Source organism: Schistocerca americana, chromosome 8, assembly GCF_021461395.2.
Source record: "Schistocerca americana isolate TAMUIC-IGC-003095 chromosome 8, iqSchAmer2.1, whole genome shotgun sequence".
In the NCBI taxonomy this organism is placed as follows: domain Eukaryota; kingdom Metazoa; phylum Arthropoda; class Insecta; order Orthoptera; family Acrididae; genus Schistocerca; species Schistocerca americana.
The window spans coordinates 159,123,549-159,411,906 of record NC_060126.1 but is presented as its reverse complement, the minus strand read 5'-3'; the positions used below and the strand labels follow the sequence as shown (position 1 = coordinate 159,411,906).

At 40.4% G+C, this 288,358-nt stretch overlaps 2 protein-coding genes and 1 long non-coding RNA gene across 5 annotated transcripts; 2 read left to right on the top strand and 1 right to left on the bottom strand.

Annotated features, from left to right (window-relative positions):
* Window positions 1-68,373: 68,373 nt before the first annotated feature.
* On the bottom strand, window positions 68,374-180,524 carry LOC124544629 (E3 ubiquitin-protein ligase FANCL). 3 transcript variants are annotated; one of them, XM_047123235.1, is made up of 10 exons: window positions 173,865-173,984; window positions 168,638-168,757; window positions 154,696-154,752; window positions 150,414-150,665; window positions 140,860-141,013; window positions 125,900-126,024; window positions 125,545-125,769; window positions 120,091-120,162; window positions 101,185-101,242; window positions 68,374-68,719 (listed from the first exon to the last, which is right to left on the bottom strand). In XM_047123235.1, exons 1-9 carry the CDS (start codon window positions 173,967-173,969, stop codon window positions 101,216-101,218), a joined length of 1,137 nt encoding a protein of 378 aa, XP_046979191.1. In that variant the 5' UTR covers window positions 173,970-173,984; the 3' UTR covers window positions 68,374-68,719; window positions 101,185-101,215. The 3 variants fall into 3 exon arrangements, with proteins under 3 accessions (XP_046979191.1, XP_046979193.1, XP_046979192.1); XM_047123237.1 differs by lacking the exon at window positions 173,865-173,984 and adding an exon at window positions 180,255-180,524 and having other exon boundaries at window positions 68,376-68,719; XM_047123236.1 differs by lacking the exon at window positions 68,374-68,719 and adding an exon at window positions 90,874-91,064.
* A 78-nt stretch (window positions 180,525-180,602) lies between these two features.
* Window positions 180,603-265,874, top strand: LOC124544631 (transcriptional repressor protein YY1-like). Its single transcript, XM_047123238.1, has 5 exons — window positions 180,603-181,085; window positions 221,381-221,504; window positions 231,365-231,596; window positions 246,019-246,188; window positions 264,499-265,874. The coding sequence occupies exons 1-5, from the start codon at window positions 180,626-180,628 to the stop codon at window positions 264,620-264,622; spliced, it is 1,110 nt and encodes a 369-aa protein (XP_046979194.1). The 5' UTR covers window positions 180,603-180,625; the 3' UTR covers window positions 264,623-265,874.
* Window positions 181,932-200,024, top strand: LOC124544632. The gene is made up of 3 exons (XR_006967552.1): window positions 181,932-182,170; window positions 182,258-182,329; window positions 199,918-200,024. It is a non-coding gene; the product is annotated as an uncharacterized LOC124544632 (long non-coding RNA).
* Window positions 265,875-288,358: the final 22,484 nt, after the last annotated feature.

Below are 288,358 nucleotides of genomic sequence, written 5' to 3'. Positions count from 1 at the left end.
TAACATTTATATAGGATGAGAATTACAATGAAATAAAACTGCAAACAAAGAAGATTCATTTCAATGACACGAGAGCTCAATTTTTAAAATATTAAGTTAAAAACATAATATAGTTTTTTTTACAGACATCTGTGTTTCGAGACATCAATCACATTTGATCAGTACAACAGTTCGAACAAAAGAATCAAAGATAAAAAAGACTGAGATTTTCATTATCTTTTTCCATGGGTTTTATCTGAGATATAATATCCTACAGACTATTAAATTGTCATTACAATAATTATTTATTATTTTACTAACGGAAAGTTGGTATTTGGTTTCTCGATCTGAAATAAAGAAATACGTGTTTCAGCATTTCTGTAAATTTAACCCCTATGGAGGTGAAATAGTGGATGAAAGTTTAAAAGAAATCATTATTAAAGGGTCCCTAAAGTATTTTCAAACCTACATCTATGAAACTTCTCAGCTAGAAATAAAAATATATATATTTCAGTGTTTTTGGAAATTCAACTCCTACTGAGGTGAATAGAGGATTAAAATATTTCACTATGAAAGTATTTTTAAAGATACATCTATGAAAATTTGAATTTGGCTCCTCAGTTAGAAATAAATAATACGTGTCAGTGTTTTGGAGAATTCGATCGCAATGGACATGAAATCGGAGATGAAAGATTTTATGTAAATATTTCTTTATGATTTTAGTTTCTCTGTCAGAAGTAAAAAATACGTATTTCAATGTTTGGAAATTCATCCCTTACAGGAGTGACACAAGGGATAAAATATTTTACGAAAATATTACATTGTGAAAGCATTTTTGAACCTAAATCTTTGAAAATTGGTGTTTGGCTTCTCGGTTAGAAATGAAGAAAATATGTGTCCATGCTTTTGGAAATTAAATCCCGAAGGGAATAAAATGCAGGATGAAAATTTTTAATAATATATATCGTTACCGGTACACTAAAACCTTTTTAAATCTAAAGCTATGAAAATTGGTATTTCACTGCTCGGTTAGATATTAAGTAGTATGTGTTATGGAATAAATTTTCTATGGAAATATTTTCACAACGACGCTAACGTCACGATTAACAAGACCTCGAACTCCAGCTACCAGAATCGCTTTTTTGTCTGAAGTACATTCGGAAAAGACCATGCTTCTATGGCCCTAATTAGCCTGAACAGTTTATAAAGCGTTGCAGTTTATGAACGACATAAACTTTGGGCAGGCCATACAGTCTACGTGACAGAAGCAGTGGGCGCTAATTTAGTATGTATGTGTGTGTGTGTGTGTGTGTGTGTGTGTGAGAGAGAGAGAGAGAGAGAGAGAGAGAGAGAGAGAGAGAGAGAGAAAGAGAGAGACAGAGAGAGAGATGGTGTGTGTGTGTGTCTGTTTGTTTTGCAGTGATCGATTGTTCAGTTTTTATGCTGAATTCGATACCTTCGCCGGTGCTACGTCTAGGACAGGACCTGACATCAAACCACATCCGCTAGGACCTTGCCTAGTCGGCGGTGCGGATCTCCCGTATCGTACCGTACGCTCCTCGGAGTATGGGACCTCATCATCATCATCATCATTTCATACTGGTTGGGCACTTTGGCCATCCATTGTTTTCTTAAGAATATCAACCACAAAGATAATATTTCACAATGCATTCGTAGATCTTTCAGTAAATAATGCTCAAATTTTGAAGCGCTTAAGAATCCACAGGACATGCGGCCTGTAATTGAAAAAGTGTCATGATGATCTCTCCATTGTCAAAACATTCCAGAATAGTCCCCCAGTCAGGATCTCCGGAAGGGGCTGCCCAAGAGGAAGGTGACCAACGGAAGGATAACGTTCTACGAGTCGTGTGTGGAATGACAGAAGCTTGAACGTGCTTGGGGAGCTAGAAAATCTGAAAAGGGAAATACAAAGACTCACTCTAGATGTAGTAGGGGTCAGTGAAGTGAAATGGAAAGAAGACGAGGGTTTCTGGTCAGATGAGCGTAGAGTAATATCAGCAGCAGCAGAAAATGGTATAACGGGAATAGGAAAGTAGAGCAAGATAGTGTGTTACTGGAAACGCTTCGGTGATAGGGTTGGTCTTATCAGAATCGACAGCAAACCAAAAGCGACAGCGATAATTCAGGTATACAAGCCGACGTCGCCAGCTGAAGATGAAGAGATAGAGAAAGTATATGAAGATATTGAAAGGGTAAAGCAGTACGTAAAGGGAGATGAAAATTTAATAGTTATGGAAGACTGGAATGTAGTTGTAGGGTAAGGAGCAGGAGAAAAGGTTACAGGGAAAAATGGGCTTGGGACAATGAATGAGAGAGAAGAAAGACTAAGTGAGTTCTGTAATAAATTTCAGCTCGTAATAGCGAATACTCTGCTTAAGAATCACAAGAGGAGGAGGTATACCTGGAAAAGGCCGGATGATACGGGAAGATTTCAGTTAGATTACATCATGGTCACACAGAGATTCCGAAATCAGATAGTGGGAGTTTAAGGCATACCCGTGAGCAGATACAGAGTCAGATCACAATGCAGTAGTGACGAAGAGTAGGCTGAAGTTGGAGGGATTAGTAAGGAAGAATCCTTTGTGTTAGCAGAAGAGCCAACACCGTGTTACGAGTGGAGGCCGAAATGCACGCGTTTTAGCTCACGCAGGCTGGCGTGAGGAGGGAAGAACTATACTGACGTAAGGTCTGGAACATGACAAGGAATGAGAATTCAGAAAGCGGGCGTAATTAGTTTGATAACTTTAATCCATTAATGATGAACGGGACATGATTCACAATATTATCTGTTCAGAATACATTCTTGAAACTGAATATGGCGCCTTGATAGGTCGCAGCAAATGACGTAGCTGAAGGCTATGCTAAACTGTCGTCTCTGCAAATGAGAGCGTATGTAGACAGTGAACCATCGCTAGCAAAGTCGGCTGTACAACTGGGGCGAGTGTTAGGGAGTCTCTCTAGACTAGACCTGCCGTGTGGCGGCGCTCGGACTGCAACCACTGCTAGTGGCGACACGCGGGTCCGACGTATACTAACGGACCGCGGCCGATTTAAAGGCTACCAACCAGCAAGCGTGGTGTCTGGCGGTGACACCACAGAATCAATACACAAAAAAGTGGGATACGGAAGTACTAAGGAATGACGAAATACGCTTGAAGTTCTCTAAGGCTATAGAAACAGTGACAGGCAATACAGCCGAAGAGGAATGGACATCTTTGAAAAGGACAATCACAGAAGTTGGGAGTAAAAACAGAGGTACGAAGAAGGTAACTGCGTAGAAACCATGAATAAATGGAAATACTTCAGTTGATAGATGAAACAAGAAAGTACAAAAATGTTCAGGGAAATTCAAGAATACAGAAATACAATGAGGAATGAAATAAATAGGGAGTGCAGCGAAGACGAAATGACTGGATGAAAAAGTGAAGAAATCGAAAAATAAATGACTGTCGGAAGAACTGACTCACAATATACGAAAGTCAAAACAATCTTCGGTGAAATTAAAAGCAGGGGTGGTAACATAAGGAGTGCAGCGGAAATTCCATTGTTAAATGCAGAGAAGAGAGGGGATAGGCGGAAAGAGTGCACTGAAGGGCCTAATGAGGGGGAAGCTATTTGTCTGACGTGATAGAAGAAGAAACAGGAGTCGATTTAGAAGAGGTAGGGGATCCAATATTAGAAACAGAATTTAAGAGAGCTTTGGAGGAATAAGATCAAATAATCCAGAAGGGATAGATAACATTCCTCAGAATTTCTAAAATCATTGGGGGAAGTTGCAACGAAACGATTACCCACGTTGATGTGTAAAATGTAGGATTCTGGTGACATACCATCCGACTTTCGGGAAACTATCGTCCACACAGCTTCGAACACTGCAGGAGCTGATAAGTGCGAGAATTATCGCACAATCAGCTTAACAGCTCATGCATCCAAGTTGCCAACAAGAAAAATTTACAGAAGAATGGAAAAGAAAATTGAGGATGTGCTAGATGACGATCAATTTGGCTTTAGAAAAGGTAAATACATCAGAGAGGCAATTCTGACGTTGCGGTTGATAATGGAAGGAAGACTAAAAAAAAGCAAGACACTTTCATAGGATTTGTCAACTTGGAAAAAGCGTTCGACAATCTAAAATGGTGCAAGATGTTCGAAATTCTGAGAAAAATAGAGGTAAGCTGTAGGAACAGACGGGTAATATATACTACTGGCCATTAGAATTGCTACACCAAGAAGAAATGCAGATGATAAACGGATATTCATTGGACAGATATGTTATACTAGAACTGACATGTGATTACATTTTCACGCAATTTGGGTGCATAGATCTTGAGAAATCACTAACCAGAACAACCACCTCTGGCCGTAATAACGGCCTTGATACGTCTGGGCATTGAGTCAAACAGAGCTTGGATGGCGTGTACAGGTACAGCTGCCCATGCAGCTTCAACACAATACCACATTTCATCAAGAGTGGTGACTGACGTATTGTGGCGAGCCAGTTGCTCGGTCACCACTGACCAGACGTTTTCAAATGGTGAGACATCTGGAGAATGTGCTGGCCAGGACTGCAGTGGAACATTTTCTGTATCCAGAAAGGCCCGTACAGGACCTGCAACATGCGGTCGTGCATTATCCTGCTGACATGTAGGGTACCCAAATAAGCCCGTACAGGACCTGAAACATGCGGCCGTGCGTTAGCCTGCTGAAACGTAGGGTTTCGCATGGATCGAATGAAGGGTAGAGCCACGGGTCGTAACACATCTGAAACGTAACGTCCACGGTTCAAAGTGCCGTCAATGCGAACAAGAGGTGACCGAGACGTGTAAGCAATGGCACCCCATACCATCACGCCGGGTGATACGCCAGTATGGCGATGACGAATTCACACTTCCAATGTGCGTTCACCGCGATGTCGCCAAACACGGATGCGACCATCATGATGCTGTAAACAGAACCTGGATTCATCCGAAAAAATGACGTTTTGCCATTCGTGCACCCAGGTTCGTCGTTGAGTACATCATTGCAGGCACTCCTGTCTGTGATGCAACGTCAAGGGTATACACAGCCATGGTCTCCGAGCTGATAGTCCACGCTGCTGCAAGCGTCGTCGAACTGTTCGTGCAGATGATTGTTGTCTTGCAAACGTCCCCATCTGTTGACTCAGGGATCGAGACGTGGCTGCACTATCCGTTACAGCCATGCGGATAAGATGCCTGTCATCTCGACTGCTAGTGATACGAGGCCATTGGGATCCAGCATGGCGTTCCGTATTACCCTCCTGAACCCACCGATTCCATATTCTGCTCAGTCTTTGGATCTCTTGACCAATGCGGGCAACAATGACGCGATACGCCGGTCAATTGCTGTTTGTGTATGAGACATCGGTTGGAAACTTTCCTCGTGTCAGCACGTTGTAGGTGTCGCCACCGGCGCCAACCTTGTGTGAATGCTCTGAAAAGCTAATCATTTCCGTATCACAGCATCTTCTTCCTGTCGGTTAAATTTCGCGTCTGTAGCACGTCATCTTCGTGTTGTAGTAATTTCAATGGTCAGTAGTGTACAATGTGTACAAGAGCCAAGAGGGAATAATAAAAGTGGACGACCAAGAACGAAGTCCTCGAGTTAAAAACGGTGTAGACAGGGATGTAGTCTTTCGCCACTCCTGTTCAATCCGTACATCGAAGAAGCAATGATGGAAATAAAAGAAAGGTTCAGGAGTTGAATTAAAGTTCAAGGTGAAACGATATCGATGATACGATTTGCAGATTACACTGCTATCCTCAGTGAAAGTGAAGAAGAAGTATATCAGCTACCGAATGGTATGAGCAGTCTGTTGAGTTGAAGGGGTACAGTACCGCCCGACATTGAAAATAGGTACAACATTCTTCGTTATTCTTGTCAGAACAACATATTTTTTCTAATAATAACTCAATTTCAATTAATACAGCGAAGCCAGATACCAGTGTGTGAAAGAATGACAATTTATTTATTTAATTGATCACATGTGCACTCCCACAAAATAAATCCCTACATCCAGTTTGGTGAGATCTGTGAAATGAATGAATGTATGGTCGTCTGCTAACCACAGATGGTGAATGTGAATATATGATCATCTTTGAGACGATCCTTTGGTGGAACCAAAGAGATGAAACTTAGCGGAGCTTTGAGCGCCTGAAATGTGGCTGACCAATACGGTAGCATGGTCTTCCCCCACCTCGACAGAGGTTCGAGAGGACCTGAAAACGGCCATGTTTCAGCACTCTGCCGCTGGATGTTGTGCTGTTAAGACCTGTCTTAGGTGTGCTCAGTAAAGACAAAGAGTGGAGACATGGTATGCATGTGGAATATTTAAGAGTAGTTTGAAATAATAATTTCTCTATTTCAGGAACTTTTGTGGGGAGAATTAAATGTCAGGCGGGTAATATTAATGGGATCGTAGTAATCTTCGGAAGCACCAACGGTCACAATGAAACCACGTGTAGCAATAAGTTGAAATACTTCCGTGTGCTTAAGTTAAGCTGAATTACTAGCGTGTGTACTATAAGTTGAAATATTTAAGAAATGGCGTGTGCAGGACTTGAAATTAGAGGCGAGTACTTCCACTTGGTGAGTACTGTGTGAGTCTCAATCTGTGTATGAGACAAAGGATAAAGAGAAGTACTCGTCCATGGTATCAGTTGAGGACTCGTGTGTGTGATGAATATGTTCTTAATATTACTTTGCGTGATATGTTCCCGTGTGACGCTTGATTCAAACTATAATACTCTGAGAGAGAAACAAGGTGAGTCAGCCGTCTATCCAGCAACGCCACTTGGCTTGCATTGCACAGGAAGACGTGCATATATCTCCAGAGTTCATAGTAGGAAAGTAGAATTACGAAGTGGGGCAGTGTCGTGTGAAACTGGGATAAATATTAATTGAAGTGGGAAAGCTGAAAGTGATAATGTTGTGACTATTCCCTGTGTTGTATTTCATGTTGTAGTGTGGTGTATGTCATGTAATTTAAGTATGTGTGGTTTGCATGGGAGAGTAGCAAGGTGGTTTCAGAGGTAGTGGGTTATGCGTGTTCCTTTTGTACCGCTCGGTCTGGAGGAAAGTTTCGTGATGATGGTTGTGAGAGTCGAAGTGTGAGATATAGCAAAAGATCCACCATCCTATCCAGAAAGTGCACTGTAGCGTTAAATAATTACGAGACCATAATATAGAGATTCACCATTGTAAAGCCATGCCCACTGGGCGGAATTTCTTATGTGTTATTGTTGTAGGTTGTAGAATTTGTGTGTTTAGGTTAGAGAATTTATCGGAATAAATAAGATAGTGAAAAGAAAAAGATTGGTGGCCTTTTCCTTCGAATTGTATGTTGTCGTGATATCCAGAATTTATAATGTGTGCACCACTCATATTCAGTGCGTTGGCCACGTGTTGATAAAAGCGGTTAAATAAAAAAAAGAAAATGTGGTATTGCCAGTGCGTAGTGAACAGTCAGAGTTCTGTAAATTACTGATAGTCAGATGTGCGTTTCCGTTGTGTATTATTCATACAGGAGGATAATTTGTAACTTAATTGTGAGTACGAGAGTTCATGTTACTCGATAAATAAAAATGAATCCACTCACTCGGCAGATCACTCATCTTGCAGGCCTGACTGCTTGATGCCACAGTATGAGCAAGGCATGTGGGTGCCTCTCATAATTTCGACTCTGCCAGGATATTTTGCTGTGAGGGTTTGCTGTTAAGATTTTTTTATTTGATGGAATATATTGTGATAGTGCTAAGAAGTAAAAAAATTTTTTTGTTTGTAATTTCTTTCTGGATGGTAGGGGATCTTTTATTTTTTTGGTAATTAATTGCTATATCGTCCAAGGCTGGAAGATCGTTGCATAATTTTTTTGCGTAATGTCCATAGTAACTAGGATGCAGTCGAAAAGTGTAGTCACCATGGAGGATAGTGATTCTGGGGTGAACGTAGCTGTGCAGCAGGAAGTAGGTGTCGACCTTGGGTTAATGAGCGAGAACTGCAAACACTCGGAAGGGGCTGAATTGTCCAGCGGACCGCGGCTAGGTGATCCTTTAAGCGGCGGGCTTTGTCCACAACCGGGGACTTTTCCCGACAACGCGGGCGAGCTGGGACTAGGTCAGGTATGCAGTGAAAGTGAAGCTACCCTTGGCGAAGCTACGGTTTCTCAGGCGAACGAGGTGAGCGCACCGAAAGTAGCAAATGACAATGTGCTACTGCAGTTTTTACAGATGATGGATAGAGATAATAAGGAAAGATTGGAGGCAAATTAGGAAAGATTGGAAGCGATGGATAAAGATAATAAGGAGAGAGATAGGGAGACTAAGGAAAGATTGGAGGCAATGGATAGGGGGAATAAAGAGGCAATGAGGAAGCTACACACAGTTATCGATGAGCGTCTGTCCGCAGTTAATAATCGGTCAGATGAGGGGGAGAAGAATCTGGGTGCGTTGAAGCAAGTATGTGACGCCGTGAAAGAAAAAGCCAATAATTCAGAGGTACGAATAATTGCAATAGAGAGTGATATTACAGAACGTAGGGACGTGTTGCCAGATGAGCGAATCAAAGAGGTAGTGGTCAGAATGAATACGATTAGTGCAGATGTAGAAAAGATCAGTATAAGAGGCGAGACAGGCTCTGACAGTACGCAGCGAGAGGTTTATGCCAACCAGGGGGAGATACAATCACTATTACAGCTTAAAGAGGCGCAATCAGAAATAAGTTGTAAACATAGGGAAGAACTAGCACAGTTGCAATTAGCGTGCAGTAGCGAAGGTGACACACCACCAGGAAGACTGCAGAGGAAGAGTGAGATAAATTCAAAAAACGAAAATAGGCAGAAAGAGGAAGACGAATTCAGAGAGTCAGAAGAACGGTTGTGTTGGATAAAACAGGTGGCAAACCCAACTGGGTATAGTCCAAGGCTGTCTCAATTTCAAGATTCATTACCTTCATCGTGGGGACCACTCCTCAAAATGAAGTTTGTGTGTAACCATTTGAGGGACGAGGCTAGAGCGAAAATGCAGGAAGTTATTAAAGACTGTAGTAGCTACAAGATATTTTGTGACAAGTTTTTAAATGAATTCTGGTCGAAAAGTAAGCAGGACCAGGTTAAGTAATGCATATTGATGATGCCAAATTGTAACGAAGGTGGTATAAGAGATCCAGTGTCGTGCTATCAGGAAATGCTGAGACGAAATAGGTATTTGGATGTGCCATACGAAACTGGGGAGCTCATTGGGATCTGTATAACGAAGTTGCCAGTGAGATTGCGCAGAGATATAGTGATGGCAGGCAGAGGCTTAGACGATTCCGCGTCATTTCAGCACTTGTTACAGGAACTGGGTAGTGAGAGCAATATTGTGAACGGCGATACGACTCATAGGCCAGACAGAGTCGAGGATAGGAACAGCAGAAACTATCAGAATGACAGGAGAGCATGGAATCAGAGGAATGACGGAAATGGAAGATGGCGAGGAAATAGGGGGCAGAATTCATGGGGATATCGACCGGCAAACCGGGAAAATAGAAGATGGGACAGAGATGGAAGAAGAAGGGAAAATGAAAATGATGGACGAAGAGAGGATAGGCAGTCACTGGGTTCACGACAGGACAATCACTGTCACAGTGACGGAGGGACAAGAAGGTGACTACATGATAGGCGGGTACAAACCAGGACTATTAATGACGTAAATATTAGGTATATCGATTACGGAAAACTAAGGGAGAATCTGTTAGAGGAGGTAGGAGATGTGGGGAGTGAAGTCCACTCAATAATTAGCGTAGAAATAAATAATATAATCGTACCTTGTGTCATCGACACAGGCAGTGTAATGAGTGTTTTGAGGGAAGATGTGTTTAAGTGTTGTAGTCTTACAAAACCATGACCAATGTTGCCATTGCAAAGGACAACAGTGAGAGAGGCAGTTACAGGAAAGGGAATTGAGGTGAAGTCACAAGCGCAGGTCAGACTTTGTGTGCCAGGCGAAGAGGTTTAGTACAGTGTTCATGATTGTGTCATCTCTAACTGTTGAAGGGATATTAGGCGTTAATTTTTTGAACCAATATAAAGCAGTCGTTAACATGAGAAATGGTTCGATGGAGTTGAAACGAGATTCGGAGGAAATTACATTAAGATTCGACGATTGCTTATGTGCTAAAGATAACGCACACTTGGCATTATGTCTGGCGGTAAAGTCCGGTAGACAGGCACACAATACGGGGTTCGAACAGGAGAAGAAGGAAATTCATAAATGTTTGGAGGAGGAGATCAGGGAGAAAATCTGGCATTTACGAGGGACCACGGTCTACGGGGAATTGCAGAAAATTTTATACGAGAATAGAAAGGTATTTAAACATGCTGCGGGTACAATAAGAAATTTTGTGTATAGATTCAAGGTCAAGCCTCATAAACAGTTTAGGGCCCAAGTGTACCCGATACCTGTTGTGCACAAAGAAAGAGTGGAAGCTGAGATCGAAAGCATGCTACAACAAGGGATTATCGAACCAGCATCCAGTCCGTACAACAGCCCTTTAGTTTGTGTCGAAAAAAAGGATGGGTCAATTAGAATAGTTTTGGACGCAAGAAGGATTAATAAGATAATAGAGCCACAGACAGATCGGCCGCTGACACTTGACGAATTGCTACAAAAGTTTCACTGGATCAGAGTTCTCAGCTCAGTTGATTTGAGAATGAGTTTCTGGCAGGTGGAGTTAGATAGGGGGTGTAGAAAATACACTGCTTTCTTGTGCTACGGGAAATCGTATCAATTCCGGAAACTACCATTTGGGTTGAATGTATCATCCGCGGCATTTATCAGAGCGCTAAATACTGTCATTCCTAATGAAATAAAAGATAAGGTAACACAGTACGTGTATGATGTCCAGATAGCCGAAAGAAACTGGGAAGACCACAATAGAACGTTAAGCATATTGCTCGGTGCATTGGAGAGACATGGGGTAACCGTGAATTTGGGAAAGTCAGAATTTGGACGAAAAGAAATCGAGTTTCTAGGTCACATTGTGACACCAGGGGAAATAAAACCAAATCCAAACAAACTCGAAGCAATCAGAGATTTTCCGGTGCCAAGAACAAAACGTCAGCTACGGGGTTATTTGGGATTAATCAATTTTTACAGGAGGTTCATTAAGATTGGAGGTGCAGCGACACCCAGACTATGTCAGCTGACTGGGAAGAAAACGGTATGGAATTGGGACACTGTCGCGCAGGAAGAGTATGAGGCGTTAAAGAAGGCACTGCTATCGGCACCTCTTCTCGGGCATCCAGACCTAGGGAAAGAGTTTTGTATGGCCACGGACAGTTCCCGTAGTGGACTTGGGGTAAGAGGAGAAGTAATACAACAACTTATTGCATTTGCGAGCCGAGTGCTTAGCAAAGCTGAGAGGAATTACACGGTAACTGAGCTTGAAGCTTTGGCAATAGTATGGGGTTTTAGTAAGTTTAGATCCTATTTGTATGGGAGGCATACTAAAATCTATACTGACCACAAGTCACTACAGTTTCTGATGTCGGCCAAACTTAACCATAGACGACTCGCTAGGTGGGCACTATTTACAGGAGTTTCAGTTTTCGGTCATGTATATTCCTGGGCCACAGAATATAGTGGCAGATGCGTTGTCAAGGAACCCAGTAGGTCATGGTCAATGCTTGGATGAGGAGGTAAGCGAGAACAGATATGATATACTGTATATGCAGGGCGTGCCGTTCAAGAAATACATAGGGGCGGTACTCACAAATATCGCGAAAGAGCAGGATAAAGACGCGTCATGGAGAATGGTGAAGGACAGAGTTAGAGCGAACTTAGATGCCAATATAGCGCGCTTTTATACAATTCAGAACGGGGTCCTTTTCTACCGTAGAAATCCAAACACACACGACTGGGTGTTGTGTATACCAAATGAAATAGTCGATAAGTTGATCTGGTACACGCACCTAAGTTACGGGCATTACGGGGCAAGGAAATGCTGTAAGAAGTTAAGGGAATCAGTTTATTTCATTAGTATGGAGAGGAGGATCAAGAACGTGCTTGGTAGTTGCAAATTGTGCCAGAAGGCAAAATCGTTAACTATCTCATGCAAAGCACCACTTTTTCCGATAGTGCCAGGTAGATTGAGGGAATTCGGAGGAACAGATTTGTTTGGCCCGCTACCTAAGTCAGTGCAAGGATATAGATATGTTTTAGTAGCAGTGGAATTGATGTCAAAGTATGTGACTTTTACCGCATTGAAACGTGCGACGGGAAGGACAGCAGCAGCAGCAATCGTTAAAAACTTTTTGCGAGAAGTAGGAACTGTAGAAAAGTTCATAGCTGACAATGGACCACAATATAGATCCAGACAATGGCTAACCACACTGAAGAGAAGAAGGATAAAACCGGTGTTCACATCCCGATACCATGCAGCAAGTAACCCAGTGAAAGAGTGGTAAAAGAACTGGGAAAGTTGTGTAAGATCTATTGCCATAGGCAACATAGAAGTTGGAGTATTTTTCTCAAAGATTTTCAGGACATCCTCAATGAGCTACCACATGGAGCAACTGGTTTATCACCAATTACGGTACTAAAGAGTGAACTACCACCAGATCTAGTCAGGGAGCTGGTAGATTTTCCGCGATCAGGAAAGCAGAGGCACACAGAAATTGTCAAGGTTGCGATAGAGCGTATTAAGAAAGCAGCTAAGGATAGGCAGGAGAAGCAGAAAGGAAAGATCCGTAAGATCGAATTGGCGGTAGGAGACAAGGTTCTAATTAAAATTCATCGATTATGAAAGAAGCACAGATTCTTAACCAGCAAATTCTTTACGGTGTGTGGTGGACCATTCAGAGTGAGGCGGATTGTCCATGAAAATGCTGCACTGATTGAGACGATCAAGGGAAAACAATCCCGTGGGCTTCATAACATTTCTAACATCAAATTATGGAAAAGTTAAGGATAGATCGAAAGTAGCCAATTTAAGGTAGATATTCAGTGTATTTATTTGTTGTGTGTAACGTTGTGCAGGGTCAAATCGAACATAAGAATTTTCAGGCAGGATGTCAGGAAGTATGACGGAATAGACTGGTCGAATGAGTCATGAACAGGAGTCGACAGAGTGGTGTATGTACGTATTTTTTGTCATATGAATAAGGATCAAGCAGAAACGACGTGATGATTAATGAGTGGATAAAGATGGTAGATAGAGAGAGAAGCGACGTGATAAATAATAGGGGATAAAGGTGATATTTAAGGAGAGAAGCGACGTGAAGCAGTGTGATTAATAAAGAGAGATTCGACGTGGTGAAACAGTGGTAAAGAAAGGTGAGTAGAATTAATAGTGTGGAGATGTCTTAGATGTATGTTACAGAGAGGCCTGTGTATGCTGCAATCGAGATTGATGCGAATGGCGAAGGAAGACCAAGAAATGATGGAGTAATGGACGGACGGAGAGCCGAAATACGAATGAAGAGATGAGGACAACTGCACAACGTGAAAGGACATAGAGGGAGTATGAGATCCAGATGGTGAACGTTGTGGAATACTGACATAAGATGTAATATAAGTGTAAATCTAATTCTTACCATAACATTTGCAAAATGAAAAAAATAATTTTTGTTTTTGTTGTTGTTGAAGCCTGGTACCAGTATAACTAATCAAAACGGTACCAAGAATGTAAACAGTTATTTTGCAGGATGAATAATTTGTGTATTTTTTATTCTTAGATGAAATGTCGCAATTCTAAGTTGATATTTAGCACGATGAATAATGGGTAAAGTGAATGCAGAGGTAAGCCGATGGAGAGAGGTGCCAGAGTGAAAGGACGAATGCGGAGACTGGAATGCTATCTGCAAAACAGCTTCATGTGTTATGTGGTTGAGTATAAGGGAGCAAAGGTATGGTATGTTGTGTATGTTGTCGTGAGTGTGGTGGTGTTAAGGTTAGCTGACTTCTAGACCTATTCTGTTAGTGTATTAATGGATTAAATGAGAAGGAAAATGTGATGTCTGGTGAGTGAGAGTCATAGAGTAGTGTGATCAATGCGCACACTCCTGTAAAGGGAATGCTACCGATCCATAACTAAAACATTATTGTGCTTTATTGTTTGATTTGGATGAACCTCGATGGCAGGCCAGGATCTGACATCATGTGGATGGTACATACATGTCCTAGAAATGTTGTTATATATAATAAAAGGGTAAAATATATAAAGAGATACTAATTTCAGTCTGTCACAAGCACAAAGGTTCATTGTATGTTGTAGTTTTAGAATCAACAGTTTCTAATATTTTCACTGTGATAGGATGTTAGAGTAGTCTACTATTTGATATTGTAATTATGAGCTGTACAGATTGTTTCTTATTCCTTTTTTTTTTTGACACGTTCATGTTTTGTATGAGGGACGACAGGTACAATCAATACCACAAGTGTGGGCTGTATATAGAAAAGGGATAAATGTTGATGTTGTATGTGTAGAAAACTAGGGTGTATGATTTTACGTTTTTTGGAACAAAGATTCTTTTATTACCAATGTATTTAATAGATCATACATGTAATCAATGAGTATTTAAATACTGTAAGAATATCCTTTTGTCTGTAATGTTGCGAGATGCACGGAAGGGTCTGACTGATTGGGTGTTGTAGCGCTGAGGTGCTCATGCAGAACGCTCCCATACCTGCATAAGAAGGCGGGAGGCCAAGCTGACGTCGCCATGGGAGAGGCGACAGAGCCGCGGCACTCCCCACTCCACTGCCGGTCGGGGTACACTCCACGCGCCCGCTACAGCAGGTCAACAGCCTGGGGCGACACGCACCTACCACTGGCTGCCATTCATAAGTTCCGCCACCCTTATGACTGGAGACAGTATCCCGCGGAGGCAACAGCGGGTGGTTTCTTCTGCTCAACGGCGGCGCCACGGCAGAATGAACGACGTGTGGCAGAGTCCGGCGGGCATTTTTTACCAGCAACTATTAACTAGTACTGGACTGTGGAGCCGTGAAACAAGATGACTGCTCGTATGTCTCCTTAAGGTGGAAAGTGAAGGACTGGCGTTTCCACGTTGTGAGTGGTGGAAAAGATTTTGTCTTTAGCAGACAGGACGATTGTTTTGTTTTGTCTTGACCACTGAACGGTGGGATCCATAAACTTTTGGCAGTGACTTGTTAAGTGTGCTTCGTGAATTGCATGTGAGATGCTTCGTATACTTAAAGAGGACAGTTGTCGTTTGGTGACTAATTATTGTATGAATGCAAGAAACTAGAGTGGGACATTGACATTTGCATTTGTAGTAGGAGACATTTCTTTAATTGGTGCGGGAATAAGTGTTGCTTGTTGGAACTTACTACTTTTAATTACACCATGAACTGAAAGGACAGAACCGTGGGTAATAGTAGTTGTAGGGCCATTTCTAGACGACCAGATTCGTGTGGATGGTACTCTGAGAGTGACTATGACATTTGTGTTTAATGTGAGATACAGTTTACTGTTCAGTGCGTGTTCAAAATGCCGATTTGAGTGACCTAAAGACTTTCGTCCGGGTAACCATGGGAGAGCTTTGACACCGAGACAGTGTTTCTAGGAAAACTATCAGCAACTTTTTGACCCCAAGAAAATCACAGAATGTAATGTTTCATGTGACTCGCAAGATAGGGAATAATGTATTTGTAATTGTGTAAAATTTGTAAATTTTTTTTGTATGTTTCATTCCTGAAGGGACAGCAAGTGTAATTGTATTTCATTAACGTATGTGTTTAGAATAGTTAGTGTGTTTTTTTGTTTGTTCTGGGTTATCAAGTTCACAAAGCATGTTTATTAGAATATTTGGTACAATGATGCTTTAATTATTAGCCAGTGGCGTAATACTAACGTAGCGACTCTTGTTGCATTGGTCAGTAAGGTTGTCACAGGGGACAAGAGTTTGCATTGCACAACAAATATCAGAATTAACTGATGCATTTTGATGTCGTGGACAGTAATGATCTTGTTGGTGTGTTGACTGAAGCCACTTAATTGCATTATCGCAGTGGTGATGTTTCACATTAAAGTGTAACGAAGGCTAGTCGAAATGCAAGTTCTTGTCGTCTAGATGTGTAACTACAGAGAAATGAGCAGTAGAGTAAGATACGAGAGCTATTGGTGGATTCAAGCACTTATTGCTAACTATTTACTGCGTGTATTCATCAAAGTTGATGGACTGACTAGATCAGCAGCAGGTATTTGTACTGGTGGTCAAGGATAAGGTTAAACTCACAGTCGAGTAGTGGTGGCAATTGCTTAAGTGATGATAGTTAATTAGGTATGACATGATGTCTTAGATGAACTATATTACGTAACCAGTATGTAACTTGTGGTATATTTCATTGTTTTTCTTCTCTGTAGGTTTGATGTATATTTTAGAGTAATGGTATGGAGCCTGACATTCTACATGTAACTAGTGTACGCAATGTTTTTCTTTTGTTGATTTTGTTTTGTATTTAGACTTTGCTGTGTGAAGGTTTTTACCCCGCAATTTATGAATGTCAGATTACATGCTCTGTGTTTGGACGGTAAGCTATTTAAAATTTCATGAGTACAATTAGTATTTTTTTTATTTGTTTTAGAATTATTGAAGTTTGGATTACTCCTAAAAATAACGGAGATCCTGGTAACTAAGCCAATTTTTATCTCACCATTATATTTTTTTGTATGATGTGATGTTTTATTTGTCATTTGGATTGTTGTAAATATGTATGTGTACGTTACTCTGGATTGTGGAGAGTACAATAATGCAACAACTGTGTCAATAATTTGGTAAAGTAACAGCATTTGGTCGTCTATTTGAGGTCACCTGGGGCTAAGGTCTCCTCCTGGTTATTTTGATGACTTGCTACGTTTGTTCTAATACAGTTTTCTTAAAAAAAAAAAATGTTCAGAACTACCCCCGCATTGCAAGGATAGTACCGTGCCATTTTTTTTTGCATGAGTAGCCAGTGGTGAAAGGGTACAGTACCGCCCAACATTGAAAATAGGTACAACATTCTTCGTTATTCTTGTCAGAACAACATATTTTTTCTAATAATAACTCAATTTCAATTAATACAGCGAAGCCGGATACCAGTGTGTGAAAGAATGACAATTTATTTATTTAATTGATCACATGTGCACTCCCACAAAATAAATCCCTACATCCAGTTTGGTGAGATCTGTGAAATGAATGAATGTATGGTCGTCTGCTAACCGCAGATGGTGAATGTGAATATATGATCATCTTTGAGACGATCCTTTGGTGGAACCAAAGAGATGAAACTTAGCTGAGCTTTGAGCGCCTGAAATGTGGCTGACCAATACGGTAGCATGGTCTTCCCCCACCTCGACAGAGGTTCGAGAGGACCTGAAAACGGCCATGTTTCAGCACTCTGCCGCTGGATGTTGTGCTGTTAAGACCTGTCTTAGGTGTGCTCAGTAAAGACAAAGAGTGGAGACATGGTATGTATGTGGAATATTTAAGAGTAGTTTGAAATAATAATTTCTCTATTTCAGGAACTTTTGTGGGGAGAATTAAATGTCAGGCGGGTAATATTAATGGGATCGTAGTAATCTTCGGAAGTACCAACGGTCACAATAAAACCACGTGTAGCAATAAGTTGAAATACTTCCGTGTGCTTAAGTTAAGCTGAATTACTAGCGTGTGTACTATAAGTTGAAATATTTAAGAAATGGCGTGTGCAGGACTTGAAATTAGAGGCGAGTACTTCCACTTGGTGAGTACTGTGTGAGTCTCAATCTGTGTATGAGACAAAGGATAAAGAGAAGTACTCGTCCATGGTATCAGTTGAGGACTCGTGTGTGTGATGAATATGTTCTTAATATTACTTTGCGTGATATGTTCCCGTGTGACGCTTGATTCAAACTATAATACTCTGAGAGAGAAACAAGGTGAGTCAGCCGTCTATCCAGCAACGCCACTTGGCTTGCATTGCACAGGAAGACGTGCATATATCTCCAGAGTTCATAGTAGGAAAGTAGAATTACGAAGTGGGGCAGTGTCATGTGAAACTGGGATAAATATTAATTGAAGTGGGAAAGCTGAAAGTGATAATGTTGTGACTATTCCCTGTGTTGTATTTCATGTTGTAGTGTGGCGTATGTCATGTAATTTAAGTATGTGTGGTTTGCATGGGAGAGTAGCAAGGTGGTTTCAGAGGTAGTGGGTTATGCGTGTTCCTTTTGTACCGCTTGGTCTGGAGGAAAGTTTCGTGATGATGGTTGTGAGAGTCGAAGTGTGAGATATAGCAAAAGGTCCACCATCCTATCCAGAAAGTGCACTGTAGCGTTAAATAATTACGAGACCATAAGGTAGAGAATCACCAATGTAAAGCCATGCCCACTGGGCGGAATTTCTTATGTGTTATTGTTGTAGGTTATAGAATTTGTGTGTTTAGGTTATAGAATTTATCGGAATAAATAAGATAGTGAAAAGAAAAAGATTGGTGGCCTTTTCCTTCGAATTGTATGTTGTCGTGATATCCAGAATTTATAATGTGTGCACCACTCATATTCAGTGCGATGGCCACGTGTTGATAAAAGCAGTTAAATAAGAAAAAGAAAATGTGGTATTGCCAGTGCGTAGTGAACAGTCAGAGTTCTTTAAATTACTGATAGTCAGATGTGCGTTTCCGTTGCGTATTATTCATACAGGAGGATAATTTGTAACTTAATTGTGAGTACGAGAATTCATGTTACTCGATAAATAAAAATGAATCCACTCACTCGGCAGACCACTCATCTTGCAGGGCTGACTGCTTGATGCCACAGTATGAGCAAGGCATGTGGGTGCCTCTCAGAGTATACAGAATATGGATTGAGAATAAATCGAAGAAAGATGAATGTAATGAGAAGTAGCAGAAATGAGAACAGAGAGAAACTTAACATCAAGATTGACGGTCACGAAGTAGATGAAGGAGTTCCACTTCCTAGGCAGCAAAATAACCAGTGGAAGACGGAGCAAGAACATCAAAAGCAGACTAGCACTGGCACAGAGGGCATTTCTGGCCAAGAGAAGTCTACTACTATCAGACATAGTCCTTAGTTTAAGGAAGAAATTTCTGAGAATGTACGTTTGGAGCACAGCATTGTGTGGTAGTGAAAGATGGACTGTGGGGAAACCAGAACATAAGAGAATCGAAGCATTTGAGATGTGGTGCCAGAGACCTGAGTGATGCGCAAAGCATTCAACCACTACTACCGTCATACCTTAGCAAAAGACCTTGCTGAAAACCCAAGGAAATTCTGGTCTTGCGTAAAATCGGTAAGAGGGGGCGCAGGCTTCCATCCAGTCACTCACTGATCAGTCTGGCCTGGCAACGGAAGTCAGCAAAACGAAAGCCGAAATTTTAAATTTAGCATTTGAGAAATCTTTCACGCAGGAGGATCGTACAAACATACCGCCGTTTGAGTCTCGTACAGATTTCCGTATGGAAGTCATAGCGATAGACATCCCTGGGGTTGTGAAGCAGATGAATGGGTTGAAAATAAATAAATCACCAGATCCTGAAGGGATTCCAATTCGGTTTTACAAAGAGTACTCTACTGCATTGGCTCCTTACTTAGCTTGCGTTTATCGCGAATCTCTTGCCTAACGTAAAGTCCCGAGCGACTGGAAAAAACCGCAGGGGACGCCTGTATATAAGAAGGGTAGAAGGACGGATCCTCAAAATTACAGACCAATATCCTTAACATCGGTTTGTTGCAGGATTCTCGAACATATTCTCAGTTCGAATATAATGAATTTCCTTGAGACAGAGAAGTTGCAGTCCATGCATCAGCATGGCTTAGAAAGCATCGCTTCTGTGAAACGCAACTCATCGTGAATCTCTTGCCTAACGTAAAGTCCCGAGCGACTGGAAAAAACCGCAGGTGACGCCTGTATATAAGAAGGGTAGAAGGACAGATCCTCAAAATTACAGACCAATATCCTTAACATCGGTTTGTTGCAGGATTCTCGAACATATTCTCAGTTCGAATATAATGAATTTCCTTGAGACAGAGAAGTTGCAGTCCATGCATCAGCATGGCTTTAGAAAGCATCGCTCCTGCGAAACGCAACTCGCCCTTTTTTCACATGATATCTTGCGAACCATGGATGAAGGGTATCAGACGGATGCCATATTCCTTGACTATCGGAAAGCGTTGGACTCGGTGCCCCACTGCAGACTCCTAACTAAGGTACGAGCATATGGGATTGGTTCCCAAGTATGGGAGTGGCTCGAAGACTTCTTAAGTAATAGAACCCAGTACGTTGTCCTCGATGGTGAGATCGGAGGTGAGGGTATCATCTGGAGTGCCCCAAGGAAGTGTGCTAGGTCCGCTGCTGTTTTATATCTACAGGGTTATTACAAATGATTGAAGCGATTTCACTGCTCTACAATAACTTTATTATTTGAGATATTTTCACAACGCTTTGCACACACATACAAAAACTCAAAAAGTTTTTTTAGGCGTTCACAAATGTTCGATATGTGCCCCTTTAGTGATTCGGCAGACATCAAGCCGATAATCAAGTTCCTGCCACACTCGGCGCAGCATGTCCCCATCAATGAGTTCGAAAGCATCGTTGATGCGAGCTCGCAGTTCTGGCACGTTTCTTGGTAGAGGAGGTATAAACACTGAATCTTTCACATAACCCCACAGAAAGAAATCGCATGGGGTTAAGTCAGGAGAGCGTGGAGGCCATGACATGAATTGCTGATCATGATCTCCACCACGACCGATCCATCGGTTTTCCAATCTCCTGTTTAAGAAATGCCGAACATCATATGGAAGTGCGGTGGAGCACCATCCTGTTGAAAGATGAAGTCGGCGCTGTCGGTCTCCAGTTGTGGCATGAGCCAATTTTCCAGCATGTCCAGATACACGTGTCCTGTTTTTCACAGAAGAAAAAGGGGCCGTAAACGTTAAACCGTGAGACTGCACAAAACACGTTAACTTTTGGTGAATTGAGAATTTGCTGCACGAATGCGTGAGGATTCTCTACCGCCCAGATTCGCACATTGTGTCTGTTCACTTCACCATTAAGAAAAAATGTTGCTTCCTCACTGAAAACAAGTTTCGCACTGAACGCATCCTCTTCCATGAGCTGTTGCAACCGCGCCGAAAATTCAAAGCGTTTGACTTTGTCATCGGGTGTCAGGGCTTGTAGCAATTGTAAACGGTAAGGCTTCTGCTTTAGCCTTTTCCGTAAGATTTTCCAAACCGTCGGCTGTGGTACGTTTAGCTCCCTGCTTGCTTTATTCGTCGACTTCCGCGGGCCACGCGTGAAACTTGTCCGCACGCGTTCAACCGTTTCTTCGCTCACTGCAGGCCGACCCGTTGATTTCCCCTTACAGAGGCATCCAGAAGCTTTAAACTGCGCATACCATCGCCGAATGGAGTTAGCAGTTGGTGGATCTTTGTTGAACTTCGTCCTGAAGTGTCGTTGCACTGTTATGACTGACTGATGTGAGTGCATTTCAAGCACGACATACGCTTTCTCGGCTCCTGTCGCCATTTTGTCTCACTGCGCTCTCGAGCGCTCTGGCGGCAGAAACCTGAAGCGCGGCTTCAGTCGTACAAAACTTTATGAGTTTTTCTACGTATCTGTAGTGTGTCGTGACCATATGTCAATGAATGGAGCTACAGTGAATTTATGAAATCGCTTCAATCATTTGTAATAGCCCTGTACATAAATGATCTTTTGGATAGGGTGGATAGCAATGTGCGGCTGTTTGCTGATGATGCTATGGTGTACGGGAAGGTGTCGTCGTTGAGTGACTGTAGGAGGATACAAGATGACTTGGACAGGATTTGTGATTGGTGTAAAGAATGGCAGCTAACTCTAAATATAGATAAATGTAAATTAATGCAGATGAATAGGAAAAAGAATCCTGTAATGTCTGAATTCTCCATTAGTAGTGTAGCGCTTGACAGTCACGTCGATTAAATATTTGGGCGTAACATTTCAGAGCGATATGAAGTGGGACAAGCACATAATGGCAGTTGTGGGGAAGGCGAATAGTCGTCTTCGGTTCATTGGTAGAATTTTGGGAAGATGTGGTTCATCTGTAAAGGAGACCGCTTATAAAACACTAATACGACCTATTCTTGAGTACTGCTCGAGCGTTTGGGATCCCTATCAGGTCAGATTGAGGGAGTACATAGAAGCACTTCATAGGTGGGCTGCTAGATTTGTTACTGGTAGGTTTGATCACCACGCGAGTGTTACGGAAATGCTTCAGGAACTCGGGTGGGAGTCTCTAGAGGAAAGGAGGCGTTCTCTTCGTGAATCGCTACTGAGGAAATTTAGAGAACCAGCATTTGAGGCTGACTGCAGTACAATTTTATTGCCGCCAACTTACATTTCGCGGGAAGACCACAAAGATAAGAGAAATTAAAGCTCGTACAGAGGCATATAAGCAGTCATTTTTCCCTCGTTCTGTTTGGGAGTGGGACAGAGAGAGAAGATGCTAGTTGTGGTACGAGGTACCCTCCGCCACGCACCGTATGGTGGATTGCGGAATATGTATGTAGATGTAGATGTAGATGAGACGAACGTTAAATATTTGGCAATTGAAGACATAAACTCATGGTTAACTTGACGATGATTTGTATCAGAATATTTTAACGATCTGAAGATGGCCATAAGCCGAAACCGGTCATAAAGTATAAAGAAATCTGTGTGATCAAGACGGACTTGTGAAAAAAAAATTAAAAATTTGGTGTATTGGTAAGGTTCTGCGCAGAATCGGAAAGGAAAGAAATATGTGGAAAACACTGACAAGGAGAAGGATCAGGATGATAGGACATCTGTTAAGAGATCAGTGAATAACTTCCACAGTACTGGAGGGACCTGTAGAGGCCAAAAACTGTAGAGGGGGACAGAGATTGAAATACATTCAGCAAACAATTGAGGACGTACGTTGCAAGTGCTACTCTGATTTGAAGAGGTTGGCACAGGAGAGGAATTCGTGGGGGGCCGCATAAAAAAAAAAAAAAAAAATAAATAAATAAATAAATAAAAACTAGATTCCGTAAACCGGTGTTCTTTCAAATTCTTCACCACTAGCGTGTAGTTTCTGCTTGGTTAAATTCGTGGGTGCATGCCCAGCAAATGCGATTTTCCTCTGATGACTTCTTATATTTGATCTGTCTTAGTACCACTGTGATGATTAATAAAATCGGCAGTAGTTTCATCGTTTTCACCTTTAGGAGTTGGTCTGATGGATCAGTAACAGGTCTAAATGTTTCACGGAAAGAGTGATCTCTAACTTTAGCAGTCATAATTTTTGCAGAATGGCCCTACGTGCCTCGATGAGTTTACGTTTTTTTGGCGTGCTGTGGAGTACTAGACTGACTTCGTGATAGCACGCGACTTACAAAGTCAAGTAGGATTTTCTCCTGTTTCTAAACATTTTTCAGTATCGTCGACCTACACATTTAATATTTCGACTGACTTTGAAACGTTTCTAATATGCTTAATAGTAATGTTGTATAACGTTTTTCAACTCCACAGACCTCTACAGTTAGAGTATTCATGTGGACCACAACAGCTCTACTACTGTTCTCGTCTAGACATTTACAGCAGTAAGTCTTTCAGTGATCATTGCAAGCAAGCTAGTATGGTTTTTGAGTACTTCAAGATCGTCTGATTACATCTATTATGACCTTTAAGATTTTCATCAATCTTTTGAATTCTTGTATAATGTCTTTAGGTACTATTGAACTGGTTAAGTACGGAGATTGCTGTTTGCAGTTCAGTGGTTCAATGGGGCAGCATTACTGCTGCACCCGCAGAGAGAGCTTACTGACAAATGAAATCCATTTTTAATGTCCATGCCCTCGTCATTTCATCTGGTCACGATAAGCGTAACGACAGGCAGTACACTCTTGACACACGACATAACTGAAACACAGAGCCCAGAGAGTGAACGCCCTACAACATTAAGAACGCATCGCGTCATCGTGTGATTGTAGGAAAATTATGTACTCTTGGCAGCAATGAACTGTTTCCTGTACGACCTGGAAGGCGCCGTGTTTCTCGCAGACGTGAGGCAACGACGTTAACAGCGCCAACCATACAGGTTGGTGGGGAGCTCGCATTAAGCTCGCCCCACGTGGTCTACGGCTAAGGGATTCCACACAGTTACCAAAATTTCATCTAATGGTAAATGCGCACGCCGGCGGATGTCGTACGCCAATTACTTTGTGCCGGCGGTGAACTGAATTCTGCCGTTCTCGCATTCCTGTGGTAGGGCTACTACATAGTTCCCCTCTTGGCCAGCAGAGGTTGGGAGCTGCGAGAAAGCTCAGTCGATCACCCCGCGTCTAGCGTATGTTTGGGCTCGTGTGTCTCAAACCGATATCAGGGTGATCACTGTGGCGACGCTCCAATGACTGGGGAGTAATTCGCGATGTTAACGTGTGGGGCAGGTTGGACACATACTGTCTCCTCACACAGCAGCAACAGCCAGCACTGGCTGCAAACTATCTATAGTAATGTATGGCTATGGGTCCTACAAAAATCTGTCACCACGAAGAACAGTAACAGCACTGACAGTTAATACTGTACAACAAAATGAAGCATTCACAAGTTTCATTGTTGAGAACAACACAAGATAACACAGATGTTACATATTGGAAGGTTTCAGAAATCACAGATGAACCCCACCCAGAAAGCACAGCATGGCATTCGATCCAACCTTGATGCTTGACAGAGCAGAGGCATGTTGACTCTGCATGAAGTTTTTCTACTCAAGCAAGTATCGTAGCATCTCGACTCAAACATGGATTCCAGAACTGCAACAGACAATCCCAGTAGCACAGGAAAGTGAATGCGGAAGTCGACCCAGCTTCATGCAGTGGTGGCACGGGGGAGCAAAGATTCAGGAGCTGCAAACGAAAGGCAGCTGGTGATGCAGGAGGTGATGTTCAGATCTCCACTGGTGACAATTAGCTGTTGACGAGACCTGTTCGTGGGCACTGTGGCTGCACTGGCTGGCTGATTGGGGTCGGCTGGGATGATCCTGGGATGCATGTGGAAGTGCAAAGAGAGTTGGTGAGGTGGAAACTCTGCTGAAGCACTTCCATGTCCAGTAGCAGAGGAAGTGTTGACAGGTCGTCCTCCACCAGGTCGCGAAAGTGAATGACCACTGGATTGATCAAGACGTAACCTGGCTTGACTCAATCGATTACGACGTTAGTTGATTTCCCATTGTACTCAGTTTCGAGTGTTCTCTCACCACACACTGTGTTCTAGTAGTACAGTGGAATGGTGACTGTATAATCTTGGTGCGCAGCATGGCGTGAGTACCGCACGGTATGACAGCATATACGGATCCCTTGCTGGTGCCACGCCATGTCAGCGCAGTCAGAGGCTGGCCATTTAGACGCACAGACATTCAGCTAGTGGTGGAACCAAGGTATCCTGTTGTGATGATACTTGGTCCATTATTATTATTATTATTATTATTTTCGTGTTGAGGACAGTAATTTACAGTTATTAATAAATTCAAAATACTACAATACAAAACAATATCTACAATAAATACATTATACTTCGTAAATGTCAAATTGATTTTGTGGCCCAAAATTCAGCAGTCTTGATTGATGGGATATCTGCTGAAACCATGTCATCCAGCGTGAAGGCTTCATGCAGTCCAAGTTCTCTACGTTCGCAGGTTGCCTCTCCAGTACTGTTTGCACCTTGTCACTCCAGTTGGCAGTCTGTTAAAAGTTTTCCACGTCTGGTAGGTTTGTTGGAAACCAGCAGCTCCTTCCTTTAGGTTTTGTTTGTTGCTTCCAGTTGTCTTGTTTCGTCACAGTTCTATTCGGCGAGTGGAAGGTGATGACGTAATGGCTTCAGTTGTTCGGAGAAAACTTTCTCGACTTCAGCCTATGACGTACTGCTCCGCTTCCAAACACAAGATGCCTGGAATCATTTTGCTATTACTTCTTCTCAAACTATGCCGCTGTTCTTCGTCTGATATACAGGGTCGCTGTGACTATGATAGATTTCGTCAACTGGAGTTGTTCGTAGGCAACCAATTATAATGTGGCCTGTCTCGTTAAGAGTGGTGCCAGTGTGCCTGGTGTGTGTGAAGTTCTGCTAGACTGGTGCAGCATATTCTGTCTCAGAGGATCATAGAGATGGAGCAGACGTTTTCGAAAATTTGGTTCAGCCTGTAATGTGCTGTTAGTGAGCTTGTGTGTAATATTATTTCTGCTGTAGACTTTGAGCTTCACGTTCTCGCAATGGTATTTAACAATAAGTGCGAGGTCGAGCTTTACTCCAAGGAATGTAGGGGTGTCCCAGTGTTGTAGTTGTTTTCTCCTCCAAGCTGCTTCCATTTTTCTCCTATATTGTACAGCAGTGGTGCCAACACTCTGCATTGAGGAAGACCGTTCTTCTGGATTCTCTATCCGCTTTTCTTGTTCTTCAGGGTGACAAAAAACCGCCTGTTTTGTTGTAGGGTTTGGATGAATTACTTTAATCTTCCTTGCAAGTTTGTTATGGTTCAAATGGCTCTGAGCACTATGGGGCTTAACTTCTGAGGTCATCAGTCCCCTAGAACTTAGAACTACTTAAACCTAACTAACCTAAGGACATCACACACATCCATGCCCGTGGCAGGATTCGAACCTGCGACCGTAGCGCGAGCTTGTTATTATGTACTGTGTCATACACCAATGTTATGTCCATGGATACCACGCCTGCTATCTGCCCTCTCTTGTATCCATTCTCAGTTTGCTGGGTTAGGTTGAGGACCTTACCATGACACAATTTTCCTTGGCGGAATTCTGTCTGTTGTTTAATAAGGCTCTGGTCTACATAACCACATATGAGTTCAAATGGTTCAAATGGCTCTGAGCACTATGGGACTCAACTGCTGTGGTCATAAGTCCCCTAGAACTTAGAACTACTTAAACCCAACTAACCTAAGGACATCACACACAACCATGCCCGAGGCAGGATTCGAACCTGCGACCGTAGCGGTCGTGCGGTTCCAGACTGTAGCGCCTTTAACCGCTCGGCCACTCCGGCCGGCCCACATATGAGGTTCAGAATCATTCCTTCCAACATTTTGTATAGGTCACAGAGAAGTGAGACTGGTCGAAAATTCGTGGGCTCTTTTGAATCTTTCCCATGTTTCAATACGGCTACCACTTTAGCCTTACGCCAGATGTTGGGTATCTGTAACTTCGAGACTCAGTTATTAATTAAATTTAAAATCCACTTTTTAGTACCTGGTTCGAATCTCTTTACTTTTTCAACTCGTAGGTCATTTTGGCCTGGCGTTTTTTTTATTTTCATGCAGCTTATGGTGTCCTCTAGTTCTGCTAAAATGAAAGAGCAAGCAATAAAGTCATTTTCTTCAGCGTATTTTTATAGCTTTGTCCTCTCAGATTGTCTTTTGCTTTTGCCATTTAGTAGCAGATGATGAGCTACTTGATCAGGAACTAGATTGGATGTTTCAGCAAAAATTTAGTCCGGTCATTATTACGGTTTTTGCAAGAGTTCCCACACATTATGACTGCTATGCTTCACGTCTAACTGCGTTACTGGGTTACACGACTTTTCTCTTCTAGAGGAAGATTTGGTAGAGATCATTTGTTCATCTGTTTGAATTGTCTCCTCAGAGAAAGGGTCTTCATTGAACAGTTGTTCGTATTTCTACAGCAGTGCTTTTGAAATTTTTTCAAGCCCTGGGGTATAGATAGTTCTACAGCTCAACGAAATCGCCAGGGACGGCGAGTTGTTGCCCATAGGCGAGGTCGGTTAGTGAAGTGCCAATCTTTTCCTTCAGAGATACTCACAGGCTAAGCAGTACGAGTGGGAGTCTTTATATCATGTTATGTCTCAGCGAGCTCAGGAGGCTTTCAATGTCTAGCCCTTGACCTACCGTTAGATGCTGTGTGGTACAATGTTACTTATAATCCGTCTTTATTGCAAAATTTTTATTCATATGACCGGTTTCGGTTCATCTAGAACCATCTTGAGATCTGATATTTCGGTTACAGGAGTAACCCGTCCAAATCCAGCAACTTTCACATGCTGTGTCACATCAAAGTGAAAGTTGCTGGATTTGGACGGGTTACTCCTGTAACCGAAATATCAGATCTGAAGATGGTTCTAGATGAACCGAAACCGGTCATATGAATAAAAATTTTGCAGTCAATACGGGTTATAAGTAAAATTGTAAAATTCACTGATTGCTGCTATCCTATCAGACATTATGTCTGTTTTTGCAAATTGCTGTGTGGTAACTAGTTTTCCTGTGTAACGGCATGCCACACAGTCGGGCGATGCAAATGCCTCTGAGCACTATGGGACTTAACATCTATGGTCATCAGTCCCCTAGAACTTAGAACTACTTAAACCTAACTAACCTAAGGACATCACACAACACCCAGCCATCACGAGGCAGAGAAAATCCCTGACCCCGCCGGGAATCGAACCCGGGAACCTGGGCGTGGGAAGCGAGAACGCTACCGCACGACCACGAGATGCGGGCAGTCGGGCGATGCGTGTGAATTGCTTGCAGTCAATATGGTGGCTGCGGCCAGTTGTGACATATGGCTGAAGCCTGCCACCCAGGTGTCGATGAAGATAGTAATGATGGTCTCAGCGGAGATGTCAGCTATGGGCGTTGCCTCTGGTCAGGGAGCGAAGCGGTCCATCATTGTCAGCAAGTAATGTTGCTAAGAGACAGGGGTGTGGGCCCACAGTTTCCATGTGGACATGTGCAGAGCTGTGTGTCACGTCAGGAAAGGTGTTGATGGGTGCATGGGTGTGCCTCCTAGCTTTGGCGTGTTGGCAGGCAACACAAGGGTGTGTCCAAGAATGGCAGTCTTTTCACAGCCCTGTGACCCAGTGGTGCTGACGCTGGGGTGTGATAGGCCATGGATGTAGTTGAAAGCACAACGCCAGGAAGAAATCAGCAGTGAATGCCCACGGAAATGTCTCACGAAATCTTCTGAGTAGAGCCAGGAATGGGCACTGGATCCGGTTGTACCACGCTGGAGTTATTGTGGTGGAAGCTGTTCAATTGTTCATCAATCTCCTATTCTTGGGGGACATCTTCAAAATTCACAAGGGTGCAACAGGCAGCCAGCAGCAATATTGTCAGTTCTGAAGTTATGGCAGATGTCTGTGGAGATCTGAGATACATGCTTGAAATATCAGAATTGGCAAGGCGAATAGTTGGTATGGTTGAGTGATAAGCTTGTGGTTGGGCTTCCACAGAAGTGTGGAAGTATCTCACCACATAAAATACTGCAAATCACTCACGACTGTAAGCACTCCACGCGTGTTCTGACTCTTATAGCTTCTACAAGAAGAACTCGATTGGCTGCCAGGAATCACCAATGGGCTTTTGAAGTACTGCACCTATGGAAGCATGGCTGCCATCCACAATCAGGGCTAATTCAGCATTGCCGATTCTGCATGGCTCTGTTTCGGCTCCGTGAAACTCTTCTCCAATAAGTGCATACGGGTAACGAGAAACCTTCCTTTCGAGATGGGGCTATGTAGTGCTGTAGTCAAAGGCTACTGCGCAGCGACAGTATAAGGCAGATTGCGCCAGTAAAATTTTGTAAATGGTGTAAGTCTCACGATCACCTGTAGCTTCCTGTGGGAATAGCGTGGATCCGTGGTGATTTACCTTAATGTTGAAAATCTGATTGTGTATAATTTTTATTTTGGCTGGAACCAGAGTCATGGTAATTTTTTTAACGATGTTACCGCCGTTTGATGGTAATATTTTTTATTTTATTGTTACACAATCCAGAGTTCGGCCACAGGTCATTTTCAAGTACGGTAACTTATTTATATGTCAAAAGATATCAGACTGGTATGATATACAGCTTGTATATGGATAGAATCGTTTATGCTAGAGGGAACGGAAGAGAACACAAGATAGCGTACATTACCTATGAATGCTGTGTTATTAGTTTTTAGTTTTTGGAGATAGTATCCGGCATACAGGATACAAGTCTATTTTGTCAGAGCCACATTGCGAAACTTTGCTATTCAGTGAGGATTATTTTGCATGGCGAGCACAATATTCTTGACGGAGTATGCAAAATAGTGCAGGGAAGTGTCTCAAGTTGTATGGAAGCTTGACATGCATGGAGATCGTACACTATACACTGAATTCCATCTCCATCTCTCCTTAGCACAGGTCCAAAATTTTCCTTGTATATGGCTGCCATTTTCCCCTAGCTTCTCATTACCATTGAGAGGAAATTGATCAACAGAACACTAATCACCGACATTGAGCATCATCTCGAGGTGGCACAGCTAGTGTTTCCACTAAGGTCTAACGATCATATTCCTTTTGTTTTTTTTCTAAAACAAAAATGGTCTAGTGGCAAAGCACGCACTTCGTGATATAGAGAGCACAGGATCAATTCCTGTTCACACCACAACTTTTTCACTATGATTTTTAACTGAGCACTCACTTCCGTGAAAGACGTGTGGTTCGAATTCCACGTTAAACTACAGATCTCGATTTTCCGATTAGGTTAGTGGAGAAGGTTAGGAACATGTAGGTATTTGCAGTGGCGTCCTGTTGAAAGACCTGCAAGGGGCCTACCGAATACACAGAATTCTCTTTCGCTCATGTTTGTTAGCTTATTTGCTCCGGTGAAAACCTGGCTTAAGCTATACAAACATTTTTTGAATAATTTCATATCGACAGTTCAGTTGTTGCACATGTAAGTCTGATAAAAGTGGATAACGGAGAAAATAAAAATCATGGCAGTGTTTGATGTCGTAGATGACATCCATCAATGCGGACTTGTAATTTGTTGAAATGAAATGTGTTTTGCAATACTACATTTCATAACAATTCCATTTTATAACAATTCTTATTCCTTATAATAATGTTGGAATGTTGTACGTTTGACGATTAGTAAAACAGTTTTTTGTTTATTCCCTGTAATCGTCATAAAAATGCGAACTGTCTACTGAATGACAGAAACAAACATTTTTCTTGCACAAGGCAACTGGACAAAGGAAAAAATTGATGTAGTCAGGCACTTCACAGTAACCACTAGTTTTATTTAGATAGAGCTGAGATTCAGTCAGAACTGGTCCTTGCCAGTGTTCTGCATACTGCGCTGCATACCAAGCATACTTGACCAAATCCGTAAAGCATGGCAAAGAAAACTGGTAATGAACAAATGACCGGAGCTTAAGAATACCGTTTCACTGATAAACCTGAATGAGAGAGAGGTATCGGAAATTATGTTGTCTGCTACTTCCGGAAAGGTACTTTCCACAGTCGAAAAAATTCTTTATCGAGAGAGTTCCAGGCGGAATCCACATTGCATCTACAGGTTTTTCGTCGTCCTCCATAAAAACAGAGGCGTCGTTATGTCCAGACCATGAACCCAACAAAAGCAATGAATTAGTTTCTGCAGCTGGTACGAATACGTTTCGAACGAAATGTTGAAAATTATTCTTCCCATTTTTCCAGATTTTGATATGTCGATTACAAGATTTTTGCAACTAAACAGTCCATTTTTTATTTTTGGTCCTAATTTACCTTGACGTTCTTGAAGACAGATATACAGCTGCGGAAGCAGTAAACAACTCATACATATTTCTGGCACTATGTGTTTATGAATGTGTCATTGTATTCATTGATTGGGCAACCGTTCAGTCTTTTTTTCACCCCGAAATGATGAAGTGCGATGTGCACGCAGTTCTTTCACGAAACCTGGCTGATCAGCGTTATAAACAGCAGCTGCGGGGATTACAGTAAGTTTTGTCTTTACGTCAGCTGTGAATTTCATTATAGCACCGTCTATCACTGGTTGCCTATCACTGGCAGCTGCTCTGCACGTTTACGTAACGTAAACTTCGTAATTTTCCGACCTCCTATTCTGTACGATGTCTTGAACCTGAATAGTCAGGTCGACGAAGCCTGGAAATTTGCAATGTTCATGTCAAGTTCAATTCGGAGGGCCCAGTCTCGTAGATCTCCATCGGTAAATCTTTCGAACAGTTTTTCATTCAGGTAGTTTCGAGTTTCCGTTCGGCGTATATTTCTTATTTCATGTAATTCATTCTTCCATTTGTACAGTTCCCGTTCCGATTTTATGAAACGAAAATGCCTTTGCACACTGCGTGACTTCAAACGCTTTTCACCTCCTACGCTTAATACTACGAGGGTAATCCCAAAAGTAAGATCTCCTATTTTTTTATAAGTACATAGACCTGTTTATTTCTACAATGGTTTACATCAGTTTAGAGATTGAACATTTAGCTGTTTTTCGACATAATCACCATTTCGGTCGATGCATTTTTGTAGGAGCTGTGACAGTTTTTGTATGCCCATGCCATACCAGCTCGCCGCCGTGCCATTCAGAAAGTTGTGAACCTCTTCTTTCACCTCGTCGTCGGAGCTGAATCGCTGGGACCACAGTTAAAGCTGACAGGTACTGTGAGACTATGAAAAAACTCATACGAGCAATTCAGAACCGGAGAAGAGGAATGTTGAGCAAGGGCGTACACATTCTCCATGACAACGCTCGCCCACAGATCGCTCGGCATACCGTTGCGCTCCTGCAACAGTTTCAGTGGAACATAATCATCCACCCACCCTATAGTCCTGACTTCGTGCCCAGTGACTATCACCTGTTCCCTAGGTTAAAAGAACATTGGACGGAAAGCGATTCAGCTCCAACCACGAGTTGAAAGGAAAGGTTCATAACTTTCTGAACAGCATGGCGGAGAGCTGGTATGACATGGGCATACAAAAACTGCCACAGCGTCTACAAAAATGCATCGACATAAATGGTGATTATGTCGAAAAACAGCTAACTGTTCAATCTGTAAACTGATGTAAACCATTGCCATTGTAGAAATAAACAGTTCTATGTACTTATAAAAAAATAGGAGATCTTACTTTTGGGATTACCCTCATATTTCACTACCTTCTCTTTGTCGCTGAAAGCTGTTTCAGTATTTTTTTTTTTTTTTTTTTTTTTGTGTAAGTCCTGGAAGCTATTCTTCAGCACTGTTACAACTGACGTCGTCCGAACCACAATTCACGAAATGTCGATATCATTCGAATGCATGTCAAGGAGATCAACTAACAAATGACACATATGTACGTCCTCAGGAGAAGTCGGTGATTTCTGCTGGAAACCACGTTCTTCATATTTCATTATTGCTAAATTGAGAACGTTAATTGGATTCCACATTACTTGAAATTGGAAGAAAAAAAAGTTACTGTCAGCAAGCAAGCCTTACGAAAGCATAATAAATATTAATTCAGCTTTATCTGTACTGTCAATACTTACCAGTACTGCAAAAAACAAATTGTTAGGGGCGATCAAAAAGAAACAAGCAGGAGGCATAATTACAGAAACCAGTACCTGTATGTTAGAAGTATTGACCCTGGCTGTTGAGACACTTGTCCCACTGTGACACAAGGAGGTAAATGGCTGTCTCATAAAATTCCCAGGGCTGCGATGTTAACCAGTTCCGCACGTACAGCTAGACGTTGTTGTCAGAGGTGAATCGTTTGCCCCTCAGAGCCTTTTTAAGGGGACCAAAAGTTGTGTAATCACAGGGAGAGAGATCCGGACTGTGTAGAGGGTGGCTGAGAGCATCCCATTTGAATTTCTGCAGGAGTGCCACGACTGTGTTGGCAGTATGAGGCTTAGCATTGTCGTGGAGGAGAACGACCCCACGGGTCAGTTTTTTTTTCTTTATTGTTATTTTAAACACCTTGTACAAAGGTGGGCTGTCAGCAGCATAGTACGCTGTTCTTCAGCCACGAGTGGTACAATATAAGACATAAAGGTGGTACAGATGATACAATACAAATGGCGGGTAAAAAACTGTAGACACGGAAAACAATATACACGAAGCCGTTCACGCTGGACAAGAAAAAACACTAAAACCTGTTGACACGGCGCACAAAACACGGACGACTGCGATGGCACAGGTGAACGGTGGGGCGTGACGGCGAAAGAACACTAAACGCAAATACGAAGGCACACACACGAGACACTGATGGCGATGATCTCCGGCGCGCGAATGTCCACTGAGCGTGTACGAGTCCGGTGACCTGCCAAGAGAGGAGGAGGGGGTGTGTATGTATCTTTTAATGCAATAATGTACATGCTTTCTTTCAAGACCAACAGTGAGGGCGATAGGACGGCCATAGATAGTTGGAACAGCTAGACGTTGTTGTCAGAGGTGAATCGTTTGCCCCTCAGAGCCTTTTTAAGGGGACCAAAAGTTGTGTAATCACAGGGAGAGAGATCCGGACTGTGTAGAGGGTGGCTGAGAGCATCCCATTTGAATTTCTGCAGGAGTGCCACGACTGTGTTGGCAGTATGAGGCTTTGCATTGTCGTGGAGGAGAACGACCCCACGGGTCAGTTTTTTTTTCTTTATTGTTATTTTAAACACCTTGTACAAAGGTGGGCTGTCAGCAGCATAGTACGCTGTTCTTCAGCCACGAGTGGTACAATATAAGACATAAAGGAGGTACAGATGATACAATACAAATGGCGGGTAAAAAACTGTAGACACGGAAAACAATATACACGAAGCCGTTCACGCTGGACAAGAAAAAACACTAAAACCTGTTGACACGGCGCACAAAACACGGACGACTGCGATGGCACAGGTGAACGGTGGGGCGTGACGGCGAAAGAACACTAAACGCAAATACGAAGGCACACACACGAGACACTGATGGCGATGATCTCCGGCGCGCGAATGTCCACTGAGCGTGTACGAGTCCGGTGACCTGCCAAGAGAGGAGGAGGGGGTGTGTATGTATCTTTTAATGCAATAATGTACATGCTTTCTTTCAAGACCAACAGTGAGGGCGATAGGACGGCCATAGATAGTTGGAACAGCTAGACGTTGTTGTCAGAGGTGAATCGTTTGCCCCTCAGAGCCTTTTTAAGGGGACCAAAAGTTGTGTAATCACAGGGAGAGAGATCCGGACTGTGTAGAGGGTGGCTGAGAGCATCCCATTTGAATTTCTGCAGGAGTGCCACGACTGTGTTGGCAGTATGAGGCTTTGCATTGTCGTGGAGGAGAACGACCCCACGGGTCAGTTTTTTTTTCTTTATTGTTATTTTAAACACCTTGTACAAAGGTGGGCTGTCAGCAGCATAGTACGCTGTTCTTCAGCCACGAGTGGTACAATATAAGACATAAAGGAGGTACAGATGATACAATACAAATGGCGGGTAAAAAACTGTAGACACGGAAAACAATATACACGAAGCCGTTCACGCTGGACAAGAAAAAACACTAAAACCTGTTGACACGGCGCACAAAACACGGACGACTGCGATGGCACAGGTGAACGGTGGGGCGTGACGGCGAAAGAACACTAAACGCAAATACGAAGGCACACACACGAGACACTGATGGCGATGATCTCCGGCGCGCGAATGTCCACTGAGCGTGTACGAGTCCGGGGACCTGCCAAGAGAGGAGGAGGGGGTATGTATGTATCTTTTAATGCAATAATGTACATGCTTTCTTTCAAGACCAACAGTGAGGGCGATAGGACGGCCATAGATAGTTGGAACAGCTAGACGTTGTTGTCAGAGGTGAATCGTTTGCCCCTCAGAGCCTTTTTAAGGGGACCAAAAGTTGTGTAATCACAGGGAGAGAGATCCGGACTGTGTAGAGGGTGGCTGAGAGCATCCCATTTGAATTTCTGCAGGAGTGCCACGACTGTGTTGGCAGTATGAGGCTTTGCATTGTCGTGGAGGAGAACGACCCCACGGGTCAGTTTTTTTTTCTTTATTGTTATTTTAAACACCTTGTACAAAGGTGGGCTGTCAGCAGCATAGTACGCTGTTCTTCAGCCACGAGTGGTACAATATAAGACATAAAGGAGGTACAGATGATACAATACAAATGGCGGGTAAAAAACTGTAGACACGGAAAACAATATACACGAAGCCGTTCACGCTGGACAAGAAAAAACACTAAAACCTGTTGACACGGCGCACAAAACACGGACGACTGCGATGGCACAGGTGAACGGTGGGGCGTGACGGCGAAAGAACACTAAACGCAAATACGAAGGCACACACACGAGACACTGATGGCGATGATCTCCGGCGCGCGAATGTCCACTGAGCGTGTACGAGTCCGGTGACCTGCCAAGAGAGGAGGAGGGGGTGTGTATGTATCTTTTAATGCAATAATGTACATGCTTTCTTTCAAGACCAACAGTGAGGGCGATAGGACGGCCATAGATAGTTGGAACAGCTAGACGTTGTTGTCAGAGGTGAATCGTTTGCCCCTCAGAGCCTTTTTAAGGGGACCAAAAGTTGTGTAATCACAGGGAGAGAGATCCGGACTGTGTAGAGGGTGGCTGAGAGCATCCCATTTGAATTTCTGCAGGAGTGCCACGACTGTGTTGGCAGTATGAGGCTTTGCATTGTCGTGGAGGAGAACGACCCCACGGGTCAGTTTTTTTTTCTTTATTGTTATTTTAAACACCTTGTACAAAGGTGGGCTGTCAGCAGCATAGTACGCTGTTCTTCAGCCACGAGTGGTACAATATAAGACATAAAGGAGGTACAGATGATACAATACAAATGGCGGGTAAAAAACTGTAGACACGGAAAACAATATACACGAAGCCGTTCACGCTGGACAAGAAAAAACACTAAAACCTGTTGACACGGCGCACAAAACACGGACGACTGCGATGGCACAGGTGAACGGTGGGGCGTGACGGCGAAAGAACACTAAACGCAAATACGAAGGCACACACACGAGACACTGATGGCGATGATCTCCGGCGCGCGAATGTCCACTGAGCGTGTACGAGTCCGGGGACCTGCCAAGAGAGGAGGAGGGGGTATGTATGTATCTTTTAATGCAATAATGTACATGCTTTCTTTCAAGACCAACAGTGAGGGCGATAGGACGGCCATAGATAGTTGGAACAGCTAGACGTTGTTGTCAGAGGTGAATCGTTTGCCCCTCAGAGCCTTTTTAAGGGGACCAAAAGTTGTGTAATCACAGGGAGAGAGATCCGGACTGTGTAGAGGGTGGCTGAGAGCATCCCATTTGAATTTCTGCAGGAGTGCCACGACTGTGTTGGCAGTATGAGGCTTTGCATTGTCGTGGAGGAGAACGACCCCACGGGTCAGTTTTTTTTTTCTTTATTGTTATTTTAAACACCTTGTACAAAGGTGGGCTGTCAGCAGCATAGTACGCTGTTCTTCAGCCACGAGTGGTACAATATAAGACATAAAGGAGGTACAGATGATACAATACAAATGGCGGGTAAAAAACTGTAGACACGGAAAACAATATACACGAAGCCGTTCACGCTGGACAAGAAAAAACACTAAAACCTGTTGACACGGCGCACAAAACACGGATGACTGCGACGGCACAGGTGAACGGTGGGGCGTGACGGCGAAAGAACACTAAACGCAAATACGAAGGCACACACACGAGACACTGATGGCGATGATCTCCGGCGCGCGAATGTCCACTGAGCGTGTACGAGTCCGGGGACCTGCCAAGAGAGGAGGAGGGGGTATGTATGTATCTTTTAATGCAATAATGTACATGCTTTCTTTCAAGACCAACAGTGAGGGCGATAGGACGGCCATAGATAGTTGGAACAGCTAGACGTTGTTGTCAGAGGTGAATCGTTTGCCCCTCAGAGCCTTTTTAAGGGGACCAAAAGTTGTGTAATCACAGGGAGAGAGATCCGGACTGTGTAGAGGGTGGCTGAGAGCATCCCATTTGAATTTCTGCAGGAGTGCCACGACTGTGTTGGCAGTATGAGGCTTAGCATTGTCGTGGAGGAGAACGACCCCACGGGTCAGTTTTTTTTTCTTTATTGTTATTTTAAACACCTTGTACAAAGGTGGGCTGTCAGCAGCATAGTACGCTGTTCTTCAGCCACGAGTGGTACAATATAAGACATAAAGGTGGTACAGATGATACAATACAAATGGCGGGTAAAAAACTGTAGACACGGAAAACAATATACACGAAGCCGTTCACGCTGGACAAGAAAAAACACTAAAACCTGTTGACACGGCGCACAAAACACGGACGACTGCGATGGCACAGGTGAACGGTGGGGCGTGACGGCGAAAGAACACTAAACGCAAATACGAAGGCACACACACGAGACACTGATGGCGATGATCTCCGGCGCGCGAATGTCCACTGAGCGTGTACGAGTCCGGGGACCTGCCAAGAGAGGAGGAGGGGGTATGTATGTATCTTTTAATGCAATAATGTACATGCTTTCTTTCAAGACCAACAGTGAGGGCGATAGGACGGCCATAGATAGTTGGAACAGCTAGACGTTGTTGTCAGAGGTGAATCGTTTGCCCCTCAGAGCCTTTTTAAGGGGACCAAAAGTTGTGTAATCACAGGGAGAGAGATCCGGACTGTGTAGAGGGTGGCTGAGAGCATCCCATTTGAATTTCTGCAGGAGTGCCACGACTGTGTTGGCAGTATGAGGCTTAGCATTGTCGTGGAGGAGAACGACCCCACGGGTCAGTTTTTTTTTCTTTATTGTTATTTTAAACACCTTGTACAAAGGTGGGCTGTCAGCAGCATAGTACGCTGTTCTTCAGCCACGAGTGGTACAATATAAGACATAAAGGTGGTACAGATGATACAATACAAATGGCGGGTAAAAAACTGTAGACACGGAAAACAATATACACGAAGCCGTTCACGCTGGACAAGAAAAAACACTAAAACCTGTTGACACGGCGCACAAAACACGGACGACTGCGATGGCACAGGTGAACGGTGGGGCGTGACGGCGAAAGAACACTAAACGCAAATACGAAGGCACACACACGAGACACTGATGGCGATGATCTCCGGCGCGCGAATGTCCACTGAGCGTGTACGAGTCCGGGGACCTGCCAAGAGAGGAGGAGGGGGTATGTATGTATCTTTTAATGCAATAATGTACATGCTTTCTTTCAAGACCAACAGTGAGGGCGATAGGACGGCCATAGATAGTTGGAACAGCTAGACGTTGTTGTCAGAGTTGAATCGTTTGCCCCTCAGAGCCTTTTTAAGGGGACCAAAAGTTGTGTAATCACAGGGAGAGAGATCCGGACTGTGTAGAGGGTGGCTGAGAGCATCCCATTTGAATTTCTGCAGGAGTGCCACGACTGTGTTGGCAGTATGAGGCTTTGCATTGTCGTGGAGGAGAACGACCCCACGGGTCAGTTTTTTTTTCTTTATTGTTATTTTAAACACCTTGTACAAAGGTGGGCTGTCAGCAGCATAGTACGCTGTTCTTCAGCCACGAGTGGTACAATATAAGACATAAAGGAGGTACAGATGATACAATACAAATGGCGGGTAAAAAACTGTAGACACGGAAAACAATATACACGAAGCCGTTCACGCTGGACAAGAAAAAACACTAAAACCTGTTGACACAGCGCACAAAACACGGATGACTGCGACGGCACAGGTGAACGGTGGGGCGTGACGGCGAAAGAACACTAAACGCAAATACGAAGGCACACACACGAGACACTGATGGCAATGATCTCCGGCGCGCGAATGTCCACTGAGCGTGTACGAGTTCGGGGACCTGCCAAGAGAGGAGGAGGGGGTATGTATGTATCTTTTAATGCAATGATGTACATGCTTTCTTTCAAGACCAACAGTGAGGGCGATAGGACGGCCATAGATAGTTGGATGGAAATCGAGGAGGCGGAAGGAAGTGGTGGTTTTGCCTACAATGATCCCTAGGTTTTGGAGGGATTCCCACGGGTCAGATTGCTTGGTCCTTTTTATTTAAGCGTTTGGCGGAAGGTGGTCAGGGTTTAAGAGTCACACTGGGCATTCACTGTTGTCTCATGCTGCAGGAAGTGAATCAGAAGGGGGCCATATTGGTCAAAGAAGAACGCCAGCATAACCATATGACTGGCAGAGTTCAACGATTGATGCATGCTACTGCTAGCTCTGTATGGTCACGTAACGTGCACGCGTGCCCTCTAGCGACAGACTGTGTACCTACACGCTCTGGTTGGAACCAAACCACGATATTACCCACCTGTCACCGGTTTGCGAATTCCGGACTTCGGCTCGTTTCTTTTCGAACGCCCCTTATATAATTTGTAATAGATGTTACTTGAGTGGCTAATTCGAGAGAATATTAAGAGTGTACTGTAGTGCTAGAGACACGTCCTTTACAAATTATGATCGGGTTGTGTCGTGTTTCCTGTTTACAAATGAACCGCCGAGCTCGGCTGTGTGTGTGTCTACAGCGTCATTAGTGGTGTATATTTTTACAGCCCCCTGGCGAACTGCGAATATGGAAATTTTCACCTTTTTTTCGTTTTTTAATACGTGAAGTGCCTCTAAGCAGCTACAATTTAGACAGTACATTTCTTTCGTTGTCTTCTTCCTGTGTAAAACATTTCACGGTAGGTTTCGACATATCTTATTGGACCATTCCCTTGTCAGTCATTAAGTGAGGCCTGTCAGACACTCTGTTGCCTGTGGTGAGGAATAATGCCTGAAATGTAGTATTCTCGGTGCACTTTAGACACTGTGGATCTAGGAAGACTGAATTCCCTAACCATTTCCGAAACGGAATGTCCCATGCGTCTAGTTCCAACTACCACTCCTCATTCAAATTCTGTTAATTCGTGTCGTGTGGCCATAATCACCTTTCCACGTGAGCCACCTGAGTGCACTGCTCTTTTATACCTTGTGTGTACATGATGCTACCGCCATCTTCATATGTGTATATCGTTATCCTGTGACTTTTGTCACCCCAGTGTAATGGTACACCATCTTTTGAAAAGAAACTCTCGGATGATTCGTCTATATCGCTTGTCATAGAATGTTGTTGTTTTATTAATAATCAAAAGCCCTTACTGTGTATGATTCCGGTAACCTCCGCATATAATTATAAATTCATTGAATGTTTTGTCAGTTCCTACATGTGCTTGATACATTTGTTTTAAATACATATTGTCTTGTTTGAAATCTATAATAACGTTTGCTTTATTCCTTAGGAATTGTTTCTGTATCCTAGAATATGGTTGACTCAAATAATAGATGCCAACACCAATATAACGACTGAAACAGAAATACTCCTGTATTTGATCCTGGTTTTTCACAACAACATTGTGAAATGTAAACACAGTATCCAACTTTACTCATACCAGTTACGGGATATTACCGCTTTTGATGGATGTAGTGTATGTTACACCATCGATTCCAGGCAAGTTTGTGCAGGCAGTATTTGGGCTGAAACAAAATTTTTGAGAACACATAAACATACTCGAAGCAAATCCCATACAATAACATTTTTCTTGCTGCAGCTAGATGGACTGACAATTATCACTCATATTGTTACAACGTATAGTCAAGTGCCGGCACGCCAGTTGGGAGCGAGAGAGAAGAGATGACTTTGAGAAGACGTCAGCCAGTCGTACACTGACTGACCCCTTTCCAGGACGACAACGTGACAATAGCGGCCCCTTTGTGGAGAAGACATAAGCACCGCGACCACCTGGCGACGGCCCACTTGAATAGTAACCCCAAGACTAGCAACCTGGATAGAAGCGTCAACGATCATTACTTCGCTTGTACACTCTATGTAGCTCAGACTTGGAATGTTTATGCTGAAGGAGATTCATTATTTTGTATGTCGCCCTTTGCTTGCGACTCATCTTTGTAATTGCAAAGTTAAGTATTGTAACTGTTCATTTTATAATAAAACTCATTAATACGATTTGTTTGAATTGTTTGTCTAGCGAACTGACCAAGCAGGCTTCCTAGACTCCACATATTTGACGACAAGCATACGTATATTATCAGGAAAGTGTATACCATTCTTCTTCTTCTGGCTTTCAGTAGTATTTCAGGACCAGTCAGTTTCTATGTGATGAAGGTGTGTCATACACTCAGCCATGGTGATGAATATACACTCCTGGAAATTGAAATAAGAACACCGTGAATTCATTGTCCCAGGAAGGGGAAACTTTATTGACACATTCCTGGGGTCAGATACATCACATGATCACACTGACAGAACCACAGGCACATAGACACAGGCAACAGAGCATGCACAATGTCGGCACTAGTACAGTGTATATCCACCTTTCGCAGCAATGCAGGCTGCTATTCTCCCATGGAGACGATCGTAGAGATGCTGGATGTAGTCCTATGGAACGGCTTGCCATGCCATTTCCACCTGGCGCCTCAGTTGGACCAGCGTTCGTGCTGGACGTGCAGACCGCGTGAGACGACGCTTCATCCAGTCCCAAACGTGCTCAATGGGGGACAGATCCGGAGATCTTGCTGGCCAGGGTAGTTGACTTACACCTTCTAGAGCACGTTGGGTGGCACGGGATACATGCGGACGTGCATTGTCCTGTTGGAACAGCAAGTTCCCTTGCCGGTCTAGGATTGGTAGAACGATGGGTTCGATGACGGTTTGGATGTACCGTGCACTATTCAGTGTCCCCTCGACGATCACCAGTGGTGTACGGCCGGTGTAGGAGATCGCTCCCCACACCATGATGCCGGGTGTTGGCCCTGTGTGCCTCGGTCGTATGCAGTCCTGATTGTGGCGCTCACCTGCACGGCGCCAAACACGCATACGACCATCATTGGCACCAAGGCAGAAGCGACTCTCATCGCTGAAGACGACACGTCTCCATTCGTCCCTCCATTCACGCCTGTCGCGACACCACTGGAGGCGGGCTGCACGATGTTGGGGCGTGAGCGGAAGACGGCCTAACGGTGTGCGGGACCGTAGCCCAGCTTCATGGAGACGGTTGCGAATGGTCCTCGCCGATACCCCAGGAGCAACAGTGTCCCTAATTTGCTGGGAAGTGGCGGTGCGGTCCCCTACGGCACAGCGTAGGATCCTACGGTCTTGGCGTGCATCCGTGCGTCGCTGCGGTCCGGTCCCTGGTCGACGGGCACGTGCACCTTCCGCCGACCACTGGCGACAACATCGATGTACTGTGGAGACCTCACGCCCCACGTGTTGAGCAATTCGGCGGTACGTCCACCCGGCCTCCCGCATGCCCACTATACGCCCTCGCTCAAAGTCCGTCAACTGCACATACGGTTCACGTCCACGCTGTCGCGGCATGCTACCAGTGTTAAAGACTGCGATGGAGCTCCGTATGCCACGGCAAACTGGCTGACACTGACGGCGGCGGTGCACAAATGCTGCGCAGCTAGCGCCATTCGACGGCCAACACCGCGGTTCCTGGTGTGTCCGCTGTGCCGTGCGTGTGATCATTGCTTGAACAGCCCTCTCACAGTGTCCGGAGCAAGTATGGTGGGTCTGACACACCGGTGTCAATGTGTTCTTTTTTCCATTTCCAGGAGTGTATGTCTACATTAGTATACAAGGCATGTATACATTGATGGATCAAAAATATATAAAATTCAGAATACAACTGTATGCCCGGTACATATTTGCTCAGCTTAGTTGTTAACACCTAAGAGTCGTCTAATATGCACTTTCCTATTTTCATGTACCATAGTGTTTTGGAGAGTATTATGAAGCAAGTTTGTGCTGGACATACAACTGTATCCTGTTTGAATTTAATGTATTTATGATCCATCGATGTGCAGCTTTTCCTCCATGATGATGGTTACTAAAACTGAAACTAGTTAAGAAAGAGGCTGATGGATCAATATGCTTTTCATTCCACCAAATTCGTGGAGTTTGTCATACAATCTGTATATATTTTACTGCCAGTTAAGTCGGTCGCTCACAAACTTTTCTAGTGACAGAACTCAATCGAATTGCTAAATATTTTATGCAACTCAAAAATAAGCAAGACCCGATGTGTTTAATTATACTCATTTAATGAAAATCATACAAAAATAGCTACAGTATACACTACTGACTTCTGCAACAATATACAAAAACACATAATAATACAATACAGAAACAACACAGTATTGATTCCACTGTAAATTGTTAAAATAGTTTCCATTAGTTTCAACTTAATCGAAGGTATACTGTTTATTTTTTTTTTTAATTTTGACGAATTGCTTGATGTTAGGAGTGAGAAAAGAGAGTTGAAGACACATGTTAGATTCAACATCCAGTCTATTGCGGTATTTTGTGTATGTAGCTGCATGTGCTGAGAAGCCTTATCACACAAGTACGAGGAGCGTTCAATAAGTAATTCAACACATTTTTTCCTCAGCCAATTTCGGTTGAAAAAAATCCGTAATTTGTTGTGGAACATAGAGGAATATTTCTGCTCCAGCCCCTTTAGTTTCATGAAGTTCTGATAGATGGCGGCGCTATAAGTAACCTACAAAATGGCCTCTGTAACAAAAGTGTGTTCCAAACAGAGAGCTGTCATTGAGTTTCCTTTAGCAGAAAACCAGAGCATCGCAGATGTTCATAGGCATTTGCAGAATGTCCCGGAGACCTGGAAGTGAACAAAAACACCGTGGATCATCATCACAACAAAGTCGCATAAACCCGTCGAATCCCTCGCGTGCCAGCCGGGTGCACACAGCTGTGACTGCTGCAATGGTGGACTGTGAGGACAATCTCACAATCAAACATGGATCACAACAAACTCCTCGCTGTTGGTGGTACTGATACACCCGTCCACCAGTTGCGGAGCCCAAAAGCGTATGCCCGCTGGATTCCTCGCCGCCAGCGTGTTCGTCACCGCAAAAATGCAAAGGAACTTATCTTTCTCCATGACAATGCAAGGCCTCACACAAGTCTGCACACACGAAAAGAGCACGCAAAACTTCGCTGGACTGTTCGTCCTCGTCCAGATCACGTTCCTTGCGACTTCCACCTGTCTGGTCCACTGAAGGATGCACCCCATGGGAAGCAGCACGTGGATGATGGGGAGGTAACTCATGCAGCAAGCCGTTGGATCTGACGTCGACCAGTAATTGCGTCATTTGAGCATACACGCCCTCCCAGTAAGGTGGCACAACGCCGTCGCACTGAACGGAGATTATGTCGAAAAATAGGATTTTGTAACCAAAAGAGTGGGTAATAACATGGTGTATCAGAATCCCAAATGAAACCAAAATGTGTTCATTACTTCTTGAACGCTCCTCGTATGCCATACGACGTATGGTGTTGGGGACAGGAGAAGGGCAGTCAGAGGCTGTGTAGCAAATTGTGGATATTTATCACGAACCCTGCATAAAAGATGATCAGGTGGCATTGTTTTGAGCAATGACTCCATGGTTGAATCTGATGTCATTTCTAATTTGGATTCAAACGTTTCTTGTAGTTTATTTTCTGGCATCTGCAGTTCGGTACAATGTGACTTTGAACGCATGAATTCATTTGCAGTTTTGGATTCTGCTCTGTAGGAAAATACATCTAAAAACAACGAAGACATTCAGTGTTAAAAAGCTTTCTAGTTCTTTCTTGCCAGCACAAAATATAAAAAGGAATAAATTTGTAGGGTAGTTATTTTTTTATTAGTATTGGAAACTGTTATTTGTTTTCCTTCTAAAGACAGATTTCATTCATAAATTTTTTTTCTTAATATATCTTCCAAAAAAAGATAGTCCGAGCAACCAAGTCGCGTCACTTAAACGGTCTTTCAACTTTAAAAAAAGTAAGTCAGGAGAGCCTGTATAAGGGGCGATTAAAAAGTTTCCATTGCAGGGCGTTGCTGCAGCGTATATGCAATGTAACATGACGCCGCTGTTGGTATGAGGGTGAGTCAAATGAAAACCTTAAATAGTTTTTTAAATATTATTTATTGTGCAGAAGTGGTACAAAGCTGTATCACTTTTCAACATAATCTCCCTCACGCTCAATGCAGGTCCTCCAGCTCTTACAAAGTGCATCAATTCCTTTAGTCCGCGCAACCACTCATGCACCGTGTGGCGTACCTCTTCATCAGAACAGAACTTATTTCCTCCCACAGCGTCTTTGAGTGGTCCAAACATATGGAAATCACTTGGGGCAAGGTCTGGTGAGTATGGTGGATGAGGAAACCACTCAAAATTCAGGTCTGTGATTGTTGCAACTGTTGTATGAGCAGTGTGGGGCCTTGCATTGTCATGTTGCAAAAGGACACCTGCTGACAGCAATCCACGTCGCTTTGATTTGATTGCAGGTCACAGATGATTTTTTAGAAGATCCTTGTAAGATGCACTGGTGACAGTGGTCCCTCTAGGCATGTAATGCTCCAAAATGACGCCTTTTTCGTCCCAAAAGAAAGTCAGCATAACCTTCCCTGCTGATGGTTCTGTTCGAAAGTTCTTTGGTTTTGGTGATGAGGAATGGCACCATTCCTTGCTCGCTTTCTTCGTTTCCGGTTGGTGGAAGTGAAGCCAGGTTTCGTCCCCAGTAACGATTCTTGCAAGGAAGCCATCACCTTCTCGTTCAAAGCGTCGAAGAAGTTCTTCACAACCATCAACACGTCGTTCTCTCATTTCAGGAGTCAGCTGCCGTGGCACCCATCTTGCAGACACTTTGTGAAACTGGAGCACATCATGCACAATGTGGTGTGCTGACCCATGACTAATCTGTAAACATGTTGCAATGTCATTCAGCGCCACTCGGCGGGTTTCCTTCACTATGGCTTCAACTGCTGCAATGTTCTGTGGAGTCACAACTCGTTGCGCCTGACCTGGACGAGGAGCATCTTCCACTGAAGTCATGCCTATTTGCGAACTTCCTACTCCATTTGTAGACTTGCTGATGTGACAAACATGCATCACCGTACTGAACCTTCATTCGTCGATGAATTTCAATAGGTTTCGCACCTTCACTACGCAAAAACCGAATAACAGAACACTGTTCTTCCCCGGTGCAACCGCAAGTGGGGCGGCCGTCTTTATACTTATACTGCGACGGTATGTGTGCATCTGCACCATGCTGCCACCTACAGGCCATTCTGCACGCTGTTTGTGGCGCGCTTACCAGCTTACAGGATAACGGTGCGAAATTTCGATTTGTTATTACAAATTTAAGGTTTTCATTTGACTCGCCCTTGTATATAAATACTGACATCTAGGCAAGGGATAAGTGTGCCATTCGTGTCTTTCCGACGTGTGTGCAGAGAATGCGGAAGCGTTAACTGAGGCGACGTTATTACGAAATGTGTCCTAAGAGGGCCAACGTGCTCTTATTCTTTCCTTGGCAGCTGAGGGACAAACACCAGTAGACATTCATCGTGGAATTAGAAATGTGGGTGGGGCAATGTGTGTGTCGAAAACCGCAGTTGTGGGATGGTGCGCAAAAAGGGGTGCTGCTGCTTCATGATAATGCACGTCCCCGTATTGCAAATGTAACTCAGGACTCGCTCCACATAAAATGAAAGACACTAGAGCACCAGCACTATAGTCCTGGTCTCTCCCCATATGATTATCACGCCTTCGGTACCTTAAAAAAGCCTTCGAATGGTCGACGATTCCTGTCGGACGAGTACATGTAGCAGGCTGTCACTGGTTTCTCTACGCAGAGGGACACGGTGTTTTCTGAACAGATATCTTCGACCTGTGCTTATGGCGATTTTCCCTGGTTGTCGTACCGATTATCGTCTGTGAGACCTTAGTACGGAAATTTTTGATCGCTCCTGATAATTCAGCTCTTAGTTCGAATAATGTTGTTAAGGTCTTACTGTGTTTTATGTTTGCTCCCATATACTGAAAACAATCGGCACTGAAGACGGCGTGATTTAATGTAACTGATTATTTCTGCTGCTTCATCAAAAACCAATTTTAGATTTGGCGGCATCCTCTTTATCGCGAGTGCTTGTCTATGCAGGATACAATGGCTGGAACTATACTTCGGTGCTTTACTTTATTTCCAGTTTCAACATTTTGTTGAAGCAGGACCAACAACCTTTCTTAGAATATATCATCAAGTGTTTATTAACAAATCTGTCACAGTTGCGATAGATATGTTTGGCGATTACTTTAGAAACAGCTGTTCATTCTCAAGCCTGAACCACTCAGGCTACACTGAAGATGCCTGGTCTTAATAGCAGACATCAGAATGGCAATACATGCTTTGTAAATTAATGGAAGAAAACTGTCACAATTGTAAGCAGGCTGCTTAGGTTTTTATGCTGGTAACGCCACGTAGTGCTCTATATGAAAATCACTGGCTGTGCTGTGTGCAGTCTGTAGTTGGTTGGCATTGTTGGAACATTCACTATTGTAGTGTTGGGCAGTTGGATGTGAACAGCGCATAGCGTTGCGCAGTTGGAGGTGAGGCGCCAGAAGTAGTGGATGTGGGGAGAGAGATGGCGGAGTTTTGAGAGCGGATGATTTGGACGTGTGTCCATCAGGGACAGTAAATTTGTAAGAATGGATGTCATGAACTGCTATATGTATATTATGACTTTTGAACACTAAAAGGTAAATACATTGTTTGTTCTTTATAAAAATCTTTCATTTGCTAACTATGCCTATCAGTAGTTAGTGACTTCAGTAGTTAGAATCTTTTATTTAGCTGGCAGTATTGGCGCTCGCTGTATTGCAGTAGTTCGAGTAATGAAGATTTTTGTGAGGTAAGTGATTCATGAAAGGTATAGGTTATTGTTAGTCAGGGACATTCTTTTGTAGGGATTATTAAAGGTCAGATTGCGTTGCGCTAAAAATATTGTGTGTCAGTTTAGTGACAATCAGAATAAGTAAAGAGAGAAATGTCTGAGTCCGTTCAGTTTTGCTCAGCTGTTTGAAAATCAAATAACGTAAGAGGTTTATCAGCACAGTAATTCATTAATTTTTAATCGGGTTGCTGGTAGGCACATGTTGATTGTGACAGTCACCTGCTATTATTTTGTAAACCATAATAAACGCTTCATGCCGTACTTTTTGCTAGTGATACCGCTCCTGCTGTTTTACCAGACATTGTGTTGGTCCCAACTGTACAAATATCGACACAGTCGTGACAACCGAGATAGTTAATCAAAAAAAAAAAAAATATTAATCGTGTTAAGGATTGGAAATGAAATGTCAGAAGGAAGCATTTGACGAGGTGTTAGACACGGTTGTTGCCGTTCTCCACTGTTGTTAAACGCATACCTTGAAGAGATTATTGCGAAAGGCTTAGACGGGAAAAGAGGAATATGTATGTATTGGTGGAAAGAGAATAGAATGTATAAGATTTGCTGATGACATGGTATTAGTGGCAGAAAGTGAGCGGACAGTGCATAACTTGCTGAAAGATTTGAATGAAGCTTGTGTGGAATATGGGATGCAAATAAACACAGCAAAAACAAAGAGTACGGTCATCAGCACAAGACGCAGACTGTCCAATATTAAAATAGATCTACCATTAGCCAAGTAAGTGTATTTAAATATATTGGAAGCACAATAACTGATAACTTGAGATGTCACCAGGAGGTGAAAACTAGAATTGTCATAGCGAAGGAGGCATTCAACAGAAAGAGGAGAATCTTATGTGGCAAATTAGGTAAAGGTGTAAGGAAAAAGCTTGGCAAATTTTTTGTCTGGAGTGTGGCACTGTATGGGGCAAACATTGACGGTGAGACGAGAGTATGAAAAAAGGTTAGAAGCATTTGAGATGTGGATGTGGAGGAGAATGGAGAGAATAAGCTGGATGGAAAGAGTGAGTAATAAAAGAGTATTGGAAAGGGTTGGTCAGAGAAGACGTCTGCTGAAGGCTGTAAGAGAAAGGAAAAAGAACTAGTTGGAACATTCATTGAGAAGGGCGTTCTTGCTAGCAGATGCTTTGGAAAGTTTGGTTTGTGGGAGAAAACTGAGAGGAAGAAGGAGATACAAGATGATAGGCGACATAAAGGAAAGAGGAAATTATGCAGACCTGAAGAGGATGGCAGAAGACCGGACAGCCTGGAGAACTACCATGTGAAAACATACCTTTTGGCAGAACACTAGTGATGGCGGTGTTAAAACTTTTTTTCCGATAATGATAGTTGGCAGCAATGTACACATAAGCAAGTCTTCTTCGAGTGAATGTTTACATGGACATCGTATAATTATTAACAAGAAGGCCAGCCCATCAACATCAATCAACTCACCCATTTACAAGACGAATTTGTCGTGTTGAAGGTGACCAACTGTTAGTTGTTTGATACAGTCTGCGATCTCGACGCGAAACAGAGTTGTTCGAAAGTTGCATTGTAAAAGATGCTTTGCAGATGTTTAATCAAGCGTACATTGTGTTATGTCTGCCACACATTGTTTTTTTTTTATTCTCAGCAACAGTGTGCACTTCGTACGCTTGTACAATACGGTACCTGACCAAATATGATACGGCCATGGATTGTTCATTCACAGTTTGGGTCGCATTCTTCATGGTTTTTTTTTTTTAAACTTGTTAATAAACGTTCTTTCTTACATATAATAAGTTCTTCATACTTGGCTTTGCACTTGGAGTATATGGTTTCTAAATGTCGGCACGTCTTAGTTTGCTACATAATATACACAAAGATAAGCCATTAGAATCAATAATCTGAACCTGATATTCATTACATTTTTTTTTTCACCTTCAGTGAGTCGTTAGGTATATTACTGCTTGAAACCATGGAGCTGCATGGCCTTCTTTAACATCATATAGTGTTGATCGTAAATCTTTGCGGACATAGCCGCATTTTCCAAGCAAACCGCCTTTGAGCTTCAAGCACAATATTTTGTTGCAACACCTTTAAGCCAACACTCCATTCTATTTTCAAAATCAACAGGTTAATTTTACAATACGACTAGCATAGAATAATATCACCATAAGATATTGAATTTTACAACTATAATCAATAATAAACACGAATCAGATTTACTGTGATCCGAGTGCGCAGATTCGCTATGCTGAATTGGATTGTGTGTTGCGGTCGCAAACTCGAGTAAGAATTGTAAGTTGCGTTGTGTGGTGTGGGTTTAAGTAGCCCCAGATGGTGAAACACAGACGGCGAAGTGACGAAATACCTGAAGGTGATTCAAGATGTTCAGGGATGAGAGAGAGATGGAGAGAGCATAGTGGACTGTTCGCAGTATGTGTACGTGAGACAGCACACACTGAGAGGGAGAGAGGGAGAAAGCACCAGCATGGGCGCTGCGTACTGTGTAGTGACACGCACACAGTGTCACAAAACGCAAATTTTGTCTTATTTGCAGATGATACAACTACTAGTATAAAAAGCAGTACCTGTGATCTCACTGAGCAATCAGCTACTGAAATATTTGTAAGTATCAATGGGTGGTTCACAGCAAATGGATTGTCACTAAATTTTGACAAAAGACCCAGTACATACAGTTCAGTACCTCACAAAGAATACCTGACCCTATAAGTATAATGTATTCAAACAACGAAATTAAAGCTGTAGACAGTGTCAAATATTTAGGGCCACAAATTGACCACAACCTAAATTGGAAAACTCACACTCTAGACTTAATGAAACGCCTTAGTTCAGCTACATTTGCTGTACGCATGTTAGCAGAAATAGGTGATTTAAAAATGAAGAAATTAGTTTATTCGGCATACTTCCATTCACTAATGAGTTATGGAATCATATTTTTCAAAATTCAGAGACGAGTCATTAGAATTATATCTGGTGTCAGTCCTAGATCATATGAAGAGACCTCGTTAAGAAACCTTGTATTCTAACTACTACTTCTCAGTATATACACACATTGATGTCCTTTGTCATTTCCAATATGTCTCTTTTTACACAAAATAGTGCAAAACATGATTATAATACCAGAACCAAAAACAATTTGCATAAGGACTGTAAAAGCTTAACATTGGTACAAAAAGGAGTCAAATACATGGGTATTCATATATTCAATAACTTACCAGAGCATATCAAAGGTCTTGTAAGTGATAAAGATCGGTCTCAGAGTTATTTAAAGAACTCCTTCTACTTCATCTATGAATATCTCCACAAGAATTATAGCTAATAACTCTGTCTGCATTAGAATTGTACAATAGCCATGATTCTGAGTATAAAAAAAACTTTCGAATCTTTCCACATCCCAGAGACTCCACTCCAAGGGGTACATGGGAAACGATAAATGTAATGCATTGAGTCACAACATACCTACTTGTACAATCCAAAATCCTTTTGTTACCAGTTTTTATCATAGCATTGTCCGGCCCCGGTAGCTGAATGGTCAGCGCGACGGAATGTCAATCCTAAGGTCCCGGGTTCGATTCCCGGCTGAGTCGGAGATTTTCTCCGCTCAGGGACTGGGTGTTGTGTTGTCCCAATCATCATCATTTCATCCCCATCGACGCGCAGGTCGCCGAAATGGCGTCAACTCGAAAGACCTGCACCAGGCGAACGGTCTACCCTAAGGGAGGCCCTAGCCACACGACATTTCATTTCATCATAGCATTACTGTATATTTATTACGCTGCTTATCGCCTCATTTTCGGCTGTTATTCACTAAGAGAAGAAATAACTTCTATAAAACCAACGTTGATACGTTATTTATAAGAGTTGTTTTTCTCTGTGTGCGAGGAGACTGGATGCGCTTTGTTCCTTAGGTTGATATTATTTTGCTGGAGCCCTCGAAAAGGGTTGTGGAGCCAAGATGCTGTCCGGAGCGCACTCTGAATATCGTTGGTCTAGAGCATGATGGATAATGTAACTGGTATACATTAAGTTTTTAAATTTATGCCCTTGCAGATTAGTGCATTCTTTATCGTTAAAAAGTTGAACCATTTGTGGGAAGTCCCTTGCAGAGACACTATGATCAGCTAATATCAAGGAGGGAGTTTGAGCACTTACACTTAACATCGCAGTAATTTGCACTAAAGTATCACAGAAACAGATCCACCCCTCCAAGGATAATGTCGTTTTCATGTCACTGTATCAAGGATTTTCAAAAACAAGTACTGGGCTAGAAATGATTCGACATAATGCTGGCACTGATGTGTTTCTTGTCACGGTTGTTTAAAACATTGGGTGCCTGTGACGGCTTCGGCTTCACCTCGCCTGCACAAAAAAGAAAATAGCAGTACTGAGATACACTACTGCCGTATTCACTTATAGATATACAACAAACCTGTTGAGGAGGGGAGTGGTGCTGCTGTGCTCACCTACTGAGAAGTCTTTTGCAACGGGGGAAACGCTTTTTTTCAGCTAGTTTTAATAAGCTTCACTGGAAGCAGTGTATGCAACGTTAGTCATCACTATCGCTCGTGCCGTCACCACAGAAACTGTTGAAAATGAACAAGGTTATGATACTTGATCCTAAATCAGATACGTGCAGAGCAATAGTATTAGTTGTTAAATTAAATGATGATAAGGAGCGTATATTGTAAGTTCTGAACACTGACGCATCTTTCAGTACTTTAAATTCATCCATTAAGTCACTGCTAAAGCAGAATGAAAACTGCAAGATGTTGGTGTTTTCAGGAAATCTACTAAGACCTGTCACCTTTAGTATACTGGAACATATTATTCCTGAAAATGCCACAAGTCTGCAACTGGAAGACTATGGATTTGATAGGAGGGCAAGAGAGTTAATGATTATTCCTTGTTGGAGTGCCTTAAATCTAAAAATGTGTGTAAGCTGCTTTTTGAAATTTATAAAAACTTTTGGAAGAATGATGTAATTTGAATACAATTTCCTAAACAACTGACACCATTTTTATGTAATATTTCACAAGGCTTTCACAAGTTACCTCAAGTGTTACAGACTCATGTGTTTATTTATAAATACACACATCAAAAAAAGTTTTGCATCACCCCAGGTCCCAGAACATCTGAAGATAGACATTGACTGTTCAGAGACGTCAATAAATCCGCCTAAAGATGTAAACAACCATGCATGAGAAGCGCCTATGAAACGAAAGGAGTCCGGCAGCCGATCAGTTTCAGTCATTCCAGCAGGAAGGAGGTACACGGCTCGTGTTGTCTATAGTTCAACCATGCCTAGACGGTCAATACCGCGGTTCGATCGCGTCCGCATTGTTATTTTGTGTCAGGAAGGGATCTCAATAAGGGAAGTGTTCAGCCGTCTCGGAGTGAACCAAAGCGATGTTGTTCGGAGATGGGAGAGATACAGAGAGACAGGAACTGTCAATGACATGCCTCGCTCAGGCCGCCCAAAGGGCTACTACTGCAGTGGATGACCGCTAACTACGGATTATGGCTCTGAGGAACCCTGCATGATGCGCAACTTCACTCCCGACGTCCATGGCTAGGCCCACCTTTGCAACCACGACACCATGCAGCGCGGTACAGATGGGCCCAACAACATGCCGAATGGACCGCTCAGGATTGGCATCATGTTCTCTTCACCGAGGAGTGTCACATATGCCTTCAACCAGACAATCGTTGGAGACGTGTTTGGAGGGAACCCGGTCAGGCTGAACGCCTTACACACACTGTTCAGCTAGTGCAGCAAGGTGGAGGTTCCCTGTTGTTTAGGATTGGCATTTAATGTAGGGCCAAAGTACCCGTTGGTAGTCATGGAAGGCGCCGTAACAGCTGTATGACACGTGAATGCCATCCTCCGACCAATACTGCAACCATATAGGCAGCATTTTGGCGAGACATTCGTCTTCATGGACGACAATTCGCGCCCATATCGTGCTCATCCTGTGAATGACTTCCTTCAGGATAACGACGTCGCTCGACTAGAGTGGCCAGCATGTTCTCCAGACATGAACCCTATCGTACATCCCTGGAATACATTGAAAAGGGCTATTTATGGACGACGTGACCCACCAACAACTTTGAGGGATCTACGCCGAATCGCCATTGAGGAGTGGGACAATCTGGGCCAACAGTGCCTTGATGAACTTGTGGATAGTATGCCGCGACGAATACAGGCATGCAACAATCCAAGAGGTCGTGTTACTGAGTATTAGAAGTATCGGTGTGTACAGGAAAAAAAAGGGTTGAAATGGCTCTGAGCACTATGGGACTAAACATCTGAGGTCATCAGTCCCCTAGAACTTAGAACTACTTAAACCTAACCATCCCAAGGACATCACACACATCCATGCCCGAGACAGGATTCGAACCTGCGACCGTTCCGGACTGAAGCGCCTAGAACCGCGCGGCCACCGCGGCCGGCTGTGTACAGCAACCTGGACCACCTCCTCTGAAGGTCTCGCTGTATGGTGGTACAACATGCAATGTGTGGTTTTCATGAGCAATAAAAAGGGCGGAATTGATGTTTATGTTGATCTCTATTCCAATCTTCTGTACGGGTTCCGGAACTCTAGGAAACGAAGTTATGCAAAACTTTTTTTGATGTGTGTATGATTATTGTGATAAGCATTTTGATTCAGGTGGAGAATGTCCAATTGATGGACCTCATCCTAATAAACTGCATTGTGAGTACTGTAAAGGGTAACAAATAAAAAAAATGTTCACACTATATCATATACATGTATCTCAAAATCCTTACACAAATGCAGTCACTGCAATGTAGCCAATCTGGAAGGACAGTAATGAAACTACTCTGTTTTTGTATAAATCTCTTCAATGACCTCAATGAGTGAGCTTCAATTACTGCACATCTTATTAAACTTTAAAATCTCATTAAATGACGGGATTGGGTGGGAAAATGAAACCATTTTAAAAGGAATATTATTTTATTATATGCATTCCCATACATTGTTAATCTCAGGTGTTAAAAAAGATGATCATTCGTTTTACCTGTATAAAACCTTCTGCAGTATTTCCCAAATGATTATTTCCTGTAGGCCTTAAATTCAATCTGTATTGCATACAAATCAATATGAGCAACAATGTGCCTTATATTGCATCCATAAATTCTGCTTGTATGGATTCACTAATTATGGAAATAATCAATGCTGCATGAATACATGAATGTACACAATGTTCCAGCTTATTCACATGTACACTATGGTCACACAAACAGAATAGAAAGTCATTGAATAGTGCTATAACATTTGGTTGGCATTGGCTAGGCCTGTCACTTACAATCCATAAGTTCTGTTTAGGCCACTCAAGTTTATAATACTTCAGATGTTATCTTCAGTTTTCATCACCATACAATCATATCGATGATGGATATCATACTAAAGAAGCAAATGTCTCGACAAGGACAAGGTGTCTCACATCTGTTGTCACCTGAGCATCGATATACTCTATCCAGCCACAAAGCCCATTCCATTTCTTCTCTGTAAACCACAAGCACCATATTTAACATTCGCGAATTCTATTATTACATGGCGGCCACTATCTGGTTCTATACCTCTATTTACACAGTTAGATCAGATGGCAGTCAAATTGTAAGTGGTGGAGAACAGTGGTACACTGGAACCACATAGCTGTGGCTTAAAGAGCAGTGGTGAGGCATCGCACATTCCAACACCTGTGCGTTCTGCTCTGTGGAAGCTGAAACAGCTATTCTGGACTGGCGGTGGTGAAAAATCCTTGGCAGCCATTTTAGGTCATAAATTATACTAATTAGATGATATATCCGTCGTCTTGGATAAATTTGGCAACCATGCAGACTGTCCCATCTTTACTGACCAATAGGATCACACACCAACCCCCATTTTTTTAAATTTACCGCCATTTATACATCAATCGACCTAGAAAGAAGAGGGAAGTTGGTTTGGGGAGGGGGAGTGGGTGACATTGACTTTGGGAAGATCTGGTCACGATGTAGGCTGCCCCAGCTTGTTCCCTACCCCCTACTTGATGAACCCTTCGTCTTTATGCTTTATGACGACTTGAACTCTGCTAGGGACACTTTCAATGAGGTATCTAAATAGCGACCCACACTTCCTCAAGAGCTGAAATCAGAGAAGGTAGTGGTGTTGGGTGCTGGGGTCTGAAGTGAAGTCGACCTTTTGATTCATTCAAAAGGTGTTTCACTGGGTTCAAGTCGCGACTATGGGAATGTCAATCCATTCCAGGAATGTTATTGCCAATAAATCACTGCGTCAAAGATGCTGCTTTATGACAGAGTTTATTGTTATGTTATGAAATCATTTAACGGCTCCAGACTGTTCCTCTATTGTACACGATGCACAATGATATGTAATGTGTTCATATCCATCCATTTGTAGCGTTTTATCAAGCACAATAACATGACCACACGCCAACCACGAAAGACGCCGTCATATCATAACACAACTTTCTCAGTATTTCAATGGCGGCGCTAATCGCACACAAGGTATTCTCCAGCCACTCATTAAACCCAAACCTTTGCGTCAGATTGCCGCAGGGCATAGCATGATTCATCACTCTGTATCATTCATTTCCAGTCATCCTCTGGACAGTGGTGTCGTTTTTTCAATCACCCCAAGCATCGTTTAGCACTGACTGCAGAAATGTGTGGCTTTTGAGGAATAGCTCGACCATTGCGTCTGATGTTTTTTAAATCCTGATCAGCCCATTCTGGTGTTAATGCTTCTCTACCAGCAAAACCTTCTATAGTTCCTTTTATACTAGCAGGTGCGCCACTCGTGACATCTAGTGGACAGTTTCACATTACTTAGGGGGTGCCCATATACTTTTGATAAGACAGTGTACATCTATATGAAGCCACTGTTCACTTTGTAGTTCCAAAAAAATTCTCTACTCATTTTTTCATCAAGTTAAGTGCTTTTACCTTTTTGGTGGGGTGTTTATACTTTTGAAAATGATACTGGAAGATTAGTATTGTTCCCAAAGTGATGTACCTCACGTCTGTGTTTATTCGCAAACTGTCGCATTTCTATGTAGGCAGTAGAAATATTTGAAAGTGATTCATGTGAGGCAAAGATTTAGCGTCTAATTCTGATTTACTTGCACCGTGTAAGCCTACAAAGCTAAAATGAGGCAAAAACATGGTCATATCTCATAGCTGACGTGAAGCGACTTACGAGAAGTCTTAAGCAGGAAAAGCTGTATTGTATATGCACTAGTGTAAAATAACTTTTTACAAAAAAATTGTTATGTGATTAAAAATTTACATGACGTTAAAAATGAATATTTTTTTAAAAGAAAGATTCACATGGTGAGTTGTGTTGGATGAAAGATAAAAAACTAATTTGTTGATAGTTTAGAATATTTATGCAGATGAATGATGTCATGAGTTTATGTAGACAGCCAGGCATAATGGTACGATGCGATCTGTATGTTTTTGGGTGGTGTGTAGTATGGATTTTACATGGGCTGGTGTCTAGTTGAGGGAGATGGTAATCAAGAATGAGGCCCCAAACCAAGCCTTAGGATGTGGGTGGAATGGAGGGGTGAGGACAGGAGCCCTGACAGAGGGAAGAGAGTGGGTTCTCCAAGATCGGGTAGGAGTAGTGTGTATATGGTTAGCTAAGAGGAGTAGGTATTAAAATCCATGGAGAAGAAATAAAAACTTTGAGGTTCACCGATGACATTGTAATTCTGTCAGAGACAGCAAAGGACTTGGAAGAGCAGTTGAACGGAATCGACAGTGTCTTGAAAGGAGGATATAAAATGAACATCAACAAAAGCAAAAGAGGATAATGGAATGTAGTCGAATTAAGTCGGGTGATGCCGAGGGAATTAGATTAGGAAATGAGACACTTAAAGTAGTAAAGGAGTTTTGCTATTTGGGGAGCAAAATAACTGATGATGGTCGAAGTAGAGAAGATATAAAATGTAGACTAGCAATGGCAAGGAAAGCGTTTCTGAAGAAGAGAAATTTGTTAACATCGAGTATAGATTTAAGTGTCAGGAAGTCGTTTCTGAAAGTATTTGTATGGAGTGTAGCCATGTATGGAAGTGAAACATGGACGATAAATAGTTTGGACAAGAAGAGAATAGAAGCTTTTGAAATGTGGTGTTACAGAAGAATGCTGAAGATTAGATGGGTAGATCACATAACTAATGAGGAAGTATTGAATAGAACTGGGGAGGAGTTTGTGTCACAATTTGACTAGAAGAAGGGATCGGTCGGTAGGACATGTTCTGAGGCATAAAGAGATCACAAATTTAGTATTGGAAGGCAGCGTGGAGGGTTAAAAATCGTAGAGGGAGACGAAGAGATGAATACACTAAGCAGATTCAGAAGGATGTAGGTTGCAGTAGGTACTGGGAGATGAAGAAACTTGCACAGGATAGGGTAGCATGGAGAGCTGCATCAAACCAGTCTCAGGACTGAAGATCACTACAACAACAAGAGGAACTGATTAATGTTTCATTGTTAAAGGATGTGTCCTAGGAACTCGAGGCCACGAAAAATTTGAGAGGAGCAGAAATTCAAGCTACACTTGTGTAGCAGAGGATGGTTCAGATCAGGGATTTATGGGGGTTGAGGACAGTGGAAGGCTGAAGCCCCCATGTTCGGCCAGTTACAATTTTCAGTCTATTGTGGGGTTTTCTTTCAAGTGGTCTATAGATGGGATTTCCATGCTAGTTGTCTATCAATCATCAGTCAGAGCTACTTTAGTCTGTAAATTAATTGGATAGGACAATCGTAAATAGCAAGGTAAAAGTTGCAGCGATGAAAGTGCAGGTGGTTCATCCTATAATAATTGCCCAGGATCTGGGGGAGTTTTTCGAACTGTTTGTAGTGGGTGTTTCAGAAGCGAATGTCCTTGTATCATGTTCATGAATATCAAAGTTTTTATTAAAGTGCACAACAAACAGAGCACCATTGCTACCATATGGACAAGGGAATACACGTGCATTTTAACCCCCCGACTGTGCTGGACTCAGGCAGGCCTACTGCCTCGCCACACGTGCTCTCCGAACAGAGTTCGAGCTGCCTGGCGGCGCTGCGCAGCGTGCTGTAAGAACGGCACTCGGGCTGTAGTCAGCCGCATTCTGGAGCCTCTATAAAACGTTTTTACAGTTGTAGATCAGTCGAACGAGTCGCATTACTAGTGTCAGCATCATCTAAAAGATGTCGCTGGTGTTTCATTTGTGTGGAGCAGACAGTAATGATGAGCACTTCAGTGATAATGGGAGCACAGTCGGGAAACACCCACTTTTTTTTTTTCCCCAACCGCTACTGCAGTGCTGTTATGCATCTGCAACGTATGAACGCACTGCACGATATGAATGCGTTTTGTATATTACATGGAGTGCAGAAGCACGTTCAAACTCAAATGGAGTAGAATTTGGGATTTATTGTGCCGCTATAAATTGAAGCATCAATAAAAAATATCTCCAAGACTTTAAAAATCGTGCCTAGTTTTTAACGTGTTAAAATGAGTTCCGCAAAGAAACTCGTGAAACCACTTACAATTGGAGCAAAGCACCAGAGAGGACGTTTTGAGTATGTGGATATACTCGCAATGTGTTCCTTTTCAACTTATGTGCACCAGGTCACAATTCATTTCCCATTTTAAAACGATTTTCGATGATACAATTACTTCTCTGCTACTGTGAACCACATATATTACATGGAAACACCATTAAAAGTAGGAAGTTCTCTGTTTATAGCATTCCATTCCTCTGTTACTACATAATAGCAATTTGGAGCGTTAGCATCGCTTCAGTTCTCAAAACTTTTGACAGGTGAGGCGACGTATGTGTTCCAAGTGGTTAGCGTGTAACTTGACTTAAAGGGCTGCATTTTTTTCCCTCTATAGATTTTCCCGACTGTTTGTCGTGGTGATATAGAAACTTCAATTGGCAAAGGCGACGTAGAAGAAATGCTGACTGCTCATTCTACAGGAATGTGGTCCGTTGATTGATGTGCAGATGGGAGTAAATTTGCATTCACAGAGACACCAAGTGTAAAAATTTGTTTTGCAGATCCCCAGAATCCACTTGCTATTTTCAAATTATTTTTTTTATGGTAGGTTGTTAACAATGTAACTAATGAGACAGACAAATATGCTGAACAGCTTGTCAGTTCACTTATGGGCATAATGAAGCAACGATTGTGTGTGTACAAATGGATCTCAACTAACAACTAAGACTGTATTCTTCCTTTGCAATGTTATTCCTACAAGGTGCAGTACACAAAGCCGATTTTGAAATGAATTTCTCAAGGAAAGAAATGGTTGAAACTCCAATTTTCCAAAATGTGATACGTATGCATTAGCCCCTCCAATAAAATAGTTCATTTTACTACCAAAATGAATCACACGTAATTTGCTTGTTTTCGTAATACACACTGCCGCTGCGAAAAGCTTCGATTTGTCGGCAACTTACAATCGCTTCATTTGAGCAAAGCACAGCGGAACGAGTCCGATTAACCGCGTTGTACGAGTACCGCGAGGCAATGGAATAACGACACGGGTGAGAATGGATAGCGGCGCACGGAGGGATACTCAGCAACAGCGCGTGAACGGCAAGTAATGCTACGACAGTGGCACTTACCCGGCACAAGAAACATGCCGGTCAAGGGGTTTAATCGAGCTAAAGTAAAAATTTTACCCGCTTCCATTTTCGTAACAAACTGTGTGATTTGCAAGCTAAACAGAGTCGCTTACGTCCGCTGGGATGTAGCAACTCGTTCTGAGCGTGCACCTACCACGATGGAAACCACGTCTGGCGTGCATCATTTTAAGAAGCATGTCCCATGTCATGACGGTTATCTCTGTCTCTTAGGTAAAGCTTCTTGGGCATGCCTTCGATTTAGCGCTGCGGCAGTAAAATCTATGTACTTCGTGCTTCAGTTGTTGTGCTGCACAATACACATTTCTCAGCTGCGGCAACATACGAGGGCGTTTTTTTTTTTTTTCTTTTTTCAACCTCCGATAGGATATAAATAAAAGACAAGTTCTTAGAAAACAATTATTTTATTACCAAAAGTTTTGTACACTTATGGTTACTTTTCAACATAATCACCGAAAAGACTGAGACATTTATCGTACCTCTGGACAAGCTTTGCAACACCCTCTTCAAAAAATGTTGCCCTCAATGACTTCAAAAGAAGATCTTCGTTGGTTTGAAAATGCTGCTCTCCTAGCCACGTCTTCAGTTCAGGGAAAAGGTGAAAGTCATTGGCTTCCAGATCAGGACTCTACGGCGAATGATCGAAAATGTCCCATTGAAATTGTTCAAGGAGCCGTCGGGTTGTCCTATCAGTGTGTGGATGAGCGTTGTCATGGATCAACAAAATTCCTGAAGTCTTTGTTTTGAATGCCTCTCCGCAAACGTCGTAAAGTTTCACAGTGAGCAGCTACAATGATAGTGGTTCTGGGCTGCATAAACTCTGCAAGCATCACACCTTTTTGGTCTCAAAACACGGTAGCCATAACCTTTCTGTTGTTGAATGTTTGTTTGAATTTTTTTGGTTTGTTTGGTGGATTTGGGTGCATCCATTTTTGTGATTGTCGTTTTGTTTCCGGTGTGTCGTATTGGATCCAAGTTTCATCTCCAGTAACAATTGATTTAAAAAAGTTCTCTCCTTCATCGTGATAACGGCCAAGGAAATTAAAAGCTGAAGACATTCGGTGACTTTTGTGGGTATCCGACAACATTTTTGGAATCCACCGAACACAAAGTTTTCTGTAGCTTATATGTTCGGTCATGATTGAGTGTACGACAGATCTTGAAACTTCCAGAATTTGCATAGACAAAGCATTTATGGCTAACCTACGATTTTCTCTAACCATTCTTTCAACTCGTTCAACAAGGTCGGCTCTAACGACCGAGTTGCATCCTTGGCCCCCTTCATCATGTACGTCATTTCGGCCATCTTTAAACTTTCGGCGCCATTCAAGTACAGCACCATCAGTCATGAAGTTATCACCGTACACTCGGCTCAGTCTCCGACGAATTTCTGCTGCACTATTCCCTTCTGCTCGCAGAAACCGAATCACAATTCGTAATTCACACTTGGTGGGAACAACAATGACGGCAGCCATGTTTACGTGGCTTTAGTGCAACGCAGACTGATGCCTTGAGGTCGGCAAAGCTCGCCGAAAAGACGTAGATGTGATTACTTTTGTATGGACTTATTCGGCTAAATTTTTCATTGTATAGCTGGCATGAATGGTGTCAGTACTCGCCTCACATATCCGCGATCCCTCGTGCTAAATTTCTAAAAATGCAGTCACAGGTGTGGTACTTCAGTTGAAAAAATCGCCAAGGCTTTTAGTGATGAGATGGCACAAGAAGAGGGGAGCTAGTAGCTTCGTAAACCAAGTCAAAGTTTCTACCGTGACGTTATCAACAAGCTGGTCTCTCGTTGGGAGAAATGTGTTCGTCGCCATGGGCACTATATTGAAAAATAAATACGTAGACATGAAGAATATGGCTGTATAATGTAGCTTTATTTAAAATGCATTAAGAGTTTCCACATATAAAGTTTTCATATATAAAATACGAGGGCATGTCGAAAAGTAATTCTTCCGAATTTTTTATGTAAAAACTCTTGAAGCATTTTAAAGAAAACAAACATTATTAACATTCTACGTCTTTATTCTTCATAACTACATATCTATTTCTCAACGTAGTCACCCTGGCAACGAACACACGTCTCCCAAAGAGAGTCCAGTTTGTTCCTACCTTCGTTGTAAATGTTTTTTTGTTGACGGGGCCACAGCCTCAACTCCGCTTGCACCGCGTCATCGTAATCAACGTGTAGTCCACGAAAGTGTTCTTAAAGTTCTGAGCGGCGCGTTTCGTCACAGGGTTATTTGGTAGCCGTGATAGCGTTACGGAGATGTTTAGCAAACTCAAGTGGCAGACTCTGCAAGAGAGGCGCTCTGCATCGCAGTGTAGCTTGCTCGCCAGGTTTCGAGAGGGTGCGTTTCTGGATGACGTATCGAATATGTTGCTTCCCCCTACTTATACCTCCCGAGGAGATCACGAATGTAAAATTAGAGAGATTCGAGCGCGCACGGAGGCTTTCAGACAGTCGTTCTTCCCGCGAACCATACGCGACTGGAACAGAAAAGGGAGGCAATGACAGTGGCACGTAAAGTGCCCTCCGCCACACATCGTTGGGTGGCTTGCGGAGTATAAATGTAGATGTAGATGAAATGGGTGAAAATCGGATGGGGTCAAGTAGGGACCGTATTGAGGATGATCGATGACTGTGAACCCAAGGCACCGATTGTTGCAGATGTCGCAGCACGCGTGTGTGGACTGGCATTGTCATAATAAAAAATGTATATTAGTTCCGATCGCCTCATGCAGATTGTTAAGCTTTGAAGCTGGGGAAAAGAAGTTTCTGATAACCTGATTCTAACGAGATGTTGGCAGAAAGTACTGTATCTGAATTTAATGTAAGAACAATTTGCTAGTTTGCAACTCTTAGGTTAACTTGACTTGTCTAACAAACGTGTTTGCTTAATCTACAGGCAGTTATTTTTAAAATCTAAATATTGGTTTTGTTCTTGAATCTCAATTTGTGATCTTTTTTTAAACTAGATGTTCACAGGTATGTTAACAAATCGAGTTGTCTTTTTAATTCTTTTTTTATATCATCAGTTCATTAAATTGTAAAGCAAATTTTATAGAACTGAATAATGAACTCTAAATAGTACGTTGCAGACTTTTAATTCGTAAACTCTTGTAAACTCAGCGTGTAAGGGTACTGCACTCTTCCGTTTACCAATAACATTTCTGCATGAGACGTTATCCTAGTTCAGCCACGTCGCGCATGACCTCGTGGGCGTTTGTGGCATACATAGTCACGTCTGTTAATAAACAATCCGAATGCTATCGATCCCATTCGACGGGTGATAGCTGGCTACTCGTGTCACGCGTTCGGTGTAAACTGGGCCGTAGTTTGAAAACTATTTAGACTATCACAGCGGTCACTGCTGGCGTTGCTTAAACAGGAAACGGCTGCTGTCGGCGACGACGACGACGACGACGACGACGACGAGCAGCTTTTCCTGCCCGGCTGCACTCAACATGTATCTAGCCTCAAGCTAACTTCCACAGCGGCACGTTCGACAGTGTCGCAAATATTTGGCCCGAGCTGGACAAGGCCAGACTTCCAGACGACTACGTCCTATACCAAAGACTTTTCGCCCCCAGCCCCCTCACGTTTGATTTGGATTTTGGGCGGTGTTATTTTTTTAGTCCTAGATTCTTAGACTCCACATTCAAAAGTTGTTTATCTGTCGGGAATAGGAGCTCGAATTACATGATGTCACGATTTGGTTTGGGAGTACTTTGATGGGAAATTCATACTCAGTTGCATCTTAAATAGGAAAGAAACAAATCAGGCAGGTACCTGTACGGTTTAAATAATTGAATCAACGCAAAAAAAAAATCGTAACTGGTTGCCGACTAGCTGGCAACGCTGTTCCGCGCTCTGTGTCCTCAAAATGATAAAGTGCAGTTGTCGCGCGCGAGCGTGGAGAGGAAGTATTGTGTGTTGTAGCCGAGAATCTTTTGTTTACAGTCGGGATGTCGAGTACAGATTCAAGCTAAGAGGAAGATGTGATTATTATTATTATACACGAATAAGAAAATGAAGAAAATTCTGGATTCATCCATACATCCTAAGAAATATAAACTGCAGTTGTATGTAGCAGGCACGGAGCTGTAAAACAGACAGAACCGAAATTCATAGCTTTTTATAGAACGACTAAACACCGCTACAGTGATATGCCGCAGCTGATTTGTTCCTCCATAACACAAAGCTACTTTTATTTTGAAAACCCAAATACCACATCTTGAGATTTATATACACGGAAATACAGCGGTGGTGGTTTCTTCTCGTTAAATCATTTGAATGTGAACATCACTCTATTTAGACTTACCAGAAGTTTGTGGCTTTTCACTGTTCGCTTCCGCTTGACAATGTAATCTTGCGGAACAATAAAGGCTGCTAGCCACACAAAAGAATGCTATTGGTATGATTTATGGTTTTTTTATATTTCCTTCCATTGATGTACTGGTAATTTTATTTTAAACGATAGATTTACAGTAGACTACACCTGTAATATGAAATTCTTTTCATACTTCACTGTCTCTGGTAAACCTCTCCTCAGTAGCCAGGGAGCTTGTAGTTGTATGAAATGAGATGGTTTTTTTTTTTACTTCCCATACAAAGCTAATGTTCACAACCCACTTATTCATATTCAAATTAAACCAATACAGAGCTCAGAGCTGTGTTTGGGAACACGGCGCAACTCAGATCGTTTGGCAACGTGGGCATCGAGTTGCTGACAACTGGTTGCAATGCGTTGCAAGCGATTGATGGTGAGACTGCAGTAGCGCCGTGTGAGGAGCCTTCTTTATCCACATAGGAAATGATTCGCTACCGACGCTTTACCAACTCACGTCGGCAACATATTGCATTTGAGTCGTCCCATGTGCACAGTATGTTACTACTAATTGCACGGTTAAAATTTGCATTTTCACTCGAAAATATTTTTCAAATCCTCTAGTTTTGACAGCACTTATTCTTTTCGTTCAACAAGTTTTTTTTTCATTAGAGTTGGGTACACTACTTAAAAAATAAAAAAAAGTAAGAAAACTAACTTGAGTAATCATGACAAGCAAAGAATGACAACTCATATATGAATCAACACTCGCTCTCCAAGTGAACGCAACAATGACACGTTATCGAAAGTTCTGCTGGCTTGTCTTCCATGTTTTCAAATTACATGTAATTCATTTTTCTATGTGTGTGTTACAACACCTATGCAAAACATAAGTGGCGATCAAGCCCCCTTTCTGCTTGGCGTGCTGAGTGACTATAGATACATTCAATATGTCCTGTGTCAGTGAATTCCTAAGAGATGAAACTGCTGAGGTCATTGGTCTCAAGATGTCTTGGACAAAATTTCTAGTTGGTGTGATGAATGACAGCTTACTCTAAACATTGACCTATAAAACATAAGTTAACCATCCAATGGTCACACCATTGTATTTTGTACACCACCTGGATTATTTTAAATGCCCATTGCTTGCAGTCAGCTTCTACAAATATTGGCGCCAGAATTTCCTCACGACAATCCTCTTCTTGGCGCCTGCCCCACACCATCCCTTTGCTGTGGCTACTATTCAGTCCACAAAAATTTAGTCAGTATGTGCCTACACTTGTACGGAATATAACTCGTGACGTCTCTTGTTCTGTTTTCAGTCACATTTATTCTTCACCACGCTGTTTTTTACATAACTTAAGTACAATGTCTTTTGTTTTTTTTATTTTTAATGTTTTCAGTGTAAATATGATTGATGCAATTCTAAGACACACTAATTCATAAATCGAAAAATTATGTCCAATGTATGCATGGCCCTGAAATTGTGGATGGACTATTGGCCTCTGTCAATATCTGTATTCAAATTGGCTTGAAAAATGGGGTTTGGTACATGTGGAAGAGTTATGGGGAAAGCATGGGGCAGGAATAATACTTAACAGAGAGGCCATGAGTTATCGTAGATTTCTACTAATTTTGAGGTGGCATAGATTTCATGACAGCACAATCCATCAGGAAAGAAAGTAGTTTGGTAAATCTGTTGCCATGAGGTGTACATTTGAATTTTGTTTAAAACATGAGAAAATCTTACAGCATCAATGAACATGTTACTGTTTTTGAAATATTGCATCCATTTCATCGACTCTGTTCAGGGATTCAATGTATGCCATCTGAACCTGCCAAATATGGCATCAAAATGTATGCAATGGCAGATTCACATTTATTTTATTGTGGAAATTGAGGTTTATGTCAGTAAACATCCACTAGGCCCATACTCTGTTTCAAACTAGACAGAAGTTGTAAAGCACCTTCTCAAGGACATAGTCACTACAAACAGAAATTTGACTACCAATAATTGGTATACCTCTATACCCCTAGCCACATACTTGTATCAAAAAATATTACACCTTTAGGAATTGTGCGAGGAAAGAAAAGGACTCCAGAATTTTTGCCCAATAAGACAAGAGCTGTAGGTTCTTCAATATTTGGTTACCAAAAAGATCAGACCCTTATGTTATACATAAAAAAGTTATTTTGAAGTAAGCAGTTAGCTATGGTGGAGACAAAGATCTGAAAGCAGAAAGCCAGACATAATTCTGAATTAGAATAGGTCCAGAGGTGGAGTGAGCATGCTCAACAAGTCATGTGCTATATACAGTGTATCCAGAATAACAAGATGGTCTCTCTCTCTCTCTTTCTCTCTCCCTTTTAATAAATATAGCTGGAATGAATATCTAGGAAATGTATGTGGTGCTGAAAGGAAATGAAAGGCCCATTTTATGCAGAAATTTGCCTCCCAGTAGATCTTGAAGTGTTTCTCAGGCTCCAATATCCACATCCCTCAACTTCAGCATCATTGAATCCTCAAGAAAACAATATGCATGGGACATAGATACCCTCTGTGGGAGTTCAAAAAAGAGCACTGCAACAATGATGTGTATTTTGTGTGGACACTGCGTGTACAATTCTATTCAAAAAATTGTTTGCAATAATTGTCAATAACAACAATTTGTATTGTAAATAATTACATTCAGATGTAATACAAAGAACAATAAATGTTTATTGTTTTAAAATCTTTAAAGCAACATCACAAAAGAATTTAATACAATGTTGACCCAAAAACAAATTCTATTTTGAACACACGATGGTTAAAATATGTCATTCAATATATTTAATCTAAATTAAGTCCAGAGTAGTACCTCCAAATTTTTTATGTGAAAACCCTTCAAGCTCTTTAAATAAAACAACTGTTATTAGGGTTCTACGTCTTTATTCGTCATGTCTACATATTTACAGCCCTCTATCACTAGAAGCCTGCGAATTGTAACATGTAATGTACCAGTTGTAATATAACTGTGTCAGTGCATTAGAAAAGCGTATTGTAATCAAGTTTCAAATTCGAAGAGTTTGTCCACACATGGAGCACCATCTCTGTGAGTATGACAATGCCAGACCATAGACCATATATGCGTACTGCAACATCTGCAACAATACAAAGCCTTGGGTTCACTGTCACTGATTAGCCTCTATACTAAACACACACACACACACACACACACACACACACACACACACACACACACACAGAGAGAGAGAGAGAGAGAGAGAGAGAGAGAGAGAGAGAGAGAGAAATTGCCATCTGTACTTTGGTAGTCATTGTTGCTGCCACAATTGCATCATGGTCCCTGATACCAATTTCGACATGGTCCTCCTCAAAGAGTCAGGTCTCTTTGTTGCCATTAGATCCAATACATTTCCATAGAACACATTTTGTAATGTTTCATAGGATTTCTTGGCACACTTACAAAACTACAATTTTCCCAGTTGATTGTTGGTTGTTTCGGGGTGAGGGCACCAAACAGTGAGGTAATCGGTCCCATCGGATTAGGGAAGGAAGTTGGCTGTGCCCTTTCAAAGGAACCATCCCGGCATTTGCCTGAAGCAATTTAGGGAAATCACAGAAAACCTAATTCGGGATGGCTGGAGGCAGGTCTGAACAGTTTTCCTCCCGAATGCGAGCCAGCTTATAGTTGGATGACCAAAGTTACCAGAAATGATTACAATATGATTGGGGAACTAACATATAAGTGAAGTGAGCTTTTCTCTAAAGTTTTCATTATGTCAGGAGATGACTCTGGTATATGATAGAAGGATCCACTTACCATTTTAAGCCCTTCCCTGATACCAAGTCTTGTCCAAACAATCCCTCTGGGTGTGGATTATATAGGTAATACTTACTATATAAATTTTGATTATACAGGCAATATTTACAATACAAATTTCAATGCCTCCATGAACTACATACGTTGCCAAAATGGGATGGTTAGAAAGCTTAAACGATACAGAAAGTAATACCTTAGCGCAACCACAATGCATGTGTATCTATGGAGAAGCCAGAAGGACGTGTGGTTTCGGAAGAGGAGCAGCAGTCTTTTTAGTAACTGCGCAAGTAACTATATGGATAATTGACTGACCTGGCTTTCTAACATCAGCCAGATGGCCTTGTTGTGCTGGATACCTCAAACAGCAGAAAGCGAGGGCAAACTACAGCCAGAATGTGCATAAACTACTACAAACAGCACAGTGAACACATTATCATAGTCATAGATGCCTTAATAGGTTCCACAACGAAACATTGTCTCGAAATTTGGTAGAAAATCTGAAGAAATTCTGGTCGTATGTAAAGTACACAAGCGGCAAGATGCAGTCAATACCTTCGCTGCACAGTGCCGATGGTATTGTTACCGACGACTGTGTCGCTAAAGCGGAGTTATTGAATGCAGTTTTCCGAAATTCCTTCACCAGGGAAGACGAATGGAATATTCCAGAATTTGAAACACGAACAGCTGCTAGCATGAGTTTCTTAGAAGTAGATACCTTAGGGGTTGCGAAGCAACTCAAATCGCTTGATACAGGCAAGTCTTCAGGTCCAGATTGTATACCGATTAGGTTCCTTTCAGATTACGCTGATACAATAGCTCCCTACTTAACAATCATATACAACCGCTCGCTCACCGATAGATCTGTACCTACAGATTGGAAAACTGCGCAGGTCGCACCAATCTTTAAGAAGGGTAGTAGGAGTAATCCATCGAACTACAGACCTATATCATTGACGTCCGTTTGCAGTAGGGTTTTGGAGCATATACTGTATTCAAACATTATGAATCACCTCGAAGGGAACGGTCTATTGATACACAATCAGCATGGTTTCAGAAAACATCGTTCTTGTGCAACGCAGCTAGCTCTTTATTCGCACAAAGTAATGGCCGCTATCGACAGGGGATCTCCGGTTGATTCCGTATTTCTGGATTTCCAGAAAGCTTTTGACACCATTCCTCACAAGCGACTTCTAATCAAGCTCCGGGCCTATGGGGTATCATCTCAGTTGTGCGACTGGATTCGTGATTTCCTGTCAGGAAGGTCGCAGTTCGTAGTAATAGACGGCAAATCATCGAGTAAAACTGAAGTGATATCAGGTGTTCCCCAGGGAAGCGTCCTGGGACCTCTGCTGTTCCTGATCTATATAAATGACCTGGGTGACAATCTGAGCAGTTCTCTTAGGTTGTTCGCAGATGATGCTGTAATTTACCATCTAGTAAGGTCATCCGAAGACCAGTATCAGTTGCAAATCGATTCAGAAAAGATTACTGTATGGTGTGGCAGGTGGCAGTTGACGCTAAATAAAGAAAAGTGTGAGGTGATCCACATGAGTTCCAAAAGAAATCCGGTGGAATTCGATTACTCAATAAATAGTACAATTCTCAAGGCTGTCAATTCAACTAAGTACCTGGGTGTTAAAATTACGAACAACTTCAGTTGCAAAGACCACATAGGTAATATTGTGGGGAAGGCGAGCCAAAGGTTGCGTTTCATTGGCAGGACACTTAGAAGATGCAACAAGTCCACTAAAGAGACAGCTTACACTACACTCGTTCGTCCTCTGTTAGAATATTGCTGCGCGGTGTGGGATCCTTACCAGGTGGGATTGACGGAGGACACCGAAAGGGTGCAAAAAAGGGCAGCTCGTTTTGTATTATCACGTAATAGGGGAGAGAGTGTGGCAGATATGATACGCGAGTTGGGATGGATGTCATTAAAGCAAAGACGTTTTTCGTCGCGGCGAGATCTATTTACGAAATTTCAGTCAGCAACTTTATCTTCCGAATGCGAAAATATTTTGTTGAGCCCAACCTACATAGGTAGGAATGATCATCAAAATAAAATAATAGAAATCAGAGCTCGAACAGAAAGGTTTAGGTGTTCGTTTTTCCTGCGCGCTGTTCGGGAGTGGAATGGTAGAGAGATAGTATGATTGTGGTTCGCTGAACCCTCTGCCAAGCACTTAAATGTGAATTGCAGAGTAATCATGTAGATGTAGATGTAGAAGATAGACATGAAGCCAACCCCCACAACAATAGTACAAGTTCATATGCCAATTAGCTCTACAATTAGAGACTGAAAGAATGTGTCTGCATCTACATCTATACCCTGCAAAACCACTGTGAGGAACATGGCAGAGGGTATGCACCATTGTACCAGTTAGGGTTTCGTCCCTTTCCATTCATGTACTGAGCAAGGGAAGAATTTGTTTGAATGTCTCTGCAAGTGCAGCAATTATTCTAATCTTATCCTAATGATTCCTATGTGAGCAATATACATAGGGAACTGAAGTATATTCTTAAACCAAAGCCTCCAGATGCCAGACACTGAGATCTGTAACACACGTTTTATGGCGATAGAGTATCAATCAAAATTCTGATTTACTTCGTACTTTGTGCTGTCGTGCAGCAGAATGGGCATAAACGTTAATTAAAAGTAGCACCAAAACTACCAGAGCTCCATAAAGGCATATCTATGAATGTATAATACGAATGGCAAGCATGGGTGAGTTGGTACAGTATTAGATCATATGAATGGCTATGGTTCAAATCCCAGAATAACAGTTTTTTTTAATACTGTTTACACGTGAAACTGTTACACGGGGAACATTTTCCTGACATGAATAAAGACTTTTCGGAGTTTGTAGATATGTTCTTTTCGCAGTCTGCTTTTATTTCATTTTTTGAAAGTTGTAAATCTAGTGAGTACATCTGTATAGATAGTTGTGGTGTTCTCTCAGACATGGGCAACAGAACAGACACTATTCGCGATCAAGCAGCTAGTACATTTGTAGTTTCACAGAATAAACATAAACAATGGGACAACAGAATCAAGAAACAACTGCATCACACATGCGGAGGTATTAGTAGTAGTAGTAGTAGTAGTAGTAGTAGTAAATAATAATAATAATAACTGACTGCAGATGGCAATGCCACGTACATGAGATATGCTTGTTGTGGCTAAAATCTTGTGTTGAGTACACATACTGCTGTTGTGCGAAATGAATCGATGGAACGTTATTGACATTCTCGTCAAACTGTTACATAGCAACTCTTGTGTATGTACAATGAAAATAACTGATGATGAGAAAAAGTGTGCTGCATTCCTGATGGACATAACTGATCAATGGAATGTATCAAACATCACAGAAGGGGAAACTTTAGACACCGATGAGCACAGGTCAAGCAGAATTGTTTGTTTGTGAACAAGTGAATGACTAAAAGTCGACGACTTTGACATCATCACCAGAAGGGTCCTCAAGCGATGTACTCTATAGATCTACTACATCCAAAGAAACAAAGTGAAAGCAGACTGCCCTGAAAAGTCTTTTTCCATGGCAGGAAAATGTTCTCCCATGAAACAGTTTCAAAAAACTGTCATGCCTGGGTTTAGAACTCAGGACCCTTCGGTTAGTGATTTAATACTCCACCAACTCACCCACAGATGCCATTTCTATTATTCCCTCACATGCCTTTACTGAGCTCTGGTAGATGTGGTGCTACTTTTAACTGATATTTACACCCATTCTGCCATAGTAAGAACTAAATCGGAGGTTTGGTTGTTACTCTATCAATGTACAACGTTTGGCACAGATCTGACTGTCTGACATCTGGAGGTTCGGGTGTTAGAGTCATCATTTAAAGCCAATTTTTGAAACTCCTTTAATAGACTTTCTCAGAATAGTTTATGTCTATCTTCAAGAGTCTTCCAATTCACTTCCTTCAGTATCTCTGTGACACTCTCCCACGGATTAAACACTATCAATAAGCTAAAATCTACCACCTGCTTTACCCACGACTGCGCCTATGTGATCATTCCTTTTCATATCCCTACAAAATGTTACACCCAGGTCTTTGTATGAGTTGACCAATTCCAGCAGTGACTCATTGATATTACAGTCCTAGGATACTGCTATTTTTTGTTTTGTGAAGTGCACAATTTTACATTTCTGAACATTTAAAGCAAGCCGACAGTCTTTGCACCACTTTGAGATCTTAACAAGATCTGACAGAATATTGATGTAGCTTCTTTCAGACAGTACTTCATCATAGATAACTGCATCATCTGCAAAAAGTCTGAGGTTACTATTAATATTGCCTGCAAGGTAATTAATGAACAACATGGACAGCAAGGGTCTCAACACACTTCTCTGTGGCACACCTAAAGTTAATTCTACATCTGTCAATGATTCCCCATGTGAGATAACATGTTTCTTCCTCCCTACCAAGAAGTCCTCAATCCAGTCAACAAATATCACTTAATATTATTTATGATCATACTTTTGACAGTAAGCGTAGGTGTGGCACTGAATCAGATGATGATTTCGGAATCCATGCTGGTTAGCATTGAGGAAGTCATTCTGTTCAAGATACCTTCCTATGTTTGAGCTCAGAAAATGTTCTAAGATTCTACAACAAATCGATTTCAAGGGTATTGGATGGTAGTTTTGTGGATCACATCTACTACCTTTCTTGTCAACATGTGTGACCAAGAACTGAACACGGGTTTTTTTAAAGGGATCTACGATAGATTATTGTTAGAAGAAGGCTAACTCGGCTGTTAGTGCAGAATCCGACAGGAATTCCATTAGGCCCTGGAGCTTTGTTCAATAATAACGATTTCTCAACACCAGTGGCACTAATACTTTCAAGTGTTTTATATTCCAGTGTTGGATCACAATATGAATTCTTTAGACGATGACTGGTTTCAGTCCGCGATGACCATTCTCAGATCTTTTTTACACCATGTCCTAAAGTGATAAGGCCATAATGGCATCGTCAAAACATATAAATGTAATCAGCATAGCATCGTCATATAGACGATGCTGATTATCCAGAATGAGATTTTCACTCTGCAGCAGAGTGTGCACTGATATGAAACTTCCTGGCAGATTAAAACAGTGTGCAGGACCGAGACTCGAAATCGGGACCTTTGCCTTTCGCGGGCAAGTGCTCTACCAACTGAGCTACCCAAGCACGACTCAGGAGAGCTTCTGTAAAGTTTGGAAGGTAGCAGGTGAGGTACTGGTGGAAGTAAAGCTGTGAGGACAGGGCGTGAGTCGTGCTTGGGTAGCTCAGTTGGTAGAGCACGACAAAGGTCCCGAGTTCGAGTCTCGATGCTGATTATATTTATATGTTTTGATGATGCCATTATCGCCTTATCACTTTAGGACATGCTGTAAAGAAGATCTGAGGATGGTCATTACGGACTGAAACCGGTCATCATCTAAAGAATTCATATTGTGACCAAAGACGGGAATAAAAAACATTTGACAACAGTGGATCACTGTTTGTATACGCGACCATGTCGCAGTTGGTGGCACTAATACTTACTTCATTCATCTTTTCCATGGTATGAGGATTAAATTGGAGCAATTTTCCTACTCCTGGGTGTGCCATGTGTCAAAACCTTCCGCAAAGTTTTGGTATTGTTTGACACTGTACCTCTCTGATGGAATTGCTGGTTGTGTAGAATCTCTTTATTAGGAAGGCTTGTGGTGCAAATGTCGTCCACGAGACAGCATGGCTTGGGCAGCAAACGAGTCTTGAGTTAGCAGTGGCATGAGAAAAACTGGTGTGCATGAAACTTATGATAAGGGGTTTCACTGCAATTTGTTGTGTATTTTAAGTGCTTTTGCTACAAAGGCTACCCTTTAAAGCAAAGAAAAAAGGTGGTAGGGCAATATGTCTTTTAATAACTATTATGTAAAAATTGTTTGTTAATAAATTTGTTTTAAAGGATGTTTGAATTAATGTTAGACAAGCACCTTACCACTCCATAGCTCCTACCACACTAATGGTAGTGGAGTGCAATAAGAAGGTGGTAGGATTTTGAGCCTGTCATGTGGTAGGACTTGTCTCCATTTTAAGTGCTTGGCACCAGTTGTGATTGCCTTAATATAGTCATTCTTACATTGCAGGTTACATTCCGAAGTACTGTGGAAGCTAGAAACGTGGTAGGGATATCACATTTAACAAAAATTCACCTTGAATCTGAGCTAACGATTTGTCAAGAAAAAGGTGATGGTAGTGTAACGGAATTAATGCAACAGCTGCGCGGAGTGCTGGGACGCTGCCTTGTTGTCAACGCAGAAATTGTGGGTCAAGCGAGTGGCGTCTGTGTGTGTTGTAAAGTATTTTGCTAACATAGCAACAAACAGGGGGAGGGAAGGCATGGGTTAATAGAGTGGGAAATGGTATTTGGAAGGGGGGGGGGGGGGGTGTATAGTAAACTACCCACTCCATTTTCTGACCTGTTTGCAACTGCATTAGAGTTTGCAGTAGATAAAAATGAACAACTTGAGGGAAGATTTGCAAGCGCCTGACGTAGTAGAGTTACAGATGATGATTCCTTGCACTGTAGGGAAACATAAAAGAATGATTATTGAAGTCATTAATGAAAATTTATCATTAAGTAATTTCAGGAGAAACATTTTGTACACACTTACTATGTTCGTGCCACTGCAAACTCAAGACTCCTTCACTGACCAACCCACATAGCCTCGCGGACTACATTCGCACCACAAGCCTCTCTGGTAGAAAGATTCTGCACAACCACCAGAGAGGCACGAAGTCGAACAATACCGAAACTTTGCAGGTTTCGACACACGGCGCTTTGGCTTTTCCTTCGTAAGAAAACATTTGAAAACAGAGTTAAGCATTTCAGTTTCTGTCTCATTCACAACTTTGCTGCCATTAACAGCTTTTACATACGACCAGAATTGCTTTCAGTTTTGTGCAATATCATTTGACAATATTCTGCTTTGGTAGTCAAGGTATCACACATTGCTCTCTTGACAGCCAAATGCTTTTCATTCAGCAACTATCTATTGTCCTGCACTTTGTTTTACACCTATTATGCAGTAATCTCTGTTTCTTTACAAGTTTTCTTACAGTGACTGTATAACTTGGAGGTTCCTTCCCATTATGAACTGTTCTACTGGATACATATTGATCCAGCACAAGGTCAACTATTCTTTTAAACATGAGCCATAGTTCCTCTACATGCTCCTGCCCTGTGCTGAAAGTATCAAGTTCCTCACTAAGGTATGACTGACTTTTTATTTAGTTTACAGAACATGTATATCTTTCTGCTTGTTTTACTTGTCCTTTGTACTTTGGTTATCTTTGTTGCCACAACAACATCATGGTCATTGATACCAGTTTTGATGTGGACAGCCTCAATGAAGCCAGGTCTATTTGTTGCCATTAGATCCAATATATTTCCATAACGAGTGGGGTTGATAACTATCTGTTCCACATAGCTTTCAGAGACAGCATTTAGTAATGTTTCACAGGATGTCTTATCATGGCCACCACCAACAAAAAAGGAATTTTCCTGATTAATTGTTGGATGTTTAAAATCTCCACCAACGATCACCGTTAAAATGTGAACTTATGTACAAAAGAACTGAGGTTCTCTCTAAAGTTTTCAGTTACATCAAGAGATGAGTCTGGTGGACGATAGAAGGACCTAATCATCAATTTATGGCCAGGATCTGACTTTCTTGTCTGCTGTGACATACACTACCTCCATTCCCCATTTGCCTACCCTTTCGATATACACTTAAATTTTCCCCAAAAATCTCATGGTTATCCATTCAAGGTTTCAACAAACTTTCTGTACCTAGCATTATGCAAGTTTCACTGCTTTTCATGAGCACTTCACACTCTGGCTCTTTGTTGGGAATGTTTCGCCAATTAACCATTAGGTTTTTAATATTTCCACCTGTGTGAGACATTTCTTTCAGCATTACACTGATACTTCAAGGTTTCCTACAGCTATCGCTATCTGGATTAGGTGGAGAGTTGCCTAATCTAAAAAAAACCTTGTGTGCACCCCTCATAGTCAGCTACCTGAATTGCAGCCTCTGTTGTGTAGTGTACAATTTACCCATTTAGGGGGACCCTACAGTTCTCAAACCTATAGCCAAGGTCCAGGAAGCCGCAACCTGCCTCGTCATAGCACATAAAGAGTCTCTCCTTCAGTCCTTCCATTTGATTAAGAATCAAACGTTCCGGAGACAATGCTGCAAATTATGGGCTTTGTTGAAACTCCACACACAAGGCTGGTCTTCCCAACCTTCCCTGCCAGTCACTGGAATGACCCAAGTATGATCTCGTATCTCAGACGACAGGCATGATTTATTCCAATATGTGTCACAATCTGCAGTTTCTTCCACCCTGTTCCCTCAATGGCTATGGCTGCCAGAACAGCCTCTTCAACATGATGAATGACACCCCATGCATACACACTGAGTGCACCTGGTCTCCTTTCCTGCCCCTTGCTGCCATTTCCCTAAGGGGTACTGTCATTCATCCTATGTTTGAACTGTCGATGATTAGTAAGACCCCTGCCTTTCTGCGTTTGCCTCCTCTTGACACTGGACAAAACAGGTTACCTTGAAACAGGTGAAGTGAGTCTCATGAGCTCAGTTTCAGTTAAAGACAGCACCTAAAACTTGTTGGTAAGAGGGCCAGTACAAAACCCCGAGTTCTCCTTGGTCCCCATCCATCCTCTACCCTGTACAGGACGCCTAGCTCTACCACTGACACACCACTTGTAGTCAAGTGGATGAGTAAGGACAGATCCTGTACTTTCTGCAGAGGACACAGGATGTACAGGAGAGGGTACTTCGGGTACACCTCAGGGACCGGTATCATAGGTACATGACTCTTGAAAGCTCTTCCAGTACACTGATTCACAGCAGCTGCCAATCATTTGACACTAGTCAGTGCAATTTCCAGCAGCTTGCAAACTTAACCAACTCATCCCGTGTCTGAGAATGTATGATGAGATAAGGGAAATTATTCAGAGTGTTACAGGACATGATAATTTAATAGTGATTGGTGACTGGAATTAGGTAGTAAGAAAAGCGAAAGTAGCAGGCGAACATGGACTGGAATGTGGAAATGAAAGAGGAACCTTCCTGGTAGAATTTTGCACAGAGCGTAAGTTATTTTTCACTTGTTTTAAGAATCATGAGAGAAGGTTGTAAATATGGAGAAACTAAACCAGAACACACTGGAATGTTTCAGAATGATTAGATAACAGTAAGACTGAGATTTTGGGACCAGATCTGAAACTGTACGGCATTGCCAGGGGCAGATGTAGACTCTGACGATAATTATTGGTTATGAATTGTAGATTAAAATTTACAGCATTGCAGAACGGTAGGAAATTACGGAGATGAATTTCAGAGGGAGCGTTAGACAACCACTGATTGCAGCAGGAGAAAGGAATACAGTAGAAGACAGATGGGCAGCTTTGAGATATGAAATAATGAAGGAAGCAGAGGATCAAAGCGGTAAAAACCAAGACCTAGCAGAAACCCTTCTATATCAAAAAAGATATATAATTTAATTGCTGAGAAGAGAAAATATAAAAAGCAGCACATGAAACAGGTGAAAGGGAATACAGATGTCTAACAAAATAAAGTTGACAGGAAGTTCATGGCTATGTAGGAATGGCTAGAGAACAAATGCGAGGCTGTTGAAGCATGTATAACCAGAAGAAAGACAGATACTGCCTGTAGCAAAATTATAGAGAACTTGGGACAAAACAGAAACAGCTGTAGGAATACGTATTATAGAAAGGGAAGAGGATGAAAATGAGATGGGAGATAAGGGTCAGAGTGTACATACAGACAAGCGAGGGGGGGTGGGGGGGGGAGAATAATAATAAAAATAATAAACCCCGTGGAGGCCCGGGAAAAGAATAGGCCTCCGGTATGTTCTGCCAGTCATAAAAGGCGATGAAAAGAACAAACCACTAATAGGGCTAACCCCCCTTTTAGTGTGATTAGTTGGTTCAGGACAGAACTAATGAAGCCTCGGACAAACGCTGTCATGGTAGGGGACCACACTTGAACCCTATGCCCGTCCACAATGGTAACGACACTGCTAGCCACATGAAAAATGATTTAAATCCAAATAGAGGTGTTTTGCAGGATATGCTTCCTGCAACCATTCTAGAAGGAAAACAAAGACAGAGGATGAGATGGTCAGATGAAGTTAACCGACACCTCATGTTCTGTTATTACCAAGCAACAAACTTAGGAACCAACACAACTGGATACAGATCACAAGTATACACAACATTTATTACCAGATACCCAGAATTAAAATTTTTAACAGAACAACGACTAGCTAATCAGATCCATGTAATAATCAAAAATAACAGGATACCCCAGTCAGAATTAGAAAACATCAAACAACAAGTACAACAAATACTGGAACAAAATAATGTGTAATCAGAAGAAGAAGAAGAAGAAGAAAATACAGTAATGGACTCAAACATCCCAGAGCAAACAAACAAAGAACAAAACACATCAATTAAACAATCAGAGGAAAACGAATCTTAAGACAGCCACCAGAACAAGCACAAATAGAACACAAAGTGACACACAATTTAGATATAGAAGAAAAATTTCAGCTGACATATATACACTCCTGGAAATGGAAAAAAGAACACATTGACACCGGTGTGTCAGACCCACCATACTTGCTCCGGACACTGCGAGAGGGCTGTACAAGCAATGATCACACGCACGGCACAGCGGACACACCAGGAACCGCGGTGTTGGCCGTCGAATGGCGCTAGCTGCGCAGCATTTGTGCACCGCCGCCGTCAGTGTCAGCCAGTTTGCCGTGGCATACGGAGCTCCATCGCAGTCTTTAACACTGGTAGCATGCCGCGACAGCGTGGACGTGAACCGTATGTGCAGTTGACGGACTTTGAGAGAGGGCGTATAGTGGGCATGCGGGAGGCCGGGTGGACGTACCGCCGAATTGCTCAACACGTGGGGCGTGAGGTCTCCACAGTACATCGATGTTGTCGCCAGTGGTCGGCGGAAGGTGCACGTGCCCGTCGACCTGGGACCGGGCCGCAGCGACGCACGGATGCACGCCAAGACTGTAGGATCCTACGCAGTGCCGTAGGGGACCGCACCGCCACTTCCCAGCAAATTAGGGACACTGTTGCTCCTGGGGTATCGGCGAGGACCATTCGCAACCGTCTCCATGAAGCTGGGCTACGGTCCCGCACACCGTTAGGCCGTCTTCCGCTCACGCCCCAACATCGTGCAGCCCGCCTCCAGTGGTGTCGCGACAGGCGTGAATGGAGGGACGAATGGAGACGTGTCGTCTTCAGCGATGAGAGTCGCTTCTGCCTTGGTGCCAATGATGGTCGTATGCGTGTTTGGCGCCATGCAGGTGAGCGCCACAATCAGGACTGCATACGACCGAGGCACACAGGGCCAACACCCGGCATCATGGTGTGGGGAGCGATCTCCTACACTGGCCGTACACCACTGGTGATCGTCGAGGGGACACTGAATAGTGCACGGTACATCCAAACCGTCATCGAACCCATCGTTCTACCATTCCTAGACCGGCAAGGGAACTTGCTGTTCCAACAAGACAATGCACGTCCGCATGTATCCCGTGCCTCCCAACGTGCTCTAGAAGGTGTACGTCAACTACCCTGGCCAACAAGATCTCCGGATCTGTCCCCCATTGAGCATGTTTGGGACTGGATGAAGCGTCGTCTCACGCGGTCTGCACGTCCAGCACGAACGCTGGTCCAACTGAGGCGCCAGGTGGAAATGGCATGGCAAGCCGTTCCACAGGACTACATCCAGCATCTCTACGATCGTCTCCATGGGAGAATAGCAGCCTGCATTGCTGCGAAAGGTGGATATACACTGCACTAGTGCCGACATTGTGCATGCTCTGTTGCCTGTGTCTATGTGCCTGTGGTTCTGGCAGTGTGATCATGTGATGTATCTGACCCCAGGAATGTGTCAATAAAGTTTCCCCTTCCTGGGACAATGAATTCACGGTGTTCTTATTTCAATTTCCAGGAGTGTAGAATACAAAGACACAAATACAGACATTAGACCATTCTTACATAGACCTCCAAATAACCCACAAGTCGAAACAACAATAACAACTATCAACACAATCATACACAACAAAATAAATGAAAATACAACTAGGGAAGAGTTGCAACTACTGGTTTATATAGGAGCACTCACTACACTAAATATACACACTAGGCAGAGATCAGAACCAACCAACACACAGAAGAAGCCCACAAAACCAGCATGGCAACACAGGCTACAGATCAGAATAGAGAAACTGAGAAAAGACATCAGACAGCTAACACAATTTATAAGAAATGAAATATCAGACAAAAAATGAAAAGGTTAGGTAAAATCTCACAACAAGAAGCGATAGAGCAATTAGATGAAAAGAATCAGAAATTACAAGCATTGGCCAAACGACTTAGAAGATACAAAAAAAGTGAAAATAGAAGGAAACAAAACCAAACATTCAACACAAACCAAAAGAAATTTTACCAGACAATAGATAACACACACACATTAAAATAGACAATCCACCAAACATAACAGACATGGAACACTTTTGGAGCAACATATGGTCAAACCCGGTACAACATAACAGACATGCACGGTGGATACAAGCAGAAACAGACACATACAAGATGATACCACAAATGCCTAAAGTGATAATTTTGCAACATGAAGTCACCCGAGCAATTAATTCTACACACAATTGGAAAGCCCCTGGAAATGATAAAATAGCAAATTTCTGGCTACAGAAGTTCACCTCAACACATTCACATCTAACTAAACTATTTAACAAAGATGATGTGACTTACCATACGATAGCGCTGGCAGGTCGATAGACAGTGTGCCTATCGACCTGCCAGCGGTTTCGTATGGTAAGTCACATCATCTTTGTTTTTAGATATATTTTTCCTGCGTGGAATGTTTCCCTCTATTATAAACTATTTAACAGTTACATTGCAGACCCATACACAGTCCCCGATACACTTACAGAAGGAATAGCTTATCTGAAACCTAAAGATCAAGCAGACACAGCAAACCCAGCAAAATATCACTCCATAACATGCCTACCAACAATATACAAAATATTAACTTCAGTCATTACACAGAAATTAATGACACATACAATACAGAACAAAATTATAAATGAAGAACAAAAAGCCTGCTGCAAAGGAGCACGAGGAAGTAAAGAGCAACTGGTAATAGATGCAGAGGTGACATATCGAGCTAAAACTAAACAAAAGTCACTACACTATGCATACATTGATTATCAAAAAGCTTTTGATAGTGTACCCCACTCATGGTTACTACAAATATTGGAAATATACAAAGTAGATCCTAAATTGATAGTTCCTAAACATAGTAATGAAACAATGGAAAACCCCACTTAATATCCAAACAAATTCAAATAATATCACATCACAGCCAATACAGATTAAGCGTGGAATATACCAAGGAGACTCATTAAGTCCTTTGTGGTTCTGCCTTGCTCTGAACCCACTATCCAACACGCTAAATAATACAAATTATGGATATAATATTACTGGAACATACCAACACAAAATCACACATTTGCTATACATGGATGATCTAAAACTACTGGCAGCAACAAACCAACAACTCAACCAATTACTAAAGATAACAGAAGTATTCAGCAACGATATAAATATGGCTTTCGGAACAGACAAATGTAAAAAAAAATAGCATAGTCAAGGGAAAACACACTAAACAAGAAGATTACTTACTGGATAACCACAGCGACTGCATAGAAGCGATGGAAAAGACAGATGCCTATAAATATCTAGGATACAGACAAAAAATAGGAATAGATGATACAAATATTAAAGAAGAACTAAAAGAAAAATATAGACAAAGACTAACAAAAATACTGAAAACAGAATTGACAGCAAGAAACAAGACAAGAGCTATAAATACTTATGCTATACCAATATTGACCGTTTCATACGGAATAGTGAAATGGAGTAACACAGAACTAGAAGCACTCAATACACTTACACGATCACAATGCCACAAATATAGAATACATCACATACATTCAGCAACAGAAAGATTCACATTAAGCAGAAAGGAAGGGGATTTATCGACATAAAAAACCTACATTATGGACAGGTATACAATTTAAGAAAATTCTTTATAGAATGAGCAGAAACTAGCAAAATACACAAAGCAACCACTCATATAAATACATCGGCTACACCACTGCAATTTCATAACCACTTCTACAACCCTTTAGATCACATAACATCAACAGATACGAAGAAAGTAAATTGGAAAAAGAAAACACTGCATGGCAAGCACCCGTATCATCAAACACAACCACACATCGATCAAGACGCATCCAACACATGGCTAAGAAAAGGCAAGATATACAGTGAGACGGAAGGATTCATGATTGCAATACAGAATCAAACAATAAACACCAGATATTACAGCAAGCATATTATTAAAGATCCCAATACCACAACAGATAAATGCAGACTTTGCAAACAACAAATAGAAACAGTAGATCACATCACAAGCGAATGTACACTACTAGCAAATACAGAATACACCATAAGACATGACAATGTAGCAAAAATAATACATCAACAACTTGCCATACAACATAAACTAATAAAACAACACGTTCCCACATACAAGTATGCACCACAAAATGTACTGGAGAATGATGAATACAAATTATACTGGAACAGAACCATTATAACAGATAAAACAGCACCACATAACAAACCTGACATCATACTCACCAATAAAATGAAGAAATTAACACAACTAATCGAAACATCCATACCCAATACAGCAAATATACAGAAGAAAACAGGTAAAAAAAAATTGAAAAATACACCCAACTGGCTGAGGAAGTCAAGGAGATGTGGCATCAGGATAAAGTTGACATTATACCAATTATACTATCAACTGCAGGAGTCATACCACGCAATATTCACCAGTACATCAACGCAATACAGCTACATCCGAACTTATATATACAACTACAGAAATCTCTAATTATTGATACATGTTCAATTACCCGAAAGTTCCTAAATGCAATGTAACATATACCGTACAGTTAAAAGGAAGTCACACTTGATCAAGGTCCATGTCACTTTCCATTTTTAACCAGACATGATGTCTGAGAAAGGAAAGAAATAATAATAATAATAATAATAATAATAATCCCCAAATTTGATGGTTAAAAATACACTTTTTCATGTGAAGTGACAATATACTTTCCTTCAGAACTGTAAAACTTATTAATCTTTTGAGTGGTTACGGTTTTATACACCGGCATAGAACTTCCCAGCACATTAGAAAATAAAACCCAGGAGAGAGGAAACAGCATGTGTTCAAAGATCTTTGATGTGCAGCATGCTAGTTTCTGGTGCATTGAAATTAAGATTGCCATGCACTTTTGTAAGCCAGTCATAGGTCATGTCACGTTATCTCGCCAGCTGATGGTGGTGGATGTTCAGAGCACATGCCACATGATGTTATCACAGCCAATAGCGACATCACTGTTAAATAGTGTAAACACACAAATAGGAAAAGTTAATGCTTTAAATCAATATACATTGTGTAGCTACAAGAAAAGAAAAGCTTTTGCTTGTAATATTGGTCTCTAGAATTAATAAGCTGCAAAAGAAACTAAGCTTTCACGTATAATATTGGCCTTTTTTTGCAGGTATTACACTTAAAGATACAACACAACTGTGCCTATAAAATTTTAAATAATGACAGAAACGTCTGCTCTGGGCAAGAAATTCTACTAAATGGCTCATCCTCAAATTGTTGATTTTTTAAATCAGAATCAAATGCTTCATGATTTAAGAAATTCATTGCACGTTCTCGCACTTATCATAAGTCATCTTGTGTAAAAGAAAATTTATGTTGAAAGTAATGCTTTTCAAACCACCATTCACAAGATTTTTCCTGTGGCTGTGTGTGAAATACGTTTGTTTCAGCAGTTCCCAGAGAGTGCCAGAAAACAGTGTTATTACGAATGTGCAACTAGATGATGTAGGAAGCCCATATGTCTGTATGTGTAAAACATTAAGAGACCTTACATTATGTCATAAAAGAAAGAAGACATCCAAGAGCATCAGAATTTCGTAAACCATACTAAAATGCATAATTTGGCCTAAAGTGCACATTTGTATGTCTATATTCACAATGAAGTGGGCCTCAACCTGATATTAAGCTCCTCATTGTAGTTTTTGGCATCTAAATTTTCTTGGAGTACCAGTACTGTATTATTTCATGTTTGGTGCTTTATTATGGCATAATACCATACGTACCAGAAGATGAAAACATGCAACTTGAAATTTAGCAAACTGTTGAAACTAGTCAATAGTGTGGAATGAAACACTTCATTTCAAATCAACTGACTGCCTCAGCAGAAATGATTAATAAAAGCCACATTTCTTTAGCAAACCAACAAAAGAAACTTCATTGTTGTGCAAGGCAATTATTGCTCAGTTGTTAAAAAGGTGGAAATAAAATAACATCTGAAACTAATAATACATTTTAGTCCTCTGTAATTATGTAAATGAATTTTAATTAACTGGGTAGCTCCTGGCCAAAGAAATTCATTTCATTTTCATTTGATGTGAGAGCTGTCAATGAAGAGGAAACGGCAAAATCACTAAATGTAAACACAGGTCACATGGAGACTACCACCCTCCTCATTACTACTCAGACTGGACAGCTTGGACACAACAGAAAAAAATTACAGGTGGCATCTGGCTACTTGCTGCTACTGCCGAAACAGTTCATGAAGCCAGAAGTGGGAGAAGGTACTGCTCATATGCGATTCAACTGCACATGCGTTTGAGTTTGCTGGCAACTGCTGAAACGAGTCCAATGAAATAGTTGTGACATTACACTCACCGGAAACTGTTTGTTATTACTAAGCATTGCATAGTCTTCATCCTAAAGCTTCTGACACATTTTGCTGTTGGCAGATGCTTGTGTTGTATATGGTACATTTCCAATGCAACCTGAGTTCTACGTTCATTTTTTTTCTCTTGTTTATGTTTATTGCTGCAGTATCATTCTGCAATGGCGGTATATAGTAATATTCTTTTTCAGCGTATTGGTTCTTACCAATGACAATTCCAAAAATTTAACTGAAAGCTAAAACAATGACAGATTCCTGGAATTCTAAGAAAATCCTGGGTTTTCCTGATTTTCTCCAGGATGAAAAAATTCCCGAGTTTCCCAGGGTGTATACATTCTGCGAGTCGAAACAAGGCCACTGGAGTAGACAACATTCTGTCAGAAGTACTGATAGCCTTGGGAAAGCTAGCCATGACAAACTATTCCATCTGGTGTGCAAGGTTTATGTGACAAGCGAAATACCATAAGATTTCAAGAAAAGTGTACTAATACAAATCCAAAGAGAGCTGGTGCCGACAGGCGTGAGTTTTTAACTATCAGTTAATAGTGACACCAATTATTTAGAGAAGAATGGAAAAAAGTGTACAAGAGAATCTTGGGGAAGATCAGTTTGGTTACTGGAAAATGTAGTAACACACAGAGTAGTACTGACTGTATAACTTATCCTAAAAGATAGAACAGAGAGAGGCAAACCTACGTTTATAGTGTTTGTAAACTTATAAAGGCTTGTGGCAATGTTAACTGGAATACTCTCTTTAAAATTCTGAAGGTAGCAGGGATAAAATACAAGGAGCAAAAGGTTATTCACAACTTATACAGAAACCAGGTTGTAGTCACAAGAGTCAAAGGGTGTGAAAAGGAAGCAGTAATTGAGAAGAGAGTAAGATAGGGTTGTAGCCCATTCCCAATGTTTTTCAATATGTACTCTGAGCAAGCAGTAAAGGAAACAAAATAAGAATTTAGAGTGGGAATTAAAGTTCATGCAGAAGAACTAAAAAAATCAAAACAGGGGTAGTGGAATATAGCCAAATTAAATCAGGTGATGCTGAGGGAATTAGTTTAAGAAACAAGACATAAAAAATAGTAGATGAGTTTTGTTATTTGGGCAGCAAAGTAACTGATGATGGCAGAAGTAGAGAGGATATAAAATGTGTGCTAGCATTTCTGAAACAGAACACCATGGAAAACACAGGACGGAATATGAAAATATTATGAAAAGGATAAACACATGCAAATGAAACACACATACAGGGACCACAGTCTCTGTGGCTCCTGAGACGTGGCCTCAGCAGGTGGAGACTGTGCTTGTGTGTGTGTGTGTGTGTGTGTGTGTGTGTGTGTGTGTGTGTGTTGTCTACTTCCGATGAAGGCCTAGTTGGCTGAAAGCTTCCTTTCCGACAATCTTCTTGTTGTGCCTATCCGTGACTCAGCATCTCCACTATATTGTGAGTATCAACTACCCTTACAGTTACATGTCTGCAGTCTTCGTAAATACTGAAATATTGACATATTTTTGAAAACTAGGAATTTGTTAACACCTAATATAAATTTAAGTGTTAGGAAATCTTTTCTAAATGCATTTTTCTTGAGTATGGCCTTCTAAAAAAGTGAAATGTGGACAATAAGCAGTGCAGACAGGAAGAGAATAGAAGCTTTTGAAATGTAGTGCTACAGAAGAATGCTGGACATTAGCTGGGTAGATCATGTAACTATTAATGAGGTAATGAATAGAATTGAAGAGAAAAGAAATTTGTGGTGCAACTTGACTTGATTAGTCCATAGGATACATTACATTCTGTGACGCCAAAGAATCATGAACTTAGTATTGGAAGGAAGTACGGAGGGTAAAAATTGTAGAGGGAGACCAATATATGAATACAGAAAGCAGGTTCCAATGGATGTAGGCTACAGTAGTTATTTGGAGATGAAAAGGCTTGCATAGGATAGACTCATGCTCCTCTAGCCACTTGCTATGGTGCTGAAATTTCAGTATTTACGAAGACTGCAGACATGTAACTGTAAACAAACCAAAATTAATTATGTAATAATTATTAACTAAAACTTTATGGCTATCCTTCATACAATGTGGCTCAATTAAATTTGCCAATGAGGAATTGAAACTTGTTTAAGGAAGTGCAGGACCTTTTGTTGTGAAACAGAGAAGTCTATCAACAACTTACTCCCCTCCACACCCACCCCTACCTCCCTCTCAGCCAGTCCATCCTGAACGGAGGTGGCCCTCAATGTCTACTGATCTGTATTGTAGACAGGTGCTGACTCTTTATGCCTTATTTACCTTCTTCGACATCTACATCCAAATTTACATTATAACTCTACTAGTCACAATTAAGTGCCTGGTAGAGGGTTCATCGAACCTCCTTCAATCTATTTCTCTACCATTCCACCCTCGAACAGCACACAGGAAAAAACAAATACTTAAAACTTTCTGGCATTTGGAGGAGGAAGTTGGTGACTGAAATTTCACAAGAAAATACTGCAGAAACAAAAAATGCCTTTGTTTTAATGACTGGCCCCCCTAATTCACAAATTATATCCGTGGCACTCTCTCCCCTATCTCACAATAATATAAAACAAGCTGCCTTTCTTTGAACTTTTCTGCTGTCCTCTGCCAGTGGACCCTGCACCATGCAGCAGTACTCCAAAAGAGGACAAGCATAGTGTAGGCAGTCTATTTAGTAGACCTGTTGCATTTTCTAAGTTTTCTGCCAATAAATCACAGTATTTTGTTCATTTACCCCACAACATTACCTAAGTGAAAGTTCCAATTTAATTTATTCATAATTGTAATAACTATGTGTTTATTTGAATGTATAGCCTTTAGATTTGTGTGATTTATCGTGTAATTAAAATTTAGTAGAGTCCTTTAGTACTTATGCGGATGACTTTATACTTTTCATTACATAAGAGTCAATTGCCACTTTTCACATCATATAGATATTGTGTCTAACTCATCTTGCAGTTGGTTTTCAGCATCTGACAACTTTACTATATGGTAAATGACAGCGTCGTCTTCCAACAATCTAAGAGGGCTGCTCAGATTGTTTCTAAATTGTTTATGTACACCAGGCACAGCAGAGGGCCTATAAGATTTAATTGGGGAATGCCAGATATTATTTCTGTTTTACTCGATGACTTTCCATCAATTACCACAAATCTTTCACACAGGAAATCTCATCACTCAACTGAGATGATACTCGTAGGCACATAATTTGAGCAAAAATTGCGTGCTAGGAGCGGTGTCAAAAGCCTTCTGGAGATCTGAAAATATGGAATCAGTTTGACAACCCTGTCAATAATACCCATTACTTCATGAGAATAATGAGCTAGTGGTGTTTCACAAGAATGGTATTTTCTGAATCTGTGCCAGCTGTTTGTCAACAAGTTGTTTTCTTTGAGGTAATTCATAATGTCTGAACACAGTATTCGCTCCATAATCCTACTGCATCTCAACATTAGTAATGTGTGTCTGTAATTCGGTAGTTTACTCCTATTTCCTTTCTTGAGTACTTGTGTGACCTGTGCAACTTTCTACTATTTAGATATGGATCTTTCAATGACTGAGCGATTGTATATGAGTGCTGAGCATGGAGCTATTGTATCAGAATACTCTGAGAGGAACCTAACTGGTCTGATCTGGACAAGAGGCTTTGCCTTTATCAAGTGATTTAAGCTGCTTCGCTACACTGAGGACAGCAATGTCTAAATTATTCATGTTGGCAGTTGTTCTTGATTCAAATTCTGCAATATTTAATTCATCTTCTTTGGTGAAGAAATTTTGGGAAACCATGTTCAGTAACTCTGCTTTAGTGGCACTGTGATCAGTAACATTTCAATTGCTGTCATGCAGTTAAGGTACTGATTGCCTCTTGCCACTGGTGTACTTTGCATACGACCAGAATCCCTTTAAGTTTTCTGCCAGATTTCGAGACTTCTTCTTCTCAATTGCCCAGTTGATTTTTAATTGGTGCTCTAAATGAACTTTAAATAATTTTAGAGATCACCACTAAAGTAGATTTCACTCTTATGCATATTTATCCAACTCAGTTGTGATCAGCTTTTCAATATTAAACATCTTACTCGTAATAACACAGGTTAATAAGTTATGAAGACTATTATGAGTGAGTCTAAATTCCATGAACAAATAGCAGTAATACATTTAACATTTATTTATTGTCTTTTTTTGCATATAGTCACCAACTGGCGACTTTTGCAAATGTCATAGCATTTTTATACAATTTTTGTGCGAACAGTACGAATTTGCAATTCATATTTACAAGAAGTCGCTTAAGGGTGACACTCTTGGCAATATATGGTACAGTACTTCATAATGAAACATACAGTTGTTACATAGTATAGGTATCTGAATTTACAGCATGTTGTTGCAAAAATAATATATATTACAATCACCTCAGAATAGTACATCAATAGATAGAAAAGTTAGGCCTACATTTAAGGATAGCTACATTTTAATATCAGTATTCATTCAGTGAGTACAAACATTTGAGTGTTAAGAATGATTTTAATTCCCTTTTGAATACTTTACCTCTGTGGCATCTTATAGCATTTGGCAGTTTGTTAAAACATATCTGGCCATTTATCCAAGGACTATGATCGGTTGTCTTTAGTTTAGTTCCGTTTCTGAAAAAGAAATCTTTTTGTCTTGTGTTATGGGTATGCACATCAGAGCACTTAGCTTCATTATTTTTACGGTCCACAAAGAATGTTATTAATTTGTACAGATACAAGGAGTATACTGTTAGATATTTATGTTGTACAAAGGTTTCCCTAAATCAATCTCTGTATCCTAGTCGACGCATGGACCTGATTGCTCTTTTCTGCAGTGTTAGGATTCTGTTCATGTGTCTATCAGTAGCACATCCCCATACCTCTATTCCACAATTAATATATGTAAATATTGTCCCATAATAAGCAGTTTTTAATGTTTGTTCAGAGACTAATTGTGATAGTTTGCTAATTAAGTGCAGTGAACTGCTGATTTTATTGCATACAACATTGATATGTTCTACCTATCTAAGATTTTCATCTAGGTATATCCCCAAAAATTTACATTTGCCAGTGTCTACTTTTTTGATGCCACGTATACTATCAAAACAGGTTTGGCATGAATTATCACATTTAAATGGTAATAACTGGGATTTGCTAATATTGACTTTTAGACCTTGATCATGGAAGTAAGTAGTTATTTGACTTAAGCCATCAGTTGCGGCCAATGTCAAGTCATGAGTTTATTTGCAAAAGAACAAAAGTGAGGTATCATCTGCATAACTTACTAGTTGGGAGTACAGAGGTGCCTCTAAATCATTAATGTAGACCAGGAAAAGAAAAGGGCCCAATACAGAGCTCTGAGGTACACCTTGTTTCACTGTTTCATAGCTGGATTGGAAATGTTTGATCTGACCATTAATTTCATAACTCAGCTTTGTACACTGCTTACGATTGGTTAGATAAGTGATCAGTAGTTGTATGGATGTGGCATTTATACTGGAAGTTTCCAGTTTACTTAGTAGTAGCTCATGGTTCACTGAGCCAAATGCTTTAGTAAGGTCTAGAAATATCCCTGCTGTCTGCATTCCCTCATCCAGGGCATCATACACCCTGTGGAGAAATTTGGTAATTGCCATAATGGTACTGTGGTGCTTTCTCAAGCCATGCTGTGTTTCTGCTAGTAAATTATTCTTTGTGAAATAATCAACAAGTTGTGTCAACAAAACAAGTTCAAATATTTAACTGAAAATTGGTATTAGTGATATGGGCCTGAAGTTTGATAGCTCTTCTTTCGATCCTTTTTTATGCAAAGGTTTAACTGTACTTCTCTTCAATATATTTCGAAATGTGTGCTCCCTGACACTACTGTTGATCATATGGGTAATTATTCCAACTAATTACTTATTGCATTTTTTAATTATAATACTACTCAGTCCATCCCAATTAATAATTGTTCAATACATATTACTGTATATTTTATATTATCAATAAATTCAACATACAAATAGGAGAGAATGATGTAAACAAACTCTGATGTCTTGCAAGAAAAATAACAAATAACAGATGAAGCAAGGAGGACATAAAGAGCAGATTAGCACAGGCAAAGAGGATTTTTTTTTTTTTTTTTTTTTTTTTTTTTTTTTTTTTTTTTTTTTGCCAAAAGAAGTCTACTAACAAATACTGGTCTTAATCTGAGGAAGAAATTTCTAAGAATGTACATTTTGAGGGAATCATTGTATGAAAGTGAGTCATGAACTGAAGTAAAATCAGAAAAGAATTGAAGCATTCAATATGTGTTGCTATAAAAGAAAGTTGAAAATTTGGTGGACACAAAATAAGAAACAAAAAGGTTCTCCACAGAGTTGACAAGTAACATCTGGAAAATATTGACAAGAAGGGGGAGGGGGGGGGGGGGAATAATAGGACATGTGCTAAATACATTAGGGAGTAACTTCCATAGTATTTGGGGAAGATGCAGGGCATTAAAGCTGTACAAGAAGACAGAGGTTTGAATATACAGTATCCAAGAAACTGAGGACATCAAGTACAAGTGCTAATCTGGGGTAAAAAGGTTACCACAAAGGAGGAACTTATGGTTGGATACATAAAATCAGTTAGAAGACTGATGATTTAAAAAAAAACTGAGAGGATGTTAATTACTACATTTCACCTGCTGCTCTAAACAGTACCAGACATGTTCTATCAGATTAAGATCAGATGACCTTGATGGCCAGTTTATATGAAAAGGGTGCTTGAATACTCATAAAAAATTATGTATGCATGCGACCCTGATGTCACCATGGATAATGGAGTATCCACAGCAAAATCATGGAGACGTAGGTGAAAGTTCATATAACCTGAACGAATGGACCCAAGTACAATAAAGACCATCACAGAACCATGTCCAACCTTAAATACACCTGCCCTATACGGTGAGCTAGAAGACTGAGCCATTGGTGAACTTTATTTGCATCATTTGCAATGAAGTGATATCTTGACTCATCAAACCATACTACATAACCCCAGCAGTTACTGTCCAGTTTCTGTGTTATTTGTCTCACTGAAGACGTGCTGCTTTATTTGCCATTTTGAACTATGGCCTCTTACAAAGTACAAGATTCTATACACCCACTGTATCCATTTCCCTCTGGAATGTTTCCTCAGAAACTCTTTGAGATGGACCTACAGTCATTGACAACATATTGCCAGGAACATAGATTATCAAAGTATTTATTGCATGATAATTACAAGAGATACTGAAGACAAAAACTACTCACTACTACTAAGAAAGAAAACACGGTTGCTTCCAACAGGTTAAAATATTGTTGGCAGTTAGATGTCGGCTACACTCTGCACATACAATCTCAACATGCATTTATTTATTTACACGTCTAGTTCCATAGGGCCAAATCAAGAAGGAAATCTCCAAGGTCATGGAATGTGTCAGTACATGAAATTACAACATAAAAGTAGTAACAGATAAAATAAAATGTTTATGAACCCAAAAAAAGTCAAGCCCTAAGTTTAAGTAAACGCAATCAACAATATAACATGGGAATCAGCTTAATTTTTCAAGAAACTCCTTGACAAAATAGATGGAGTGACCCATGAGGAAAAACTTCAGTTTCAATTTGAAAATGAGTGGATTACTGTTAAGATTTTTCAGTTCTTGTGGTAGCTTATTGAAAATGGATGCAGCAGTATACTGCATACCTTTTTGCATTAGAGTTAATGAAGTGTGATCCACAAGCAGATTGGATTTCTACCTAGTATTAACTGAGTGAAAGCTGCTAATTCTTGGGAATAAGCTGATATTGTTAACAAGAAACAACAGTAAAGAATATACAGGGTGTTACAAAAAGGTACGGCCAAACTTTCAGGAAACATTCCTCACACACAAAGAAAGAAAATACGTTATGTGGACATGTGTCCGGAAACACTTACTTTCCATGTTACAGCTCATTTTATTACTTCTCTTCAAATCACATTAATCATGGAATGGAAACACACAGCAACAGAAAGTACCAGTGTGACTTCAAACACTTTGTTACAGGAAATGTTCAAAATGTCCTCCATTAGTGAGGATACATGCATCCACCCTCCGTCGCACGGAATCCCTCCTGATGCGCTGATGCAGCCCTGGAGAATGGCGTATTGTATCACAGCCGTCCACAATACGAGCACGAAGAGTCTCTACATTTGGTACCGGGGTTGCGTCGACAAGAGCTTTCAAATGCCCCCATAAATGAAAATCAAGAGGGTCGAGGTCAGGAGAGTGTGGAAAGTCAAGAGGGTTGAGGTCAGGAGAGCGTGGAAAGTCAAGAGGGTTGAGGTCAGGAGAGCGTGGAGGCCATGGAATTGGTCCGCCTCTACCAATCCATCGGTCACCGAATCTGTTGTTGAGAAGCGTACAAACACTTCGACTGAAATGCGCAGGAGCTCCATCGTGCATGAACCACACGTTGTGTCGTACTTGTAAAGGCACAAGTTCTAGCAGCACAGGTAGAGTATCCCGTATGAAATCATGATAGCGTGCTCCATTGAGTGTAGGTGGAAGAACATGGGGCCCAATCAAGACATCACCAACAATGCCTGCCCAAACGTTCACAGAAAATCTCTGTTGATGACGTGATTGTACAATAGCATGCAGATTCTTGTTAGCCCACACATGTTGATTGTGAAAATTTACAATTTGATCACGTTGGAATGAAGCCTCATCTGTAAAGAGAACATTTGCACTGAAATGAGGATTGACACATTGTTGGATGAACCATTCGCAGAAGTGTACCCGTGGAGGCCAATCAGCTGCTGATAGTGCCTGCATACGCTGTACATGGTACGGAAACAACTGGTTCTCCCGTAGCACTCTCCACACAGTGACGTGGTCAACGTTACCTTGTACAGCAGCAACTTCTCTGACGCTGACATTAGCGTTATCATCAACTGCACAAAGAATTGCCTCGTCCATTGCAGGTGTCCTCGTCGTTCTAGGTCTTCCCCAGTCGCGAGTCATAGGATGGAATGTTCCGTGCTCCCTAAGACGCCGATCAATTGCTTCGAACGTCTTCCTGTCGGGGCACCTTCGTTCTGGAAATCTGTCTCGATACAAACGTACCACGCCACGGCTATTGCCCCGTGCTAATCCATACATCAAATGGGCATCTGCCAACTCCGCATTTGTAAACATTGCACTGACTGAAAAACCACATTCGTGATGAACACTAACCTGTTGATGCTACGTACTGATGTGCTTGATGCTAGTACTGTAGAGCAATGAGTCGCATGTCAACACAGGCACAGAAGTCAACATTACCTTCCTTCAATTGGGCCAACTGGCTGTGAATCGAGGAAGTACAGTACATACTGACAAAACTAAAATGAGCTCTAACATGGAAATTAAGCGTTTCCGGACACATGTCCACATAACATCTGTTCTTTATTTGTGTGTGAGGAATGTTTCCTGAAAGTTTGTCCGTACCTTTGTAGTGGCCAATGCCAGAATGCCCAAACTAATGAACAGGAGTTGACAAGAGGTTCATGAACTTACACCACTTATAGCCCGAACTGCCCATTTCTGAACCAAAAATATCCTTTGAGAGTTGGAAGAGTTACCCCATATTACACAGTTTTTTTAACCTTACTTAGAAATGATACACCGCTATACACACAACTTAAAGGAGATTGCTCAGAGAGATCTGTATTATTTTGTGAAAACTTTGAGGGATATTTGTAGCATTTTTGTTGTGATTAGAAATGTGATCCCAACATTTATCTGACCTTCATGGTGTAATACAGTGGAAATCTGATTTTTGAATAAAATAAATGAGACAACAGATATCCATACTGAGACTGTAAAATGAGTGTGATGAGACATCAGTATAATGAAAGGAATATCCTCCTTGTACTGCAACATCAAAAGTGGAGCACCCACAATGCTTAATGAAATATTTATAAAAGGCTTTGGAGGGCATATAACAAGGCTTTGGAGTGCATAAAATATGGAGAAAGGTTAGGATTTAATGTTCCATTGACACTCAGGTCATTAGAGATGAAACACAGTTTTCATCTCTTTTCAAAGAAACCTATAATTTGTGATTTGGCTACCAGGGATGTGAACAGCCATCCTCCTAAAGGTGTGCTTGGTACTGCACCCTCCTGCTCAGTCCAAGTGCATGCAATATAAAAACAAATAATGTGATGAAACTTTTCTTATTTATCAAACTTTTATGAGCTGAATTACACAATCTTATAATACTGGCACATCCCCAATTATGAACCTCTTAATTTGTTCATAAAATTACTTAAAGAGTAAATGAAACATGAAAGTACCTCATAAAACATGATTATGCGGATTTTACAACAATATGGAAGCAAGAAAAATTACACAAAAAAGTCTGACACAAAGATATTTAATTTTTTTAGGTAACTGAGAGTGATTGTTATGGAAATCTCATAGGCACACAGATTTTTGGAATTGAGATGAGAGTAATTCCGACTGAGGTAACAGATAACCTGCTATTGATTATATGCATGGTTATTAAACATCTATATATTGCCTGGGCAGGACACAGTAAGGCCACTGACCAACAGCTAGGTTATATATTACAACAAAAAGTGGGCTTTTCTTCAAGTATAGTTACATAAGCATTAAATACAAAATTTTTAATTGTGTGTTTTTTAAAGTATTTTAGGGTGGACTGTTTCCATTGTCATTTCACTCAAATTGTTTTTAACTGAACCACTTTCATCATCAAAATCATTTTCACTCTCAGTTTTGCTTAGACAGTCCTCTAACAACCCTCTAAAAGCTCTATAATCTCTTCCTCAGAAATTATTATGCATGAAGAACTAGCCATATTAACCTACTAACTTGTACATTATAATTACAATCTTTCTCTCAACACAACTTCTGCAGTTCAACACATAGTTAATACAGGATTCCCTAGACAATAGTACTGTGCAGCATTGATGCCAAGCACAGTCAGTTTTGAAAATGGAGTACGTGGGGACAACGAAAAATCATATTGAATGAGACTTAGCATTAGAGTGGAAAGCAAAATTCACAATGTCGAGTACCACTCTCCATTGGAGTGGAAAGCATTAATATTATCTGCCAGGTCATTAACATACGACAAGAAAACCAACAGCCCTGCATACTACCTTCAGAACACATGAAGTTACTTCTATGTCTGTTGATGACTCTCGGTCCAAGATAACATGCTGCATACTGCATAACAAGATCTCCTCAAACCAATCACAAATTTTGCTTGACACCCCCTAAAATCATACTTTTGTTAATAATCACTGATATGGAAATGAGTCAAGAAATAGTGCATCTACCTGATGGTCTTGATTCATAAGAGGGAAGTACAAGATGACTGATGTTTTTGGAATCCACATTTGTTGGCATGGAGGTAGTAACTGTGTTAGAGACACCTCATTGTTTGAGCTCACAGTATGTTCTAAAAGTCTACAACAGGTGTATAGTCAATGGGTTTGGCTATTACATTTTTGTGGATCACTTCTGCTACACTTCTTGTGGACCGATAATCCCCTTGTTGCTGGGCACAGTTTCTTGTTCGAGTGATACACAGAACATTATGATTAAAAGAGAACTAACTCAGTTGCTAATTCTTAGTCTGAAAGGAATTCACTTTCAGTGACAGCAGATGGTTCTCAATGCCAGTGACACAAACATCTGTTATCATTCATTTTTATATTGGTGTGAGAATTACTGTTTGTACACGAACATTTGAAAACAGAGTTCAGCATTTCTGTTTCTGCTTTTCTTCCCTCAGTTTCAGTTTCTGTGTATTATATGAGTATGTGGACATTAACATCGGTGCCTCTGACAGCCTCAGATGACCAGAGTATTGCATGGTTTTCAGTCAGGTTCTGCTAAAGTAGTCATCAAAATTATATTATTTGTCATTAAAAATATATCACTTTTTCAAACCAACAGCTCAATTCATGGAATCAATACTAGAAATAAGAATAATCTTCACAAGGATTTAAAGTCACTTAGTCTTGTACAAAAAGGTGTGCATTATTCAGGAACACACATTTTCAATAACTTGCCAGCAGCCATAAAAAGCTTAACAACCAATGAAATTCAGTTTAAGAGAAGCCTAAAGGATTTATTGGTGGCCAACTCCTTCTACTCCATTGATGAATTTCTGAGGAAAACCAACTGATTTGTATATAAGTACAACATAACTTCTGCACAATTTCAGTGCAGTAATGTGTTCACTGAAAATTTGTGTGTGTGTGTGTGTGTGTGTGTGTGTGTGTGTGTGTGTGTGTGAGTATAATCTAACTTCTGCACCATTTCAGTGCAGTAATGTGTTCATTGTAAATAAGTATTACAGTAGTTGTATTACATGTTTCTTACCTTATAAATAAATATAAAACTTTTTTATTTTAAATTCAGTGCAATAGTATTTGTAAAATGACTCTTAGTGTTCATTAAAAAATGACTCTTAGTGTTCATTAAAAAATGACGATCATTCCACTTGGGACCTGTGGAATGGTACATTAGCTTATTTGTTTTAGTTTAAATATTTGTCATGTATTGTTGTTTTTCTGACATGTTCCACATCCTGGAGGACCTCCTCACTACGGATCAATTGGAATGAAAGTAAATCTAATCTAAAAAAAAAGCCTCATGTACTGTCATTTTTGTAGGAAAATGTCTTTCCTTTAGTCTACACCCTATTCTGTGTTTTACACCACTGTTTCTTTAGAAGTTTCTCTACAGAAAACATATAAAATGGAGGGCTCCTCCCTTAAGGAAGTGTTCTGCTAGGTCCACATCTATCCAGTGCTTGGTCAAATATTTACGCTTGTGCTACATTTCCTCTACATGCCCCTGTGCAGAACAATACATTTCAAGCCTCTTTGAAATAGAACATTATTTCCTTGTTATCTAGTTTAATAAACACATAAATCTTCCTATAGATTTTAGTTGCCCTTTGTACTACTGGGTCTCTATTCATCCAGTCAAAAATGACTGACCATCCTGGCATACTATGTGTTGATCGGATGAAAGGATCACTGGTAGGGACATCAAATGCTTATTCCTATGAATATTCAGTGTTAATTGCTATTGATCTCCACACTGATGTTTATAGTGCACAGTGAGGCAGCTCAACAAGCATAGTAGGCTTGTTGATCTGTAATAACTGCAACAAAGATGGCAAGACCCTGTAGCCCTCCAAGTAATTCATGTCAGTTGGTTGCTTTGCTGTCTCAAAAACCTCCCAGATTTTTCTCATAACAATAAGTGGCTGCCTGGGCTGTTTAAATGCAGTTGACCTTTGATTTAGATCTTGTCCCTTGCCCCCACAGCTTTCTTTGTGGTACCCACACTTTATCCACTTGCCCTGAAAATGGTTCGTAGCTTGCAAAGTTTGGCTGCGAGGATGGCAATATGTCTGACTTGATGTGCTCTCGTGGTTAGTGTATAACTCCCAGGGTTGTTTTGCTTTTCGATCATGATGGGATTTGGCATTAAAATATGTGTCTGTGTTTGTTGGCTTCCTGAAAACACCACGTCCAAGTTTCCCGTCACATGTCCAATAGACTGCAGTAAAGGTAACGAACTGAACTTTTCAATTTGCACTGTAAAGTGCATTTTGGGATGCTGTTGGGTTAAATGCTGATCGAAACTGAGATACCTTGGTAGTGTGGTCACTCTTGAGTTCTCATTCTTGATCTATATCTGATATGCACCTTCTCAAACGGAATTGTTGTCATAAAATTTATATTCTTGTATCTGCTCCCATTAGGCTTGTCTTATGTACACAATGATAATTGTCTTCTCCAGATTTATCAATGGTAAAATCTACTTCAAAGAGAGAATCCCTATAAGTTTATCTGTGTTACATATTATCTTATGTGCAACTACTGTGTAGCTTTCTATTTCAGAATGACTATAGGAAGCTCTCAGCAGGAACAAATGGAAAAAAGGCACACAATATTTAGCTGCTGTAACACATATTACTCTTTAGCATGTATCTGTACATCAGCTTCTGCTGTAATTGGGGACCTGTTTACTTAGCATCAGTAGCTCATAACACTGAAGGTGGAAAATTGTTCTACAACATCTGCTTGGCACCCACTGCATACCTAGTTTTCCCTTCCCAGATGTTCAAATTTCTATCTTGTCCAATATTCCTATGTCCATGAAACAGTTAGAATTTACTTGTTTAATATACTGTGAAGTTTTGATTTTTCACATCCATTCTTCTTTCTGTTCGGAGACAGAAGACAAATTAGGGAAACTAACGAAGTCTTTTCCTCTGTTATGTATTCCTTTCCAAGTCTTCCATGTATTAAGAACCATGTATGCTAAAGATGAGGCTCTATGATATCTTAGAAACAGAGTAAAACATAGATATTGACTCAGAATGTTATCTGACTCTCAGACATCATAACGTATTTAAGGAAATGTTAATCTTAGATTGTCTTTTGAGATTTAGGTTTCATAAAATTATATTAATAAGGCACTGAACCAACACCAATTAGGTTTTCATGTATGTGTTAATAAACGTGCAAGTTATAGTGTAACTGAATAATGAGAACACAAATTGACGAAAACTTTAAAAAAAGCAGATTTTGTACTGCCAATCACTGGCACAATATTGGACATTTAAGATCTAATCGCTTGTCTGACATACTCTCATGGTATAAAATTGTGTCATTTTTGGACTATGACGTATTGCAAGCAGTACAAAAGTAATATGTTGATCACCTTTGTCAACTGATGAACTGATGGCTTCACTTCAACCAGGGATTGGGCACGATATTGCCTGAAACAATTGAAATCAAATTTAATTTCATAAATACATCATAATTTATCTCTCGTAGATCAACATAAAGAAAATTGCACTGATTATTGTTGTTGTTGTTATCAATCAGAAGACTGGTTTGATGGAATGTATTCTGGTTTCTGCACAAGTTGTAGATAATCTTTTATGTCAGCCTTTAAAAAAAAAAAATCCCGGATAACTTCACAATTCCAAACAGTGTATTCCAGTCAATATTCATTAAAACTTTTTCTAAATCTAAAATACTGTAATGTGGCTTTCTTCAACCTATTATTTAAAATAAATCATATGATCAGTAGAGTGTCTCATCTTCTTATATACCTCTAAAATCTAAACTTATCTTATCCAGGATGGCTTCTACAAGCTATGCTATCTTTTTGTAGATAATTCCTGTTATCATTTTCCAACTATGACTCAGTAAAATGATGGTTTAGTAATACACTAGTTGGTACCTGTCTGTCTTGGTGTTAATATTATCATATTCTGCTTGAAGTCTGAGGGTATTTTACCAGTATAGCACATATTTTAAGGTAATATGAAATATGTCAAAATACTACAAGCAGTGTCAATATCAAGGGAAGTGAATAAATGAGGCTAACTTAATAAACAGTTCAGAAGAATCTCATAAATGTAAATCTCAGCTTTTTCAACATAAAACCTTGTCCATAAGAGTTATTTCAATAGCTCACAACTGAGAAAAGAGGCGATCTTTTGTACTGTCTGTGGATAGTATTAAGACTATTACACACGGGGAGGATGTGTGGGGAGAACACTATAAATATCATGGAATATAGGACCACAGTTATGCTCGACTGAATATGAGATGGAAAATATGCAGTCCAAAGACTGCATTAAGTACATACATAAATCTGTAAGAAATAGGCAAGTACAAATTCTTTGGCATAAAGGATTTTCATGTTTCATAAATATGGTAATGGATCCTTGCAACAATAATTTGTAACTACACTTCACGGCTGCAGCTATGAATGCGTGTAATTTGCAACAGCATGGCACAGAGCTAGTTATTGCAGACTAAATATTTTCAATATTAAACTGATCATAACTCAAATATTAAATAAAAATCCCTAACTGTCTCACAATTGAACTTTTCTTTTCCTCTCTTTGTGTCAGCAGCTTTTGCACCTTTTTTTTTTTTTTCTGCTGCTGTTTAACAGAAAGTCAGATACGATGCAACATGCAATTTGTGTAGTGCTGGAATGGAAACAGGGAAGGAGCGGGATGGGTGAGGACAGTGAATAACAAGGTTGAGGCCAGGGGGTTTTTGGGAACATAGGATTTATTACAGGGAAAGTTCCCATCTGTGCAGTTCAGAAGAGCTGATTGTGGGAAGGATCCATCTGACACAGGATGTGAAGCAGTTATTGAAATGAAGGATATCATGCTTGGCAGCATGTTCAGCAACAGGATGGGCCACTTGTTTCTTCGCTACAGTTTGTTGGTGACCATTCATGTGGACAGACAGTTTGTTGGTTGTCACGCCTACATAGAATGCAGCACACTGGTTGCAGCTAAGCTTGTACACCACATAACTGGTTTCACAGGTGGCCCTGCCTTTCATGGGATAGGTGATATTAGTGATCAGACTGGAGTAGGTGGCAGTGGGAGGATTTATGGGACAGGTTTTCCATCTGGGTCTATTACAGGGGTATGAGCCATGAGGTAAGGGATTGGGAGCAGGGGCTATGTAAGGATGGATGAGTATATTGCTGTGGGAGGGGTGGAAAGGATCGTGGGCAGGACATTTCTCATTTCGGGGCACGACGAGAGAGATAATCTAAACTCTGGCAGAGAATGTAATTCAGTTGTTCTTTTTTGAGTCCTGGGTGGTACTGAATTATGAGGGGAATGTTCCTCTGTAACCAGATGGTGGAACATGGGGAGGTGGTGGGAGACTGGAAAGATAAGGCATGGGAGATTTGTTTTTGTACAAGGTCAAGAGGATAATTACAGTCAGTGAAGGCTTCAGTGAGACTCTTGGTATATTTTGAGGGGGACTGCTCATCACTGCAGATGTGATGACCATAGGTGGCTTGACCGTAAGGAAGGGATTTCTTGGTATGGAATGGGTGGCAGCTGTCAACGTGGAGGTATTGCTGGTGGTTAGCAAGTTTGATATGGACGGAGGTACTGATGTAGCCATCTTCAAGGTAGAGACCAACATCTAGGAAGGTGGCTTGCAGGGATGAGTAGGACCAGGTGAAGCAAATGGGGGAGAAATTATTGAGGTTCTGGAGGAATGTGGATAGGAGTCCTCAATTTCAATCCAGATAGCAAAGATGTCATCATTGAATATAAACCAGGTGAGGGGTTTGGGATCCTGGGTTTTTAGGAAGGATTCCTCTAGATGGCCCATGAATAGGTTGGCATAGGATGGTGCCATGTGGGTGCCAATAGCTGTACCCTGGATCTGATTGTAAGTTATGCCTTCAAAGGAGAAGTAATTGTGGGTGAAGATATAGTCGGTCATGGTCCCAAATTACTGGAATCTGTAACACACATTGAAACTTTTGCCCTGCTGGAACTTGAGCAACATGCACAACACCACATCAAAAAGCTCTCCATCCTGCTCCCATCTTGGAGTATCACTGTCCACCACCCCCAAAACAACTTCCAAACCTCCCCCTTCCCCCTCATGGCTGACAAACCCTGTCTTGCAGGCCTACTACAATTACCCCACCCTCCAAAACTCCCTCTTCACCATCACACAGAATCCAGTACCTAAACAGACCCACAACGCAGTAATGAACCTTTCCTCTAGTAGTCTTAGCCCCACAGAAATATCAGTCCTTTCCAAAGGCCTCATCTTTTGCCCCACTCCCAAATTCAATCATGCAGGGCTTGTTGAAGACCTTCTCTCCTTCCCCAGGTCTCTACTGTGGAAACACTGTTTTGCCACCCAATCAGACTCAATGAAAGACCAATATTGAGCCTTGCCTAACTCAGTTCACTCTTCCATCCAACCGTGATCCATCCCCTTTGCCACCTGTTAACTTTCCAGAATTTCTTAACCTCAAACCTTGCTTCACCATCATTCCCCAAATCCCTCAACATGCAGACCAACCTTACATTAACAGTAATAAGTGCAGTCCACCATCTAAAACTGATCCTGAACTTATTATCCTACATGTGGACAAAGGCTCCACCACTGTTGTTCGGACCCACAAGGAATACCTGGCAGAAGGACAAGCCAGCCGTCAGATACTTCCACCTACAAACATTGCCACAGTGACCCCATTCCAGTAATCCAGCATGATCTCCAGTCACTACTCAAATCCTTAGGCTCATCCCAGAACCTCACCCCGGAGCCCATCTCTCTACTCATTCCTACCACTCCCCACACTTGTACCTTCTACATACTTCCTAAAGTCCATAAACCTGACCACCCAGGACACCCCATTGTGGCTGGATATGGTGGCACCACTGATAGAATCTCTGCTCTCGTAGACCAACACCTTCAACCTATTACCTGGAACCTACCCTCCTATATAAAATATACCAACCATTTCCTCCACCGACTCTCCACAGTTCCTGTCCCTTTACCACACGGTGCCCTGCTCCTCAGTATTGATGCCACCTCCCTGTACACTAACATTCCTAATGCCCATGGCCTCTGTGCTATTGAACACTACCTTTCCCAATGCCTGGAAGATTCCAAATCAACAACCTCCTTCCTAGTCACAATGACCAACTATGTCCTCACCCACAATTACTTTCCTTTGAAGGTATTACTTACAAACTTGCCCCCCTTCTTGCAGCGGAGTACCATAGGTCTCTAGAAGAGCGTAGCGCTCCAAAGGATTGGAAAAGGGCACAGGTCATCCCCGTTTTCAAGAAGGGACGTCGAACAGATATGCAGAACTACAGACCTATATCTCTAACGTCGATCAGTTGTAGAATTTTGGAACACGTATTATGTTCGAGTATAATGACTTTTCTGGAGTCTAGAAATCTACTCTGTAGGAATCAGCATGGGTTTAGAAAAAGACGGTCGTGTGAAACCCAGCTCGCGCTATTCGTCCACGAGACTCAGAGGGCCATAGACATGGGTTCACAGGTAGATGCCGTGTTCTTGACTTCTGCAAGGCGTTCGATACAGTTCCCCACAGTCGTTTAATGAACAAAGTAAGAGCATATGGACTATCAGACCAATTGTGTGATTGGATTGAAGAGTTCCTAGATAACAGAACGCAGCATGTCATTCTGAATGGAGAGAAGTCTTCCGAAGTAAGAGTGACTTCAGGTGTGCCGCAGGGGAGTGTTGTACGACCATTGCTATTCACAATATACATAAATGACCTAGTGGATGACATCGGAAGTTCACTGAGGCTTTTTGCGGATGATGCTGTGATATATCGAGAAGTTGTAACATTGGAAAATTGTACTGAAATGCAGGAGGATCTGCAGTGAATTGACGCATGGTGCAGGGAATGGCAATTGAATCTCAATGTAGACAAATGTAAGGTGCTGCGAATACATAGAAAGAAAGATCCCTTATCATTTAGCTACAATATAGCAGGTCAGCAACTGGAAGCAGTTAATTCCATAAATTATCTGGGAGTATGCATTAGGAGTGATTTAAAATGGAATGATCATATAAAGTTGATCGTTGGTAAAGCAGATGCCAGACTGAGATTCATTGGAAGAATCCTAAGGAAATGCAATCTGAAAACAAAGGAAGTAGGCTACAGTGCGCTTGTTCGCCCACTGCTTGAATACTGCTCAGCAGTGTGGGATCCGTACCAGATACGGTTGATAGAAGAGATAGAGAAGATCCAATGGAGAGCAGCGCACTTCGTTACAGGATCATTTAGTAATCGCGAAAGTGTTACGGAGATGATAGATAAACTCCAGTGGAAGACTCTGCAGGAGAGATGCTCAGTAGCTTGGTACGGGCTTTTGTTGAAGTTTCGAGAATATACCTTCACCAAAGAGTCAAGCAGTATATTGCTCCCTCCTACGTATATCTCGCGAAGAGACCATGAGGATAAAATCAGAGACATTAGAGCCCACACAGAAGCATACCAACAATCCTTCTTTCCACGAACAATACGAGACTGGAATAGAGGGGAGAACCGATAGAGGTACTCAAGGTACCCTTCGCCACACACCGTCAGGTGGCTTGCGGAGTATGGATGTAGATGTAGATCCAGGGTACTGGCACCCACATGGCACCATCCTATAGCAATCTATTCATGTGCCATCTAGAGGAATCCTTCCTAAAAACCCAGAATCCTAAACCCCTCACCTGGTTTATATTTAATGATGACATCTTTGCTATCTGGATTGAAGTTGAGGACTCCTATCCACATTCCTCCAGAACATCAATAATTTCTCCCCCATTTGCTTCACCTGGTCCTACTCATCCCTGCAAGCCACCTTCCTAGATGTTGGTCTCTACCTTGAAGATGGCTACATCAGTACCTCCGTCCATATCAAACTTGCTAACCACCAGCAATACCTCCACTTTAACAGCTGCCACCCATTCCATACCAAGAAATCCCTTCCTTACAGTCAAGCCACCTATGGTCATCACATCTGCAGTGATGAGCAGTCCCTCTCAAAATATACCAAGGGTCTCACTGAAGCCTTCACTGACTGTAATTATCCTCTTGACCTTGTACAAAAACAAATCTCCCATGCCTTATCTTTCCAGTCTCCCACCACCTCCCCATGTCCCACCATCTGACTACAGAGGAGCATTCCCCTCGTAATTCAGTACCACCCAGGACTCGAACAACTGAACTACATTCTCTGCCAGGGTTTCGATTACCTCTCGTTGTGCCCCGAAATGAGAAATGTCCTGCCCATGATCCTTCCTACCCCTCCCACAGCAATATACTCGTCCATCCTTACATAACCCCTGATCCCAATCCCTTACTTCATGGCTCATACCCCTGTAATAGACCTAGATGGAAGACCTGTCCCATACATCCTCCAACCCATACCTACTCCAGTCCGGTCACTAACATCACCTATCCCACCAAAGGCAGGGCTAACTGTGAAACCAGTCATGTAGTCTACAAGCTAAGCTGCAACCAATGTGCTGCATTGTATGTAGGCATGACAACCAACAAGCGATAAACTGTGGCCGAGAAACAAGTGGAACATCCTGTTGCTGAACATGCTGCCAAACATGATATTCTTCATTTCAATGACTGCTTTACAGCCTGTGCCATATGGATCCCTCCCACCAACACCAGCTTTTCTGAATTGCGGAGGTGGGAACTTTCCCTGCAATATATCCTACGTTCTCGTAACCCCTGTAACCCTCCTGGCCTCAACCTTCATTGGTCACTGTCCTCATCCACCCAGCCCCTCCCTGCTCCCATTCCAGCACTACACAGCCATCATTCCACCACCACACCCAGTCTTTTTATTTATTTCTCTCCCTTCCTACTACTCCCCCCCCCCCCCCCCCCGCCCACCCTTCCCCTGCCCTCCGTTTAACCTGCTGCACTTCACTGTCCACCATCGCCACAATACAGTCCCTCCCCCTCCCCGTCCCAGCCTCCTCCTTACCTCCACCCAGTCACTGGTGCTGCTGCTTACAGTGTGGTTTCAGTTGCCTGAGACTACAGTCGTGTGTGTTTCAGCAGCATGTGCAAATGGAATAAGGTAGTAGCTTATTGGTGAGGCATTGGCATCTTCGAGCCCTTTAATGCCACACTGAGGGCACACATTGTGCCTCTCTCTATGCTCAACAGCCCCACCGTGCAATTGTACCTGGAGTGGGTAGAGGGCAACAAGAGTAAGGAAACAGAACAACAAGCCATTTAGTTATAAGAGAGACTCTATGTGACTGACAAAATACTTATAAGAGGTTTTGTAATAACTTTATTTTTAATGTGCAAGAAACCTTGATATGTAGTTGGTATTACTTCTACTGAATTACAAGCCCTGTTTCCCTTCTTATGAGTACAGCACTTGGGGAGGTAACTTCAGAGGCCCTGCGTATACAGAAAGAACTCACAGCTTTTTACTTTCATGCCACATAATAGCCATCCACACATCTCTTAAGTCAAACTGCTGCCTGATAAGTACACATCTGAATAAAATAATCTAACAAAAGAAGTAAAAATAAAGCTAAATATTGTCACTGTAATTAAGTTGGTGAAAGAGTACGTATTGTACTGTAAAGAATTCTGTAGTACTCTGTATGCGACTGAAGACACAGGGTGTATTTGGATCAAAGGTATAGGACAATTTCTAATCACTGTGGAATGAGGTGCAAATTTGAACCATGGATGAGACGAACTAGATTAATAAAGAAAAAACAGAGATTTCTTTATAGTCATAAATGAGAAATTATGGAATAACATTGTAAAAGATAGAAAGTTAATACTTTAGTACCCTGGCTGAACATTTCAGTCTCTGAGAGCATGCTACAAGCAATAAACATTCCTGATTCTGAAGGTGTACCTATACCACTGGTGGCACCAAAGTCATCGACAATGTGCAGGAACTCTAACCTGGCAAATCACTTCATTGCTACTTTCAATGCGGCACCAATGTCTGTGTCGATAAACAGTTCACATGTTTACTGATGACTTGAACTTTGATTGAATGCTTACTGAAATTGTAACTGCTGTGCAAGTGATGGCCTCTACAGATGTTAGTCACTGTACATGCGCGCAATATTTCTTGTCATATATGTTTGAAATTTAATTATGTTCAGCTGAGAAAGCCAGAAAAGTGGTAATCAGTCAATAAGCAAATTCATTTGCAATCATGCACTCTGAATTGTTGAATTTCAAGTATAAGAAAAATACCAACACTGAGAGGAGCAGCAACATAAAAAAATAAGCCAAACAACATTGGTACCGCACAGACCAACAGGATGAATATCATCAACAGAAGTAGAAATCTGATGAACTAGCAAAGCAGCAAATGGAATTAGCCCATTTACAGCTTAACTCAGTACTGTATTTACTCGAATCTAAGCCGCACTTTTTTTCTGGATTTTGTAATCCAAAAAACCGCCTGTGGCTTAGAATCGAGTGCAAAGTAAGCGGAAGTTCTGAAAATGTTGGTAGGTACCGCCACAACTAACTTCTGCCGTCGAATATATGTAGCGCTACACAGGCATGCTTTGCAGCCACAAAGATAAATACTGGTGCCAAACCCTCTGCGTCTGTAAATAAAATTAAAAAAAAAAAAGGGTGGAAGACGAGCTTTTTTCTCTACCTTGAGTTTCGACCACTGCATTTTCATACATTATCTAACGAAGTAAATACAAATTCCGTATTGTCCATCTTCGAATGTAGCAGCATTTCAATGTACTACGAAAATCCGACTGGCAAGACTGTTTGGGATGTTTGTCAATATGGCCAACTCTACATTCTGAATTTTTTCCTACCGGTGAGAAGAGATGGTCCCTTATAGGAACTTTTATGAATTGTGAATCACATGCAGTATTCTCTTCACCATAAGACTAATACGAATGTAAACATTTTGCCATGTTTTCTTTCGTGTTTGCTACTAACTCATTTAACTCCTGTCTGCCTAATAAACTAAGAAACTAGAGTGAGACAACAGCAAATGCAGAAGAATATACATATCATGTCATGTTTATATTCATATTATTCTTATGCCTAATAGTGATACAGTCAGAAATGAAGCACGGCAATTGACTAGATTTTTAAATCTAAGATGACTCTAATTTCAGTGAAGAATATAATGTACTAAAGAGGAGTCTTCAAAGATTTTCAAACGGAGAAAAATTTTCGCTAAACTCTCGTTCAGAACATCTTCTATCATACGCTGTCTATTATTTGGTTCTTGTTGATCATAATCAAAGAAAGCAGCAGTGTAAATAACAACAAATAGCAGCCTCATGCCGCAAGCGGCGACAGGTCGTAAACACTCATTATCAGAATGCGACATACAATGCACGACACAGTACAGTAATGCATTTTCAGCTTAGAGTGACGTAAACACCTATAACAAAGAGAACGGCACTTATCAGATCAAAGCAAAATAAGCAATCAATTCAAACCAGACAAAATACACGAAAAAGGAAGGATACCCGTATAAATACAGACGGAGCACCTGACGCACAGCAATGGCTACCTGGTAAAGCTTAACTGCTAAGCTTACAACTCGAACCAAAGTAGTGTAGCTGTATCATCATTCATTCGACCTAAATTGTGTCTCATATTACAATTGACCAACTTTGTTTCGATTTGGAGGTGCGGCCTAAAACTTCTCTCTCCCCTTGAATTTCGAGTCTCAAATTTCAGGTGTGGCTTAGATTCGGGAAATTTTTTTTCCTTCACTTCGAGTCTCATTTTTCAGGTGCGGCTTAGAATCGAGTGCGGCTTAGATTCGAGTAAATACGGTACTCTCAGGCAATGGCATCACAACAATGGAAGGAGGCCAGCCTATCCCTGCTGGTGTGCTGGTGCTCTCATTCTCTAGCGCAAGGAGGATAGGAGCTTGCAGTTATTTGTTACACCAGCACATTATGGTATTCCACTCTTATTATATTAGTTGCACCCTGAATTCATTCAACTCCTTTGGAAGATCCTGTAGGCTTGCTAGTCTCCAAAATATGTAGCCTGCTGGGGTGTTATGTGGTGTCACCAAGCCTCCAGTTTCACAACCATCAGAAATTAAATGGGGACCTGAATTTAATTTGGGCAACTGACTTACAAGAGCCTGAATTGTTTAACTGTGATTTCACTTACTCACATATTCAGTGTGTTGTTATCTTTATTCCTCAAATTATTTATATTCTACCAAGCACTTTCATAGTATATTTACGTCACCAGTCTAGGAAGACAATTATTTTTTACCTAAATGATTTATAGTATACTGGATAATGAGATCTGGGCTTGAGTAATTCAACAGTAGGTTCATAGCAGAAGTCACTACAGCAGACAGTTGTTATTTTGAAATCGTATAAAATAAAAATTCATTTAACGAGTACTAGCCATTTGGCTCCTGCAGAAATACATCAAAAACTCTACTAGTTAACCAAATTCCCAATAATTCATACTGCACGCAGTTCCCACATTACATATTCCGTATCTTATTCTTTGTCTAAACTGAACAAGTATGCAAATGTTAAGTACTGTGCACTATGTTATTTTCAATTATGTATTTCACATATTTTTTCTCAATAATGTACTGCACTGTAATTTTGCAACAATAGACTGATTGTATGCTCTCTGCCCACATGTCACTTCCAGAGCCCAGAGCATAAGACACAAGGGCAGGGGGAAGAGAGAGGTTGGTCAACACATCACAAACAGCATGTGATACGCAACAGTCTCTGTTGGTTTGTGAACAGTAAATTTTTTTTTTTTTTTTGCCCCCCCCCCCCCCCCATTCCACTCTGTCATTTGTAAAATGCCGCTGAAACAGAAATGTCCTAATGCTCTGGCACTAAAACAAAAGGAGCAAATGCTACATATGGTCGACACTGAAGAGAAGACTAAAATACAGGTTGCAGAACATTTTCTGTTCCCGAAGTCTAGTTTCTTGTCAATAATAAGTTCAACCCCCCATGAACCATGGACCTTGCCATTGGTGGGGAGGCTTGCATGCCTCAGCGATACAGATGGCCGTACCGTAGGTGCAACCACAACGGAGGGGTATCTGTTGATAGGCCAGACAAATGTGTGGTTCCTGAAGGCAGGCAGCTGCCTTTTCAGTAGTTGCAGGGGCAACAGTCTGGATGATTGACTGATCTGGCCTTGTAACACTAACCAAAACGGCCTTGCTGTGCTGGTACTGCGAACGGCTGAAAGCAAGGGGAAACTACAACCGTAATTTTTCCCGAGGGCATGCAGCTTTGCTGTATGGGTAAATGATAATGGTGTCCTCTTGGGTAAAATATTTCAGAGGTAAAATAGTCCCCCATTCGGATCTCCGGGCGGGGACAACTCAAGAGGACGTCATTATCAGGAAAAAGAAAACTGGCGTTTGACGAGGGCCAGTAGAAATCCTTGGGTGACAGAAGAAATATTGAATTTAATTGATGAAAGGAGAAAATATAAAAATGCAGTAAATGAATCAGGCAAAAAGGAATACAAACGTCTCAAAAATGAGATAAACAGGAAGTGCAAAATGGCTAAGCAGGGATGGCTAGAGGACAAATGTAAGGATGTAGAGGCTTATCTCACGAGGGGTCAGATAGATACTGCCTACAGGAAAATTAAAGAGACCTTTGGAGAAAAGATAACCACTTGTATGAATATCAAGAGCTCAGAGGGAAATCTAGTTGTAAGCAAAGAAGGGAAAGCAGGAAGGTGGAAGGAGTATTAGGAGGGTCTATACAAGGGCGATGTACTTGAGGACAATATTATGGAAATGGAAGAGGATGTAGATGAAGATGAAATGGGAGATAGGATACTGCATGAAGAGTTTGACAGAGCACTAAAAGACCTGAGTCGAAACAAGGCCCCGGGAGTAGACAACGGCCTTGGGAGATCCAGTCCTGACAAAACTCTACCATCTGGTGAGCAAGATGTATGAGACAGGCGAAATACCAATCCCAAAGAAAGCAGGTGTTGACAAATGTGAAAATTACCGAACTATCAGTTTCATAAGTCACAGCTGCAAAAAACTAACACGAATTCTTTACAGATAAATGGAGAAAATGGTAGATGCCGACCTCAGGGAAGATCAGTTTGAATCCCGTAGAAATATTGGAACACGTGAGGCAATACTGACCTTACGACTTATCTTAGAAGAAAGATTAATGAAAGGCAAACCTACGTTTCTAGCATTTGTAGATTTAGAGAAAGCTTTTGACAAAGTTGACTGGAATACTCTCTTTCAAATTCTGAATGTGGCGGGGGTAAAATACGGGGAGCGAAAGCTATTTACAATTTGTACAGAAACCAGATGGCAGTTATAAGAGTCGAGGGGCATGAAAGGGAAGCGGTGGTTGGGAAGGGATTGAGACAGGGTTGCAGCCTCTCCCCGATGTTATTCAGTCTGTATATTGAGCAAGCAGTAAAGGAAACAAAAGAAAAATTCGGAGTAGGTATTAAAATCCATGGAGAAGAAATAAAACCTTTGAGGTTCGCCGATGACAATGTAATGTAATGACAAAGGACTTGGAAGAGCAGCTGAACGAAATGGACAGTGTTTTGAAAGGAGGGTATAAGATGAACTACAACAAAAGTAAAACGAGGATAATGGAATGTAGTCGAATTAAGTCGGGTGATGCTGAGGGAATTACATTAGGAAATGAGACACTTAAAGTAGTAAAGGAGTTTTGCTATTTGGGGAGCAAAATAACTGATGATGGTCAAAGTAGAGAAGATATAAAATGTAAATGGGCAATGGCAAGGAAAGCGTTAATGAAGAAGAGAAATTTGTTGACATAGAGTATAGATTTAAGTGTCAGGAAGTCGTTTCTGAAAGTATTTGTATGGAGTGTAGCCGTGTATGGAAGTGAAACATGGACGATAAATAGATTGGACAAGAAGAGAATAGAAGCTTTCAAAATGTGGTGCTACAGAAGAATGCTGAAGATTAGATGGGTAGATCACGTAATTAATGAGGAGGTATTGAATAGAATTGGGGAGAAGAGGAGTTTGTGGCACAACTTGACAAAAAGAAGGGACCAGTTAGTAGGACATGTTCTGAGGCATCAAGGGATCACAAATTTAGCATTGGAGGGCAGCGTGGAGGGTAAAAATCGTAGAGGGAGACCAAGAGATGAATACACTAAGCAGATTCAGAAGGATGTAGGTTGCAGTAAGTTCTGGGCGATGAAGAAGCTTGCACTGGATAGGGTAGCATGGAGAGCTGCATCAAACCAGTCTCAGGTCTGAAGACGACGACAACAACAACAACAACAACAACAACAACAACAAGTTCAAGGCAAATCAGGTAAGCTGTTCATTTGGCAGCAATAGCAAGCATGTAAGGACAGTCAAACATGAATTAGTGAGAATTTGCTGTTTTCGTAGTCCCAACACATCTGATCACAGCAAATTCCTTGTTTCAGTGCCATGGTTCAAGAAAAGGTTCATAAAATCACCCAGAAAAGGGGAACTTTTAGGTTTGTGCGTTCTGAGAACTGGATATGGCGCTTTCAGAAGTGACATAAAATCAGGGCTGTCAATTCTGTAGGGAGTAGTATAGAGCAAATGAGGAAAATGCCAATGAATGGGCATGAGAATTTCAATCCAATTATCTCATTTTTATCACCCAAGAGATATGTTTAATGCAAATGAAGCTGTTGTTTTCTACAATTTGTTGACTAAAAAACCACTACTTGTTAATGGTGAAAAATGTCATAAGGGGAAACGCAGTTAGGAGAGACTGACAGTGGTCTTGTGTTGTAATGCAAATAGTTATCAGAAGCTTAAGCCATTAGAGATTGGAAAATAGAAAAATCTGCATTCTTTTAAAAATGTCAATCCATCGAACCTGCCTTGCCACTACAAGAATAACTTGGATGAGCAAATCTGTCTTGCATAGCTGGCTCTTGAAGGTTCAACACAAATACATGTGAGGAAGAGAAATATTTGCTAACTTTTGATTACTGCTTGGCCCATCAGTTTGATGACGTGGAACTTCCGAATATAGAAATTGTCTTCTTCCCAGCTAACACAGCTAGCAACCTACAACCGCTGAATCAAGGAATAGTCGCTTCACTGAAGTGCATTTACAGACACTGACTTGTTAAGACTGCCATTGGTGCAACTGAACTACAAGAAACAGTTCCAAATTGGAATTTACTGCAAGTTATCCACAACATATCTGCTGCTTGGAATGAAGTTACAATAGACATCATAAGTAACTGTTTTAAGAAGGCCTGGACAGCTACTGAAACTGCTACTAAAACTGAAGAGGAAACCAATGATCCAACATCTGAACTTACTCATAATGGGGACACAGCTTTGGATTCTGATGCTGCTCTTCTACAGTCTTACACCGAGTTGGCACCCTCTTCTACTGTCAGTATTGGAGAATGGATGCAGGCAGATGACAACATCTGTAGTGCTGAAGAACCTGTTGTCAGTTCTGCTGCTCATGCAGAAGAGAATGATAATGCTATGCTGTCACCTTCTGAGGAGGAACATGAAGATACGACACTGCCACCCCCACACAGAAGAGGCAGCTGCATTTGCTGTTTTGGAGAGATCTGCTGCCACCTCTGATGTCTCCATGGTATTGCAGACTGCTCTGGATATGGTATCTTCAGAAAGTACCGTAATATTAGAACCAACAGCCTGAAAACAACTACTGCTTTTTTAAAAATAAAAGTATAGAAGCTGAATGTGTAATGGATAATAACGGCTGCAAACTAAAACATGTGTTCTGATTAAAACTTAAGCATGTTAAAGAACAGTACAATAAAGTGTTCCTTAAGATTATAGTCTGTTATATTATATACACACTAATTCAATGGTTACAATACTGTCTGAGTAAATTAGTGTGACATTCGGCAGTGGCTGATGGGAGTGACTTAAAGGCATTTCCAATTTTTGATCACTGCCATCAGCCACTGTGACAAGTATCAACTTTGTTTGCACAGACAGTATTGTTTCGTAATATATAAGTAACTGTTGTGAATACACACTGAAGTGTAACTGTTGTGAATACACAGTGAAGTTATTTCTATTTGTTATCAGAGATCATGCAAATAGAACCCCTCATTCCTTGATACCTATAGCAAGAGAAAAAGTGAACTTGACAGTCGAATATTTCTACAAAAAATCTGTTAATTCAGACTCCACCAATGCAATGTAAGTTCTTGAAAAACCGCTTCATTCAGTGGTCACCAACCTCTTTCCATCTGTAGAGTGTATTGTCTAGCTAGGATGGCAGTATGCTGAAGTGAGGTTGAATGTCTCATGAAGATGTTCTTGGCTTTACTGGATAATGTGCCCAAATGCGCAGAGTTTACACATTCCTCAGATACCCAGTCCTTAATGCATGATGGACGTTATTCGATGCAATTTTGTAAAGTGCACAGTCCTAGAACGTGTGTTCTGGAGTGCCCATACTAGTGCAAGTACAACTATCATTCATCTGTCTTTTATAAAGATACATAGCATAACGGTGCTGATTGGTTAGGTATATCAATCCATTTGATGGGTTAACAGATTTCATTTTTAGTCTCTCCCTGGTGTTAGGGAGAAATTCATGTGTTGTTCCGCCTATTCTGAGGTATTCATTTTGCCACAGTCGTAATACATAATTTTGTATTAACTTTTTTGTATTGGCCTTAGTTCCAAGTATCCCTCGTACTTCCATTTGGCTGCCTTTCTTTAAACAATAAAGTGCTCCCTTTTTCCTGATTTCCAAATCCAATAAGCGTAGGTCTACAACTATTAACAATGCCTCATTTGGGGTAATACAGTAGTACTATTTGTGATGGTTATAATTTTTGTTCATTATATTTGTACCCTCCCTGCATGCCTACTCTACATGACGAGCAAAATTAACAAGATTTATCTAGGAATACCCTAGATACCTCGTTATTGCACTACTTCTTATTGTTACATTATTAAATTTTATTTTATTTTAGTATTTCTTGTTAGATTCCATTTCAGCAGGAGGAACATAGTTTTGTCAGGCGCTAGTGACAATTTGATACTCCAACATAATCCTTCAATTTAAATAGAGTGCTGCATTACATTTGTTTTCAATTTTTCTTCTCAAGTCACTGATTACAGTAAAAAACATATCTGCAAATGCTACGAGTCCACTAATGTTACAACTGTTGTGTAACTTCTGTAGCATGCTCTATTTAATATCTACATCACCCAATGATGGACTTCCCAGACACTGAAACAACTTTGTCAGTTCTTCCCAGTTATGCTTCTTGTTCTTGTATTTAGGCATTATGCACAGGCTTTCACTTTCAGTGACTGAATAGTGGTCGATATTGTGACCACTTGATGTCATTCCACTCCCAACCCTGCAGGTTTCATAAGGCGCACCGCTGCAACATACATTTTTATGTTGCTCTGACCCTCCTTTCATGGGTTGACAGACCGCAAGGCATATTCAATACCTGTAAGGTTGAGTTCCATAATGGCTTCTTCTACTTGTCTTCCATGGTCATCAGTCGGCGACTATGCCACAACACTAACCTCGCATTTGCATCAATGGCTTACACAAGAGGCTTAATTTGTCGTATGTGACTAATATCCGTAATCCTTAGCAGATACTCACTGAACTCGTCACTAAATCGAAAATATATGAAAACCAGAATTATAATGACTCTGCTTGCTGGTTAACATTTCCATACACATTGTGTGTTCCAACCACTAGTGCAATTTTTTTGTCACTGTAATGGCCTTGTTAAATACTGTTCTGTCCTTGGGTGACAAACTGGGCAGTTATTGGCATACTGCAGACCTTTCCCACCCTAATACACATTTCTTGGAAGCACAATACATCTAACTTTAACTCTTCTGACAATGTTATGAAAAATATATATTGCTACTTGCCATATAGCGAAGAGGCTGAGTCACAGTTTGGCACAATGAAACGACTGTCAAATAAGTAAGCCTTCAGCCAAAAAGGCCTTCATTGGAATCAGACTACATATGCGTATTCACTCACATAAATGCAACTCTCACGAACATGACCACAGTCTCTAGCAGCCTCTTATAATACATTAGCACTTCTTATGGCATTAAGTTGTCCTGTTTCTATCTTCATTAGGGATGACTGGCATATATAAAAGGTAGTAGTAGTTTTATCCAATTTTAAAAACGTCCGATCACCAGTACTGGAATTTTGCCACTTGAATGTAAGTACTGGTCAGTCATTTCGGCTCCTTCTAATTCGACAATTTTCTCAAGTGAATTCTGTTTGATGCAAAATATGCCCTTTCTGTGTCATCAAAAATGTCAAAACAAGATCCATCATATTTGACACTATCAATATGGCATTTTCTAACGTTCTCATTTTCAAGGCTTGCAACAAGTGTCAGTCACAACAAACAATGGTCGATAACAAACAGCAAAAGCTTTTGAAGATTTTTGCATATGCAATAAAATCATCACAACTTCGTTCTTCCCAAATCCAATGAGCAAACAAAATGCATATAGTAAACTTTTGAAAAACACACGATAAAAATATTTACAGATAAGAAAAATGGCACTCTGACTCATACTGTTTCTCAGTGAATACTGTATGTATAATGACCTCAAGGGTGATGAGATTTTGTTAGTCTTACCTTTCCTTCTTTCTTTCTCAGCATGTATTTAACTATATCATTTATGGAGAAGAGCTTTGGAGAAATAATCCAGTGTTATCAGCATCATCATCACACACACGCACACAAACACACACACACACACACACACACACACACACACACAAACACACACATACTTCCACCACATACAGCTGGCCAGACGTATCCACAGCAGAGGCCACTGTCCACATTACAATCACCACATCAAATGCCCACTATGGGTACCGTTAACCAAAGAACACGAACATTTGGTGTTATTGCTACCAATGGAGGAGCCACAATGGTTGATGTACCAACGTTGCTTGACACTATTATCCTTCACCAGAAACAGGTTCCACCTCATCACTACATGGTTGCCAACATTGAAAACCAACTAACTAGCAACTGCAACAGTCTATGTGCCACAGGACAGAACAGACAATAATTTGTTGTCATTATATTGCTGCACATCATCCCACGGAATCTTGACACCATAATTACATTGAACAATAAGAGTAAGACTGCTCTATATCACAAAAGATCTTTAGGTAAGGATGAAGAATTAACTGAGAAATAATGCTATACGAAAAAAGAGTCTAAGTGACACAGTTACACGTGAAAGTTAGGCAGCACTTAAGACAAAACAAATAACAGGAAAGAATTACAGTTAAAACACATGGACAAAACCAGAATATCCAGAAGGTTGGTTAATTGTATAAAATGAAAAATTCAACTGAGAAAATCATTAAAATTACAAAAAATCGGATAGGCTTCTTTTAGGGGAAAAAAATAAGGAAGGAAGATTATAGTTTAACATCCCATCGAATGCACTGACAGAGACAGAGCACAAGCTTGGATTACAAAAGGATGGTGCAGGAAAGAGGCCATGCCCATTTCACAGGGCCCATCCCAGTATCTGCATAGAGAAATTTAGGGAAATCATGGAAAACTTAAATCTGGATGGCCAAAAAGGTATTTTAACTGATATCCTCATGAACACAAGTCCAGTGTTCTAACCAGTACACCACCTCACTCAATTTATCTTCAGGAGGCACAATTCCTAGTGTTGCAAATGGAAAGTTTATAATTATATGTTTCTTCTTTAGATAACACATAGCTATGAAAACTAGGAGTATTCCTAGCAAGTGTAGTGTCTCCTGTGAATGTGGTAGCATCTACATAGGTCAAACTATTCACACGGTTGCTGAGTATTGCGCAGAGTATTCACAATATATCAAACAAAGGGAACTATAATGCTAGGATTCTGTTATCAAAGAAGCATCCAAGATTAGAACAAACAGCAACAAAAATTCAACTGAGAAAATCACTAAAATTACAAAAAGTCGGATAGGCTTCTTTTAGGGGAAAAAAATAAGGAAGGAAGATTATAGTTTATAGTTTAGGGCATATGGATGGGCGACGGATACTGAACAAAAGCATGATGCTTGTAGGAGATATGTAGATGGAAATTAACATTAATCATTCAAGTGGCATTGCAATAGGTGGGTACCACATTGTACTATCAGCTTTTCTAGCCAATTTAACTATCTCATTAATTACTGTCACAATCAGTGTACTTAGAACAAAATATTTAGTGAACAAATATTTAAACACATAGAAAAAGAAAAATGAAGTGTGATAAAATACTCACAGCACCACAGCTGGGACACTCCCCACTAATTCTATTGAAGCTACGGTGGCTGGTGGGAAGTGACATCAGCAACTATAAAGAAAGTGGCTATTAGTTTTTCTCATGCTTGAATTACGACAATACTGTTGTAGTTTTTGGGTATTCTAGGACATTGCCATAGCTTATGGAAACGAAGGAATTTTCTTCAATATTGTTACACTACATGGTTTAACAGGGTGTATTCGCCCTGGGACAACTGTGAAATCCAGGAAAAGCACAGGAACTTTTTTCATTTTGGAGAAAACTGGGAAAAACCCGGAAATTTTTTACAATTCCAGAATTTTTTTTTATTGCTTTAGTGTTGAGTTAAATATGTAATTTTAACTGGTTAGAACTGATACTCTAAAATGAATTTTTCTTCAGGCCACTGCTACAGAGTAATACTGCACCAATAAAATGTAAATCAGAAAAAAAACACCAAATTAAAATAAAGTTGCAAAGATAATGCGGCATTTACAACAACAAAACACAGTGCACACACAAGTGTCCGTGATCATTCCACACTATTAGCTAGTTTCAATTGTTTGCTGAATTTCAAGTGCACTGTTTCATGTTCTGGCATGTATGGCATTATGCTATAATAAAGAGCTGAACATGAGATAATACAGTAATGACATTCCCAGAAAACTTGCTTCCCGAAAAATCACAAAGAAAAGCTTTAGCAGAATTTTTCATATACAATGTTTTTGGATCATGACACGTTTCAATACCCTTCTGGTGCCTCCTGTAGGTTTGATGTTATTTCTTTTTGCAGTGCTGTGTGGATGTAAACTTGATTGGAAATGCTACATAAGAGTATTGCTGTGAACGACTTAAAAAAAAATAAAATAAAAAAAAAAAAAAAAATGAAAATAAAAAATTAAAAAAAAAAAAATCTGAAGTCACCACGTAGCAAAGTATTTGCTTACTTTCAGTTGAAGAGTCCAGTTTTGAAACAGACATTGTGCCAATGACTGCTATGTAATTTTGCATTCCTTAGCTGGAGATGATATGGTAAAACAATTGCACTACGTACACTAGCTCCGTATGTCCCCTCCGATCAACTTGCCATACTGCGAACATGGCCACATGATGCTCCACTAAAAACGAAATTCCGAACAAAAATGCAACATAGGGTGTATGAGCAGAGCAAACACCAAGCAAGGGCTTCCTACATCATCATAGCTGTGCATGTACAGTAATGCCTGTCTTCTGGCACTATCTGGCAACTGCTCAAACAAACCTATTCCTAGCATGTCGCAGGGTAATATTGCGAATGGTGTTTTGAGATACGTTACTTTCAACATAAATTACCTTTTATGCAAGGTGAATTATGTTATGTGTGAGTATGTTTGATGAATTTCTTGCATCACAGAGTGTTTGACTTTCGTTCAAAATTTAACAAATTGAGGGACAGCAACTTTGAAAAATTTTGGGCTCAGAAGACCAGACTTTTATATCATCACTTAAAATTTTACTGGCGCATTTGTGTTTGACAGTCCTTACAGTGCAACATGAGGGGAAAAAAAACAATATTATATGTGAAAGCTTAGCTCTTCTTGTAGCTATACGAGGTGCATTCAAGTTCTAAGGCCTCCGATTTTTTTTCTAATTAACTACTCACCCGAAATCGATGAAACTGGCGTTACTTCTCGACGTAATCGCCCTGCAGACGTACACATTTTTCACAAAGCTGACGCCATGATTCCATGGCAGCGGCGAAGGCTTCTTTAGGAGTCTGTTTTGACCACTGGAAAATCGCTGAGACAATAGCAGCACGGCTGGTGAATGTGCAGCCACGGAGAGTGTCTTTCATTGTTGGAAAAAGCCAAAAGTCACTAGGAGCCAGGTCAGGTGAGTAGGGAGCATGAGGAATCATTTCAAAGTTATTATCACCAAGAAACTGTTGCGTAACGTTAGCTTGATGTGCAGGTGCGTTGTCTTGGTGAAACAGCACACACGCAGCCCTTCCCGGACGTTTTTGTTGCAGTGCAGGAAGGAATTTGTTCTTCAAAACATTTTCGTAGGATGCACCTGTTACCGTAGTGCCCTTTGGAACGCAATGGGTAAGGATTACGCCCTCGCTGTCCCAGAACATGGACACCATCATTTTTTCAGCACTGGCGGTTACCCGAAATTTTTTTGGTGGCGGTGAATCTGTGTGCTTCCATTGAGCTGACTGGCGCTTTGTTTCTGGATTGAAAAATGGCATCCATGTCTCGTCCATTGTCACAACCGACGAAAAGAAAGTCCCATTCATGCTGTCGTTGCGCATCAATATTGCTTGGCAACATGCCTCACGGGCAGCCATGTGGTCGCCCGTCAGCATTCGTGGCACCCACCTGGATGACACTTTTAGCATTTTCAGGTCGTCATGCAGGATTGTGTGCACAGAACCCACAGAAATGCCAACTCTGGAGGCAATCTGTTCAACAGTCATTCGGCGATCCCCCAAAACAATTCTCTCCACTTTCTCGATCATGTCGTCAGACCGGCTTGTGTGAGCCCGAGGTTGTTTCGGTTTGTTGTCACACGATGTTCTGCCTTCATTAAACTGTCGCATGCACGAACGCACTTTCGACACATCCATAACTCCATCACCACATGTCTCCTTCAACTGTCGATGAATTTCAATTGGTTTCACACCACGCAAATTCAGAAAACGAATGATTGCACGCTGTTCAAGTAAGGGAAACGTTGCCATTTTAAGTATTTAAAACAGTTCTCATTCTCGCCGCTGGCGGTAAAATTCCATCTGCTGTATGGTGCTGCCATCTCTGGGACGTATTGACAATGAACGCGGCCTCATTTTAAAACAATGCGCATGCTTCTATCTCTTTCCAGTCTGGAGAAAAAAAATCGGAGGCCTTAGAACTTGAATGCACCTCGTGCTGTATGTACATTAATTTAAGCTATGAACTTTTTCTATTTGTGTGTTCATGCTCTTACTTAACAGTGATGTTGTTATTGGCAGACTAGCTCACAGATGCTGTTATTGGCTGCCTACATCACATGTCCTACACTCTGAATATCCACTGTCATTTGCTGGTGAGATAACATGATGTGAGCTATGACTGGGTGACAAAAGCGCATCACACTCTTGATTTCAGTGCTTCAGAAACTAACATCTGTGGTTGATGGAATTTGTATTTAATACAAAAATACACAGTGTGCATGTTGCCGCTCATCGAAGATTTTTCCAAAATGCATTATTGTGTTTTTGCTGGGTTATGTTTCCTGAAGTTTGGGGAGTTCTACACCATTGCATAAAACCTTTTACCATTCAAAGAATTGATAAGTTTTACAATCTTGAGCAAACGTATACCATCACTTAACATGGAGAAAATGTATTTTTCTCAAGGAAAATGCGTATTTTCCCCCAGGAAAAAATGTAGTTTTGGCTGGGAAATCTGGAAAAATCAGGGATTTTTTTTTCTTGTCCACATATACATTCTGTTTAAACTTGTTCTTATATACGAAACAAAATTCCGTAAGGATCAAAAAAGAATTTTATTTTATTTTTTATTACAGAAAATATAACTTACTGATTTCTTTGTCTCTAAATTTAGGTAATTCCTGTGGCAAAAGTAACAAAAACTAAATGGTTTGGATATAATACATAGTTTTTCCAGCTCTGAACTCCTTCATCAAGAAGTTACAAATTTTATACTAATTTTTAGTTTCTTGTTGGTACACTGTATTTATTGGATGTGAAACATTTTTGAAAGTTTTGTGTTTTTTCAAGCTTTGAAGCTTGCCTATTTGTGTAACACCACTAGCTAACTTTAACAAAAACATAATGTACTATTCCTTCTGTTGACCTTTTTTAGTCAGCTTGGCAATGGTAGTTGTAACTAGCAAAAACACTACAGTATTACCCAACTTCTACATTCCTGGAATTAACGTTTCCCCACCAACTTCGACACTTTTATCGTTCCCATCAAATTTTGTGTCAACATATTTATAATTTTCTCATGTTTACACTTTATGAAAAAATGTTCTTGGGGAAAAAACAACCACTAGCCATCAAGTAGTGTTTACAAAAGTTATATGGTTAAGTTTCTTGTCACCAGGGTGCTCTACTTAGTAGGATAGGAGTAACTAGGTTCATATGTCCAAATGTATCATGACCAGTCACACCATTTCCATACTGTTTCTACAGTGCATGCACAGTTGTGTGATTTTTGTAATAGTCGTCACACGTCTGTCGAACCATATTTAGTGTCTGTTATTATAGGTTATCTGTCTTGAGATGACCACAATGTAATTAATGTAAATTTTAGTTACACTGCAGTCAGCTCAAGACAGATAACCTATAATGACAGATATTAACAGCTGCTGCAGAAGATGGCCACACAACTATACATATTCAATGTGTTTCGTCTTTTGGCCACTTGAAGCAGTGGTTGACACCTTCATTCTGTTTGCACTGATCAAATGTTTTTGGTTTAAACACAGCGCGAATTACGCATATTCTCGCACTGAGTAAAACATGTTTCAAGGATTTATTCTCGTTGTTAAGAGCAATATTTACATACGTATTTTTGGTGATAGATTACGTTTATGTGGTTTTCTACGTAACTGAGGAAACATAGTACCGAATAACCTCAAAAAGGCAGTTACAGTTCAAGAGACGCAGAGCAACAAATCAACAAATATGCAAACACCACACACAATACTTAGGTAAATATTTGCACTTGATATCAAGAAAAAATTCTTGAAACACACTGTGCTAAGCATGAAATAATAGTAACTGATGCAGTGCCTCATTATTTAAATATCGAATGACAGTGCAGGCATTCCAAAAACATCGATAATGATGTATGAAATTGAGTCCAACATTTCTGCTTCCCAATTATCAGTTCCCATTCATATCAGTGGTTTTTAGTAGATAGCAAACCATTTTTAGCTAATAAAAAGTCCCTAACATGAACATTTTGATGCCTATTATGTACACATACACGAAGTGCGAAAATGCAAGGGGGTATCCAATACATAACTTTAACAGCTTAAAACGTTATTTCCAAAATTTTACTTTTTCCCACATTTTACACCATTTTTTGAAGTCGCTTGAAAAGTGTAAAAGCAGGGTTTCACTGTAATTTTGCTTTCTGATTCAAATAGAAGCATACTGTAGATAATTAAAGAAGAGCAATAATAGTAATGATCCCATGATCAGGCCTTACAAAACATCAACTGCAGTTTTTCCCCATGGAGAAGTCAGGTTAGAGACAGAGTAAAATAGTTTTAACAGATACGTGTGAATCAATGTTTCTGGTATTATCTGTCAATTATGTCCTATGCTTTCTCATAGTCTTGTGGCACTAATATGAGTGCGCAGTTATTAACTTGGACTAAAAAAAAAAAAACATTTTGTCTATGGATATTACGAGTCTACACAGTATCACTTTGTATTTTTATGCAACAGACACACACCTGATAAAGACAGTCCATGTGAAATATGCTGCCACATCTTTCAGATGGACAAGCCTCTGATGGCAAGCTACCCTCCAAGCGAACTGAAAAGCAAACAAAACATTCTCCTGGTCGTATCAAAAGGTTTGCCTCATCCTCACCAGTACCTTCTGGTTTCTCAGGAAAGCTTTCGAAACCCAAAACTGATTTAAGGTTGTCTGGAAGGCTGCTCTCAGAATCCCATTCCTGGAAATGAGGATAAACAACATGAGAAATTGAAATGAAATATTTTTGTACTAGGAGAACACAAGAGTTAAAACTATCTGCACATTACAAGTAAAACAATAAAAACAGTCTCAAAATTCTGAACATTTACCTCAAATCTGTAAATGAGTCTCTCACGGAACTCTGACACAGTTTTTTCTGGCCCTAGAAATTTGATATCAGGACGAGAACAAGGATCCCATGGATTCACCTGCAGTTGCAAAGAGACATTTTCACCTATAAATGAGAGATTGGTTAGTTAGGAAGTTACCTTATACTTGTATCACAGAGACCAGATTTATAAAATATCATGACATTAATAATTTTGGATGAAAACATTATGAATTTTATCTACGAGTGCTGGACAGCCTAAGTCTTAGTCTTGCTCACACACAGTTTTCATCTTTGATGTTGCAATGGTTGGCTGGATATCAACAAAGAATCTACATTTATGAAAATTAAAGTGGTTCATTTACCGTATTTACTTGAATCTAAACAGCACTTTTTTTCCGGATTTTGTAACCCAAAAAACCGCCTGTGGCTTAGAATCAAGTGCAAAATAAGTGGAAGCTCTGAAAAATGTTGGTAGGTGCCGCCACAACCAACTTCTGCCGACGAAAGCGTTGGTACGTTGATGGAACACATATACAGGCACAAGCAGACATGTAAAGGCATAGAGTTTGGGCAGAGATGTCAGTCGAGGCGGAAGTACAGAGGCAAAGATGTTGAGTGACAAGTGATGTACGTGGGGCGGCAACTTGAAATTAGCGGAGGTTGAGGCCAGGTGGGTAACGGGAAGAGAGGATATATTGAAGGGCAAGTTCCCATCTCCAGAGTTCTGATAGGTTGGTGTCAGTGGGAAGAATCCAGATAACCGTGACAGTGTAACTCTGTGCCAAGATGTGCTGGCCGTGCTCCAAGGCATGTTTTGCCACAGGGAAATCCTCATTACCAACAAACACGGTGTGCCTGTGACCATTCATGCGATCAAAGGCAGAGCCACGTGTGAATGCAACCACGTGATTTACCAACTGACATGCCTACACTGTGAAGCCTTCTATGTGACCCCAAAAGTGCCCCACTTGTGACAGGATACTTTCCGGGACTGGATCAGACTCTGAATGTGGCTCTCCAGCAGGGATACGACTTCCTCAAATCCCACCCTGAAATGAGATCCATCCTTCATTAAATCCTCCCCACCCCACCAAGAGTGTCTTTCCGCCGTCCACCTAACCTGCGTAACATCTTGGTTCATCCCTATGAAATCCCCAAACCACCTTCCCTACCCTCTGGCTCCTACCCCTGTAACTGCCCCCAGTGTAAAACCTGTCCCATGCACCCTCCCACCACCACCTAATCCAGTCCTGTAACCTGGAAGGTGTACAGGATCAAAGGCAGAGCCACGTGTGAAAGCACCCACGTGATTTACCAACTGCCCTGCCTACACTGTGAAGCCTTCTATTTGGGAATGACCAGCAACAAACCGTCCATTCACATGAATGGACACAGGCACACAGTGTTTGTTGGTAATGAGGACCACCCTGTGGCTAAATATGCCTTGGTGCACGGCCAGCACATCTTGGCACAGTGTTACACCGTCCGGGTTATCTGGATACTTCCCACTGACACCAACTTATCAGAACTCCGGAGATGGGAACTTGCCCTTCAATATATCCTCTCTTCCCGTTACCTACCATGCCTCAACCTCTGCTAATTTCAAGTTGCTGCCCCTTGTATATCACTTGTCACTCAACAACTCTTTGCCTCTGTACTTCCGCCTCGACTGACATCTCTGCCCAAACTCTTTGCCTTTACATATGTCTGCTTGTGTCTGTATATGTGTGGGTGGATATGTGTGTGTGTGTGCGAGTGTATACCTGTCCCTTTTTCCCCCTAAGGTAAGTCTTTCCGCGCTCCCAGGATTGGAATGACTCCTTACCCTCTCCCTTAAAACCCACATCCTTTCGTCTTTCCCTCTCCTTTCCTCTTTCCTGATGAAGCAACCGTGGGTTGCGAAAGCTTGATATTTGTGTGTGTTTTTATTGTGCCTATCTAGCAGTGCTTTCCCATTTGGTAAGTCACAGCATCTTTTTTAATATATTTTTCCCATGTGGAATGTTTCTTTCTATTATATTCATATCATTAACTTGAACCCAACTATTACGTTTTTTATTGTCACTGTTGCATTTAGAAATCTTTTCTGTCATCTTACTTTCTCTTTTTCTTTGTGCAAGTAGTTTCACTTTGTATTCACCTTCCCTTTTCTCCATAATCCACCATACAATTTATCCAGCCTGTATATACTCAATAATACATAATTTACTTCCAAACCATAACAAAATTTTTTTTAACCCTTTCAACACTACCACTGCTATAAAATCCACCGTTCCCAGTTTATATACAATTCTTGTGTAACCTTTCACCTATTAAACAACCATTTCAGATAGTTCTAACAACTTTCGTTTTATTTCCATTCCCGTTTTTCCCACATAACCGATCATTTTTTAGCAGCTTCCCACAGGCTTTAACGTTATTACTTCTTCATCAGACAATTGTTAGCCTCATTTTCATAATCTGCCACCACATAATCAGTCCTTTTAATACATTTACACACAGTTTTTTCGATATTTTCCCGTATTTCTCCACCCTTTAACGTGTTTTGGAGGCAACACAACTACCTAACATTTGTACACATCGTTGTTTACCAACCCAAGTTCACAAAGGATCAACATAGCTCTGCTTAAACCAACACTTTTTCGACTTTTTTCACACCAGAACTCCAGTTAATTTCTACTTCACCTTTATCTCTCCCCATATGTTTTTATTGTCACTTAATCTTCATGTTACACTTTCCACCTTCTAATACCATGTCACCCTTACAACATCCCCACAATGACCCCATTAAGTTTTATTTACATTCCCTCCGCAAACATGCCTTCGCCCTAGTCAGATTACGCTCCAATATTTTATTCACTCAGGCTTGTCTGACATTTGGCATTACCCCCAAAGGCCTCACACTTAAAGTTCCCATCTCTGGCTGTAACCCTTCTTTCCATCAGTCCCTATACGAGTTCCAAACTGAACAATCCATAGCCCTCACCCGCCTATTCCTTCACCTACACATCAACTCAGCCAATGAACACACCCATCAACTCCTATCCCTAGTCAAAGTCCTCAATCTTTCCTCTCCCACATCCACACCGGCTGTTCAGAGCATCCTCCTACAGGCCAACCGCAAATTAGAACAGCATGCCACCCTCCACCTCAAAAAACTATCCAATCTCCTGGTTTCCCACCTCCGGAAAGGCAACTCACTCACCCTCCACAACCTTTCCAACAAACCTCAACCTCCTCTCATTGCTCACAGACCCAGTCTCTTCCATCTGCTCAATCTCCCACTTCCAGCTTCACTCCGCCCAAAACCTCTAAATTCTAGTCAACACAATCAGGAACCACAACACCCCAATTCAGTAGTTAACCTTCCCTCCAAACCTCTCTCCCAATCCGAAACCTCTGTCTTATCCAAAGGCCTCACCTTCAGCCCCACTCCCAGATTCAACCAAACAGCCCTCGTGAAAGATTTATTGTCCTACACTCGTAGTCTCTGCTGGAAATATCACTTTGCCACGAAGAAAAATAATCCTAATCCTACTCCCAATGATCCAACTCCCCAAGACACTATCCAAATTGAACCCTGCCTGGAACAGTTCACTCCTCCATCACAGCGGGACCCACCTCGTCTTCCTCAAAATCACCCCCTCCAAACCTTCCAGGAATTTCTCACTTCCAGCCTTGCCTCTCAATCTTTCTTAAAAAACCTTAATCCTACTCCCAACATCACCACAGCTGAAGCCCAGGCTATCTGTGATCTGAAAGCTGACCGATCCATCGTCATTCTTTCGGCTGACAAGGGTTCCACGACCGTGGTACTTGATTGTCGGGAGTATGTGGCTGAGGGACTGCGTCAGCTTTCAGACAACACTACATACAAAGTTTGCCAAGGTAATCCCATTCCTGATGTCCAGGCGGAGCTTCAAGGAATCCTCAGAACCTTAGGCCCCCTACAAAACATTTCACCTGACTCCATCAACCTCCTGACCCCACCGACACCCCGCACCCCCTACCTTCTACCTACTTCCTAAAATTCACAAACCCAAACATCCCGGACGCACCATCATAGCTGGTTACCAAGCCCCCACAGAATGTATCTCTGCCTACGTAGATCAACACCTTCAACCCATTACATGCAGTCTCCCATCCTTCATCAAAGACACCAGCCACTTTCTCGAACGCCTGGAATCCTTACCCAATTATGTTACCCCCGGAAATCATCCTTGTAACCATTGATGCCACTTCCCTATACACAAATATCCCGCACGTCCAGGGCCTCGCTGCGATGGAGCACTTCCTTTAACGCCGATCACCTGCCACCCTACCTAAAACCTCTTTCCTCATTACCTTAGCCAGCTTCATCCTGACCCACAACTTCTTCACTTTTGAAGGTCAGACATACCAACAATTAAAGGGAACAGCTGTGGGTACCAGGATGGCCCCCTCGTATGCCAACCTATTTATGGGTTGCTTAGAGGAAGCCTTCTTGGTTACCCAGGCCTGCCAACCCAAAGTTTGGTACAGATTTATTGATGACATCTTCATGATCTGGACTCACAGTGAAGAAGTAGTCCAGAATTTCCTCTCCAACCTCAACTCCTTTGGTTCCATCAGATTCACCTGGTCCTACTCTAAATCCCATGCCACATTCCTTGACGTTGACCTCCATCTGTCCAATGGCCAGCTTCACACATCCGTTCACATCAAACCCACCAACAAGCAATAGTACCTCCATTATGACAGCTGCCACCCATTCCATATCAAACGGTGACTTCCCTACAGCTTAGGTCTTCATGGCAAATGAATCTGCTCCAATCCCAAATCCCTGAACCATTACACCAACAACCTGAAAACAGCTTTCGCATCCCGCAACTACCCTCCCGACCTGGTACAGAAGCAAATAACCAGAGCCACTTCCTCAAACCCAGAACCTCCCAAAGAAGAACCCCAAAAGTGCCCCACTTGTGACAGGATACTTTCCAGGACTGGATCAGACTCTGAATGTGGCTTTCCAGCAGGGATACAAGTTCCTCAAATCCTGCCCTGAAATGACATCCATCCTTCACGAAATCCTCCCCACTCCACCAAGAGTGTCTTTCCGCCGTCCACCTAACCTTCGTAACCTCTTGGTTCATCCCTATGAAATCCCCAAACCACCTTCCCTACCCTCTGGCTCCTACCCCTGTAACCGCCCCTGGTGTAAAACCTGTCCCATGCACCCTCCCACCACCACCTACTCCAGTCCTGTAATCCGGAAGATGTACACGATCAAAGGCAGAGCCACGTGTGAAAGCACCTACGTGATTTACCAACTCACCTGCCTACACTGTGAAGCCTTCTATGTGGGAGTGACCAGCAACAAACTGTCCATTCGCATGAACGGACACAGGCACACGGTGTTTGTTGGTAATGAGGATCACCCTGTGGCTAAACATGCCTTGGTGCATGGCCAGCACATCTTGGCACAGTGTTACACCGTCCAGGTTATCTGGATACTTCCCACTGACAACCAACTTATCAGAACTCCGGAGATGGGAACTTGCCCTTCAATATGTCCTCTCTTCCCGTTACCCACCAGGCCCCAACCTCCGCTAATTTCAAGTTGCCGCCCCTCGTACATCACTTGTCACTCAACAACATCTTTGCCTCTGTACTTCTGCCTCGACTGACATTTCTGCCCAAACTCTTCGCCTTTACACATGTCTGCTTGTGTCTGTATATATGCGGATGGATATGTGTGTGTGTGCGTGCGAGTGTATAACTGTCCCTTTTCCCCCATAAGGTAAGTCTTTCCGCTCCCGGGATTGGATTGACTCCTTACCCTCTCCCTTAAAACCCACATCCTTTCGTGTTTCCCTCTCCTTACCTCTTTCCTGATGAAGCAACCTTGGGTTGCGAAAGCTATATAAAGGTGGTAGAAGACGAGCTCTTTTCTCTGCCCCGAGTTTCAACCACTGCATTTTCATATATTATCCAACGAAGTAAATAGAAATTCCATATCTTCAAATGTAGCAGCCTTTCAAATATTCGTAGCAACAAAAATAAATTTCTTTACACAAAAATACCAACAATGCCCAAGGCTTCAGGATTGTTGCACAAGTTGCTACGCTGGGGCTCATTAAGATTTCACGTAGTGGCACCTATTGCTTTGTGGAATTTTGTGAAGTGCTTGTTGGTGTTCGTGAACCATAATGTAGCGCTTTCATTATAGTGCCAAATTCAAGAGGGGAGTTATTTCTTTTGCGGAACAATGTTCTAATTGTGCTGCAGGTCTGCGATACGGGATTGATGAGAGAAACGTCAGGCGATGACGACTGCTGAATGTTCAAGCAGAGGGAAAGCATTTAGTGGGCCAAAGTGTGGCCGATATCATGCACTATAAATGATTTTAAATGAATTTGTTAAGGAACAGCGTCAGAAATTCCTGCCTGTGAATGCCGAAATTTTAAAAATTAAGGCACATGAAATTGCTAGAGAGCAAAAAATCTTAAGGAAACCCGGAACCTAAAAATGATGAACTTTTGGGTTTTCAGTTTATTGTGAAATAAAATACTACAGATCTTCCTCTTTAAAATGACATATTAATCTTACCTGTAGCTCAACTCCAAGTATTGAAAATACAATTTTCAATAATGTGCTGTAGAGGGCATGTCGCGACATTGAATTTCCGTGGATACATGTTCATTGAAAACATCGTTTTTCAAAACTTCCAGTCTTTCCAAAGACTTTATATTATGTTTGCAACACGATTTGATAGGCAATTGTTTTGTCTGCGTATTGTAGTCTTTGGATACTGTTGTTTACATTGAGCATTTGATGCTTATTGCACGATTTGTGTTGTATTTCTGTTGTGTAACTGTAACTTATCAAATATGCCTCCATTTAGTAACAGAGTTTACAAGAGGAAGAAGCCTCCTCTGAGGTGCACTAGTGGAACTGTGACAATTTTTCTGACCTTGGGAAATGATTCTGAAAATAGTGAGGTTATTCATGAAGTGAAATCTACTCCTGTCTCTAGCACAAGCAAGAAGTTGCATGGATCAACTGAAAAATACTGCAGTTTACTGGAGAAGTGTAGTGAGGATAATGTGAATGAAATAATTAACATTTCATTGCTCTCAAAGGTGATTCAGAGTTCAGTACTGTGTAAGGAATGTTGCAAATTGAGTATGTCAGTAAATGTCAAGCGACATATAGGACTTGCAGCAGAAATCTGTCTCCATTGTACTAGTTGTCATTACAGTGTTTCATTTTGGAACTCAGAATATGTCGAAATAGGCCAAGGTGAAACTGATAGTACTATGGTGCAAATATTAGATGTGTTTATCCTCTAAGGTCAATCGGTAAGGGATACTCTGCTGGTCAAATGTTTTGTGGTGTAATGAATCTACCACCACCACCAACGAAATTCTCAAAATATAACTCTGTTGTTGGATCCTGTGTTGAAGATATTGCACAAGAATCCATGAAAGAAGCTGTGGAGGAGGCTGTGGCGGTGAATGAAGAAATTCCAGATGTTCAGAATCCTCGGGACCTTATTGTCGGACTAGATGGTACGTGGCAGAAGTGTGGGCACACTTCACATAATGGGGTAATAACGGCAACAAGTGCTGATACTACAGAAGTTATAGATGTTGTAATTAAATCCAAGCACTGTAGGTGTCCTAAAAGAGTGAAGGATGAGCATGCAGAAAACTGTCAAAGGAATTACAGTGGGTCTAGTGGGTCCATGGAAGTTTCCGGTGTGAAAGACATTTTCAGTCGCTCTCTTCTGTGTTACAAGGTCAGATACCTACAGTTCCTGGGGGATGGTGATTCGAAGTTTTTTGCTGCTGTATCTTAACTGAAACCTTATGGAAATGATGTTACCATTACTAAACAGGAGTGTATAGGTCATGTTCAGAAACGTATGGGAACAAGGCTGCGTCGACTGAAGACCACAATGAAAGGCCAAGTACTCAGTGATGGAAAATCTTTGGGTGGAGCTAAAAGATTGACAGATGAGGTAATCAACAGATTGCAGAGAGATTATGGACTGGCAATAAGACAAAATACTCACAGTGTTGATGCAATGGAAAAGGCTGTAATGGCACTTTACTACCACACCTTATCGACTGACGAGGAACCACTACATGGAACTACGCCCACAGGGACCCAATTGCTGGTGCAAGTACAATCATAATCACAGTCTACCAGAAACTGTCATGAAGGCTATAAAACCAATTTTCAGAGATCTTTCTGCAACTCAACTTGTGAAGAAATGTCTCCATGGACGTACACAAAATCAAAATGAGAGTGTGAATAATGTATTGTATTTACTCAAATCTAAGCCGCACTTTTTTTCTGGTTTTTGTAATCCAAAAAACCGCCTGCGGCTTAGAATCGAGTGCAAAATAAGCGGAAGTTCTGAAAAATGTTGGTAGGTGCCGCCATAACTAAATACTGGCGCCAAAACCACTGCGTCAGTAAATAAATTTAAAAAAAAAAAAAGTGGAAAACGAGCTTTTTTCTCCGCCCAGAGTTTCGACCACAGCATTTTCATACATTATCCAACGAAGTTAATACAAATTCCGTATTGTTCATCTTCGAATGTAGCAGCATTTCAATGGACTACGAAAATCCGACTGGCAAGACTGTTTGGGATCTATGGCAATATGGCCAACTCTACATTCTGAATTTTTTCCTACCTGTGAGAAGAGATGGTCCCTTATAGGAACTTTTATGAATTGTGAATCACATGCAGTAGTCTGTTCACCATAAGACTAATACGAATATAAACATTTTGCCATGTATTCTTTCGTGTTTCCTGCTAACTCATTTAAATCCTGTCTGCCTAATAAACTACGAAACTAGAGTGAGACAACAGCAAATGCGGAAGAATAATACATATCATGTCATGTTCATATTTGTATTATTCTTATGCCTAATAGTGATACAGTCAGAAATGAAGTACTGCAATTGACTAGATTTTTAAATCTACGATGACTAATTCCTGTGCAGAATGTAATGTACTAAAGAGGCATCTGCAAAGAGTTTCAAACGGAGAAAAATTTTCACTAAACTCTCATTCAAAGCATCTGTCATACGCAGTCTATTATTTGGTTCTTGCTGATCATTATCAAAGAAAGCAGCAGCGTAAGTAACAACAAATAGCAGTCTCTTGCTATTGTTTTACTAATGAGACGATTCCTTTTTTTCTTTTTTTTTTAAATTGTAAGCATCGGTAGTGTGCACAAAAGCAAGCCATGCCGCGAGCGGCGACAGGCCGCAAACACTCATTATCAGAATGCTACAAATCACGCATGACACAGTACAATAATGCATTTTCAGCTTAGAGTGACGTAAACACCTATAAGAAAGAGAATGACACTTATCAGATCAAAGAAAAATAAGCAATCAATTCAAACCAGACGAAGCACGTGAAAAAGGATGGGTACCCGTATAAACACGGGTGGAACGCCTGACGCATAGCAATGGCTACCTGGTAAAGCTTAACTGCTAAGCTTACGACTCGAACCAAACTATTGTAGCTGTATCGTCATTCATTCAACATAAATTGTGTCTCATATTACAATGGACCACGTTGTTTCGATTTGGAGGTGCGGCCTAAAGCTTTTCTCTCCCCTTGAATTTCGAGTCTCAAATTTCAGGTGCGGCTTAGATTTGGAAAAAATTTTTTTCCTTGATTTCAAGTCTCATTTTTCAGGTGCGGCTTAGATTCGAGTAAATACGGTAATTTGGACCAGAATCCCAAAAAATGTGTTTGTGGAAATTCATTCTCTTCATTTTGGAGTATATGATGCCATTGCTACGTACAACAAAGGTAACATTATAAAGTGCAATGTGCTGCAGAAGTTGGATGTGATGCCCGGAAAGTACATGGTGAGTGCAATGATGTCGATAGACAATGAAAGGGAATGGTATGCTGAAAGGAAAGAAAAGGAGTGTGAGAGGCAAGCCAGACAAAGAATGAAAGGTGTGAAAAGAAGGCTAGATGGGGGGATGTCTAGTGACAGTGAAAACCCCTCTTATGGTGCTGGACTCCACTAAAATTTTAGCGAAACTTTGAAACTCGTTTTCCAGAAGTTCACTTTTTTTGCCATATAAGGAACATTTTCTGCTAAACTATTAGAGATAAAGACAAAATTTTCAAGGAATGTAAACAGTGCCAATATACACCTTGTATCATAGCCTTTTTGTGATACATAATTGATAACAGATTTTATTTCAAAGATACTATGCCAAAAAATGTGTTAATTATTTTCAGTAACAAAATAATTAATATCTTCCCAAAAAACACCAATAAATTAAAATCCATATGGTACATGGTATTAAATATAAGTAATATTATACTGTGAAAGTGTCATCATTCTGGTGTTAATTGTTCATAAGAAAATGTTCCTTACATTTAACATTGGAGGTATAGGACGTTCAGAGTCCCCTTAAATTTTAAGGCTAGTCACAGCTGGATTGATCTGTTTATGAAGGGCTGGCGTTTTTTCACTTCGGAGGCAAACTTAGTTGCACAGAAGCTGCCGAAAAATAATGAAGAAAAACTAGTGTAATTTCAGCGTTTCTTAATTAGACGGCGCACAGAAAAGCAATACCTTCTTGGTCAGATAGGAAATGCTGACCAAACTCCCATATATTTTGACATGCCGTCAAATTATACGGTCGACAACAAAGGAAAGAAAGACATAAGTGTTCTTACATCAGGGGGTGAAAAACAGCAGATGTCCGTCATGCTTGCTCACACAGCAGATGGACATGTGTTACCCCCATTCATAGTTTTCAAGCAAAAGACTTCACCGAAAATGGAAGTGTTTCCAAAAACTGTAATTGTACAAGCAAACGAAGCTGGGTGGTTTTCGGAGGACATGGTGCTGGAATGGATTAGGTATGTGTGGAATAATCGTCCTGGTGCAATGCTTGGTTTACGCAGTCTGTTGGTATTACATGTGTACGCAGGCCATAAAACACCTGCAGTAAAACGAAAGAGGAAATCAAAATGGACTTTGCAATAATTCCACGCAGGATGACGTCAATTCTGCAACTACTTGATGTCTGTTTGAATAAACCATTTAAGGACAACCTTAAACGCATGTACACAGACTGGCTTTCGAAAAGCGACAGACAACTGACACCAGCAGGACGTGTAAAACATGCAAGTTTGTCGCAAGTGTGGCAATGGATTTATGATACATGGAAGTGTGTTCCAAATCAGACTGTGCAACAAGCATTTAAAAAATGTTCGATATACAATGCACTAGATGGTACGGAGGACGATGCTCTGTATGAAGAAATGAGAAACAAAGAATCAAGTGATAGTGATTCAGTATCATGACTGATATTTTAAACATTTCGTATAAGATGTATTACAAACCTTATAAAATTTTGTTTTAAATTTCAGTGTTTAATTTCTAAGTTATTTACATTGTTATTTTATAAGTGTTGCTACTCTGCACTGCACAGGATAGTAAAGCGTAGAGAGCTGCATCACACCAGTCTACGGACTGAAGACAACAACAACACACTCTTCACCATAAGAATAATACGAATGTAAACATTATGCCATGTATTCTTTCGGCTTGCCGCTATCTCATTTAAATCCTGACTGCCTAATAACTACGAAACTAGAGTGAGACAACAGCAAATGTGGAAGAATATACATACCATGTCATGTTTATAATCGTATTATTCTTATGGTGAATAGTGATACAGTCAAAAATGAAGCACGGCAACTGACTAGATTTTTAAATCTAAGATGACTAATTTCAGTGCAGAATGTAATGCACTAAAGAGGTGTCTGCAAAGATTTTCAAACAGAGAAAATTTTCCACTAAACTCTCGCTCAGAACATTTTCTATCATAGGCAGTCTATTATTTGGTTCTTGTTCATCATTATCAAAGAAAGCGGCAGTGTAAGTAACAACAAATAACAGTCTCTTGCCATTGTTTTGCTAATGATACAATTCCTCTCTTTTTTTTAATTTTTAAACAGTGGTAGCGCGCAAAAAGCAAGCCATGCCGCGAGTGGCGACAGGTCGTAAACACTCATTATCGGAATGCGACAAACAATGCATGACACAATACAATAATGCATTTTCAGCTTAGAGTGACATAAACACCTATAACAAAGAGAACGGCACTTATCAGATCAAAGCAAAATGAGCAATCGATTCAAACCAGACGAAGCACTTAAAAAAGGACGGGTACCCGTATAAATATGGACGGAGCGCCTGACACATAGCAATGGCTACCTGGTAAAGCATAACTGCTAAGTTTGTGACTCGAACCAAACTATTGTAGCTGTATCTTCATCCATTCGACCTAATTGTGTCTCATGTTACAATGGATCAACTTTATTTCGATTTGGAAGTGTGGTCTAAAACTTTTCTCTCCCCTTGAATTTCGAGTCTCAAATTTCAGGTGCGGCTTAGATTCGGGAAAACTTTTTTCCCTTGATTTTGAGTCTCATTTTTCAGGTGTGGCTTGGATTCGAGTATACGGTACTTTGTACAGTGGCACCAAGCTTTCCTCTCTCTTCCTCTTTCTTGCGTGGGAAAATTAAAGGTTGGATACTGTTTAGAGAGACCTCGTATATTGAGCTTGAGCTACCTTAAATTTTCTAACTTACTTTTTAAGAGATAATAGCATTAAAAATATGGTTCTAGTCACATAATCATAATTGGTATCAAAGCACAACAAGAGTGGTGGGAAAACCTACTCCAGACCACAATCAACTTATCAGGATGTTGATGTTTCAATGTGAAGGGCTTCTTTCAACAGCACAAATAATATTTAACTTTGACAGGAACTACCTGTTACTGATCTGTCATTATAATAATAATAATAATAATAATAATAATAATTTCCTGTGACTCAATGGCCTGGTACAAGTCTTTTCATTGGAAATCAATTCGGTGACATACATGTCAGAATCCAATATCAATATAGTTGTCTAAATAAAAATTTGTTTCTGCTGAAGTGCCTGTTAGGAGTATTAACACTTTAAAAGATTTGATACTGACTCAAGGCAGAGCCCTTCATGTGTGAGCAAGTGTAATATAACTGGGGTGAGATAAATGTCCCACAAGTAGTTTGCCAATCTGTATTGTGCTTAGCTGTACCCAGTAGCATGTGTAGCTTTTGAAACGGTATGGATGCAGTAAGCATTGTCCCTCCTGAGCAAGCTCTAATCTGGGTAATGTTGAGTGCTTAACACTTACAAGGCTATTACAAATGACTGAAGCGATTTCATAAATTCACTGTAGCTCCATTCATTGACATATGGTCACGACACACTACAGATACGTAGAAAAACTCATAAAGTTTTGTTCGGCTGAAGCCGCACTTCAGGTTTCTGCCGCCAGAGCGCTCTAGAGCGCAGTGAGACAAAATGGCGACAGGAGCCGAGAAAGCATATGTCGTGCTTGAAATGCACTCACATCAGTCAGTCATAACAGTGCAACGACACTTCAGGACGAAGTTCAACAAAGATCCACCAACTGCTAACTCCATTCGGCGATGGTATGCGCAGTTTAAAGCTTCTGGATGCCTCTGTAAGGGGAAATCAATGGGTCAGCCTGCAGTGGGCGAAGAAACGGTTGAACGCGTGCGGGCAAGTTTAGCACGTAGCCCACGGAAGTCGACGAATAAAGCAAGCAGGGAGCTAAACGTACCACAGGATGGTGCTCCACCGCACTTTCATCATGATGTTCGGCATTTCTTAAACAGGAGATTAGAAAACCGATGGATCGGTCGTGGTGGAGATCATGATCAGCAATTCGTGTCATGGCCTCCACGCTCTCCTGACTTAACCCCATGCAATTTCTTTCTGTGGGGTTATGTGAAAGATTCAGTGTTTAAACCTCCTCTACCAAGAAACATGCCAGAACTGCGAGCTCGCATCAACGATGCTTTCGAACTCATTGATGGGGACATGCTGTGCCGAGTGTGGGAGGAACTTGACTATCGGCTTGATGTCTGCTGAATCACTAAAGGGGCACATACTGAACATTTGTGAATGCCTAAAAAAACTTTTTGAGTTTTTGTATGTGTGTGCAAAGCATTGTGAAAATATCTCAAATAATAAAGTTATTGTAGAGCTGTGAAATCGCTTCAATCATTTGTAATAACCCTGTATACAAGCAGTAAATGTCCTTTTCATTAATCTGATTGCTTTCCAAAACCTTTCTCTAACCTCTAGATTCTGTTTTGTTTTGTCTGTGGAAACAACTAGTGGCTTTATTCTGATTTGTCCACTTTTTATCCACATGTCCATATTTTTGATTAATGGCAAATATGTACTCTTATTCTGTCCTAACTTGTTCATAAATGTGTATCAAAAAGGCCATGAAGCATTTGTACATGCCAATACATAGTGTTTATTTTGTTGAATGACATTTCTTAAAAATTGAGCACTGGAACAAAAAGTTGTTATCAGAATATTCTGTTGTTAATTTAAAAAGTCTCTCTATTCATGACATCTATACCAGTCAATGAATTCACTACACCCATAGTTTTCTGGGATGGGATTATGAATATTGTAGTATATATTCTTCATCAATGAAATAAGTATGATGAATGTCCAGCTGACATGAGACAAAGTGTCCCTTTCCTCATCATGGACAAAGTGAAAGGACTCTCTCTCTCTCTCTCTCTCTCTCTCTTTCTCTTTCTTTCTTATTTTCTGCCCTTCATATCCTTCTCTTCCACTGCAGATAATCTCATTCCAGTGTATGACAAATCACAGTGATTCAGAGTATAGATGCAGATGAAATCAGATTCCTGCAGAAGTAACAAAAGAAATCTGGGGGACGGGACGGGGGGAGGTAGAAAGGAAGAAGGCGACAGCTGCAGAGTTCATTTCGCTCCATGATGTTGAAAGAGGTATCTTGCCTCTTTCCTGCTGGACTTTCAACTATGTGAACATATTAATGTACATAAACGAAACATTACCAATGATGATCCTCCGAGCAGTATCACGTAGGTTTGGTTCTTCAGGATCTATGACCCAACAAGAAGAATCAACCTCTTGCATGACTGTCCAGAACCTTTGCAAGGAAGCCACTTGTTGACAAAATACTCTGTACATTGATCCCACAGATGGACCCTGCAACAAGTGCAAAAAAAACTTCCAGCAAAGTTAGTTGTTAGTCAGTCAGTTTGCTGCTTGTTCCATGGATGCATTCCTGATAAACATGATGTTGTGGAATAACAAAGACAGAAAAACACACACACACAGTGTTTCAAAGTATTTGCATCAAACATCTAGGGCTGATAGATCACATTATGGGGAAGAACATTTCTTCGAGACAAAATGTTCCCTGACACTGCCCAACAGTGCTAGACACCCTTTTGTACTGGTTTTGCTCCTGTGAGCTCACAAGGTATTGGCAATCTAAAGTGTGTGTATGCTTTGAGTGTTGCCTATAGTTCAGTCAACTGTTCCATATGAGAGTGGGTAGGCACAGCAAAATTGAAGTACGTGATTCACTTCAAAGATCTCTTTCCCTGCTTTGAGACACTTATTCTTAAGGTTTTCTTGCTGAAAATTACTCCATCACTTTACTGGAGTACATAGTATGCAGCACAACTGATTAATAGACTCTGCTAGTTCAGTGAAATATCAACATCATAAAGCTGGTGAATACTAAAGGAAGCACAGCATCTCTGGGAAGTGTAAGTGAACTTTTTGTCTCTAATGAAAATTGTTCTTCATGATGTGGTCTATCACCACAAGGCGTTTGATGCAAAAACTTTGAAACATGTTGTGTGTGTGTGTGTGTGTGTGTGTGTGTGTGTGTGTGTGTGATGAAAAATATATATATATATAATGGAAGGAAACATTCCACGTGGGAAAAATTATATATAAAAACAAAGATGAGGTGACTTACCGAACAAAAGCGCTGGCAGGTCGATAGACACACAAACAAACACAAACATACACACAAAATTCAAGCTTTCGCAACAAACTGTTGCCTCATCAGGAAAGAGGGAAGGAGAGGGAAAGACGAAAGGAAGTGGGTTTTAAGGGAGAGGGTAAGGAGTCATTCCAATCCCGGGAGCGGAAAGACTTACCTTAGGGGGAAAAAAGGACAGGTATACACTCGCACACACGCACATATCCATCCACACATACAGACACAAGCAGACATATTTAAAGACATAAATATGTCTGCTTGTGTCTGTATGTGTGGATGGATATGTGCGTGTGTGCGAGTGTATACCTGTCCTTTTTTCCCCCTAAGGTAAGTCTTTCCGCTCCCGGGATTGGAATGACTCCTTACCCTCTCCCTTAAAACCCACTTCCTTTCGTCTTCCCCTCTCCTTCCCTCTTTCCTGATGAGGCAACAGTTTGTTGCGAAAGCTTGAATTTTGTGTGTATGTTTGTGTTTGTTTGTGTGTCTATCGACCTGCCAGCGCTTTTGTTCGGTAAGTCACCTCATCTTTGTTTTTATATATAATTTTTCCCACGTGGAATGTATATATATATACACACACACATACTACCCATTTACAGTTTTTTTTCAGTAATAATGGCTAATTATTTCTATCCAAGATTTTCTCAGTGGCATAGGAGTTTTTATGGAGAAACCTCCTTAACCTACATTTGAGAACGCTACTTCTAATATGACAGACATTTTATTTCCACGAGTGGATTGTTAAAGATTTTGTAGCTGCATATCTCACCCCTTTCTGTGTCAAAGTTAGATCCATTCAACAATAATGCAGATAATTTTTCCTTCTAGTGTTGCACCTGTGAATACCTCTGTCAGTCACAAACTTAGATGGATTATTGACGACAAATTTCATAAATGAATAAATGTACTGCGAGGCAGTGATTAACATTCACAGCTGCTTATAGAGATGCCAAAAAGTAATACACGAGTGAACCCCACACATACTTCTAATTATTTTCTTTTTTGCAATGGAAACTTTTAGACTCGGTGAGAAGTTACCCCACAATACTATCCCACAAGGCATCAGTAAATGAAAACATGCAAACTATGTGACTGTCTTCTATATCCCCAAAGTTGACATTTATTCTTAAAGCAAAAACAGGCAAACCTGAACATTTTACAAGTATACTCTATGGTTTGTCCAGTTAAGTTTTTATCAATATGCACACTTAAGAACTTATAATTTTCTGCCCCGTTAATCATTTTTTGTTGATTTACAAGGTTAATAGGAGGTGGGATATTTTTCACTGTACAACAATGGGTAAGCTACTTTTCTTTTTCTTTCTTTTAACATTTAATGCTAGCCATTAGTGCAAAATCAGTCAGTAACTTTCACAAAAACATTACTTACTATTTTATCTTTTGATGTTTCTTTGGTCAGTTTAACAACAATGCTTGTACAGTCTGCATAAAACAGAACTAATTGTGCATCCTGAGTCAAATGAAATTAATATGAAGCAATAACAGTAGCGGCCCAATGATCAAACTTTGTGAGACTCCCTTGTAATTTCTCCCCTTCTGATTATGTGGCGTCCCTCTCTGTGGGGGAATGCCCATTGTAATTTCTCCCCTTGCAGATGATGTGGCATCCCTCTTTCTATTGCTCTAACAGCCTAAGGTAACTTTCTTCAGTCTGTTTCTTGAATAAGAACTAAACAAGGTATCTGCTGAACTGTGTATCCTGTAAAAACTTCATTTCTCTAATAGAATATTACAACTGACACATTCAAATGCCTTCAATAAGTTCAGAAATTCCCAGATGGTGATCTTTTACCACTTAATGATTTTATCATGTGCTTAGTAAATGCATAAATAGCTGTCTCGGTAGCCTTTGAAATTCCAAACTACAGTTGGATAAGTATCGGATTACTACACAGGTGGATGACACTGGACAGTAGTTACTGACTTCTGTGGAGACACCCTTTTTATAGAGCAGCCTAGCAATGGTGTATTTTTAATCTGCCGTGGAAGCATTACATAAGTGACTAAGAACATTACATATTGTAGACCCACAACCTTTTAGTGTCTTGTTGGAAATATTATCCACCACATATGAGCTTTCACCTTTTGAGAGTCATGATGATCTACCTTATTTCAAATGGGGGTGTGAGATTAATTTTTATTTTACTATATATCCTCTAAATTGCTTTTATGCTGTTTTGCTTTCTCTTCTGAATTACAGTATTTGCACCAATTTTGTTGTCTACTTTTTAAAAGTAATTATTAAAAATACCTACTATATATGAACTATCTTTCACAATGCTCTTGTTCTCTTTAATAGAAATACTATAATCTACCATCCTCCTCCCCCCCACCCCCCCTGTCTTTTTCATAAGCTGATCTGTCAACTTTAGACAAGGTGTGGACACTCATGGATTTTTTACATCTTTCCTTAATACGTTACAGTACAGTTCATTATAGAAAAGTATTTCTCGATCATTACTTGTTCTGGCTATTTTATACAAGTTCTTTTATCTGATACCTGCAGTGATCCAAGGTTTTTTAATGACTTCCTACTATTACATTTAATTATATTTTTAGGAATAATACTTTCAAAAGTGAAGAAAAGTTCATTAAGAAATACATTAAATTTACAGTTAGCATTAGACTCATTGTAAAGTACAACCCAGAAATGTTTTTCAAGCCTTCTTTAAAATCTTCAGAAGTTTTGCCATTAATCAATCACATTGTTTTCTTAAAAGTGTTTCTAAACCATACTTGGAGCTTAGATACATAATGTGGCTAACTGTGCATCATGATCTGACAATCTATTTACCTCAGGACAGGCATGCATCTTTTTCACTTCTGCTTGTTGTATGAGTACATTATCTTGAGCAACTCTGGTGGAGAAATCTATGAATGATATTAAATTATAGTGGCAAACAGCACCTCTAGATCACTTTCTCTGCCAGGTTTCTTCACAAATTAACATTATACCTGTGGTGCAGTTGCCCACTACAGCAGACAGTCATTAATGTCACTTCTTTGGCATTCTTAATCAATTCTGAGGCTGTAAATGCACACCGTCCACTCCAGTGGATATTCTCCGCTGGTGCTGTGCCATGTGTGCATTTGCAGCCTCAGGGGACTGATTAAAAATGCTAATGAAGCAACATTAACAGTTGTCCACAGCAGCAGACAACTGCATCACATGGTTAAAATGACCACAAATTAATAACGCCTTCCTTTTGTCTGACAGGCAGCACAATAATTGCCTGTTGGCTCCTGTCTCAGGTTCTTCAGTTGACATTTGTTTGATGATTTTTGTGACATTTCTCCAGCCTGAAATGGCTGGAATTGTCAAAGCTTCACCCTGCATTGCTGGTGGTAGACTGAAGTGAAGCCCGTAGCTGCAGATTATATGTACCTGGCACGTCAATGTCCAAGGGCTTTTTTGTGGTCATTCCCAGTGCAGTTCTCCTCTTCCTACCTTCGATGGTCGTTCACTGCAGCACGGGAATACAGGATCCGTTCACCTTGAGGCTTTCTTCTTTCTTGGTGAAGCTATTCTCATATTTGTGTATTTCTATAGCTTCTCTAAACAGGTGGGTGTGACAGCTCTTCTCTATAGACAAAATTACCATTTCAGTGTATTTTACAATGTGGTCAGCCTCACACAGTGCTTATTCTGCCACTACTGATTTCTCCATGTGCTCCAACCTTCAATGCTGCTTATGCTCTATGATAATGGATTCCCATGCTGCAGTGAACAACCGCTGCAGGTAGCAAGAGGAGAACTGCACCGAACATGGCCACGAAAAAGCCCTTGGGCATTGGTGCACCAGGTGCATTAGTGGCCACAAGCTCACTTCAGTCCACCAGCAGCAATGGTGGTTGAAGTTTTGACAATGCCAGCCACTCATGCTGGTGAAACATTGAAAATTCATCAAACAAACATCGGCCGAAGAACCTGAGACACAACGTTTTGACAAACTGACCGCTAAGTGACCATGAAAGCGTTAACAATTTTGTAACACAATAATCCATCACAATATGCCATGAAAACTTCCAAGTTACCCAGTGGAGACATTGAGAAATGTACTGCTTGTGACTGGTACTACATTCACAAGCAGTATATTTCTCAATTTTAACCTGCAAACATATGATGTATATTTTGATCCATACAGACTTTACTTATTTCTACATTTTTGTGTTTATATTCCTTTTTTATGGATGTGACAACTCCTTCTTTATCCATACTAGATCTACACAAATATGCAGCTAATTTAGAACCACTTGCTTTAAAATTTCATACCTCTGTGGCTATATGGCATTCAGACAGAAAAATGACATGAATTTCTTTCCACCACGAAGATGGAGAAACAAATTAACAACTCCTTTATTTTTTACCTCCATAGTATTCTGATGACACCACTTAATTTAATTTTTCACTCTGTTGTTATAAGATGAACTGGGACCCTCTATTAGTATAATTTCCTCTAATACTGTCTGTCTGAATTTGACTTAAGTGTCTTGCCTGATGCCATTATCCTCAGGGATTTGCCTTTGTGTGCTGATGGACTCCCCCCCCCCCCCCTTTTTTTTTTTGCTGATAGATTTGTTAACTTATCTTTATCCTTCCTATTCAGGAGTAGGCTTTGAGACGTATACACCACCTTCCAATAGTAACTACTGGAACAGCACCAATACAAGATTTTGTATTCATCTGAAGGAACCCCTTAGCTCCATAATTACTCTCTTTAACAACAGAGTTAATTCAGGGTGGCTCATGATGCCAGGGAACCTCCCCAAAACCCACATTTGTGCGCTCAGTACCTGCCCCTATTTTGTTCAGATCACCCCTAATGCTATACTTTTCATTTTTAGCCAGGCCTTTTCCAGCTCTCACATCTGATCTTCGTTGTTAAAATTATTACACATTTGTTCTATGTTTTCTGTTACCCCTCCAATGACTGCTACCTATCAGCAGAATTCTCCTTTTTTGCTTTTTTGTTTTTCATCTGATTTAGCTGTAAATTTCCTATTGTTCTTCTGCGCCCTACATACATTCCTCGGCATCTGTATGAGGCTCTTCCTTCCCTAATTCTGGTAGCAAGTGAAATCTATTGCTTAACTGAATTTTAAAATTTCTAACCATTTCCCCTGCTCATCCTGTGCTTGCCAGCTTCTCCCAGCACCGTTTTTCTTTTACCCCCTCCTCCAACTGTCGTAGTTCAGCTTTTGCATTTTCTGACTCTGTCTCATTTTCTGGCCTTTCTGGCACAATCTACAATTCTATGGAAGAGCTTCACTGAGCATCTCATTCTCTTCATCACCGTAATCACCCCTGTGAAATCATAACCCACAATTTAAGCAAAACACTCCATGTTTAACTAATCTGCAGTAACATCCACACTTATCACATATGGCTGATCAATTTTATAAAGCTTCAACATTAGATATAATGAAAGAAAAACAAGGCTGTAATGATATACAAATGTACGTTGCTCTTTTCAAAAGAGTCTCATGCATTTGTCAGACAGTTAAGACAGTAGCTGTTAACATCCAGAATAAGAAATATTTTTCTATCTCTCTTACTTAAAGTCTACTCACACCAAACACTTGAAATTGCTATTGCCTCAGCTTATGAAATATTAGAAAATTTCAATTGATAATGCATATTTAGGCACAACAACTTTCTGTAACTTAAATTTAGAACCCCACTTACATGAACACAATAGTCAAACTTCAACAACAAAATATACTGACCAGATAGATACCCATCTTAGAAGAAAAGTACTAAATCACAAATCATAAACAAGGACTGTATTATGATGCTGAGAAATAAATTATGGGAATAACACTGACAAGAGATTTATAAAGCAGACAGTGTAGATGGAAAATTTACTTAAAACATGACTGCTTCACAACCTGTGCAATCTAAATCCTGCCCCCAACACCATCTTCTCTGAATTATGTAGATGGGAATTGTCCTCATAACACATTCTTCATAACACATTCTTCACACCCTTTATACTCCTGGCCTCAGTCTCATCTTGAACCCTGCCCCATACCAGTCTAGACTCCTAGCCCAGAACCTAACTTCACTCATCCTGCTTCCAAAGTGTCTTCTTCACAGTCCCTCCCGCCTCTGTTCTGTCTTTTCCTCCCAGTCCACATTGTCATACACTCCACTTAACTCCCCATGACTGCAAACAGAATGAGCTCACCTGTGCCAATGCCACAACCTATCCTGTTCCCCTCTTGTGTCTGCCTTCCGCATTCCTATATAGCACACTTGCTGTCTCTCCCTCCCAGTTGTCAGCCACTTTTCTCCAACTCTCACCCAAACTCCATTCATCTACTCTCATCGCCACCTGGCACAGTCCCTCACTCCACTCAAACTGCAGAGCAGGAGTGCTGGCACAATTTAGTCATACAGTACACTGTAGCCACAGAGATTTTGTGTGTGTGTGTGTGTGTGTGTGTGTGTGTGTGTGTGTGTGTGTGTTATGGGCCTTCTGATGACTCAGCATCTAGGCTATACAGTAATTTGTTACCTTCAACCCTTAAATTATATAACCCAAATGAATTTGACATACAACATCGGATGTAGTGTGTGCCATTGTCTATTTCTAGTATCAGAGGGTCACTTTCGATTGTTGCCATAGGGATCCTCTGATTTATGTTGTGGAAGGGGTGGGGAGAGAGAAAAGAAAAGGAGATGCTCCATCAGGACTTCATTTGTGAGGTTCTATGTGACTTTCTCAGTACAGAATCCTTAAAAAGACAGACTCAGAGGCAGTGAACAACTTATGTTCAGAAAAATGAATCAGAATCCTACTGTAGGCCATGTCCTTAAAAATTTTATAAAACACTGGAAAGAATGAAATGTGCGCATGATTAGAGGTGATTTGCTTACCTCCATTTTTATAAGTAGACATACCTACTACATATTTAAGTCTGTTGTGAAATAAGTATAGAGTCAATGGTCAATTACCAAAGATAACTAATTGTAACAGCACAACTTATAGATACAGAAGATTTTACAGCATGCTGCCTATTGGATTTGTGGATGGCCAGTGGTCAAAATCGGGCAGCTGTGAACAGGTAACAGTCACTGTGTCTGGGAATAAAATTATTAAAAGGATCAATGTGTTTTGGTGACACAATGACTTTTGTAATCTCTTTATGTACCGTGAAATTAAAACTATTGTATAGGTCGGTTATAAAGCTTCTGCTGGGATAACATAATGCATCTATATTTTGATGTATATTAGCAGGTGCAATATTTGCTGCAATTGTAAGAAGTAATTATTGAATTTAGTACCAATGATTTAAATGGGTCATCACGTCTGCCACAGCTATTGCCTTTGATATCAATTTCACCTTTCTAGCTGTTTTCATCTGACTGTTGTAAAATAATGGCCCAGACTATTTTTGCTTCATTTTTTTTTTCTTTTTCTTTGTGTGTGTGTGTGTGCAGTAGATGTATATTGGCTTTTTGGTAATATTTTGAGTACTTTGTAATATTGCTGGAAAAGGAGTGTCGATACCTTATTATGGCCTCTTTCCTGATTCAGCTAGAACTTTCTCTCTTCCTGGCACAAGGTACTTTAATCCCTAAGGTTACCCATCCTTTGTCCTTACTTCTGTTTAATTTTAATCCTCATTTTCTCTAGAGAAAAATAGAGCTCAAAATTCTGTAGGAACATATTTAAGAAAGAGCTAAATTTTTCATGCACACTGTCTTCTAAGATCTCTTCCCAGTGTTCTGTCTAAACATTTAGACTGAGTCACTGTTTCTGAATACAATTTGTGTCTTTCATGAACCAATCCAAACAAGTGTGTTTTATTTTTAATATATGATCATCATTGTTGCATAAACCATCTATTGTTGACTTTGGTTTTAATCACCAAACATAGTAAGCCTAAAAACAAGCTGTCAATATTTTGCACTATGACTCACAATCCTTTTAAGTTTTTTTTTTTTTTTTTTTTTTTTTCTTCAGTGGGAAATACGTCAACATCTGGTGTCTTTGATAATTACTACTTGGCATAGAATTAACTTTGAAGACCCACAAATAATGAGTTTCCAGACATATCTAAGTGGCTCACTATCATCCCAAATGTTTCGTGGGAATGTAACATGTTTTCTGCTGACAGCCTGTAAACTATCAGTATAACAAGCTGGTGTGATTCAAAATCCATTTTTGTGGCACAGTATTCAAGAAATTGTTGAATAAAATTTTCTCCAAGATGCTTGGCCTTGGTCTTAACACCAATTACTGCATATAATGCTGCCTTCCTCTTTTTTTACTTTTCCTTTTTTCTGATCTATAACAATGTGTCTATTGCTTGTATCTACCTAAATGTACATGTTCGATTCCATTGACTTCCAAATAATGATATGATAAGCATAATATATCTACTGATTCTCCATTTTCCACTTTCTTTTTCTGTGTTGATTCTAAAATTGAACTATTTTTGTTTATAAGGCTTCTTATGTTTCAATGGAAAGCGCAAAATGAGTGTACTTTTAGATACATAGTCCTACACAATCACTTTAGATCCAAAATTAACTCTGTACTATTTTGTTAATCCAGTTACCTTAGCACGAACAACAGCCAGGGCCTGCTGAGGTAGATCTGCAGAAACTCGGGGACTTGGTTCTCCAATTCCTGACAACGATAGATAATGTTTCCTCCCAGCAGAATCAATTTTCTGGAGAACAACCTGCTGTTGTGCTACAGACAAATGTGATATGTAAGCTGGGTTCACTGATGCCAGTTCTTCCATGATGTTAATGTATGTTCTTGTAGTTACATTGGCTGTACCTTGGCTGTCACTCATCTGTTCAGCCTGTAGGGAGAAAAAAAAGAAACATGGAAGATTTTCCTCTTACAAGCTGTGGTATCTACCATACGCATGCACTGAAGGCCTACACTGGAGACAAATTACAGACAAAATACTGAAAAAGAGCAGGATAGCATCAAGTACTGCAGCTATCCACAGATGATGAAGATGATTTAGAGGGACTTAACTACAAGACTAGTAGTCCCTCTGTCCACTTGTAGTCTGTGGAAAACAGTATAAATAAGTTGTTGGATTGCTGATGTTACTAACCTTCTCGTTTTGATTAATATCTGCCATGTTTAACTCCACACAACCATCCAGGTAATACATATAAGAGGAATACACAATGGTAAGAAAAGTGTTCCTGAATGAGAGAAATTTGTTATCACTGAATATAGATTTAAGTGTCAGGAAGTCTCTTCTGAAGGTTTTTGTCCGTGGTATAGCCATGTATGGAAGTGAATCATGGACGATAAACAGTTTAGACAAGAAGAGAACAGAGTCTTTTGACAAATGCTGCTGCAGAACAGCGCTGAAGATTAGATGTGTAGATTAGAGATGGGCAAACTCGTTCATCCTTGGGAACTAGTTCACTGCTGATCGTTCTTTTTTGTGAACCGTTCATATTTACTCGTTCACCGTTCATTTGTGCTTGGTATATGGATTGTTCTTATGAAAAACTGAAAACTAGTAGTGTAGGTGATTGAAGGTGGAGGGTGCCAAGAGAATTCTTACACTCTTTTAGAAGTAATTTCTGTGATACTGAAGAACCTCTTGCTTAGCCAACCGTAGCTTTGTGTGGCTGATCGCAGAGAAATAATATAGGGTGGCACACGGAACACCGGCTGCGAGTACAGACTGCTCGGCAATTACGGACAATGTGTTGCCGTTATGAGCAGATACAACAAACAGACAACAGGTAGTGAAGAAATAACAAGCTAATACAAGAAACAATTGCGAAACAATCGATGACGATGTGTAGAGAGCTGGAGAAGAGAACATGAAAATCTCACGCAACACGTAGTCTTGTAAACTTGTTGGAGGCTGTTTCCCAACTTAATAGACCACAACTGTCTTGTATAAAATTCTTTGTTTCGACATCCACTACATAGCTATGCTACGTTGTAAACAATAATCGTTTACACCCTATGTATACTTCACGATGTCTCTGAGTTCATAGGCGAAGTAGAGACTTTATGGAAGCATAAAATAAAATGTGGTTTTCTCATACTTGCGTCACATGCTTAGTAAAAATTAGGTTTTTATGTTGCGTTATTAAAGTTAATGCAGCAATAATAGTAATAATAATAATAATAATAATAATAATAATAATAATTAAGTTCGCAGTAATAAAGTTTTTGGTTTGAAAGCTCCTTCCGAACAAATGTTTTTGAGATAATAAGTAAATACGATTTTATGGCAATCTATGTCTTTTCAAATGGAGAGGCACCGCTTTTCCTACTGAGCCAAAATGACCCACAACCCACTTCTTTTTTTCAAAGAAACCAAACTAGCAGGTAACGCAAATTGGAAACAACCAAACTTAAAAATAATTAGAGCCTTCCTAAATGTAATGTTTTGTATATGAAAGATACACGAAAATCGTTTTATATGACTTTTCTTACACTAAAAATTAAGCAAATCATTGAAAGTTAGCTGCTAAATCAAGTCGATGAAACCAAAAAATATATGAATAACAAAAAAAACTTGCCTTGTTATACGTATGTCTTCTGCTGTTCATCGATATAATGAAGTGAGCTGATATGCCCTTTCGTTACCTGAAAAGACGTACCTATTACATACAACATAATTTTTATGTAATTTACGTAACTATAAAATACTTTTTGACTACCGGTCGTGGACGCTGAATAGCCAGAACCAGGTGCAAGAGCAGTTTGAAATACATGTAAAATGAGCGAGCGCAGTGAATGAAACGAACGACTGGATACTGAACTAACTAGGAGCAGTCGGCAGGAGACAGGTGGTCATGCGAAGAACGCCGAGTGCGGCCGAGACCGAGACTGAGATGAGCACGCGACCGAGGCTGGAACGAGAACTGCCGAAGAGACCGCCGCAACCGAAGTGAACTAGTGAACTATGAACTGATCTTTCCTCGTTCCCAGGAACTATAAGTAGACCGCCGCGACTGAAGTGAACTATGAACCGATCGTTCCTCGTTCCCGGGAACTATAAGTAGACCGCCGCGACTGAAGTGAACTATGAACCGTTCGTTCTTTGGAATTCGTTCCTCGGTCCTTTCGTTCATTATGGTGAACCGTTCCTTTGCACCCGTTCGTTCCCGAACTACCCATCTCTAGTGTAGATTGCATAACTAGTCGTGAGGTACTGAGTAAAACTGAGGAGAAAGGAAATTTGTGCACAACTTGACAAAAGAAGAGATCAGTTGATAGTACGCATTGAGAGGCATCAAGGTACATCAATTTAGAATTGGAGGGAAGAATGGAAGTTAAAAATCTTAGAGGGAAACCAAGAAATGAATACAACAAGCAGATTCAGAAGGATGTTGGTTGCAGCAGTTATTGGGGGATGATGAAGATCGTACAGGATAGAGTAGCATGGATAGTTGCATCAAACAAGTCTTCAGATTGCAACAACATGCATCAGACAGTATGTTAAAAGGGTGGAAACAATATGTTGAAGGGACAGAATTAGATTGTAGATTCAAGGAATAAAAGACAGTAATAGACATTGATTTGGGGTCGCACTGAAGTTGAAGGCCTATCAGAGTTAGGGTAGCAGCAAATAATACCACTTTCATGCACGCTCCTTAAGCTGGTGCAATGTAAAGGCTTCAGAATTTACTTTAATATTTACTCTCTACTGAAAACTCTAAAATGGGGTCAGCAGTTGTTGCATCATAAACTAGCAATTAAGGAAAAGGTACACCCAATTTCAGTTTCTTGCTGTGTATGTTCACTTTGCTTCACACTTTAGGAAGCAAGCTTGTAGTTTAATATTTATTTAATTCATTAGACTCATAGTACCCACATATTTAGTGTGGGATAGGGGTCAGAAGTGGATATCGTGGATATCTGATTATCATCCCCACATTCAACCAAAATGATTTAAGGACACTACAGAAAGCCTAAAGAAGGTCGACAGGCCAGATGTTTGAAATCTACTGTTGGTACAGTGCTCTAACCGATGTACCATCTTGCTCGATTCTTCCAAAAGCACAGTAAAAATGGTATAATCACAGTCATTTACTTCTGCAACATCCATCTTTTTTGTCAAAGTGCAGCCACTATTACCTAATTACATAATGAGATGGGTGTTAACTAAAATGGGGATAAGAGTGTTGAATTTTCAGCTGGCATTACAAATACTCATCAGAAATGTAGAAGTAAAATAGGGCCACATAACCATTAAATACTTAACTCAAGCTATTAATAAAAGTGTCATGATACACAACTGAAAACAAATTGAACTTGGGATGACGTCATGGTGACCACATATTCTGCAATCAAAGTGAGAAGCTCCTTATTTCAAAGGCAAGAAAGTTTTATTTGAACCCATAAATGAGACATTGAGAACATCATCTTTAGGTTACACAGAATCTTTGTAGAGATAGTCCTTTTCTCTGAACCATTTGAAATATAACATTTCAGTAGATTTGTTTCATTGAAGAATCTGCTATCACTTATATGTCCTTGGCAACAAACTACTTTACAAATTAAAATACACTGAAATTAACTAACTGTGGAAATACTCTAAATACAGGCAAACTGAAAAATGGCCAAAGCTCAAGGCAATTAAAACAACTAGATTATGAAACAAAGCACACTACTCCAGTCTTCTTTGATGAAGCATGGAAAGAATACACTGAAGAAAAGTATTGAAATAATATTTAACACTTTGAACTAAGTACAACAAAAGACAAATGAGATTCGAAAGTATTTTTTACCTTCCAACTATTTCCGTATGCAAGATGGTGTATAGCATTTAATTTCTTCGAACGATCCAAAAAGCATAATTATAAACTATTGCTTGTAGACAGAAAAGGCTTTTCGCTTACCGTCAATGTACATAGTGCTTCCAAAAATTCATGAAGTGTATGGCAGGTTTCTTGAATCTGTAAAGAAACATTTTAATAAGTCAGAGAAAAAATTAAAACAAGTGGGTTGTGCAGTAAAAAAAATCACACAAACATATTGAATCATGTGGTAAATTCATTCTGTGATATGTATTTGCTAGAAATGCATCAACCAGTCTCAAAAAGGTTTCAACAATTTAAGACCAGTCACGAAAAGTGGGACCTAATCATAGCAATTCTGCTACACAAGCACAGGAAGCTAGGGTGAATAAGTCGCCCAGTTATCAAAAAATGTACTCTTCTTTCTCTTGTGCTTGTGGAAATTAGAGGGGAAGAGAAAAAACTAATAAATTAGAGTATGACTCGTGCGTCCTACACAATTCACAACAACCTTGCCTCAGATACCCTTTTATGTTTATCTTAGCTCATTATAATTTTTTGATGCAAAAGTTATGACCTGTATGGGTAAGTTACATGAAAAACTGTCACAAAAGCAAAATAGAGGGAAAGAAGTACGTGTCGAATGTGAATTTTAAAATTTTCCCTTCAAGTTGAATGTTCAGACAAATTTCAGGCTTCCAGCTAGTCCTTGTTTAATACATCCCATGGTATTTCAAGTGGGTACCTACCAGTCATCTTCAGTTGAGCCATCAAAGACTTGCTCTGTTCCGTGATTTTGAAATTTGTAAAAAGTGATAGCACTCAGCAAATCAAGTTGACAGATGTACCACACTTACCAGCACCCTCACTGGTGGAACCACTGATCTCAGATGCCCTCTTCATTATAACTCGCTGTGGCCATTGGCGCACTCTGTTGTCTTCAATTAGAACAAATCGTGGAAATGACAGGGTTCCAACTGTACAACTGGTAGCCACTGTCAAGGTTTACTGGCTTTTCTACCAGGTGTATTTTCACAGATTCTGTAATAATGGAGTCCCAGAAAGATGTTGCTATGGGCAGAATCATAGTTTCATCATACTCCACTGAATATCCTATGGAAATGCAGTGTTCAGCAATAGCAAACTTCCCTGGTTGCAAAAGGCAAGTAAATATTGACGTTAAGTGCAGTGTTCATTCACAGTGCATGTGGCCTGTCCTATATATGCCATACACACTGACAAGTATTTTGTAGATTCCAGCTTTTCTCAATAACATCAACCTTCACTGATCCCAAAAGATCTGCAGGCTAGATGGTGGATGGAAAATCACTGTCAGCTGAAATTTACCAAGGATTCTTGCTATTTTAAATGGAATGTTGCCTACAAAAGATAGAAGAACTAAAGATTTTGGCAGTAAGTTCTTCTCTTTATCCATTTCCTGATTATTGGTTTTAAATGACAGTGCCCTGTTAATCTGCCAGGTGGAGTACCCATTTGTTTTTCTGAATACTTTCTTTATGTGGGTGAGCTATTTAGGCACACTATCTACATCTGAGAGAGTATGAGCTCTGTGTATGAGTGCTTTAAGCACACTCATAGATTGTAACAGGTTATGATAACTTGATATTTGCAAAGACAACTCAGTAAGAGTGGACTTATGAAAGCTGAATTTGCCAGAGAGCTATCATTCTTTCGAATAACCAAGACATCCAAGAAAGGCAACAACCACCCTTATTTATTTACGTAGTGAGTCTAACGTTGTTATGAATGGAGTTAAGGTGGTGAAGAAATTCCATCAATTTATCTTTTCCGTGAGTACACACTATGAAAGTAGTCTACATACCCCCAAATTCACTTGGTTTAAGAGCAGCTGATTCAAGAGCTCTCTGCTTGAAATCCTCCATAAAAAGATTGGAGATTGCGACGGACAGAGGGCTATCAGTTTGAAATATTCTCGGTTGAAAATAAAATAGGTTGAGGACAGAGTATGCCGAAGTGATGTCCACCTGAAACTTTTTGCCAGTTAGTGTCAAAGAATCTGTGAGAGTTACATTTTTAAAAAGTGATACCACATCAATGCTAGGTAAAATTGCTTAGGTGGAGAGCCCCCAGTCGATAAAGCCAGATGAGTTACGGATGTGATGTGGGTATTTGCCTACCAATAGTCTCAGCAAAGAAGCATGATGTTTGCTAAATCATATGTAGCACCTGCAATGTTGCTCACTATTGGACACAAAAGAACACTTTCCTATGAATTTTTGGAAGGTCATACAGTCGTGGTGGTACACAACCATCTAGTCATAACCTGTTGAGGTAAGGAGGAGGAATTCAGTAGTGCAGAAGTTTTACATTGCACATTGCCTGTACGATTGTAATCAATCCTCCTATAGGTATAATCACTTAGCAGACCATACATCTTATCATCATGCACACTACAAGGTAACAAAATAGTCGCATTACCTTTGTCAGTCTGTAGTACCAGTACATCAGGGTCCTCTGGTAGATACTGTAGTGCAGCTCTTTCCATGGAGGTTAAGTTACTACACTGAGGAGAAGCTTTCAAAAGAGTGTGGTACGGCTTACATAGGACAGACCAGATACAATGAGAAAGATACAGATACAATGCCTTTTGCAACCAAGCAAGTCCGCAACTGCTGATCACTGTATTTCCACTGGACATTCAATGGTGTACAATAAAATTACAATGCTGACCACAGCAACATTTTTTTGGGACTCCATTATTAAAGAATCTACGGAGATACATCTAGCACTTAAGCTAATGAATCACGATAGCAGCTACCAGTTGGACAGCACGTGAAACCCCATCATCTCCAAGATTTGTTCTAACTGAAAATGACAGAGTGTGCCAATGGCTGCAGCGAATGGTAATCCAGAGGACAGCTGAGTTTCGTGGGCCACCAGTGAGGGTGCTGCCACTGGGAAGTCAACTTGATTTGTCAGCTTGATTTGATACATGCAGAATACTCGCAGCACGCTGTATATTGAGGAATGGAGCAAGTCTTTGTCAGTCTTTGATGGCTCACTTGAAGATAACTGATACGGACCCAGTTGAAATATTGTGGCAAGTATAAAATGATGACCTGCTGCAAGCCTGAAATTTGTCTGAACAGAGGTAGGTGTCAGTTAACCTCACTAATTTTATAGGCCATTTGGAATTTGGAAAAAGACAGGATACAACAGGTGATTTTGTGTCACATCTGGAAAGCAACTGGAAAACAACAAAATAAAAATGTTTTATGCCAGACGCGGGAACCAATGCAGTTGTGAAGAGGAACATCAAAATTACAGCTCTGTTAGCTCTTGAAAGCTGTTTGTAGTTGACACAATGCTAAAACAAATAAAATGTGTGCAGAAACAGGACCCCATAGGAAACTTGGAAACAACAGTCAGCGTGTTTTTCTTAATGAGTTATATCCATTCATTGCATTTTTCGATGCCTATGGGTTTTTTTTGTGGCAAGGGTATAGAAACAATAGCGTGTGGTCTAAAAGACTGAGACCAAAGTTATTTTGCAGTAAAATGGCAAGAGAGATATTTTGAGACATTATGAAACTTCGGCACTTTGATATTGGGGAACAAACATCAATAAGACTCCAAGTAGACAAGTTTGCTTTGGTCTCAGACATTTGAAACTGTTTAATTGAAAAGTGTTCCGTTCTGTCCAGTCTAGGGCAAAACATCACAACTGTAATAAAGGGGTTGTAAGTCCGATATCTTTAGCATCAAATTTTGCTTAGTGGGTAATGTCGTCACCAAATATCTTTTGAACAGACTTCCATACCTGGGAACTGGGTAAGGGTGAATATCGACCAGGGAATTAAACACTTCTGAACATATTGTTATAAAGTCTGTGGCACCATTTCAAAGAAGCAGAAGTAATGTGACAATAGATAATTGTCACATTTTTCCACCTATCCAACACATTAGAGACTAATATGTACAAGCTTAGGAGGTCTACTGAAATAATCAAGAAGAGAGATACCAGTATCAAAGATGTGGTATCGATAGCTACGATGCCACGGAGTAGGTGCAAGTTCTTAGGTTGGCACTACGACACGAACAACGATGACAGCGCACTCTAGCTGGCGCTGTGCAGCTCTACAAGCGCCGCTCCAGATTCTGCTCTTTTGATCCCGAGTAGACGACCAAGCAACATTGTTTCTATTTCATAGTGGGCGAGCCACCACAGATTTTGCCTTTGTAACTTGATGTACAGCTTCGCATCTACGTGCTCATCTCAGCCAAAGTTAAGTACAACTGATGTATTCCAGTTATTGTGTGGTAATATAGTAAAGCCACTTTTAATTGCAGTACCACGTGTACTACCTCACCTGCTCCTCCTAGCTTCCTACATTCGGCCTACCCTTCAGTTTTCAGGGGCAGACCCACACACTGCCTTCCAGGCGGGATACACACAAAAAAAAAAAAAAAAAAAAAAAAAAAAAAAAAAAAAAAAAAAAAAAAAAAAAAAAAAAATGTAAAAAATATGACTATTTGAAACTATAGTAATGAAGCATGGAGACACAATACCTCTGTTTATTTAGTCAAGAACAAATAAGACTGTTCTTGTTCTTAATATGCTTCACTCAAAAGTAGAAATAGGGAATGATCGCAAACTTCCTGCAGCATCTGTATAATTTTATAATACACCAAAATATTATGCAGCTGTACTGGCCAAGAGAGCTAAAAAAATGTAAAGGGTGTTCAACAAATAATGATAATTATATAATTTTGCATATTGTATTAGCCCAATTCATGCATTTTCTCATGGTTGTGTATGTAAACATGTCTGAAAAGTACGTGTACAGTGATATTAGTATGTTAGCAGTTGTCCAAGATGTTACATATGTTTTGTTAGTATCAGCGGTTTTTTATTTTGTATAAAAATGGAATCAGACTATTTTACTGTCACCAACCTACATAAGAAGAAATGATCATATAATAAAATAAGAGATATCAAAGCTCATACAGAAGATGTAAGTGTTCAAGTGTTCATTTTTCCCACATGGTGTTACAGAATGAACCAACAGAGAAATAGTCTGAAGGTGTTTAGAAGAAACCTCTAACAGGCACATTGCCAAGTAGTGATGTAGATAGATTGTATTAAACATTGCTATAAGAATAAAAATGATGCAGTAAAGGTTTAGAAATGTTAAATATTGTTTTTGGTGAGTCTGCTGTGAGAAAAACAAGGAAGTCGCTGATGATGTTGACACGGCAATTGGCTCATGCCATAAAATTGTTTCTGATGTTTTGGTATGAAACATGAGACAGCAAAATTTTTTTCCAGATCTGTTGAATTCTGAATAAAAACAGTGGCAAATGCAAGTTGGTCATGAGTTGCCAAATTAAGTCAACAATGCAGCAGAACTAATGAAATATGACATAATAGGTGGTGCAACATTGTTGTCCGGAGATGATGCTGAAGCTAACTTTCAATTGTTAAAGTGGAAGTATTTTGTGAAGTGTATCTCATGTAGACAGAGGGAAAACAGTGACCAAGTTTCAATAAGTTAATTGACAGCAAAAATACATCTGGTTTGACAGCAACAACAAAAAGCACAAAATACAGCTTTTCACTTGGTACTGGTACAGAGTCCTTAAAAAGAGCTGCTATCTTAACGTCGCTTGACTGTTTCTAGTACATAGCAACACCACTATGAGCTTTGTAAAAAAAATACACTTGCAGTAAAAATACCCAAGTTCCGAGAATGTTGTCCTGGTGGAATGTGTTAGATCAAACACAGGCACAGAAAAGTCTGTCCTTAGTACAGTTTAAAGTCCACAAGGGAAACAATGATGAAAGCTTGAATAACAGAGTTGGTTCCTATGATGGGCTTTGAGAGTGTCGTGAGATGATGAGGTGAGTAGCACTCACCCAGAGGCCACAAGAGGCTCTCGAAGCTGGAAGAACTGGCTCATGTAGTCCATGCACCAGCCTTTATAGCTGTTTGTGGTGGAATACGCACGATACTGTTCTCTTGTCACATGTTGTGCAAACACAAATAGGTCCCTCGGAAGTGGTAGTGGTAAGTTCCCATGGGATCAAACTGCTGAGGTTTGTCCCTAGGCTTACACACTACTTAATCTAACTTAACGTAACATACACTAAGGACAACACACACACACCCATGGCCCAGGGAGGACTCGAACCTCTGGTCAGGGGAACTGGGCGAACCATGGCAAGGCGCCTTAGACTGTGCAGCTACCCCACGCACAGCCCCTCAGAAGTGGTGGCCTCTGTCAGGGCTGGTACCACTGCCTTGTGTCCGGTCATGATCATGACAGTGACATGGAGAACTTGTGACGCTGAGGCGTGATGCAGAGGCATGCAGGGACCATGTACGCAGCCACCCCCTTTTCCGTAGGTACCCAGTATAGCACTCAGTATCACAAAGACCAAAAAAATGACAAATACTCGCTGTGTTCTTCATATTTAATGGTATAGGGCACCACAAATCCTTACCTGAAGGTTGAACTTGACCTGGTGTGAACCACAGATTTGCAGATTTATATTTCCTTGTGACCAGATGCAGTAGCCTGTTTTTGCCGAGCACAGCTCTTTTAAGTCTGTTTGTGGGCAACCATTAAGCACGAACTCCATTTCCATGAGCTTGGGGTGATTGAAGCACTTAAAACAAGCCCTCGGTCCATGCCCTTGGTAGTAATCAAGAAGTCCAATGGCTCCCTCTGACTATGTAGCAATTTTGAACCAGTAATCAGTGTCCAGGCACAAGTAGAAACCTATTCTATACCGCACCCATAGAAACTCATCGTAAACATTGTAGATGGAAAATATTTTTCTAAGTTGACGCATATTTGCAAAACACTGCAGTTATCAACACTCCCTATGATTTACACAGATACAAGTGCTTGCCTTTAGGGGTCTCTTTCACTCCTGCAGTCTTCCAGAGAGGCCTGGAACAGCTAATCATGTTCACACCTACTTGAACTTAATTGTCATGGGCACTACCCTTCAGGTAAACCTGCAGAATCTTTGCACACTATTTACTACAATAAAATATGCAAAACGAGAATGCCACTTCCTGAAATGCCAGCTTTTCCTGAAGCAAGTAGAATACCTCCGGCACTTGCTAAACAAAGAAGGAATCAAGCCCTCTGAGCACAACATAACAGCTACCAACTCTGTTTCACCCATGAGACATTATTATTATTATTATTATTATTGTTGTTGTTGTTATTCGAAGTTCCTCCAGAAGTGACCCATGTCATGCAATCACTGGAAGGAAGGTGTTCGCTAGTGGTGGACAGCCACTTGTGAGAATGCCTCCACACAATTAAAAGAAGTTGAAGCTCACACAAAAGAAGTAGTAGAATACCTCAAGCAGATATAAAAGGAGGCATTAGCAACAGTATTTGCAATTAAAATGTTCTATGTGTACCAATTCAGGAGCAAGTTCACTTTATATTATGGACCACAAACCCAAAAAATCAAGAAATCCAAGATCTACTCCTCTATCTACCACTATTTGTCAGTCAACGATGTCCTCCTAACAGAACCTGAAGCAGATACAAACTGCATTGTCAACCCAGCCATAGGTTTTACAACCGCTTCATCGCAGGCACTGTGGAACGATGTGAGTAAAAGCCTAAGTGTGACGGTATACTTACTACTCCAGCTTAAACAGGGATGTGGAACCCATGGTACATAGCTGTTAAGTGTGAGCCCTGCTTCAGGCATATCCACTCCAATCTTTCACACCCCTGGCACCCCCTCCGCCAACATCAGTGCTCCATTCCTTTGGTCTTTGTGGCTGTACTTCTGGGCTCTGTGTGGCTGATAGTCATGGATGCCTACTTTAAATATCCACAGACAGTAAGCATGGTGTGCATCACAACAGACGCCACAATATAAGCCCTAGTCACTCACATAGCAATGGATTTCAAACAATTCTGCACATCATAAAATGTCATGTATTCAGTTACCTTACCATACCACAGCACCATCACCAAACAATGGCAGATTGCTGCCAACTCTGTCCACCAAGTCATTTATGTATATAGAAAACAACAGTGATACTATCACACTTCCCTGGGACACTCCTTACAATACTCTTGTCTCTGATGAACACCTGGCATTGAGGACAACATACTGGGTTCTATTACTTAAGAAGCCCTCAAGCCAGTCACAAATCTGTGAACTTATTCTATATGCTCGTAACTTCATTAACAAACTGCCATGGGCACCATGCAAATGCTTTCCAGAAATCTAGATATGAAATCTGCCTATTGCCCTTCATCCATAATTCGCAGAAATCATGTGGGGAAAAGGGCAAGCCGACTTTTGTATGAGTGATGAATTCTAAAACTACGCCGATTCGTGGATATAAGCTTCTCAGTCTCAAGAAAATTTATTATATTCGAACAGAAAATATGTTCTTCAGCAGCAAACCAAAGTTAGGGATATTGGTCTGTAGTTTTGTTGGTCCATTCTTTTACCCTCCTTATATACAGGGGTCACATGTGCTGTTTTTCAGTCACTTGGGACTTTGTGCTGGGTTAGAGACACACTATAAATGCAAGATAGGTGGGTGGCCAATGCCATGGAGTATTCTTTGTAAAACTGAATTGGGATTCCATCCAGACCTGTGACTTACTTGCTTCAAATCTTTTGATTGTTTTTATATATGAGGTTTGCTCATTACTATGTCTTCCATACAGGAGTCTGTCTGTGCAATTATCCTGCATGAATGATTTCTTGAATGCAAAATTTAAAAATTTGGCTTTCCTTTTGCTCTCTTCAACTGCCACAGCAGACTGGTCAACAAGGGACTGAATGGAAGCCTTAGACCACTTAGCAATTTTGGTTGGTTGGTTTGTGGGATTAAAGGGACCAGACTGCTATGGTCATCGGTCCCTTTTTCCAAATACTAATAACACCCACAGAGAATAAAAACGATTAACAGAATAGATCACAGACGACACAGAACAAGAGAAACTTAGACAAAGACCAGACAAAACGAACTAAAATCACACAGAGTGTGACGGTGGTTGGCCGACCATAGAAAGAAAAAAGGAAAAGCCAACCACTTAGAAATACATTAAAAAATCAGTTTAAAATCGTAGGCCAAAGGCCAGAATCAACACAAAACAATAAAATAAAACAGAAACACTCAGATTAAATGATAAAAACCCCCTGCCCGAATAAAACGTAAAATTAAGTCAGCCATAGCAGAGTCATCTGTTAAAAGGGCAGGGAGCGTGTCAGGCAGTGCGAACGACTACCTGAGCACAGCTAAAACTGGACAGTCAATAAAATGTGGACCACTGTCAAAACGGAGCCGCAGCGACATAAAGGTGGGTCCTCATGTCACAATAGGTGGCCGTGTGTCATCCATGTGTGCCCAATGCGCAGCCGGCAGAGGACAACAGACTCCTTGCGAGAGACCTGCAAGGAGGAGGTCCACACACCGGTAGCCTCCTTGATGGCCCGAAGTTTGTTTCGTGAAGGTAGGGCGCGCCATTCAGTGTCCCAAAGGTCCAGAATTTTGCTGCGTAGGAACACCCGCAAATCTGTCTCCGGGAGGCCAATGTCCAGAGATGGTGTACTGGTCGCCTCTTTCGCCAGGCGGTCAACATTCTCATTGCCGGGTATCCCAACATGGCCTGGGGTCCACACGAAGACCACAGACTGGCCGCAACGTGCAAGAGTATGCAGGGACTCATGGATAGCCATCACCAGACGACAACGAGGAAAACACTGGTCGAGAGCTCATAAACCGCTCAGGGAATTGCTACAGTTAACAAAGGACTCACCTGAGCAGGAGCGGATATACTCTAGGGATCGAAAGATGCTGACCAGATCAGCAGTGTAAACGCTGCAGCCAGCCGGAAAGGAACGTTGTTCGGAATGTTCCCCTAGAGTTAGCGCATAACCGACACGACCAGCAGCCATCGAACCGTCAGTGTAAACAATGCCAGAGCCAAGATACTTTGCGAGGTTTGAAAGAAAGCAGCGGCGGAAGGCCTCTGGAGGGACTGAGTCCTTCGGGTCCCGTGCCACGTCGAGCCGAAGGCAAGGGCGAGGAACACACCATGGGGGTGTACGCAAAGTGGTCCGAAAAGGAGGTGGAACAGTGAAAACCTTAAGCCCGGAGAGAAGCTCTTTGACGCGGACCGCGATCGTACAACCTGACCGGGGCCGACGTTCTGGCAGATGGACGACCGATTGCGGGAACAGGAGACGGTAGTGCGGATGCCCAGGCGTGCTAAAAACATGGGCAGCATAAGCGGCCAGCACACGTTGGTGCCGTAACCGCAGTGGAGGGACACCTGCCTCCACTAGTATGTTGTCCACATGGCTGGTACGGAAGGCACCAGTGGCAAGGGGTATCCCACTGTGGAGGATTGGGTCCAGCACCTGTAACGCAGATGGGGATGCTGAGCCATAAGCCAGCCTCCCATAATCCAGATGGGACTGGATTTACGCCTGGTAGAGCCGTAACAGGGTAGATCGGTCGGCGCCCCAGCGGGTGTGGCTCAAGCATCTCAGAGCATTTAGATGCCGCCAACACGCCTGTTTAAGCTGCCGAATATGAGGCAGCCAAGTCAGCCGGGCATCGAAAACTACACCCAAAAACCTGTGGGTCTCCACCACAGCAAGGAGTTCGTCGGCAAGATAAAGCCGCGGCTCAGGATGGACTGTTTGGTGCCGGCAGAAATGCATAATGCGGGTCTTGGCAGACGAAAACTGAAAACCATGCACTACAGCCCAAGACTGCGCCTTGCGGATAGCGCCCTGTAGCTGACGTTCAACAGCTGCAATGCCAGTAGAGCTGTAGTACAGGCAGAAGTCGTCAGCATACAGGGAAGCGAAGACAGAATTTCCCACCGCTGCAGCGAGCCCGTTTATGGCGATTAAAAACAGACACTGAGGACAGATCCCTGTGGTACCCCGTTCTCATGGACTTGGAAGGAACTATGAGGGGCCGCGACTTGCACGCGGAAGGTACGATACGACAGAAAATTGCGGATAAAGATCGGCAGAGGGCCCCGAAGACCCCATCCATGAAGGGTAGAAAGTATGTGATGACGCCATGTCGTATCGTACGCCTTCCGCGTGTCGAAAAAGACAGCGACCAGGTGCTGACGGCGGGCAAAGGCAGTACGGATGGCCGACTCCAGACTCACCAGATTGTCGGTGGCGGAGCGGCCTTTACAGAACCCACCCTGAGACGGAGCCAGAAGACCCTGAGACTCCAGTACCCAATTCAAGCGCCGGCTCACCATCCGTTCTAGAAGCTTGCAAAGAACGTTGGTGAGGCTAATGGGGCGGTAACTGTCCACCTCCAAAGGGCTCTTTCCCGGTTTCAAAACGGGAATGACAATGCTTTCCCGCCATTGTGACGGAAACTCACCCTCGACCCAGAGACGGTTGTAAAGGGCGAGGAGGCGTCGCTTGCAGTCCACACTTAGCAATTTTACATAGGACCAGAATTGTCTTGAGTTCTCTGCCAGATCTTTTGCTAGGGTATGACAGTGGTAGTTGTATGCTTCACGTATATATCTTTTCACAAATGCACAAATCTGTATTAATCTTCACTTGTCATCATTTGTGCATTCTCTTTTGAACTGAGAGTGCAACAGCCTCTGCTTCCTCAGCATCTTATGAATTTTGTTATTAAACCACAGTGGGTATTTTTTACACTTTATAGACTTACTAGGCACATAACTCTCCAGACCACGATTTACAATCTGCTTGAACTGTGCCCGTAATCCCTCTATGTCCATCTTACTGGAACTAAGTGATGTCAGTTCACTCTCACAGTGAGATGCTAACAACTGCTTATCTGCTCTATCTAGCAGAAACTCTCTCCTAGCCTTCAAGACTGATTTATTAACTTTTGTAATCATAGTTGCTATAATGACATTATGATTGCTAGCCCCATTTCTATACTGATAGTGTCAATAAGATCCAGCCTATTTGTAGCTATAAGGTGTAAGATACTTCCAATGCATGTGGGCTGCCAAGCTAGCTGCTCAAGACAGTTTTCAGAAAACATGTTCAAAAGTATTTTGCAGAACTGTCTGTCTGTACCCCATGCAATGAACCCATAGACATCCCAGTCTATACTTGGTAGGTTAAAGTCGCTTCCAACTAGTGTCGCATGATCTGGATATTGACACATTACTGACCGTAGACTTTCTTTGAATGACTCTTAGAACTGTCACAGAAGAATCGGGTAGCTGGTAAAAACACCTAACAATTAACTTGATTTCACCTACAGCTGTTAAACATAACCAGGTAATTTCACTGTCACACTTCACTTCAACCTCAATAGAGATATTTTTGTCAACTGTAATGAACACTCTCCCTCCTATGGTCTCCAATCTGTCCTTCCGATAGAAGTTCCACAACTCACGAAATATCTCAGAGCTTCCCACTTCAAGTTTCAGCCAGCTCTTGGTCCCAAGAATAATTTGAGTGCGAGGGCTTTCCTCGAGCGTGGTAAATTCAGGAAATTTGTTCCAAATACTTCGATAGTTTACTGCTAAAATTTTGACAGTTGAAGTGTCTTTACTCTGAACGTGGTCTGACTTCCCTTGCTGCCTATCATTTGGCAAGTGTTCATCAGAGTACCTCAAACTACCGCTTAGCCTAAAATATCCTCATGTGCACTCCACAAATACTCTGATACCTGAGTAGCTGTTTCCTTTGTGTAGTGCACCCCTGCCCTATCAAGGGGACTCCTACAAACCCCCACCTGATAACACAGGTTAAGAAATCTGCAGCCAAGACCATCACAGAGTAAACAAAGCCTTTGGTTGAGACTCTCCACTCAGCTCCAAGCCAAAGGACTCTGGTCAACTCTGGCAACAATACTACAAATTGCGAGTTCTGCTTGTACCCCACTTGTAAGACCAGAGTCTTCACCATCTCCTCCAGCCGTCTCTATGAACTGAGGATGGCCTCAGAACCCATGCGACAGGCATCGTTGATGCCGATGTGAGAGACAACTTGCAGACGACTGCACCCTGCATGCTCAATAGTCGCAATCAGGGCCGCCTCCACGTCTCGAATGAGCCCCCCTGGCAGATGTACTGAGTGCTCATTAGCTTTCTTTCCAGTCCTGAATGCTATCTGCCTAAGGAACTTCACAACACACCTAACACTGGAGCTCCCGAGAACTAAAAAACCCCTCCCACATTTACAAATGTCTGCTTGTGTCTGTGTATGTGCGGATGGATATGAGTGTGTGTGCTATTGTATACCTGTCCTTTTTTCCCCCTAAGGTAAGTCTTTCCGCTCCCGGGATTGGAATGACTCCTTACCCTCTCCCTTAAAACCCACATCCTTTCGTCTTTCCCTCTCCTTCCCTCTTTCCTGATGAGGCAACAGTTTGTTGCGAAAGCTTGAATTTTGTGTGTATGTTTGTGTATGTTTGTGTGTCTATCGACGTGCCAGCGCTTTCGTTTGGTAAGTCACATCATCTTTGTTTTTAGGTATATTTAGCCTAATGATATCACACACATCCATGCCCGAGGCAGCATTCGAACCTGCGACCATAGCAGCAGCGTGGTTCCAGACTGAAGCGCCTACAACCACTCGGCCACAGTGGCCGGCTCAAAACTTGTACAATATGGAAAATATTTTAATTAGATTCCATTTTGAGCAAATTTTACTTTATTGGACTGTTAACAGAGTCCGGAATTGGAAGTGTTAGTGGCTCCATCTTGGGCTGCCTATGTTTATTATGTCATATCTCTTAGAGTCCCCACAAACAGCCAATCACATTTGTACTACCCATACAGAGAATATGCTTCACTATCACTCATTCTTACAATTACTACTGCAAATGTTTCCTTAGAGAGAGAGAGAGAGAGAGAGAGAGAGAGAGAGATATGGAGGTGGGGCCTTGTTCATTGCACAAGCCTCATAGTGTTTGTTGCAGAGTGGAGCTAAATTGTTTTCTCATAAGAACAAAAACTAATGATACTCTACAATATTGGGAATCTACTGGTAATCTGATTGACAAGCAATAATAACAATTCATTTTTATACCTGTGTTATTGCGTTCTCCTTTCCGCGCAGAAGGGCACTTATATCCCATGAACATTCCAGATGCATATCTTTCAGTGCTGGATAATGTGGGACATTGAGTGATATTCTGAATTCAGCACCCTGTAATGAAAGAACACAGTCTACCATTTAAAAGATGCACTTCAGATGTTTCCTGCTTTCAAACACACACACACACACACACACACACACACACACACACACACACACACACACACACACAAAACCCTAAGCACAATTAAGAAAGTTTTTTGCTAGCAGAATGAACATCAAAAGTGCTAGACTAGTGTGGCTACTCGAACGAGTACATAAATTAAATGCTAAAGCTTTTTCTTTGTTCATTCAACACATGTTTTACTTCAAGACAAATTTGACTGTCACACATTATATAATTCACTTGGAGTGATTATTTCTTGTGGATTCTTATGGGTCAGTTTTATTTTGTGTTGGTAATTGAAATGCCTGTCCTGTCAGATGGGCAGTAGCCGGTGGTGGCTATCTGGAAAGATGTGTGTTTTGCACCCTATAGATTGTAACTCATCAATACACTTGAACCAGGAAAGAGGTTCAGACAGTGACTTTCAGATGCTGCATTGATAACAGGAATAAACAACATACCAACTGCAAGGATCAACTGACTTCTTAATTTATATCCCTATATGCTGCACGTCATCTACCACAATGTAGCGTTTATAGTTGTTGATACGACATGAAGCTCATCAGTTTTGATTCTTGCCTTCTGCAATTATTTATGAGTTAATGTTTCTGATTTCTGTACAGTTCTGGAACTAACTTACTTATTTTTTTTATTTTACACATCTAGTTCCACAGGACCAAATTGAGAAGCAAATCTGCAAGGTCACAGCATGTGTCTGTACATGAAATTACACCGTAAAAGTAATAACAGACAAAACAGAATGTTTATGAACCCAAAAAAGGACAAGCCATAAGTTTATGTAATTGCAGTCAACAATATAACACAGGAATCAGCTTAACTTTTCACGGAACTTCTCGGCAGAATAGAAGGAGTGACCCATGAGGACACTCTTCAGTTTCAATCTGAAAGCACATGGATTACTGACAAGATTTTTGAATTCTTGTGGCAGCTTACTGAAAATGGATGCAACAATATGCTGCACACATTTTTGTTATTGGTAAGAGATGGAACTGATCCCCCATGGTACACAAAACAGGTCCGAACACTGTTGTAGAGGCAACGGAAAAAGCATGTGAAGTTCAGAAGAACGCGAAATCCCGAAGATTGGCTAAAATTTACAGACGCGTGAAATTGGCACGGACTTCAATTCGAGATGCCCTTAATAGGTTCCACAACGAAACATTGTCTCAAAATTTGGTAGAAAATCTGAAGAAATTCTGGTCGTATGTAAAGTACACAAGCAGCAAGACGCAGTTAATACCTTCGCTGCGCAGTGCCGATGGTACTGTTACCAACGACTGTGAGGCTAAAGCGGAGTTATTGAACGCAGTTTTCCGAAATTCCTTCACCAGGGAAGATGAATGGAATATTCCAGAATTTGAAACACGAACAGCTGCTAGCATGAGTTTCTTAGAAGTAGATACCTTAGGGGTTGCGAAACCATGGGTTTGTAAGAGTCGTTACTGGAACTAAAGTGTAGTTGCCTCCTTAGCAGTAGCTCCGTGGAATGCTGGATCTTGTCTGACTGCACCGTAAGCTTCGGTGTAATCTTCTGCTATTCTAACTAGGTGTCTCAGTTCTGCATGGAAACCTGTATTCTTCATTACGCCAGTAACTGGGCACTTTACAGTCTGCTTCTGATCTCCCGTAGAATTGTGGATTTAAGGGCATTACTTAGAATTTAATAATTCGGCAATATTCTGTCATTATACTTTAAAGACTAGTATGCAAGCAGTGGTATTTAACCTTTCAACGTACCACAATTTGGCCACTTGCACAGTGTTAATTTCTCACTTCACAATGGAACAAGCATATATCACATGCATAATGAATCATGTTCATAATGAGTTATAAGCACATATCACATGCGTAATGAATCATGTTCACAATGAGTTACAAGCATATATCACATGCATAACAAATCATGTTCATAATGAGTTACACCAACTCCTAGATACTGCCTCAAAAATTAACTACTGCCAATTGGCTATATGAAATTCAGTTCATTTTGCTAAGAACCCATTATTAAACTTCCTTTTTGAGTTATGTTCTGTTTGATAGATGTATTCAGTACAAAAAGTTGTCACTGGAGTGCAACCTCACCACTATGCAGTGTTATGCCTAGTTACAGACTATGCACTTTCAGAGAAATCACATAGATCTAAATAACTTGTGCATGTTAAGCTATGTACCAATTTGAGAAGGTACTTTGTTGATGGAGCACTGTTACCTTTTGTTCTGAAGTTTCAAAGATCTCAGACAGAGCATTTCCTGCTCAAAATAGGACATTTACAAGTACCGTCAACTGATCTCAGGAAACAAGGACAATGTTCCCACGTTGTGGCAGTCTTTCTGTACTTGTCACATGCTGCTAAACCCTTACATGCGCTGCCCATGTTATATGACTAAAATGCTGGTCCATTTGATAGGCAACAGTAGAACGACATAAAAGACCACACAGCAAGGCAAATGAAAACTGCCATGATTAATTCCATTATAACTGTTGCATTAAGTGTCAAAAGAAATGTTGGCTTTTTTTATAAAATGACCATGAACTTTTCTCAATATATTCATGACATCTTTACTAACAGCCTTCCATTCTTGCTAAGTTCTTTAGTCTTTACATCCCTGGTGTCAATAGTAACACTGTCATTTGCTTCAATTGGTTTGAGAAATACCCACTAGAATTTTGAATTAAAAAGTAGGGTCACCAGCCAGGAAATAATGGTCTCTATTATTTTTGTCTTCCCACTTTTCTAAGCACTCTTCTCACTCCATAAAAGATTTTTGCACACGAAAAGGCAAAGCTTCCACATTAAAAACACTGTTCTCATTAAAAAATGTGTGTTTTGTCTTCAATATTATGCACTGCTTTAAGCATATTATCAACATGGGGCATACATCTTAAGATTGTTTGCTGAGTGTCAGTACCACCTAATGGTTGAACAGTTTTTTATATAATCAGTAGGTGCCATATTGGAAATACAAAACACTACAAAAATAGACAGACTCAGACAACACCCCAAATGTGCATACATTTATACGCTCCTCCAGAGGTAGCACAGTGAAACTGAACTCCGCACCCTAAGTGAGTGATGGAAGTGGGGCTTAAAACAGGGTACAAATTAGCCAGACTACTCATCCTGTGTTTGATAATGAGAGCACTTAGTGACTTCCAACACATCATAATGTCAAATCTTTTCTAAACTTTTTCTCACTTGCATGCTTAATGTCAAATATTTAACACATTTGCTAATTTCTAAAGTAATCAGACGTCTACGGCTGCTTCAAACATTTGAGTTTGGTTCTTAAAGACTGCCATAAGATTTAACAGCAAGGAAGTTATTGCACTGCATAACTAATTTTCCATACAATAATGACTTACACCAATTTTAAACAGCCATTTCCTGATGCACGTATGCAAACCACATACCCTTGCCCAGTTGACATACCTACAAGGAGCTGATACCCACATCATACTAGCGCATCACATAAAATTTGTCTTGCCAAACAACAAAAATATTTATTAAGATATGCTAAAATACCTACTAACCATACCCCATCACCATACTATTGAACAGATATAAATCTGTCGTGATACTTCCCTGCCTCAAGTTTCGCAATTAGACACTCTTCTGATATCAAAATATATGCATAATCTTTCAACATAGTGCACAAAAATGTCAGAACCCCATTTGCAAAATCTTTCATGACATTGTCTGTTGCATAGGCAACAGCGACAATACTCAAATAATTTGGCATTTAAACATCACTCACTCACTGACTGAAGGAGAAGAAATGCTTACATAGGACACCAATTTACGGCTGCTGATGAAGCTGCCAAGTCAACATACACAATTTCTGTGTCCATCGCTATCCCACTCCTGCTCTCAACCACCTTCCTCAAGGTTCACATTCCAGTAATAGACATAGATGCTAGACTTGTCCCATACATCCTCCCACTACCACTTATTCCAGTCCTGTCATAAGCATCTCCTACCTCATCAAAGACAGCGCCACCTGTGAAAGCAGGCAGCCATGGTGTATACTGCAACTTGGCTGAAATCACTGTGGAAATCACTGTGCGGCATTTTATGTGGACATGGCCACTAACAAGCTGTCTCTCTGGATGAATGGACACTGCCAAACTGTGGTCAAGAAACAGAGGGATCACACAGTAGCTGAAAACGCTGCCCAACATTATGTGCTTCACTTTAACGACTGCTTTACAGCTTGCGCTATCATGATTCTTCTCACCAAAACATACAACACATCCTTCGACCCCTCCCCCCGCTCCCCTTCCAAGTCTTTGCCAGTCACTGTTCCCATATGCATCCATCCCCTTCCTTGCTTTTAATCCAATCTTACTCACACCTTCTGTCACCCCAGTACACATTCTCTCCTCTCATTTACCCACGTCCTCCCAGGCCCACTCCAGTTTTTCTCGCACTTTGTGCCCCTAGTGAACCTGCGTAGTCCTTTCCAATCCCCTGCTTCTGTCCTCATCCACTTCGACCCCCACCCCTCCCAGTACAGCTTTCTGATGCTGCACCTACAAAGCAGCCCACCATCCTGCCCTTAATACGTCCATGAACACTCCCACAGACAGCACTATAGCATCTTCTCCATCAGCACCCCAGCTGTGACTGCTGCTCACTGCAACCAGGCCATAGCATCTGCAGATGACAGGATTGTGCCTGTGCGAATGTGTGTTTTCTGTATCTGAAGGAGAACTATATCAAATAGCTTACTCTATTTTAAACATCCGTGTCTGCTGCTCAACACCACTGCATTGTACCAGTTCATCCCATTTTATATTATTGTTATTGTCTTTCATATTTTTCATTGTTTCATTATTATTTTGATTTCCCTTGGCAGCAGGCCAAGAAGGCTAACCATTAGCTGATTGAATGTAGTAGCTTTATTCACCCATGTATCAGTTTTACAAGGATATTGGACATATTGCAGTATTAAAGTTGAACAAAAATCTAATTCATATATGAGGTACGAGAATAAAGTAATGAGACTGACGTGGAAAAAAATGTTGCTTACCATTTTAGTCAAGTTTAGTGTTGTCTCCTTCAAAGTAGTTCCCTTATGACTGCAAACACTTGTTCCAGCGCTTCTACCATTGAAGGTAACATTTCTGGAACTCATTTTCTGTAATATTCTCCAAGACTCTCGTCACAGATTTTTGGACATCTTGTGTTGTTTGAAAATGGTCTCCCTTGACCACCGTTTTGACTCTTGGAAATAGAAAAAAGTCGCACAGAGTGATATCTGGTGAATAAGGTGGCTGTGGTAGTACTGAAATTTGTTTTGAGGTTAAAAATTGCTGTACTGACAGAGCAATATGGGATGGTGCATTATCATGATGCAGAATCAAAATCTTTCTCATACCAGGATCTTCAGTTATTATTAGACGAACCGTTTCTCAATTGAGCTTCAGTTCTTCTGCAATCATTTTCACGGATAATCTTCGATCAGATCGTACAAGTTCATGCACCCTGGCCACATTGACACCCGTCCGTGAGGTTGATGGTTGTCCACTGCAGTCTTCATCTACAACATTCGTTCTGTCTTCACTAAACATTTTATGCCAACGAAAAACTTGAGCTTTTGACATAACATCTTCTCCAAAAGCCTTTTGAAGCTTACTGTAAGTTGTCGTCGCGTTTTCACACAATTTAACGCAAAAAGAAATGGCATACCATTGTGCAATATTATGCGGTTCCATTTCCGTGACAAGAGACACAAACACATGTTAACTTGTTACAGCACAACTCACGGCTGAGCAGTTGCATCAATGTGCCACTTTGACTAGAAGCAGCTTATAGACCAAGGTCAAAGATATTTTGCCTACGCAAGCCTGCAGGGTTGGCACATCTTGCAAAGAAAATCAGTGTCATTACTTTACTGTCACACCTTGTATATAAGCAGTTACGCAAGTACTGATGATCTAGTTTGACAACGTAATCAGCCATGACCTCACAGTAGGAACTATTCTGACATTTGTCAGATATAATTCATGGAAACCAAAGAAAACCCAAATTAGAATGGCTAAATGGAGATTAGAGCCTCTATTCTACCAAATGCAATACCAGTTTATTTACAACAGTGTGTGGTGGAACTGGATAGTAAGTGACAGGAAGCCAGCAGTTCACTACCCTTGGCAGGGTAGCAGTGGAGTGGCGTGTAGTTGTCTGGTTGCAGCACAATTTATCATGGAAACATCATTGATAAAACATCCCAGCGATGCTTGGTGATGGTAATGCCTCTCCCCAGCGAGCGTGCTGTAGAGCGGTGTGTGCAGAGGTAAGTAAGTGGCCTGCAGTATCTGGCAACTTGCAGTATCACATCGCCAGAGAAAAAAATGATGTCGGCAACTCAGCGTGTGCACTGAAGCAAGGAGCACGCTGCAGTCTGGACTGCGGGTGCAATGACTGGACTCAGTTTCACAACTCGGGCCAGGACATGCCAGAATGCATGGAACCCCACCATGGACCCCGTATGAGAAGAAAGCTCCCAGAAGTAATGCCTGTGCTTGCAAGCTGAGGCGGACAGCAACAGTATGTCCGCACAAGTGAGGATGGTTGATTGATTGCTTGGTCCTGGTCTTGAGCAGTAGCCCTCCAGTGTAGGAAGCTGGCAGTGAGTGGAAGTAGGTTCAGGGGTGCCCCACTGACAGGAAGACGACCACAACACTGGACTCAGATCCAACAACAAGCCTGCAACTCTGAAGCTATAGATGGCCAAATCTCATTGTGCCAGCTTGTAGATTCATGTCAACTTGTATACCTGCTTAGACATCCCTTCTAAGTTGCAGCTGTCAGACAGCATCCATTGGTATAAAAATGAGGGGTATTTATATGGGCTTGGTGCATACCTGTTTTGCCGAGGTACTGATTACCATCATGTACGTCCCAACACAGCCCATGGCTTGGACATGAAGAAATTACTTTTTGATATTGCTGTGGCTCTGCTTTTCTGCATCCTCAGTGATATACAGGGTGTCCCATTTGTCTTGACCACCCTAAATAAATGTTTGTCCAATGCAAATTACTAAATGGTTAAAGCAAATGTTCTTTAAGGCCGGTATTACACTATCAAATTTCTTTGTCAAATATCTTTGTCCAAAATCTTTGTCAAAGATATTTGATGGTGTAATAGGAACTTTGTCAAATGTCGTCCAATATTTGATCAAATCTAGGGCCTCGCTGTAGATTTGATCAAAGAAATCGCTTGTCTTCTGTTCACTGCAATGTGACATGTTACCACATGGAGCGCTAGCATCGCTGCAGCGTTCTGTCGTCTGTAGTGTTTTTATAAACATTGCCGGTAAATACAACTGGTGTGTGCCGACAACTACAAAATTAATAGAGATGTATGAAGCTGATGAGGCGCTTTACAACGTGAGGCGCCCTGAATACAAAAATAAAATAAGAAGATTGGAGACGAGACCTGACCTGACCTGACCTAACATAACATAACCCTCTCCTGTAGCAAGGAATCAGAGTGTTACAATGAGCCTGTCTTCTGAAGATGTAGCAGTTCTTAAGTGAATATTGTGCTTTGTGATATGAGGATACACTTCACTGAGCGCATACAGGAATGTATGCTCACCCATTCTTAAGTAATTTTTTTAAGCTGAAATAACAATACTAATAGTATGAATAAATACAATACATCATTTGTTTCTATTAAAAATTTCGTCAATGGAGTAGGAGTTGGCCACTAGTAAATCTTTCAGGCTGCTTTTAAACTGATCTTTATTTGTAACTAAATTTTTAATGTTTTCTGGCAAATTATTGAAGATGAGTGTTTCTGAGTAGTGGACCTCTTTTTGAACTAAAGTAAGTGCTTTTAAGTCCTTGTGTAGATCATTTTTGTTCCTGGTATTGTATGTATGAACTGAGTTGTTTGTTGGATAAAGAGATATATTATTTATGACAAATTTCATTAAGGAGTAAATATACTGAGAGGCAGCGGTTAGTATACCCAGTTCTTTGAAGATGTTTCTACAGGACGTTCGTGAATTTACTCCACAAATAGTACGTATTACACGCTTTTGGACTCTGAAAACTTTTGTTTGACTTGAAGATTTACCCCAAAATATTATCCCATATGACATTATGGAATGAAAGTATGCAAGCTTTTTCATTTTTATGTTGCCTATGTCTGCTAACACTCGAATTGCAAATACATATTTGTTAAGGCGTTTCTGCAGTTCTGGGATGTGCTCCTCCCAACTGAATTTATTATCAAGTTGTAATCCCAGGACTTTTAAGACTGTTAACCTCGTATGTATGGTTCCATTTTTTCCCCCACTTCTTATCAACATGCGCACACAATGCAATTGAGGTACGTACAACTGCTGCGGTTAATAACAAGTTGTTGCCAGCCATCTTTAACTTTGACGAAAAATTTGATGACAGTGTAATACCCCTTCTAGCGCTACGTCAAAGATCTTTGTCAAATATATTTGACGGAATATTTTATCACATCTTTGATCAAATCTTTAACAAAGAAATTTGATATTGTAATACCAGCCTTAGCCATAAGGGGGACATCAATCAGCATGATTGCCTTCGTTGTAGCTTTGTTTTTCACAAAAATATGAACAGCGATATGACTTTTTTAAATGGTACCCTGTATTTTTTTTTTTTTTTCCAGTAATTCATTTCCTCTCCGAAAGACTTATTCAGAAATGTATCACAGTGCACCATTCACTGAAAAGCAATGTCATTAATTACATAACACTACATTGACTTTGAGCCTGGGATCACAAACTCTTCCACTTGCTGGAGCTGTCAGAAAACAAATGAAAACCAAGTAAAAACATAATACAACATTGATGTTGACTCTCCTGTACCATTGCCCAGGAGTAGAACATCCAAAGGTGCTCAAAGCGGTGACCCTGGACACCAATACACTGAAGCACTCATCGAATGAAAGAATAATTGGCTGCTTCCAGTATAGCCTGCTGAAGAGAATTACAAGCAAGCACGATATGTTCCTGCATCTTCTCTGGAGTTGTTGGAATATTGCAATAGACAACGTCTTTAATGCATACCCAAAGATAAAAGTCCAGAGGATTTAAATCATGAGACCTGGCAGGTGAAGTAACTGTTCCTCCTTACCAATCCATCTGGCAGGATGCCTTTGGTTCAGAACACGACATGCACGAAAGGCATTATGTGCTGGACATGCATCGTGTTGATACCATATAAGCATCCTGTTTCTTAGCCGCACTTCATCCAGAAGAGGAGGAAGAATTCGTGTGAGGAAGTTGGCATATGCTGTGCCATCTCGGCTACCACAGATGAAATAAGGGCCAATAATTGTAGTGCCAAGTATCCCACACCAGATGTTAACTCCCCGATGACGCTGATGTTCCATTGTTGTCGTTGGACCAATAATGCATGTTCCTTGTATTTACCTGTCCTGTGAATGAGAAGGAACATTCATTGGTAAATTCAACATTGGGTAAGAAGTTCTGGTTGGCAAGGATTTGCTGCTGTGCCCACTGATAGAACTGTACATGATTCTGGAAATCATTTCCATGCAATTCTTGATGTAGGTGTAAGTATGGAAACGATGTCATGTAAGAATACGATGTAGGCTACACTGGTTTCAGCAATGCCAATCTCATGTTCAAGCTGTCGTGTGCTCGCATGTGGATTCATAGCAACATAAGTGTGAACAGTAACTTTGGCAGCTTTGTCTGTGTGAGTGCTATGACAACTGCGGATTGCAGGGTCGTTGTGGGTTGAAACTTCCCGTTTCCTGAATTATCACAACAAGACGAGAAAACAACTGTTGGAAGGGTAGGTTCTTGTCAGGATACTGTTCTCTGTACAGTTCAGCTGCCTGCATAGCATTTTGCCTACTTTCAACAACAGCAATAACAGAAACATTATGTCGATGCACTTTGTAGGAAGACCAGCCTTTCCTGTATGCCTACTCTACACAGTAGCAATTAAAAGGACTAAACTACTGTACTAAATGTACCTGTACATAAGAAAACAGTATTGCGATTACTGTTCTGCTAATTTACATTCCCCATAGATGAGTAGCATTTCTACCTTCTCTTCGTTGGTGTACATTCTACTCACACAACTCTTCATCTGATGATGGTTGAAGGAATGACAGGTGTGCATTCTACTTATGTTTACATTTGTCCTCTGTCAACGTCAGCACGTGGATGTGTTCCATTACCCTGAGTACCTGCACTAAGCACGGGAGCGTCAACGTCAATGGTGTGTTATGTAATTAATAATGTTGTGTTTCAGTGAATGGTACACTCTGATACATTTTTGAATACATCTTTCGGAGAGGAATGAAAAATACAGTGTGCAATTTAAAAAAGTCATTCTGCTGTTCGTATCTTTGTAAAAAAACAAAGCTACAGAGAAGACAAACATGCTGATTGATGTCCCCCTGATGGCTAAAGAACATTTGCTTTAAACATTTTGTAATTTGCATCTGGACAAACAGTTATTTAGAGTGGCCAAAATAAATGGGACACCCTGTATAGCAGCTCTAGTCTCTCAGCTGGCCCATAAATGTAGTTATTACCCAGTGTTGTTGTCAGTTCTTGTTGTATTGGCAGGTGCCCATGATGTAACAGCATCTGGTCAGCCCCACTCTCACGTGCTTGCCCAGCCTCTTGCATTGGCTGCGGCAGTGTCACTACTTTATTCAGCCACGTCAAAAGATAGTGTATATAATTGTTTTGTTGACTACAGTTACTTAGTGGACACGCCTTCCCACTGAATTCGCAAGCTAGAGCTACACTGTTCACTCACGTGAAGCGCCAATAACTGTGCACACAATCAGCTGACAACAAGAGCAGGACAGTGATATTTACTTTACATTTTGGATACTGCAACTTCCCATTTGCGTACTTGAAAATTTGAATAATATACCTCCAGTGGTATTGGTTCAAGCGTGAAGTCAGTTGGTTTTTCTTTGGTTAAAACTGTAGCATATTTAAGAACTAATGATTCAAAGTGTTGATTACATGTTCTGATACCTGTCATTGGTAATTTTCTGTTATAAGAGAATCACCCAGCTTCTTTATGAAACCGTCCAATTTAGTGCTCAATAAGTGTCTCACTCAGTCGTTCTAGAGTAGAAATTACGTTTGTAAACGAAGCCATAAATGTATTTTGTCATTACAACTTTAAGCAAGATAAATGGAGGTAAACACATTCAGACGCCAGTCTGAATGATCATTCAGACGCCAGTCTGAATGATCATGTTCACATTTCACGTCAAAACAATCATTCAGTGCGTATTTATATATTTTTAGTGACATATATAAACAAAGGATGAACATGACATTTCATGCTGTATATTATTTAGCCAGAAAAAATGTATAATAAGAAGTACCGCTACATAAATTTACTCCCAAGAGACTTTGATGCTTTCTTCACTTACCTTAACACATATAAACCCATCGTAAAACGTAAATTCTCTATTGTGGGGTACCAGCAGCGGAAAGTTTTTGAGAATTAATAGTTGATCATCCATTACACGTATTTTTTACCCACAATGTTCCTGCTGCTTGTCGATGGAAACTGAATTTTTGCCTTGTACTACTTAGAGGAATAGCTATTTTCTTCTTTGGATATCACAGATCATGCTACCCAGAATGTAAATATATTTTAAATTACACGCACCGTACAACAAATGCCACTCGCGACTTGCTTAGTTGTTGAAGCACTCGCTAGGTGGAAGGCAATCGTATGTCACGTGACTTTATCCTTCTGTCGTAGGAGCAGAAAAGTTCATCCATTTTGGATTCGAACATGGCGTCGTCTGATATAATAACAGAGGTAGAAATACATCCTGATATACAGGAAGTGGAAATAGAAACAATTCCTGTGGAAATACCGTGTGAAACTGTAGAAACTACAATAGAAAGTGTTGATGGACAGCCTATGATAGCGTTGCAGCCGCTCCCTGAACCTGGACGTGAGGAAGTGATACTTCAAACACAAGAAGAAATTGTAGGCAGTGGCGATCCATTATCTGTTTACGACCAGATTCCTGTTCCTTCGGAAGGTGATATATACGTCGAGTCTAGTCCAGGACCGTCAAGAAGAGGGTCTCGAAAGGGAAAAAGAGGCGTGAAGTTACGAGGAAATGAACACATCATTGGTGAAATATCGGAGACAAAGTCCCGCAAGTGGGAACAAAAACAAGTTCAAATTAAGACATTGGAAGGAGAATTTTCCGTGACAATGTGGGCTTCGGGCACCGACGACGGTAAGTTACAGCTGTAGACTGCGCTTGGTATTGTAAGAGAAGTTCCTTTCATTGTATCGTAATAATATTGCACTTTGTTCAAATTTGGAAGAATTGATGATGCTAACGTCATCATCTTAGCTCGTGGAGTGGCGATCGATACTGAAGTTCCAGCTGTTGTGTCTGTATAAGATCCTAATGAAATGGTGATTTCTGTCAGAAATGTAAACAATCTTTATTTTGTTTGTTTTGATACTTTGCCGGCCATGAATGAAGTAAGGGCGCAGCCATATTTTACAAATGGCTTCTTTTGTGGTATGGCGGATGGTAGCCATTTTCGTGAACAGTAGCTGTATCGTGCTTATAGGCACACTGGGTGATATTGTCATGTCAATATCTACTATTAAAATTATATTCTGCGAACAACGAGAAACGTTGATAGTTTTGTAAACATCTCCAAGACATTTTCAACGTTGTTGAAAGCCCAGAGATCGTAAAATTTGAAATCGATTTTGGCGCTAGTGTCACTAGAAAAAGTTCGTTATTACCGTACGTTATTGAATACCTACAATTTTTAATCGTGTTCATCGTTTGAACAATTGCCGTTGCATAGTTTAGAATTATTATACCAACAGTTTCTGTTTTCATCCAGCTTACTGAACTGAGAGTAATTCGAAGCTCGCCTGCCATAAGCTTAAGCCTTTGTAATATTTTGACAGTAGAGTGCGGTGGTGTTAGAAAGCTGATATAAAATCGTGTCTTTGCTATTAGATCACAGATTGTAGAAATTTATTTATTTTTTTTTTGAGAAAAGAATATTGTCCAAAATTTTTTACCTACTTATAATTGGTACGAACTACAGTTTCATCAGTTGTAGTTGGATCGGCGAGAGAACATCTCGATTCTTGACCAAATGTAGTAGTTTCTTATGCCGGCACTATTCTCGAATTGGAATGTAGCAGCTGATATAATGAACAACCTCCCTATACACCCACAACTCTTGTGTTGGAGTTGCAGACTGTGATTACGAGAGGCTGCGTGTGACCAGGCTTTGAATTTTCATTTCGGATGATGTATCAGATAACGAATTAATAAAGAATTTGTAGGTACGATAGCGCAAGCTTATGTATAATAGCGGAATATGTAACCACGCATTGTTATGAACTTGACAGCCAATTATTTTTGTATTGCAGAAAAGTTAAGGATTCAAAGGAGGCGACGGTTTTCATACTACTCATGTATATTTACCTCAAGACAAGAAAAATGTAAGTTTAGGTTAGCCGGGCGTGACTTTCAGACAAAAAAATGTTGTTTTTGCCATAGACTGACAACTATTGTTTCTTTTAATACTTTCTTTGTATGATATCCTCGCATTACTAATTATGCGGTTTATTTATAAGGCAGTTATGAATACCAATTTTGGTAAGCGCAACAAATTGTATAGTGCTGAAACACTAATTGCGGTAGTATATTAATTGGACGATTTCGAAACTATGAGCATTAAAAGATTAACTTTCAAAACAGGCACAGTATTTTTCAGTCACTATTGTTCCTAAACTTTAAAAATCTCGTTCTCATAATTATTAACGTTACTGTAATATTGTTTAACCTATTGAATGAAAACTTTATTAACAAAAAGTCAGGGGTTGGAAATACTTTTAGTAATCATTTTTTAAAATTTCGTGGAGGAAATAGTATCCAGATCTTCATTAGGAAAGGCAAAGCTATACGTGGAAGAGGCAATTCCAATGCACTTTGATGATATTGATGTTTTGCCCACTTCCCCTTCTGAAGTTAGGAAAAATAATAAACATACTCAGAAGCAAAGCGTCGCATGAAACTGATTGCATTTGCATCAAAGAACTGTAAGCTTGTTTCCAACAGATAAGTAGCATTCTCAGCCACATATGTAACAGTTCACCAAAACAGGGCATTTTTCTCTAGATTGAAATACACTATTGTTAAACCATTGCATAAGAAGGGAAATAGGTCTGGTGCCAACAACTACCACCCAATCTCACTTCTGACAGCTTTGTCCAAAATTATTGAAAAAGTAGTGTATTAAAGAGTAGCTTCACAAATTTCTGAAAATAAAGTGCTAAAAAAATGTCAATTTGGTTTCCAGAGAGGCTTTTCAAGATCAAATATTAAATGTTCTGAATAACTGAACATTACCAATTGGGGTTTTCTGTGATCCCTCAACATCTCTTGATTGTGTGAGTTGTGGAATTCTTCTAACTAAGCTTAAGTATTGTGGCAAGAGTGAGACAGTGCACAAATGATTTAATTTGTATTTAACTGGAAGAGTACTGGAAATTGAAATAAACAGTTCAGAAAACGTGCAAAAATAAGCAGATTCCTTAGACTGGGGAGTTGCCAAGAATGAGATCCCACAAGATTCAGTCTTGGCTCTCTTATTGTAATTAATGTGTATTAATGACTTGCCACTCCATATTCATGAAGATACAAAGCTAGTAGTTCTTTTTGCTGATGGCACAGGTGTAGTAATCACACTCAGCAAACAAGAATTAGCTGAGGTAATGTCCTTAAGAAATTATTAAGTGGTTTTCAGCAACTGTACTCTCATTAAATTCTGATAAAACACCATATATACAGTTCAGTCTAGTAAATGGCACAACACAATTACTAAATATGGAGTTTGAACAGAAGTCTGTAGCTAAGGCAGAATATTCCAAATTTTTGAGTGTCTGCGTTGATGAGACATTGAATTGGAAGAAACACATTTGTGACCTACTAAAATGTTTTGAGTTGAGCTACTTGTGCTATTAGGTTTACTGCAAATTTTGGTAATAAACATATAAGTAAATTAGCTTACTGTGCCTATTTTCATTCACTGCTTTCATATTGCATCATATTTAGGGGTAATTCATCACCACAGAAAAAAATATTCTTTGCACTTTAGTGTGTAATCAGAATTACAGTTAGAGACCAGCCAAGATCATCTTGCAGACATTTATTTAAGGGAAAAAATATATATGCCGCCACAGAAAACTGTGGTCAAGAGTCTTGACAGATAGCCAACCAACATTTAAAAACAAATTAAAAGAATTTATAAATGGCAATTTCTTTTACTCATCAGAAGCATTTTTAAATATGTATTAGTAATATATCATAGCTAACACTTGGTTCAAGAATCATAAAAGAAGGTTGTATACATGGAAGAATCCTGGAGATACTAAAAGGTATCAGATAGATTATATAATGGTAAGACAGAGATTTAGGAACCAGGTCTTAAATTGTAAGACATTTACAGGGGCAGATGTGGACTCTGACCACAATCTATTGGTTATGAACTGTAGATTAAAACTGAAGACACTACAAAAAGGTGCTAATTTAAGGAGATGGGACCTGGATAAACTGACTAAACCAGAGGTTGTAGAGTGTTTCAGGGAGAGCATAAGGGAACAATTGACAGGAATGGGGGAAAGAAATACAGTAGAAGAAGAATGGGTAGATCTGAGGGATGAAGTAGTGAAGGCAGCAGACGATCAAGTAGGTAAAAAGACGAGGGCTAATAGAAATCCTTGGGTAACAGAAGAAATATTGAATTTAATTGATGAAAGGAGACAATATAAAAATGCAGTAAATGAAGCAGGCAAAAAGGAATACAAACGTCTCAAAAATGAGATCGACAGGAAGTGCAAAATGGCTAAGCAGGGATGGCTAGAAGGGTAAAATAGATACTGCCTACAGGAAAATTAAAGGGACCTTTGGAGAGAAGAGAACCACTTGTACGAATATCAAGAGCTCAGATGGAAACCCAGTTGTAAGCAAAGAAGGGAAGGCAGAAAGGTGGAAGGAGTATATAGAGGATTTATACAAGGGCAATGTACTTGAGGACAATATTATGGAAATGGGAGAGGGTGTAGATGAAGACGAAATGGGAGATAAGATACTGCGTGAAGAGTTTGACAGAGCACTGAAAGACCTGAGTCGAAACAAGGCCCCGGGAGTAGACAACATTCCAGTAGAACTACTGACAGCCTTGGGAGAGCCAGTCATGACAAAACTCTACCATCTGGTGAGCAAGATGTATGAGACAGGCGAAATACCCTCAGACTTAAAGAAGAATATAATAATTCCAATCCCAAAGAAAGCAGGTGTTGACAGATGTGAAAATTACCGAACTATCAGTTTAATAAGTCACAGCTGCAAAGTACTAACGCGAATTCTTTACAGACGAATTGAAAAACTGGTAGAAGCGGACCTCGGGGAAGATCAGTTTGGATTCCGTAGAAATGTTGGAACACGTGAGGCAATACTAACCTTACGACTTATCTTAGAAGAAAGATTAAGAAAAGGCAAACCTACGTTTCTAGCATTTGTAGACTTAGAGAAAGCTTTTGACAATGTTGACTGGAATACTCTCTTTCAAATTCTCAAGGTGACAGGGGTAAAATACAGGGAGCGAAAGGCTATTTACAATTTGTACAGAAACCAGACTGGAGGGGCATGAAAGGGAAGCAGTGGTTGGGAAGGGAGTGAGACAAGGTTGTAGCCTCTCCCCGATGTTATTCAATCTGTATATTGAGCAAGCAGTAAAGGAAACAAAAGAAAAATTCGGAGTAGGTATTAAAATTCGTGGAGAAGAAATAAAAACTTTGAGGTTCGCCGATGACATTGTAATTCTGTCAGAGACAGCAAAGGACTTGGAAGAGCAGCTGAACGGAATGGACAGTGTCTTGAAAGGAGGATATAAGATGAACATCAACAAAAGCAAAACGAGGATAATGGAATGTAGTCAAATTAAATCGGGTGATGCTGAGGGAATTAGATTAGGAAATGAGACACTTAAAGTAGTAAAAGAGTTTTGCTATTTAGGGAGTAAGATAACTGATGATGGTCGAAGTAGAGAGGATATAAAATGTAGACTGGCAATGGGAAGGAAACCGTTTCTGAAGAAGAGAAATTTGTTAATATTGAGTATAGATTTAAGTGTCAGGAAGTCGTTTCTGAAAGTATTTGTATGGAGTGTAGCCGTGTATGGAAGTGAAACATGGACGATAAATAGTTTGGACAAGAAGAGAATAGAAGTTTTCGAAATGTGGTGCTACAGAAGAATGCTGAAGATTAGATGGGTAGATCACGTAATTAATGAGGAGGTATTGAATAGAATTGGGGAGAAGAGGAGTTTGTGGCACAACTTGACCGGAAGAAGGGACCGGTTGGTAGGACATGTTTTGAGGCATCAAGGGATCACAAATTTAACATTGGAGGGTAAAAATCGTAGAGGGAGACAAAGAGATGAATACACTAAGTAGATTCAGAAGGATGTAGGTTGCAGTAAGTACTGGGAGATGAAGAAGCTTGCACAGGGTTGAGTAGCATGGAGAGCTGCACCAAACCAGTCTCAGGACTGAAGCCAAAACCACATTAGTAATATTAAGACTAGAAACAAACAAACTTGAATTATATCATGAAGAAACCTTAGTTAGACCGACATGTTCTACATGGGCATGAAGTGCCGTATCTATGATTTATAAAACAATTTTTAATCTGATCTATTCGCCAATGGCTTTAACATGATAGGTTTCAATCAATCGTCTTGATTGGACTGAAAAGAAATGAGAATTTCGAAATAACACAATAGGAAAGTAATTGGATTCCGAATACATGTAACTCTATGAGAAATGGGATTAGAATAGAAAAGTTGACAAAAATTCAGATCCTATTGCTGCAATTTACTACATTTTACATTCATTGTGACAATTGCAACTTCTTTTCTAGTCCATAATGGCTCCAAGAACCAGGCATGCATATTTTTTTGAAAATGTCAGCACAGTTCATATTCAGTGGAGAATCATGACACAAAGGGCAGCTGCAGTTCCATATATGTGCTCAGAGGAAACCCTTTTGGAGTAAGGGGGTTTCTCTCCTTTTCATCTTTTTCATTTCCCTGGAAGGAATATCTGCTTCCTTTTGATAGAGTGTAACTCCTGCTGATAGTTTCTATAACTGGTTGTGATGTTGCATTTTACAGAAGTTGTTGCGATGTTAGGGTTTGTTCCTGAAGTTGTTGCGATGTTAGGGTTTGTTCCATTCACTGTCTTGTAACTCAAAAATTAGACAAGGTAACCCCTTACCAGCAGATGATTGATGTATGGGTCATAGATTCACATTACACACAAGAAAGTGCTTCATAAGAAGTGACAACTCAAATGCTGATGCAATTTTCTGTTCTGTTGTATGGGTGTATGCCCCAGTCATCATCTATGCGTGAGTTGTTCTCACCCTCCTCTGTCTCCTCCCTCCCTTCCCCCCCCCCCCCCCCCCCCAAAATCCTGGAATTTCCACTGTCCTTAAATAACCTAGTATGGCCACTGACGTGTTTGAAACTACCCAAAATTGTTCTTGAATAGAGGAAGATAGCCAGTTGTTATCTTTCTAGATAAAGTGATCATCAACCTGAAGGTTTGTTTGGAGACCACAGTGTTTTACTTGGCATGATCCTATTAGAAGAGGTATGCTGGTGCTATCCTCCAACCTTTGAAATGACTTAATACAGCTGATTAACTTCTCATGGTTGGAGTTCGCAATCATGTATAATTTTTTAAAGAACTTAGTATTCACCATTGACTGACTGTAGAAATTATTCATTTCATAGTTGTAATTTTGGCCTTTTGGCCATTTTCAAGTGGTACTTCAAAAGCTTTTTCTGCATCATCAAAGTGAGCTAATATACTCAATGGTGAATAAGATGTCCTTAAAGAAAAAAAGACTTAATGCAGTTACAGGGGGTAGTACAATTAAACATAGATTCCAAACCAAAATTAAGCTCGGAGTTTTTCACATTAATCCTTTTGTGACTGAATTAATCAAAATTTCGCATATTACTGTAAAAATTGGTCTCCTGCTTTGGGCTGAGTAATGATTGAGGCCATGTTTCTAAATTTAGATTGTTTACAGTTTTATAATTATTTTAAGTGGAACACACATGTTCCACTGGTCTTGGAAGAGGAAAAAATACTTCCCTAAATTTCTTCCTCGTCGTGCCCAGCAGGACACACATGTCCCAGTTAAAATAATTATGTCAAATTTATTCACAACTGAACATTTACATTAAATTTTTCAAAAAATAGTTGAATTCATAGTGATAGTTGAAGTGGCTTCATATGAAATTAGTCCTTATCTCTTACTGCCATGTGCTGCGTTATCTACATCACCTCCTTGTGTTCCTTGCTGGTCTCTCTCTCTCTCTCTCCCCCCCCCCCCCTTTCCCTCGCCCAACTGTGCATAAGCACACATCATCGTTCATACAAAAGGGTGTGCATCTGCAGTAAAAGGGTAAGATAATAAACCAGTTACTGTTTTGTCAACTGCCCAACACTCAAAAGATACAATTCATCACAAGAAAAATTAAAAATTCTAAACCCCAGCCATATCATGACCTGCATCCATAGCAGAGCACACAGCTTTCTGGGAGCTGTAGACCAGTTCAGCCAGGAGAGAGATAGATGTGCTATTGGCAGTAGGTCACTCAAATGGTGGCATCATCTTTTTTTCTTTTCTTTTGGGCATTGTAGTAAACAGTTTCGTCATGCAGAACTGTAACAATGGAGGAAAATGTGACCAGCGTTTTTAACCTTGATCCTCTAAAGCAGCTTTCATCTGGGAGGAATATAAAGAGAAGGCAAGCATTAATCACAAAAAACAAATGAGGAGTTTGTGGAGTCTCCTGCTCCATATAAAACGAAGAGAGTAAACTAATATTACAGCACTGAATAAAATACAAAAAAAAATCACAACACCAAAAAATAATTATTGTAGGGTAATGAAATTTCTGGACTACATTTGTGTAGGTAACATATTTAAGTGATTAATATAGTGGGATGACTGGCTAATGTATGCATGAGATAAGCCATTACAGTGGTGAAGTGCTGGTACACCAATAACCGTGCAACCACCAGAATGTTGAATGGAAACATGCATGCACTGTGTTGTACAGGTGCAGGCATCAATTTGTGGGATGAAGTTTCTTGCCTGTAGCATTTTGCTGCCAGTACAGGGATGGTTAATGTTGTTTGTGGATGCCACTGGAATTGTTGTCCACCATGTCCCATGTACTCAATTGGATACTGATTGATGATAAAGCGGTCAAGGCAACATGTCGACACTCTGTAGAGCATGTTGGGTTACAACAGCGGTATGTGGGCGTTATCTCATTGAAAATCACCTGGAATTCTGTCCATAAATGGCAGCACTACAGATCGAGTCACCCGATTGATGCCTGGGTGCGTGGGATAACCATAAGAGGGCTCCTGCTGTTGTACGAAGTCGCACGCCGTACCGTAATGCCAGGTGTAGTTCCAGTATGTCTAGATTATGAACAGGTTTGTTGTGGGCCCTTGCCAGGTGTAGTTCCAGTATGTCTAGATTATGGATAGGTTTGTTGCGGGCCCTTAACTAGCCTCCTCCTAACCAACACACGGCTGTCACTGGCACTGAGGCAGAATCAGCTTTCATCAGACCTTCACCATGTTCTCCAATGAGCTCTCAGTTGATACCACTGAAGTCACAAATGAGAGTGGTTTGAGGTCAGTGGAATCCACACTGCAGGGCTTCTGGCTTGGAGCAGCCCTGGAAGTAATTTGTAATAGTTCATTGTCTCACTGTGGTGCCAACTGCTGCTCAGATTGCTGCTGCAGGTGCAGTACAATGCGACAGTCACCATACACCAAGCACAATCGTCTTCCCTCTCGGTAGTGACACTTGGCTGTCTGGAACCCAGGCTTTTTGCCACCATACTTTCCTGTTACCACCGCTGCCAGCAATCATGTACAGTGGCTGTATTGCTGCCAAGTCTTACTGTAACATCGGAGAAGGAACACCCAGCTTCCTGTAGCCTTATTACAGGACCTCATTCAAACTCTGTGAGGTGTTGATAATGGCATCTTTCTTGCCGTAAAGGCATTTTGACTAACATCAACTCAGCACGTCCACTCTCAAAGATAACTAATCCTCCTTTCCATTACAGTGTATATGTAAAGCAAATCTGATTTGCATTCTCATAGTGGTGCTACTGGTGCTACTCTTATGCGACTGGTGCAAAATTTGAATAGACATAATATTTCAGATGTAGAAACCTGCCTACAAACTTTCCTTTATGTCGCCCAACTCCTTGATGTTCAGATTTTTGTTTCCATCGGTGTATATACATGTAAAAAAATTTAGACACAAACATGAACAAAAGGCACAAATAGAAATTCTCTACACACACTGGCCATAAGACAGAATCATTAAACAGATTTAAAACTGTTTTATCAATAAATATGTACACAAATTAGTATATTTCTAGCAAACAATGTAAAAAAGACAAAGATCTTTACTGAGCTTATCACAGGCACGGAGAAAAAGTTACATAAAACCACCAAGACACACAGTTAAAACAATTAAATGATGAAAATAAATTTGTGTGTGGGATATGTATGCTCCCCTGGTCATGGAAGGGTTAAAATATTGCCAGATATGAAAGAAATGCAAAGTTAAAGATAAAGCTCCAGTGCCGACTGTGATCGAACCTGATACCCTTCAGTCCGAGTTTGGCACTTTACAACTAAGCCAGTGTGCTTTCTAGCTAAGACTTGTTTGGGCTCCTGAATTCGCAGATGTGATTAGTTCAGCTAGCAATGAATGTGTAGGAGATACTTTTCATTAAAAAATTAATTCAAAGCAAATAATCCTCTTGTAAACTTTGGTACTGCTCGCACACTGCCCTTTGGATATATTCAACAAGTTTATAGTGTCACTTTTTATTGAAGACAGATTAACATCATCAGCAGGAAATTGCTTCAGTTTTCTGTTATCGCACCCAGATGCTGACAAAAAGAGAGGAAGGGAAGACAGACTGTTTTATAGGTACCTTAAAGTTTTAGACATTTGGCTGTAACATCCTCCCATTTGGTATAACTCATTCCAACACATTACACTAACATCATTAGAGAAATAGCGGGTGGTTATAATCAAACTTTCCCTATTTAACACATTGTGACACACAAACTAATTACGATATGAGTATCAGATGTGGTTCCAATAATGTCCAGAGTACGGGGAGCATGATTTCCATATGTCACAGCACCACCGTCCAGTTCCAGCTATGGCCACCAGGTACCGTGATTCATAGTCTCTCACACCTGACTAGTCGTAGTGCACTTGTCGATGTGTCAACATGAGTTTGGACAAAAGGAGCAGTCCATTATACGTGAGGTTCTATTATCAAAACAACAGTAATGCTGCAGAGAATATTGACAGCTGAAATGATTATGGAAGGGTCTTCTTTCTCCATCTGCTGTGCAGAGCATGATGAAGCAGCTCGAATCAACTGGAGAAATGGACGTCGCTCTGGGAAGACCGGTTGCACCATAGGTGGTTGATGAAATCGCCGTTGCTTTGGCAGACAGTGCTATGCACAATTCCCAATCGTCAGGCAGTGTGTGTACTGTGCCATGACACTCGAATATTCTGTAATCCACTGTACAGAAGGTGCTTCTAACCATTCTCAAAGGTAACCGTACAGCAGCTTGCACCACAGGATGCACGACGACATGTTGACATTGCTCTCCACTTTCTCGCAAGTAATAAAGTTGATGAGGGCTGGCCATGGACCATCCTATGGACAGACGAAGCTCATTTTTCCCTGACAGGTGAGGTGAACACACAGAATTGCCAAGTGTGAGGATCTTCATCGCCGCTACTGTGCATGAAGTTCCTCTGCATGGTGAACATATCACTGTATGGTGTGGCTTCATAGCTACACTCATCATTTGCCCATTCTTGTTTGAAGAGGTTGGCGGTTAAGAACCAAAGAAGTGCAGTGTGACTGGCCAGCATTACTGTGATATGCTTCGCCAGCATCTCATACCCACTATCCAGGAGAAACGCATTGAACTCGTTTACATGCAAGATGGGGCCCCATCGCACATTGTCTGTGAAATTCACCTGGCTTTCCAAAACACATTTGGAGATGATCAAATTATAAGCCAATCGTTTCCAAATACTTGGCCAACATGGTCACCTGATCTCACTCCCTGTGATTTTTGGTTCTGGGGCTACCTGCAAGATGGGGTTTACCGGGGCAGCATTCATACAGGTGCTCATCTGAAGTGTAGCATATCAAGAGAGGTAGGCAGCGTACCTACAGGCATGCTTTCTTTTGCTGCACATTCAGACTCATCTGGACACTGGGTACCATATTGAGCCCCTTTTGTAGCAAGTAACGGTACCAGTATGTAATGGTATGATGCATTCATTGTAGCAGCACATTAAAAGTGTTTCAGTTGAACTGATTTTGCATTATCTGTGCTCTGTGAACCACTGTAGAATGCACGGGAGGGGGTACATCCCATGTTACCAGTTAAGAGGGCTTTTTCAGATTCCATTCACGTATGGAGCGTTAAAAGAAAGACACATACGGAGTGCGGAAAGAATGATCATTTAGATGCGCCTTTGCATACTGTAATTAATCTAATCTTGTCCTCATAATCCCTATGGGGTGTTATGTAGGGGATTGTAGTATATTCCTAGAGTCATCATTTAAAGCTGATTCTTGAAAATGTGTTAAGACTTTCTCGGTATAGTTTTGTCTATCTCAGATGTCTTTCAGTTATTACAATATCTGTGTCACACTCCTCAATGGGTCAAACAAATCTGTGGTAATTCATACTGCTCATGTCTGTATGCATTCAATATCTCCTGCCAGTGCTATTTGGTACAGGTCCCACACACATGAGCAATATTCTAGGATGGGTCACATAAGTGACTTTTAAACAGTCTTCTTTGTAGAATGATTGCATTTCAGTAGTATTCTATCAATAAACCGAAGACTGTTACTAGCTTTACCCATCAGTCAGCCTATGTGCTACAACCAAGTATTTGTATGTGTTTACCGATTCGAACTGTGACTCACTGATATTATATTCATAGGATACTATGCCAGTGTTTTATCACCTCAGCTGTGTGAAATCGTCACATATCTACTATTGTTTTAAATATGGTGTAAGGGCAAGTAAAACTGCCACTACCAGTTAATAGGATGTTTCAAAGAAAATCTTTGAAGCGTCATACTCAGAACATATTAAGAACCTGGAATTGTTACACTAATCACTTTCACTGACCTCTCCTTGTGGCGTAACCATATACAACTTCCATGTGATCTTCCTAAGGATAAATAACAGCCAGATTCTGATTATGCAGCCGAGAAACTTCCAACCAGCAACATCTACCAAGTAATAAGGCAAATCTTAGCATTACTTTCATACTGTAATGACAAAAGAATTTTTTAATGATTTTTGGGTATTGTGTCACAACATTGTGAACTCCTAAAACAACCAAATTGCTATGTTTTGGCCAATTTGCTGTGGCCGTCTTCAGGGTAGTTTACTTCAGTGAACTGGTCCACCGGATTCAGGACTGCCTACGCTTGCTCCACTTGGGGGGCGTCTCGGTGGCGTTCCTCTGGATCCCAGGACACGTTGGTATCTGTGGAAATGAGGCAGCCGATATAGCGGCCAAGGCTGCAGTCTCTCTTCTTCGGCCAGCTATTTGGACGATTCCCTTCCCCGGAGTGTTTTATGTCGTCGTGTGGTTCTTTTATGGCACGCACATTGGTCGACACTTCCCCATAATAAATTGTGGGACGTGAAAGCTCTTTCCTGTGCTTGGACCTCTTCCTCCCGAACGCATCGTCGGGAGGAGGTAATTTTAACTAGACTCCCGATAGGGCACTGTCTTTTTAGCCATCGACATCTTTTAAGCGGCGATCCTCCCCCACTCTGTCCCCACTGCTCTCAGCTGTGGACGGTAAGACACCTTTTACTTGAGTGCCCCTATTTTACTCCGTTACGCGCCCGTCTACAGCTGTCGCCTGATATATCGTCCATTTTAGCAGATGACACACGCTCAGCCGATCGCGTTCTCGAGTTTATTAGTGCCAGTGAGATGACGTCAGTCATTTGAAGCTCTTTTTGGGGACAACCAACCCCTTTCTGTAGTGGTTTTTTAAGCTTTCCTTCTGCTTTTAGTTTCTCCAATTTTTTTAGTTTTGTTCCCATTGCTGCTGGTTTCCATTTTCGTCTTTTACCATTTCCTAAGTCACAGACCGGGCACTAATGACCATAGCGGTTTTGAGCCAAAATGACACCAGCCTTGGAAGCCTATGAACTTATAAAGAAATGATATTCCAAATCTTAATCTAGCTAGCATTTTTGTCACCCTACCAGTAATAAATATTAATATCCAAATACACAAATTTGGCAATACTTCCTATTGCATTTACGCAATTGAACTTAGAGGCACAGTTGTCAGGGATACTCATTGGACCGTAGCTGAAACAGTAGTTAAACTCGAATTACCATAAATTAGTAAATTGATGAGGCAGGTACATTAACATAAAGAATAGTATAATATTCACAGTAGAATAGCATTGATGGTACAAATGAAGGGAAACATGTTTGGTGTCAATAAAGAAAAAAAAATGATGCATTTACAAGTATACAGTTTTCTTTACCTCACAAAATGGTGTGTGGAGGGGAATTAACATAGTTTTCTTTGCCTCATGAAATGTGTGTGTGGAGTTGGGGAATTAACAATTATGAGATCACTTCTGAAAAAAGTAGATGAAATGAATGTGAAAAAATAAAAAAACTTTTCTCCCTATTGTTAATTAACGATATGTTTCTGCAGGTTCAGCTAAGTTGTTGTTGTCCATTTTATGCACAGTATTTTGACAGCTGAGCCAGCTGTATTCTTTCAGTGCTATTGTTGTCACACTGCTTTTTATAGTTCAGTCTGGTTGGTATTGAGGCAGGAAGTACACACAACAGTGTAACTCAGTGCACCTGAAGATGATGGCTGGGTCTATTGTCAAAATATTGTGCATAAAATGCAAACTACTACTCTGGTGAACACCTAGAAACATGCCATTAATCAATCACGCCATTAATCAGTCATACTGTTCTTAATTCTGTTTTTCACCTTTCCCTGTAATGTTCTGCATGTAATGCTGTCAGTCAAGTAAAAGCCCCTGCCAGTACTATTAATTCTACCCTGTTCAGTGGAAGATAAGTGGCTGGGTCAAATTGCTGAAGGGCAAAGACAATTTGTGGTAACTCGTATACCAAGAGTGCCATCTCTTCAAATAAAAATTTGAATTATGCCTGCTTTAATTGTGTTTTACAGGTGCCTGTTATCAATTACTCAAGAAGCAATTTGTATTGACACACTCCTCTTTGCCAACTTTATACACTGCAAATGTGTTTTGCACAGGAAGTTTGTCTGATAATTACTCCAACTATGTACATTGTTTATATGCCTGGACTAATAACCATCTTACAGTATGGTATGGTAGACAAAACTTTATTTCTACTCACTGGAGAAAGACTGTTCACAGTATGTTGTAGGTGATGTGACAATGTAATCGACTTTGCCCGACCTGCTTGCTGGCCCCAGTCATTGGATGTTTACCTCGCTTTTGTTATCTTACTCTGATATTTGCTATGATCTTAGCTTTTTACCCCCTTTACTCGCTCTGACTGGCCCATTGGTTTACATAGATGATGTTTGTTATACACTACTGGCCATTAAAATTGCTGCACTACGAAGTTGACATGCTACAGGCGCGAATTTTAACCGTCAGGAAGAAGATGCTGTGGTATTCAAATGATAAGCTTTTCAGAGCATTCACACAAGGTTGGCACCGGTGGCAACACCTACAATGTGCTGACATGAGGAAAGTTTCCAACCGATTTCTCGTACACAAACAGCAGTTGACTGGCGTTGGCTGGTGAAACGTTGTTGTGATGCCTCGTATAACGAGGAGAAATGCATACCATCACGTTTCCGACTTTGATAAAAGTCGTATTGTAGCCTATGGCAATTGCGGTTTATCGTATCGCGATATTGCTGCTCGCGTTGATCGAGATCCAGTGACTGTTAGCAGAATATGGAATCAGGTGGGTAATACGGAACGCCGTGCTGAACCCAATGGCCTCGTATCACTAGCAGTCAAGATGACAGGCATCTTATCCGCGAGGCTGTAACAAATCTTGCAGCCACGTCTCGATCCCTGAGTCAACAGAGGGGGACGTTTGCAAGACAACAACCATCTGCACGAACAGTTCGGAGACCAGGCTGCGGTTACCCTTGACGCTGCATCACAGACAGGAGCACCTATGATGGTGTACTCAACGACGAACCTGGGCGTACGAATGGCAAAATGTCATTTTTTCGGAAGAATCCAGGTTCTGTTTACAGCATCATGATGGTCGCATCCGTGTTTGGCGACATTGCAGTGAACGCACATTGGAAGCGTGTATTCATCATTGCCATACTGATGTATCGCCCGGCACAATGGTATGGGGTGACATTGGTTACACGTCTCGGTCACCTCTTGTTCGCGTTGACGGCACTTTGAACAGTGGACGTTACATTTCAGATGTGTTACGACCTGTGGCTCTACCCTTCATTCGATCCCTGAGAAACCCTACATTTCAGCAGGATAATGAATGACTGCATGTTGCAGGTCCTGTACAGGCCTTTCTTGATACAGAAAATGTTCGGCTGCTGCCCTGACCAGCACATTTTCCAGATCTCTCACCAATTGAAAACGTCTGGTCAATGGTGGCCGGGCAACTGGCCCATCACAATACGCCAGTCATTACTCGTGATGAACTGTGGTATCGTGTTGAAGCTGCATGGGAAGCCACACGGTACATTTGGTGACACAGGCTTTTCACTTTAATCATCTGCTCAGACTCTCTGTGCCCTTCAAAGCCTCTGTGCACTGTACACTGCCCATCCGTTAATGCAATGGGTCCAGGAAAGCTGTCAGTTGCTCACTCTTGAGGGAGTCACTGTGCTGCTTATTGGAAATGAGGCTGCTGATGCTGCTGCCAAGGCTGCAGTCCTCATATCTCAGCCCACTAGTTCATATATTCCCTCCAATGATCTCCATGTTGCTGTCTGTCAGGAGGTGGTGTCGCTTTGGCATCGCTATTGGTCCTCCATTCATGGGGAATTAGCTCCAGATTATGAAGCCTCTCTCTCAGCAGCTTGGACGAGCTCCTCTCGGCCCTCTTGCCATGAAGAGATCATTTTAGCTAGATTGCATGTTGGACACTGTCATTTTAGCCATCGCCATTCGCTAAGTGGTTCTCCTCCACCACTTCATGCTCATTGCCCTTAACCTCTGACAGTTCATTTCCTGGCGGAAAGCCCTTTTTTTAACCATCTAAGTTCCAATTTATGTTTATCGTCTGAGTTACTGGTCGTTTTAGCGATGCCCAGGTGTATCAAGGCCGTTATTACGGCCACAGGTGGTGGTTGTTCTGGGTACTGATTTCCCAGGATCTATGCTCCCAAATTGTGTGAAAATGTAATCACATGTCAGTTCTAGTATAATATATTTGTCCAATGAATACCCGTTTATCATTTGCATTTCTTCTTGGTGTAGCAATTTTAATGGCCAGTAGTGTATTTTGATTTATTCGTATCTCAGGTCTGCTTATGGTTGGGTGTTTGGGGTTTGCATACCATTGCAGATGAGTCATGAGAGTCCTCTATCTGCATCTGACCTATGTGCTGCCCTGATTTTGCACTTCTTTTAAATATTTCCAATAATTTCTTTGATATCTTAGCATTATCAGTGTTATATACACTTTATGTTCTACTATTTTTTTCATGCAACTTGGTAACACACTTAGGCAGCTTTTACTTCTCAGCAGAACTGTTCTGTATAGACTTGTTTCGTGAATGAGGGAGCGATATCACCCTAGTTTCGTCCCTCAATTCACTATACAACAAATGAACCAATTATGTGCCATGATAGGTGGTTGCTTAATTTTGGAAGAATTGTGTATTGCCTGGTATTTAATGGTAAATGAAAACTTTTAAGGGACTATTGATCTTACAGATAGTCAGGATTAGTCTCAGTGTTAAAGAACTAGCATTGGTACTATTTGCTTTTATGAAGAGCCAAAGACATATTCTTAATTGATGCTCTTGACATTGTATGGAAAGTTCTACACAATACTTACTCGCAAAAGAACTAATTTGTAAATATTCCTTCCACAGATCCTAGGTGAAATGGTCTTTATGTCTGTGGAATATGTCAAAAATTTAAACTTATGTTCATTTACAAATTGATACAATGATAATTTGCACAGATTGCATTATTGTGCTGAAGGTATTGCTGTAGAATCTTTGGGCACAAATGTTAATAGATAAAAACATTATTTTCCTCCGTAATCGGGATCACTAATGTATGCCTGTGTGGTGGTGCCTGACTGTGAAGTTAACTAGTTTGAATCCTGCTGGTAGTTGAAATTTTCACTGTCAGTATTTTTGCCAAGATGTTCCAGATCACTAGTCTTTGTGCTGATGTTTTGGATCAAATTCCAAATCTCTTCACGGTGTGCCATGAAGTGAGGGAATGTGACATGGTTGATGGTGATCTGTGCATCGGATAGTGATGTTAAAGGTGGCGGCCCCATTTAGAGAGGCATAGGCTATGTGCCGGCACTTGCTTTAACTGTTTTTCCTACTCTCATCACTATTCTACTACAGTACACACTACACACAACATTACACTCATCTACACTGTACTTGTATATATAAGACAACTCTCACATATCCATGTGAAAAGTGGTCACTGTGCACAGAGGATGAACACCATTTGCTGAATATACCTTGTCGGGTATCCTAGCCATCAGTTCCATACGACATTCACATTTTTTTGACATTGACATTTATTTCTTCCAGAAAATATGCATGATTGAAAAAAAATATTAATGAGGTAATACTGTGATCTTGAGCTTTTTTTAATTCCAATAAATCATAAAATTGATTCACATATCATCTACAGTGGTGAGCATTAGCAATTTTTGTTAAAATATTTTTCAGAAACTTTTTTGTTCAGATTGCATCTGTTGTACACTTCCTTGCAATTCATGTATTCTATAATATAAATATTACATTTGTGCATAAGTTTATAGTGTTTTTGTTTTGCATGGTGGTATTCCAGGTGCTATCGGTTTATTTATCGATTGTCATTTTTTGTTTGTAGTTCACTACTATTATTTGAGTTTACATTTTGTGATTTGGAGATAGTGAGTGGAGCTATGGACACTAGTAGATGGAGTGCCAAGTGGAGAGTTGGCAACATTTCCAACATTCTTCTGTTTGAATTCAATAGAGGGATAATGACAGCGGCGGCTGCCAGAATCATTTACACTGTGTATGGGGATTATGCCATTGGACTGGCAAGAAAATGGTTTTCTCATTTTAAGGAGGATCATTTTAGCTTCACTGGCACTCCACATTCAGGATGACCTTCAGGGTTTGATGGTGGTCATTTAAATGCATTAATCGACAACGATCCATGTCATTAGAGTCGAGAATTGGCCAATGTGCTGAACTGTGGTCATTCTACCATAGTGTGACATTTTTGTGCAAAAATCAGATGCATGGGTACCTTATGCTTGAAGCCAGAATTTAAAAAAAAGAAATCAGTGGGTGGCTGTATGTGCATCTCTTCTTGCTCGTCATCAATTGTCTCTTGAACAACACCAATGATCCCTATCCTGTATCATTAGTGGTGATGAGAAATAGTGTCTCTATGCCAACATAAGGGGGAAAAAAGAATGTTTGAGCCCAAAGTAGCAACTTTCCTTACAAAGGCCTGCACGCTTCCACAAAAGATAATGTTACGCATCTGGTGGAATAGCGGTGGTGTAGACGCAATCCATGACCAATGACAGAAAAACACTATTTGCACTATATACAGGGGTTGGAATGGGAAGTCATTTGCACCCATCTTATTCACCTGAACATTTATGCTCAGATTTTCACCTTTTCCGCTGTATCAAACAACCCTCAAGGAACTACCTTTCTGGTGGAAAATGTGCTCCAGACATGGCTCAACAAGTTCTTCGTCTCAAAACCATGTGAGTTTTATAGTCGTGGAATTGAGAAGTTACTCTAGCATTGGCAGACTTTTATAAATAATGAAGTAGAATATATTACTGATGACTAAAGTCTCTTTTATGTATATCTCTTATGTTTATTAAACTTGTGCAGAAATGCTACAAACTTAGGTGCCAGCCCAATAATATTTAAGTTTGTCATTGTATAAGTTATGGCAGAATATTGGTAGGAAATGGAATGCCAACAACAGCTATCTGCCATGAGAAAAAGCAAGCGATAAAATAGAAATTGATATGCAAAAAACCTTAGAAGCCTGTAATCAGTTAATATAAGATTGATGAGAACAAGTTGATATCAGATTAGTCCTACTGATTAGAGATATTCTCAATTGGACATCATTTGACTTAACTATTCAAAATTTTTTAGTTTGGATTCAGTGTTAACCTTTTGGTCTCTCCCTAACTACTGTTAAACTTGACTCCCTGATTGGTGGCAGGCAGACAGAAACATCCATTAAGTGTGTCCTATAAATCCACTGTAATGTTGAAACTAAAATGTAATTTGATACACCTTTTTTATATGGAGAGGAACAACGTGAAGAAAAACAATTGATTTTTGTTTAATACGTTTGCTTGAACGTGGGAGTACCTGTTATACTATGAAGCATCCCAATAATTAAGTAATACAGTGAAAAGTTGTCATCCTGCTGATCATCTTTCTGAGATCTCACAAAATTTCCATTCACATTTACATGAATATATCTGGGATAATTTTGGGCATATCTGAAAATATGCCAAAATGAAATCTTGTAGAGAAAAACATGCTGTTTTGCAGGTGTGTTATATGAACTGGACTAGAGATTCTGTGGTATAAGACATCAGCATTGCCTAAATGTTAAGGAAAAACTTTATAGAGCAAACTTTATCTTATTATGTCAAAAGTTACCCACTGCTGTAAACTAAATTTCACAAATCACATTAAGAAACCAACAGAGAACAAAGGCACAGCTTTCTATAAATTTAACTTCCATAAATAATTCCACCTGAACTATGAAAGTTTTTCGTTGCAGTAAAACTTTTGGACGAATTTGAATGCCCCTGGTAAAGTGAATGCTATATCAAAACTTTTGTAATGTTTACAGTGCTCACATTGGAGCACTAGATCGCTTATCCTTAGAGTGTACTTTAGATTTCACAATTTTTAATTTCTGTCTTCGATGTTTATGAATTTTGATGGTTTCTTCTTGTTGTTCTTTCAAGCCATCAAATGATTTAAATTGCCAAGTTAAAGCATGATATTCACTGGGGTCTCATTAGAACAAATTTGTAAATCATTTTCAGGAATCGAATATAATAAATCTGTGGACTCTGTAGTTTTCACGCATCTGATAATAAATAACTTTCTCTCATCTTACACCTGTGTGTTGTACCACTAACAATTTTTTCACATTGTCTAGAAGCTCAATAGCTCTGCTTGAAATATTTGTGATACCGGTGCATACTGTGAAACTAATCAAGAGGAAAAACATCTTCAGTGTATTCTTTGTGTGGTATGCTGTTGCACCAAATTGACAATGATTAGAATTAATGTATGGCTGGGTAATAGACCCGATAGTGTCCACTTGTCGTCAGTATGACTGGAGTTGAACCAAAAGTGTGTTACAGGCGGCACAGCAAATACCCCTTTTATTGCATACTTCACTGTTATTCGTATGGTCTTCAGTCTGAATAGTTTGCTGCAGCTCTCTGTGATAGTCCACCCCATGGAAGTCTCATTATTTGTGCATGAATACTGTAAACTACACCCATCCGTACATGCTTACAACAGTGAAGCATAGGTCTCCATCTACAAGCCACCTGCCCCCCCCCCCCCCCCTCCCTCCCCCAACACAAACAAAATCTAATCTTAAGCATTCTCTCCTAACACCATATTTCAAAAGCTTCTCTTTTTCTGTACTGTTTATCATCCACATTTCACTTCCATATACCGGGTGATCAAAAAGTCAGTATAAATTTGAAAACTTAATAAACCACGGAATAATGTAGATAGAGAGGTAAAAATTGACACACATGTTTGGAATGACATGGGGTTTTATTAGAACCAAAAAAAAAACAGAGTTCACAAAATGTCTGACACATGGCACTGGACAGCGAAATGTCAGTGACTGCGCATGACAATTGTGTATAAAAGGAGCTGTAATGAGAGAGAGAATCAGATGCGCCAGCAGTCGCAGCATGTTGTCATTACCTGAAAAGGATCATTTAGTGAAGCTGTATTATCAGAATGAGGAATGTGCTAGTTCAGTGTTATGATACTATCACCATAGGAAGGGGATTCGAATGGGTAAAGGTCCGTTGACAAATGCAGCTGTGGCGAGACTGATTTCGAAGTTCAAAGCCACAGGTTGTTCGGACGATAGACCCCGTAGTGACCAACCGAGCACAAGGCGTAATGCTGCTGAGACAGTTCAGGAAGAAATGGAGACTGTAGCGGGTTCGTCTATGCACGGGGAAGTCAGTGCTCGTGCAGTCGCACGTCGCACCGGCATTCCATACGCTACTGTTTGGTTGGCACTTAGGCGTACCCTCCGATGCTATCCATATAAAATCTGGTTGGCACTTAGGCGTACCCTCCGATGCTATCCGTATAAAATCTATCGGCATCATGAACTGTTACCTGGCGATTTAGTGAAGCGGAGGGCATTTGCGGTGTGGGCGCTCCAAAAGATGGCGGAAGATAACGATTGGTTGAGTAACATGTTGTGGAACAACGAAGCTCAATTCACGCTCCAAGGGTCTGTCAATGCCCACAACTGCAGAATTTGGGCTACCGAAAATCCTAGAACTGTCATGGAAACGCCATTGCACGACGAGAAAGTGACGGTATGGGTTGGATTTACCACATCTACCGTTATCGGGCTTTTTTTTTCCTTCGAGGAAATGCGTGATTCTTTCTGTAACTGCTACCGTGACAGGTGAGAGGTACGCCGATACGTTACAGAATCGCATCATCTCCAGCCTGGCTGATAAACACCCGTTGGAATGTACGATGTTTATGCAGGATGGCGCTCCACCCCATATTGCTAGACACACGCAAGATCTCTTGCGCACATCGTTTGGTGATGATCGTGTGCTCAGCCGCCACTTTCGTCATGCTGGGCTTCCCAGGTCCCCAGACCTCAGTCCGTGCGATTATTGGCTTTGGGGTTACCTGACGTCGCAAGTGTATCATGATTGACTGACATCTCTAGGGATGCTGAAAGACAACATCCGACGCCAATGCCTCACCATAACTCCGGACATGCTTTACAGTGCTGTTCACAACATTATTCCTCGACTACAGCTATTGTTGAGGAATTAGGTGGACATATTGATCATTTCCTGTAAAGAATATCATCTTTGCTTTGTCTTGTGCTAATTAATATGCTATGCTAATTATTGCTATTCCGATCAGATGATCTGTCGGACATTTTTTGAACTTTTGTATTTTTTTGGTTCTAATAAAACCCCATGCCATTCCAAGCATGTGTGTCAATGTGTACCTCTCTATCTACATTATTCCGTGATTTATTCAGTTTTCAAATTTATACTGGTTTTTTGGTCACCCGGTATATATTTCTGTTTGTCATAAATGGTTTTCTTGGTGTTGCCAGTCTGCATTTTATATCCTCTTTACTTGACCCGCTGAGAGGTATTTCACTGTCCAAGCAGCTGAACTTATCTACTGCTTTTGATATCTTATTTTCTTGAATGAAACAATAAGTTTACTGTTACAAGTCACTGTTTATATCCACACATTGTTTTGAAGCTTTAAACCTCCATCAAGTGGAAGTAAAAGCCTCATAGTGGTTGCAGACACCATTTTTGTTTACAAAATATGACAGTTTATGTAGGATGTGTTACAATGGAGAAAGGCGCCTGTGACCAGTGGGGAGACTGTGCTACAAGTTACCCCAAAATTGTAACATAACACACGTCATACTAACACTTGTAAATCCATCTGATGGAGGTTTAAACCATAGATTAGATACAATATCATAGATTAGATATAAAGAAATGGTGACTGGGAACGTAAACTTTTTTTAAAATTCAATATCAATAACAAAGTAAAGCCTCACCTAAAATGTTTGCATTTAATCTTATTTTCTAATCTAATTACCCCAGGCAGCACCTGATTTAATTCAACTACACCCCATTACCTTTGTTTTACTTTTGCTGTTTCATTAAGTCTTCCCACATTGACAGAACAGGAATGCCAGTTACAAATCTCCAATTTGTTACGTTATTGTGAAGTTTCAATTATTTTTCGAATTTCTCCTTCATGTCCTCCGGTGTTTCCTCTGTGTACAAATTGAAAAGCAAGGGGAATATACTGAAACTCACTCCGCCCCACACCATTCTCAGTAACCACCTCCCATTCATATCCACCAGTTTTTATAATTGCTGTCTGGTTTCTGTACAAATTGAAAACAGTGTTGTCTCCTCTTGTCGTCACAACAGATTGGTCCCTCTCATTCTTGAGCTGTGACTTTGTTGTTTTTCCTTTTTAACTTTCTCCACCCTATCCTCCTTCATCCCCAAGGAAGGAACTAATAGTTCCAAAAGCTAGGATAGTTCTTGTGCTTTCACATGTGTCTGTCGGTGGCACTATCGTTGGCACTAAGAATTTTTCGGTGTCTTTAAATAATTTGTATTCGTATTTGTATTTTGAAACTGTGACTTTTGAAACTGATTGTTATGTAATACTACTACCTGTAAGCACTTACCTTCTTTAGTATTGAGATTATTGTAGTCTTCCTCAAATCTGAGGATATTTTGCCTGTTATCCATTGAAGATTTCTACTTAGACTTCTGTTAAAGTGGGAAGGCGGTATTATTTGTCTGGTCACCCAGTCATATTTGGACCCAGAGGAATGAACTCGCAGATCAGTTCATTGAGGTGCTTACAAAAAGGAAGCTCTGGAAATAACGATACCAGGATCTAACTTGTGGACAACATCGCATCACCAACTCGTAGTCTCATTGAACAGAGAACGTTGTATCATAACAACCAGCAAGTTATGGATTGTGTAAGAGATTCTGTATGTGTTGTGGTCTTCTCTTTCATCTTCTCTCTGTTGTGAAACCACAGTCCTCTGCTGCCTCCATATTGGTCACACCAATCTGATCCATGAAACTGTCTTATGGCAAGCTGTACCACCCAATTTTAGTACTCTCCTAATGTCACTCATATCATTTTTCAGTGTCCCACCGTCACTTCTATGCCGCGAACTTTGCAGCTTACAGAGTACCCCACCGCCCCCCCAGCCCCAACCCCAAATCTTAATTGGGAAAGTCCAAATGCTGAATCGGGTTTTCAGTTTTATCCATCAGAGTTGATTGTATACTTCAACTGAAGCCATCGTTACGGTCCTGCCAGCTGTCCCTACCTTCTCCATTTTATCTCTAAAAGCTACCCATCACTCTTGTATTCTATTTCTTTCTCCTGTTTCAATCAATTGTTGCCTAATGCTCACTATGTAACACTCATCAACCTCTGGTTACTTTAGTTTAGCCAGGCCCCATCTCCTCAATTTCTTATCTTTCTACAATTTCTTAATTATTTTATCTGCAGTTCATAACCAATAAATTATGATCATAGTTTCATGGAAATGTATTACAGTTTAAAATGTGATTTCTAAAACTTTGTCTTACCGTTACATGAACTCCTTTACATTGTGGGGACGTAAATTGCTGATGTCTGCCTAAGCTGTTGCGTTAGTTTGAAACTATACAGGGTGTTACAAAAAGGTACGGCCAAACTTTCAGGAAACATTCCTCACACACAAAGAAAGAAAATATGTTATGTGGACATGTGTCTGGAAACGCTTACTTTCCATGTTAGAGCTCATTTTATGACTTCTCTTCCAATCACATTAATCATGGAATGGAAACACACAGCAACAGAACGTACCAGTGTGACTTCAAACACTTTGTTACTGGAATTGTTCAAAATGTCCTCCATTAGCGAGGGTACATGCATCCACCCTCCGTCACGTGGAATCCCTGATGCAGCCCTGGAGAATGGCGTATTGTACCACAGCTATCCACAATACGAGCACGAAGAGTCTCTACATTTGGTGCCGGGGTTGCATAGACAAGAGCTTTCAAATGCCCCCATAAATGAAAGTCAAGAGGGTTGAGGTCAGGAGAGTGTGGAGGCCATGGAATTGGTCCGCCTCTACCAATCCATCGGTCACCGAATCTGTTGTTGAGAAGCGTACGAACACTTCGACTGAAATGTGCAGGAGCTCCATCGTGCATGAACCACATGTTGTGTCGTACTTGTAAAGGCACATGTTCTAGCACCACAGGTAGAGTATTCTGTATGAAATCATGATAACGTGCTCCATTGAGTGTATGTGGAAGAACATGGGGCCCAATCAAAACATCACCAACAATGCCTGCCCAAAAGCTCACAGAAAATCTGTGTTGATGACGTGATAGCACAATTGCGTGTGGATTCTCGTTAGCCCACACATGTTGATTGTGAAAATTTACAATTTGATCACGTTGGAATGAAGCCTCATCCGTAAAGAGAACATTTGCACTGAAATGAGGATTGACACATTGTTGGATGAACCATTCACAGAAGTGTACCAGTGGAGGCCAATCAGCAGCTGATAGTGCCTGCTCACGCTGTACATGGTACGGAAACAACTGGTTCTCCCGTAGCACTCTCCATACAGTGACGTGGTCAACGTTACCTTGTGCAACAGCAACTTCTCTGACACTGACATTAGGGTTATAATCAACTGCACGAAGAATTGCCTCGTCCATTGCAGGTGTCCTCGTCGTTCTAGGTCTTCCCCAGTCGCGAGTCATAGGCTGGAATGTTCCGTGTTCCCTAAGAGGTCGATCAATTGCTTCGAACGTCTTCCTGTCGGGACACCGTCGTTCTGGAAATCTGTCTCGATACAAACGTACCGCGCCACGGCTATTGCCCCGTGCTAGTCCATACATCAAATGGGCATCTGCCAACTCCGCATTTGTAAACATTGCACTGACTGCAAAACCACGTTCGTGATGAACACTAACCTGTTGATGCTACGTACTGATGTGCTTGATGCTAGTACTGTAGAGCAATGAGTCACATGTTAACACAAGCACCGAAGTCAACATTACCTTCCTTCAATTGGGCCAACTGGCGGTGAATCGAGGAAGTACAGTACATACTGACGAAACTAAAATGAGCTCTAACATGGAAATTAAGCGTTTCCGGATACATGTCCACATAACATCTTTTCTTTATTTGTGTGTGAGGAATGTTTCCTGAAAGTTTGGCCGTACCTTTTTGTAACACCCTGTATAATTGTTAGTGCAACACATTACTCATCTGTGGCATAAATTTTCTATTGTAATTATTGCTCATGGTGATACAATTTTTAGAAGCAGTTACCTATCAACTTCCATGGTAATTTACTACTGGATGCTGCACTGGTACTTGATGTGAGGTTTCTTGTCTGTTGGGGCTCATAGCACTATGCCAACCCATCATATGGAGCAGCTTGCCATTGTTTTGATCTCTCATTTGCCAGTATGTAGTACCAGTCAGAAACTTGATCAAGATCCATTTGAGTATTAATTGAAATGTGAATAACATTTTGTTTTAGTTAACAGTGTGTAGTACACTTTGTAGTAAATAACCACAGAGTTGTCTCATTTCACATTTTATTATATTATTTATGCATTTTGTTCAAGAAAGATCACATCTTTGGTCACGGAATACATTCTTGAACTATACGACCACTTCAGTCCGACATATTGGGGAAGTCAAACACTTTTAAATGTCTTGATGACATATTTATTCACTTATAATGCCTTACATATTTCAGCTTTCCATTTGGAAAGGCTACAAAAATATATAAACTGATATCAGTGAAAGAGCAATATAGTAATACCCTCAAGATGTACATTACACATTGAAATAAAGCACTCACCAGAAACACACTGCCGGAAAAGAGAGAAAGAGATTAGTACCTTCTTTTAGAGGTGGGGTCATTGTGTCTTGGAAGAATGCAGTGTATGAGACAACACTGTCATACACGCAAATGACCATTGCTTGTGCGTAAGCAGAATCTGCTTTCATCGCTGAAGACCACAGCACCCCAATCCATCTTCCAAGTGGTCTTCTGATGGCACCAGTCAAACCCTCAACGTGAGTGCTGTGGCATGAGTAGAAGATGGGCCAGAGGTGTGCATGTGCATAGTTCCACTGCTAGTAACCAGTTTGCAACAGTTCGTGTTGACACATTTGGGCTCATAGGTCCTCTTATCTGAGCTATAGTAGCTGTATGATCTGCACTGCTGCCTTAACAATATGACAACTTTGTTTGGTGGAAGGGGGGGGGGGGGGGAGGCTCTGCTGCATGGACATCCAGAACCTCATCTAGGGATGTGAAAATGTTCATGTTACCAGTGATATCAGTATTGTTGTACAAAAGGACAATCCCACCATTCGGAAAGTGACAATTTGACCACTTTTCATACTTGCTCAGTTGGCTGTAGGAAGCAAGAGTGCATCTCCATGACATGGTTGTCTGCTTGCTTCACACATTTGCACCACACTGAGCTTTCTGAGTGTGAACATACTCTATTAAAGGATAGACGTAGATGGTGCTCCAGTAGCTATGTCACTACGCTATCTGTTGGCAGACAGCATTGAAACTATTATCAGAACATCTACTATCCCTCAGGTGGCATATGCTATCATCGGATCAAAATCAGTGTCACCTTTCCAGGTGTACAAGTTGTGTTCAAAAAGGAAGATGACTTTATATTTTTATGAAAAAAATATTTATTTATTCATCAATATTCATGTTGTCCCCTTCAAAATAATCCCCCTCAGATACAATACACTTGTGCCAACACTCCTTCCAATCCTTGAAGCACTTCTTGTAAGCAGTTATTGGTACAGCCATGAGTACCTCCAGCAATGCAGTTTTTATTTCCTCAGTTGTTGTAAATCTTTGTCCTTTCATAAGTCTTCAGATTTGGGAGCAGCAAAAAATTGCAGGGAGCCAAATCTGGTGAATATGGTGACTGAGGCATGATTGTCATGTTGTTTTTGGCCAAAAAAACTCTCACAGGCAAGGATGAATGAGCAGGCGTATTGTTGTGATGCAAAAGCCATGAATTGTTTCTCCACAATTCCACACGTTTTTTGCATATTGCTTCTCAGAAATGACGTATAACGTCAAGGTAATACTCCTTATTGACAATATGACTTTGAGGCAAAAGTTCATAATGCATTACGCCACAGTAATTGGAAAAAACCAGTGAGCAAAACTTCGACATTTGCTCGAACTTGGTGATCTTGGATCTCTGGGATACTTCCATTGGTACAATTAGGTCTTGGTTTTGATGTCATAACCGTATACGCATGTTCCATCACCTTTTATGACCCTTTTGAGTATCACTGACGTGTTTCAAGAGCTCCTGAACGATGCTCATGCGACAGTGCTTCTGATCAAAATTGAGAAGTTTTGAAACAAACTTCGCTGACACTCATCTCATTCCAAAACATCTGAAAAAATTGCTTGACATGAGCCAGCTGATAGGCCAACGTCCTCAGCAGCTTCTCGTATGGTATTCTGACAATTTTACAAAACAATTTTCTTAACAGCTTTGATGTTACCATCTGTTGTTGATGTGCCAGGGCGTACAGAGAGGTTCATCATTGGCATCTTCTTGGCCATCTTGGAAGAGCTTGTATCACTTGTAAACATATTTTTTTTTTTTTTTTTTTAGGGGCAGACTCGCTGTATACCACTGTCAACATTTCAAGTGTTTTAGAGCACTTGATTCTATTTTTCAAACAAAATTTGATGCAAATTCTTTGCTCAATTTTTTATCATAATCGAAAATTGCCGAGCACACTAAGACATGTCTAACTTTTCTATCTGTCAAAAACAAATGAAGTATGCTGTACACTTAAAAAAGTTTGATAGTCAAATGTACATTGCCCGCACAATTTGAAAAGTCACCTTACTTTCTGAACAGCCCTTGTACATCTTTCTTTTTTTCTTTTTTGCAGTGCACATATCATTTGGGCATAATAACCCAAATTGGCTTGAGCAGTATGGATACAGAGTATCTAGTCAATCTTCAGTGACAACAAGCAGGTTCAAACTGATGTCACAGTACAGTTGATAGTGTAAAGTGAAGAAAGCTACTAGGTGCCAATAAGATGGCGATTATGATATATCATAATTTTTTGTATACAGATACAATGTACATTTAATGAAAATACTAAGCATTAACAGACAATAATTTTCCTTTCATTCATCTATTACATAATGTAGTTAATTTTATATTATATAAGCCAACTGTAAGATTTTGGTGCATATAATGAGAGGTAGGTGACACTAGTGTATGAAAAAGCATGGCATAATGGACAACTGCTAAATCATTATAAATAGTGTATGATGTGAAACCCAGCATCTAGGAAAGCAGGTACATGAAGGCCAGAATCAATGTTGAGAAAATATAAATAAATAGAGAACAAATTACAGTGTTAAACACAAATCATAATGCCTACAAATTTAAAAAAAATATCTTCTTCTCCGTAGTGTGTTCCTATTGCTGCAGGCTCCAGTTTTTGTGTTGTGTCCTACCTACTCATCGAATATGTGGTGCCTAGGAAACTTGCTTTCTCAGATTGGTAGACGATTCAAGCAAACTGCATTAATGAATTTTTATTACAGTAAGATAAATGACAATACTTAACTTTGAGAATTTACAACGGTGTGTCGCAAGCAATGGGTGACAGACAAAATAAGAAAATCTCGTCAGTATACACAACTCCCCATACAAATGAAACAGTATAGTTCGTAAGCTGCCGTCATAGAACTGGTAGCCTCAGCTAGGTTGCGGGGCGCCTATGTCCTCTTCACCTGGAGGGCGCTGCTGTCTTGGTGTCATCCCAGAGAGGGGTCAGTCAGCATACTATTGGCTGACGTTTTTTTCACAGTCCTCTCTTGTCTACCGTTCCTGGCCGTCGTGCCGGTGCTTGACTTTTACACGGGAGCATTTTGGATCAATGCAAGCCATTTATTATGGTCTAACACTTCCTGTAGATTTAGACTTATTGATTTTAAATCTGCATTTATAGTGCCTACCCACTGTCATTTGTGTCTTCCATGGTGCATCTGGTCTTGGTCAATGAGATGATAGACTGAGCTCATGACTGAAGTAGATAGTGCCCATACATTGTATCCATACCCCCAAAGACTCCATGCTTGCATCATCTCATTGAGCGGAGACACTCCAGGTCGGGGAGTCATTTTTTTGTTGATGTGGTTGAGCAGGAAAATGCCCAATGATCTTCTCAATACCTGCATTTCCATGACATGTAGTGTGTGTTCAGATGTAATAAAAAATAGACAGGGTACCCAGAAAAAGTCTGAAAAGCTTGTAAGGGTGTTTCAGGGTAGGTTGCACTGATAAATTATTGTTAAGAAAAAAAATTGTACATATTGTGCTGTTTCCAAGTTAATTAGCATGATAGTTGGTCAATCATATCGTTATGTGCATAAATTCAAGTGGCCCACCAGATTCAGTTACTGTCAGCTGTTCTCACAGCATAGATGATATCGCACAAGAATACTCCGCCTATGGCTCAGGTTCGGTCATTACTCTGTCTCTTGTACAATTTTCGTATCACACTCTTGTTTGGTTTTAAGAATCCAAATGAAGAACACATTTCACAATGCTATTTCTGACAGTTTCCTTGAATTTGCACATACATTGCCATGATTGGCTAACTTTCCAGAAACTGTGCACTGTATCAAATTATTTTCTTAACAATGATTTCTCAGCACAACCTACCCTGCAACATTCCTACAATATTCTCATACTCTCTCTGGCCATCCTACATAAAATATGAAAAATGTTGTAAAATGATCTATGGAATAAAACCTAATGAGCAATGTAACTTAAAACAATGACAAAGTAACAGAAAAACAAAATGACTGGGATGCAAAATTCGTGGAAATGTACATAATCAAACAATGGAAAATTCAGGATGTAATAATGACAATGTTATGTTATTGGAAGTATACATAATTACTTACTTCTAATTTGATGTCAACATCTGAGTTTATTTCTGGGGTGCGGTGTGTGACATTGTATTGGTAGAATTCTCTCTCTCTCTTTCTCTCTCTCTCTGTGCTTGCGTGCGTGCGCGGGTACGCGCACGCGCGCCTCATATTCTGATACCTCATATCGTACATTAAACTTTCTGTCAAATTTTAAAACAGCAACCATTGCAGGAGTTAAAATGGCATCTTAATTGCGTAATATTAAAACATACAACATTAGTCTTTTTGATTTTGTGTTTTTTTAATTCTAACATTAGCAGCAAACTCAATAACTAGTGATCACATGCTTTAGATGACTTGGCTTGATGGCCATCTGGCTAAGTATGAAACCACAAATCCATAAATTTGCAGTCTAACCCCCATTTGGGGTGGCTCTCTATTACCTAACATAACCCTCACCTCTGGCAGTGTGGTTCTTGTATGTGAAATTGCACCATGGTTCAGACTCCCAGGTTAAATTGTATGCGGCTGGCACAAATTGTTTAGCAGTTGAAGAAAGACAAATGCTTATTACCCCCCAATATAACATACCTTTTACAGGTTCCTTTGGCACTCAATCTGCCATCAGTAGAAGGCTGATTGACTGGCTTAGCACATGAAGAAATGACATGTTATGTGACATATTGAAAAATATTTTGCATTCATAGCACTCTTAAGGAACCTTGCATGCATTTTATTGTACAGCAATAGTTCCAATCTTACTATGTGGATGAAAAACAGTTTGTGGGAAGAACTGGCAGAGATAATTGCAGGTTCCCAAAACCCAGTTTCTGGGTGCAATTAAATGCTATAGAAGTTAAGACTCCATTATTTAGCAATATTTTATATGTATTGCAGAGGAAGTGGAAAATTTACAATAAATGAAGAGAGTATTCTTTGTTAATTTGACTGTACATTCAGAAATAGTGTGGTTTTATGTTAATATAAGGAATGGGTAATTTTACACAACAGGTTCCTTTTGTCTGTAGATTTGCAGCAGTAAAATCCTTAATTTGAATAACTAGTCTTGCTTGTGCACAAACTATTCTGTATTTTTTTAAAAAAAAATCTTTCTCTTTTTACATTGACAGACAATGTGTCTTTTGGCCAAGTTATTATGGACATGGATGTTTCGAAGTGTTAAGAGTATCTGTAAATTATAATACTGAAAACCTGTGCAAGAGACAGGAGCGATAATTACGTGTAATAAATGTAGCAGGTAGCCTACAACGTATTTTGTGAATGGGTATTGAGATATTTGTGTGAGATGTGTTAAAGTAGCAAGTTAAAGCACAGCCTATTTAAAGTGCAGAAAATGGCAGAAGCCCAAATAAACCTAATGTAACTGACAACAGTTTCTTCAAGTAGTCTTGCAGTGTAATTAAAAGGCGTCATATATTATTTTAGAACAAATAATGATGAGTTCTAATGTCCCTTGGCTAGGTAACATAGAGTGCTTCTAAGTAAAAGATTGAAGAAAAGAAAAGTTTTCAGCTCTCACCAAGTTTGTAAGCCTTGGTTGAAGAAATAAAAGTTATATTACTGTTGCTTTAAAATACAGTTTTGTGTTACTTTCACCAATGAAGAAGACTTCTATGTTATTACAGTACAGTAATAACATCTGTATCTTCAGTTATATGAATGTTAATGACAAATTAAATTTGTGTCCTTATTACCCCAAACTTTCCTACAGACAAAAATGGAAGAGCCTTTTTAACTGAGTGGAAGACAGGAGGATCTCGAAATCAGCCAGGGGGTACCAGCCAAGAGGTAGAAGAAATGTCATCAACCCAAAGGTTGGTTTGCCCACCAGTGCTTTAAAAGGCACAACTTTAAAGGAAGTGAATATATTCACTTTTATCCATCAGTTACAATCATGTTTTTTTATTATTATTATTATTATCATTATCATCATCATCATCATCATCATCATGAATGCTGACACTACCAGCTTCCATAATTACTGTCATCATCGTATGGCCTTTCCTATGCCACTGTTATCCAATGACCAACCAGAAAACACCATTTCGCAAGTGACACACACAAAGTAGGCAAACAGCTGCACATCAATTCATGACAAGAACCTATCTGGCTGCTCTGTGAACTAATGTGAGGCAGTGACTTTAGACTGATCATGCTGTAGCGATGGTGGAGAAAAGGTTATTTGATGATGACAGTAATGTTAGAACAGGTAGTGTAACTTTTAATAAAAAAATGTGATTGTGACAGGAAAGTGAATATAGTTAGCAACAGATAATCACTGGAGCTCTGGTCATTCAGTGATAAATATAAATAAAATTTAAAGAAAGTGCTATGCATTTGTCTTTCTTCAGACAGTGAACTAGTATATCCAAGAATTAATAAGGGCATTGTACCTTTTTTTAAAATCTGAACCATGGCATAACTTAATGCTTTTTCATGTTCACAGTAAGTCCACTGCCTGGAGGGGGGGAGTCACATTAAAGGTCAAAACAGCTGGCACAGAATGTGATTTCTGTTCCATTGTTAGTGCATCTGACCCAACGGGCCAGATTAGAATATGTGACTGAAGTTGACAGTCATGAATTTTTTTGGATAGAACACAGTGTTTTTTCACCACGGTTTATTCCTGAGCCACACCGTGTTCTGATAGAAGTCACATATATTGGGTTGGAACCAATGAGTTGCAGTACATATTGATATGCACTTATGTTGGGGTATGACTGTACCAAACATGTGGCCATTGTTTTGTTGGAGAATGTTTGTGTAGTATGGAATGACATTTTGTCATTCACCACCGAACAATCCATGAGCTAGCTGCAAATTATATATAGCCTTTTGATTAAATGGCTCTGGAATGATGTACATTCGTTAAGGCAATCTACTGCATGACTACTTCTGATTTGTGTTAGTGTATTTGGATCAACTATATGCACATCTGCTTTGTGCTTTCATATTATTCCATCAGAATGAACAAATCTCAGTTACTGTTAAGAGGGATGTGCCTACAATTGAGATTTTTCAAATCTCCAAAATCTGGGGACAGTTGTTGAACAGTCATATACTAGCATTACTTTTCATTGCCTGTGATGTGTAAGAATTGCCACCATTGTCAGGCAAAAGGGAATGCTGTGTGCTGCTGTGGAGGTTTATTCAATTGTTCATCAATTCGTGTAAGTAAATTTATTATTTGATTTTGCTATCAAGGTATTTCTTTTAAAAAATATGATGAAGAAAAGAAGAAGAAAAAAAGAAAGAAAAAAGGAACACCAGACTGAATTTGATTTTTTTTCTTTTTTTCTGTTACCTTTTGTTACAATATCTGTAAATTCACAGTTTCACCTACAAATCCTTTGTAGAGTCCATATTTATCTGTTGGAGTACATCAATACAGTTGAATGCATGGCAAGTATCTGTGATGTGTGGAGATATAGTAGACGGGTTAGGCATGTCACTCTTACATAGAGCAGTTTATTCTCTGTGTTGAATGATGAAGCTGGGCCCATTTTACCATGTATAAAATTTTAAATACACAGCACAATTACTTTCATTATGTTACGGAAATAAAAATGTTCCCGAGACGAATAGTGATCTAATTGTATTACCAAAACTTAGGGGTCTATCACCCATTGCGCCATAGCTCTTGCTTATTGAGCTGCCATACGAGTGTCCCCCCCTTCAGTGTCACCACTCAGTGGAGTGTCCTCACATCTTTTTATTGTCAACAGGGAAGTTTCCTGTGGAGTGTGAATTATTGAGGGTTGTCTGTTTTCGGACGTTCCAATACAGTTAATTAGAGGTGACAAATTATCTGTTGGAAGTAGTTATTCCACAAAAAATGTGTTTTGTTCTCATTGTCGTTTAGACTTCAGACAGACATCTCAGATGGGTATAAGGGTGTTTCACATTTGACACAAGTGTTGCCAGGCATTATATGGGGACCAATACTCATTTAGCAGCCTTTGATATTGCTACCTCTGGCCCTTTCCTCAGTGTGGAAGGTAACATACAAGGTCTGTTCAAAAAGTTATAGAGCATTCGTTATTTCTCACCAACGGTGTGTTGGAGTGAAATGTGGTTGACATCACTGCACACGCTTGTATTTAATGTGTAACTGCTTTAAATTTCATTGTTGCATGTCTGTTAGTTATTGTTGAGTGCTGAATTGAGTAGAACATTGTGTCACACAGTTTGTGAATTTCGAAATGGCTGAGTTAGAGGAACAAAGTGTCTGCATTAAATTTTCCGTGAAATTCAAGAAAACCTTCACTGAGACGTACCAAACGATGCAAGAAACCTACGATGATGAGTGCTGAAGCTGTACTTGGTGTTACGAATGGTTCACGCTCTTTACCAACGGCGTACATGTCCAAAACTTCAATGAAATTGTGCATGCCAATCAAAGACTGACTGTCCGAGAGAATGCAGAAGAATATAATATTTCAGTTGGATCGTGTAATGAAATCCTGATGCAGTGTCTCAGAATACATTCTGTTGCCTCCAAGTTTGTCGCACTGCTCATGAGTCAAGACCAGAAAGATCTTTGCCTCACAATCTGTGAAGAGCTTTTGGATCACGCAAATGAAAATTTGATGTGTTAAGGGAATCATCATTGGTGATGAGACATGAGTCTACGATTATGATGTTGAGACCAAGGTTCGACCCTCACAGTGGGTCAGGAAGGGTTATCCAAGACCGAAAAAAGCTCATCAGGTCAGATCAAATGTCAAACCATGCTGATAAGTCTCTTTGCCTTCGAAGAATTAGTTTATCGTGAATTAATGCCACATGGACAAACTGTTAATCGATGGTACGTTTCGCAACACCTGTGAGAAAATATGTGAAAGATAACAGCCTGAAATGTGGCTCTTCATCATGATAGCACACTCACACATTCATCCCTGCTGGCCCATGACAGTTGCACAAAAAACAGAATCACTGTACTGCCTCATCCTCCATTTCTCCAGACCTGACCCCTGCAGACTTGTTTTTATTTCCAAAGTTGAAAGCCTCGTTGAAAGGATGAAGATTTGCAATGATAGAAGAGATAAAAATAAATCCACAAACAGCACTTTACGCGATCCAGCAAGAGGCATACAAAAACTGCTTCTGGAAATGGAAACGGCATTTGGAGTGGGGTATCAATTGTGGTGGAGAGTATTTCAAAGAAGACCATGCACAATAAGTAAAAAGTAACCGAGAAAAATTTTGTGGACAAAGTTCTGGAATTTTTTAAATAGACCTCATATGGGTTTCAGCTAAGAATAAATTAGAGACTTTAAGAGGATCTTGGAAAGAAGGCCAAAAAAATTGTTTCCTCATGTAGCACTTCAGATTGGTGTTTCACTACTTGTGCTCACAAAAATGCGCACTAACTCTTACTGGAACCTTACAAAGTAATTCAATTACTGTTCTGCAGCTGGCTACTGTAGTTTGTGTCTGATGAAGAGCCAGATCATGAAATACTCCTTTCCACCTGGTGAGGCATGGTTGCATTTATTGAGATGCATGAACTTACAGAAAATCAACATCCGCTTCATCAAGAACTTCTGCCCAAGTGTGGTGTAGATTTAATGCAACACAGATTATGGGATTGATCTTTTTCCATCAAACCAAAACTTCTGATAGGTGTATAACTTTTTCAGCCTTTCAGAGCTGAGGGGGGGGGGGGGGGGGGGATGTGAAGGGAAAGGACTGAAGAGCTTCAGAGGAGACTTACCGAACAGGATGAAGAAGTCCTTTCATGACTCCCTCCTGTTTGTTGTTGTTGTGTTGTTTTTTAACCAATTATTTTTTTGGATCATATAGACCGCTCTTATTGCAAGAAGTTCTTGCCCATTCATTGCCTCTTGCTAACCATTGTCTCTCCTCATGATTTTTGTATGAATTTTTCTGATTTTTCCGAATTTTTTCCCCAGCTTCTCTTCCGTTTTTCTATCTTTATCACCCTCTGCTTCTCGTTTTAGCATTCCCACCATTTCTAACACTCCAAACTGCCCTCTCGTGCCATGATGAACCCATCACATATTACATTCGCTCTTTTTGAAAATATTTTCCTTTGCACTATCAAAATTAATGCCCCACATTTTGTTTCTTGAAATCTGCTTGTCCTTTGGAGTTGCTCCCAAAGGCCTAACATTGAAAGTCTCTGTTTCTGCACCAGCCTCTTTTACAGTTTCAAATAGAGCATTTTCTTGCACTTATCCGACTAATCTGTGACCTATGTGCCTCATCTGCCAGTTTCCACTCCACCAAACTTATCTCCTTCTACAAAATCCTGCAGTTATCTGCCCCTCATGCTCCCTTGGGTGGTACCATCCATGAATCTAACTTCAGACTGCAACAACATGCCAGACTTTACCTCAGAAAGCTATCACACCTTCTCCTAAACTACATCAACAGCAGTGTTTCCCTTCCTGTCCCTCTGCAGCTCCCCAAACAGCCACACCATCAACCACCACTCCTCTCCTACAAATCGAATTTGGCCAACCTCCTTAACACGCCACAGCCTTCACCCCTGCCTCCCAGACCAGTAATAACTCATAATCACAAGAACCAGTCACAACAGTACCGTGTTCTCAACCTCACACCCAAAACACTCCCCCACCCCCTGAATTATCCGTATTATTCAAGCATCTCACTTCCAGATCTAAATCTGCATTTAATCATGCTGCTTTGGTGAAGGACCTACTATCCTTCACACTTAAGGTCAACTGGAAATATCACTTTGCAACCCACTGCCAAAAACTATCCGACGGCAAACGTGTCATTGAACCCTGCCTTGAATAGTTTTGACCACAATCCCAACTTGATCCATCACCACTACCTCAAAATCATCCCTGACAAGCCTTCCAAGAATTGCTCATGTCCAGCATTGCTTCCGAACCTTTCCTCAGGTCCCTAAAATATGACCTTAACGTATCCTCTACAGAACTCCAAACTCTAAGTTCCCTAAAAGCTGATGACACCATCATTATCCTCCCAGGAGACAAAGGATCTACACTTGTGGTACTTCACCCATAGGAGTATGTTAGTGCAGGTCTATGTCAGCTGTCTGACACCACTACATACAGCATCTGCCATCAAGATCCCATCCCTGTGATTCAAATTGGCCTGCAGGCCACCCTAAAAACCTTAGGATGCCTACAAGGGTTAACACCTCAGTCAATAGAACTTCCTACTCCACCCAAACCAAGTACCCCCTCCTTTTACCATCTTACCTAAGATCCACAAATCCAGTCATTCTAACTGCCCTATAGTTGCTGGCTTCACAGCACCCACCGAACATAGTTGACCCAACACCTGCAATCCATAGTACAAAGACTTCCATAATATATTAAAGATACCAATATTTCCTAGATTATCTGAAATCTGTGCCAATTCCACTCCCACCACACGCCTTGCTTGTTACCATTGATGTCCCCTCCCTCTATACCAGCACCCTCGATGTACATGGTTCGTCTGCTGTTGAACATTTCCTCAGTCAATGCCCACCTGATTCCAAAATTTGATTATTTAATGTCTCCATGTTGCCTGCAACTGTTAATTTTTAGTTTATTGTCGTATTTTAGTACAGTTTCGATCACTGGTCATTTTGAAGAACGCTTTTAATGTTGTTAATAAAACAATATTAGATCTGTAGCACATCATTTTTATTTATAATTAATTCAGTAACTGAACAGAATATTAATTTATGCTAGATTTAATAACATACTAGATAAATTAGTTAGCTGTTTGATCATCAGTACTGAAGGCATAAATATCTGCAACAATTTATACAGGAATGATGACTGGAATCTAAAATTGTCATTTCTGATGTAAATTAGTTAGTTTTGAGATATGCAATGTCACAGAAAGTAAATTTTGTAGATGAAATAAAAAGTTTGTCGTTTACCAGATAATTGATGCCTATCCAGTCAGTATTTGTTCTTTGTAGATCACAATTGAAATCTGACAAGTACTGAGAATGGATGATCCAATGTTGTTTTATCAAAAACCTTTTGACAGGATATTTGAAAGTTGCTTAAGCCAAGACTGTACAGTAGTATGAAAAAGCTATCCAGGAAGCATGGAGTCGTCGTCAAATTCATAGCAACTGTTCAAATTCATAGCAACTGTAGACTCAGGTTCCGAATAAATCATTGTTAATTTTTGTTGTGACACTAATGATGTTAGAAGTTGATTATTGATATCAGTATACAGGAAATTTTTTTAGTGTCTCATGTTCCTACAGGAGGTGGTATTGGTCAGAACTTGAAGAAAACTTCCTATAATGATTTATCTGGAAAGCAACATCTGTTGAGATATGTAGCAATATGTCCCCTCATTCTCATCTATGTGTTAGAAGGATACACTGTAAGTAGTGCTGCATGTGGTTAACACACATCATGACACATTCCTCCAGCTCGTCTTATCAGTGAATCGCACATTCTTTTAAATAAATCTGCCTCCATTCAGATTGTGTCACATGCATTTGTCACACACTCCTGTAACGCCTGCACATTGTCAGTGGGTTGGGCATACAGCAGTGCCTTTAAATGTCCCCATAGTCAGAAATCCAATGGCTTCAGATCCAGTGAAAAGGGAGCCCATGAAACGTTTCAGTGTGGTACTGCCCCACAATTCATAGAAAATAAGGTGGTGCCCTGTCGTGCATAAACCAGTCCTCGTCTTGCACAGAGAATGTTTTCCATTAGTGCAGGTAATTCGTTGTGCTTAAATCAGTAACACACAGCACCAGTTGATCTGTTCGATAAAGTGTGTGGCCCTAAGAATCTGTCACTGACAGTTCATGCCCATATGTTGATGCTGAAGCAGTGCCGATGCCTCTACTCCCTGATTGGTTTAGCACTTGCATTTGCCCACATGTGTGTATTGTGGTAGTTTACTGTGCCATCTCTTTTCAATCCTTCCTCAACTGTAAATAAAATGCAGAGTGTGAACTGCATGTCTTCAATATCTTGTATCTCAGCATATAGTGGTTTCCGGACATGTAATTTTAGGAACTTTCCTTCTAGGTTCGATCAATATTACCTGCTGTTGGAATACATGACACTTGTTTTCAACATATACAAAAATGTTTCAAGAGAGAAATGAAATTGGGCGTAGTGAATATGCAAGTATAAAAATAAATATTCATTATATTGTCTGTGGTAAAAATGTTGGAAATAGCTTTAGTTGTCTGAAAAATGAGCATTATTTAATGATGAGTTTATTTGTTCCTTTGTCTGAAAGAGTATGGAAGAAAAGTAATAAGCAGCATTTCTTCTCTCATTTGTCGCAGATGAAGGCAGTAACCCAGAACCAGATCCTGATTATGAAGAATACATGACTGGTAAAAGGATACCACCAGAAGGTATTCCTGGTCTGGATTTGAGTGATCCGAAGCAGCTAGCAGAGTTTGCTAGGTATGCTTCCATATATTGCATGTATAAAATTTGCCTTTTTAATACTGTATGGAATACAGATTTTCATTGAAAGTGATAAAACTATGCCACCATAGGTAGTTCTATTATGAAGCTGTTAGGCTCAGGGTATTTTATGCAGTTCCATTTAATGCATGATTGTAGGATGAATTTCTGCAGTGCACTGAATTAATTTAATTTATGATCATAATATATGTTGAGATTGTGGATTTTGTAGATTATTTCACACTAGATATCTTTCCTGATGATGCGGATGGATATGTGTGTGTGCGCGCGCGAGTGTATACCTGTCCTTTTTTCCCCCTAAGGTAAGTCTTTCTGCTCCCGGGACTGGAATGACTCCTTACCCTCTCCCTTAAAACCCACATCCTTTCGTCTTTCCCTCTCCTTCCCTCTTTTCTGATGAGGCAACCGTTTGTCGCGAAAGCTTGAATTTTGTGTATATATTTGTGTTTGTTTGTGTGTCTATCGACCTGCCAGCGCTTTTGTTTGGCAAGTCACATCATCTTTGTTTTTAGATATAGATATGTAATTTGTACCATAAACCCAAAATAAGGAGATCCTAATGAATGTGAAATATGTCGGAACACACATGTGCAATACGTATTTTACACTAGAAATAACGCGCTATGTGTAATGTTCATTCCACAGACTTTCGGTGAAGTGGTTCCCAAGGACAGCCCACAAATCAAAAGTATGAAATATTATTCTCATTTAAAGAACAATATAATAGTTGTCATTGAAACAATACAGAAAGGGGTAGATTGCTGATCACCATAAAGATAACACAGGCGGAACGGAAAAAAAAGTTACACATTTAGTTTTTGGCCAAAGGCATATTTAGTAGTGGGACTTTAGCCAAAACTTGAGGGTGTAACGGTCTTTTTGTTGTGCCTGTTAGCAACTCAACATGTAATCTTTATGGTGAGTAGCATACTGTTGATATTCCAACCTGGAATTGCCATTGTTGACATGTCACAGAGAAGTAGAGATATATGTATTAGAGCTCATAAAATAATCTCTGTTGTATCTTGCCAAAATTCAGTAGAAATCAGTGTTTAACTATGTGATCATATTACTACACACAAGGACTGTAAAAGTAAGCTGTTACACTGTATTCATTTTCTGTTGTTATTGATAAAACAACAACTAGCTTCACTAGAAACTTGTTGATAGACTGGGTGTTGTCCCCTAGCATGTCCTTCAGACTTGCTTTTCTGAAATTTATCTTATTAGTGGCTAACTTTCTATGATTTTGTGAGATGTTACTGAACTACATGTTCCTAAATAATGGACACATTTTGAACCAAGTTCATCCTGAACAGCAAATAACACATTTTTATATAGATAGGAAATGAGGGTTCCTATACTGTAAAGCCACAAGGCTTTATTCCTAGAATTAAATTTGTGAACTGAACTGTTAGTTGAAAATAGTGGGATATTAACTTCAACAAACGTGATTAAAAAATAAGAATACTGAGTAGCCATAGTAAGCATACACAGTTCATTGGACAAGTTTCTGCAGGATGTTTATGAATTGCTATCACAAGTAATCATATTAAATGCTTTCTGTTGTGGAAAACTTAACTTACAGAGTTACACCAAAATATGATACCATATGACATATGGAATGGCGGTAAACAAAGTTAGCTCCTTTGTAATTTTTTTGTCAGCATGTGCATTTAAAATAATGATTTGTTGGGTATTTCAGCCGTTCACTGGTAATTACAACCAAATGATTTTGTTATTGTTGTAGTCTTCAGTTCAAAGACTGTCTTAAGCAGTTCTCCATACTAGTCCATTCTGTGGAAGCCTCTTCATCTCTGTATAATGACTGCCAACTGCATCCACTCAAACTTGCCTCCTGTAGCCAACCTTGGTCTTCCACTACAATTGTTATGCCCACATCCCTGTTCCCATACGCTGTTCTTATCGTCCAGCTTACTGTACCTTGATGCCTCAGGATGTGTCCTGCAACTGATCTATTCCTTTAATATTGTTTCTCCCTAATTCAATTTAGTGGCTCTTCAGTAGTCATCTGATTTACACATCTATTCTTTTGCAGCACCATATTTCTGAAGCTTCTATTTTCATATCAGTACTGTTTATCGCCCATGTTTCACTTGCATACAAGGCTATGTTCCAGACACACTTTCAGAAAATACTTCCTGACACACAAATTTACATTTAATAGTTAACAGATGTGTCTGATCTTATTACCAAGCTGTATGAGAATTTAATGCCACCAACCTTTTCTATTTTGTCCATATGGTGGGTTGAAATCTTTTACAGGTTCTGAACTGTGTATAATTAGTCTTTTCAAAGTTTAATGACTTTAAAGTGGTTACAGACCATTTGTAACCTTTCAGAAATTTTCTTTATTAGCTTTTTCCACACCTGTTATCGAGTTGCTATTTTCAGCAGTATTTATTTCCTCTGCTAAAAAAGCAAACTTTGAATCTGGTAGTGTAATTATTGACGAAGGGTCAATAATATACGCAAGTAATGGTTCTCTAACAAAACCTCCAGGGACAGTGTGTGTAATTACTTTTCAATCAAATGTTCACTGATAGGCTAATTAATTTTGTTTAATATTGACAGTGTTTGACTATTTTTAAAGATAAGACATGAAGCAGTTATTTGGCATTGTCAGTATGATTTGTAAATATCCTAATTTACTTTAAAGGATCTTTTGATTCAGTCAGCCAGACACTTTTAAAAAGTCACTGAAAATTCATATACATTTTGTAAAGGCCTGCGTTTTACTTTAAAATCAAATGGTGTTTTTTTTGCGTGATACTTCAGAAAACATCTTGCACTGAGAGAGCTAAGAAGCCCCTTCTACATAATATTTTCAAAAATTTTGTGAATGCTGGCAAAAATGTTATTGGGTGGAAGTTAACTGTATTCTTTACCCCATTTCTTTGGCAGGAACTTGCCTTCAACACATTTTAGTCAGTCAATCGTGAAATGTTCCCATGGCAAATGATTGGTTGTATAAAGAATTTAGGGTATTACTTAACTCGTAAGGTTCCACTAGAAGGGTAAAAAATTCCTCATTCTCTAGATACCATTTTCTGTATGTCTGAATGTCGTTTTTTATGTTCTGCAGTAGTAATAAGCTACATCATCAGTATTATTCCTTGTGACAGTTTCAATTACCAATAAAATTCTTCAGTTTTAACTGCCCTCATCTTCAGGAGTTAAGATTATTGATTCATAGGAATGATAAGGTATCCTCATATATTTGAAGCAGCAGTCCAGGATCTTGTAGAGATGGGCTGAAGTTACACATGCAGTGAAAGAACAACTCAGCACCTTGCAGTGGGTATAACACCCTACAGGGATGTGTGGTATTTTCTTGAGCTTGAGGGCTGAGTGTTCTTTGAAAGTGCCACTTCCTCCTCCTTTGTCAGTCATTGTTTTTGCCTGTCCAAAGCTCACTCCCATGTCCTACCAGCTGTGTAGCCCTCATCTTATTTAAATTATTGTGTCATTATCGAAACTCGTGTGTGTGTGTGTGTGTGTGTTTTGTATAATTGTATCCCAATAAGTTAACACTTTTGTGTTGTCTATTCTCCTGCAATGTGCCATTTCAGCAAATGTATTTAGTACTCTTTGTTTTGTATGATGCATGTTCAACACTCATTTGGTAATAGAACTTCTGTGAGCTTTGGGAGGTAGAAGATAAGGTACTGGTGGAAGTAAAGCTATGGGATCAGGTTGTGATTCATGCTCAGATAGCTCGGTTGGGAGAGCACTTGCTCCTGAAAGACAAAGGTTCCAGGGTTTAGTCCCAACCTGGCACATGCTATATACCTGCCAGGAAGTGTAATATCAGTGCTCTCTCTGCTGCAGAGTGAAAATTCCTTGTGGCAAGAAGGCTGTACTTTTAAAATGAACAGTTGGTGATATTTTGGCACCAGTTTTCAAAGATAATAGGCTTTCTAGCCATAAAAGATTATATAGGGACAGCACAAAACATTTATTTTTTACAAATTTTGGAGTAATTGAGTACCATTTTAGTTTTTTTTCCACTACCAGTTTGGGAGGATTTTTTGTGCTGGTTTTGGTGTTCTTTTTTTCCTGGCAGTTTTGGTGGGCTTTAAGAAATCATTTACATTAAACCTGTCCAATGTAATCAATTAAAGAAAAAATAAATTTGTAACCATGCGATATTGAAAGATTATTTCAAAAGAACACCTGGTTCTTTTTTCAAATGCTATGCCCCAATACATAGATACCTCACTCTACTCTAATGTGAAAAGAGCCATATGAAGTCTATAACTGTACACAGAAGAGAAACTAACCTCAGCATTCCCATCCCTTCAGAATATTGATACAGCTGACACCTGACATTCCAGTTTCACACAATAGTGTTCATCATTACCCTCCTGTGGTTGAAATAAGGAGATTTTTTGGTGCTCTTTGCAACTCAGTGTTTTTTTATTATTTCCTTCCCCTCTGTTCGAAGTATGTATCTATCTATTTTTCTGAAAAACTAGCTGGTTTTATAATGAAATTTCTCACGATAACAAAGCTGTCTTTAATCACTTTTAACTTGGAATAAAAGTAATAATTCTATTAGATGCCAAGTTTCCTGATATTTTTGCTCAGCAGGTCATACTGAAAATCAGACAGATTGGAGAGATGTTCATTGCTGTACGTCAGTCAGATTTCATATTTTTAGAGTAAGGAAAAATAAATAAGAAAACCAGCACACTTTAGCTTCACAGACCCATAAAGCAGTGATACGTCCACTCGGTTTGTTTCTGGTGTGTGTATGTGTTTGTGTGAGGGAGGCAACTGTGAATATTCCTTTCAATATTTATTCATTTTTATTTTTATTCTTTTGTGGATAGAGTTCGTAGTGATAGTCAGATTGATTCCACAGCCCGAGGTCTAGGGTGCACTGAAATATGATAATTTGGCTGTGAGGGAAATGAACATGATTCCATACATAAGGAGCCACCCACCATCAACACTTGTGCAGTAGTAATTAAATTCTTCTGCCCACCTGAATGAATGACCATATTTATACCATATGCCATTGAAATACATACAAAAGGACAATGCATGGAAGGTTTTTGAACAAAAATATAGTGCATCAAAGCTATTCTGAACCTTTGATAGTTTTAACATCGTAGTGCTTTGTTGCAGATAGCCTTATCGAAGGTAGTATTTCCTCATTTATTTTACATGGTGCACCAGAAGTAGTTAAGGCAATCATAAATGCGTGCCAAGCACAGTTTCCAATAGTAGTGTGCTAATTCAAGTTGTACACAGTAGTTCATAGTCTTCAGTAGCCATGGAATGTTGGTGGACCAAGCATTGGCCTTCACAGTTGAAGTTTTCTTCAAAAGCAGTGATGCAGTGGTATAACATATTTTCTGACACTGATTCAACATTAGAAGAAACAGAGGAGTCTTGTTATGGCAGATCATTTTGAGTTGCATGAAAGACTTGAAAGAAACGGCTCCAGTCCCAGCCAAGTGATTTACAGCTCATTGATGATTTATTCAAACTTCTTGACATTGTAGAGACTGTAGAGTCCAAAGCATTCTGCTATTCAGGAAGCTAGATTCTATACAGGATGGTCAGAAAAGCTTATAATTGTATTGTAGGCCAGATTGTGCTGATAAATAATTGTTAAGAAAAAAAATTGATACATTTCACTGTTTTGGGTTTAATTAGTATTGACATTAGCCAATCAGGTCATTGCACGTGCAAATTCAAGCAGTTGCACGCCTTGATCAAAGGCAGAGCCACGTGTGAAAGCACCCACGTGATCTACCAACTGACCTGCCTACACTGTGACGCATTCTATGTGGGAATGACCAGCAACAAACTGTCCATTCGCATGAATGGACACAGGCAGACAGTGTTTGTTGGTAATGAGGATCACCCTGTGGCTAAACGTGCCTTGGTGCACGGCCAGCACATCTTGGCACAGTGTTACACCGTCCAGGTTATCTGGATACTTCCCACTAACACCAACCTATCCGAACTCCGGAGATGGGAACTTGCTCTTCAATACATCCTCTCTTCCCGTTATCCACCAGTCCTCAATCTCCGCTAATTTCAAGTTGCCGCCACTCACACCTCACCTGTCATTCAACAACATCTTTGCCTCTGTACATCTGCCCCGACTGACATCTCTGCCCAAACTCTTTGCCTTTACAAATGTCTGCTTGTGTCTGTGTATGTGTGGATGGATATGTGTGTGTGTGTGCGAGTGTATACCTGTCCTTTTTTCCCCCTAAGGTAAGTCTTTCCGCTCCCGGGATTGGAATGACTCCTTACCCTCTCCCTTAAAACCCATATCCTTTTGTCTTTCCTTCTCCTTCCCTCTTTCCTGACGAGGCAACCATTGGTTGCGAAAGCTAGAATTTTGTGTGTATGTTTGTGTTTGTTTGTGTGTCTATCGACCTGCCAGCGCTTTTGTTTGGTAAGTTTCATCATCTTTCTTTTTTTTTATATATATAAAAATATAAAAAAATAGAGGGAAACCATTTACGATTAAAACAGGGTTGAGACAGGGAGATTGTTTATCACCATTGCTATTCAATTGTGCTCTTGAATATGTAATGAGAGAATGGTACAAGGAAAATCCTATGAATATTAAAATTGGAACTAAGAAAGATAAAATAAACCTAAATTGCTTGGGATTTGCTGATGACCTAGCATTACTAGCTAATAATATTCAGGAAGCCACGAAACAAATAACAAGCTTACAAAATATGGCACAAAAATTAGGACTCCAGATATCATTTGAAAAGACTGAAATAATGGTAACGGATCCACCTGTAATAGATCACATCACAGTGAACAATAGGGAAATTAAAATAGTGAAACAATTTAAATACCTGGGTGAAATTATAACACATAAATTGGACGAGAAACCTGCATGGCAAGCAAGAACTAATAAAATGATAAAAGCTCAAAAACTAACATGGTCTACGTACAATAAAAAATGTCTATCAATTAAAACATTACAAGACGGTGGTTCAACCAGAGGTTACATACGGAAGTGAAACTCTTTTTAAAGTCACCCAGAAAAACAGAATTGACAAAATTTTAAAAGTAAAGAGAAGAATTGCTAGAACATGCATAAATAAGAAATATTAAAAAGCTGGGCAATGGCGGATAGTTCCAAATGAAGTGGTATACAGAGAACTGGAGCCCATCACTGATACTATACGAAAGAAAAGGATTTCTTTTTGTGGTCACATTCTGAGGACACCAGAAACCAGATTATCAAGGAAAATTATTGAGAAACTCTGGAATTTGAAACAACAAGGAGGATGGCTTAAGGAAATAAGAGAGGATATGGAAGAACTGGAAATAACTCTGGATGATTTGCAGAACAAAACGCCAAATTTAAAGAAGTTGAGGGACACAGAAATAAGATTTAAACCAAAAATTGACAAACGACATACAATGAAAAGGGTATTTACAGATAAGGAACGACGAAAAGCATCGGAACGAATGAAGAGATACTGGGCCACTCGGAAGGGGAAAATACCAAAGAAGAGGACCAGAAATGATTGACTGAAGTGGTCCAATGAGGCCGTAAAAGCAGAAGAAGAAGAAGAAGAAGAATAGAGGGAAACATTCCACGTAGGAAAAATATATCTAAAAACAAAGATGATGTGACTTACCAAATGAAAGTGCTGGCAGGTCGACAGACACACAAACAAACACAAACACACACACAAAATTCAAGCTTTCGCAACAAACTGTTGCCTCATCAGGAAAGAGGGAAGGAGAGGGAAAGACGAAAGGATGTGGGTTTTAAGGGAGAGGGTAAGGAGTCATTCCAATCCCGGGAGTGGAAAGACTTACCTTAGGGGGAAAAAAGGACGGGTATACACTTGCATTCTCAAAGTGTCACAACTATTTACAGCATACTGTTGCATTAAGTGCGTTTAAAATTGTAACTTTTGATGTTTGGGTTACCGGAGGAGACATGATACCATTATCCAGGTAACACAGTGGCAATCCAGCTTTCCCTGCCACGCCAACAGTGGCTCAGTTGGTAAAGTGCCTCTGTTGCCACACCATGGATAAGCATTACTATGTGGTGTCGCACAATAGATGTGTTTCCATTCATCAGCTCTCATTGTAGAGTGGTATTTTCTAGCACTGAACTGTTCTGCCTTTGTCAAGTATTGCGAACAAGTGTTTTGTGTTGGCACTGCATTAACAACAACAGTGCAGCACACCTGAGCACATAAGATTCACAATAAAAGTGGATGTTCAGCAACACCTTCACTGCCTGTGAAGATAATGTTCTGCTGCAAAATATTCCCCAGAGTTCAACAGTAATAATGGACAATGCACTGTACCTCTCTATTGTATTGGCTAAAGCTACAACAATTCAGTGGATGAAAGCAGATATTTTGCTCTGGATAAACAGAAATGTTTCACTGGATAAAGTTGAACATAGCATGTATGAGGCAGAGTTACTGGAACTTGGGCTGTACAAGCCAAAACTCCACAAGACCACAATACTGGGTTAACAAACTAGCTGGCAGTAAAGGACATAGTTTACTTGGGCTTCCTCCGTATCATGCTCATTTAAATCTGACTGAGAATATGCACAGGCTGATCTGAAGCTATTGGAAGCACTACACCACAGGGCATGTTTTGAGATGTTCAGCCATACTAAGAAGGTAGTGGAGAGATGGATTCATGAAGGACTATGACGAGTTTTGAGTAATAAGTAACTTCTCTTATTACCATGTTAAAATCTGTTCCTTTTGCCACAGCAAAGTTAACAAATATTCATCTCGCTAACATTCTAATGCAGTTGAAATTTTGATGGAATCCTGAAATAGTGTGTCATTAAACTAGTAGCTGAGGGCAAGGCAGGTCAATTGTTTATGAAAAAGCCCATTCTCAGAATAAAATGAAAGCATAATTTCTTCACTTATGTTATCACAAAATCCACAGCAATTGTTGTTTCAACAGCTATCGATTACATTATTTTAATGGGGGGTGGGAGACCCTGTAGTTACTAGATTATCACGTTGAGTATGGAAGTTTTGCATATATTCATCATATGGCATCATTTTCTGCTCTTTGTGTACTATAATTTGCCAAAATGTTGTTTTGATAACTTGAATGAGATATGTGTCATTTATGAATATTTCTTTCTGGCTTTTTCACTGGTGCGTGCATTTGTGACGTAGCGGTTTACATACATTCCATTTTTTCGAGACTGGTGACAGATTGTGATATTCCTCTAGGTTTAAAGAATAATTTTTTCAACATTTCCTGTGAACCGATGTATGACCTAACATGGATGAAATGCAAATTCATAGGGACCCTTATTTTTCACTGCAAATTTTAAGAATTTCATGTAGTAGTTCACCTAATATTGAAATATTATAATATCTATGAGCATTAACGAAGTTATAGGCAGTTCATTATGGAACTGAATTAACCTGTGGGGTTTGTGAGAATCAGATGTCATTAGCTGATCGGTCAGCTTGTGCAACCGTGTTTGTGCAGTCAAGTTGGTGTGGCTTTATCGACACCTACTGGCGCACCACACTCACGCTGACAACTATGCTTCCCTCCCCTTGCTCCATACTGAACTGTCAAAAGTCACAACTAATTTAAATGCACTGTAATTCTCAATTCTTCACCATAAACTAAATATCTTCATTATCAGTGCCTCACACTCTTTGAATTAGTACTGAGGACATGAGTGGATTAATGATACTGTATTATCACACATATGTTTTTAGTCCTATTGTTGTGAGTGTTTTGTGACTGTAGAAATTCCTTGTATAATATTTCTAATAAACTTTTATTGTTGTATTTATTACAAATAGGCCTGGACACAAAATGAAAACCAAGAAGCAGGTGAGTGATGGAGTTGACCGGACAATTGCTTGCCCTCACAAAGGCTGCACAAAAATGTTTCGGGACAACTCTGCAATGCGCAAACACCTACATACTCATGGTCCGAGAGTACATGTGTGTGCAGAGTGTGGAAAAGCATTTGTTGAGAGCTCTAAACTCAAGAGGCACCAGCTTGTCCATACTGGGGAGAAACCATTCCAGGTAAGCTTAAACTTCCATTTCAAGTCAGTAGCTGTATTTGCAATTTTCTTTGTTGTAAAGATTTTTGTTTTGCTTTACCATGTAACTGTCTTTGAACTTTCATCATAAGTCAAACAAACTGCAGACATAAATTTTAATCTGATATTGCAGTGCCTCTGTTCCGAATTATGATGTAAAGTTCCTTCGAAGAAGTTTGTGTGTCTGAAGGAACTTTGCTTTATCATTTGGAATAACACAGGCACTAAAATAAAAGTTTATCCACTGACATCGGGAAGTGACTTTCAAGTAAAATGTTTCACCTGTACATACAGAAATATACATAATGGATGTACAAGAGCAGATTGTAGGCACATGGTTCAAAACATATATAAGTTTGGGTCAGGCCATGAGTCATGCTCGAATAGCCAAACGATAAGCGACTGCTCACGATAAGTGGGAAATCTGGGTTCGTGTCCCAGTCCAACACAAATTATTGTCATTCCTATTCGCAATTGCAAATGCATTTCATGTAAATTTTATTTGGCTAGAGCATCATTCTTAGAATGAGAGTGGAGAGAGCTTAAACAGAGTGCATGTACGTGCTGTATTATATAGCTGGTCAGTATTAGTTCGAAACAGAAGGGAACTTTCTTAATGATGCTGGTTGGAGTCTAGTCAGCCAATACAGGCATGCAAGATACTGAAATAATCAGATGTTGGATAGGTTATTGGATTTTGATACATGATTCCTCTTCTGGCAGGATGTTTTGTCAGAATATTAAGTTTATCCATATTTTTGGCAGTGGCCAGAAAAAACTTAAGCACCTTCAGAATTTCTTTTTAAAGACAGGTAAGGCAGTGATCAACTGCAAACAGTTTGAAAAAGTAGAAATACGAGAGACAAATTTTTGTGTGATGATATAGAGGGTAGAGGTATAGTAATAGTAATGATTGATAAACACGTCATTCGGAGCAAATTTTATGTACTCTTCATGGCACTACACCAGAAGAGATGTGGTGATGTGCAAAAAGATCAACTATCCCAGTGCTCTAAATGCATTTGCATTCAGCGTAAAAATAAATTCAAAATGTTCAGGGTACCATTTTATTTTTGGAAAAATGCAAAGTAGTGGAAATGAGGATAAAATGGCATGCAGATGTTGTCATCAAAGAGGAATACTATTTGTGCATCCACAAGAGTTCCCACCCCATGGTGCTCGATGTAGGGCATGCCTCCAAATTGGAATTGGACTCTATTTTTTCCCCTCTGCATGAAAATGTCTATGTCTAAGCCTTTTCTGGTTGTATACTGGCATGTTAAAACACCATCTAAGGCTAAGGGACCTAATTAAAGGTTTCTTAAAGGTACTAAGTATCTTTAAATCTGGAACTGGTTGAACCTTGAGGCCTAGGGTCCAGACAGAGTATTCCTGCTCCAGTTTTTCAAGTAATTTGCACAACCTGCATTGGATTACAGGTGGCAGCTTTGCAGATAAGCATTGCCTACACAATCTTTTCATCATGACAGGATAAGGTACCTTCAGGACCCGCACCTTATCCAGCTTCTTTGTGGAGGCTAGGGAGCTGCTGTTTTCCAAGAGAAGTAGCTCCTCACATTGTGTTGGGCATTAACATCTTTATGTGATACACATTTATGAACATTTCAACTAATTAACCACTTGCGCATGGAACAGCTATACATAAATTGCCATCAGCAACAAAGTTATTTGGAATTGGCACAAACGGAAATGTAGTGGTTCTTGGTGTAGGCTATCTTTACCTGAGAGGGAAGATTTGTTATGTTTGGGGATAAAGAGATGACTGTTAAAGTAGTGTGATACAAGTGGGAGGTCTTTCTTAAATTATATTTTCACAATATCATGCAACAATATCTTATGCGAGCACAACAAACATATGCCTAGTTACACCCTATCTATTATACTGGTGAGTCAAAAAGGGGACTACTATAACTGCTCTGGGCAGTTTTAATTTTTTCCCCCCCAAAAATGATTTGGATGACACAGAAGTGATGTGAGGTATTCGGATGGACGAGATGTTTTCAAGCAACAAAATTCCTAATTTGCTCATAATTTGTAGTGTGTGCTGCAAGCAGTCAGGTGTATATGCCCAGCAGACATACCAGTCACTTCCAACCAAGAAATCCTGTTTCTCTCTAAAAAAAACTTGAGGAGTCAGTAATATTTTGCAATGTACAAAGGCACTTACAGAAGTAATAGTTCACGCAGCAGGTGAAGAGTCCTGCTCAGTGCCTGCTGTTGCACAGTGTAAAGTCCCACCCCCCATCCCCCTGTATCCATGTAACCATCAGGCTCACTGTTGGAACTGAAAGCTGTGTGTCATTGGAAGAAGAAAGTGAGGGATACAAACTGCATTAGGTAAAACCTTCTTTGGCAGCTGTGCTACAGCTCCTGACAGCCACAGAGGCATAGCAGGGTCCTGCTCAATTGCTTCCAGATGGTACATGGATTTCTACTCTGGTGAGAGAGCCGTCCCTTCTATGGTGTTCACAACTATTTGTAAGGCAGCTTTGGAAGAGTACTTTCAATTTGCTAATGACAGGGAAGTCCATAATCTTGTGTGAACTTGCCCTCTCCAGTGTCTCGGAGCAAATCCGTTCTTGTGATATGTTTGATTGCTAGGGAAACATGTAACAACTTCTTCTCTAGTTTTTGACTTAAAATTCCCGTTTTCTCGGGTCCTTTCACACAGGTCGCCACGTTCTAACATTTTTGATGCCGATTTAAAGTGTGAAGTAGACGTACAGACTTCCCACTTCTTTTATACGAGGTGACTTACTTGAGATTCGCAGCTGATCTTCTTTGCTGGCTACTGGAAAACTCTCTTGACTGTATCCGTAGAATGATGCTAGGTACAGGAATATATAAGCCTCTCTCTCTACTTGTGAAATAAGTAGATATGCGAACTATACATTTCGTAACCAACGGTATATTTGAACTCCATACAGAATAAAATTCTTACTTTCCATGCACATATATGACTTCCAGTAAGTCACTTGCTCCATCCAATGTCAGAAACAAATTTAATTACATTTATAAAAGAGCTGATTTAATAACCATGACCCTACTTCACAGGTCTTGCCTCTACCAAGGCTGGATTAAGAGTCTCCAAGATTACTTTTTCAACTGTTCTTCTTTCACATAACAATAGTCAATGACAGAATAGGCACAGAGCTGCATAAAAACTCCATGGTTCTTCCTCTAAAACATCAATGGATTGCCCAACAAGTACTTGTCGGTGCCGTTCAACTGCCACATCTACTTTGTTCCCGCGACTGATTTTAAACCTGCACACACAAACATGTGACGTGCAGTAGGTAGGATTTGACCATCCCACACTAGTATTTAGAATATCGAGTGTTCGAGGTGGTAGAAGGCTGAGTGGTTCTAGAATTTACACAGAAATTCTCGAATCGCTACAAGATGGAGGCAAGTGTTGGAGTCACCACAGGGCCAATGCTGCCATTTGTCTCTCCAAGTACCCTCCTGCAGTAACTGGTAACTGAATGATGACACCTTCCCATACACCACAGCATCATCAGCAAACAGCCACAGTGGTTCTCAGACTTTTCTATAACGTGGGTCCCTTGTTTATTTGGAAAGTGATCTTTGAACCCCCTTGCATTGCTGTCTGAAATTTCGCATATTAGTAAAAAAAGTGACTAAGAAGGATTACCAGTGGCAAGACAAATATCAAGAACAATAATGCAATAAGTAATTTATTTTAAACATACATGATTGTTTGTTGCCTAGTGACTGAAATTACCATTGAAAATGCAATGACTTACTGTAATACGGTAACAGTGCAGTAATACAGTGCTGTAAGTACCTTAAGTGAAAATCAATGTGTGCTTTTTCCCTAATTTAATTTGTTTATTTTTTAAAATAGGAAATCCGCATGTGAAACTGTTCTCAAACGTGGAGCCACTAATGTGAGGCATGAAATTTTTTGTGTTTTTCCGTAATTTCAATGAAATCTGGAATAACCGTAAGTTCAGGTTCACATTAAGATGATCTTGCTTTAAGGTTTTAATACTGCACAGAGCAGAAAAGAACAAGCTACAAAGTTCATTTTCAATGAAAACATTTTTCCATGAAGTATTGCATGATAGTTCCAATAGCTGATGTTCTGTATCGGAGAGATTCATATCTTGTATGTCATAGATTTCTACATCAGCCAAAGGACTTTCAATCCAACTATTACCAGGTTGTGAGACAGGGAAATGTTCTTGAGAACTTGCAGCTAATGCTCTCAAGTGCCGTACAAGTGTTTTGTGCATTTCAGCAGAAAGTTTTTCACCCGAAGAATCAATGAAGAAGTCCTTGAGCACTGGAAATGATGAATAGTTATTGTTTTATACTCATGCTGTCCACAGGTGCAGTTTCATAAGTGAAGCTTCAACATTACTCTCAGTCTACAAGATATTAAAATTTCTTCCTTCCAGGCCTAAATTAAGTTTGTTGAGAAAGAAGAAAATATCCAACAAGTAGGCCACTTTACACAATGAATCTAAAGCACAAAATTTCATGCCTGAAAAAGAATGTTGCTTGTGTAAAAGAAAGAAGCATACTTCATCACACAGCACAAAAAAATGACAGAGGACTTCCCCTCTTTGATAACCACTCTTCAGTATGTAAGAATGTGTTGACTGCCAATTTCTTCACATAAAACTGTGAAAAGACCGGAATTTAGAGGACATGATTTAATGACATTAACAAGTTTTGTAATTTCATCCAGATCACATTTCAAATCCTCAGGTATTTTTCTCACTGCTAAAGCTTCTCTGTGTGTGAAGCTACACTTTACTTCTGGTGCTAAAGGTTTCGCTCAAGCCATTAAGCATGACATCAAACCTTTAAAAGCACATGTGCCATCCATAGTAATAGTTACACATTTATCGTACCCGATATCACTGTTTATCATGAACTCATTAAGTACACAAAACACATCTTCTGCCTTGTTGTAAGTGCCACTGTACAGAACAAAAGCTCCTCACAAATAGTCTCTTTACACTCATAACAATGAAAACCAACAGATATGCTTTTCCGTTCGGACGTCTGTACTTTCATCGGGTTTGAGATAACCTTGAAGTTTTAAAATTAATTGTTCTTTCACATTGAAAGACATGTTGTCAGTTATCCTGTTAATTGTACCGTTGAAAAGGGCAATTGAGTTTATTTCCTTAGGAATTAAGTCACTTACCGTAATCTCACATATAACTTTTGCAGCTGGTAGGATTAAATTTTCCACAACTGTGTGGGGTTTTCCAGATTTAGCAACTAGGAATGACAAATGCTATGATGCTGAAGTAGCTTTTCCATTAGTATTAGCAACCACTGCAGTATTTGACATTGCACTTTTACTGCATTTCGTCTGCTTGAGTTTGTTAATAAAAAAGTGTATTGACTTACCAACGTGCCCCTCACATTTCTTCTCCATATGTCTTCGAAGATTAACAGTTTTCTTGCTTTACTTGCTCAATACTTCATAACACAAGACACATTAAGACTGCTGGCTGTCATCACTGCCTATGCATGTAAATCCGTAACCAAGGTTGTCATCACAGTGTCTTCTCTTCTTTCCTTCACTTTCGCTTGTATTAGCTTGTGAACTTGAAGGCTCACTTTCAAACCCATTGTTCGACTTATCACGAAGAGTCTTGAGTTTCACTGCAGATGATTGCTACCATCGGTCCATTGCGAACTTGAGAAATGTCGCAACACAAAAAAAACATTGAGCACCTCAGAAAAATAATGGATGATGACAAATCAATCTGTAAACATCTGCTGTTTATTACTCTCCACTCCCATGTCATGTGCCATGCCATGAACACATGGCATCTGTGACTGTCTCTAATACCCGTTTTCTCCAGTAATACTTTTTTCCTCTTCCATTGTTTGATGAAACGATGAAGGGGAAAAACATGACTAATGCCATTCATTGAGCCTAGACGTATGTATGGTGGTGTCGTACTTACATCCCACTCGAGTTAAACCTACAGAGAAAATGCATGTCATAAAGCTTATTACTGTATCTAGCTTCGAAAACACAAGGGGTTAACACTCTAAAGTGACCATAGAAACTTGTAAAGGTGTGAGGCAGTTAAACCTTGTTTTCCTTATCTAATCACATGATCTTGCCACTGAAGAAAAAAGGACAATATCGAGTGCAGTTTCACTTTGTTGATTAAGTAAGGAGCAAGTCCCAAACTTTGTTGTTTTTCTTTTTCCTTGTTTTAATTATTCATTCCTGGAAAATTAAAGAAGCAGGAAATTTTTGCTTCAACAGTAATAAGATCACATTGCAATATTATTGTTTCAGAGTTTTTCTTACATTTGTTAGAAAGGAAGCAGTTTAAGACCAATGTTGTGGTTGTATGTCATTTTGATCTTTTCTCAAATTGATTGAATCAAAGAAACATATTGTGATCTATCTTCAAAGACAATTTTACATTAACCACACCTAATTTGAGTCAAGAGTTACTTGCAGTGATGGATCTAGAAACATATTTTGTGAGGGGTTTGTCATTTGTCATCTCTCTCTCTCTCTCTCTCTCTCTCTCTCTCTCTCTCTCTCTCTCTCTCTCTCCCTTTTTTTTTTTTTTTTTTTTTTTTTTTTTTTTTTTTTTTTTTTTTTTTTTTTTTTTTAAAGAAATCCCAGAATTGGGGGGGGGGGGGGGGGGGGAGAATCTTGGCATTTATAAACATAGGAATGACTAATATTTACTTCCTCTTCTCCTTCGTCTTTTTAACTGTAATTGGTGGTAGTGGTTGGAGCTTTCTGTCATGTGAAGATGAAACCCACGAAATTCCAAGGCATTGTGAAATTAATGTACAATAGGTTTAGTGCCATCACAAACACGGGATTTCTCTCACTTGAAGTGGTCCTATATAATAGTTGACAGACTTCAGGGCAGAAATTTAGCAAAGTCGGAAAACATTTAAATTTACAAATGTAGGTATAATTTCTAATTGCTTTCTGTTTAGCAACTGAAAAAGATCCTTCTCGGACAACAGCTGTGAGTTTCATTTTATTGCAACACATTTCAATTTTCAGGTTTCACAGAGCCCCAGGGCTCCATGGACTCCTGTTCAGAAATACTGCCACACTGTAAAACTGAATTGGGGTTCCATCCATACCTGGTGACTTCTTTGCTTTCAGTTGTTTCTTTACACTGGGAATGTCCTTCATACAGAAGTCTGTGCAGTGGTCGAATAATGATAAGTTTGTACGATTCTCCTGCGTGAACAATTTCTTATTGTGAAATTTAAAACTTCGGCTTTCCTTTTGCTATCTTCTACTACCACACTAAACTGGTCAGCAAGAGCGTGGATAAAACCCTTAGACCTTCTTAGCGATTTTAAGTAGGACCTGAATTTTCTCAGCAAGGTGGTTTGCTGAGGTAGGATGGTAATGGTTATTGTATGCTTTGTACTTCAATCTTTTAGCAGCTGCACGAATTTTTACGAACTTTTACCAGTTGTCATTTGCGCACTCCCTTTTGAACTGAGGGTGCAATAGCCTTTGCTTCCCAGGATTTTTCGAATTTTGTTGTTAAACCACAATGGGTCTTTTCTGTACATAATGCATTTAGTCGGCACATACACCTTCAGAGAACAATTTACAATTCATTAAAACTTGGCCTATAATTGCTCTCCATCCATGATACTGAAACTGAATGATGTCAATTTGTTGTCTTTAAGTGGGATGCTTAGAACAACTTACCTGCTGTTTCTAGCAGATATACTCCCTAGCCTTCTTGATTGACTATTAACTTTAGAAACATCAGATAATATGTTACCATATTCACTAATCGCGGTCTCTGTACTGGCAGTGTCGATAAGATCATGCCTGTTTGTAGCTACTATTTCTCAAATATTTCTATTGCATGTGGGCTGTCTAACTAGCTGCTCAAGACAGTTTTCAGAAAAAAATTACGAAAGTCTTACATAAGACAGTCTGTAACTGCCTCCCCCTTCACCCTGCAATGAATCCGTAGACATCCTAGTCTATACTTGGTAGGTTAAAGTCACCACAACTAATATCGCGTGATCTAGGTATTTCTGCACTACTGACCATAGACTTTATTCAAATGACTCTAAAATTGTCTTGGAATTGGTGGCTGCTGCTTCATTTTTTATCCATCCAGTTACGTTATATTTTCAAAAAAATAATTATTTTCACAGTTTTTTGAGATGTCATGCATCATCACTGGTTGGGTGCAGCTGAGCACATGCGCCGTTTCTCTACTCCGTCATTACTATTGCTCCCCCCTACCTACCACTCCCATCAGCTTGCAGTCAGTGCTGCCACCACTTCTCGCCACTAGCTTAGCAGCTGCTGACGAGAGGCAGGGAGACGTGGAGTGGTTTGTTTGGATCTGATTCTCAGAGACTGGTAGATGCAGTGACCAGAGACGGTGGCTATGTGAGCATGAGTTTGGTCTAGTGATTGTGTGAACGAGTTTGTGCGCTCGTTTTCTGACAAAGGCTATGGCCGAAAATTTAGTTGTGAGAGTGTGATTGTCTTTTCTCCATGTCTGTATGTGGCTCAGCGATCATCTTTACAGTGAGTTGCTACCTATCCTCATTATTATTGATTATCAGAGTATTTGTGCAAGTTATCAGTTGCATGATTGTTCACTGTGGTCCCATTTCATCAACATGCTGTCTGTGACTCCTGACTAGCTGCCCACATGAGTGGATGTCAGCGGCAGGCCAAAATCACGGACATTTCTGAGGGAATCTCTAACGGTTCAGGCCTGCTGATCTGAAGTGCTTTGTTTCCCACTAATGAGTAGGTCCTGCCCATCAGATCCAATCTCACCGAACTGCCCGCTGCCTGCAGGCCGGGTGTGTGTGTGTGTGTGTGTGTGTGTGTGTGTGTGTGTGTGTGCGGCATTATGAAGCACATTTTTGTGTTTTATGCATGGACCCAGGACTGCAGTGCTCTTCGGCTGGCCAGAGGCTGTGTATGATGGATTTCAGAAACTGTGGCTGTCTCGCCACAAATATGTTATAGAGTGCAGCATGTTATAGACATTTTATTGATTCTGGTACACTTTGGCACTTCAAAAGTAGTTTATTATTAGAAAATATGGATGATAAGAAGAAGAAGAAGAAAGTTGCTGGCAGTTTGTACTGACAATAATGACCATAGCAGAAGAAACATTTTACTGGTGGTCACTTATATTGTTGGTTTACACAACTCTTCCCTGTCTTATACATTTCTTTCAAGATACCTATTTCTTTGTGAGGTTATTTCTGAAATCCATGAAGGCATTTCAAATCTATCTTGTGACTCCAAGGAAATGCGTATTTTTGTCACCAAATGTGTGTCATTTTATTGAAATAAAATATCAGTTGTCTTAATGAAACACAGATACCATTTGGCTTGCTTTTTCCATCGAAAAACAGTCCATTACAAAAGATGTTGATGTTAGCACTTAATAGTTTTGCTCACTTTAGGAAATGCCATCTGCTTGCAGGTTTTATTTAGATATTTTCTCATTTGGTACTATTGTTTCTTGTACTGTAGCTGCAAGGATGGATTGTCAACTTACATCTTTACTTACCCTTGAGATCTCAAAATTTGGCTGGGAAAAATGCTAAATCTTGTCTGGAAATCACGGAACTATCAGGGAATTTCACTTGGGGAAACGTGGGCAACCCTGGTCACATTCAGATTCAACCTCAATAGACGCAATATTTTTGTCAATTGCAGTATAATCTCTTACCTTCCTGATCCCAACTCGTCACTGTAGATGCAACCTCATTATACACCAACAACCCTCATGCCCATGGCCTTGCCGTGATTGAACACTAACTCACCCAACGCCCTACAGATTCCAGACCCTCCACTTCATTCCTCGTACACGTAACCAACTACATCCTAACCCATAACTGCTTCATCTTTGTAGGGAAGGTATACAAGCCATGGGCACCCATCTAGAACCCTTGTATGCCCTCTTCTTGGCCACCTAGAGGAAACATTTCTATCTTCTCAAAACCCCAAACCCATGGTCTGGTTCAGGTTCATTGATGGCAACTTTATGAACAGGACCCAAGGCCAGGACACATTATCCTCATTCCTTCACAATCTCAACCCCTAATCTCCCATCCATTCCATCTGGTCCTCCTCCACCCATCGTGCCACCTTCCTGGATGTCGATCTCCTCCTCTCAGATGGCTCCATCCGCATTTCAGTGCACATCAGTCCCACCAGTCACCAATAGTACCTGCACTTTGACAGCTGCCACCCCTTCCACACCAAAAAATCCCTCCCATATGGCCTGGCTACCCATGGCAACCACATCAGCAGTGATGAGAACTCCCTCACCCAGTACGCTGAAGGCCTCACGAAGGCCTTCACAGACAGTTAATACCCCCCAGACCTAAAACACAAACAGATCTCCCGTACCTTATCCCCACAGACACCTGATCCTCACAGCCATCCAAAGAACCAACCACAAAGAAGTGCCTCCTTGCCCCGCAACACTACCCGGGACTGGAATGACTGAACCACGTTCTTTGTGAGGGCTTTGAAGTGAGGGACACCCTACCCAAGGTACTTCCATCCCCTCCCAACGTGATGTTCTTCTGCCCACGCAATGTCAACAGCGTCTTAGTCCATCCATATGCCACTCCCTCCCCCAATTCCCTGCCATAGGGATCATACCCTTGTGGAAGGGAAGACCCAGATGCAAGACCTGCCCTATCCATCCACCCAGCACCTCCTAATCCAGTACCGTTACAAGCTTATCCTACCCCATCATAGGCCGGGCCACCTGTGAAAGCAGCCATGTTATACATGAGCTCTGCTGCAACCACTGCACAGCGTTTTACATTGGTATGACAACCAACCAGCTGTAAACCAGAATGAATGTCCACCACCAAACTGTTGCCAGAAACGAGATGGACCACCTAGTGGCACAACACTCAGCAGAGCACAACATGAGAGATTTCAGTGGCTATTCACAGCCTGTGCCATCTGGATCCTCCCCGCCACCACCATCTTTTCTGAGCTTGCAGATGGAAGTTGTCCTTAAATAACATCCTTGGTTCCCATAATCTCCCTGGCCTAAACCTAAAGTAACTCACTGCTCACTGTCTCTCCCCTCCCCTCCTCACCCACTTATTTTGTGTGTGTATGTGGGGGGGGGGGGGGGGGGCACGTGTTTCTTGAGAAAGGAATTTCATTCCAAAAGCTAGCAAAGCAAAGCTCTGTACCTTTTGTTCATGTACTTGTCAATGACACAGTGCTGCTGCCTTTCAGTGAGTTATTGCCTTTATTCCTGCATAATTCATTAATCTGTGTTTCTGTGTTTTCCGTATATGCTCCATGAATCAATAAGTATCTCAGAACTTTCTACTTTGGGTTTCAGCCAGCTGTCTATCCCGAGAATAATTTGAGTACAGGACTTTTCTTGGAGGCCAGTAAATTCAGAAACTTTGTGATGAATACTTAAACAATTTACTGACAAAGCTCTGACAGTTGAAGTGCCATTACTCTGAACGTGGTCTGGTTTCACTATCTGTGTGTCGTTGGTGAATGTTCATCTGAGAACCTTAAACTACTGCCTATCCTAAAAAAAGAACGTGTGCACTTCACAAGTACTCTGCTAGCCAAGTAGCTGTTCCCTTTATCTATTGCACACCTGACCTATCAAGGGGAGACTACTACTACATTAATCCACTGGTAGTTTTGAATCCTTTTCTGCAACCCGTCTCTCTCCTAATTTACAGTTTATTTTGAAGGACTAAGTTTCTACTCCCCTCTGGCCATTCAAAATTAGGTTTTCCATGTCTCCCATTAATCATTTAAAGGCAAATTGTAGACTGGTTCCTTCAGAAAGTTTTTTAATTCACCCTTCATCCTTGTCCCCAAGATTTGATGTTTCTAATCAACTCTGTTTAACTGGATGTTGAACCGTAACCTGCTTTCTTCATTTGATTCATAATAGAGCAGCTTTTACTTCTCTCCAGTGACTTTTCGTGCTACAATATTCTGTTTTTAATGTAACCTCTGGTTCAGAATATATAGCTGCAGTTCAATTTCCAGCAAATAATTATTTTTCTTTCCTTCTGAAGAGAAAGTACTCCATATGGCATGTTTTCTCATGATGTAAGCTTGTATTATTGCTTGTTCCATGTTGAATAAGAAATAGCCCTAATTTTTCAGATTCACTTACCCCATATGTATCACTAAGCACCATCATTATTCTATAACCTGATGCTGCGGTCCTCAGACAACTTTGAATTGGTCATCATGTTGAGATCAGGTGTTCTGCCGCTAGTTCACATCTTCCCAACGCCATGTTTCGATACCATAACTTGGCATTTTCAACAGGTGTTCCTCGAGCCTGGGTGACTGGGTCCTATATTTGTACCTTTGTGGTGCCTGGAGTTCAGTCTGCTATCTGCTCTGGGTTGGATGTCCCCTCTGAAAACACCCAATGTGGAGTACATGGCAGACAGAGCTCCAGGCACCACTGGCTGAACATCTGATCTTAACAAGATGACAAATCACCAGGAAAGTCTAAGAGATTACAAGTTTGAAATGCTTTTATGGGACATTAAAGTGCCCTAGGGAAGTGTGATAGGTCCATTGCTATTTTCCATATACATAAATGGTTTGACAGGGAGGGTGGGCAGAAATCTGCTGCTGCTGTTCGCAGATGATGCTATGGTGTAAAAGGAAGGTGTTAGAGAAAATTACCTAGACAAAATTTCTAATTGGTGTAATGAATGGCTGCTGGCTCTTAATATAAAAAAAGGTATGTTAATGGGGATGAGTAAGAAAAACAAACCCGTAATGTTTGGATACAGGATTTTTAGTGTCCTGCTTGACACAGTCAGGTCGTTTAAATATCTGGTCATAACACTGTGAAGTGCTGTGGAATGAGCATTTGAGGATTGTGGTATGGAAGATGAATGGTCAACTTCGGTTTATTGGGAGAATTTTAGGAAAGAGGAGTTCATCTGTAAAGAAATGCATACATAGGACGCTAGTACAACCTATTCTTGAGTATTGCTCAAGTGTTTGGGATCGGCATCAGGTCGGATTGAAAGAAGACATCTAAGTAATTCATAGGCAAGTTGCTAGATTTGTTACCAGTAGGTTCGATCATTGTGCAAGTGTTACAGATATGCTTCGGGAGTTCAAGGGGGGATCCATGGATAGAAGAAGATATTAATTTCGAAGTTTCAGTTGAAGAACATCTGACCTGTGTATTACTGAAAGAATCAAATCTATGGGGGGAGGGGGGGGGGGGGGGGGAGAAAGGAAACTTCAAACATAAAGCTATTATGCTGGTGTTATAAACATTCTATGTGGTTTTATTAAAATTTCACAGAGTTAAAAGGAAACTGCTATATTGGAAGAGATTGTGCCCAGAGAATAGTATAAAGTTCTCATTGACAAATAAGTATGAAGTAAGTAAGTAAGTGTAGAGATGATGTGATACTTGGTCTTCTTCTTTGTTGATTTTGTAACTTCTTTCATTTTCCATGAAATGATTGATGTATGGGTATTGTTTATATGATGGTATTATGTCTTTAAATTTCAGTATGACTGTGTAACTGAAACGATATACATTATTTGTTGTTTTTAAACAGAGTACCTTAAAACAAAACAAAAAATTATGTTTTTTCTGCTTTACATAAAGTTTGTCTTCATTTATGCTTTTTCCCTTGCCTTGTACCAGTTTCAGAGTATCACTGTACTTCATTTTTAACTGTATTTATAACTGCTGTATTACCAAAAGATGTGCCTTGATCATATCTCTATCACTGGTATGTCTGTTTATGTTTGTTTAGTCAAATATGTTAAATGACATAGTATGCTTGGTGTTAAGGCAACTTGCAGCAGTGTGAAGTGCTCTATATCCATTTTTAATAACATTGAATTTTAAGATTTATTTTTCTAGTGTTTAGAAAATTTAAAGAAAGGGAACTTTTGAATAGCTAATCAGAAGCTAATGTGGTGGTGAGTTTGAATGTTATTCACATAAACTATAAAATAAATTATTACAGTTAGCATGCACTGTGGTTCATACATTGTAAATGAAAGCCTAGAGAGATGAATGATTATAGAACTCCAGAGACATTTGTTATTAGGCAGTTTGTGATAAAATTCAATGATTGCCTGAACATGGCACCCTCATACTAACTTGACTTTTTCTGTGCACCCCTTCTCTTAGGTTATTCATGTTTGATTGCATAGTCAGTGATCTTGATTATGAAACAAAGACCGTTACCTTAATTTACCCAAGTTTCAATGGAGTACAACAGGAACCTAACTGCTCTATAGTAATCTAAAAATAAACATTAGATTGTGAGTTAAGTTATTACTATGTTTCTCATAAAGGTAATGATGTCCTCTGCTTTGCAATATCTTTTCACAGTGTACGTTTGAAGGTTGTGGTAAACGATTCTCACTTGACTTCAACCTAAGGACACACGTGCGCATCCACACTGGTGATCGCCCCTACGTCTGTCCTTTTGATGGTTGCAATAAAAAGTTTGCACAGTCTACAAATCTTAAAAGTCACATTCTGACGCATGCAAAAGCAAAGTAAGTTATCTTAAACGTGTATTTAGTAGATATTGCTGCCTTTATTTCCATCTGTTGCAGTGGGTGATCAAAGCCTCATATGTTTCCCCTTATAAACATCGAAAGGCACTGAAAGACGACTGTACTACGCATTGTGATCTCTATACTTAAATGAAATTAACAAAAGCCAGTAAGGATAGGATCCACCCATCATTTGCAGTTGCTTGTCATGTTATCTTCCTCCTCCATTATCAGTGACTGGGTATTAATTGTTTTTCATTTTATGTCCAATTAGAAGATAGTTAACTAACCTCTGCTTCGTCTGTTTAATAACTTATAATTAGTCAGCACATTACGTGGTTTACATTTGTATATACATATAGTAGGAAAGTTCTGACAGAACGTAAACACTTCAGGCGTAAAAGAGACTCTCACCGAAAATCAGAAGCGTTGAGTCAGTGACTGGCAAAAAAGACAGAAAAGTGCTAGCTTTAGTAGTACATACTTTCTCGAGCTGAAGTAGGAACATACACATGCCTGTACCCCTTCATGGTGCTGGGTGGGCAGACAATTTCAGTGGTGTGGTTTGGAATGTGGACAAGGTTTTGGTGGACATTATATTGGTTGGAATGGATGGAGGTGGGGGGGAAGGGGGGGGGGGAGGCATGAAGCAGGAAGATGGATTGGGGTTGAGTAGCTAGCAGCTTGGAGGGATGCAGCAGATTTGCTGGCTAGGAATGCGAGGGGGGGGGGGGGCGAAATTGTTGCCAGAGCCATTGGAAGCAATGCACAGGGAAGGTGATATGGAGATGCAAAGTGAGCAGGAATGATAGGATAGAGGAAGGGGAAGCTCTTGGGGAGGGGGGGGGGGGACAGTCAGTTAACAGAGATTGAGGACAGGATGATGCTGGGAGTGAAGGGTGTGTTGCAAGGATAACTGCCTTCTGGATAGTTCAGAAAAGCTGGTGGTGAAGAGGAGGATTCATATGGTCCAGGGCGTGAAACAGTCATTGAAATCGAATATGTTGTGCTCAGCTGCACATTATGCCACCTATTGTTCTTGGTTGCAGTTTGGCAGTGGCCATTCATTTTGGTGGACAGCAGCTTCATTACCATGCTGAAATTAAAAAACTGTGCAGTGATTGTAGCAGAGTTGATATGTGACATGGCTACTTTTGCAGGTGGCCTGGCCTCTGATGGATTAGGTTAAGCCTGTGACAGAATGGGAGTAGATGGTGCTGGCTGGGTGGATTGGGTTGGTCTTACACCCAGTTCGTCTACAGGGATATGATCCTTGCGGCAAAAGGTTGGGTGTGGGAGTATCATAGGGATGGAGTGGGATATTGCGTAAGTTGGGTGGACAGTGGAACACCACTTGAGGTGGGAGGGATCTTGGTTACTATGTCCCTTATTTCAGGGCATGATGATATATAATTTAAGCCCTGATGAAGGATGTGCCTCAGTTGTTCCAGGGTGATAATGGGTGACAAGGGGCTTGCTCCTTCGTGTTTGTTCATGGACTAGGTTTGGTAAGACAGTGACTGTCTATGAAGGTGCTTGTGAGATCAGCAGCATGCTGGACAAGGGAGTTCTCATCACTGCAATAAACCATTCACAGGTGGCCAGACCTTATGGGAAGGATTTTTTTCATGTGGAAGTGAAGGCAGCTGCCGAAAAACGGTTACTCTTGATGGTTAGTTGGTTTAAATTGGCATTTCAACAGCTGTTGTCATTTCCACACCAAAAAACCCTCCCATACAGATGGCCATACATGGACGGTGTATCTTCAGTGACAAGAACTCGCATGCCCAGTATGCTAAATATTTCATGAGGGCCTTCACAGACAGGCACTACAGCTCCTCCCGCCACCCACCCCTCACCCCCACCCACCCCTACCCCTCACCACCACCCACCCAAACTTAGGCTGCAAACAGATTTCCTGTGTCATATCTTAACATACTCTCAATCCTCCCTTCTCGCCGCCAAGAATCAGCTACACAGGAGCGTCCCCTCGTCACCCAGTATCACCCTGGCCTGGAACATCTGACCACCACCAGGACATTGACTATTTATCTTCATGCCCTGAAATGCGGAACATCCTACCCAAGATTCATTCCATCCTTCCTTATGTGGTGTTCCATCCCCCCATCCAACCTACACAATATCCTAGTCCATTCACATCCCACTCTCACTCCCACTCCTTTGCCGCAGGGAACATATCGCTGTGGAAGACCCGGATGCAAGACCTGGCCAGTCCACCCAGCCAGTGCCTCCTGCTTCAGTTCTATCACAGGCTGGGCTATCCGTGAAAGCAGCTGTGTCATATTCCAACTCTGCTGCAATCACTGCACAGGTTTCTATGTCAGTATGTCAACCAATCACTTGTGCACTAGAATAAATTGCCACCACCAGACTGCGGCCAAGAACAAAATAGACCACCGAGTGGCACAACATGCAGCTGAGCCCAACATGTCCCCTCATGCTCCGCCCAATGTCTTCCCCCTCCTCTGTCCTATTACTCCCTCCTAACTCACCTCTCATTGTCACCAACACCGTGCACTGCTTCCTACTGGCTCAGACATCCATGCATCACATATGTCTCATGGAATGACATAGCCCAAAACCTAGCAAGTTTCCAGTCTCTCTCGTGTGTAGCTGTTGATGACTCAACACTTCTGCTTTTTGGAAAGTGGTCTCCCTTACTCGTAAAGTATTTACATTTGTGTGTGTTTATGTGCCGGGGGATGGATTGTGCTCTGATGTAACTGTGGAGAGGACTTCTATAGCCTTTTTCCTGTTATGTGTTCTTCCATTGCTTGTTTTTGGATATGTAAAGAGGTGGTGGGGGGCAAAAGTACTTCACTTAACAGGCTGCTTCATCCTCTCAACACCCTACTATTTAACTGCACCCGTTGTTGATTATAGTCTGTGTAAATCCGATTTCTTGTTGCATTTGCTATTATTGGATCTCTCCCTTAATCAGATAGGTACTAGTTTCATTATCTTCCTGCTGTCTCGGGTATTGTTTTCCTACTTTGTGTATTTATTGTATGCTGTGTAGCCATTGCACTGTTACTTTCATTGTGTACTGTATTTGATTTAGTGTGTTATTTGTGAATATAAGCTGGGCAATACAAGTTGTTGGCATTAAACCTACAGTATTTACTCTTGGTAATTAAATTTGTGATACTTTATCTTAATTTCACTCCATTATTTATATGTTGTCACTGTGTATCACACTCGATTTCACATACTGTTTTTAGCAGTAAATGTATATATACTAATAATAACAAAATATTATCCAAAAATTAGATTGCTACTTGCTGGAAAGATGATGCATTGAGTTGGAGATGCGCAGCAAAAAGGGTGTTACACATTAAGCTGAAAGCCAAAGCCTTCTTCAGAAAAGAAATGAAACAAACACACACACACACACACACACACACACACACACACACACACACACACACAGAAGCAGGCAGTGTCGGGTGAGGAGCAGACAGGTGGGTGCATTGGCAGAGAGGGGAAGAGATGGATGGGTGCACTGGCAGAGAGGGGAAACGACCACTGTGTGTGTTGGCAGAGAGAGGTGCATAATGAGGGTGAGGGGACATTAATTGTGAAGAGGTGATACAAAGGACAGGGTGGTAACCTGGGTGGAGGGTGTGGGGCTGCAGGTTATCGTAGGTTGATGCTGGGATAATTTTGGGAGTGGACAGTGTGTAGTAAAGATAACTCACATCTGCGCAGTCCAGAAAAGCTGATGGTGAAGAGGATGATCCAGATGGTCAGATTGTGATGCAGCCATTGAAATCAAGCTTGTTATGTTCAGCTGTATGTTGTGGTACAAAATGGTCCACTTGGCTCTCTACCACAGCTTGGTGATAGCCTTTCATCCTGGTGAACAGTTGGTCGGTAGTCATACCAATATAAAAAGCTGTGCAATGATTACAGCTGAGCTAGTATACGACCCTGTTGCTTTCACAAGTAACCCAGCCTCTGGTGGTGTGGGACAAGCCTGTGGCAGGTGATGCACTAGGATGTTGTGTAGTTCGGGTGGGTGACAGAACTCCACTTTAGAGGTAGGGTGGTGGTTCTTCTGGAGAACCTAGAATCCTCAGGGAATTACATTTTACCTTGAAAAATTAGGGAAATTTCAGGAATTTCATGAAATCTCAGGGAATACTGTGTTTTTAACCTAACATTGAAATTTAATTTTATTTACTTTTATACATCATAAATTTTAAAATATCTGTGTGTTAATTATATGAATATTATTTTGTATGACTTACAAATTTCATAAAAACTGTGATTAAACTACTTCTTTGGCTGATATATAGCTCAGCTGAGAGGAAAGAAAAGTAATTATTGTGGTATGCTAACCCCACCCCCACATATGCCCCTTGTTGCTCACCATTATTTTATCAGGAGAATCTTGGCGTTATCTTCCTCCTCATGCCTGGAATTCTCAGGGATTTTTTTCTCCAAGTTTGAGTAGCCATTCTGGGAGGGATGGTGGTACATGAAGGATGTGGTTCAGTTATTCCAGTCTGGGGAGGTATTGGGTGATTAAACAATGGTCATTTATAACTGGTTCTTGGGGGTGTTGGGGGGAGGGGCGGGGGGAATATGGCATGGGAAATTTGTTTGCAGACTTGATCTGAAAACAGTAAAAACGTCATGTTTCTCTGTCTGTCCGTTTGTCTGTTTGAACACCCTAATCCAAAACTGCTAAACTAATTTTTGTGAGGTTTTCACAGGTCACTGGAGCATAGCTTGGGGCAGAATATAGACTTGATTTAATAAAACACAGAAAAAGAGATATCATAATCTAAAACTGTCAGCTCAGCTTAGTAGTTCGAATATGTAATCATCACAGTGTAGTACACCAAAGAAACAATGGATTGTGCTGTTGTTTTGTAGTACAGGAAAGATCAAATAGATGATGTGGTTATTGTTTTTATCTCAGTTTTTGGAAGTTTGTCAGTGACAGGATTAAGTAACACAGTCATATCGTTACAAATACAATCTAACAGTAAATTTACTTTTCCAGGTTATACAGATTTACTGATTTCACTCTTTGTATTAAAAACTTAACATTGTTTTGCTTCTTTTTTACTTATATTCTTTGCCAGGAAAAAAATTATTAAGTTCGCTTTGTGATTTGGATGCCTATTCATTACATTTTGATTTTGTTTTATGTATGGATAAGAACTGTCTAGACAATGGTTGAGTCTTTATGAATACAGTGGAACAGCTAAAAGACTGGGGGCTATGTTGTCTGAAGAATCCAGTTACGATCGTGGGGTGAGGCCTGCTGTAGCTTGAGAACATTAGGCTTGAACTCACTCTTTGAAAGTTCCTTCCAGAAGTGAGACATGACATAACTCTGATCGAGAGCATTGTGCATTACCGTATTTACTTGAATCTAAGCCGCATCTAAAAAATGAGACTCGAAAGCAAGGAAAAAAAATTTTCCCGACTCTAAGCCACACCTGAAATTCGAGACTCGAAATTCAAGGGGAGAGAAAAGTTTTAGATCGCACCTCCAAATCAAAGCAAAGTTGGTCCATTGTAACATGAGACACAATTTCGGTCGAATGGATGAAGATACAGCTACAGTAGGTTGGTTCGAGTCATAAGCTTAACAGTTAAGCTTTACCAAGTAGCCATTGCTATGTGTCAGGCGCTTCGTCCTTATTTGTACGGGTACCCTTCCTTTTTCACGTGCTTCGTCTGGTTTGAATCAATTGCTTATTTTGCTTTGATCTGATAACTGCAGTTCTCTTTGTTATAGGTGTTTACGTCACTCTAAGCTGAAACTGCATTATTTTAATGTGTCATGCATTGTTTGTTGTATTCTGATAATGAGTGTTTACGATATGTTGCCACTTGCGGCATGGCTTGATTTTGTTCAGTGCTGCCGCCACTTACAATAAAAAAAAGAGAGAGGAATTTTCTCATAAGCGAAACAATGGCAAGAGACTACTATTTGTTGTTACTTACACTGCTGCTTTCTTTGATAATGATCAACAAGAACCAAGTAATAATGATAGAAGATGTTCTGAACAAGAGTTTAGCAAAAATTTCTCTCCGTTTGAAAATCTTTGCAGGCGCCTCTTTAGTACATTACATTCTGCACAGAAATTAGTCATCTTAGATTTAAAAATCTAGTCAGTTGCCGTGCTTCATTTCTGACTGTATCACTATTCAGCATAAGAATAATACAAATATAAACATGACATGATACGTACATTCTTCCGCATTTGCTGTTGTCTCACTCTAGTTTCGTAGTTTATTAGGCAGACAGGATTTAAGTGAGATAGCAGCAAACACGAAAGAATACATGGCATAATGTTTACATTCATCTACCTTGTCTTTTAGTTTGTTTACTGGCGCAAAGGTTTTGGCACCAGTATTTATCTTTGTGCCTGCAAAGCATGCCTGTGTAGCGCTACATATATTCAATGACAGAAATTAGTTGTGGTGGCACCTACCAACATTTTTCAGAACTTCACTTACTTTGCACTCGATTCTAAGCCGCAAGCAGTTTTTTGGATTACAAAGACCGGGAAAAAGTGCGGCTTAGATTCGAATAAATTCGGTATCTTGCTCCTCGAAATCCTTTGCTCATAGTGGCTTAAAGTTATTTCTCTCCAATGTAACGTCATAGAAGCAAAAATATTGATGAGAAGTGGCACAGGCAAGTAAGTTTTATACCCCAAATTCTACTTATTTCTAAATATTTACAATTTCGCTTTATAAGTGTATAATTTCCAATGAGCTGCTGATGTACCATAACCATAAACAAAGCACACAGCCAGACTGCTTTTTGCAGGTATGTCAGTTGCTTTTTCCATTGCCAATTCCATGGGTCTCTCCCATGTTAGAGAAGCAAACAAGCATTTCGTTCCTGTCCTCAATCATACTACTTCAAACATTGTATGCAAAGAATCTTAATAAGTCAAAAATATATTCCGGCAACAATGGATTTCCCTGCTAGTTGGTTCATAATTGCTTTTATGTGCCATAGCTATATTCATGGACTAATGTATATTTATTGTTGTTTTAATTCCCCGCTCCCACAGACATGTGAAAATACAACTACTTTCATGGAAAGGGGAGGAGGTGAATGTAATTGATACAAAGTGATGCTCACAAGTTGATGATTTACTAGTAGAATTTGAAGATGTAACTTCATAGGCTTTCCTAGTGTAATAAGTCTTGAAAGTCTCTTCAGGTTTGCTCCTGAATTGTAAAATCAACTCGATTTAGTATTTTTACAATCCATCTGTCCGTCATCTTCAGGAGAAAGCTGCTGCCGCCGTGGCTGCTGCTGCTGCTGCTGCCGCCACCACCACAGAGTCCCACTGAGCATTGATGCCAAGGCTGCAAATCGATGACCTATATAGACCTCCATATTGTATACATTGCATGTGCCACCCAATGCAGTTGCTGCTCTCAAAGGCTGGGAAGGTAGCAATGCCCTTAGTAGAACACCGGCGGCAATGATATATCAAACTCGGGGATTATTTTCGAACACTCGGGACTGACCGCATCAAAGAACATTCTGTTTTGATGCGTAATATTGCAGGATTGTCTCTATTAATCAAATTATCTTCCAACTAACATTCAGCTGCTTCTTTATAAACACTTCCAAAAACCGGAAGTGTTGGCAACTATCACAGTTTCGTCACAATTTATGCCGTGTACCTCATTTAAGCAATTTTCTGCTATGATGATTTTTCTGGTTGCTGTAGCCTCATATGTTCCATGCACCTATCCTGAACTGTGCGAATTGAGCAGCTGATGTAAGTCTTCCCACATTGACATGGAATTTTGTATATTTCAGGATTTCTAGGCCCCAAATATTCTTTCACAGAGCCAAGTACTGCCCCAATCTTGGGAGCTGGACGGAACAGTGTTAATCTTAAAACACCTTAAAATTCTTACAATTTTAAATGATATGCTTCCAGCATAAGGAATAGAGGCCACAGATCTATGCTCCTCTTGGTCCATACTCCATAGCCCAATGAATCTGCTTCTCACAGTATCCATTTTCCTAAAAAAACAGCTGTCAAATGTGCCTGTTCTTGGATTAAACTATCTGCGTCAGAAATGGCATATGCTCTGCGTACCAGATTCCTGTGTTGGTATGGTGGATGGCAACACTTAGCATGCTGATACTGTTCAGTGTGTGTGTGTGTGTGTGTGTGTGTGTGTGTGTGTGTGTGTCAGCTTTCGATGAACCAGAATACCGTCTGGTGCCCAAGAATGGAAATATCCCATCACTTTCAATGACCGTAGTAAAATGCTGCCATTAAGACAGTGGAAGTGGTCCAAAAAATAAATTTGCAACTATGGGTGATAAGGTACTACCCATAGCCACTCTGTCATTTTGTTAAATAATGTTGCCATTAAATGAAAAATGCATGGATGTCAATACATGACGACACAAACCTTCACCAACTCTTCATCCAGTTTTTCACTGATCAAACTCGGGCTCTTCCAGAGTGAATAAAGATACCGCATCAAAACTCACTAATAAATCTGAAGGAACCAGCTTCGAAGATTTCAAGTGTTGAATAAAATCAGCCAAATTGGAGATAAGGTGTTCACACTTGCCAACATAAGGACTGAGAACAGGTGTTAAATACTTCACCATGCTATAAGTGGGTGAACCCAAATTACTAACAGTATTGTGTAGAGGAACCCCTTCCTTATGTGGCTTAGGCACATAAGGAATAGATAGAATGGCAGCACCAGGATAAAATTTCTTATGTAAATCTGCAGACAACGAGCTCTCTTTAAAAGCTAAAAGTGTCTTGCACTTAATCCTTTACGTGGGACCACTAGTTTGTCTTCTTTAAGCCGGGTTGTTGAGTAGTAAATCCATTTTAAGAATGTAATCATCCCGTGTCATTACAACCTTGATATTTCCCTTGTTGGCTGGTAAAACTACTACATCATAATTGTCATGCCTAAGGGAATGAATGGCTGCTCTCTCTTTGGAAGAGATGTTATCCCGTGGTGGCTGAGCCTGACGTAATGTGTGGGACACTTTGTGCCTTATTTCTTCCGCCTGGTCTTCAGGGAGGCTGTGTACTGCTTGTTAAACTGAGCAGATAAATCTTGTGACAGGAAATCTCTTTGGAGTGGGAGCAAAATTTAACCTTTGTCCAACACCACCTCTGTGGACCCATCCAACACTTTACTTGAAAGACTAACCACAGTGCGTCGAAGTTTATCTCCTTCTGAAGTTGTAGAATGAGAAAGAAGCCTTTCAAGCCTGTCTGGCAACCACACTCCTATGTGTCCAATTCGATAGTGCCCCTGTTGAACCATCAGTCCACTCCCAAACATCTCTTGGAAATTGTGATGACAAGTCCAAATGTAAGTAAAATAAATCATAGGAAACAATATACAGCTGTCTATGGGTAAAAACAAATGTGTTCTCTTGTGTGTGTGTGTGTGTGTGTGTGTGTGTGTGTGTGTGTGTGTGTGTGTGTGTTTGTGTGTGTGTGTGTGTGTGTGTAATTCTGATGAAGGCCTTTATGGCCAAAAGCTTACTTGTCTGACAGACTTTTTGTTGTGCATATCCGCAACTCAGCATCTCCACTACATTTCGAGTAGCAACTATCCTTTTCATAATATTATTATTCTTTTTCCATCCTGGATTTTCCAATTTTCCATTTTTTAATCTGTCAAATATTTGATGTTATGCATGTAAGTGAGAAAAAGGCTTGAAATTATGTGTAAAGTTTGTTGAAAGTGCTCTCTCTCTCTCTCTCTCTCTCTCTCTCTCTCTCTCTCTCTCTCTCTCTCTCTCTCTCTCTCTCTCTCAAATAATGGATGAATGTAGTCTGGGTATTTACACAGTTTTAACTCTTAATACTTGCTTCAGTGTGTTAATCCTTGAACATAAGATTATAACTCATAGAGAGCAGATTATGACAGTATTTTAAAATTATTCATTAATTATATGAAATATTGAAAATGAAATTTTGCTGCCCCTGGAAGCTGTTACATTGGAAACCTGGCTTGGGACAATGTACTGGGTGTGCCATTAAGTAATGCATATGGTGAATAGTTTTGTTACATGGTCTGTTTGTTTAGGCATCTACTATGATATTTTGTTTTTGCTTATTCTTTTACTGTTATACAGTGATAATTTATTGTTTTGTGATAAAGCGTGTACGAAGCTAATTTTCCAATACACGGACCCTTTTTTTTTTTTTCTCAGTTATGCAGTTCTAAATATGTACATGTTTTTCATTGTGAAGGCTTTATGAAGTAGGGATTATTTTGCCCAGTGTGTACTTTAATGAGTTAACATTACTCATATATTTGTTTGAAACTTGCACTCACAAAATATACGTCTCAAATTGATGTTTGTACACAAGCACTTTGTGAAGCTGTCAAGTGAATCTAAAGCCATTTCTATCAGTTCAGTCAATTATATTGTAACTTCCTGGTTTCCTGCTGAAGCTGGGGAAGGACAAGGCAATAGAATAGCAGGGTACGGAGATTTGCTCTGCTGATCTGTTAATATTGAGGTGACTGCTCTTGAAGTTTCGGACTATCAGACATTGCAGTCTAGATCTGTAGTACAATGTTTCTTATATTCTTCCAGTACATAAATTTTTCCTTGCATAAATTCCCTAACTCATAATAGGCTACTCTCACTGTATATGCTTCATTGAAGGCCAGTTTCAAACATTAGTCTTCACTGATATCTACGTTTACATGTATTCTCTGCAAAGCACTGTGAAGTGCATGCCAGAGGGTACTTACCACTCAGTGGGATTGGGGTTTCTTCCCACTCCATTTGCATATAAAGTGTGGGACAGATACCGATAACTGCATAAATGTCTTCATGTGTGGTGTAATTAGTCTAACCTTGTCTTAATTGTTGCTACAGCAGCATTTCGTAGGGGTCCATACTGGGTTCCGGGCTTCCTCAGTTAATAAAGGTTCTTGAAATGTTTTAAGTAGGTTTTTGCAGGACACTTGGCTTCTAACTCCAAAAGGCTATGCCAGTTCAAGTTTCTCAGCATCTCCATGGGTCTGCCTCATAGTTCTTACAAACCTGTGACCATTTGTGCTGACTTACAGTCAATATCACCTGTCAATATTTCATATGGGCCCTACACAACTGTGCAATATTCTAAGATGGGACACAAATGTGCTTTGCAATCAGTCTCCTTAATAGACTGAAGTACCCTATTACTGAACAGAAATTTGTCACATGCTTTACATACAACTTAGCTATGTTATATGATCCCAGTTCATACACCTGCAAAGCTACATCCAGGTATTTGAATTAGTTTACTTAGTCTACTTGTGATTCGTCGATATTGTTGTTATAGGACACTAATAACACTAATATTTAAGCATACTCTCATCTTTTGCCACAGTATAGTGTCTTATATATGCAGATATCGTACAGAAAACATCAGTAAAAACACAGTGGACCACATCTTTATCTTTTGCGCCTTGCAGCATACATGTTGCGTGAATTTCTCACAGAAACTTGTATCACTGCATTTCAGTGCAGCTGTTAGAGCATATTGCTTAATACTCAATATAGTTCTAATTTGAGACTTCTGTGCCATTTCAAGCTGTCTTATTTCAAAATACAATAAAAGAAAGCACATTTGCAGTCAAAGCTGTTCTGTTGTAATGCGCACAATTATCTTTTAATAATAAGTTGGTGTCATCTTTGTAAGATCATACAAGATGAACATCAGAGTCTGCAGACCTTAATTGTGCAAAATGAACAAAATAAGCTGCTGCTATTCACTGTTATACCATTTATTTAGATGGTCAATAAATATGTATAGGTTTCAATCATTCTTAACTCATGTTCAGTGGCCCGACACACAGATAATATAGAAACATTGCTAAATTTATGCTGTTTTATCACATTTACATGTTTGTGTCCAGTGATTGTTTTCACCCAACATTCACAAGTTCTTGGAATTTTTTTTCATTGAAGTTTCCAGGAAACCATATGAAACATTGTTAAAGGATTGCCAAGCTGTATTTTTCTTGCTATTTAGGACTATTTAAAACTGAAAGTAGGTGTCTTGCAAACTCTTATCTATGGACTGATAAACACAAACACTTTCACTTTTTCAAAACTGAACTTTTGGTGACTTTGAATTGAGCAAATGCAGAGCCATTTGTGTTTAAAATTTTTACAAAGTTTTTCATAAGCCATAATCTTGCATGTAATACCAAGGCTCATAAGTGGTCATGTACAGTATTTTTTATTTCCAGTGTTAACAAATGTCGCTTTGGCCATCTTTTCCGTGAATAGTATTTTATCCCAGTTGCACAGGAAAGAACAGTACTTGGTGTAGACAGAGCACAGCACTAATAATATGACCACTACTTTAAAATTCCCTTAAACTTCCCAGTGATATTTTGCATAGTGTACTAGTATCTGGTTGTTTCACGTATTTGGATATGTTTTCAGTGTTTTTGTGTTGGTAGTATATTCTCCATTGTGTAAAAGTACTGTTGTAAGTGTCAGAAAATGGTTGCTGCTGATCAGGATTGGGTATCATATACATAGTTCATTAGACTATGTCTTTTCATGGACAATGGAAACTGTACAGGAATAAGTCATTAGTATGGTTGGTGTATGTATTTGTATGGAGTGAAGCCATGTATGGAAGTGAAACATGGACAATAAATAGTTTGGACAAGAAGAGAATAGAAGCTTTTGAAATGTGGTGCTACAGAAGAATGTTGAAGATTAGGTGGGTAGATCACATAACTAATGAGGAGGTATTGAATATGATTGAGGAGAAGAGAAGTTTGTGGCACAACTTTACTAGAAGAAGGGTAGGACATATCCTGAGGCATCAAGGGATCACAAATTTAGCATTGAGTTGATGCCACTTCGGCAACATCCGTGTTGAGAGGATAACGTGATGATGAAGACAACACAACATCTAGACCCTGAGCGGAGAAAATCTCCAACCCAGCCAGGAATCGAACCAAGGCTCCTTCGCACAGCATTCGGGCACGCTGACCACTCAACTATCGAGGCGGACTTTTACTGGATGAATAATGATGCTTGTATCATCAGCAAACAGTGTCAATTTAGCTTCTTGTTTTAGATAAGAAGGGAGGTCATTCACATATATCAAGAACAGAAGGGGACCCATCATTGAACCCTGTGGGACACCTAATGTACTTTCACCCCAGTTAGATGATCTGGGAAAGTTCCTTAAATCACTTATTCCATATAAAGAAACTTTCTGCTTTCTGTTCTGTAGATATGACTTAAACCATTAATATGCTGTTCCATTTCTACTGTAGAATTATAATTCCTGTAACATAATGTCATGGTTCACACAATCAAATGCTTTGGAAAAGTTACAGAAAATTCCTAGTGGTGACATTTTATCATTTAAAGACTCTATTACGTGGCCAGTGAAATTGTATAGTGCTGTTTCAGTAGAACAGCATTTTTGAAATCCAAACTGTGATTTACTAAGTACCCCATTACTGTTGAGCTGACTAACCACTCTTGAGTGCCTTACTGTCTCAATAATTTTTGAAAATGCTGTAAGCAAGGATAATGGCTGGTAATTATTGATGTGTCCCCTTTTTTGTAGAGAGGCTTGCCCTTTTTTTTCCCCATCAGTCTACTGACTGGTTTGATGCGGCCCACCACGAATTCCTTTCCTGGGCTAACCTCTTCATCTCAGAGTAGCACTTGCAACCTACGTCCTCAATTATTTGCTTGACGTATTCCAATCTCTGTCTTCCTTTACAGTTTTTGCCCTCTACAGCTCCCTCTAGTACCATGGAAGTCATTCCCTCATGTCTTAGCAGATGTCCTATCATCTTGTCCCTTCTCCTCATCAGTGTTTTCCACATATTCCTTTTCGATTCTGCATAGAACCTCCTCATTCCTTACCTTATCAGTCCACCTAATTTTCAACATTCGTCTATAGCACCACATCTCAAATGCTTAGATTCTCTTCTGTTCCGGTTTTCCCACAGTCCATGTTTCACTACCATACAATGCTGTATTCCAGACATACATCCTCAGAAATTTCTTCCTCAAATTACGGCCGGTATTTGATATTAGTAGACTTCTCTTGACCAGAAATGCCTTTTTTGCCATAGCGAGTCTGCTTTTGATGTCCTCCTTGCTCCGTCCGTCATTGGTTATTTTACTGCCTAGGTAGCAGAATTCCTTAACTTCATTGACTTTGTGACCATCAATCCTGATGTTAAGTTTCTCGCTGTTCTCATTTCTACTACTTCTCATTACCTTCGTCTTTCTCCGATTTACTCTCAAACCATACTGTGTACTCATTAGACTGTTCATTCCGTTCAGCAGATCATTTAATTCTTCTTCACTTTCACTCAGGAATGCATTGTCATCAGCGAATCGTATCATTGATATCCTTTCCCCTTGTACTTTAATTCCACTCCTGAACCTTTCTTTTATTTCCATCATCGCTTCCTCGATGTACAGATTGAAGAGTAGGGGTGAAAGGCTACAGCCTTGTCTTACACCCTTCTTAATACGAGCACTTCGTTCTTGATCATCCACTCTTATTATTCCTTCTTGGTTGTTGTACATATTGTATATGACCCGTCTCTCCCTATAGCTTACCCCTACTTTTTTCAGAATCTCGAACAGCTTGCACCATTTTATATTGTTGAACACTTTTTCCAGGTCGACAAATCCTATGAAAGTGTCTTGATTTTTCTTTAGCCTTGCTTCCATTATTAGCCGTAACATCAGAATTGCCTCTCTCGTCCCTTTACTTTTCCTAAAGCCAAACTGATCGTCACCTAGCGCATTCTCAATTTTCTTTTCCATTCTTCTGTATATTGTTCTTGTAAGCAGCTTCGATGCATGAGCTGTTAAGCTGATTGTGCGATAATTCTCGCACTTCTCGTCAGCTCTTGCCGTCTTCGGAAATGTGTGGATGATGCTTTTCCGAAAGTCGGATGGTATGTCGCCAGACTCATATATTCTGCACACTAACGTGAATAGTCGTTTTGTTGCCACTTCCCCCAATGATTTTAGAAATTCTGATGGAATGTTATCTATCCCTTCTGCCTTATTTGACCGTAAGTCCTCCAAAGCTCTTTCAAATTCCGATTCTAATACTGGATCCCCTACCTCTTCTAAATCGACTCCTGTTTCTTCTTCTATCACATGAGACAAATCTTCGCCCTCATAGAGGCTTTCAATGTATTCTTTCCACCTATCTGCTCTCTCCTCTGCATTTAAGAGTGGAATTCCCGTTGCACTCGTAATGTTACCACCGTTGCTTTTAATGTCACCAAAGGTTGTTTTGACTTTCCTGTATGCTGAGTCTGTCCTTCCGACAATCATATCTTTCTCGATGTCTTCACATTTTTCCTGCAGCCATTTCGTCTTAGCTTCCCTGCACTTCCTATTTATTTCATTCCTCAGCGACTTGTATTTCTGTATTGCTGATTTTCCCGGAACATGTTTGTACTTCCTCCTTTCATCAATCAACTGAAGTATTTCTTCTGTTACCCATGGTTTCTTCGCAGCTACCTTCTTTGTACCTATGTTTTCCTTCCCAACTTCTGTGATGGCCCTTTTTAGAGATGTCCATTCCTCTTCAACTGTACTGCCTACTGCGCTATTCCTTATTGCTGTATCTATAGCATTAGAGAACTTCAAACGTATCTCGTCATTCCTTAGTACTTCCGTATCCCACTTCTTTGCGTAATGATTCTTCCTGACTAATGTGTTGAACTTCAGCCTACTCTTCATCACTACTTTATTGTGATCTGAGTCTATATCTGCTCCTGGGTACACCGTACAGTCCAGTATCTGATTTCGGAATCTCTGTCTGACCATGATGTAATCTAATTGAAATCTTCCCGTATCTCCCGGCCTTTTCCAAGTATACCTCCTCCTCTTGTGATTCTTGAACAGGGTATTCGCTATTACTAGCTGAAACTTGTTACAGAACTCAATTAGTCTTTCTTCTCTTTCATTCCTCGTCCCAAGCCCATATTCTCCTGTAACCTTTTCTTCTACTCCTTCCCCTACAACTGCATTCCAGTCGCCCATGACTATTAGATATTTGTCCCCCTTTACATACTGCATTACCCTTTCAATATCCTCATACACTTTCTCTATCTGTTCATCTTCAACTTGCGACGTCGGCATGTATACCTGAACTATCGTTGTCGGTGTTGGTCTGCTGTCGATTCTGATTAGAACAACCCGGTCACTGAACTGTTCACAGTAACACACCCTCTGCCCTACCTTCCTATTCATAACGAATCCTACACCTGTTATACCATTTTCTGCTGCTGTTGATATTGCCGATACTCATCTGACCAGAAATCCTTGTCTTCCTTCCACTTCACTTCACTGACCCCTACTATATCTAGATTGAGCCTTTGCATTTCCCTTTTCAGATTTTCTAGTTTCCCTACCACGTTCAAGCTTCTGACATTCCACGCCCCGACTCGTAGAAAGTTATCCTTTCGTTGATTATTCAATCTTTTTCTCATGGTAACCTCCCCCTTGGCAGTCCCCTCCCGGAGATCTGAATGGGGGAGTATTCCGTAATCTTTTGCCAATGGAGAGATCATCATGACACTTCTTCAATTACAGGCCACATGTCCTGTGGATACACGTTACGTGTCTTTAATGCAGTGGTTTCCATTGCCTTCTGCATCCTCATGTCGTTGATCATTGCTGATTCTTCCGCCTTTAGGGGCAATTTCCCACCCCTAGGACAAGAGAGTGCCCTGAACCTCCATCCGCTCCTCCGCCCTCTTTGACAAGGCCGTTGGCAGAATGAGGCTGACTTCTTATGCCAGAAGTCTTCAGCCGCCAATGCTGATTATTTATCAAAATTTAGGCAGTGGCGGGGATCGAACCCGGGACCGAAGACGTTTTGATTATGAATCAAAGACGCTACCCCTAGACCACGGGTCAATGGTATATTTTAACCTGTTTGGGAAAAAATACCTTGAGTTAGTGATGCATTACAGATGTGACAGAACATCAGCTGTAACTGCTCCACATTGTTTTAATATCTTGTTAAGATGTCATCTACTCCAACAGAACATTTCTTTTTCAAGGATATAATGATTTCCCTTATTTCGCAAGAAGTTGTTAGATTAAAATTAATCTGACAAGGACTTCTCAAAACTGACTCTTCCGTGTACCTCTTGGCTTTTTCTTTTGAACTATTCTCACCAATTTTTTCGCCTACCCTTAAGAAATGGTTGTTTAAAACATTAGCTACTTGTTTACTGTTGGTTAAGATGGTCTCATTCTCTTTAATAGTAATACTATCTACCCCAGCGATTACTTTTCCTCTCTTCTAACAACATTCCATGTTGATTTGACTTTATTGCCCGAGTTGTTAATTTCATCTCTAATATACATATTTTTTATTTTCTGGCAACTTTTCTCAGTGTGCTACAATAATTTTTATAGTGTAATATACTTCTGGGTCTTTACTAATTCTTGCTGTCTCGTACAATTTTTTCTTTCTTTCTGAAGACACTTTAATACCTGTAGTAATCCAAGATGTCTTTGAAAATTGTTTGGTGTTAACGTTTAGTAATTTTTTGGGGGCAACAATGTTTAAAAAAGGGATACAAATTTATCAAGAAATATGCTGCATTTATCATGAGTAGCCTTACACTTTTACTCAGTGGTTTCTGAACTGTACATCCTGATAGGTTTTGTAAGTTAATCAATTGTGCGTCCTGGTCTGATAATCCATTTATCACAAGGAAAGCATGTGTTAGTTTTACATCCTTTTGTTGTACAAATATATTATTTATTAGAGTGCTACCATCTTGAGCTATACATGTAGGGAAGTTGATCACTGATTCTTTAAGTTATGTCATTAATAACACTTCTAGTTCACTTTTCCTATCAGAATTGCTTTAAAGTTAACATTGGAATCACCACAGATTAATAACTTCTTTTTGTCTGACAGACAGCATAGTATGTAGTCAAACATTTTTATGAATAGCTCCGAGTCTCCTTATGGGGACGTGTACACTGTTGGTAATATCAGCACTAGATTGTGTAGCTGCAAAAATGTACAGAACAGTACAGAATGAAAATTCCATTTCAAACTACAGATCGGGAGATACATAATGTATGCAATATACAAGAAGTATTATAATTTTATTTCATTAATTTGTCATTAATCATAATTTAAGTGTGTATTGCAGCCAAGTAATTTGTTAGTGAAATGCAAATCATCTTATTTTACTGGAGATAATATCATATTAACCTTCTGTGACAGAAATTAACCTGTGTGATTTTTTTACACAGGTCCCGCAATGCCATGAGCCGCTCTGTACCAACAATCCATGCACAACCATTGCAGCCTCCACAATTTGTTCAGGTGGAGGTTGCTGATGTCGACAACTCGCAGTTCATTGTGTATGCTGATTAGCATGGAAGCTTTACCTTCTGTGCATGTTGTCTCTCTTGGAACATAAGATGCTACAGCAGCATGCTGAAACTTCGGATAGAGTGCTGGTGTTTTCGAAAGAGAAAGGAATGTTATACATCTGTGACGGTGAAAGTCAGAATTATGTAAATACCAGTATTGCCAGTTTCTTGCACCAGAAATATCTGGGCAATGTAGTTTGCTGATGTGTGTTGACCAGGTGCGTAGAATTGCATTTCTTTTTCTGGTAAGGCCTTTGGTCTTCAGTAGAAATGACAGAAGAAAATAAGAAGCCAATGGACATGGAATTGTGACATTCCAACTGCCACTCTGCAATACTGTTAGAAAGAACTTTTTTAGCAGTGCTGGAATGTTGCTGTACAGAATTTTAGGCCAGAACATCCAGCTGCCCAAAACTTAACTTGTTGTTTTGAATTGATTCTGCAATAAGTATCATGAGAACTAGAACACATGGAATGTTAACAAATGAATTGTACATACTTAATATCATTTCATGTGGTTTTCTATTTATGATCTGTCAGGATTTGGGAGTTAGCAGTCCGGCATTAAAAAACAATGCATGTTGCGAGATCTTTTCATTTGGATGTTTATTGACCAAGTGTTGTGAAGTTGGTGAATCCGGCTAATGACTGAGAGTAGTGCCTTTCGACTGTAATACTGGTAATTTTATTGTAAGTTGAAAGGCACATAAACATACACCACACCATCCTGGACATAATCTCCTTGAAATGTGAGTGCACGTGTATGAGAAAAATGTGATATTTTGAACTGATCATTATCTGTTTCCATTTATCAGACAAAACTCATTTAAAATGCAAATTATATTTTTTTTAGCACAGTAAGTCGAGAAACTCATGTGATTAATTCATACCTGTCTATCATGCCTTACTGACAAGTGACTGTAGCAGGCAGTTTGAAAATGAACTATGTGGTAGAAAGATGTTTGTTTGTGCAATAAACTGCACAAGTAAAATAAGGTATCTTATGCAGGAATACCAAATGAGAAGATATTATTTTTGGTTTCATGTGAAGTATTAGATCTCGCTGTAAACATGTTAAAGTTTAAATATGTTTCCTCCCTCTCTGTAAACCTGTGTACAAAAATTTTACTTTTGTATTGTGTAAAATGTGCTATGTATACCATTTATGTCTCACATTTTCAATGAAAAATCATACTCCATTACCTTTTCATATGTGCTAATTGCATTGGAATAAAGGACTTGAAGAAGCACAATGTTGAATTGAGATTTTTGTCTTCTGTGCTCTTTTGTGTGTTGTTATTGATTTCATAAAATTCATCTGATTACCTTAATGGTCATAAAGGCCGTGACTGTTCTCACAAATGTTATGCATTGTGCGGAGGGAATACTGTAGTGCCAGTCCAAACTCTGCAATTTGTGTAAACATTGCCATGGAATTGCTGCTGTACTTATCAGTGGCTACTAGGCTTTTGTTGCGGATCACGAGTTACTGATTCGATTTGTGTTAAAGGTGCAGTGTAAAGTGTCTTACGGGTAATTTCAAGTGGATGAAATATGGTCTCTCTCTCTCTCAAGCTGTTACCTTAAAGAGCCAATCATCTTTGCTCTTATAATGTATGATACTATTTTGAGGATGAAAGAGATAATGACTGGCCTCTTACACCTTTGTTGAAAGCCCTCGTACGAGTAGCTGCAGCTGTAAAAGAACTCTGTGAGAAATTGAAGAAGTGTGGTGGAGATCTGCAGGAACCAACCGCTGCTCTTTAGGCTCAGAAAAACCAGAGTACCTACCACTAAAATGACAGAACTGGATAGTTTTCAGAAGACACAGTTCGGCGGTATATATGTGACTATTACGTGCACAAAGAATATCCCACCCAGAAGAAACTTCTCTCACTACGGAAAGTGAGTTATTTTCCAAAATAGAATTTCAATGGAAAACTTTTCTAGATGTCAAGTTCAGCTGGAAAGGGAAGATACTGTTGCCTGGAGGTGCCATTCTTTTTTCTTTTTTTAAGTGAAATGGCTAAGTGCAAACCTCACAAAGTTGTATGGTTGGGCGAAGCATTGATTAATGCTTGTCATTTCAGACGACTGCATGGACTGAAGACACTGCTCGAGGAACAATGAAAGCTTTTTGAAACTACATGGAATACAGATATGAGTTACTGCTAATATTAAGATGGGATACAGATATGGACACATTGTATTCTCTGCACGCTGTTCTATACTTTTGAAGAGAAAATTAATTGTTAATGATCCTGTTCAGCAGTTGTAGCATTGTTCTGGAATAGGTGACTTCTCATTTTATGGATGCTGCTCACTTTTATGTTTGAATAGACTTTAACCTCCACAGCATTTCCTGTCTAGTTCCCTTATGTCAGCAGACAAAATAACGTCAGTTATTTTCAGTTTACTGAGTATTTATCTGCAATTGTTAAACGAGCTTTTAAATAAAATACTTTCCTGTAAAGAATGGCTAAGAAGTGTTTAATTTACATGTATGATAATGTCAGTGGCCTATGTAGTGTTGGTGTATAGTGTTTGGATTGGCAAACATGTCGCCTTTGTGCTATCGCTGACAGCATATTATAAAGCCGTGTAACCACGATGTAGACACTTGTTGGTGAATTAAGGAATGACCAGAAATTTACACACCTCTCTCACATTGACTGTGCTACTGGTAGACTGCTTAAATCTCCTCCATATAGAAATTGCACTCGTAGAGTGGGCTGCACTGGGTGGACCCACTTACCATACTTCCAAAGTATATCTTACAAGGTGAGTGAGAATATGTCTGATGGAATAGACTGGTCAGGTTCAAGTCTATAAAAGTAAACTATTGTAATGCATTGCTTGGCTGACATTGAAATATCTGAAGTTCCCTAACACCTAAGTGTTGTAGGAAGAGTCTCTTCATATATTGGCGGAGCTGGGGCTGGGGTGATTCATTTGACACCCCTCATACTGTGAAAACTGTTTTAGCAGAGACATTGTTGATTAAGTACTGCCTGCTGCTTAGGTCTGGGACAGGCTGTTCAGTGTGGTAGACAGTTGACAGCTCCAGCTGTTGGAATTTTTTTTACCTACATAGAAGTTCACTTAACAACTGAAAATAAGTACTAACTCAATAAACTGAAGAACTCCAATATGCAAATAAAAGTTCAGAGAAGTTTTTTGTCTACTCACATAAGACAACTGGACACGAAATGCTGGGGACATGTAGTCTGTCTGTAAATTGTGCAGTGCTTGTGGTTTTGGAAACTCCTTTTCTGGAAGAATGTTGCAGCTGCTGTACAGGATGAGTAAGAATGAGTTTCCACCTCTAGTAGCATAGAATGTATGCAGAGATTTAAGTAGCTTCCTCCGTATGCATTTCTTGCAGTAGTACTATTAATAACTCATATCTGTATTCCATGTAGTGTCGATACACTTTGTAAACAATGAACATCCCTGAGCACTGCAGTGCCAGTGATTTCCTTTCTCACTGTGAAAGGGTTAGTGTAACTTTGTGATATGTACTGTAGCTGCTTCTTGTGGTGTCATGAAGTAGAGAGAATCATAAATCGCCTGCTCGGACTTAAATTTCCAGACCTAGAGTGATAGTTCAAGACCACAATTCGGCAACCTGTCTTCCTCAACCTTCTATTGTTCACCCCCACCCTCCTACCCTGTTACACCCACAGAACACAACTTATCTCTCAATACGGTTGTGCTGCACCTAGATGTGATACATACATTTAATATTTATTCTTATCCCACTTGAGTTAACAATAAACATTAATTTTATATCAATAAAACACTATTCTTTAATAATCTACAATTTTTCCATTCTCTGCAATGCAGGAGCTATTAGTCCTGGAGGGAAAAAAAATCAATAGGAGATTTTTTTGTTGGAAATTTAGTGCAGCTTAATTTTGTACTTTGCAACTGCATGAATTTTTCCCCTAATTTTCCTTTGTTGTCTGGGCTACTGATTGGGAAATGATAAGGGCTGAACTGCTGGAAATTGTGAAACGGCTTAAATCGTGTAATATCATTTAAGACATTGACAAAATTGCAGAAGAAAATGATCATATGGCATTGTGCCTTTCAGCATATAGTTGCAATTTTACTGCAGTAGAACTCGTGTGGTCTCAAGTGAAATCATATGTTGCAAACAGAAATTAAAGTTTTAAATTAGAAGTAGTTCCGTATTTGATATGTGAGGCATTGGGCGTAATTATTCCCACAAAATGAATGGAACAATATTGTCGCACATCTTGGAAAGTGCATAATAACGAGAAGGTGCAGTGGAACAAAGAGTAGAAGAGTTAATAATACAACTAGGGGAACATTGAAGCAGCAGTGAAGCCAATGGCAAGGACATGGTATCAGTCACCCTTTTTGAAGACTGAGGAGTCTATCCATTTTCTTCAGGTGTTGGTAAAAGAGGCATTCATGCATTAAAATGCTGAGATGGCATAACAACGATCAGCCACCTAGTAGTATTGGCATCATAGCTGTGAGCTACCAAAGACATTCTTTTAGTGACACAGCTATAATTACTTCCCTCATCTCAAACTCTTTTTGAGTCAAATACTTGGGCACAATATTGGGGATGAGTACAGAGTACCAAAGTCTCTTGTAGATTAATTAATCATAATATCTTTATCAGTTCAAGTTTAATAATTGTATGTTCAGATGCACAAAACTTGATTCTAAAGTTTTCACTTTTAATCAGATTAGTAGTTGCTTCTATGGAGTACCCTTTCTCCTTTCCTGAAATCATTCCTCACTTTTCTTACAGAAGATTACTTTCAGGGCTGCAACTCTTCTGGAATTTCCTGGGAACTACATTTTATCTGGAAAAATCAGGAGAATCTCAGGAAATTCCATAAAATCCCAGGGAATTTTAAGTTTTTAATCTAACACTGAAACTGAATTTTGCACTGAAGAGCTAAAGAAACTAGTACTCCTGCCTAATAATGTGTAGAGCCCCCACGAGCACGCAGAAGTGTCGCAACATGAAATGGCCTGGATTTGACTAATGTCTGAAGTAGTGCTGGAGGGAATTGACACCATGAATCTTGCAGGGCAGTCCAATAAATCTGTAAGAGTATGAGGGGGTAAAGATCTATTCTGAACAGCACATTGCAAGGTATTCCAGACATGCTGAATAATGTTCATGTCTGGGGAGTCTGGTGGCCAGCGGAAGTGTTTAAACACGGAAGAGTGTTCCTAGAGCCACTCTGTAGCAATTCTGGACATGTGGGGTATTGCATTGTCCGACTGGAATTTCCCAAGTCTGTCAGTATGCACAATGGACATGAACAGATGCAGGTGATCAGACAGGATGCTTAAGTACATGTCACTTATCAAGTCATATCTAGACGTATAAGGGGCCCCATATCACTCCAACTGCACATGCCCTACACCATTAAAGAGCCTCCGCTAGCTTGAACAGTCCCATGCTGACGTGAAGGTCCATGGATTCACGAGGTTGTCCCCGTACCCGTATATGTCCATCTGCTCGATAGAATTTGAAACAAGACTTGTCCAACCAGGCATCATGCTTCCAGTCATCAACAATTTAAAGTTGGTGTTGATGGGCCAAGGTGAGGCGTGCTGTGCAGTCATCAAGGGTACACTAGTGGTCCTTTGAAAGCCCATATTGATTTGCAGAAGTGTTGCACTTCTGTCACATTGAATGATTCTCTTCTGTTGCTGTTAGTCCTGTTCTTGCAGGATCTTTTTCCAGCCAGAGCGATGTCAGAGATTTGATGTTTAGATGTTGGAGATTTGATGTTTTACCGGATTCCTAATACTCATGGTACACTCATGAAATGGTCGTATGGGAAAGTCCCCATTTCAACGCTGCCTCAGAGAGGCTGTGTCCCATCGCTTGTGCACCAACTATAACACCATGTTTAAACTCATTTAAATCTCATTGTAGCAGCAGTAACCAATCAACAACTGCGCCAGACACTTAGTTCTGCTGGCTTGTATATAGTATAGCTCAGCTGAGAGGAAAGAAAAGTCATTATACAATTACCATCTACATAATATCTTGGTCCTTCCTTATGCCACACCCGTTCACCACCTGCCACGTGGGTCATATACCTATAGAAGAGCCAGTTGCAGGGGCTGTCCTCTGCATCTACCCAGCACCACATAACACGTCATATCACAGGAATGTCCTACCGAATCAGTGGTAGGGCCATCTCCTAAAGCTGGAATTCCAGATGCCAACTATGCTCTTTAAGTTCTGCACAGCCTGCTATATGGCATGGTAACCAACAAGTTATGAATGGTCACTGCCAAACTGTGACATAGAGGTAAGTTGACCACCCAGTGGCAGAACATGATGTTCAACTTCAAAAGGTACTTCACAACCAACTTTATCTGTACCCTTCCCACTATCATCCAGATAAAACATTCTCCTTGGAAAATAATGGAGATGGTCAGGATCTAGAAGAACTGGGTAATTGAAAAAGTGCTTATTACTACCTAGCGGTTAACAAACGAAAACATGGAATGTACATCCAGAAGAAAATCACTTTAGTGAGAGTAATAAATCCATTGTGTAAATATTACTGGTAGATAGCCATGATGATTAAGAGACCTTTGGAGAAAAGAGAGCCACTTGTATGAATATCAAGAGTTCAGATGGAAACCCAGTTCTAAGCAAAGAAGGGAAAGCAGAAAGGTGGAAGGAGTATATAGTGTGTCTATACAAGGGCGATGTACTTGAGGACAATATTATGGCAATGGGAGAGGATGTAGATGAAGATGAAATGGGAGATATGATACTGCGTAAAGAGTTTGACAGAGCACTGAAAGACCTGAGTCGAAACAAGACCCCGGGAGTAACATTCCATTGGAACTACTAACGGCCTTGGGAGAGACAGTCCTGACAAAACTACCATCTGGTGAGCAAGATGTATGAGACAGGCAAAATACCCTCAGACTTCAAGAAGAATATAATAAGTCCAATCCCAAAGAAAGCAGGTGTTGACAGATGTGAAAATCACAAAACTATCAGTTTAATAAGTCACAGCTGCAAAATACTAATGCGAATTCTTTACAGACGAATGGAAAAACTGGTAGAAGCCGACCTCGGGGAGGATCAGTTTGGATTCCGTAGAAATGTTGGAACACGTGAGGCAATACTGACCCTACGCCTTATCTTAGAAAATAGATTAAGGAAAGGCAAACATACATTACTAGCATTTGTAGACTTAGAGAAAGCTTTTGACAATGTTGACTGGAATACTCTCTTTCAAATTCTCAAGGTGGCAGGGGTAAAATAAACGGAGCGAAAGGCTATTTACAATTTGTACCAGATGGCAGTTATAAGAGTCGAGGGGCACGAAAGGGAAGCAGTGGTTGGGAAGGGAGTGAGCCAGTATCTGTATATTGAGCAAGCAGTACAGGAAACAAAAGAAAAATTCGGAGTAGGTATTAAAATTCATGGAGAAGAAATAAAAACTTCGAGGTTCGCCGATGACATTGTAATTCTGTCAGCGACAGCAAAGGACTTGAAAGAGCAGTTGGAACAGGATGGACAGTGTCTTGAAAGGAGGATGTAAGATTAACATCAACAAAAGCGAAACAAAGATAATGAAATGTTGTCAAATTAAGTCGGGTGATGCTGAGGGAATAAGATTAGGAAATGAGACACTTAAAGTAGTAAAGGAGTTTTGCTATTTGGGGAGCAAAATAACTGATGATTGTCGAAGTAGAGAGGGTATAAAGTGTAGACTGGCAATGGCAAGGAAAGCATTTCTGAAGAAGAGAAATTTGTTAACATCGAGTATAGATTTAAGTGTCAGGAAGTCGTTTCTGAAAGTATTTGTATGGAGCGTAGCCATGTATGGAACTGAAATGTGGACTATAAATAGTTTGGACAAGAAGAGAATAGAAGCTTTCGAAATGTGGTGCTACAGAAGAATGCTGAAGATTAGATGGGTAGATCACATAACTAATGAGGAGGTATTGAATAGAATTGGGGAGAAGAGAAGTTTGTGGCACAACTTGACAAGAAGGGATTGGTTGGTAGGACATGTTCTGAGGCATCAAGGGATCGCAAATTTAGCATTGGAGGGCAGTGTGGAGGGTAAAAATCGTAGAGGGAGACCAAGAGATGAATACACTAAGCAGATTCAGAAGGATGTAGGTTGCAGTAAGTACTGGGAGATGAAGAAGCTTGCACAGGATAGAGTAGCATGGAAAGCTGCATCAAACCAGTCTCAGGACTGAAGACCACAACAACAACAATTGACTGCATTATTGGAAACATAGTTGATTGCACGGTTTTAGATATTTCAAGAATGTGAGCTTTCTGTGTCAATCCACAAGAGACAGAAGGCAGCATGAAGGCAAATATTGGTTGTTACAGAAATTCTAATTTTGAGAGGGGCTCTGAACCTGCGCTCACTTTCTTGTGAATACTAAACAACAGACAGGTCTGGTTCAGAAATATTTGGAGCATACATTGGATGTTGGCAGTTTATTTTTTGTGTGGTGTGATTAGATTTTATGACATGACTACTAGGTATGACAAAAAAAAATGGCCAACATGCAGCATATTAATTTAGTGTTGAACATTTTTGAGTGAATTATGAAAAAAAAAAACTTCTGTCCAAGAGAGTAAATAATACAAAATTGATGAGATGCCGATATTATTCATGGAAAACTGTAATTTCATTCAGTGTTCCTGTATGAAACGAACCAAATTTTACTGAAGGTGTTCGTGGTTTCTCACTCCAAAACCTTTTATCTTATAGAGTTATTGGTTACTGTGCTTTCAAGCCAGCAGCATAATTCAAAATGCAAAATACGTTAGTAGGTATACATTAAATCAGGGGAGTTATTTTATATAGTTTTGGGGATTCAGAAAGATGTCATTCTGGTGACGTATTTATTTTATTAGAAAAAAACAGGATTGCAAGTTTGCTTTATACTTCAAGGACCACCTTTTTTAACTTTGTGCAAAAACAAGAAAAGTAACATTTCTTGTTTTTTCAAAATAGTCACCTACTACACTTATATGCTTCTGCACCTGTTTGAACAGATTCTGAAGACATTTTTTCCACTCTGATGTTTCTGCAGTATAGACATGGTGTTGGAAGGTTTCAGCAGCTTCTTGAGGTGAAGGAAGTCACTGTCAGCAAATATTGTTGCTTGATGTAAAGGAACCAAAAAGAAGTTGTTATACAATAAATCAGCTGACTATGTGAAATTGGACAGTAATTAAATATTTTTCTGTCAATTTATTGTTTGCTGTGTTATGGTGAAGAATGACTTGACATTTCTGATTGTATTTACCAATTTTGTCAATGACCTGTGACAAACAAAGTATTGTACACCATAGAACACTAACTGTTCTCTGATCTCCTAAACCAATGGTTGCAGTGTGGTCAGTGTAACATAAGAAACAGGTAGTTCTTTTATTGGGAGCGCTTTGTGAACAAACCACTTTTGCTGGTTTTGGTTCATGTTGGATTACCTTATTTTCTGGCTTTGCTAACAGCACAACATAGCCTGCAGTGTCTCTCCTGGGCTCATAAGCTTATCAGCGGGACCCTAGACAATGGGAAAACCATGACCTGGTTAGATGAGTCCCAATTTCAGTCGGTAAGAGCTAATGGTAGGCTTAGAGTGTGGTGTCGTGGACCTAGGTTGTCAACAAGGCACTATGCAAGCTGATGTGGGCCGTGTTTACATGGAATGAACTGCGTCAGTGACTGGAAATGGTTATGTTCGGCTACTTGGAGACCTTTTGCAGACTTCATGTTCCCAAACATTGATGGAATTTTTATGGACGACAATGCACCATTTCACCAGGCCACAATTGTTTGCGACTGGTGTGAAGAACATTCTAGACAGTTCAAGTCAATTATTTGGCCATCCACATCATCCAACATGTATCCAATCAAATGTTTATGGGACACAATTGAGAGATCAGTTCATGTACAAAATCCTGCACCAGCAACACTTTTGTAATTATGGATGGCTACAGATGCAGATTGGCTCAATATTTCTGCAGGGGTCTTCCAACAAATTGTTGAGTCCATGCCATGTTGAGTTGTTGCATTATGTCAGGCAAAAGGCGGTCCAACACAATATTAGCAGGTATCCCATGACTTTTGTCACCTCACTGAAAAGCAGCAGCGATGCTGTCTGAATGACTCAGTGAGTCACAGTGTTCTTTTGGTGAAGAGGGCTGTATTTTTTTCCAAATGTCTGTGGGGCATGCACCTCCATTGTCAAGTTTTAAGGTAGTTATGCCAACTGCTGCTCTAAAAATACCGTACTGCCAGACATATTTACAGATTGTGCTCATGCTGCTTTTGCTGTTTCTTTGGTTACAGGTACGAGGGTAAGTCAATTATTATCCGCAATTTAGTTATATTTTTGTTTATTTTAGTCGTACTGTCATTTTACGTTGATCACGTATGCTTTGTATATTTATTGTTATATCTTTACAATTTTCAAGCTGCTTGGTTAGTTTTGTTATCACTGCCATGCTGTTAATCATGGCTGCTCCCGCTGTTTATTTGCACCAAAGAAGAGCAACGTTCAGTGATCCATTTTTTGTGGTCGTAAGGCATATCGGGGGGCCAAAATTCATCGAAGACTTTTGGTACAGTATGAGAACAGTGTTTTGCAACAATGGAATGTCTACGAATGGATTGAAAAATTCCGAAATATTCACAATAGTGTTACGCACAGTGAAGGAGCTGGACAACCATTTACAGCCACAAATGAAGAATCCATTGAGTGTTCATGTGAAATGATTCTCTTCGACAGATAGTTAACTATTGACAAAGTGGGACATCATCTGCAACTTAGTCGAGGTTCTGCCTGCGAAATAATCCACAACAGACTTGGGTTTATAAAGTTAGTGAAAGATGGGTCCCGAAACAATGCACACAGTTGCGCTTGGACATCTGCAAAAAAACATTTGGATTGCTATGGTAATGAAGCTAACAGCTTCTTAGACACGATTATTACTGGTGATGAAACATGGGTCCATCATTACAAGCCGGAGAGTATGGAATGGAAACTTCCAAATTCGCCATGCAAGAAAAAATTGAAGACCCAACCGTCCGCAGGAAAACTGATGCTTACAGTTTTTTGGAACACACAAGGTCCAGTACTGGAACATTATGGGGAAAATGGCACCACAATAAACAGTGTACGTTACAGTGAGATGCTTACTGCCGGGCTAAAGCCTACAATTCGAAGCAAACGCCGAGGATTGCTGTCAAAAGGTGTTGTGTTGATGCACGAAAATGCCCATCCGCATACTGCTACCCACACTAATGAAATGCTCCAGAAACTCAAATTTGAAAGACTGTATCATCCTCCATATAATCTCAATCTTGCCCCTTCTGACTATCACTTGTTTGGTCCACTCAAACAGGCATTAAGGGCCATCGATTTGCCTCAGACGAAGCGGTGCATTCCTGACTCAGAGCTCAACCTAGAACCTTATTTTGTGAGGGCATCAGGAACCTTGTACAGCAGTGAACCAAGTGCATTGAAATGCAAGGAGACTATGTCGAAAAATGATGCTCTTGTAGGTTTCCTATTTGATTACAATAAAATTTTATAACTACTTTGCGGGTAATAATTGACTTACCCTTGTAATATCTCACATACATATGTAGCATTTGAAAGAATCGCACAGTCTGTGAGTTTTATTCTTCGGTTGACATTCAGATCTCAGGTTTGGTTTAATATCAGGGTGCACCTGATTATGTCTAGTACCTGTCTGCAATGGGAGGCTACTGTGTTTTGTGACCTACTGTAGAACATTGCACCAAGGCAGTGTGACGACCCATCCATTTGCCCGTGGTAGTGGCACTTTATGGGACCCATCAGATTTAAAAATGAACTTGTAGTGTCATTTATTTTCGTCCCTATTGTGTTATGATATGGCAGTAATTTTTCCATTAGCTGGACAATGTCTTTATTGCTTCTTACTATGACTCCAACATTGTCAGTGTATGTATTTGTTGCTTTTTGCATTCCACTCTGTAACGTGGCATTCAGATTTTGTAAGAGAGGGTCTGGGAAATCTAATAAAGTATCATTGACAAAGAACTCTCCTGTTAGATTGCACTTCAGTTTGTAATATCCTTTTTTTTTTTTTTTTTTTTTTTTTTTTTTTTTTTTTTTTTTTTTTTCCACTTACGATGTTTATTGAAACAGTCAAGTTGTTCCCTTTAAAACCTACATTTTTCTAAGTTTTGAAAAGATATCTGTGGTTATCCTTATCAAATACCTCAGCAAAATCTATCAAGGCAAGGCCTCTGTTTGTTGACAATGAGAAAAGCAACAGCTTTACAAAATCTACAAAGGCAAGGTCTCCATTTGTTGACAATGTCCCTGTATTTGCATACTGTCTTAAATATCTTACATCTAAGTAGAAAAGTCAGGTGGCATCTTGTTATATTTTCTAGAATGGGTATCATTCTTTCTTTAATTACCAGTGCAATTGTTTTGTAATCTGTGTTCATGAAACTGATTAGTCTCATTTTTCTAAGCTCTTTTATTTCTGTGTTCCTTTCTTTTGGAAGTAATACTATTACACTCTCCTTGAAAGCAGCAGGCCATGCCCGGGTTCGATTCCCGGCAGGGTCGGGGATTTTCTCTGCCTCGTGATGACTGGGTGTTGTGTGATGTCCTTAGGTTAGTTAGGTTTAAGTAGTTGTAAGTTCTAGGGGACTGATGACCATAGATGTTAAGTCCCGTAGTGCTCAGAGCCATTAAAAAAAAAAAAAGGCAGTAGGAAGAAACTCTCCTCTCATTATGTCATTAAAAACTTCTGTTAATGTGTTGCCTATTATGTCTCAAAAGGTTCTATAAAATTCTTGGGGCAGTCATGGCAGCTTTACTTAGGTATAAACTGCTAGGATTCACTTTTTCTTCAGTCAATAAAATTAAAATTTTGAAGCATGATGCAATTATTTTTATGTAAATATCATCAACTTCACTGCATTTATTAACTTTCACTGTATATATACAGTATGCCCATGAAGGCCCCATACCCCTACGTCAAAACAGGAATTTGCATTTTGGATAGTTACATGTAAAAACTGTGTCTCAGCAGATTTGTATATACATCATCGTATCTTTCATGTAGGTATGTGTGTGCCCATATCCTCATCAGTATCCTTCGAAGTATTTTGGGGGCTAGCCTTTAAAAGACCTCCTCAGTAGTTCTACACAGTTCATCACTAATTTTCTATGAATACTGAGCCAAATGAGACTTGATTAGTGCTCATAATGAGTTGCCTGGCATGGTAACTTCAGGTTTCTTTGTGGCCAATTTCAAATAGGTAAGAGATGTTGCTAAACCACATCTTATTGACCAGTCTTGAAATTGTTCATCAAAGAAGTAGTATGCCTGAATAGCAAAGTGAGCGGAAATGGAACTTGAACTCAGTCCTGCCGTGACCACTCATTACCCACAATTAATTTGTCTTTGGGCTGAGATATTAACTGTGTTTGCAACATATCATAATAAGAATTGCCATTCATGAACTGTTAAAAAAAATATAGTCCAAACAGGAATCATGATCCATTGCTTTGTCAACAATACAGAATTGTTGACAACGCAATGAAAACTGATTTGCAGCATGTGCCGTTAGACTGGAGATGACCTCTGGCTGGTCAAAATCAGTGACAGCATTGTGAAATACTGGTGAATCATGATGATATTCCGGCTTTTACGCCTCATTTACAGTGGAAGTGAATGTGCAGTTGCAGACAATTAATCAGTGTTAATTATCAGTTGATCATATCTGTAGAACAAGCAATTATACTGGTGGGAACACACGAGAACATGAGAATATGAGCACTGCATGAAAAACATGGAGCTAGTACTTTTGACAATGAATTGCAACTCCAGTCTTCCTTAGCATTATTCCAGAATTTTGCACGTATGTCAAAAACCTTTTCATTTGCTTCTCATTGCAATCAATGGGAAATTTAAAAGTGGAACACTATTTCCTGAATTTTCACTCTGGTTTTTAACTGCTGGAGACAGTTACATTAGTAATAGTTTCACATTTCAAAAGCTGCTATATCAAATATAGTCATGTCTGCAATGACATATTCGAAGTACTTCCAGGATTTTATTAAATCGCATATAAGGAAGATAATGTCAATGAAATATAAATATACATCCAATGTGCCACATAGGTTACTTGATAAAAACTACTACACAGTTTGTTAGAAGACAGATAACTTGAGCGCTTGAAATTTTTTTATCTCTTTGGTTATTACATCAATCAACTTTTAAAATAGCATTAATTATAGCTGCTGTGAACATAAGCAATTCAGAATGATAAGGTGTTTCATCTGTTTTTAGTTTAATTTTAATCAGCATAATAGATTCATATTGGACTTGTTTACTTTCAAGGAAAATTGTTGTTCTGTTCTTTTTCAATAAAAAGAAATACAAAACTTGCCTTATTCACTCTGTTTCGATGTGATGGAACAATTTAATGAATTTATCATCTTTTTCATGTTCACAGTTGGACCTTATAGTGCTTTGGCAATATTCTACCAACCATATTCCTTTTACTTTGGAATTTGTGCTGTGGACTTCTTGGACCCTACAAGCATCAATATCAAGTTACCTCCTGTTAGGAATGTGGAATGCATTCAATGATGATGATATGACTTTCAAAATGATAGAGCACAGCAATCAATTGCCCTTTCCTTTCAGGCTTTGTTAAGGCAAATCTAGATTTCGACTAGTGCTCTTAGCCCTTATCAGTGCACTATTTCATAGTTTCAATACGTGTCCTAGTATGTCAGTCCTTGTTGTTTTGGCTTCTGTCACAGTTCATACATGACTACCTTGAATGAACTGTGACAGAACAACAGGAGACTGAAATACTAGAACATATATTGAAACTATAAAATGGAGCATTAATAATGGCTAGGCACAAGTCAAAATCTAGATTTGCTTTAATAAAGCCTGAAAGGAAAGGACAACTGTTTGCTATGCTCCCTCATTTTGAAAATCTATGATATTCTTCTATCATCAACATTACATTCTCTCCATAGTACACCATCGCTCATGCAATTCCGTCAAGCTATCAACAGCAAAAGTGTAGTTTGTTCACAATCTCCTGAACTAATTCTTAGGGAGATGCAGGACGCGGAGTTCCACCCTGTGACCCTCAACACATTAGCAGCCAAGAAGGAAAAGGCAATGTAGGGAGAACAGGCTGCACTTTCATAACACAGTGCTGGCAGTACGCATCCCCTACTGATTTGGCATGGTAAGGTGTGACAATCACTTTCTAATGGCTACAGTACACATGGATACTGTATCGACCAATGGGGGCAGCACATTGACATAAACCATTAGTGGACCAAAGTCAACTGTCTTCAGCCCTGGTTCAGGGTGATACAGAAAAAGTAAAAAATGAATACTGATTATAAATTGTTTGTTTTAGTTCATGAACCCCCACATGTGACTACATTAATTATTAATCGAAATACAGCAGTTCACGGGCTTTGGAATGCATGGTTTGATTTTTTATTGATATGGTTACACTCTTGTCTATGGGACAACCTAACACAGATGTCACATTTACCCTGAAAATCTTGTAGAAGACTTCGAAAGTATATGCAGGCAGGAGTATATGGTAAAAAATTAATGTATCCTTGTACTGATGAGTGATCAAAGACAGTTTAAAAGAATAACTTGATGAACGAAATGAAACTCAATTATAATGTCCTTGGACGAATATCCATATAACTACATACAACAGCAGCATCTCTCCTGTGATGATGTATGTGGCGTACCTATACAACAAACCCCAGTGTCAGGGCAGGCGGCGGCATGAAGACCTGGGATGTTACAGGGGCCAGTCTGCTGGTGTGGAGCGCTAAGGCAAAACTGCGGGTACTGCCAACTGGTACTGCTGGAACTGAACTGCTGATGTGCCCAGACAGAACTGCTGGTGTTGCTGATTGAGGCATGGGGCGTAACCTACTTTACACAATCCAGTGGTGACCAAAATAGTCGGTGCAGATGAGAATCCGTGTGGCGCTGCGAGGGCAGGCTGTCGTAGTGAAGTAGTGCTCTGACGACAGTGCTCTCTGCTGTAATAGGCACACTGTCTTTTTGCAAGGTTGGTGCCCCCTGACACTGTGGAAGCAATGTAGAATTCTGTGGCAGACAGTGCAGGCTATACAAGTAAAATATATGGTGTTTATGACAGCCATTTACGCATGTTCTCCTGGTGGGGTGGCTGCCCGCCTGGGCCTGCCTGATGTACAGAGGATTCGACTACCAGGCAGATACCACATCCCTCACCCCCCTTAAAATGAGTTGTTACTGCCATCTCAAAGACTAGCCGCATACTCGGAGGGAAGCAGGCCACCGCCAATTCTGACTGTCCAGAGAACTGGAACGATTAACAATGCAGTCAGCAAAAGGAAAACGTGTGCCCAGGAATTGATTAGAAAAATTCAATAAAAATACCTTACATTCCATACAAATTGAACTGAACAAAAACCCCATTCATGTATAAGAACACTGGAAAGCATAAACCACTGAGTAAAAATGCAAGAGAAAACTAACAAGATTGCTGAGCATGGAGTGTAGGAACTGTGACTTATGATACACAAGAATAGTAGTGAAATTCTGCAAAAGCTTGGTGCCAATGCACTTTGAAAATACTGGGGAATGGTGACGCCTCCATCAGAGACAGTGATAAGGATGGGCCAGGCATCAGCAGGGCTTGCAGTGAAACTTCCAAGAAGGTGCAACCCATGGTCTGGCAGAACACACGACAGGATCAGTGCAAACTCTGAAAGGATGATGGCAGCAGTGAGAGGACCAGCTGCGGAAGTGCCAGCAGTGAACATACTGACAAGACAGCTGACATTGGCAGCAATGTCAGGAGGGCCTGTCAGAACAGCGGCAGTGGCTAGAAGACTGATAGATGGGTGGATGATCTTGCAGATGGGCCTGGTGATGACTTGAGGGATGGTGACAGTAGGAGAGGCAGGTGGACAGGGCCAGCAGTAGACGGCTGAACAACAGTCATCACAAACTGTGTGATGACTGTGTTGCCAGCACAGCTGAGATGGCTGGCAGTGGTGTCAACAGGATGGCAATGACACAATGTGATAATGAGACCAATGTTGTCACAGACAGACTTGGCAACAACAGGAGGGCTGACCAGGACAGGTCAGCGACGTCTGAACTGACACATCACAGACAGACTTGGTGATGACACTAGGGCTGCCCATTACATGGATGGTGCCAACAGTAGTGATACCGAGAGAAGGACCAGCCATAACAGGGCTGACACTGATGACAGGAGAGATGGTGTCACAGGCAAGGACTGGACCAAGGGTGGTGGTGTTGCCACTGTAGAACTCTAAAGCAAGACACGGAGTGCAGTATCACATGATAATGACATTGTAAACAACTTGACACAAGATGTCCCAGCTTGCTACACACAAGACTCATGGATGCCCTGTGTGAATTCTGTTCATGAACAAGCTCACTCAAACACTGCGAAAGAGGTGTCTAAGGATGGGGCAAGCGGATTGCTCAGCCAGAGGCGACTGACACAACAAAAATGTATATTTAACTGTTGCACCAACAAATCAGTCTTTAATTCTCCAAGCCCGAGTCCGGAAAATAATTGACAACACAAATGAAAAATTTCTGCACCCACAATGGCAAGAAAATGGGCACTGTGTTGCATACCTTGTCTGCTGTAGGCCTTAAAGTGCAACTGTAATTGCTAATGGTACAGGTCCCAGTCCTCTTTCTGACCATCAAACAAACAAAAAAGCACTGCAGATACAAGAGTGGTGTGCTGAGCTGTGGCTGTAGCAGCCAAAACCTTAGTGAGGTGAGTTATTGCCTGTAACAACTTCAGAATTTGCTGCCCCTGCAGGCAAATGAGTTTAGACAAAATGAGACAGATATTATGATACACTTGGGCATGTAAACTGCATGGGAAAACACTGCCAGCAAATGATAAACTTGAATCTTGCAACACAAAACTTAGACCATCAGCATTAATGATGTATCACACTGGTACACACTGTAGCAACCATGCAGAAAAGACAACTACCAAGAAACTTGCAACGTAGGTGGAAAACAGGCTACCCTCTGAATGGGGGAACAGGACAAGTTGGAAAACATTACCCCAACAAAACTACTATAAGAAACTAGCACATGAGCAATATGGAAACTGGCTCAGGCAAACTAATACATTACGTAGATAAACTCTAAAACCACACTGAATCATGAAGCCAGTGAGACACCATGTTGTCAAAATGCACTTGTCGCACCAGGAGAGAGAACTCTTTTCTAATGAACTTTGGCGGATACAGAACAACACTCAAAAATTATTTATCTCCTCGCCAACAGTGTATGGCAGACAAGAGGAAAGAAGATGACAACAACAACAGCGCACTTCAGCACATGTGGACATTGACTCACCACCAATAATGTATTCCAATACCGAGGAATGATTGACGACACTTTAAAAGAATAACTCTATTAAGAAAACAAAATTCAATTGTAATGTCCTTAGATGAATGTCCTTACAGTAGAAATGTCACTCCTGTGACTTTCACTGCGATGTGCCTACACAATGAACCTCGAGAGTCAAGGTAAGTGGCGGGATGAAGACCTGGTATGATACTGGGCCAGGTCTGCTGGCATGGAGCACTGAGATGAAACTGCGGGTGCTGGAAATGAACTGCTGATGCAGCCAGACAGAACTGCTGGTACTGCCAACTTGAGGCATGGGGCTTAACTCACTCCAAACGCTCTGGCGGTGACCAAAATACTCGGCGCGGATGGATATCCGTGTGGCACTGTGAGGGCACATGACCTGACATAGCCAAGTAGTGATGTTAACTACATGGCAAACATCCCAAGCTATACAAGTAAACTATCTTGCTGTTTATAAGAGCCATTTATGCACATCCTCCTAGTGGAGCGGCTGTCCGCATCACCTGGCTGGTGTACAGGAATCGACTACCAGACAGATGCAACAAAAGTGATGATCATAACTCTCCGTATTTTATGGTTTAACAACAACTGAGTTTATTCACTGTTTCTTTAACACAGTAGCAGCTTAATAACTGGGTATTACTAAGTTAAAGTATGACAGTGCGAGAACTTAAAGCAAACCAGAGCAGTATCTCACATTAAGTATCGCGTAAACCTCCAGTAAAACCTCAGAAATAAATCAAAGTTCATTCGGCATAAGTTTTTAAGCTAGAGTTCCACAATACCAAAATGGTTCAAAATCACAAGTTCAGATCACTTGCACATACTTGTGGTGAAGTTCCAGATTTCAGACTAGTTCACCTAACACAAATTATCCTGAGTGTAAAAGCTGAAATATTTAAAAGTATTCACTGTTGACACACACGAATATCAAAAATCCCATTTCTACACAAAAAAATTTCTGGCACTATTGAGACATGTCTTATTCATTGTTCACATATATATGTGTTGTCTTCTCTAGTTGTCATAGCCAAATGATTATGCAAAAGATGGCTGCTGGTTATTTAAGCACTCGTTTTACCACGAGTGAAGTTCATACACTTCATTCTTCCTAAACATATTTAAAAAGTATTAATTTTATACTATATATAGGTTCATAAATTAATTTACATGCAAATTTTCTCAGTTTTTCATTGCAGTTTTTGGTTTCTTTCCTCAGTTATTTTGTTTAATAGTAGCGGCTTTGCGATCATAAATGCTACATTGGGCTATTTTGCTATTAATAAATATTAACAAAATTCTTTTATACACTCATGCTCATAAATTAAGGGTAATGCTGACACATGGTGAAACAATGCTTTGGTGGGCGGTTTGCGGGTTCAAATTACCTTGGGGTACGACCATGCGGTGCATTTGACCTGCGATCGTTGCACGGTGGTGCTGGCAGCCGTCCACATACGCAGAGGAGTTTCGGTGCATGTCAGAGTAAGGTGCAGCAAGTAAGTGTGCAGCCATTTTCAGACATGCTGATGGTAACTGTGTGTTGAAAGTGGCTCAAAGAACACATAATGATGAAGTTATGAGGGGTAGAATACTAGGGTGACTGGAGGCTAGTCAAACACAGCAGCTCATAGCACGGGCCCTCCATGGGCCGCAAAGTGTGGTCTCAAGATTATGTCAATGATTCCAGCAGACAGGAAATGTGTCCAGCCACTACAGTATGGGATGTCCACAGTGTACTACACCACAAGAAGACCGATATCTCACCATCAGTGTCCGCAGACGGCCACGAAGTACTGCAGGTAGCCTTGCTCGGAACCTTACCACAGCCACTGGAACAGTTGTCTCCAGACATACAGTCTACCGATGACTGAACAGACATGGTTTATTTGCCCGGAGACCTGCAAGGTCACAGGTCACAGGAGAGCCCGTAAAGCCTGGTGTCAGGAACACAGTGTATGGTCATTGAAACAGTGGTCCCATGTTATGTTCACAGACGAGTCCAGGTATAGTCTGAACAGTGATTCTCACCAGGTTTTCATCTAGCATGAACCAGGAACCAGATACCAACCTTCCTCCTGATGGATGATAACGCATGGCGCCACCGAGCTGCCATTGTGGAGAAGTACCATGAAACAGAAGATATCAGGTGAATGGAGTGGCCTGCCTGTTCTTGAGACCTAAACCCCATCGAGCACATCAGGGATGCTCTCAGTTGATGTATCGTTGCACGTATTCAAACCTCTATGACACTTCAGGAGTTCCAACAGACACTGGTGCAAGAATGGGAGGCTACACCCAGCAGCTGCTCGACCACCTGATCCGTAGTATTCCAACCCATTGTGCGGCCTGTGTACGTGTGCATGGTGATCATATCCCATATTGATGTTGGGGTACATGTGCAGGAAACAATGGAATTTTGTAGCACTTGTGTTTTGGGACAGTTTTCTCAAGTTATCACCAATACTGCAGACTTACAGATCTGTGTCGTGTGTGTTCTCTATGTGCCTATGCTATTAATGCAAGTTTTGTGTAGTGCAACGTTGTGTGGCACCACATTCTGCATTTATCCTTAATTTATGGACATGAGTGTATATAAATATCTACGCTTATTTCATAAAGCTGCCATTCCTTATATAATATTTGATTTATTATTTTGGTGAAAATTTACATTTTTATCTACAGAATGCATATTCTGAACTTTATTTTAACATGTGTAATGTTTACTACAATTCTGCTATTATGTTCTGATAACACTATTCTAAATTTTTTCTTTTTTTAAATGATGCACTTTGAAGTAATAATATGAACAGGACATAAATCTGTAAATGTGACGGACATGTTCAGACAAACAAATGATTACAATTTCAGAAAAAAATGTATGATTTAATCTAGAGAAAGAGTTTCACAAATTGAGCTAGTCAGTAACACGTTGGTCCACCTCTGACCTGTACGGATGTAGTTATTTGGCTTGACATTGATTGACAGAGTTGTCTGATGTCCTCTTGAGGGATATCATGCCAAATTCTGTACAATTGTTGTGTTATATCATCAAAATCCCAAGATGGGTAGATACTGCTCACAATGCTCCAAATGCTCTCAGTGAGGAGAGATCCGGCAACCTGGCTGGCCAAGGTAGTTTGGCAAGCACAAAGACAAGCAACCGAAACTCTTGCTGAAATATAACTCGGGGTGACTTGCCATGAAGGGCAACAAAAAGGGATGTAGAATATCAACATACGGCTGTGCCATATGGGTGGCACAGATAACAACCAAAGGGCCCCTGCTGTGTAGGTCAATAAAATGGGGAGCAGAATATTGTCAATGTACTGCTGTGCTGTAAGGGTGCTGTGGATGACAACTGAAGGGACCCAGACACCTCTTCAGTCTGGAATCTCATTAACTGGAGTAGAATTGCCTCCAGTGATGAGTCCCACTTCACATTGAGACTCGATAACCAGCAAAGACATATCTGGAGATGACCCGGACAGTGCTTTCCTGCCGTACTGTCCAACAACCAGGAATGATAGACTTGGGGGCCATTTCTTTTAGTAGCAGGACCCCCTTTTTTTTGTTATCCGGTCACTGGATTTCCCCCAATTGAGAATGTTTGGAGCATTCTGGTTAGGGCCCTCCAACCAGCTTGGGATTCTGATGATGTAACACACCAATTGTACAGAATTTGGCACGACATCCCGCAAGTGGACATTCAACAACTCTGCCAATCAATGCCAAGCTGAATAACTGCTTGCATAAGGGCCAGAGGCATACCAATGCATTACTCAGTTTCTCATTTTATAAAACTCTTTCTCTTGAATAAACCATTTCTCAAATTGTAATCATCTGTTTGTCTGTGCATTTACAACACATCTACTAATATCTGTCCAGTTTGGATGATTTCTTTGTGGGGCATCACTGCTTGTTTGTGTGTATGTATGTTTATTTGTTTATTGTCTTACTCAATGAGAGCTATCCATAGACACTTAGGTCGTGAAAATTGCACAAGGCATTGTCAAGATATTAATTTTTCAAGTTCATCATAGATACAAAGCCACTGACATTAACACTAGATGTACCATGTGGGTCATTTTTGAGCCACGATGATTTTTTGAGGCCCATAGCCCCCTCCATAATCATTGCAGGTCCAAACGCTCCAGTAACTTTTCATCATTTATGGGGTTGTATGACTCACCAAAATTTCATCCCCCTAGCTCACCTAGAAGTATGAAAAAATTACCTGTTATACCAGTAGTGCCATGTGGGTCATTTTTTACCCATACGTATTTTAATGCGATCTGATATCAGTAACACTGGTTTTCAGACACTAAATAGTTTCTGGGCATGCCTCAATGTTATTCACGAGATGTTAGAGTATATTATGATACTTTGGGCAAAAAAGAACGTGAAATATGAAATATTCGGAGGTCAGATGATACTTTATATCAGTGCGGCTTTCTGTTTTCTATGAACTGGCAACATGCAGACCTACGGAGTGACACTAGGAATTCCCCCTGTCCCCTTCTACACTGCTCTCTGGATCACTGCTGACAGTTTTCTTACACAACAACAGATGTCAGGCGTGTCACCCTTACGGAACATCACGACTGACAACTTCTTCACCTCCGTGAAAGTGGCAGATGAGCTGAAACAAAACCGAACAAGTCTAGTGGGCACTCTTCGGATATCACTCAAGGTGGTCCTTACTGCAGCGCGAAGTGGAGACAACACATTGTGCACAACACACTTACAAGTCAGGTGACAATCTTCTCACAGCATACCAAATGAAAAAGAAAAAAAAATCTGTATCCTGAGTAACATGCATGCTGGATGTCAGATGAATGAGAATACTGAGAAAAAACTTCCAGAAATTGTGAAGTTTTATAATGAAACTACGGATGGAGTCGATATAGTTGGCCAAATGGCTAGACACTTCCGGGTCCGAGCTGGCACCCATCGATGGCCTGTGCATGTCTTTTACAGTATTCTTGACCATGCCATGACCAATGCTCACATAGTTTTTGAGCTACTTACCTCTAAGACAATTTCACTTTGAGACTTTACCTTCAGAGTAGCAGATGAGCTTGCTACCCTCTACAAACTGCAGACAGGAGCCAGTCTCACCTTGCAGGCACTCGATATCGGCGCTGGCCAATATGGAAGAGGCATTGTCAAATTTAGAACTTAATCCTCAGAAAGCTTGCTGCCTCTTACAAACTGTAGAGAGAAACAATTTCTCCT

Excerpts from the sequence above, each read along its gene's own strand:
- LOC124544629 (XM_047123235.1), bottom strand. The coding sequence starts at position 173,969 with ATGAGTTCCAGAAATGTTACCTTCAATGGTAGAAGCGCTGGAACAAGT. Across the intron at positions 126,025-140,859 it reads TGCTCGGAGGATCATCATTG|GTGAAAATGTCTCTTTGCAA; the intron begins GTAATGTTTCGT and ends TCTCATTTATAG. Across the intron at positions 125,770-125,899 it reads GACTCATTTACAGATTTGAG|GAATGGGATTCTGAGAGCAG; the intron begins GTAAATGTTCAG and ends CCTCATTTCCAG.
- LOC124544631 (XM_047123238.1), top strand. The coding sequence starts at position 180,626 with ATGGCGTCGTCTGATATAATAACAGAGGTAGAAATACATCCTGATATA. Across the intron at positions 221,505-231,364 it reads CAGCTAGCAGAGTTTGCTAG|GCCTGGACACAAAATGAAAA; the intron begins GTATGCTTCCAT and ends TATTACAAATAG. Across the intron at positions 246,189-264,498 it reads CTGACGCATGCAAAAGCAAA|GTCCCGCAATGCCATGAGCC; the intron begins GTAAGTTATCTT and ends TTTTTTACACAG.